A 278352-nucleotide genomic window follows, 5' to 3' on the forward strand; every position below is an offset into this window, starting at 1 on the left:
CCCTCATACGTGCATCAAACCACGCTTCCCCGGCTTCCTTGGTTCGCACACGAAAAACTATGGTCGGATACTTTTTGAACAGACCTCGTATGCACAACTCTTTGTAGTAAATTGCCCTTGACGATAGGCCAGAGTTGTTCTCGGTTGTAAAGGAAGAAATTATAGCTCTGGCTACATCAGTAATTAAGTATGATACAAATAAGTATGAACAGGATTTCAAACTCACTTGAAAAAGGAGTACTACGACGGTTATGAGGATAGTTAGCCCCTGGTTGTAATGAAGAGTGTCATGAAACAATTTATAGCAGCCCTATTGGAAAAGAAGAAGAACATATTCAGAAATTATAAGTAACACAGGCATGAACACTACATACATTAGGATATACAGTAAAATCCCTCTTAATCGTCACCCCTCTTTTGCGGCCAAATAATAATTTCCCATTGCATAGCAAAAGCATGCATTTCAAACCCCCTGATTAATGGTCACTCCCCTCTTTTACGGACGATTTTTTTTTTGTATCGTTGGTGTCCATAAAAGATAGGTTTTACTGTATATTATGGATTGAACATGAAGGTGATCAACAAGACGAGTCTTCATCCAAATATACATCCCAGTACATTATTTTGGATATGTTTCATCTTCGTAACATCAAAACTTAATTTAATTTGATCAACATCACTTGGGGGTCGGACAGATGCAATTGATTCCAGCTAATGAGTCTTTTTCAATCACGTTAAACTCTCAGAAATTCCTTTGATACTTTGGGTAGATATGCTGTAATTCGTAGCTCTTCTAGTAGGTGTAGTTGAAGGGAGACACTCTCTTTGATGCCACGGAAATAAAAATTATTTTTGGGTTTGAACTGAATATTTTATTGATCTGTGATCAGGACCGACAGAAGTGAATCATGAGCTCCCGGGCAAAGATATTTTTCTGAGGGTTCCCCAACCTAACTTGAAATGCTTACTTACCAATTTACATGCAGATAGGTGCCAATTTCAAGACTTGAAAAAAGTCTGCAGTTTGTCACATGAAATATTCATAGGCGTAAAGTTATTAGAAACACTGGGAGGGCCCAGAAATAACGGGGGGGGGGGTCAAACTTAATATTTCCATTAGTACTATGGAGATGGCGGCAAATGTTAGGAGATGAGGGCCCAATGAGCCGGCTACAAGTTCACGCCTATGAAAATATAAGCGATAAAGGGGAAAATGTGGATTTGGGAAAATGAGGGACTGCATATGGTGACCATATTTCGCTTTCCCGGGACATTTTTGTATTTGATCTATAATATTATGGCCTTTATTTTTTTTTCTAAGATGTTCTGTTTTTTTCGTGTTTTCGACGAAATCCACTTGCATTTTTATTCTTCTTCGCTAAAATCAAAGATTAAAATTGATTCGCTACTTATAAATTATATTATGATAATTATGATTATAAATATGAATATCTATCGCGCATATATAATAGTGTCTTGATTTTAAACTTTTTTTTTTGTATAATTCATTTTCATCCACTGTGATGTGCAGTAGCTCTTTATTTCCATTGTCGATTTTAGCAACAATTGGCAACTTTACTCATTGTTGGCAGCATATTTGGTAACAATTGACAATTTGTTTTTTTAATCCCAATTTCTCCAATTTTTATCCAGGAGCCATTGTCCGCCAAGGGCTAAGACTGAGGGATTTTTTTAAAGATCATTTGATCATTTGTCTCGCACCACAGTCGTTTTCTGCACATGAGGGCTAATTTTTTTTTAGACCGGGACCTACAATTTATTGCCGATTCCGAATGGCAGGTTCGTTTTTTATACTCATCTAGAGGTTGGTGCGCTAACCCCTCGATGGGGGGACTCCCTGCGGTAGCAATTTTTTCTGCGGTCAAGTCGCCGTTTCTGTTGTACTCCTGTGTCAGGAAAGTTTCCTGACAAGGACAAACCGGATATCGAACTCGCGACACCTCTAAACATCCTTTGGTACTTCAGGCGAGTATCTTATCGACCTGGGCTACCACGCCCCCTTTTTTAAAAACTTTTTCATTCTTGCGAAGCACATACGCTATTCGAGGATTTCAAGAAACTCAAGATACGAAAAAAAGAACAATTTGATTTCCGACCTGAAGATTTTAATAAGTTAAAAAATTCGCGGAAGGCTTCCGGATAAATCGCAAGCATTAGCACCTATACATGCTTAATCTGGGAAATATTTACCAGATCTCATCGTCACCCCATCTGCACTTGAGGCCGCTGGGCCGTGCTCGGTAGGCGGTGAGTAAATTCGTTAAGACGGCACTGCCCGTGATACCCGAATCAGTCTTACCCGTGTATAAATGTCTTGCTCTATGAGAGGTGGCTCGTTGTGACACTTCGTCAGGTCCTTACAGCAGCTTGATGGCACCATCTGTCTACCGCGAGTCCATGGTACCCAGAACCAGTCTTGGAAGGATGAGATTCCACAACACTTATACTGCATGAACATTCCGAAAAAAAAATATATGCACGTATATTTATTAATTATTCCGAATTAAAATTCAATACATGAAAGGTTCAAATGAAAACGGAACAGTTGTTTGATTAATTTTTTGCATGAGTGTCGCGAAATTTTGCGTAGAGATAGAGCGGGATATAAGGAAGGCAACCACAGAATGGACTTGCCCTAGGTAGTCGCGTGGAACCACGTGATATGTGCTAGCGGTCGGCCGACAATATCGTCCAACAGGCAACTACTGAGGTGAGCACCCGGTGTGCCCGCCGTTAAATCCGCCTGTGCTCATTGACCTGGTCCCTTTCTCTCTAGATTACTGTTCTGGTCACTCATATGGTTGCACTCTCCAAGGCGATCTTTTGGTCGCTAACTGACCTATTGTCTCACTTTCTAGGCAAAGACGGATTCATAGTTTCTTCGCATGTGGGCTACATAAATTTCACCCTTCTACAGCCTAATTTTGTTGACCGCTCATTCCTCAAATTTTCTGCCCCAGGGATATGTCAAAACTGTCGGTCCCGTGGTGTCCGTTATCGAGAGGTTACACAGTAAATTGTTTAGATGAGGGAGGGAACCGATCACATCATGATTTATGCAATTGTCGTCACTTCATAGTATATCCTGATGTCGTCGTGATTTTAGTGCGTACCCACAAGAAATTAAGAAAATCAAAGGGAAAAAACGAAAAAGGTAGACATTTACCGTAGCCTGCAAATTGTTCCAAAGAGGGTCGCTTGGTTTTCCAGAAGCAAAGTTCATTATAGAAATATTGAGTCCTCTGAATAAGTTATCATCCAACTTGGTCTTGTACCATAATCCAGCGACTGTCGTTATCACTTGAGCAAAGAACACGATCACTAGCGTCGTTGCCAACTGGTGTTGAAGGTTGAAGAGGGGGGGGGGGAGAAAAAAAAAGGCGTATTCATAAACAGAGTACGTACTTTATAAGCCAAACAGGAGCGTTTAAGTGAAAATATTGGGCTTTGTGGAAACCCAGTGTTTATAAAATGTTTGCATGCTATAAATTTACCCAGAATAAAGAACACCGAAAAAACAGACTTTCTGGATATTGATGCTAAAATAGACTTTGGGAAGAAAAGTTTATTGGCTCCACCAGGAATTGAACCCTGGTCCTCTTTCTCAGAAGAAAGCAGGCAGCCCTTTAATGTGATACTTACATAACATGAAAATTAAAGCATTTACCATCTTTACTTCATAATATGGGACACAGATGGTAGCGTCGTCAGGAAGACGAAACAAGCATAATTCTAACAACATAAATACGTTTGGGCTATGCATACACAGTGAAACCTCGCTGCAACAATTCTCGATATAACGATAAATCCCTCTGCAACGATATTTTTTCGGATCTCGTTTGGAATTGTTATAGTCCAATGTTGAAGTCTTCTCGCTACAACGATATCCTACTACGATAAATCCCTCAATAACATAGTTTCCCGAACTATTTGTTCCATCGCGCCTTCTTCAAAATTTTTTTTCTCTAATCGCCTCCAACTCAAGCGTATCCACAAGATCTTATGTTATACCCGTAGAGCTTTCATCACCCCCTTGGACAACTCCGTCGTTTACCGGGTGTTAGACTACTACCCTACAAAGGCAAGGAACTTCTTTCCTTAGAGCTTATGTGCACTGAACGGGATCGTATATCGACAGTCAGATTGAACGCAGCCAAAGTTGATAATTTTCTTTCCTAAATTCATCTTAGCATCAGCCAGCTGTTAAAATCTTCGTATGAATACTGGACAGTGACATATTCAGATAAGTCGCCATCTGGTGGCAGTGTCAGCAATTGTGAGCTTTGTCCTGATTTACGTCTGACTGTCCATGTACAGTTCAGTTCAGCGCACACGAGCTCTAAGAAAAGAGGTTTATTGCCTTTGTAGCATATTGGTCTAGCACGTTTAGCAGGAAAATGAGAGGACGTGGGTTCGATTTCCGGCAGAGGCAGTGGAATTTTCTTTCCTAAATTTATTTTCGCATCAGTCAGCTGTTTAAACCTTCGTATGAATAGCGGAGTCTATACTGCTATACACAAACCACACATGCACCTCATCCGTATTTCTCTACGGAACTCCTAACGAATTGGTATATGTTTGAATGCGCGTGTACGTGTTGTGAACCTAACGTGAAGTTTTGTTTCTGTGTGATGCTTGTTATGTGTAGTGTTGCCATCTGCCATCAATTTTTCGAACTGTGAGTGAAGTGTGATGATTGAAGATTTTAGCGTAGTTGGCCTGTTGCTCTCTGTGACCGGACATTTTAGCGAGGAGATCGACTCCCGTTCGCACCTCGAAGTGGAGAACATAACGAAGATTGACATCATCCTCTGACATTGCTTTCTCTCTATCTATATATATAAAATTGATTTTCTGTGTGTGTGTGTGTGTGTGTGTTCTCTATACAAATCTACAATTTTAGATCGATAGTCGCCAAATTTTGCATATATACCAAATGGAACCCGACTGAACGATAGGCTACTTTAAAATTTCGTCAGACCAGGGCAAATGCCCCAAATGGGCAAAAAACTGTCCCGCAACAATGGTTTTTGGGCCTCAACAATCACTTTCCGAACGTTTACTTTGGTTACCGTGGTTCTCTAGCGATGAGTTTCAGACGCGTATATGCCTTTACAACGGTTTTTTGTCACTTCTTTAATGCTACCAGTTATGTATAACATGCCTTTATAATGGTTTGCCACATTTTCAATACTCTCAGTAATGAGGCTTTTTGAATAGACGTCATAATTATCATTAGCATCGCTTTGAGAGTCAGGAAAAGGGTGATCCTCATAGAAATCAGTATTAAAATTGCCGATTTAACTGCATAAATACGGAAATTTAGTGGGGGGGGGGGATTTCCTGCCACATCAATAATTTTAAAAATTAAATTGAATTCTCGATTTTTGAAATATTGAATTCACTTGGTGAGAAAATTAAAAATATGAATAATTTGACATGAATGTCGCTCTCCACTTGTTAATACAAGACATCCAGTCTTCTGTATATCTTGTATGAATAATTAGCCGGATCTACTTTTGAGTTGGATACCCATGTAATAACATTGATTTCAACTTTTTATTTATATCTTCTCAAGCATGAAAATTAAGTTCTCCGTATTGTCTTTTGATATTTATTTGCATAAATTCATATAGTTTAGGATGTTTTTAAAATTAGTTTTGGGCCCCGTAAAGTGCATCGAAAAAATTCCACAGCTTTAATTAAGCATTTTTGGAAGCTCAAACAGGCAGAAATAGATAACTTGAAGTTCAGGGGGAGGGAATCGAAATACCTTACACCCATCAAAAAAAAGGGGAGAGGGGACTATTCATTTCTATGTTTCTTTAAATTTAGATTTGTTTATTTCATGAGTCGCGCAGGACGTCGCCATATTGGTTATCTTTAGACACGGTTTGCATGTCCCTCAAAGAAAGAGGGAGATATCACGTGGTTCATAAAGAATCATTGAAGAAAACCCGGGCAACGCCGGGTATTATAACTAGTTCAGAATAAAGTTAATGGAAAGGTTATTACTAAAGGATAATGTGGTTAAATGGGGGGGGGGGGAGCAATAAAAACAATATGGCCCAGAGGGATCCATTATCGAAAAAATGGTTGGAAAAACACTGTATATTGGGTGAACTCAGGGAAATGTGTTCGTGGAAAGTCCCCCCCCCCCCTTTTCCATTCGACATCACGGATCTATTCAAAATTAAAAACACAAAAATCATGCGATCGTAATATCAAGGACACTACGACGCAGAGGAGGGAGGAAAGGCCGAAACTTTCGAAAATTACTGATATGTATGGAATAACATGCACAAGTCCATTGTTTGATCCCTTTCGTGCCCTTCCCCACGACCAAATAAATACAGTATCTGGCTATGGGTAATTAATACTGTTATTTGAGAAAAATGAGTCATCTTACCAGGAATGACGCAACATGATGTGTCTTTGGAACCAGGACGAAAGCTATGAAGCTGTAGAGGACTAAGCAGGCACCGTGTATCATGAACATCAGAGGAATGTCCCTTATCAAGGGTGAGCTTTGGAGCGTCACGAAAGCGTCGACATTGGTATACAGATACGTTCCGACCAACATCATGATGATCCCCACAGCCTATTTCAAGAGACGAAGCGGAAGTGTTCTTATGGGTCATTCAAGTATCACGTCAGCATCGAGGGGGGCGGATTTGCTGACTTTTGATGACGAGGGGGGAGGGGGGGGGTTTGAAGGTTGCTTACGTCATCAACCACCCCTTTTTGAAGATATTAAATACTCTAAGCTACTGACAAAATTTTGCTGACGGGGGGGGGGGGGGGGTTAGTGTTTTGCTGACTTTTGTTGACAGGTGGGGGGGAGGGGGTCAAAAATGTCAAAAAATCTGCTTACGTAATACTTGAATGGCCCCTTATGAAATTACCGACGAAAGGACTTTTCAGCACCAGTTAGGGGTCGTTCAAGTATTACGTCATCATCGATGGGGGGGGGGGTTTCCGATTTGCTGACTTTTGATGACAAGGGGGGGGGGAAGGATTGGATAATGCTTACGTCATCAACCACCTTTTATGAAAATATGAGTTAGGATTCAGAGGGGCAGAGCTGATGACGAAATTTTGAAGACAAGTGGGGGAGAGTGTTATGTTGAATTGTCAAAATTCATCATAACATTACATTAACTTAATCTTAAAATAGTTTTAATGGTAGAGAAAAGAAAAGATTATTATATTGAATAGATTTTTGTCTTATGTTTTATTTGTACAGTGGCATAATTAATCATTTGATTATACCGATATTTAATTGTATATATTATGGTGCATATAATAATAATAATAGTGGAAAGCAAAATCTATTCAATAAAAAGTTTAGGCCTTAAGATACAGTGGTACACGGTACTGCTGCCTTGGGGCCCCAGATGAGAAACACGGGTCGAGTTACAAAGGGTTGTAAGAGAGTGAAAGAGATGGTCATCGAGCCATATAAGGTAATGTTTGTTTTTCAGGGGGTGTGATTAAGGGTCCTTGGCGAGAAGAATTTCTCCGAAGGTCTTAACGGTCCCCTTAAGATTTTCCCCTTTCGAATTCGATTCCCCCTCTCTCCCCCTTCTTCGCCAACGGTAAATTAAAACGCCGAATAATTCCCTTCAGGACCTGTACTCAGTACAATTTCATATAGTTTTGGATCGCCAAGGGGCCTTTTTTAACATACCCTCTGGGAAAATTCGCTCGCAGTCTCGGGAGATAATTTTTCAACGCTACTGTCTGACGAGAGTTTTTGCTCTCGCTTGTAATTGAAGCTTGCGCGAGTTATATATATATGTTCGCTCGCTGGTGATTTGAATTTACTATGTGCCTCGTTGAAAATAATTACGCTACTCGAAATGTAGCCTTCACGCTCCTGTGTTCTCGAGTAAATCGCGTGCATCTACCACTATTTGATAAATAACGATTGCACGAAAGAGCAGAAATCATATGGATGGAGGGTCTGGATCAATGGTCATTCCAGCAATTACTATGAGGACGGCTTCGCCTTCCAAAGGGCCGATAGTAGCCAGCTAGCGATAGTAACCAGTCGGTGAATGCCCCTACCAACCTGTTCCTGAGAGGTGCTCTTAACAACAGGAGTGCTCCTACGAACCTGCTCCTGAAAGGTGTTCCTAACAACAGGAAGGATTCCTAGCCGCCAGTGACCTGCAGAATATGCGGGAAAATAAATTCCGTCTTCATTATGGACAAACCTCCATGTTCACCTTTTCGAGCGTCAACCGTAGTTTGCATAAATAGACAGAACGATAATATGTAAGTTTTTTTTATTTAAATCCTTGTAAAGCGATGTTTTTTTGTTTTTTTTTTTGTCTCGGAAAATCTAACCTTCATTTGGTAGATGTTTGCATTTATCTGTATAACCTTTAATTGTTAAAAGGTAGCTACCTACACCATTATTTTCTATTGTTAAAAATTAAATATCTTCTTTTCCTTAAAATTTGACTCTGATTTACTTGCTCATGAAAGTGTTGTGTTGTTTTCTTTCATCTTATGGATTGCTAAACCCCTTGTCTTGATCCTGCAATATTTATTCGAACCTGGGTGAATGGATTCCGATTTTGAATCAAAGAAAAATATAAATTAAAGAAGAAAGGATCAAGACAGAATCACCATTTTGTCTTGATCCTTCCGGGGGTGAATTTTTCTTTGATTCCGATTTTGAATCAAAGAAAAATATAAATTAAAGAAGAAAGGATCAAGACAGAATGGTGATTCTGTCTTGATCCTTTCTTCTTTAATTTATATTTTTCTTTGATTCAAAATCGGAATCCATTCACCCAGGTTCGAATAAATATTGCAGGATCAAGACAAGGGGTTTAGCAATCCATAAGATGAAAGAAAACAACACAACACTTTCATGAGCAAGTAAATCAGAGTCAAATTTTAAGGAAAAGAAGATATTTAATTTTTAACAATAGAAAATAATGGTGTAGGTAGCTACCTTTTAACAATTAAAGGTTATACAGATAAATGCAAACATCTACCAAATGAAGGTTAGATTTTCCGAGACAAAAAAAAAACAAAAAAACATCGCTTTACAAGGATTTAAATAAAAAAAACTTACATATTATCGTTCTGTCTATTTATGCAAACTACGGTTGACGCTCGAAAAGGTGAACATGGAGGTTTGTCCATAATGAAGACGGAATTTATTTTCCCGCATATTCTGCAGGTCACTGGCGGCTAGGAATCCTTCCTGTTGTTAGGAACACCTTTCAGGAGCAGGTTCGTAGGAGCACTCCTGTTGTTAAGAGCACCTCTCAGGAACAGGTTGGTAGGGGCATTCACCGACTGGTTACTATCGCTAGCTGGCTACTATCGGCCCTTTGGAAGGCGAAGCCGTCCTCATAGTAATTGCTGGAATGACCATTGATCCAGACCCTCCATCCATATGATTTCTGCTCTTTCGTGCAATCGTTATTTATCAAATAGTGGTAGATGCACGCGATTTACTCGAGAACACAGGAGCGTGAAGGCTACATTTCGAGTAGCGTAATTATTTTCAACGAGGCACATAGTAAATTCAAATCACCAGCGAGCGAACATATATATAACTCGCGCAAGCTTCAATTACAAGCGAGAGCAAAAACTCTCGTCAGACAGTAGCGTTGAAAAATTATCTCCCGAGACTGCGAGCGAATTTTCCCAGAGGGTATGTTAAAAAAGGCCCCTTGGCGATCCAAAACTATATGAAATTGTACTGAGTACAGGTCCTGAAGGGAATTATTCGGCGTTTTAATTTACCGTTGGCGAAGAAGGGGGAGAGAGGGGGAATCGAGGTACAGCAGAGAAAGGGGAAAATCTTAAGGGGACCGTTAAGACCTTCGGAGAAATTCTTCTCGCCAAGGACCCTTAATCACACCCCCTGAAAAACAAACATTACCTTATATGGCTCGATGACCATCTCTTTCACTCTCTTACAACCCTTTGTAACTCGACCCGTGTTTCTCATCTGGGGCCCCAAGGCAGCAGTACCGTGTACCACTGTATCTTAAGGCCTAAACTTTTTATTGAATAGATTTTGCTTTCCACTATTATTATTATTATATGCACCATAATATATACAATTAAATATCGGTATAATCAAATGATTAATTATGCCACTGTACAAATAAAACATAAGACAAAAATCTATTCAATATAATAATCTTTTCTTTTCTCTACCATTAAAACTATTTTAAGATTAAGTTAATGTAATGTTATGATGAATTTTGACAATTCAACATAACAAGAGGGGGGTCAGGGTTTTGCTGACTTTTGCTGACAAGGGGGAGGAGGGGATCAAAAAAGGCTAAAAATTTGCTTACGTAATACTTAAACTATCCCTTAATTGCGTGAAGTCTGTTATTGAGAAATGAACGTATTGTGAAAATTTAAGAAATTTCGTTAATTTAAGAGATTATTGTGAAAATGAACTAAAAGCGGCACATTTACAGGCCACTGGTGACCCGCGACACAGTTCTAGACTACTTTAGCGGTGTCGCAGTGCCATATCACTCAAGTGGCTGGTTGCCATGGTCTGCGGGCCGAATATGGCCCATGACATCAAAGCCAATTTTGTGAAAATGAGCTAAGCGGCACATTTACAGATCATTCAAGTGGTTCATGGCTTATTTGCAGATTATTAAATGGCCTGCGACACAGTTCTAGAGCACTTAAGCGGCCCGTGGTGCAGTTTCATATCACCCAAGTGACACGCGGTCATGCCTCCACTTCCCCTCATCTTGCAGTAGTCCCCCCCCCCCGTACGTTGGGATCTTCGTCGGGCCCCCTCTATAATACGTTTATATAGTGGGAAAAAACAAAAAAATGATGAGAATGGTTCCTGACCCACGATGCATTTCCAGAGCACTTAACGGCGCGCGGTACAGCTCCACATTGCTTTAGTGACCCCGAGTTCCAGATAACTCAAGCGGCCCACGGCATATTTCCACATGAATTTAGTGACTCGCGACCCGTGGCACAGTTCCAGAGCATTTAAGCGGCCCGCGATACGTTTCCAAACTAATGAAATAGCCCGCACTCTCCTAAAGGTTGAGTACCCTTTTACTACAGGGAATAGAAGTTTAATCAATAAAAATACACAAGATTCGATATGATAGAGAGACATGCATGAGGTAATTTCCCGTAAGAAATGCTCCTTACCCATAGTCCAATCACTGTGAGAAAAAGTATGAACTTCAGAGCCCATATCGTGCAGCGCATGATCGTTGAGCGATTTATAATCAGTATATAAATTGTCGTATGTACGAGATATTTTGTGAAACCTGCCACTAATCGTAGAACGATATTTACAAAACGTTTTCACAGCGCCATGTGTTGGAACCATAAACGGGAAACAACGCGAGTTGTTTAGGCCTTTTCAACAGCTCCTCCTTGATTTTATTATTAGGAAATTATATCAAAAGTCGGAAAATTGATAAGTTTATTGCGCCCAAAGCCAGGTTTTCCTAGGAGCAGGTAACCTGCACCGTGTGCAGCGGAAAAACGCTGATTGGTTAAAAAACGTAAATTTCAGGTTTTTAACCACACCGTGGAAAAACTTTTCTTAGGAAAACCCGGTTAATAGGCGTAAATTTATTGGATATATTATGAGGGCTCAAAATTATTGTGGGTGCAGTGGCGTATTCACGGGGGGGGGGTGACTTTGCCCAGCGTGGCGAATTCGAGAAATGAGAGGTCGCAAAATTTATATTGTCCATAGGTGGTAAAACTAGAAATCCACATCTCCCTAGACCCTTCAGAGTGAGGGACTAGGTCAGTAAGTGACCAAACAAGTGGCCTAAAGAGTTTGGAAGCACGGACGTGAACAAAAGAATGTGAAAACACTTGATTAACCGAAAGAGGTGAAAGCACATGAATTACCGAAAGAGTTTGTAAGCACCTGATTAACCGAAAGAGCGCGCACACACTCGACTAACCGAAAGAGCGTGCGTAAATTAAGCGAACGTAACCGAAAATCATTTGTTAACCGAAAGGACGTATAAGCATGGGGATGACCTAGACCCCAGAGAACGAGTGACTAGGTCAGTGAGTGACCAAACGAGTGGCATAGAGCCGTGTTTCTCAACCGCCGGACCCTGTCATTAATCGAACCAGGCCGTCAAAGGTCATCATTTCATTATTCCACTTATTTCCCATTAGCTGTGTTTATATATATATGACCGGACGCCTTTTACTAAAAAATAAAAGAATTCTCTAAAGGGCCGCGGGCATCCAAATATTGAGAACCACTGTCCTAAAGAGTTTGGGAGTATATGTGCAATCACGTGAACGACCAAAAGTGTGTGCAGGCATGGGAATGATCTAGAGCAGGGGTGGCCAATAGCTGGCCCGTGAGGTGATTTTGTCCTGGCCCCAGTAGGATGAAAAGAAAAACTATTATATTTTGATATCGTGGAAGGTTATTTCAGTTGAGACGAAATAGCGGTTAAAGTGGAAATAAAATATAAAAAATGTATTTTCAACACGAAACCTCTTTAACTCTTTAAGTGGTTTTAAAGATTTTCCTGATCAGCAATATAACTGCCACATTGTGAAAACTATCAACAAATTGCCACCTATTTTCAAGAATTTTTTTCTTCTGATTATGAGCTGATAATTGCTTTTTCCCCCTAACAAGAAAATCTATCCACCCATCGCTTTCATTTTCCTCACTATGATACAAAAACACCTGCCATGACGTGTGTAGCTTTCTAAGAAGAGAAATAATTTTTTTTTTTGGAAAAAAATCTTTTGATATTTATTTATACTTGAGCGTATATTTCTTTCTTTTTCTCGCTCCTTCTTTTATCTAACGTTTGAACAAGAGCTGATTCCGCCCTCTAGCAGTTGATTGATTGGGGGGGGGTGGAGAATGTAAAACATGTTTGACAGTAAAAACAACTTCAACGCGTTTTTAGAAGACGAGATATTTCGGGGTGGCTGAAATAAAAAAAGCAGGTCAACTTTGACGAGATATCTCGGGATCGCCGCTGAAAGGATTAAACATGCAGGTCACACGATTGATTTCAAAAACCTACTATGGGAGTTATGGAAGTAACAATGGCAGATTTTCTTTCGCAATCATCGGGGGTCATTCATTGGGATCTCGACGAGCAAGCATGAAGAAAGTAAAGTGCGAAAGAAATCCAGCCACCAGTGGAAATTTTTTTTCAAGACCGCACATGAAAGATCTATTCTGCGTCATCTACGGCCGTATTTACCGACGGCTGTTAACATGCAAGCGCATGCTAAAACGATGATTATTTGGAAAACGGTATTCTCCGTGCTTCACAGACTGGTTAGCAGCCGGTGTTACGAAAACACCGGTCAGTGAGTGACCTAGAGCGTGTGCAATTGTGTTAGTGACCAAAACAGTGTGCAAGCATTAGCATGTGAGTGATCAAAAGATTGGCTTTAGAGACACGGGTGTATTTGCGAGAGGAGAGGGGGCTGCAAGCGTTTTATAGCATAGGATGGCGAATTCAAGGAAAGAGTAGTCAAGAAAATTAGACCGAGTTGGTTTTTTTGATTGATGATCCAATCAAATTACTTTTTTTTTTATTATTATATAAAAAATAAGGTCGTTATTCATTAGTTCACTTTACGAATTCTTTAAGAAAAAGTTGAATACCTTTGCCGAATTACATTTTTAAAATTTTTCGTTTCTACCTAACAGGGTTTGGTTACTAGACACAGAAACTTCTTCATATCCAAAGACTGACCTTCATCATCGAACATGATACAAGTGGCTGCTGAAGGGCAAAAAAACAATTTATTCGTGAGAAAAAGCAGCTGCATTTCGTGACGGAAACATTCCACTTATTGCAGGCGTGTGTGCAATGAAAGAAAAAAAACACACGAACATACGAGCACAAAGTAATTCGAAACGAAAAGATTTTGGTTTACTTGGCTTCCACTGGAATCACTTGATGTTTAGAAAAAAGTTATAGTGATTAACGATGTAAATCCGAGGATTATGTCACTTTCCACTGTCCATACGAAGGTTTTTAACAGCTGGCTGATGCAAAGATGAATTTGAGAAAATTCAACTGTCTTTGCGGGGAATCGAACCCACCACACCACCAGAACAACCGTGACCCCGCTCTATCCCCCTAGGGGATATAATCTAGTCCGTCTCAGCAAACGTGGGCCACGGTGGAAAACTCCATCGGCATCCAAGACCAGCAAACCACCCACACCAGGCCTCACAGTCACAAGCCAACCAGTACCTGGACTCCTCCCACAATTTCACCTCCCCACCCCCTTCCACTTGTTGTACATATAATTGAACATCATTACATAGGTATGAGGGAACATGGGCAGGTGCACGGACGCACATCACCGGCAGGCCACGAGCGGGACCTACGAAGAACTAGTTATCAAGTCATACATACACATATGAGCATACAGGCAACAATGCAATTATAAAAAAATACAAGGGAATTTCGAATGATACATGATCACCCTTTAGATGCAACAAATACACCATACAAAAAAAATATATGACGAAGGGTCGACCGAACATCAATATACGCCTAAAACTCTGTATATAAAATTCGGTCGGAATTTTCGGGGAATCGAACCCGCGTCCACTCACGTGCCGGGTGGATTTCGGAAGAAAATAATCCCAGAATTATTAAAAAGATTTCGGAATTAATGAAAAAATAATCACAGAATTATTGGGACAAATTTCAGAATTAATAAAAGAAAATCGGAATCAGTGAAAGAAAGAAATTATTTCAAAATACATAAAAAAAGTGAATAAAAGTATTAAAATATTTTGGGGGGACCCTATTTAATAGCGGGGAATACTACGGTATGACTCGATAACCCGTGGACATTATGGGAAGTTTTAATTTGGCCAACATTGTCAGAAAGGATGAAGACCCTTGACATAAAGGGAATGCGTGCTCAACAACTTCCAGGGAAAATTCGGACATTGAAGTTGAAATATGGGGCACCCATACTACGTGAAGGTGTGTCCTCACGAATTCGTGGGACATCTTGTATAACTTCAGATGAAAATAGGGTTAATATACAAGTTTAAAATGATATAATTATGAACGAGTCTTTCCATTAAAAACATTAAAAAAAGAAATTTCTTTAAAAATCAGTGATTTGACTCGGATAAACAGGGCTCACTGATACCAAAAAAAAATAAGCAACTTTCAACAATCTTTGAGCCGTTATAAAGTCTAAGATATGCGGCATGTGTTAATATAATTTCTTAGGACATTTGGCAACATACAAAAGAAAGAAAGAAAAACAACGAGCCAAATTCAGCGAATGTAGGCTATTTGCATCGAACGTAATATTTTATACCAGTGTTTTTATACTTAAGACATTTGTACAATTTCTGCGAGTCAGTTTAGTACAGCAAATGGAGAACGAGAACCCTTGCAGGTACTGCCAGTTAGTTACAAGCGCAGATGACAATTGCGAAAACAACGAAGAGCGTCGTCGTTCGTGTTCGTGTCACGATTTTAGCTTGACGGGCATCGACGAACTCGACATCTCGGATAATCGAGATCCTCGACGGGACCCGACGGAGACGCTTCTGGACAGCAATCTCGCAAGCGTGCGCGATGCAGCTCGTCGACGCAACTACACCGAATGCGTGACGCTGAGCGAGAAGCAGAGACTTCTACAAAAAGACACGGGTTCGACGCCGATCAAGACATCGGTTTCGACGTCGTGCTCCTTCCCGAAGATTTCCGAGCTTAAGTGCGCGAATTTGGATGATGATAACAATATCACGCGCTATCCCGACGGATCAATGTCCAGTGTTGGGACACTGGTGCCTACCGCAGACGCGACGCATTGCGATCTAAACGAGAATAGCTTAAATGAACAGTCACAAGCTCGTGAAGGCATATCGGGACGCGAGACTGATTCGGAGGTCCATGGGTCTACTTGTACCGGCAACTGCAATGACGCGATCAATGATTTCATTATGAAGGAAGTCATCGACAGCCTTGATGAACTGGTCAACCAGCCATCGAGAAACCTGAACGAGGCCTTCCTGAGTGGCCCGGAGCATCATTCTAACACCAAGCTCCCTGTGTTGCGAGAAGTACAAGAGGGAGGAGGAAGGAGTCGAGCAATTCGGAAGGGTCGGTTCGACGTGAAGTTGGTAGACATCCAAGATACGACCACGTCGACTGCGGTCGGTCGTGATGCCGCGTCGTCGCGACTCAAGAGGAACTCATCGTATGAGGAGGCGATAAAAACCGCCAGCATAGATACCATCGAAGAAGCTGCCAGTAAGAATCGGGTAGGATGCGATAAAGGTCCGAGCAACCGCGCCGACGGCGGTGGCAGCCTTTACTCGCTGTGGATGAGGATCTCCCCATTTAAGAAGCAGCAATCCTCCGAGTACAAGAAGAAGCGAATTCACGTCGATGAACTGGACAGGTACGGTAGGAATGTCTTACTGCCGACCTCGACTGAAGAAGGAACGAAGACTAAAGCATTCGTCCTCGTCGGTGACGACAATGGCGACGACGACGAGTCCTTGTCCCAACACAATTATGTGGTCAACAGCATGACGGAAGTGGCCCTCTCTCCAGAAGCTGTATCGAGTCAAGCGGCCCTGTTCCAGCAGGAAAAGTCTAAGAAGAAATGGCGGCTGTGCTCTTGTATCAAACATTAATACAAATTGCGTGTTTATTTCAAGTTATTTATTTTGTTTTTCCCAGTGTACGTTTGTTCAATTTGGTACATTATCGTGTATTTGCATGTTTAATTCCTTTTTCACTCTATTTTTTTTTTCAATTATTTACCAGTTGAACGGAACATTTGCATTTACAACCCGAATGTTTTATTTTCTGTGTGACGTTCGAATTCCCACGTAGAACGTCATTGAAAAAGAGTTTATTATTGGTTAAATGTTGTGGTGAATCCAAGTACGTCAAAAAAGTCACTTAATGCGGAGATTACACGCTATTAACTATCGCTGGCACCTGTATAATGGCCGACGAAAACAATCATGTAATACTGATAATTTAATCTTCATTAAAATGTTGTTAACGCTCTAGCCATCCTTGAATCATTTTTCTTCATATAACAGCTTCATTTCAATGATTGTGACGTGTTCAGGTCGAGATATCAGACACTTCAGTGTTGCTAGACCGCAAAGCCGTCGAGCATGTCAAATTTGTATGACTATAGAGTCGAAAACGAGGCGAAAAAAGCGTAAGGGAGTGTTAACTATTGTTATTTCCTGTAAATAAGTCACGTTGGGATGTGCGAGTCACGATCACAAAAATGACTAATAAACAAAAAAAAATTCTTGAATTGCCGTGGGTTTTTTCATAAGCCACATTTTTGTCACAGACAGGCAATATTCGGAAGGTCAAGCTCATATTATAGAACTAGGAATAGCTAGAGCTGTCCGGGCCGTCTAAAAACATATGGCTTCTGCCAACCCAATACCTCCTATATCATTAAAAGGGTCGTTTTAACAGCATCACTGGTCCCCGGGTAAAGTGATTTTTCTTTAGCCCCCCCCCCCCCCACATGGCTAGAAATACTTGATAACCAAGTTATCATATACATCACTGGAGACACGACCTTGCTTCCCTTATTTCACTCACTTTGGCTTTGGCGTGAAGCGCTGAAGTAGAGGCTTAGCAATCTCCCTTAATTTCTTCGAATGTCCCCCAAGTCTGGAACGAGAGAAGGACAAAGAAGACAACTGCCCTGGGGAGGAATCTTAAGGGCAGCAAATTTCAGAAAATTAAAAAATTACCGTTATAAAATAATCGAATTTTGCGATGGAGGGGTGATGAAAACATGCCCCTCCAACTCACAAAAATCCTAGTTACGGCACTGGGCCTCCCAGGTGGGACACTATAGTTCCATATAGTTCCATATTCCATATGGAAGATTTAGAAACAAGAAGGACCTTTGTTTTCGCAAGTGCGGGAATGGGCTGTGCGGAATCGTCCCCAAATTCCCCATGCGCGGAAATGCACCGTGCGGAACTGTCGATACACCGTTCCATATATACCACTCCCAGTGGTATATATGGTAGTGCACTTGCCCGGATTTTCAGAATACCTTTGTTCGATTCCCGGCAGACACGAGATCAGGTGATATGTATGGAGTTACCCCAGAATATTATCCAGAAAAAAGTTTCATTGATGTATTGGCTAATAAATAACCATCTCATAGACTCGTCAATGTTGGCTTCTTACACACTCGTATTTATCAACATGTTACAAACCTACAAAATTACCGATCAAATTCATCATCTTCAAATTATGTGTAATCACCGATAAAAGTGGTGTGTGCGCGCGCGAGAGAGAGAGAGAGAGAGAAATGAAATTTATCAAACTTATCAAGACGATTAGTGATTATTCATAATTACCGATTTATCACCACCGTAACATATAGCAGCTTTTTTTTACTGGAAATCAGGGCTTATCAGTGGTTGAAAAACTTCAAAATCATTCTGAAATTGTGACTAGAAAGAAGAGGAATGGAGGGAAAATAATTCGTAATATACAATCGAATCCCGTTATAACGAACTCCAAGAGACCGGAGAAATCACTTCGTTAAAACGAAATTCCAGGTTTTTGCATTGTTCCTATGTAAACTTATCTGGCGGATTAGAAAAGTGTTCGTTAAAATGAGATTTTCGCTATATCGGTATTCGTTAAAACGGGATTAGACCTGTAGTACATATTTTTATTAAGGTATCATGCTTTTTGACAAATTAGGTTCTCAAAATTTTGTCTCCCGCCGCTCTCTTTCCCAATTCATGGCTTATCTGCGGCTTTCGTGAATGGCTTAGTGGATATTTCACCCGTAAAAGAACCACTTCGAAGCATAAATAGGCACCAAAATCAATTTGTCCAGCTCACCGCGATGCCCCTTGTAGTCGCGGCGAACATTTTGAGAAACACCAGGTTAGTGGAGTGTTAGTGGTCATTCAAGTATTACATCAGCATCGGGGGGGGGGATTGAAGGTTGCTTATGTCATCAACCACCCCTTTTTAAAGATATGAAATATTCTAAGCTGCTGACGAAATTTTGCTGACGGGGGGGGGGGGGGGTCAGTGTTTTGCTGACTTTTGCTGACATGGGGGGGGGTCAAAAATGGCTGAAAATCTGCTTACGTAATACTTGAATGGCCCCCTTATCATAAGTTTAAGAATGTGTCATTTCGGGGATGAAAGAAAAATAAAGTTTCCATACGATTCTCTCTATATATAAGTTTTCGTGATTTGAAGTCATTTAAAGCAGAAGAAAGGTATTTGTATCAGAGATGAAAGAGTTTTGCGGGGAGTTTCAAAACTTGAGAAAGTATCCATAGTGATCACAAAAGGGGAACCAAACACATCGTAGCCTAACGTCTTCGTAAGTAACATTGTGTCGGGCCAAAAGAAAAAAAATGAATATGTTTTATAACACCAAATAGTTTCACGTTGTTGGAAGGTATGCGTATTGTAAGTGTGTGTTCGTATCCTGGGATACGTAAGAAAAGTATTAGCACCAAACGAATGATCGATAAATCCATAAGTTTTTGTTTTTTCTTTCGGGTTCGATAAAAAAAATAACAAAAACGTGTCTGAATGTTTCAAAAGCTTGAATTTCTTATACATACAGGGTTCATAAGAGAGTCCTTTTATCCTGGAATCATTCGCAAACCAAGAAAAAAACATTCAAATAACGTATGGGCCTAAGATACAGTATATACGTCAATCATTCATGTTGCAAGGAGTTGTGCAGTTTCAAATATTTTTCAAATTCAGTTTATTTTATTTGTTTCCGAAGTTAAATAATACATGAAACAGTCAAATCTCAATGTTTGTCGTCTAGAGGCCTGAGCCTGTACAGAGCAACTAACTTAATTTAAGGCCGGCATTACACTATAAAAGTTTGGTAAAAGTCATTTTATAAAACTTGAAAAATGCAGCCAACAAGGTCACCGGTTGCATTTTCTAGAATGTAACCAATAACCTTATTGGTTAGATTTTGCAAGTTTTATAAAAGGAATTTTATCAAACTTTTACAGCGTAATACCGGCCTAAATAAAGTTTATAGCAGTAGTTGAGAAATACAGAAATTAACCTTTTATTTAATTACCTTGTCCTAAAAAAACACCATTGTAAAATTGTTGCCGTCTCTCTTGAGCCCATTAAAAAAAATTCCATGTTCTTAAGCGCAATATTCGCTGAGATATTTGTATTTCGAAAATCACTGAAAGTGAGTGGAAAGAACAGCATATGAAGCGTAGAATGAGCTTGTCTGTTAGTTTACGCCGTTCTCTTTCTTTCATTTTATGTGACAGAATTCCAATGTAAAAAGCGAATATTGAAAGAACTTACTTAACAACGTTTTTTTTTTTTTTTTTGCTTTCATCAGATGAGACAGGGCAACAACTTTCTCTAATTGGGATTTTGTAGAACAGAGTTACCAAATAAAAAAAAATGTACTTTTTTTAAAATTTCAATAACTAAACAACCCCTTATAATATGAATGACGTATCTGAGTTCTCTACACGTTATTTGGATGCCTTTTTTTTCAATTAGAAGTATTCCTCTAGTACCGCCGGTTTACCAGAAATTTGTGGCAAGGGGGACTTAGTTAGCTCTGTGCCCTGTGTAATCAACGTGAAGGAAAATTTATTTCGCCACCGTTTTTTTTTCCATTTCTCGGCATTTCACAATCTTGGCGTGAATGAATTATATGAGGAATTTCCCACACAAACGATCTCTCTTCAGAAAATTTCTCTATTTAAGGATATCTCTAGAAAATAATAATTCACTTCGAAGGATTATAAATATATATATATATTATTCATAAATATTAATTATGATCTCAAATTGCATTTAACGAAATTTTTTCATATCGCAGTTATAGTGAAGTTTCGTAGTTGTGCTATTCGAGCGCCACTTTGCGATATCAGAGCATTTTGTACTATTTTGAGCGGGAAATAATAGCAATTTGTAACGGTTGCTCAAGTAATTTTTATAGAAATTATCCAACAAATATGCTTTTTATTTCAATTTTATGTTTCTAATAATTTGTGCCTTTGGTGTCGCATCCGGTGCATTATGCCTGTTTGAATATACGTAATTATGAAAACGCACAAAACACCATTTCCATTTCGAAGAATATTAACAAAACAATCACAGTGATACCAGGTTCACGAAACCCTCGGCTTACGAATCTTTCGGGTAACGAAGATTTCTTTCGACTTTTTCCGCCTCGGCTAACGAATACGGATTTGGCTAACGAAGATTTCAGTTGATATGGATGAACATGTTAACCTAACAAAGTCACATTGTGAGCTGAATTTTCACGGCAATCATCACCAGAATTGCTGTCAGTCGAGCCCACCACCAGACAAACCGTGACCCCCGCCGTGTCCCCCTAGGGGATATAAGCTGGTCCGTCTCAGGAGACGTGGGCCACGGTGGAAAAATCCAACGACATCCAAGACCAGCAAACCACCCACACCAAGCCACAAGCCAATCAGCAACATGACCGACCCCCCTCCCCCCGGAAACAAATATACACACTTCCCCCAATTGTTGTATATGAAATGATATCTCAATAGAAAGATACGGGGGAACATGGGCAAGGGTGCAGAGACGAGCATCGCCTGCAGGCCACGAGTGGGGCCCACGAAAACTAGTTATACATTTATACATATATGGGCTTACATAGACAACGTCTATATGTCAGTCGAGCCCGATTAACCACTTCACGTACAAACTTTTGGCAAGAAATTTGGATTGTCTCAATTCAACGAATCGGCGATGAATCTGGTAACCTTGTCCTAACCTAACTGACCGTTAGAAAAAGGAGAGGGGAGGAAAAGAAAAAATATAAAAGGAAAAAGTATAATAGATAAAAGAGTTTTTTTTAGAGTACTCTTTTCACCCTTACCCTACGTGTTTTCTTTCGCTCTTACATGTATATAGTAGAAAGATATATGTGGGGGTGGGAAATCTTTAACAGGGGGTATAGAAAGAAAGGAGATCAAAGAAAAAGCAACTTTCGTAGAAAGGGATTCTTTAAAGCCTCGCAATGGTAAAGAAAGTAGAATGAAAACACAGAGAACTTGTTTGAATTTATTCCACTGATTAAATTACGCCCGTGATCGTAAAGAGGTTAACTCATATCTACATCGGAATCTTTTTCCAGATGCACACCTGCTTTTCTTTCTGAAAGTTTCTGAATCATTTCATGTAAAATTTAAAATTCAGCTTATAGGAAATTCATTGAAAAAGAACGGAGCCTATGTTTTAAGAGTACGTTCTTTCAGTGCAAGATTCAGCATAAAACTGAACATTTTGCACTTTCAAGTCAGTGTTTCCCAAAATGGGGGAGATGGAAAGGTCCAGGGGCAAAGTGGGCAATATCGACCCCCCCCCCCCAAATCGGGATGGGGAGCTTCGGGGAGGGGTTGGTAGAAGCTAGGCTATGGGTAAAGTATAGGATCCTATGGGTTGGCTTGAGTTAGGGGCAATGAGAGAAAAAAAATTGAAGAAATAGGTGATGAAACGAAAAAAGTTTGGGGAACTATATTCTAGAAGCTTATCTTCTCCATCTGCACGTATCAGACATAGAAATGAGCTGATGAAATTACAAATGGATGGGGACACCTACGAACCCGACCGGGTACATGCAGCAATCTCGATAATTCCAGTCCCAAAATTTTGAGTCCTGGACAATCCGATAAAATTCTGATAAAATTTTCCAAAATTCCCTTTTGAATCCTCTCTGTCTTGCGCCAAGAACGAATTTTGTTTTCATTTTGTCGCGATTCTCTGAGGAATGCGAGTTATTTTAGTTTGAATAGGGGTCTTGATCCGTAGACTGGGGTCTCCGGTGGATCCCCAAGCTAAAATTTTTCACAGGTTCCTCGATAATAAATTTTTATTGTGAAAAAAAAAACACATTCATATCTGTTCGCCAAGGTTGGCTCCTCCATCAGCCTCCATTATGCAGAGTTTATGGGGCTTGGCAGTTATGCTATGAATTAGTCCATCGAATTAAAGGCAAAACAGAAATAGGAACACTCCCCTTTAAAAATCGTTTTCTATTCATTTACGGATAATTACAGTTTTCAACAATCCGAGGTGGGTCTCGTTACCGTTCACCTCGGATCATCGAGACTCTACTGCTAAGTAAAATAAAAAGATCTTCAGAGTACCTTATCTTCTTTTAAACTCCAATTTATCCAATTTTAAAGCAGTTCATTTTCATCTTTTTGTAGCGCTCTCTTTAGTGTTTAAAAAAAAATGGCAGTACTTTGAACGAATAAAATGATTTTTCACAGAAACCTATGGGAAATCGCGTTTTGGCTTACGAAGATTTCAGCTAACGAACGTGATTCAGGAACGAATTATCGTCGTTAGCAGAAGTATCACTGTACATGAATGTGTTTTACACCCCCTCCCCCTAGTGTATAAATATATACTACCGCTCTAGTAAAAAAATCAACCAGTCGGCAGCTGATCATATGATTATAATATACCATACTATGATGGATTCGAACTGAGTTCTGAGCTAAACTAAGAGCGTGGGGATTAACAATTCCGGCCAATCCGAATGCATAGCATTTCCATCGCCAAAACGCCAGATGCTCCTCATATAATTCGGCAGAAGGGCGGAGGATATTCAGGAAATGGGAGTGGGAAAATGAAATGTGATTACGTCATGGTGTTGCGTCATCCTTCTTGCTCCGAAAAAAAAAACAAATAATGTCCCAACAAATCCATAGAAACATTTTCAGCGTTTCGCCAAAAGTAAAAAAAGAGAAAAAATCATTTCTCTCTCTCTCTCTTCTCTCTCTCTCACGCATATTGTTCTATCTCTTTTTATTTCTACACAGATGGGGAATATTGTACAACCCTCGCGTGTGTGTGTGTGTAGCGAGGCGTCGAATATATACGTAATAAGAAACAAAAATAGTCATCATTATTAGGTGGAGAAGGAGAATTCGATGTGTGAAGGTAGCCTTGGAGACGAGACCGGTAAAGTCGGTCTTCTTTTCTCATTTGCGTTTCTGTTCTTTTCCTGTGAGCGCGTGTCGATATCAGCAGCTCTCTTTTCCAGAATTTCCGGCCCAGCCGCTTCGGAAAAACGTTCCGTTTTCAAAGGATACAACTATGGATGTTGGCGGAAATTTCTTCGATTCCTTTGTCGAAAATGGAAGCGATGATGATTTCGCTCGGATGTGCTTCGAACGCTTTCGTGACGGCGATGAACGAGCCCTGCGGCTAGAAAACTACCGCCAATTATCCCGCGAGTTGTTCGTCAAACCGGACGGCGGCGAATACGAAATACACCCGAGTCAATCCAAGATGATCTTCGAGTCCTTCGACTTGGACGCCGATGACAGACTCAATTACGAAGAGTTCCTAAACATGTGGTCGGAAGTTATATTACCGACGGTGAAACCACGGTGCGCTATGCTGGTCATCGACGTGCAGAATGATTTCATCGACGGCACCCTGGCTCTCAAACACTGCCCGGCGGGGCAGAACGGAGAGGAGGTTGTCGGCGTCATAAATGATCTACTGTCCACTGTCGAGTTTTGTAAAGTGTTCTACTCGTTGGACTGGCATCCCGAAAACCACATTTCATTCATCGATAACATATTCGAGAGGAAAGTGAGTGAAGACAGTCCCGTCAAAGCCAGCGATGCAGAGGTTTTCGATACCGTGATATTCGACGGTGATTTCAAACAGGAACAGAAATTGTGGCCGAAACACTGCGTCCAGGACACGTCCGGATCCGATTTACACGAAGACTTGAAGTTACCCCCGGATGCCGTCCCAATTTACAAAGGATCTAATCCTGAAATCGATAGTTATTCGGCATTCTGGGATAACAACAAGCTATCCCAAACGGAACTTTATCAGAAACTCAAGGATGCGAATATTACGCACGTGTTCGTGACCGGCCTCGCTACGGATTTCTGTGTTGGTTACACCACTGTCGATTCGTTGGATTTTCGGTTCAGAACATTCCTCGTCGAAGATGCTTCACGCGGTGTCGACTTGGATGACATTCGGCGGATGAAAGAGAAGGTGAATGATCTCGGGGGAATTATAGTCTCTTCGTGGGAAGTGAAGGATCTCGTACGTGGGAGAGATCGTAGACCCGAGCTTGGACTCTTCTCGGCAAGATCTTTCTACGTTGGACGACACTCTCATTGACAGTCCTAACAGTTATCGTTAACGTTAGATTTTGAATTCGCAGTATTAAAGAGAGTCAGGTCTTTCTAGGGTTTCAAATGTTGTTTCTCGGTTAATTTAATGTGTTGGAATATAATCTCTTTTCTTTTTAAGACATTACTTTTCTTTGTTATTGCAATATAATACACATAAATTACTTGAAATCTGAGCATACTTACTTTTTGTGGTTTTCTTTTTTTAGTAATGAAATGTGTACATAGTCGTGTATTTTTCTGTGTTTATTTACTCTAACGGGCTTAATGATTATTTCCGCCGTTTGCATTTCGTTGCTGATTGGCAACTTCATGTTTGAGACATTCATTATTCTCATTTTTTCATTCGAAAACCATTCATAATCAAAAAAATGCATATAAATGTTATGCACTGTAGGGTTAAAATGTTTCGTTTGCATTCTTTTATAACCCTGAAGGTTTCCAAGCCGATTTTTTTTTTTTTACTCTAGTTTGAATCACAAAGAAGGTAGTTGCATATTTGGAAAGCGATACAGTCGATCCCGCTCATAAGGCTTCCACTTAAAACGTTTTCTCGCTTAGTACGATTCATTTTCGTGGTCCTAACTATTACCAATACCCTTTGAGTTTCCCCCCGTTTAAAGCATTTTCCCGCTTATAACGTTTATTTATGACTTTTTTTTAAAACGTAATAAGCGGGATCGACTGTATTGCTTCAACACATTAATTTTATATGCGATTTTTAAGGCTTTGTCCGTCCTCTTCAAGGCCCTGTATAAGCAGTACACAATTTGAAATAGATTTTTTTAAAAATAATTTTTGTCTTTCCATACGCGTCAGTAACTATGAAAAAAATTATCAGCTCGGAGAAAAAAATCGTGCATTGTAGGGTTGAACTCTTGGTAGCACAGTAATACACCGACTAACGCTACCCCGAGAGTTGCGCAATTTCGGAGTTACGCGATTTTCTATGAAAAATACGTATTTCTGAAATCCGAAAATAATCACGGAATTGTTGGTGAAACAAATTTTCAAGTAATAATCAAGAAAGAATAATTTTATTTTGCCAGGGATCACCATATGTAATATAACTACGCCGATTTTCGAGAGTATAAAGAAAAATGTTTTCCGAGATTTAGAAATGAAATCCCAAGGCTTTCATGGCATCTGCCATTTTTGCAGAAAAGGTAACGATTTCACGTCTGAGAAGAGAAACATTATTTGCCGGTCTATAAAAAAAATTGTTATAAATGTGATTCTCTTTATCACAATGCACCTGATGTGTATATAACTCCCAATTAATTTTGACCCATGTGTGTAAGTTTTTTTCTGTCCTCCAAACACACTCTATTTATTTATACAATGAAATCTCTATATAACAATATTCTGCGGACCCCAGGGCCGTCATTTCAACTTTTTCCGGGGGGGGGGGGGGGCACAAAGCACATGTACTCAATGTATGTATATATATATTTGTATAAATATATATATACCATTTTTAGTGTATTTTCAAAAGCCGGTGGGGGGGGGGGCGGCCCCTCCCTGCCCCCCCCCCCCCTAAATGACGAGCCTGCTGCGGACCAAGAAAAAATATCTTATAGAGGGGTTACCGTTATATTGAGAGGTAGCATAATCATTGGGTGCCGCAAAATTTTCAAATCTCTTTTGATTTGACGTCGTTAGTAACACAAATGAATTTATAAGTATTTATTCGCGGCCAAAAATTCTAATTAATTAGTTGATTAATAAATTTCTTTTGGTTGTTTCAATCTGTAAATTTGTTTACCGTCCAACACTTTTGTGTACTACACAGAAAGTGGGTTCATAGCAACTTCAACACTTTCGAAGGGCAAAATAAATGTTATTAAACATCGTCGAAAAAAAACACTGGTGAGGAATTTAAAAAAATATACTGAAGGTGATTGTGGGGGGGGGGGATATTATATGTCGTCGCATCGAGAGGAGTTTAAGCAATAATTGGAAGCAATAATTCCAAACAAGATTTGAAAAAATATCGTTGTAGAGGCATTGATTTATCGTAATATAAATTAGCGAGGTTTCATCAATGCAGACTTAACGCATATGCCCGTTCGGTCAAGGCCCGGGGATCTCAAATGCAAAAGGGCTTCTACGAAATGAGATCTGGTTAAAATTTTCGAGAATTTGCATGTGAAATTAGTAAGCGGGAATTTCTAGCCCGGTAGGGGCCTCGAAAGCCTCACTTTGACAGGGACGGGGCTACTGATACTCTTAAGACTGCCCTGGGCTTCACTGTAATTTAACGCAGCTTATTTCTTTCGATAGGCCAAGATGTTATCAAAGCGTTCAACACGTGACTTCATTTGCGCGGATTTTAGGAAATCTCATCTTTTTCTTTTTTTTTCGAAAGGATCGAATCTAAGTCACGAGGCTAGTTAAATTTAATGAAGCCATAGCAAAGTACCATATTTGTAGCCTACTGCACACCCCCCAGAGTAAGAAGAAACAAAAGAGACCCCCTTTTTTCCTAAATATCGGTCCCAATATTTATATGTATTTGTATTAAAGTAGTAGATTGAACTCGTACAAGTAGGCCAACTAGTGTTCCGCAAACCCTGGGGTTCCGCATGATCAAACGCCACGGACTACTTAAAAATCCCGGAAAACTTTCAAAGAAGAAAACTTTCTTGTTACTGACACTCGCAAAACTGTTCTTTATTGTGAATTTCAACGAGATAGTTCAAAGGTTCTGAGAAGTTATACGTTGGAAACACCTGACCTAGAGAGTGTGCAAGCATGTGAGTAACCAAAAGAATGACCTGGTAAGCGATGTATGAAAAGAGTGACCTAGAGGGTGTGAAAGCATGTGAACGACCAAAAGAGTCACTTAGACACAGAGGCATATTTACGGTGTGGAAGGAGAGGGGCTAAGCGAACTATAGTCCAGGGCGGCTAATTTGGAGAAATGAGAGGTTAAGAGAACTAGGCTAGAATGAGTGAAGAGTGACGACATTTGTACAGCCCACAGGTGACAATGCCATAAATGCGACACCGGATGGGGCCTCGGGCAAAGCCCTAATCGGATGACATTAAAAATTATGTGACTCTTGTCAGTTACTCGAATTCTCTCGTGTAAAAATGAAGCGTTTGCACAAGAGTCACCTGCTATTAATCATAGCACCTGATCCCATTATTGCAGTGTCCTATGCATGCTAGAAGCCCCCCAGAGCCGTGCCTGGCGGACCCATGCGTTAAGACGGTCCTGGGATAATTTATTAAAGAATCACACATCTTCCTTCTTCAATTCAGAAACAAACAAAAATATTTGTGTGTGAAACAACACTCAATGTCTGATAGTTAATAGCCTCCGTTAGAAAGCGACGTTTTAAATAATGTATGCATATTAAAAGCGGTTCTAATAATTGTTAAGTTGGATATTGATTGAAGTTGGATAATTCGAAGTTTGATTCATATATTTCGTTTGCATTCGTTTCATCTATTTGCTCGAAATTTCTGGAAAAATTTTGGTCATCCCTTTCTTTATTCTATGGTTTATTGACCTTTTCCATAATATAACATAAAGCTAAGATTGAAAAATTGCAACCAGCGAAATCCAAATATTTTTGTTGTGGCTCTAAGTAATAAGTAAGAAACCATGTTTTTTTTTGTTTTTCCAAGGGTAGCTAGAGTTTTACAGGTTCTATGATGACTTCATTTACACCCGCCAGGGGCAGATAGAAATGCCACTACTCAGTAAATACGAGAGTTTTGCCTTACGGATGCGGACATTGGTGAAGAAGTAGAGAATAAAGTCACACACACACATATATATATAAATATATTGGATCTTCTCATGAAGAGGACGAAAACGAATATACGAAAGCAACAAAGGTACTTACTCTAACATCTGCAAATTCCACGGACATGTTAGAAAAAATAACGACGTTGAAGTTTGAAAATTGCATCTTTGAGTCCCTGTATTAACTCATACGCTTATTGCTTGTATTTTTCAAGTTTTGTCAAAGAACTTTCATTGAACTTTTATAGTGTGATGCCGGCCTAAGGCCGGTATTACACTGTAAAAGTTTGATACGCGGTAACCCCCGTTGATTTAGAGTCTGAATCAAAGGTGCTCAGTCTTTTATAGAGTGCGGGACCCTTTGATTGGTTTGAAAGCATGTCGCGGGCCACTTGACTTATCTGGAAATGCTGCCTCAAGTCACTCAGGTTCTTCAGTGTGCCACGGGCTGCTTACGTGAATTGTAAATATTTCGTGGGCCACTTAAGAGATGTGTAAGTGTGCTGCGAGCCACGCAAGTGATCTGGAAGCGTGCCGCTGGTCACTTAAATGATCAATGGGCCGCCAGTCACAAAAGCAATTATAAAATGTACCACGAGCCACTAGAGTGACCTGGAGATGTGCTGCGGGTCACTCAATTGATTTGGAAATGTGTGCTTAAGTGATCTGGGTATGTACAATTGGCAGCTTGAATGATCTGGAAATATGCCGCGAGCTACTTAAGTGATTTGATAACCTTTCGCGGGCCACTTGAAGGGGTTTGGTAATATGTCACGGGACACATGATGAATTCGAGGGCACATTTGGCCCGTTTGCATGAATGCTCTAAATCAGTGATTCCCAACGTGGGCGTTAACGCCCCCTTGGGGGGTGATGAAATGTTCTAGGGGGCAGTAGATGCTATCGGTATAACATAGGATCCTATGGGTTAGATTGCTTTGGGGGGCGGTGGGAGAAAAAAAATTCTTATTCATAGTTTTTGACTTTTTGTGGAATTGCAGTCATCTTAAATTGATGAATTGTATAATTCGAACGTTTTTGCTGCCCCCCCCCCCCCCCCCGTGCTTCAAATTAATCAAGTTCGACTGTAAATATTATTTATTGAGAACAATTTTATGACATGGGGGAAGGGGGGGGGCCGGAAAAAGCAGAAATTAGAGGACTCCTGTTACTAGGGTCAAAGAAGTTTATTTATAGTCAGGGAAATATTCAAATTTTTAGGCTCGCAAAATCATAGGGGGGGGGGGCCTTGCTTACTCTCGAAAATTTGAACCAGATCTCATTTTCATGAGGCACCCGGGCCGAGTCCAATTGGGCCCATGCGTTAACACGGTGCACTGCACTTGAATGACCTGACAATGTGCCGCAGGCACCACTTAATTGAAATGAGAATGTGTCGCGGACAGCTTGATTGAAATGAGAATGTGTCGCGGACAGCTTGATTGAAATGAGAATGTGCCCCAGGTTACTGAAAAAGTGATCATTAAAAACTTACAGGGTCACTTCAAAGACCTTTCGAATGTGCCGCGTGCTGCTTAAATGATCTTTAAATGTATTGCGGGTCATTATTTAAAAGATCTTCAAATGTGTCATGGGTTACTTAGAAGATCTTTAAATGTGGCGCGGGTCACTTGAAAGATCTTTAAAATATGTTGAGTCGCTTAAGTGAACTGGGATTGTGCCGCGGGTCAATAAGACATTTGGGAATGCACCGTGTGCTACTTGAGTGGTGTGAAACAGTGCTATACAGGTCCATTAATTAATGTGATCTGGAAATGTGTCGCTCAGTTCATTTTTATAAAATTAGGTATGAGGGTACGGGGCACATCAGATGTAGGGCAGGGCCGTCTTAAAAGAGCATCATGGACCCCCGGGACAAGTGATTTTTTTGTGGTCCCACCTGGTTAATTCCAGAAAATTTCACCTAGATCTTCTTTTGTGGGCCCCCTCTTCTCTTGAGGCCCCCGGGCCGTGCACGGGTGGGCCCATGCGTTAAGACAGCACTGATGTAGAGCCGTAACTAGGCTGGGGCAAACGGGGCACTGCCCCCTGAGTCCCGAGCCGAATGAGGGCCCCACAAAAGTTTACATTTGTTTTGCACAATAATAACCCTTTCAACAGGGGCCTCCCAAAGAAAAGTCTGCTGTGGGGCTCGAGAAGGTACACTGCTGCCCAGATCAGATGACTCCGATAACCACATTTGGCCATGAGATGAGCATGTATGCATAGGCGGAGATAGACTTGGGGAAGTCTGTGGGGGGGGGGGGGCAAGATGATGATGATGATGTCGATTCATCTATACGTATATGCATTAGATCTGTCGACTTCACCTTCGTTGCTGGGTGGAGGGGGGGGGCAATGCCCCTCCACGCCCCCCCCCCCCCCCCCCGAATTACGCCCACGCATGTATGGCAAAGTTGAATAAAGATTCTCAACTGCTTTGATGTCTGGTGTAAAATGATAAGAGATCTCTTAGATTTTTATCGACTATTTGTGAATTTAATTGAATGAGAATTTAATTATTTGAATAACAATAGATTTTTATTTTCGGAATCGGCCACCGTTTTGCAGCACGTGTTTTTGTTGCCAAGGTAAACAAAAATAACATTCTATTGCGGATTGATACCAACAAATTCAAAACCGAAAGTGAAATAGTCCTTAGTACTACATGCAATTTATTCCATTCGAATCAACTTAAAAAACGAATATTTACTCACAATAACTAATAAAATTTCATTTCAAATCATTTATAGCATATTTTCGCCTTATTTAAAATTTAAATTACAGTTATCGAACTTTCTTATTAGCGGAAGAATAATTAGTTGCTAAGGTGAATATTCCAAAAAAACAGAAAAAAATTCACACGCGGCGTGATACGTCAAAGCCCAGGCGGAATACGGAGGAAATAGTGCGGTTAACTATACTCGAATTATTTTATTTAAATAAACATTCATAGTGTAAATAAGTACTTAAAATTAATTAATATAAATAGTTTAATCATTTTTCCAAAGTAATTTGTGTCTTGATAGTGTTTAATTGTGATTTCGAAAAAAATATCCTCGAAGCGTAGGTATACAGGTGAGCGTGAGAGCAGAGGCTTTGACGGCGGTTGAATTGAAGGATTCTTTTCATTCTAGTTTACTCTCCTTTCCAAATTCCTGTACGAGTGCTTCCGTTCCTGTGCATACTTAAGCTGATATTTTGTGGATTCAGCGTGTTATTATTATTATTCTAATTTTAATATTCAAGCCAGTGATTATTATTATTATTATTAACAAGCCATAATGCGTGAAATCGTGCATATTCAAGCTGGACAATGTGGGAACCAAATCGGTGCCAAGGTAAAAAGAAAATGTCTCCTCCATTCTTGTAACCCATTGCATTTAATATTCGTTCGGAAACGGCGTTCGATTCAAAAAATAAAATGAATAAATAAAGTTTGATAGTTTTATAGTTTAATTATGGCACTTATCATACATATTATGAGTATAATAATATCCAATTTACCTTGTAATTTCGTTTTCCGTCTAGTTTGTAATTATGGAATAGTTTCATTTTCGTATTCGGTGTTGCTCGTGCTGTCCCTGGGAGGTTGATGCAGGGCCGCAACTGGGGGGGGGGGATTGCAGGCGGTTCTGGTGCGCCGGACTAGAGGGGGCGCAAATTTTACTTTTTAACCTCTCCTTCAACGTAATGAGGGGGGGGGGGCAAAATGCGTGCTGGCCCCGGCTGACCGAGCATCTAGTTGTGGCCCTGGGTTGATGGGTGTTCTAGTGTGACCCTCCCTTCCACGAGTGTAAAATTTTACTTTTGCACGAATTTAATCGTGGCCTCCCTCCCCCACATTACGTTGTAGGGCCCCCCCCTCCAAGATCCGTAGTGGTTTCTCCCCCAGACCAGACTTTTCCCACGCCTTCCCTATAGGGCTCCGCGACTGCTCAAGGAAAATAAAGAAAAAACCAGTTTTTTGAAAAAATAATTACAAATATTTTTAAATTGTAAAAATAAATCAGTAACTTTGATGAATAATTAAGGAATGGACATACGCCATAGAATTGTTTTACTAAAAAGGGCTCCGTGGGTCATAAAAGGTTGAGAACCGCTGCTATAGGGAATACAGTCAAACCTCGTTAATGAGTCACTCTTGGGAGAGCAAAAATATGACTTAGTAAGCGGAGTGACTCGTTAGACGGAGTAAGCCATAGCTGTGGCAATTCCTGCCTGATCACAATTGGGACTTCCCAAAAGTGATTCGGTAAGCAGAGTGACATGTTAACCGGGTGATGCACTAGCGAGGTTTGACTATAGTCCGAAAAAGCAAAAATTGATGAGAGTCGCCTTGGGTAAGTGGCCCTGGAGCTGTGGGTGCTCAGCATGCCACAGAATTTGATATGTGGTAGAGCATCCCCGAAATTCAAAAATTGAGTCTAAAACGAAAAACTCAAGTTGAGCATCCACAGGTCTAAAACACTCGCCCCGTGCTGGGGCCCTGTGAGCCCAACACATGCGAAGGCCATGAACTTACTGGATGGTTTAGATTAGGGCCACACGCCCACCTTTCCCGGTCTAAATGATTTTTCAGAGGCCATCCACCAATTGGTGCTCAAAATTACAGTGACGGAGGCAGTGCCATCATAATGCATGGATGGACAAACCCAGGGGTTTTGCAAAAATGAGATCTGGTTAAAATTCTAGAATTTTTGCCAGGCAGGATCATTGAGTGGCATGGTGATAAGATTCTCATCTACCACCGTGTAGGCTTCCTTCAACTCCCAGGCTCAAACCTGGGGGAAGAATATAGATAACAAGGTACTTTCCCTATTGAGCTTTAGGCGACCACCAACATATGGTGCCTTCATTACCAACCCAACTTGTTAATGACAGTAAATTTTAACATAGTAATATGGCGGGAGTTCGTATGTGGTGTAGTAAATTGGTATTGGTGCCTAAAGTTCTACATGCATCATTGCTAAATTACAGTGCAAGTATGATAAAAAAATTTTCATTTTGTAATAATTCCAACATGGGGAGGGGGTGATGAATTCCCAAAAGTTAAAAGAATAAAAATCATTTAGGACTTTCTTTTCGGAACCAGTCCTGGCTGAAAAAGAAAAAAGAATGTTTCATCTGTAAGAATTTTATCAACAGTGCCATTTTTTGACTGGCAACCTATCAATTTCAGGCGAATACAGGATTTTCCTCTGGGGGGGAGGGAAGAAGTAAGGTATTTGTTAGACCAAAAATTTAAACAACTTAGGTCTATAACCTAACTTAGTGATGGGAAACTACAGCTCGTTTTAGATTCCATCTGACCTGCCAAAGATTTAATAATAGTATAGAAATTTTTTCAATTTTAGTGTTTTATAAAAATTCATTTAAGGGTTTTTTAAATGAGAAACATAATGGTGAGAATTAAAATAGAAACTGATCTAAAAACTTTTGCATGTGTAAAAGAATGCAACATACATGTAATTGTGATGTTGCAGTCATGAAACAGTTGCAGCCTGTTTCCAGGGAAAGAGAAAAGTTGGTTTGCTTCCCAGAAATAACATGGTTGTGCACACACACACACCTATATGCTTTGGATCTGAATTCACTGTGATACCAGCAGAGATTATTTCAAAAAATTGCAGAGTTTGCATCTTTGTTGCAGTTTTGATTGCGCAGATGTTATGGGTTTCCATATTTTTCTGGAGATCAGTGTAACACGTCAATTTGCAATGTCTATACTTTTACTGTCAGCTGTTGCACGTCAAGTTGATGTGGGTGGTTGAGATTTTGTGATATATTCTGTATTTCTGCCTTTCTGCTGACACTGATGTTTTTGTCAGCCATCTCTGATAACTTTTCTAAAGTTTCTGGACTTATAGAAAGGATTGCTCGAACATGATATGGTAAGCATTGTATCCATAGACAATAAAGTAATTCATCGCTGCGACTGCCACTGTGTGTGTGAATAGATCCCGCATTTCTCGGAGTAACGCAGAAGATCAGCAATCGCCTAGCTCGACTCCATACATCAAAAGTTGCAAGCATCATTCTTCTGGTTTTGCAAATTCAGCTGGGAAGCATGTTTTTAGTATATCATACATGTTTTCTGTGGATTCGTGATGGGTCCCTTACGTACGTCCAAAAGACTTGTATCCATGGTTGTATGGCATTAGTGGTGATTCCACTTGCCAGGAACTGAGAATCCAATTATTTGAAACATAGATGTTGTTTGGCTGAAAACAGAGGCGCTTTGACGACTACCCAAAACATATCTGTTGGGTTGCTCAGTTGGATTGGACATCATTAGTTGTTTGGTCACTAACTTACGTTTCACAAAATAGCGTAAAAATAAATGAATTTTATTCGTATATATAGCCAAAGAAGATAAGAAATCAGAGTGCGGATGGAATGAGAACTGATTTTTATTTTTTCCCGGGAGCACTCGTTTTTGTTTATGACTGCAGTGCCACCACAATGTTATGAAGCCCTATTCGTAAACATGCAAACGTTCTACATAGCCATTCAATTCAGTTAGAAATAAAGAATCTACTACAAAGTGCCATATTTTGTGAAACACCTATTTTAATTCAGATTTACTATAAGTTTTACATTATACAAATACTTGATATGGTAAATTATCCATTAAATACTCTACTTGCAGGTAACAATGCACGAAAGATGGTCACTCTCTCATCTTTCTCAAAAATTGATTCAACTTTATTTTTTGTGCCATCCAGTTTAATGAAATCAGTGATGGTGCATGTCCTTGAAACTGCATATGAATTTTTTTTTTCGACATTTTAGACGCTTGAAAATTTCTCGCACATAATCTTAATAAATTACCAGGTCTATTGGCGACTAAAGGCTCTTCCCTTTCCCTACAACAGTTTCTCTCAAAGTGTGCATTTCAGCTCTTGGGGGGGGGGGGGCGTCATCCCATAGGCGAAGATAGACTTGATTGAAAGTCTGTGGCCAGGATGATGATGTAAGTTCATATATATGCATATACATTAGATCAGTCTGCTCCACCTTTGATGCTGGAGGCCCCCTACCATGCGTCAATTTTTGTCAGGGGTGTCGCTATGAGCTGTAGATATTCATTTGTGCACCTATTCATGATTTGAAGTCACTCCAATGAAGTTTTTGTTTTTTTTGAGTCAAAATATACACCAAACTTATATGGCGAGTCACAGATGATGAACTATAAATGAGGCAAGGGAGCCACGAGTGACAAAAGTTTGAGAACCACTGCTCTACGATATTATTTAGAAAAAGGTAAAGTTAATTGGAGGTCTTTCTCGTGCCAGCAGAAAAGGAACTAAAACTCAATTTCTGGAACTCGAACTGGTGTTAGTAGGACACTCGAAGCATTGTGTAAAACATTTAATATTCAAAGAAAATAAATATAAATCACTAAAAATAATGTAAACTCGTCAAACTCATAGGTATGAAAATAATCTGCATCAGCATTTTTCATGGAAGTAATGCATTTGAGTGAACCTTGTTGAAACGGCATTTTTTGCAACAACAAAAAAATTTGGGACGGCTAGAAAAAATCCTAGACTGTCCTGGTAAATGCAGGGTGTCACTAATGATAAACCATTGTCTTTCTTCTGCAACAAAATTGTGGCAGTTTTCAGAGTACACAACACATTCCGCCACTTCATACACATAGATGCAGGATTCTTTTGTGTTGAACTCTTGTATTTATGCAGTGAAAGAACATTTTTTCTTTTTTTGCTTCATTTTATTTTCTTCCAATGCTTAGTGTATTTCTCTTCATTATCTCTTTCAAAACATTTTTTCAAATTAATATTTCAGATTGCTGACGTTACCTGTTCTTGTTTTAACTTGATGCTTCAAGTCAAAAGTAGAGGTTTCTGTGTAAAGCAGGGCTTGACAAAGCCTGGGCCTTGGCAAAATTTTCTGTAGCCTATGTGCTATTGTTGAATTTTATCAATTAATCAAAAAATTTTCTGATTTCGTGTCAGTGTCTTTTAACACATACAGGAAAATGACAGAAAAGGAAAAATCATTATTTTAGGACAGTTTTTCTTGAGATTAAAACCATTCTCGGCTCCTAAGAAATTTGGTTATCAGACCAAATTTGGCCGGCACCTCAAATGTGGCTAATTTCTTTGTAATGCCATTATAATTGTATAACAACTTGCAATTTTTTTTTATTTAGTTTTGGGAAGTGATCTCTGATGAGCATGGAATAGATCCAACTGGTACTTATCACGGGGACTCGGATCTTCAGTTGGAACGTATCAATGTGTATTACAACGAAGCAACAGGTAGGCTATTCTTATGGTTCATCATTATCACTGATGAAATTTATGCATTGTGTATATGTTGGGGGGGGGGGGAAGAATCAGGTCCCAACCAGATTTATTAAAAGCTAAACATATTTGGTTTTGGAGAAAAAAAAAAGGCCCTTTATATAATAATAGTATACATATATAATCCGAGGATGATATCACGCTCCGCTATCCATACATAGGTTTTTAACAGCTGGCTGACGATAAAACGAATGAACTTTAAATTTGATATGAAAAGTAAAGTCGCCCAACAATATTTATGTTGGTATAATATCTATTGTAATTTTGAATCAGCAATTAGAACATATAATTCAGGATTTTATACAAAAAATAATTTCTCTGTATTTTAATCATGGGAGCCCTTTTGTCACACAGCATTGAAAATACTTAGTTTTAACTCCATATATTTTTCTGGAAATTTTTTCCCATTCATAAAATTTATAAATAGAGCAGTTTTCTTTCTTCACTGTATCTAGGGATTAAGTTCAAGTCTATATTTACCCCAAAGATCTCCTATTCTTCTTTTAATCGCAAACTTTACCACATGTCAATAACGTGTATATCACACCAGGTTATTTTTACTTCAATATCATTGAAGTTAAACTGGGTATAATGAGACTTTAAGCATATTTGGAATCTTCTCATACTTTCGTAGTTGTTCAGAAGTAAGGAGGTTGTAAAGGAAAAACAAAATTCAAATTTTGTGATTTAAATCAATGATTTTTTTTCTTTAAAATTAAGTGATTTTAAATCATGATTGAAATTGGCTCCCCACGGATAGAATTGTCTAGAGCAGAACTCGTTCTCAACCTTTTTTGTCTCGTTTTAGTATAAAATTTCTATTGCAGAGCCTCGCATCCTTCAGTTTTTAAATTTATCAGATTTACTGGTTTATTATATACATGTGTATCTAGATTCATCCCTCATTGTTTATATATTTTTTTCAAATTTGCTGTTTTTGAAATATATTTTAGGCGGAAAGTATGTGCCACGAGCCGTGCTGGTTGACTTGGAGCCTGGTACCATGGATTCTGTTAGGTCTGGTCCGTTTGGTCAGCTGTTTCGCCCTGACAACTTTGTCTTTGGTGAGAGCCTTTTACTTTTCTGTGTCAATTTATTGTCAACTGCGTCAAGTTTTTGTTAGTGAAGGAATAAAGATTTAGTTTTGGAATTGTGATAGATTTGAAATTTTATTTATTCATTTTTATTCTAATTTTGTAATTTCCCCCAAATAATTAAACTGCTACTATCGATAAATGTACACATTCTTTGTAAACCTTGCTCTGAGTAACTTCTAAAGAACATGTCTGAAAAAATAGTGTTGGTGATAAAACATGACCAGCCTGAGGTGCTTCATGTTTCATTGAGGTCATTTCCTTTGAACTGTTAACTATGATTTTGGTACTGATTTTGAAACTTTTAAAGTTTAACCTTGGTTTAAAAGAATTATATTAACCCAGAATTTTATTATTAGGTTTACCCAGCTTGCACGATTTTTTTGGGGGGGGGGAAAAGAAAGACAGTTACATTGCATTTAATAAGTGATACATTTATGAAGTATATTTGTGTAAGAGAATTATTGTTTACATTACAGGTCAGAGTGGTGCTGGTAACAACTGGGCAAAAGGCCATTACACTGAAGGAGCTGAATTGGTAGATTCAGTTTTGGACGTGGTCAGGAAGGAAGCTGAAGGGTGTGATTGTCTTCAGGGTTTCCAGCTTACTCATTCTCTTGGCGGTGGTACTGGTTCTGGTATGGGCACGCTGATGATCTCGAAAATAAGAGAAGAGTATCCTGATAGGATAATGAATACCTTTAGTGTTGTGCCATCTCCAAAGGTATTGTTCTGTGATCTCATAGAATTTAGTTAATGCTTTTTAATGTGGGGTTTTTGTTTTTTTTGCTTTCTCATATCTTGCATTTGATTTTGAAAGTACATTTTTTTTATGAAGTTACGGTGATCTCTCACTTATGCGTTGATGCAAGGGAAAAGGAAAAAAGACGCATAAGTTAGAGAAGCATATAATAAGTGAATAGCATTATTATGCTATAAACTTTGACCAGGAGTGCAGAAAATCATCTTATAACTAGGAGAAACGAGTAAGTGATAGATCACTGTATTATTATTTACAGACCCACTGTTAGCTAATACCATAATCATGTTAATACAAGCTCTAAATAGTTTTCCAAGAATGAGAATGGACTTGGATGTGCCATTTTTTTAAAAAAAGTCTTTTGGGAATATGTTGTGCATGAAATCATTCTTGTTTCTTGTCTTTAGCTGCATTTTATGAAGTTGACTTCAGCAGTTCTCATTGCTTGGTGTTGCAAAGACAAACTATATTTACTCGCATATAGAATGAGGTTTATATTCAATTTTCACTGCTTCAAAAACCTAGGTTGTCCTATATGTGTGAGCAAATATCCGAACAAAAATTTTAACTAAAAGACAAAAAAAAATTGATTAAAAATGTAAATTAATTTAAGAAATAGCTTTATATATAATGACTTTAACTGATTAAAAATGATTCACAGGATTCAATGTTGATAAAAAGATAGTCATAATCAAAGAGTAAAATAATTTAAAATTGATTAATAAAATAATTGAATATTGATAAATAAAATAACCAGAAACTGATGAGAGAAGTACCAGAATTAATGAAAGACAATTTTAGAATTTGTGAAAAGTTTCATCACTTTTAGGGCCCTGGGCATGACACAGACTTATAAAAAAGCTTATATCCAGGGACGGAGCCTGGGTTGTGTCTGGTCTGACGGGGCATGATATGGATTCCAATAGTGGCATGAGGGACAAGGGATAGTGGGTGCTCCAGCAACCACAATGTTTTGCACCACCATTCTGAGTGTGTCCCCCCCCCCTCCCATTTCTTCAGAAATATACAGTAATACCTAGACTTATGCCAAACTGTATTTGTGTCATCTCACCCTAAAAATCTTGTTATTATCTGCAAATAAACAAAATAAGAAATTGAATTAATACATCTAGTTTTCTTTATTTTGATCCCTAAAACCATACCTCGGCCAAAATTGGAGTAAATATAGTATTTCCGAAAAAAACTGTAGCTGCGCTGGTAAATGCTATGCTTCTTCCCACAACAAAACAAACCTCTTTCAAAAGGTTTTGTCTAAATCCAGTTTGAGGAATATACTTCATATTTCAATTTTTTTTTTTTTTCATCAAATATGCCCCACCCCCATCCCCAATCAGAATCAATAGTATGATGGGATTTTTCACTTCAGTGTCATCTAGGTCACTGCTATATAACCAGAGTAAAGTTTTCATTCAGTGTTATAATTGAAACCTATTTTCAAAACAACAACAAAACTTTTAAGATATGATTGCTCAATGTTGACTGCTTCTGTGATGTAATCATTGATGCATTTACTTCTTGTCAGGTATCTGATACTGTTGTCGAGCCTTACAATGCCACTCTTTCGGTTCATCAACTTGTGGAAAATACAGATGAGACATACTGTATCGATAATGAGGCTCTATATGATATCTGTTTCCGTACCCTTAAGCTGACTACACCAACATATGGAGACTTGAATCATTTGGTATCTGCTACCATGTCAGGTGTGACAACATGCTTGCGATTTCCTGGTCAACTTAATGCTGATCTTAGAAAGCTGGCTGTCAACATGGTGCCATTTCCTAGGCTTCACTTCTTCATGCCCGGCTTTGCACCTCTCACATCAAGGGGCAGTCAGCAATACAGGGCCCTGACAGTTCCAGAATTGACGCAGCAAATGTTCGATGCCAAGAATATGATGGCGGCTTGTGATCCTCGCCACGGTCGATATCTAACGGTTGCTGCAGTTTTCAGGGGTCGCATGAGTATGAAGGAAGTTGACGAGCAGATGCTCAATGTTCAGAACAAAAACAGTAGCTACTTCGTCGAGTGGATCCCGAACAATGTAAAGACTGCTGTCTGTGACATTCCGCCCCGTGGTCTGAAGATGTCAGCGACGTTCATTGGGAATAGCACTGCCATACAAGAGCTGTTCAAGCGGATATCTGAACAATTCACTGGTAAGAATTTTATTTCATGTTAATTAGAGTGAAAATTAATGCAGGGGTGGAAAATCTGCTACAAGCTGTCACAATTTCTGATTTTACAATTTTTGGCTGCTTGCTACATTGTTATAAAACCGCCGAAATTCTTTAATTCTTTCCCATCTTGTGTCAAAACCGAAATTTTCCCTTAAGAAACTTTAATGTTGCTTCACAATAAAAGCTGACTTTTCGATAACATCATTTGATAGAATTTCTAATAAATCTTAAGAATGACCCAGCAAAAGAAGCCATCTCAAAGTATGTTGAATCAAACAGGTAATGATCAAGAGCTTACTCAAAAAGAAACACTTATCATTTTAAATATGAAATGGGTAAATTCTGGTAAAAGAAAAGATATCAAACGTTTAAAAAATGCTTGAAAGTGAAGAGAACAAAAGCATAGTAAAACGTCCATGTTAAAAAAGCCTCTCATTTGTTGATATTGTCAAGAATGTAGAAATATAAAGACTCAAAAATTTTTAAATGGTTTAAAAATTAGTTCTAGAGGAAATCTTTTTTTTTTTTTTGTGTGCCTTTGGGGTGGCACCCTCCTTCTGAGCTAACACTGTTTTTAAAGTAAAAAGTAATCCTATGTACACTACTGCATATATGCATATAAAAACCGTGCATTTCATTTACTACCAAAATTTTAAAAGTGTTACAAACATCAAATTTTCATTTCCCACCCCTGTAATTGCTATTACTGCACAGTATTTTGTTTTCACTGCTCATGCTTACTTCAGATAATCGGATAAAATTCTATGTCTAAATGATGCATGTAGATTGTTATATCTCAGAAAAGTTTCAGGATTGATTTTTTTTTAACTGTTGACCTGTAGTATAAAAACACAAGAGTAAACACTTTAGTAATGCTGAAAAAGCAGACATGCATTTTATTTACGGAGCTGCAAACAGAAAGATCACAGAGGTAGCACAAATAAATGGTGGAATGGAAATGCATATCTGCTTTTTCAGTATTACTAAAGTGCACAATTATCCCATACGTTACAACTGTGAGAACAGTTGCACGCTGGAATAACTTCACAAGGCTGCTGTCCGCGTATTTTATTCACTGACGCAGATGTGCATATAGTTTCTTCTTCTCTAGGTTACATTTGCATGCATGGTGTTCTTTTTTTCTCGATAAATTGCAACAGGAATGTCGCTTTAACGTTTGTGGAGCGGACGTTTCAAAATGCTCATTTGCGTTTCATGTTAGACCATGTATTCTTTGATGGCAATTGTTTGTATTGGTGTGTACTATCATCTCCTAAAAGTTTTATCTACTTCTTGTGAATCACCCTGTATATCCGAAGTGGAATTTCTAGAATGAATACTTCGAGGAGAGAATTGCACTCATGGCAGAAGTTATAATGGTTGAATTTTTCGGTGCCGTAATATCTATCTGAAGGTCTGATGATAAACAGTAAAACCTTTAATTCATCAGCGTGCTGAAACATTGTGTATCAAGCTATTTGACAGGGTTAGTCTGATTTGTAAGCATTCACACAGCGTAAGTGTCAATGATTCTGAGATTTTTGAGACTAATTGAAGTCATCTGGGAAGAAGCCAGACTCTTCTAATTTTTCATATCTTTATGGAAAAATCTCTAAATATCCTTATTGTCCTTTGCTTGAGTGGGCAGCAATTTGACCTTTTTGGTGATTGATTGGCCATATGTCTTGCTTTAGTTTAATAAAATATGGTCATTCTTGGGTATCAATGATTTGTGAGATTAATAGCTGCCAATTTTAGGGGGAAAAACTCATTTATTACGTACTATTTTCATGATATTTACTCTTTCAACTTACATTTTCATTTATTAACCCTCCCCCCCCCCAATATAAGATAACTTAACATAATTTATTTGTCCCAGTCAATTATGATAAAACTGTGCAGATTAGAGTTTACAATTTAAAACACATATTTTACAATATTTGAAAGCAAATACAAAGGAAAAATTATATTTGAATGGACACTGTAGAATAGTAAATTCATAATATGATGAAGACAGTTGGGACAGGGAAGAGAGCATTAGTTAAAAGTTAGTAGATAGCCCCAAAGCAGAATGTGCCAAAATTTTCGACGTACGTCACAGAACAATTAGTGCTACTGCAGAACAATTTGGAAGAATTTTAAGAAAAAGTGTAAAAAAAACCACTATTACATGTATGGGGATTTTTACCGCAGAACATTTCCAGTCAGCTGATGGCTCATCACAGAACAGTGCTAAACATTCTGCTTTGGGGGTAGATAGCATAAAAGTTTACTCTTCTGATTGCAGAAGCAAAGTTTAAAGCATAGTTTCCCAACATTTTTTGTCTCATCTCCCCTTTCAGAAATTTTTTCTCCTAACGCAATCCAACCCATAGGATCCTATGTTATACCTGTAGCTTTTACAGCCCTGTATTTTTACTGTTAGCTACTGCATTAGGAAGAACTGTTTGTGGCAGTGAAAACCTGTGAAAGTCTGTCTCTTTCTTGTGAAGGATTCAAATTTTTTTTTTTTTTTTTCATTTATTTGTTTTGGTGTCTATTTATTGCTTATTAATCCATTGAAAAGACTTCTGGTCAGATATGTGCCATAGTTGATAAAATGTAGAAAATGTCAGCTCCTCTGATACTAGATACAGTTAATTAAACTGAGGAGGCAGCTCTGTAGAAGTGCCGGTGCTTTAGAATTTTCATAACTATTATGAGCTTATCCTCGAGCACACTGTCTATATTGAATATCAGTTAATGCTATCTTGAAATCGGATGGCAGTTATAGATTTTGAGTAGTTGAGAAGTCACTGTACAGCAAAACATAGAAAACCTCTGGTACAGTGACACCTGTGTAAGATGGACACTATGAGACGGCAACCTGTCTTAAACGGAATCAAAATATAGTCTGTTCAGTGATTAGTGCTTTTATTTGCACCTTTATAAAACAAAAATTTGTCTATAATGGAATATTATTTCAGTCTAATGACGTTCCGTTTCATACGTGTACACGGAATACATTCATATACATTTCATACATGTACGGTTTCACTGTACATGCAAGGAATTCAGGTTAGAAATATTCAAGACCTTAAAGTCAGCAAACCATGCATGATTAGTTATAAATTTTGATTGCGTTGCGCTGGGCAACTCCTTGAGTTTGTTCATATTGAACTTTAATAAATTGCAAACAATTTCAATGATTCTGCAAATGTAAATTCAGCTAGACAAAGCAGGCACTCAGCCTTGAATTGTACTAACTGGCAGTCAGCACACAATTGCTGTAAAAAGCATCTGTTGCTGTTGGTGAAGTGTATATGCAATCTTGATTTAAAAAAAAAAAAGTGGCAAGCTCTCCCATTGCCAGCACAGCTTAATCATAATTAAGCATGTGTGGTAACCTCTTTGTATAAGCCAGGGGTTTTCTCAAGCTTTTTCCACCCGTAGTGCCCCTTACCCCCGATCAACACTTATCCACAACTCTTCAGAGCAGTTTCACAAAGGATCTTTTCGAAAAACCTTTGTAAAGCTGCTGCCCTCTGCACACTTGACAAAGTTTAATGGGGCACAGTTTGAGAACCCCTGGTATAAGTTATTACAAATACCGTTTGTCCAGGCAAGTTGTATATCATTACACAAATCTGAAAATAAATAGTTGAGTTGAGGAGAAGGTAAATCGAGTTTTCTATTTGTTGACGCTTCACATGAAGTTGATAAATTTTTTTCTTATTTTCAAATTGAAATACAAATGGTTAATTTTTGCAGCCATGTTTCGTCGCAAAGCTTTCTTACATTGGTATACTGGTGAAGGCATGGACGAGATGGAGTTCACAGAGGCTGAATCCAACATGAATGACTTGGTTTCTGAGTATCAGCAATACCAGGAAGCCACTGCAGAAGAGGAAGGAGAGTTTGACGAGGAGGAGCCTGCGTAAGTCTGCGAAAGAAAGACGACGAGACACTTGAGAGAAGAAAAAGTGCACCTCTATTTTTATTTTTGTGTTTTTTTTTTCATACTTATTCATTCTTAAGTTTTGCTTCAGACATTCCTTTATTTATTTCTGAGTTTATACTGTCTCTCTCACGTCATGTAATTTACGGTGCTTTTTTCTAATAAATAGTTGCAGTGGAATATTGTTGTAACTCATCATTTCAGCTCTTCTATAGTTTACAGTCTGTAGTTTTTAAGAAATTAATTTTGTTTCTAGTTAGAAACCTGTTGCATGAGAAAAGCTGGGCAAAAATTTATAGAATATTCTTATTGCAAATGCACAGAGGAGATCAAATTAATTTCACTTGCATTTAGAATTTTATCTCCCTATAAAAGAAAAAGTTATGATTAACCAAAATGGCATAGCCGTGTAACAAATGACACAGAATCATTCCCCAAAGACATGGCAGTCTTGAGACATGCATGAGAGCATTGCCCTAAAAGTGTCCTCAGTAATTGCCTCTCTTCTTTCTCCCTATGGTAATCTTCTGTTGCAATTGACATCGCCTATAACAATCTGACTAAAGTGCAAAATTTTGTAATGATGCCATCAGGATGGCCCTGCTCTGACTCTCCCATTTTGGCTACAAACTTACAGAAGTGCATTTGGTAGAAATTATCATCGCAAAAGGAATGTTAAGAGAAAATGTGTGTATGCCACAAAAATACGCACATACTTTGCAAGCTGTACATCAAGGCTGGACAAAATGTAAAACAAATTTACCTGAAGAAAAAGGTCTAAAAATAATTCATTTGACTTTTTCAGGGCATGGTGACTCTGTTTCATGTTGGCAGATCTGTTGCTATAAATTTCAAACATTTTTTGTGCCTCCTTCAGCCTACAATTTAGTAACTACACAAAGAAAATTTTAGACACAAATACCAATTATATTTTGTTGACTAGTGCCTGGGATTTGTCCAGCCCTGATCTACATAAAAAACAATCTTTGAACAGTCAATGATTAGAGCATTCTAACTAAATGTGCAGCATGAATCAGGGCTGTCCTAACATGTGGGCCTTCGTGATATTGAGATCTGGTACTATCTATTAATGCTTCAATATCTCAGAGATGGAAGCTGGATGTGTCCAGTCTTCAAAGGTACTATTTAATTTTTTTAAGTTCAGCATATAAATTGGAAGGCTGGTGCTCTGTGTGTGGGCAGTCAGGTAAGCGGCCCCAGAATATATCAATTGCCTCTAGGGCAGCGGTGTTCCCAACCGGTTGTACGTGAGAGGCTGTTAGGGGGTACGCGAAAAGAAAATGGTAATGGCGGCCATCTATCTAAAAAAAGAACAAAATAATTAAAAACAAAAAGAATTTTTAAAAGTAGGTAGAGGTTTTTACTAATATATTGTCCTTCCCTATCAATAAAATCTATAACAGAGGGGTTGTGTCCGCTGGAAGGATCGGCCTTCCATCCCCCCGCCCAACCTATGATCGGAATTCGTGAACTCCTTCCTCTCGGCTCACTTTTCTTCGGCGTTTGAGATTTGATTGTTGACACACGCCGGGCTGTGCATAAAAGTGAAGAATTAATTCGTGTTGTGTTTAACTTTTGTTGTGGGCGTTTGTATTGAGGCGTGTGCGTGTTAATCCCACAGTTTTCTACGTCAACTTTTCTACCAAGCACCTACTACTCACGTGATTTGCGCTATGGATCAGTGGCTAAAAACTAGATCTGCGCGGAAGCGGACTGAAACACCGAAATATGAAATACCGTGCACCTGCAAACGTGAAAACATATTTTGAATCTTCCAAAAGTGATTCTGCCAAAGCTACCGAAACCTCCTACTACATTAGCTATCGTATTGCGAGACGAGGAAAAAAATCACGCTATTGGTGAAAATATGCTGTCAGATGCATGTTTGCAGAGGAAAGTGCTCTTATAATAAGTTTAATACCTCTCAAATAATACGGTGTCTCGAAGAATACAGGACATGTCAGACGATGTTGAGAGCACAGTCATAAGTCATGTCAAAGGTTGTGAATTTTTTTCTCTCCAAGTCGACGAAAGTACCGACGTTTTGCGCAATATTCTGTGCTACTTATAATTGCTGAGTACTTGAAAGAGGGAATTCGAAGTAAATCTCTTTTATTTGTCACCCATCGAATCGAAGTGATCGTACGGCTGTTTGTCAAGACTAACGACACGACTGAATCGTACGACATGACAAGGCTCCAACCTGCGGGGCCCCTAGACCAGTGTTTCTCAACCATGACATCATTCATACCGGGCGCGACTGATCTGCCGTTTCCTTTTCCCCCATTCATGTTCCGTTAATCATGTGTTTGACCGGGCCTTCCACTTATAAAAATGAATGAAACCGGGCCGCGGGCTTCCAAAAGTTGAGAACCACTGCCCTAGACGATTCTTTTTTTGTCGTGCTATAAATTCATTACAGGGGCCGAAGAAAAATCTATTCTGAGCCAACCAAAAATCCCAGTCTGGGGAGGGGGGGGGGGGTGGTAGAGCCGTAATCAGAGCATCGTGGACCCCCGGGCAAATTTTTTTTTTCTGATTTCCCCGTCCTCACGAATGATACTTTAAAACACCCCCCCCCCCCATTGTAAATGATATGTTACTAATTTACATAGTTAATATCGAAAATCTTGAGATCTCACTATCACCAGACCTCTTCCCCCCCCCCCCCCATGCAGGGGTCCCATTTTGAGGTCCGCAGATGAGTATCAAAATAAAGGTTTCACTAAACACACTACACCGACGTTACGTGATTTCACGTCATGTCAGGGACGTTGCGATTCATGTAAATTCTTTGACGTGAGAATTCCGTCACCTAATTTATACATCAAAGGAGTCCCACGAATCAGAATTCGTATCTGCATTTTGAGGTCCCCGGGTGGACCCATGTGTTAAGACGGCACTGGAGTAGGGACGTAGTGTGCCTTCTCGGGGCAGAGCTTTCCTTGGGGCCTCTCTTGAAAGGGTAATTATTATTAGGGTATAATTATGTGCCATATAGGCGGGGATAAACTTGAAATTCTGGGGGGGGGGGGGCACGATGATGATGTCAATACACATATACATTAGAGAGACCTATACCAGCCCCTAAGTCCCCCCCCCCCGCCCGCTACGGCCTTGCTCCAGCCTAGCTGCACTGGGGTTGAAAGGAGGTTAAAAATATTATTCAAAAATTTCGTGCGCAATTTTCGACGTTTTCGTCTCGAAACGTGGCTTGTGCTGCCATCTTTTAGCGAGTAGGAACATCAAGTCATCTTGGTGCTTGTAAAAAACTGGTCTCCGTCATTTCCATAATTTCTTGCCGATGGGTCGTTGCGTGTCTGGAATCTTCTAAAAGGTGAAAAAAATTCATTTTCCCGAAAACTTTTGATTTTTTTGAGCACAAAAAATTCGAATTTGAAAACGAAAAAAAAAAAGACAATCACTATCAGCATCAACGAAAAATTGCTTCACGTCCACGTTGCTAAGCAACTGTTGTTTAAAGTCGCGCGTCCGATTATGAGGTGAGTGCCGAAACATCTGAAGTCAAGTGGCCCACGGGCCACTTCATTGAAAAGTAGTGCCACTAAATTAAGTGATCTGGAAGTGTTCTGCGGGTCACTTAAGTCTGTTGTAAATGTGTCGCGGATCACTTAAGTGTACTGTCCCGCAAGAGCCACTTGAGTGATGTGGAATTGTGCAGTGCCGATCTGTAGATATGCCACAGGTTACTGTAATGATCTGAAACTGTGCCGCGGGCCACTTATGTTCTTGAACTGTGCCGCAGGTCACGCAAGTGATCTGTTAATGTGTGCCGCGGGTTACTTAAGTGCTCTGGGAGGGTGCCGCTGTCTTGGCACTACATCCTAGAGCCCTAGGCTCTTGACTTTTCATGGGCCAACTCTACAGTGAATTTATAGCGTGAAAAAAATGACGAGAATCATCCCATGCACCAAGGCTGGAGCCCTGTCAGCTTTGTAGGGGGCAGCCATGGCCTCGGTGATCTGTAAATATGCCCACATGTCACTTTAGTAATCTTTAAATGTACTACAAAATTCATTAGTAAAATTTTAGGTTTGTGGTCACGGGCTACATCACTCTGATGAGAGCCACAGGGCATGGATTGAGCATGGTTTAAGTGTTGTGTGTGCAGGGCTCTCGCAAGGGTGGGGCTGACAGGGCTGCAGCTCTGGGGGATGATTCCCATCATATTTGTTTCTACACACTATAAATTCATTATAGACGGCCCCTTAGAAAGTCTGGTTTGGGAACCTGCCAAAAAATCCTGGCCTAGGGGGCTCCCACTGTGGGATTTAGGGGTCATTTATATATCATGTCAGTACCATGTTAACATCAACGATACTTTCTTTCTTTCTTTGAAACCAAGCTCAACTCAGGTCTATCACCATCCATGGGCGATTTACCACGTAGTGAGTTGTGCCGGAAGTGTAACTGTGCATGTACCCTAATAGTCTGAGTGCGTATGTAGTGTTGTGTTTGATATTTCAGTGCTGCCATCTATATTTCCGAAGTGAAGTGAGTGATGTATTATGATTGAATTATATTTGTACTGTTTGTAGGTCTGTTGCTCTCTGTGGCGAGACTTTTAAAGGTGAGATCGGCTCGCATTCGTGCCTTGAAGTTGGGAACCACAGAAAACCAACTTCAACCAACCACCATTGTGGCGATGGTGGGATTCGAACCTGGAACCTTTCGACGCAAGTCTATCACTATGACCACTCAATCACCACAGCAGCTATCAGAGGTACTGACATATGAAGTAATCCTGATTTGTGCATGACCCCCACATCCTAGAGCAGGGCCCCTAGGCTGGGATCTTTGACGAACCCCAAGCCAGACTTTTTATGGGCCCTTCTACAGTGAATTTACAGCATAAAAAAAAGAGATGGTAATTGTCCAGGGCCCCAGGCCAGACAGCCTCACTTTTGTTGGGGTGATAGATTTGTGCATCCGCTAGCCCCTCCCCTCCAACATCCTCGAGCTAACCCTCCGTTGCAAGATCTTAAGGGCCTCATCCACCTGTGCATTTATGCTGAATTTATGATGTTAATAATGTGTCAAAATAAAAAATTCATCCCACGCAGAAGCCCTGTTATCCACAAGTGACTGAATTTCTGGGCTCAAGTAATTGACCTCCTACAATCTTTGTAGGGGAGGAGACGGGCAGCCCCTAAATAGTGTTTCATGAATATACCTATGATGTAACATACACCTTCCTCTTTTTCACCCTTGAATACCGCGAAAGTGCAATGACCTGCAACCTTAGGCATCCACGATATTTTCTTCATGTGGTCACCCCTGCTGTAGCTCTGTCTTAATGCATGGGGGGAGGGGGCATCTGGGCATGCCCCTCTCCCAAGGTCAGGGTTGACAGTGATGCATACCATGGACCTAGGATGATTCTTATGGGCTCAACTGCTGAGGCCTCATGATAATGAAATCTGGTTGTATTTTCGTGAGACCAGGTAGGGGTTCTCTGGAAAATAACTTTGCCCTGGGACCTATGATACTCTCGAAAAACAGCCTTGCTCTGCTGTACATCATACAGGGTCGCAACTAGGGGGGGGGGAGCAGGCCCCCCTGGGTGCTTATTCGAGGGGAGCAAATTTTATCCTAAAACCTCTCCAACATTACAAGGGGGGTGTCAAAATTTGCTCTTGCTCCAGGTGACCAAGCATCTAGTTGCGGCCACCTGGGGGGGGGGGGGTGTTGTTATAAAGAAAACTATTAACAAAAATTGAATAAGCAGGAGTTGGCTTGTACCCCAATGCTGTTACAACAGCCCTTCTGCTGCCTGGAGGGCATCCTCATGGACTGGGAGGGGTTTGCTCTAATATGTTTACCCCCTCAGGTTCTGACACCTTTAACATCACCTGCAGAATCAATAGTGAATTCCAGTTCTATAAAAAAAATCCGTGTAAATTATTGCAATAAATACCTGAAAAGTTTTTAAATGCAATTTTTTTTGTCTTGTATAGGTGACGAAATATTCGGTTCTTGAAGTTGGAGCGAAATTGATACCTTTGTCACTAGCACTTTGTTATGCGTAAAGGGATGGAAACCAGAACGTGCACTGCCAAAGCACCTGTGAACATTGCGGTGATAAAATATTGTATGTTTTCAGTGTTTTTTTTTTGTATTGTATTTATTCCCAGAAATATGAATTTATATGTATATTTGAGTCAAAGTTATAAATCCATAGTTTTGCTCTCATTTTAAATGTTTTTAATGCTACGCTTCATAGCTACGCTTTTTCAAAAATGCTGTGAATGGCACAAACACTCTCCCTTCCATTCATATAAAATGTATTATATTAATAACACTAGAACAACAGGAATGTTGAACTACCTAGAATGGCTGATGGCGGTCATTTTGACTGAAATAGGTCAAAACACAAAAACGATATCCCTTTACCGAAACCTTTTAAAACAGTATTTTTTCAGTCTCTTTGACTTATTTTTGCAATATGCCTGTGTACCAATTTTTTTTTTGAATTTTAGACAAAACGACTTGTGATGACAAAGACTAAACCTGTGTTTTGTTACTTTAAAAAATGGGTTTGACTATGATTTTTGGAGCTCATGTAATTCGTGGTTTCATTTTCATCTGGCAGTTCGAGATGAGAAAAATAGAGTTTTTTTGATGCTGATTTTGTGCACTGCATGAATTCATTTCGGCAAAAACATCATTGGTAGAATAATGTAAATAATCATTTCTGGCAGAAATTTTCATTGTCTGCGATTTCGATTTTGTATGTGCAAGAAATGGATTTGCTCTGCTTAGGGGGTCATGCAAGTACATTGGCGTAGGTGGAATTTTCTCGCGGTGGTAGGGGGGGGGGGGGTTCAGATTTGTTGGGTTTTTTCCTTGAAAATAACACTATAATCTTGGATGGGGGGGGGGGGGTAGAACCCCAAAACCCTCCTTTGTGTACGGCAATGTTTATGTATTACGTTACATCAGCATGGGGGGGTGGGTTTGGATTTGCCCACTTTTGATGACAAGGGGGTGAGTGGGGTTTGAAGGTTGCTTACTCCATCAACCACCCTTTTTTGAAGATATGAAATATTCTAAGCTGCTGGGGGGGGGGGGGGTCAAAAATGCCTAAAAATCTGCTAATGTAATACTTGAATGGCCCCTCACCAACTGTAGAATTTTTTTTCCTGTCCGAAAGCATTGATATGTGGTAAAATAATGGCTTTCCACAGTGAATTTATAGCGTGAAGAAACATTAAAACATTTCACCACAGAGAGCAACAGCCGTACAATGATAAAATATTCAATCATTACACTTCATTCATAGTTAGAAAATTTTATGGCGGATGCAGCATTACATATAGCAAACATTGCAAAGAAATTATAACAGTAACTTTACGTTAGATTCACAACATGGACATGCACACTCCAGCATTTACCAATTCGCTAGAAGTTCTGCAAGGAATATGGACAAAGTGCATGTTTGGTTTAGTAGTAATAGTAGTAATGTGAAGAAACAAAAAATGATAAGAATCGTCCGGGCTAAAGCCCTGTCCATGAATAAAATCCTGAAAAAATTCCTTCTGTCACGCAACATTGTACCAGCACATGCAGTGCAGTAGAAACACATAGGTCCATAAAAACACTAAATGAATTGAATAACGTACAACAATGATCTTTGTCGAAAGTGTATATTTGAAAGGTACAAATGGGTAATGAAGAAAAGCAAATGCCATGATAGCATATCTATTTCTTCAATATTAATGTTTGCATAAGACGACTATTCATTTCAGCATGTTTTGCAATCATATTAGTTGAATATCTGTATAGCGGTTGTAAACAGTATACAGTAAAACCTGTCTTCACGGAATTATAAGGGATCGATTTTTTTCCATTGAACACAGACTTCTGCTTACTAAAGGTTCAATTGATATAATACGTAAAATTATATGTAACGATCTTGTGTGCAATTGAAATAAAGTAGAAATAAATTAATCAAAGGTAAAGTAAATAATTTAAATATAGATAAAATAAATAAATAATTTTGCACAATTTTCCTTTCTGTTCTCACGTCAGACGGGTTCCGTTTAATCCAGATTTTTTAATATGTATTTCGGCATTGAAATTATGGGACCACTATTTTTTCCATTGAAGACAGGTTTCCACTTAATACAGGTTCCGTTAAAGACAGATTTTACTGTATTTTGTTTCCTAAAAAATGCATTCGTAATATATTTAAAAATATGGTTAAGTGACAACTTTGCAACTGCTGTCAAAATGACCATCCCATAGTTCTAGGTAGAAATAGTTTTTCTCCAAAATACTCCTTTCGATGAACTAAGAGTCATGAAGGAAAAATTTAAGCTGTAGAAGCTTGCATATTTTATATTCTAAAACAGAACTCTGATCATTTCTTTTTCTAGGGGGGAAAAAAGAGGAAGAACTGATTATTCCTCTGAATGATTCCATCAGCGTAACTTTATCAAGTCAAGACGTGAGTCTAACTTACTTGTTTTAAATTTTATGTCAAAAATACAAAGAATCGTGAACAAATTATTTGCCATGATTTTTTCTTCCATTTCTGCATGAACAACTCATTCTCATAAACAACTGCAATTCATAACGCATAACTCTGGCATCATTAATTAGTTAGAGCAGGGGTTCTCAACCGGTGCTCTATGAAGCCCTTGGGGCCCTGTGTGTGTGCACTTCCCAGAAGCTCAGCAGCTACTCGAGGAAAATAAAATTAATCAGTAAGCTTTATTTAAAAAAATTTCTTATGGGGCTCCACCATAGAAATGTTAGGCTACTAGCTATAATGCCTGGCGCTTCCTGGGTTTTCTTCAATTACTGAGGAGATTGAAAAATTGACAAACCATTATAAAGGGGCGTGAACTATTACAGGTTCATTCAATACATGATAATGGCAGCAATAAAGAAGCAACAAACCATTGTAAAGACATATCCATGTCTGAAACACATTGCTAGGGAACCACGGTAAGCAAAGTAAACATTCTAAAAATGACTGTTGAGGCCCAGGAATCATTGTTGGCAGACAGTTTTTCACCATTTTCAGGCATTTACCTAGTGCTGACAAACTTTTAAAGTAGCCCACCGTTCAATCCGAGTGCTGTTTGGTACAAAATTTGGGGACGATATATCTAAAATTGTAGATTTCTATAGAGAACATACACACACACAGAAAATCAGTTTTATATATATAGATATACAAAAAAGGGCTCCATGAGTCAATGAAGGTTGAGAAACGCTGCTGTTTTGGTTACTCACATGCTTGCACAATTTCTTGGTCACTCCTTTGGCCACTCGCTGACGCAGTCCTTTGCTCTTTAGGTCACTCCCATGCTCACATATTTTATAGATCACTCTTTTAGTCACTTACATGCTTACACACGTTCTTGGTCACTCTTTTGGCTGGTCATTGACATGTTCCCTTGTTTTCTAGGTCACTCTTTTGATCGCATGCTTGATACTTTCTTGGTCACTTTTGGCCACTCACCCACCGATTCTTTCAATCTTTAGGTCACTCCCATCGTTGTACACTCTCTAGGTTACTATTTTAGTCACTCCCCTGCTCACGCACCTTCTTTATCACTCACTAAATTGGTCACTCTTTTAATCATCCACATGCTGGTACATTTTTTTAATCACTCACGTACTTGCAAACTCAGGAGCAAGTTTCTAGACAACATTGTTGAGTATCTTAATTGAAACTGTAAGATATCGGAAACTGTGTGTATATATATACATTTAAATACATCCTTTTGCATTTTTGCATTGTATTCTTTACCGTTTTTGAATTTTTTGTGCTATAATATTTTGGAAATATATGTAAATTTAATTGTGTTTAATAAAATTTTGAATATGTTTGATTAATTAGGCATATGCAAATGATTTCATATAGTTTGAAACTTTCGTTCTAGATGTGTTCAACAACGAGTGTTACGTGCAGCCCAACTTTCAAATCAAATCGAATATGGCTCAACGGAAAGTAAGTTTCCACCATGATTTGTTACGAGTTTTAAATGTGAGATTATTTTTCAGAGGTATTGGGATGAGTGAAAAGTTTTGCATTATTATACACACTTACTTCATAGTATCATTTCTCTGTGTGTGTGTGCCAAGTTTATAAATGTGACAAATGACATTGAATATGAATGCCAACTGCTACTCATCAGGTTTACAAGGAATGCTTGAAATTGTACAAGTGACTGAAACCTCGAAACATTTGGTTCTTCACATTGTCATATTTATGATTGGCTATAGCATCTATTTGTTTTAAGCGAAATGTGTTATCTATATATATATTCACATTTTTTTTCCTTAATTAACTCTTTATATCCGACATCATGAAAAGTAGAATTAAAAGAAAATTGTAATAAATTGAAATAAAAGTATAAATGTAATGAAAGATAATTATATTTATCTTGTAAATTACTTGGTAGGTCATTTTAGACCCAATTAAAGACAAAAAGAAAGCGAAAGCAATATTTTTGAAACAATCAGTTCAAAACAAATTACTTATAACTTTGTACTTTTAACTACAGTCAGGATATAAAGGGTTAATAAACCAAACAAGGTTTTTGCGGCTAATATGTAATGAAAAATTCATAGTTTTTGGGTTGCTAGGCCAATGTGATGGTAAGATAAAAAAAAATTCCATTAAGATGGCGTAACAATCCAAAAACTATGAACTTTTTGTGGATTGCTCAAAAATAATACACATATATACAGTTGAGTACACTTATAACATACAGTGCTGTCTTAACGCGGGCATCCACCCAGGCACAGCCCGGGGAACTCAAGGGCTGGGGGTGTCCTCATGATAATGAAATCTGGTTACAATTAGAAGATTAGGTATTGTGGATGTAACATGCAGTTTTGTTATCCCCAATTTTCAACCCATTCATTTCCATATATTTTTACCTCTGTTATTACACACCCCGCTTAAATCATACACTGAGGATATAACATACCTAAAACACTGTACTAACCTAAAAAATAATTTGGATATGACATACTGCAGGCAAAAATGCCCTCTCTGCAAACATGGCTGCCAATATGGTAATCAAAACATCTATTGTTTCATTGTATGTATTCATTTCCCAAAAAGTAAATTCTTTTTTAATGAGTAGCTGACATATCTGTTGTTTTTATCCACTGAAATAGAAAGCTCTATCTGTTTGCCCTTTCTGAGAAAAATGGCTGCCAAATGGGCGAAATTCGATTTTCTGCTTCAAGATAGACCTTTAAGCTAAAATATTTTCAAAAAATAAATTCATTGATCAGAAATTTTCACCAAATACCATTATTGCAACAGGAAAAATTGAAAACCCTGGTTCCTCAAGCTTTTTCGTTCAAAATAATGGCAGACTTTCGATAAAATCCGAAATTTCGAAAATTAGAAACTCAAGTTCAAGGTATGATTCTCGTACTTTCTACTCAGATGTTACAATATTTTTATTCTGAATATACAGAAAATACAGTTTTGATAGATACTTATCACTTTTATATTGCTTCAATACAGCTGCTGTACAAAAAAAAAAGGCAAAACCATTTTTTTCGGTTTTTTGAATAGTGCCACAAAATTCAAATTCATGCACCTTCACAAATACAAAGAGCAGGCCATTGAAAATTTGGGTATTCTTATACCTCGGCACCACCTGTACATGTGTCGAATTTGAAAAAAAATCTGAGTTGATCATGCATCCCTCTTAGGTTGAATTATTGTTGAATAAGCTGTGTGTGTGTGCGATTGCTTTTGGTGGCATAACTTTTTCAGGAGTGAATTGAGATATGTGAATATGCTTCAGAATGATTTTTTTAATGACTTTGCAGGGAAGAGAGTGCAAACAATCCTCGCCTCACAAATTGTCTTGCCAAAAGTAAGTCGAACCATTTTTTAAAAAGATTTGTTACTTCAGCTTTTATTTATCTCTTTGTTTACAATAAATAAGATGATTTATTATCATTATTTTTTTGTTTAACAGTTCAAGGCATGGCACTGAGTAAAGGTGATGCTCCATATTTGAAATGGCCAGTTCACATCTGTTCGGAGAACAATTTTCCCACTGCTGCGGGCTTGGCATCTTCAGCTGCAGGCTATGCTTGTTTAGGTAATCATCATGACTGATTGTTATATAGAATAGTGAGGAAAGTCCCTAATCCACATTTTACTGGCGAACTGTTGATCCTAGAGGCATACTTTCAATCAGAAAAAGTATCCGAAGTCATATAGCACTCAGATATGTCATTCATGTTGCAATGGGTTGTATGGTTATAAAAATGTAAAAACTAACTTTTTATACAGACACCCGGGCCTCAAAACCTATTTGAAAAGTTGCCCTGTCCCTGAGACCAACAAAAAGAAGAAAAAATGCACGTTTGTCAGTGCAATATTCACTGAGATATTTAAATTTATAAATTGGGGACGAACAACATAAGGGAAAGAAGCTTTGTCAGTTTGTTTTTGTTATTCTTTTCCAATTTTTGAATTCAAACATCTCAGTGAACATTGCACTTAGTATAAATAGAAAGTAATGGAAAGTTGCACATAATCCTTGAAACATGGATGCTATATCTGAGTTCTACGTGTTATTTCAATACTTTTTGTAAGTGAAATTATGCCTCTAGGATCAACGGTTCGCCAATAAAATGTGGCCTAGGGACTTTCCTTACTACCCTTAATATATTTGAACCTCTTTACACAGTGAACCTTCTAAAACTATCTGTTTTTAATAGTCCTAATTCAAGAATAGAGCAATTAGTGTTTACAACACCATCACTAGTTTCATACACTATGCATGAATATATTTTGAATTCACAGCTGTAAAATAGACAAACTAATATTAACACCCCCTAACATGCTGTCACTCTTATCTCTCCATAGTAACCTGTTAAACTGTGTTCAACACTGTCTTTTGACCGATATATTCTTTACATTGTGACTGTTGAGGAAAGTCAGCTTTTTGGCCTTCATGCAGGGGTAATAGGCTGCAAACTCATCGAAGAAATCTTGACATCAGATATTTTCAGATTCGGATCAGGTTTCTCTGATAGGAAAAAAAAAGGTAACCACAGTAGTTTTATGTTCCCAACTTCAAGGCACAAATGTGAACTGATTGCCCTGTTAAAAAGTCTTGCCACAGAGTAACAGGCCTACAACAGTGCAATTATTCATCCATTACAATTCACTCATAGTTAGGAAAATTGATGACTGGCTCTACACATAACAAGCATTACACAGAAACAAACTTCACATTAGATTCACAACATGTACATTCCAACATGTGCTTATTCATTAGAAGTTCCGCAGAAGAATGTGGACGAGGTGCATGTGTGGTTTAGTAGTAGTGGTTTTATGTCTAACTCTTATACAGGCTGTCCTAAATTGTTTAAGCAGTGGATATCTCTGTAACTGTTGACTTTAGAAACATACCTTTAATTAAAAAAAAAGTTTTTAAATGATGTGCAGTTACTCAAAATGCCTAAATTTTCTAAGGGTTTGTATACATAAAAAAAAATGAAAATGCCTTTTTTGCGTGGCCCCTTTGTGCTAAAACTTCCAATTAGTGAAATGTTAATGCAGCTCTGAGAAGTCGTTTACAAAAAATTGATCATTTTTAAATGCAACATTAATGAAGATATTTGACTTCCGAAGTCAACAAGTTTTCAGCATTTATTGCTAATGATCAAGGGTATGGTTTACAAATGGGAAAACAAACTACATTCAAAGTTGTGAAAATTCAGATTGTCAAAATGATTGCAAAAAAATTCTAATTGCTATTTACTGTGAATAAAAAATAAAATGATTGAGTTCATCCCCTATTTGTGTGAAGGCCCTAAAAATGGCAACTTTTAAGCTAATGAAAACTTATTAACGCAGTGATAAAGTTGCTAAAACATAGTGGTTTTATGTATTTGATATCTTGATAAATATTGCATTTAAAAATCTGAAATTGTTTGTTAATGACTTTTCAGAACAGGATTTACATTTCAATGATGGGATTATTTTAGCACGCAGGGACTCTATAAAAGTTAATTTCTTTAGTTTTTTTATGCATATGACTCTCCAAAACAAGTTTAGACATTTTAGGTAACTGTACATCATTTGAAAACTTTTTGTAATATAAAGTATGTTTCTAAAGTCAACAGTTGTGGAGATATCTGCCGTGCAAAAAATTTAGGACAGCCTGTAGGCCCATTTCCCTATGCATCCACATTGACAAGATATCTCGAATGTATCATTTTGGTAGGACTTATTGGCTAATCAAGGTTTAAACTCAGAAAGTTCTCAAAGAAAACAGCAGCGTGTAGTGAATTATGAGCAAGTGGACAAAACTCTGCTTACATGGCTCAAATAAAGTGATTTTGTGAATCATCTCGGAAAAGGCATTAGAAATCACAATACTGATAATTTTAAGCTGATTATTTCTTGTGACTTCCATCATTAGTCACTTCCTTAGTACCGTCACTTTTTCTTCAGATTCCTAAGAGTGATGGTTTAAAGAGGTTTTTTGTACAGCCTGTGTACATACATATACAAGATGATTCAGAGCTAATGAGCAAACTTTAAAGAGCGACAGAACATATCTAAACAAGCAATTTTTGTCATACTATGCATGGTTGTAATGCAGTGAATCTTTAAACGGTGCTGTCATTGAGCTCATTTAAGTGTTCATTTTAGCAGCTATTGCGAATTGGGGAAAGGATCTATGTGTTCATGAAACAGGAAAAGCCAGACTTGGATTTTATGTACGTTACTGCAATGCTCTGAAAGCCCAAAGATCGCACAGAGAGTGTTTTTCCTATAGGCACAGTCAACCCATTCAAAGTTTTTCAATCTGGTATGTGTCTTGTTGGAAAACACTTCAGGTATAGTCTTTGAGTTTCCAGAACATCCCAATCTGTAGCACCATGCAAGAAATGAATGTATGCTTTTTTCCTGTTTTACGAGGAAACTATCCATCTCTTCTGCAATCCTGAATAGAAATCATTATAACTGCCAAAACCTGCGCTTTATGTGTTCAATAGCACTGCAGTCTAGCAGTTCACTGCTTGCATTATGACCATGTATTGCATGACAGAAACTGCTTGTTCAGATGTGTTCTGCATCATTTCTTAGTTTTTCCCCATAAGCACTGCATAGGCTATATAAGTATGAGATGTATAGTACTCCTTTTTATCATACAGTTAACATGTTTTTTTCCTTTTCAGTTTACGCTTTGGGCAGCCTGTATCAAGTTAAAGATGACCTATCTATTGTTGCAAGGTGTGAGAATTGATTTCTAAAAAAATTATTTTCAAATCTTGTCTCTAATGCAGGGCTTGACAAATCCCAGGTCGTCAAGGCGACTAAAAATATTTGCATTAGTGCTCAAAATTTTCTATGTGTGCTTTATACTAAATTTGACAACAACATAGTTTTGTCATTATGTCAGCTCGCATTTATCAACGTGAAAATGGATTGTTAAGAAATTTTACTGGCACCTATATAAAATTTTCTAAGTGTTGTTGCTAAATTTAAATCAGAATACAACACTAAATTTTCAAATTTTTTTTTAAACTTGTCAACCAACATTGAAACGATCGTTAAGTCCTGGAAAACAGTATTTTGTATTGTTTTTCTTGGGAAAAAAATATGTTTGGCTCCCAAGGAATTTAGCTTGCGCCAAATTTTTTTTATTTGATTTGTCAGTGAAACCTGCCTAAGATGGACGCTATATGAGACAGAAATCTGTCTTGAACGGAATCAAAAGATAGTTCCATAGATGATTAGTGCTGTGGTGTGCCCCTTTGTAAAACAAAAATCTGTCTAAAAGGTAATATTTCAGTCTCTTGGCATTACATTTCATACAGGTTTCACTGTATAATTTTTACTGTTTTCCCTTGAAAAAGAACAGGTTGACTTAAATTTTTCATTTGTCACACACAAGCCCTGGTCTAACATATTTGTCATATTTTATTTTCTTATTGATCCTCAAATTATTTCTCCTACTTATATTTTTTACAGGTTTGCAAATTGTTTTTCCTATCCATGTACATTAAAAGTCTGTTATAATGAGTACAACTTATAACGGGAACCTCACTGCAATAAGTGATTATCAAATATAGTTAATTTAACCCTTTTATTGGCAAGAATTGAAACATCCAGAGGGATAAAATTAGGGGCATGGGTATATATAAATATGTAAAACCATTAAGCTTTTCATTTTTTCTCTTCAAGAATCAAACATGATGACTGTCATTAGGGCGCATGCTCCTCTTAAAAATTACACTGAGGCACACCTAACAGAGAATAGACACATAGAAAAAAGTCAAATTGCTTAAACCTCTTCCTATTTTTGGGGTTCCCCATTATACACATGGGTTATGTGACAACGTTATTCAGCTTTTGTCTCTTCCAGTGACTACAAAACCATGGGACCAGAACAGTTCAAAACTGTTTCCGAATGACTAAGAAAATCATGCTAAAAACTTTGATTAGCGGGAAAATGTTGATGAGTCCATACAGCCACATGGAAGTGAGCAGTGAAAATCAATTTCATGTCTAGAGTTCTGTTCATTCGTTAATATTAGATGGAAATGATTTAAAATACATTTTAATGCAGATAAAGTAGCAATTTTCTACAATTTTTGTAACCCAACAGAGCACAAAATGGAAATTCGCTTATTATGAGAAGTCTGTTATTACAACAATTTTTCTCATGATTTTGAACTGTCGTCATAACACTTTTGCTGGTCTGCAAATTATTTTTCTTGTTCATGTTTTTTTCTTTGTCTGAAAATTACTTCTTATATTTACAGTCGAATCCTGTTTTAACAAATACTGATATAGCAAAAATCTCGTTTTAACAAACATGTTTCTAATCCCCCAGATAAGTTTGCATAGGAACAATGCAAAAAAAAAAAAAAAAACGAATTCCTTTATAACAAAGTGATTTCTCTCTTGGAGTTCGATATAACAGGATTCGACTGTATGTATTTTGCGCTGCTCCACAAGTTATTTCTCCTATTTTTTTTATTTATGTGGATCTGTAGATTTGCTCTCCAATTTTGCCTGTCCCCAAAATTTTCTGACTACTTTCACTGGTCTGCAGTTGTAAAAAGTTTGAAGATCATTGGTCTGGAAAATGTGTATTTCTTGAACAGAACCTGTAAGGACTAATAAAATTTAAAGATTCTATTCGGTTATGAATTTTTCAAGTTTTCTATATCATTGTTTACAGATTAGGATCTGGCAGTGCTTGTAGGAGTATATATGGTGGATTCGTTCAATGGGAGAAAGGAACCTTAGCTAACGGAATGGATTCCAGAGCAAAGCAGTTAGCTCCTCCCAACCATTGGCCAGAACTCAGAATACTCATTTTAGTGGTCAGGCGCATTTTGAATTTTTTCATTCATTATCAGTGTTGATTGATGCGAATTCGCAAAAAAATAGTAACATTTTTTAAAATTATTATAATTAGATAAACGAGAACAAGAAAAAGAAAAGCAGCTCCTTGGGTATGAAACAAAGCGTCCAAACCAGCGAACTCATTCATCATAGGGCTTCCCATGTTGTGCCAAAAAGAGTCAAGGACATTTCTTCTGCGATACTGTCAAGAAATTTCCAGGAGTTCGGAGAAATCACCATGAAAGTAAATATTTTACATGTTTATGAAAGTTTTTATTTGAATTCCAACCAGAGTTTTGTTCTCGCTGTGATTTTCATTATTGATGTGTGTTCATGAACTTACCAGCACTACATTATTCTGACCTCTCCATAGAGAAACACAGCCAAATTAAATATATATATCATTATGCTGAATTATTTTTTTAACCAAGATTCTGACAAATACAGATTTATGGTTTCGCTGCCTTGTCCATTGTGGTCTAATTTCATTAACGACTCATTCCTTGAACTTGCCCTCTTGAGCAGTACCCCACTTATCCCCAGCGTAGTCCAGCCCCTCGGGGTAAAACGCTTACATCCCGCTTGGACCATGTCTGGTCTTACAGTACCCCACTTAGCCTACTACACTGTAAATGAATAGTTTTTATGCAAAAAAAGCCACAAGTCCATTTTTTCGCAAAATTTACTTTTCAACATTTCCCTTCAGTACTCTTTTACACGTTTATATGTCAAAAGAACACCATTTTGTGGTGTCTGGTAAAAGATATCCATAGATAGAGTTGCGAAATCTTTGCAGAAAAGGCTACACTTTTGTCCAATCACTCTTAGACAAATTTTTGCTGTTTTCTAAAAACTAGTTTTTGTGACTGATGCCCTTTTTGCATGAAGAGATTCAGGGTGATAGAGCACATCCAAAAAATCATTTTTCATCATATAAATGTGTGTTCAAGTCACAGTAGAAGAGGATAAAATTTCCGGAGAGTATAACAATATTTCACAGGAAAAAAGTACTTGTTGCAGGATATGCTATCAAAACCCATCTCATAAAATAACTTTGTCGATATACGAGTCCCTAGTGACTTCAAAATTCAGCAAATAAGAATGAATTTCTAGATATAGGTGTTCCAAAGTATGCGTTCAAGAACAAAGAGGAAAAAAAACCCTCTAGCCTTGTTATGGTTACAGTAACAAAATTTTGAGAAATTCTCTCAAGTCACTTTTTTGCATTGCTAAGTGATTGGCACAGTGTAAAACCGTAAATGGCATTGGAACAGTACAAATTTTTCAAATTTTGTTGCTGTAATACTAAACACACAAGAGCTAGTTTTTGTGTTTTTCTCATTCTCAAGCACATACACTGAAACACCTATATCTGAAATTCCATTCGCAATAATTGATTTTTGCGGCCACTCATATGGACAGAGTTACTACTACTCCGCCACATACCAACTCTGACCATATTGGTATACTGCAAAGGCGCCATCTATCGGTGGTCGCTTCATGCTCATTAGGGAAAATATCTTATCTATATTCTTTCCCGGGAACTGATGGCAACCTTCCCTGTGGTAGATGAGTATCTTACAACCTAGCCACTCAGGCACTATGGATAGTTATTTTATTACGACCATGTACATTCTGGAAATAAAATTTTTTTGGTTATTAAAATGATCTCGTGTTGCTTTTACACATATATGTGAAAACCGCATTGTGCTACTATCAAACTTTTTTAATTGCATTTTTTTCAGAGATCACCTGGTCTATATTCTTTCTACTATTAATAAATTGTTTCTAATGCACAAAATTTCGTTTGCAGGATAGCAATCAGTTTCACGCTGTGTGCTTAGATACTTACCCACCCATTCGTTACATGAATTCTACCTCATTCGCAGTGATAGATTTTGTCCATGCATACAATGAATATCATCAAGAGGTCAAGGTAAGTTGTTTCTGAGCCATTCATTACATTTTCATTATTCAAAAGCAAAAATATACATTATTATTTTTTTTTTAGCCTTGTTGTTCACACATATATTGTTAAAATTGCATCACACTTGTGACAGCAATATTTCAGACCTTTAAGCGTGATTGTATATAGATGGATGCATTGAAAATTTAATTTGATCTTTAAAGCCAGTGGTTCTCAAACTTTTGTCACCCGTGGCTCCCTTGCCCCTAGTCATCGTTTATCTGACAAGTTGAAAGGGAATGGAAAACATGTTCAAAGATGAAGCATCATTACGACCATGTTTGGGCTCAACATTGTGGAAATGCGAGTTTTTTGGAGAGAGATCTTGTAATTGCTAAAACACAGCACATCAAGTTGGGCTGGATACTTTGCTATTGCTGCAAAAAGGGTTTTGAGATTTTTTTTTTTTTGCACTTTTTGTTTGAAAAAAGGCATAATTCAATCTTGATTTTTGGGAGGGAAAAACAAAAAAAAAAAAACGTAAACAAGTGGAGGTACGTTTGTCTTTTCTGAAAAAAAAGACAAAAAAATCTCTAAGCAATATAGTGGTGCCTTACAATTCGATAATTTTTGTGGCACCATAGTAATTTTCTGCACTCGAGGACTAATAAGCCAGTGACCTACAGTTCATTGCCGAATCCAAATGGCAACACTCAACATTTTTTGTACATATCTCACTAATGGATTGGTGCGATAATCCCTCACTGGGCCACAATCCGATGCTCGAATTCCTCTGGACTGCACATGCATAGAATTCCAAGACCAATATGAAAACTACCACTCTGCAATTTGGTGTTAGTTCAGCAACCAATTATTATTGTGAGGTGCCACTGTACCTCATATAATACATTTCTTGTACATGAAAAAATATTAAGTAGTTTATCTGAGTGAAGTGACAATTAATCGATGAAATAATCTCATATTTGAATTATATCATATCGATTTTCATTTGCTAAGTTTAGCTTGCGTATACATTTGACGCTGGACCAAATGCCTGCCTATTTTTATTGGAAAAAGATGCTCCAGAAGTGATGGCCTTACTTAAGAAAATATTTCCACCTCCGTCAAACGACGACCAACAGTATTTGCGAGGTTTACATGTTCCAGAATTCCAGTTGCCTCAGGTAAAGACACATTTTGCTTTGTGGAAAAAAACCAAGAATTTATTATCTTTGTAAATTTTTGAACTGAATGTCAAGGGGTTTTGTGACTGTGATGCTACCCAATAGCACTCAATTGTCTTCTGTATTTTTAGGACATGCATATTCATAAACAATGTTTACAAAAGTCTGCAAAAAACTAAAAATGAAAGTGCTTCATTCATCAAAAATGATCTTGCTTAGCATTGAATAGCAATATGTAAACAAATCCCTTTAAAAAAGACTGGCAGAGCAGTAAAACCATCTGGTTCATCTTGACTTATTTACATTGGAGCTTGTAATTTACAAATTTTGCACTGTGCTTTTGGAAGTGGTCTTGAAGGTGAGTCATTTAAAAAAAAAACGTATACATGTGTCTTCATAATTAGCTGTGCATCGAGGAAGGCAGTTGGCAGACTGGACTTTGGAATACTCCTTGATAAAATTTTTTTTAATATACTGTGAAGAGAGATAGGATAGAGTTATCTGTGGTTGCTAGTACACCGTTTTGGCCCAAAATTGTTTTTGTTACCAAGTCATTTCTGTCATTTTGCTTTGGCTTGAGTATATCTCAGAATGACTCAACAGCGGTTCTCAACCGGTGCTGCAGGAAAGTAAAATAAATCAGTAAATTTGAAAAATAAATTAAGAAATAAAAGAAGCCTAGCTCCGCCATAGTAATTATATATTAAAAAGGGATCTGCAAGTCAAAAAAGGTGAGAAACCACTGTTATAGGCTACTAGCTATAATGGCCGGCATTGCCCGGGTTTTCTTCAATGAGGCTTTTTGGATCATGCGATATCTCTCTCTTTCTTTGAGGGACATGCAAACCGTGTCTAAGTTAACCAATATGGCGACTTCCTGCGCCACTCATGAAATAAACAAATTTAGATTTAAAGAAACGTAGAAATGAATACATATATTTTTTTCCCCTTTTTTAAGGGTCGCTCAGTATTTCGACCCCCCCCCCCCCCGAACTTCAAGTTATCCATCCAGTTTCAGCTTCCAAAAATGCTTAATTAAAGCTGTGGAGTTTTTTCGATGTACTTGTTACGGGCCCATAATTAATTTTAAAATATCTTACCCTACATGAATTTATGCAGTTTGAATATCAAAAGACAATACAGACATTAATTTTCATGCTTGAGAAGATATAAATAAAACGTTGAAATCAATGTTATTGCATGAATATCCAACTAAAAAGTAGGTCTGGCTAATTACTTCATATTTAATCTCCTGGGCTTCGTATATCTCTAAGCGAACTCAATATTTCACAAATCGAGGATTAAATACAATTTTTAAAATTATTGATGGGGCTGAAAATCCCACTAATTTCCGCATTTCTACAGTAAAATCGGCAATTTTAACACTGATTTTTATGAGGATCACCCTTTTCCTGACCCCCAAAGCAATGCTGATGATGATTATGATGTCTATTCAAAAAGCCTCATTACTGGGAGTATTTAAAATGTGGCAAACCATTATAAAGGCATAAATTCTATTATACAAATACATATAGTAACAGGATTAGAGAAATAACAAACCATTGTAAAGGCATATACACATATGAAACGCATTGCTAGGGAACCACGGTAACCAAAGTAAACGTTCGGAAAGTGATTGTTGAGGCCCAAAAACCATTGTTGCCCAACAGTTTTTTGTCCATTTGGGGCATTTGCCCTGCTCTGACGAAATTTTAAAGTAGCCTATCGTTCAAGTCGGGTCCCATTTGGTATATATGCAAAATTTGGTGACGATCGATCTAAAATTGTAGATTTATATAGAGAACGAACGAGCACACACACAGAGAGAGAGAGAGAGAGAGAGAGAGAGAGTGTCAATAAATTTTATATATATAGACTGAAATAGTGCTATGAAAATTTTTATTTTTAAATTAGAAAAAAAAATTTCAGTGATTTTTTTTATTATTATGCTATGATTATGTTGTCTAGGGAGGTACCCACCTCATCCTACTTTTTCTATTTTTGAGTGGGAGCCCTGTATTTCTCCTATAACTTTATATTTCTTCTAATAATCACTTTTTTGAGGGGGGGGGGGGTAACTTTCTCACAGATAAATTTCCCTTTTTTCGCCTGATCATTTTTCATATTTCAATTTCATTCCATTCTTTCTGAAACTTTTCATAAAGTACCCTGTATATTTTCTTGAATTTTTTAAGGAGTTACTCCAGTCTCTGGACCTACAAGTTCATCCTGATGCTCTGAGATACATAATAAGTACGAAGGTGAGGTAGATATTTATTTCTACTTAATATATAATAGAGAAAATTTGCTTAGCCCAATTGTATCTCGTGGTACTTCATGGTGGCATAAGATCCATATTGGATTGTTCATCAATTTTTGATAATAGATAATTAAATTTTGTTTATTATTCCTTCAGGTTGGTGATGGCCCAGAAATATTGGAGAATCCAAGTCAACATCTTCTGGATCAAGAAGGGCTTCCAAAAACATTTTAAAGTAAAATGCCCATGTTCTTTTTAAGAATATAGTAGTTATATATATGATTTTTGTAATTTTTTAAATGGAGGAATTCGTTTTGATAATTCATGGGATCAAACCTTTTCTTGTAATATTTTTAATAAATTTTAATAAATAAATTTAATAAAATGTTTTTTTAAACAAAATAAGCTGATTTTATAAAATTGATGTGTGTACAAGTGAATATCTATAAAACTGTCACTTCATATAAGTTTTTGCCAGCACACACATTCGCTCCACAGAAAATTTCATAACGTACGCAGCAGTGTGTGGTGTGTGTTGCAGTTCAAGTCTGAAATTTGGACATTGGGAACATTGACATTCTGCACATAGTCCAGACATTATAACCACAACATGTGCACATTTTAATTGTTACAATTTCAGTTTAGTAGCATGTAATAGACTGGTCATCTAATGGAAATGACTATGAGTGGTAAACAAGTTGAGCGTAGTCATCTGTATGAGCAAGACTGATCCCAATGCACAGAAATAAGTGAGCATCATCGGATCAAATGAATCCCCGCTAACTTGACATCCGCTTAAGCTGGCATGCTCATTGGTACTTTAATGCAGTGGTTCTCAACCTGGGACCATATCTCCCCCCCCCCCCCGTGGTCCTGGGACATTCTAAGGGGGCCACACACACGGATGAAAATCAGATGAAAGGGGTGCCATGACAAATGATGAAGGGGGCCACAAAGAGCCGTGAAGAAATAAAGCTTTCCAACAAAATAAGGTGAGAGAAAATATTGCAACTTCCAGAATAAAGGCCATCTTAACCCAAGTGGGCATGGCCCGGGGCTTCATATCCATACAGGGCCTACATAATGAGATATGATACTATGATTTATGAATGTAAGCATGTAAATCTGTAAGCTGTTACATCCAGCTAAGTATGGGCCCCAGAAAATTACTTTACCCGGGACCCATGATGTTGAGACGGCTATAAATAAAACTCCTAACAAGAAGAAAGCTTGCTGAACTCTGCCCAAGGTGGGCACAGGGTAATGCGTCGGGAGGGTCAATTATTGGTTGTTGAATAATTCCATATTTCACACAGATGAGTGATTTTTAATTTTACCTATTTTTCATATTTAATTCAGTTCTTGGAAGGGCTGATCATCTCCTCCTTCCCTTCTAGATCCAAGCCTGGCCCAGGTCAGGCAGTGTGTGTTTTAGTGTACAGTGAACACTAAAATGTTTGTTCCCTATTAATTCAGTTTTCACCAAATTTAATTTGGTAAGTTGAAAGGATAGTGATCTGGGATGAGGATAAGGGGGGGGGGGGGAGTGCGAGAAGAAAATATTGTCCAAAGGGGGACCTGAGCTGAAAAAGGTTGAGAAGCACTGCTTTAATGGGGATCAAGTTATCAGGGTTCTACTGCATATCACAAAAATTCAAACTTTTATTCTTGCCCATTAGTTGCAACTGAGAAGAGCATAGAGAGTTTTCTTGAGTGGATGACCTTGGGTACCCACTAATTGTCTGACTAAATGTCAGCTGTAATTGCTCATATCATTTCTATACGTGCAGTTGCCTCCAGTAGATGAGAAATGCAATTTCCGCCCATCGGGTTTGTAGTTTCTGTTTATTTTCATTGCTGGAGACGAACACCAGTTCCTCTTTATGATCTGCCATTGCTGCCAAAGGAACTAAGGTCCAGTCTTTATAGGGTGTTTTTTTTTGTTGGAGACCAAGAACAGTTGCTCCGTATGGACAGAGCCTGGGCCACAACTGGCCTTACAGTTGCTCTATATGATTTGCCATTGGTGCCAGGGCAACTAAGGTCCAGTCTTTATAGGGTTAGCGATAGCAGCTCCCCTCAGCCTGGGTTAAGCCTCCTAGGAGGAGGGACTTACAACCTTAAAAGGAAATACTTATAGATAAAAAGTGGACTGGCAGATTCAAAAGTGAGGAAGGAACTCATTTATTGTCGCTCACTGAGAAAGAGAAATCAAGGGAACCAGTTTTGGGATTGAACTTCACTTTGTACAGTAAATTTTGATTGTTGGTACTAACTATTGCACACGGCTGAATGAAATATACACCCTGTCTTGTATACATGTCCCAAGAGATGTTTTCACCTGGATACACTGGTTCTGTTGGTCCCGTTGAAATGATCACACCATCGGTTTCGAAATCTGCCCATATTGCAACTCCATTGCAGCAACCTTCACTGTATGGAGAATGGAAAAAATATTAATTCATTTTTGTGCATTAACTACCGATTCATATAATTTGGATACGGCAACAGTTCTTTTAAATGTGTGAAATTAACTTACATCAGTCCCTAGAATATTATTTAAAAAAATGATTATCTGTGTGTTGTGTGCTTGTTTTTCTATGCTTATTTTCTTTTAAAAATAGTCTAATAATTCAGAAACTGTAGGAAAAATCAATATGGGAAAAGAAGGAGATATTCCGTGGAATAATTTGGCAACACTTCAAGCAGTTTTTAAAATTTTTTGCATTTTGATCTGCATTTTATAACTGCCACATTGAAAATAAAAGCATGTTAAGAACCCAAAATAGAGCACATCAAGTTTGACAAGATATCTCAGGATTGTTGCTGTAAGGGCTAAGTAATTTGGAGTCATCAATACCACCATTGATTTAGGTATATTTGGTGGTATACAGTACAGTGAACACTGATAAACTGAACAACAAAATACAATCAGTCACTTATAGCGAGTCTGCTTTTAACCAGAGTCTAGATTTAATGAGCAAATTAATGCATTTTGTTTGATGCAATACCAATTCTGTCACTTTTAGCGAGCAGGTTTCCCACAGCAGCTTAGATTTGATGAAGGATTGAAAACAAAACCTTGAAAAAATACAATGGGATTATTCAAATTAGAGGAAATTATCACTCCATTAAGTTTGTTGTCAATGTGCATAAACATCAACACTTCATCTATCAGTTTTGTTTAGAAGGGAAAAATGAGAATGGTAAATGAAGATATGAAACTGACCAATCAAAATTTTTAAAAATGGATGATTCAGCTCTCGCTCAACCATGTGTTTGAGTGTAAGGATCATCAGCAGAATTTCTTTCCCATATGTTGTGTTCTATATTTTCTTAGGAAAAAATGCTTAAAAGCAAAAGTTTTCACAGTGTATAAACACAACATAAGCACTTGATTTCTGAAATTTAATTTTTTTGACTTGAAAATAGATTTAGTGTCTGACCAGATTTAACAAGCATTTTTACTGAAAAACAAGCTCATTGTTATAAGTGGGTCCAACTGTAATAAAAAATTGTTAACTTGCAAATGCCAAAATTACTGCTGGAGAGTGTTACGATTATATCAGAACAAGTAACACACAAGCACACATACCTTGCAAATGCCAATTTTCCTGATGATTCCATAACTTCAGTAGGAACAGAAGAGGACAGATCAAAGGTCAAGAGATCACAAGAATCAGTCAGTGGCTTGTTTTTATACTCCCACAATGGATGAGGTTCTACCAAGGAATCGCTGATTGCAATGGCATCCTGCATGTATTTATATGTGATTAATACATAATGTGAAATGATGCAATTTTAATATACATATGCATCCAGAGGCAAAACACATTTATTCTGAACCTCCAAAGGAATTGAATGTTACATTTGTACATTTTTTAATGTGTTTAAATAGTCACCACTTCATTTTATGAATCAATACTTTTTTTTACAAACTACAGTAAACTCTTCCAACAATGACCACTAACGGGACCGTGAAAATGTGGCCGCTGTTGGGAGGTAGCCATTATTGGGAAAATACATATTCCTGTATTTTTACCCATTCTGACTTTTTTATATGGCTGTCCTGTTTGTTTTTTTTTTTTTCAACAAAGCTTGTTTGTAATCTTTACTAAAATCATGAATGAAGATAATTTTCATTTCATATAAATTACATTATGGTATATAACTATGGGTTTTAAATATTCGTCCAACATATTTGTCATGTTTAATGTTTTTGGCATGAACTACATCTCATTTCACTGTGATTTCTAGTAGCTGCTCACATCCATCCCATCTATTGGTAATTTTTCAACAATTTTAGTCAAAAAATGAATGATTTTACTGACTTAATGGCAACATTTTTGGTAATGTGTCATATTTAAGATCCCAATTTACTGTATTTTTCTCGATGAAATATGTTCACCTAGTCATGATGCATGTTTTTTGGGTTTTTTTCCATGAAATAATATTTTAGTGCGATTTTCAGCAGTCCTATGTTCTCCCACTCTTCAGTAATAATTAGCAAATTTTTCATGAATAACATTTTTTTTTTGGCAGTAATTAGAGACATCCAGTATTTAGTATTGCAATTTTGCTCATCCTCCTTGATGACATATAGATATGGTGATATTAAGTATGACTATGTAGCTCTTAGTTGAACCTATATATGGATATACTCATATCAATTATAGCAATCAAATAATTTTTCATTCATTCGGAATTGAATTATCAATCTGTGTCTGTCTGTGAACCACCTTTCCTCCCAGACCATAGGTTGAGAAACCCTGAACTAGAACATCATCATTTACCTGAATCATCCTATCAAAAGCTGACAAAGTGAAACCTTGTGTCTTTACTATAGGGGCTCTTATTTTCCATAAATTTTCAAACTCGACTGCCACACATTTGATAGTTGCACGTTGAGGAATGGACACAGCATTGTTCTTCAGCAACGAACTCATAGAGTCCTTGAGGTACCAGAAATAAAGAGCATCCCACGGGACTAAACTTGTAGTAAAATAAGGTTCAGCTATAATGAAATCCACCTGAAAATTTTAATATTTTGAATGTCAGAATAAACAAGGAGAAAAACACGGAAACTAAAGTTTGTAGCAAGTTAACACAGCATTTGCCTTTCAGAAAGAATATATAGTATACAATAGAGCCCTGATTATCTGGTGTCCGTGACTCTACCTCAGATAATAAGGTCCTTGAAAGCCATGATAGAACATCATTAATTATTATTAAAAACATTATTAACATAATTTATGGGGACATAAAACATGCCTATCACTGTCATGAGAAGATCTAGAGTTTGCTGTTGGGAACTGGGGGAGGGGGGGGGGTGATTTTACAAATTGCTAAAAATTATTGACTATGAATATGGTGACCATACACCCTGCCATTTTTACGTCCTGTATTTTCCAGGATAGTCCCGTTTTTTTTGTTTTTTTTTGCAAAAACCATTTTCAGAATGGCTTTTCCCATTTCGGGGAAGAAAAGTTCCCTTTTTCAACGGTTTTTTTAATCACAGCATTTGCTGTGAGCATATTATCACATAGAAGTTCTGAAAATTTCATGAATTATCACATAGAAGTTCTGAAAATTTCATGAATTATCACATAGAAGTACTGAAAATTTCATGAATTATAACATTTTGCTTGCCTTCCCCCCACCACCAGGGATCTGTGCCTGATCACTGTTCTATTAATAACACGACAGTGATCATAAGTATATCACAAAAATTCATGCTGTGTTCAGCGGATGACCTCCGGCAAAATTTTGCCCTGGGGTCAAAGTGCTTACGTTGCTTCCTGTGACAGAGCCTGGGTGTCTCATGGTGTTTCTCCAATGGATGACCTCAGGTGACCCTAATTGTCCCTGATTATCTGAGCTAATGTGTACTGGACTCTACCTCGGATATGGTCCTCAGAGAATTTTGATGTTAAATGAAATGGTAATGGAAGGAAGTACATCTACACGAGTTATTTTTAATTACTGTACAATCAAATAAAAAAATTGAATGAATACAATATAAAGTTATGTTAAGAGAATTACTGCAATGCATTTACAGTTTATAACATTTCAAAGATTACTTCAAATAAAGAACTCAAAAAATTGTCTTCAAATTCTTCCAGTCATCATAAAGTCTTAAGTGCTTCAGTGAGAATCAGGGCGCTGTGAGCAAACAAGTTCAAAATATTGGTCTTGTCTCCAAAGAGCATAGAGCTCTCTCGTGAACCAATTTGTCACAATGATAGGCATCTCTTGCATGTCATAAGGGGCCATTCAAGTATTACGTAAGCAAATTCTTAGCCATTTTTGACCCTCTCCCCCCCCCCCTTTGTCAGCAAAACGCTGACCCCCCTTCCCCCTTGTCATCAAAAGTCAGAAAATCGGAACCCCCCCATCGATGATGACGTAATACTTGAACGACTCCTAATCACTAAAACTAATTTTGAAAAATACCTCAGTTAATCAAGGTCTGAATAAAAAGTTAATCAACATTTTTACCTTTTCGTTCTGTAAATCTGATGATTTTACATCTTCAAATGGCTTGTTAATCACTCTGAGTTTTTGGTCCAAGGAATTACGTGATGAATAACTTTTCAATATTTCACAATGCTGTGAACTAGGTTCAAGGGCATAAACCTGTTAAAAATTACAGAAAAAAGTCATTCGGTGCATCATCATCAAAACTTACTTAAAATGTGGGTGTTTGAAAAAATTTAAGAGAAAATTTATAGAAGAAATCATTAGGTAATCAACTTACTAACTTTGCACTCATACTACACGCTATTAATGGCAGCAAACTTCCACTGCTAATGCAGAGACATACCGTTGATGGTGTAATATACTGAAATTAAGAAAAAAGGCTACTTCAAAGGAAAGGGAAAAAAATTCTCAAATATATATTTACTTGCAAAGTGATGCATTCTGATTTTGATTACATTTTTTAATTCTTGTTTGTAAATATAATAAAATGACTTCATGGTATTCCCATCTTCTTGTTCATAACAAAACATGAAATGAAGAATAGATAAAGCTACTTGATCCTTGAAGGAATAAAACAGTTTCAGACTAAGGGGCTGTCATAAGTTTGAATATGTGGGTTCAACGTTTCTCCAAAAAACCAGCAGTTGGCATTAAACAATAATTTCATGAGTATTTTGTAAAACATAGTATGGTATCTTTAGTTTTTATCAATTGAAATTTTTGACATTATGCGAAAACACCATTTCTCAAAAACTATCTCAAATTTTTTTTTTTCCAGCTCTGTCAGTTTTGAGATAGAGTTTTGACTGTATGTGTTTTTTTCTTGTATATTTATTTTGTTTTCTAATATACTTATGTTGTGTTAAAATGTATTGCATTATCATATGTGTATTAAATGAGCAATTTCAGAGAAATTAACCAATAAAGCTTTAAGGTCAAATTCGTATTCAGTATACCAAATTACATAAGAAGTGACTATTTTTTTTTTTTTTTTCAAATCATTACAAGAAATATAAATATTCATATAGAAGCACAAAACAACCAAGGAGACACTAGTCTTATACTGGTTGTTACAGTCAAAATGTTTGTGTATGTTAAGCTTAGTACAATAAATTAAAATTCTTGACAAATAAAATTTTGTCAAAATTTCTTGTTCAGTGTTATTATTCATTGAATGACAGCCATGGAAATCTAATCAGCTACTTATAGCAGTTCATGAAAGTAGTTTCTTCAGAGATTAAAATAATTAAATATTTTATCGTAATGTTTTCAGGATAAATCAAACGTCGAAATTGGTTTTCACATACTTTTTGTAGAATTTCACCATATTTCCTATTTCTTACGTCATCGTTCAGCATACCTAACCTTGATCGACTCATTGTACAATGCATCAGGCAACTGCAAACAGGAGCTTCAATGTGAAGCAAATCTTCTGGGGAATATCTGCAGAAGGTAAAGACAAGTAGTAGCACAAGAACAAGTTCAAGAACATAAATTTAAATATTCCTATAAATAAAACAAGGGATTTTTTTTTAATCCTTTAAATTACAGACAAGTTTCAAGCTAGGAGTTATTTTAGTTCCCGAAAAATAGCGAAAGTAGAATAATTTGTGAAACATAAGCATTACTATACCAGATAAAAATCCATAAAAACATTTATCTGAAAATCAAAGACTTTGATAAATACTAAAACACTAAATAATGATTTGAAGGAAGCCTTTTGTTAAATCTAGCTTCTTTTTTTTTTTTTGTGTGTGAATCCATTTAGTAAGGGTAAAATATGATATTCTTCTTTGGGGAAACGTAAGTGAAAAAATCCTTTGTATAAGTATACTTTACTTTGTGACATCAAACCATAAGCTGAATTCATCATGATAAGAATGCAAATGCATGGTTTCTTTAGCGCTAGCTTCTAGTCTTTTTGGTAAGTAGTAGATAGCTTGCATCCAATGATCTCGCCACTACAAATATACAAGAATATCATTAAAAAAATTATGCATGCTGAAGTGGGATGAAGTACCATTATTGCACATAAAATTTCTAAAATTAATCGTTCTGAATGTATTACTAGTTACTTTTAAACTTATATTTTGAAGTGACTTCAAAGTAATACGAGACATATAACGAGATGTACAGTCGATCATTATAAAGGCCCTTCCGTTATAATGACCGTTAAGACAGGTCCCATTTTTTTCCTGTTTCTACCATGTTATTTTTTATCCAATATAGTGACAGATAAATATCATTCAATCCATTACGATGACCAAACTCAGCTCAGCTTTCCATTTTGTTTTTGCAAACAAATGGATAAAATTTGTCATTGAAAGTGTTTGTCCCTGACCTTTGATGCTTTGAGAAGGAAAGAGATAAAGTGTTGTGTCACTTCTATGGAAAACCCTGTAGTTATGTAGCGCTTTCACAGGAAAAAGGGCAAGGCATGAGTTGAGTGGATGATGTTGATGTTCTCTCTCTGCTTACCCCATTGTTTTATTTTCTCACATGGTGGCTCACTCCCATTTTTTACGTGGTTGATTTTTTGCAATTTTACTTAATTTCTCAATTTAAGAATATACAGGTAACTGAAACTATTTTTGCATTTTGAAAATTATTCATTCGACATTGCTGTCTTAAGAAAACGAAGCATTATATCTTTGCTAGATTAGTCGATAAGCCTGGAAATTTGAATCACAGATTCCGGAAAAAATTCTTAAATATCTTTATTATAAAAATCCACTGAAACTGCTGAATGCATGATGAAATCTAATTAAGCCTCACGTTTTTCCTGACATGTCAGGATCAGAGCAAACCCCAACATTCAAGAATCTGGTGGCATGCCGGCTAATGCAGGAAGGGGGAGGGGAACTGTAGATCTCAAATTGAAAGTTTTGGCGGAAGTTGGCTAGAAATTGATTTCGACAGCCAAAACAGTGGAATCATTGAATATTCCAAAGAGTATTTCATTTGCCGCAATTAAAAACCATGATTCAATTATGAAAGTAGAATAGTTAGGGTTTTCTTCACATAGTCAATCACAGGAAGGGAAATTCCAACTGTTGGAAAAAGTGAAGTTACAATTTTTTGAAAACATATATAAATTTTAAGATTTTTGAAAATGTTTGATATACTGACCTCCTAATATAACGTCTGTTTTTCATGGAATGAAGGGGGTCGTTACAATGAGCATAGACTATTATGCTTAAATATTTTACAAAATTATCAACAGGTTTCCAAGTTGCCATGAACATCCATTTACAGTAATACTGTGACTTATGCCCACCCTGCATTTATGTAGCCTCGATCTAAAAGTGATTTTTCCCCTAATTAGACACATTTTGAAAAAAGCTTGAAGGTTTCATTACATCACTTTTTTAGGGGAAAAATGTTTCTCTGTGAGAAAAGTCACATAAATCAGGCAAATAAATAAGAACAATAAAGAAAATCTGCAAATTTACCTCCTCTCACCTCCCGAGGAGGGTAGGGGCATTGTCATTATGAAAGCCCAACTTATGCCATCAGTCTTAGAATGAATAACTGACCCAAGTTAGAGATATCACTGTAATCAATGCTAGAATCAACAAGTTTTATGTTTTAAAAATAAATGTAAGATGTGTTAATACCGGCATGTTGTCTGGGTTCGGATGAGCCCAAGGAGGAGCACAGCTCAAGATAATTTCACTCATCATGTCCATTTGTAATTCCCACCACATAAACACAGCTTCACAAACGCCATTCTCACAGACTTCAAATTTTTCAACAGTTTTTTCATCAAATATGATGGAACTCTCTTTATAAAAGTCGAACCTATCAAAAAAAAAAAAGATATAATTTATTTGTTTACAAAAAATACACAAAATGGATATCTGTAAAGTGAAATATTAAACATACCACTACTAAACCAGACATGCACTTCAATCATATTCAAATGTTAACACACTGATGATATAAATTTAAGGAATAAATTCATAATGAAATATCCCCATTCCAACATTTAATTTTTCTCTCAATGAGTTTTAACAGTACTACCATGATATTTACCCAGATTTGATAACTAGTGAAAAAAAAATGTAATTTTTACCTGAAGACTTGCTTTGGTTCCGAAATGAATTTTACATTCTTTTCTGACAATTGAGCCATTTGTACATCATGTACAGCAGCTGCTCCCCTGCACTTTGTAACAGTGATCGGTGGCTCCAACGAAATATGATCATTTGTGAATATAGGGTAAAGCTTGTTGAAGTGAGAAACTACATCAGATTCGACTACTTGTGCATACACTGTAGCTGAAGAGGGAACAACTATGCTATCAGGCTGAGAAGAAAAATGAATAAATAAAAAACCTTTCTGAGCAGTTGAAATAAATTTTATTTTTTGATGTTGAATAGTTCCAATATGGGATGATAAGTATTAGCATACACGTGCAGAATAATGCATGACCAGGGCTGTCTTAAGAGCATCACGCCCCCCCTGGGCCAAGTAATTTCACTTAAGCCCTACCTGCCAAATTCTCAAAAAATTCAACTGCTTCTCATTTTTCTGAGGGCTCCCTATTTGTGGTTAATCCTGTAGCTTTAACATTTATCCATTTGTAATATGAGTACAGTGAAGTAAAAAATTTTTGTACTCAATGAGTACGAGTACGAAAATTTTTTCAATGGCAATCTCTTACTAAGGTTGTCATTTATGCATGCTAAAATATAAAACATCTAGCTTTTTGTATAAAAAATATTGTACAGAGCCTCATTGTACTCATTTGAGTACAGTGAAGTACTCGTACTCAATGAGTAAAAAAAATTTTTCAATGACAATCTCTTACTAAGGTTGTCATTTATTACATATAGTGGGGAAATGTACAATATTTTTTTATACAAAAAGCTAGATGTTTTATATTTTAGCATGTATAAATGACAACCTTAGTAAGAGATGGCCATTAAAAAAAATTCTTGAGGAAACCATTTTTCTGGTAGAAATAAACTCGAAATCAGTGTATTTTATTACCTTGATGTGTACTTTTGTTTCCAACTTATATCATTGACATTATATGGTTATCTTCATGCAAGTGATTCTTTTTTTAATTTATTATTTAGATTACAGTTTAATGTGAATAACTAAGCACAATCCAATTTTGTTTTACTTCAATTTTTTTTTTTCAAATACATCGTCATATTTCACTGTCCTCAATTGAGGACATTTGTCATCCAGTGTCATACTTCATGTTGATGTATTTGAAAAATCTCTCTCGCTTTCTCTTGGAATATTCTATTAATTGCTGCAATTTCAACAAAATATCACAATATGAAAATGTAATTCAAAGTGCATAAAAGTGTGGGTATAAATTGGTTTATTATTAATACACAAGGCTTGGAAAATCCTGATATAGCTCCTAAATGTTAGCCCTGAAATTTTCTATGTGTGGATACTAAATTGAAATCTGAGGACAATATAAAATTTTTGGAATTTATATCAGCATATCTATTGATACAGAATGTGGTCATTATGTCATGGAAAAGTTGAAACACCATTATTGATGTGTTTTTCATGGTATCCAGTTTTTCAATTATTCTGGTACCAAGATCTTGTTGTGATTCATCAAGCCCTACTGTAATGTGACATTTTTTTCTGACATCATTGCAATTTAGTAAAATTCTATTTTAACTTATAAAACATAGAAAGATATAGGAAAAAAAGAACAATTACTTCCAGCAAATTCTTTAAGGCATGACGGAATGTACACAGCGCTCCTTCCCCAATGAGCTCTGTATCAAAAACTTCAGTAACCAAAATATTGGCTTTCTCAGGTAAGTCACCATCTTAAACATAAATGAAAAATAAGTTGAATTATATTACGGAATCATACGTAAATAACAAAAAAATTACATTGGGATGACATTCAATAACAAAAGGACAATGAAATCAAAAATAATAAAAAAAGTATGATAATGGTAATCTAATTACACACACAGCTATATGAACTTGATCTTGAGATCTCTGGGGGAATTTTAAACATATCTAAAGTAATCCTTGGCAACAAAAACAACAAAAAATTAAGGGGGAAACATTTTTTAAAATCATGTTTACAGTTGGTCCAGCCTAAATTTGGGTTCGTTTTCACAACATTCTGGATCTGAAAAATGGACTGCATACAAAATTCTAGATAAAAAAAAAGAACCCCCTTCACAAAATAAAAATTAATGAAACCATAAATTTGGCATTTTCTTTTGTGATAAATTAGCTAGATTATTTTACTTCCCACAAAATTACTTATTTTCACAAAATTAATGACTATTTTCACAAAAATAAGGAAAATTTTCACAAAAACAGGACCCTACAAACGACAGATCCCCATTTTCAGTAGAATCGAAGTGAAATATTAAAAAAATATATATTTTATGTATTTCATTGGTATTATAATTATTTGGATGATAACTTAGCTCTTTACAGGTAATATTTAGCCATTGCACTTTTATACAAAACATAAAAAGTTGCCAGTATATTGATCATTCACACATTGTGGATGATTCATCGTGAAACGAATTGATTCCAAGTTCCAATACGTCTTCACAGTAAGGCTCATAATACACATGCTACTAAGTAGCATGGAAGCATGCCACTTTTTCGAGCATATAAAATAAAAAAACTAGGTTTTTCTTTGTTCTTCACGAATTTACGTAAAAAATAAATGCATTGCGAACAAGCAAACCATTATGATTTCTCATGAAAAATATTTAAATTTCAAGATTTTGTCAATTTAAAGATAATTATCACCTGTTCCAACTGATAATTCCGTCGAACGTTTTGGGATAACTTTTATCCGGCTCTCAAGACCATTTTCTTTGATAACCTTCAAAGCACACTCAGCAACTGGTTTGAACGCCTGCTCAGAAATTTTGATACGATAGCTCAGCATGTATGATATGAAAACACATTCCATGCACAATAATATGGATACATTTGCATGCAGCAGTGACAATTTATGATTTAATAAAATTAAAAATTCCCTCCTTGGGGGTTAATTTGACAAGTCTTATCTAAAAAATATTAGCATATCAGTAAAATTTTTTAAAATTTTATCATTTCTAAAACATACAGAAACAAGATCGCACACTAACTTCACAAGCAATAACACTATCTGCACCAGAGCGAACGGCCATCATCGACAGCAAGCCTGTTCCTGTTCCTATGTCCAAGACTCTTGCTAATTTTCCTTGTTTCTTGATACTTGTCACTGCTCTTCTAATGGCTTCATAATATTTTTCATTCTTGAAAATGAAGATAATTTTGAAACAATGTATGAGAAATAAACAAAATAAAAACAAAATTCCATTTTTTTTTTTAAATGCATTATTATCATACAGGTCCCAAAGCAGAATGTTTTACATTCTTCTGCATCGAGCCCTCAGTTATCTGGAAATGCTCGACAGTAAAAATTCCTACAATACTGTTTTCTACATTTTCCTTGAAATTCTTCCAGATCGTTCTGCACTGATTGTTCTGTGAAGTACGTCACAGATATTGACAGTCTGCTTTGGGATATACAGAGTGCATAGGTAGCAGCACACACCACATTTTACTAGCGAACTGTCGATCCTAAAGAGGCATACTTCCAATTATGAAAAGTATCCAAATAATGTGTAGAACTCAGAATCTGCCTCAGATATGTTATTTATGTTGCAAGGGGTTGTATAGTTATTACAATTTATAAAAATTAACTTATATGGACACCCTGTCCTCAAAAACCCAATTAGAAAGTTGTTGTGCTGTCTCTCCTGATGCCAACAAAAAAAAAATTCCATGTTTTTAAGTGCAATATTACTGAAATATTTGAATTAAAAAAATTGGGAAAGAATAGCATAAATAGGGGAAAGAAGCATTGTCTGTTACTTTTTTTTTTTGCTGTTCTTTTTCAACTTTCCTCCAATTTTTAAATTCAGATATCTCTGCGAATATTGCACCTAGAAACAGATTTTTTTTTGGTCTAAGGAAAGACAGCACAACGACTTCTTAATTGGAGTTTTTGAGGCCATGGCGTTCGTATAAAAAGGTATTTTATTTTATTTTAGTAACTATAAAACCCCTTGCATCATGAATGATGTATCTGAATTCCACACGTAATTTCAATGCTTTCTCTAACAGGAAGTATGTCTCTAAGATCAACGGTTTGCCAGTAAAGCACTTCACTAAAAAGAAAATAGCACATTTTTCTGACGAATTTACTTCAATTAGTGCGATCAACCATTCAATGGTGAAGGGTATTGTAATGTGGTAGGCCTTCTCCTGGTGCATCCTTGGTAATGCGAATTCTATCACATGTCATTATACCATTTGATCATTGTTTGATGGCCCTTGCACCAATAAAAAGCAGTTACTAATCCGAAGGTGCATATGCACCTTCGGAAATCAATGTCGGAAAATCAAATCCCATCTTCATCAAATGGGGGTGATAGCATATATCTCAGCAAATCCGTAGGAAAAATATATTTGATTTTGGAGAAGTGCTGTTGAGCACTTTCTAAAACAGGGGTGTTGAAAGTGTATGGACATCTGTGAATGCTAGTCTTGATCTTTACATAGGAAATTTTGATTTCTGAATCAATTTAGTGGGTGCTCAGACCCATAATATAAATTACTGTGGGCGATCGAGCATCCATGAATCCGATGCCACTGCTCTAAAAACACCCTCTACTGCCTTTGCTATTACGTTCCATGATCAAAAATACTTGTTCAGGAGTCTTATATCACCTCTCAAAGTTTGCCCCATGAATTTATAATCACTCTATATTCTCTATCATAAAAGCTATTGGTGAGAATGATTGTTTGGGGGGGGGGGGGGGTTGAGAATGGTATTGGTTAAGATATCGCAACTACTACACTACAATTGTTTCAAAGCGTCCATAAACATAATAAATTTGAGAAATTATAGTGGCTGTGAAATATTTCGAGAGACAAAAAAAAATTACCCTTTCTTCATCGTGAAGCATATCAGCATATGCTGACCTAACGAGAAAAAGAAACAAAAGTTAATATGATCAACGGAAATAAAATATCAGGTGTTTAGAGAGCACAATGAATATAAAACACATACACAGTTCAACCCTGTGATATTGCTCCCCGATGTCACGCCAAATCTGTTTAGTGCCAAAAATTTTCAGTGAACAAATCTTCCATTTCTAGGCTTTAATCATGTTAAACTGTAATTTTTCAGTGAACAAATCTCCGTTAAAAGTCATGCCAAAGAGAGCAATGGTACAATTATTCAATCATTACTCTTCACACATAGTTAGAAAAATAGATGACGGCACTACACCTAACAAGCATTACACAAAAACAAACTTCCCGGAAGGTTCACTACACGTCAGAAGTTCCGTAGAGGAGTATGAATAAGGTGCATGTGTGGTGTAGTAGTAGTAGTGAACAAATCTTCCATTTCTAGGCTTTGCGCATGCTAAACCGTGATTCGATGTAACACCAAACTTGTTATAGCACCAGAATTCTGTGAAATACCGTAGAATTTAGATAATTTGAATTTAGTTAATTCAAATTTTAGATAATTTTAACTTTTACGGAACCCCCTCCCCGAAGTTTTCTATCTAATTCAGTGTTAAAATTTCTTGTTTAATTCAAACTTTTTTTTTTGCGAATTTTTTGGATAATTCAAAGTTTGAGGGGAAAAATCATGATTTTTTCTTTTCTGTGAGCAAATTTAATTTGGAAAAAGTTCAGATTGTAATGCATTAGTAGAAATATATTTCCTTGATAGCATAAGAATGATAAGCAAAATTTGGGAGTTGTTTCATAACGAATGATAATGAATGGCCAAAAAATTCTTCAGTGATGTCCATTCCAGAACTGCGGAATGATGTAGCAGTAAAGATCAATTACCAGGTGTACAAGTATGAAATGCGGATTTTTTTTCGAAAAAAACATGTTAAATTCGGAAGAATGATAAAAAGTGCTTTATTCAAAGCATGCTCCATTGCTTGTTATACATTTCCCCCATCTTTCCTGAAATTTGTGAATACCACGACAGTAAAAATCTTCCCCTTTTGCTGTGAACTATTCATCGAGTTATTTTTTCACATCTTCGTACGAACCAAAGCGCTGCTCAGAAAGTGCGTGACCCATCAATGCAAACAAGTGGTAATCGGAAGGAGCCAAGTCTGGTGAGTAAGCCACATAGGGTAGAACTTCCAGCTGAGTGCTTCCAACGTGCCGCGAACCGCTTTTGCCGTATGTGACGGAGCATTGCACATTGACCATTGAACATTGTCAAGGAGCATTGCGATTGGAAACAGCTTGTTGACTAACGCCCAATTGCTCTGCGAGTTGTTTTTGTGCCTGTGTATTATCATCTTCATCCAACAATGCTTCCAATTCCCCATCTTTTTTTTTTGGCGGTTTTCCATGTTCCTTGTCTGCAACATCAAAGTCGGCACTTTTGAAACTCCAAAACCATCATTCACACGTATCTTGCGATGGAGCATGTTCACCATAAGCTTCTCGAAGTAATCGGTATGATTCAGCAGCAGTTTTCTTCAAATGAAAACTAAAAAAATTAATGCTGTCCGCGAATGCTCTTTGTTCAGTATAACTTTCGACATATTGAACACAACAATACAACACTATGCATACACTTTTCCAATTTATCACTCGTGCGCATCTGACACTTGTTGATGACGCAACAAAATGGCACAGCGTCAAATCTTTATAGCACAAACTGCATTGGTGCGCCATCTGTTTTCTGAAATCCGCATTTCATACTTGTACACCTGGTAGCCTATATATTAAAATTTTAAATTATTAAAACTTGGGAAACCATTTTTGAAACAGATGATAAAATTTTAATAATAGATAGACCTAACTATTATCGTATATGTGAATATTGAAGATTAAGTTGCAATTTGTAATAATTTTGCCGATCCAGCACAGATTGATTGAAAAATTTAAATTTTGGATAACTTTTTTCCAGTGACTTTGGACTGCATATGGTAGTATTAAATCAGGGTTCAACTGTACTTAAAATTGTACTGAGGCTGGGCACATACTGGTTAGCCACGACACCACAAGCTGCCATTTTTGTTCCCATTCATTTCTATTATGCAACATTTCAATTTGTCTGACTAGCCATTGTGCGTTGTACCATACAAATCAACGTGAACAACTAAGCTTGTCTAAAGCTGTCTTGTGTAGTCATGTTTAATCGATGTGCACCCAGCCGTATACCCCTTATGCTTCAGACCTCTCATATTTAATTGTTTAACTATCAATTATATATCGTGAGCATAACACAGTATAGCAGTGGTTCCCAAAGTGTGGGTCATGACACCACGGTGGAAATCATGTTAATGAACCAGAGGGGTAATGAGAAATTCACTAAAATAAAAACATCTGAACAAAAATATTAATTTTTTTTATTTTTTGTAATGCAAGTGAAAATACGTCAAAACTAAAAATGTCTTCACTCAGCTGAGCTAACAACCTATCCAAAGAAGAAAAAAAAATTGGCAACACAAATTGCCAAAAAAGGGTTTATACTGTAGCCACTCCTGCTGTGGAATTTCAGTTATTGTGAATGATGTTGGTCTAAATCATAGTTCCCCAACCTTTTTTGTCTCATCGTCCCCCAACGCAATCTAACCCATAGGATCCTATGTTATACCCCTAGCTTCTACCGCCCCCCTGGAACATTCCACCGCCCCCAAGGAGGCGCTAACGCCCACGTTGGGAATCACTGGTCTAAATCATTTAACAGCAAGTAAATGACCCTTAATGTCTGTCAAAGTTGTTGTAAGAGGTGCTCTTTGTTTCATGATGCGTATAGTCAGTGTTTACCACTCAAGAAAAGTTGAAGATTCCTGTTATAGTTGCTCAGAATGAAGCTATTAATCTGTATCATGCGTGTATGAACTTGCAGTTCAAAAGAAACACTAATGACACATTCCTACCAGAGTCGTATTTATGGTTTCGCTGCCCTTCTCTCACTCCAATTAATTTTATTGACTCGAAGTTACAGCCCTGAACCATAACCTTCTTGGCTCCAGCCCCTGCAAATGCACCTGTGACTGCATTAGGGAGCTAATGCAGCTGTAGCCGCTCTTGCTGCTACATATGACCACTCACATGCTCAACACTGTTTCAATCACATGCTCTCACACATTCTAGGTCACTCTTTCGGTTGCTTACTGACCTGGTTCCTCGCTCTCTAGACCAACTCCCATGCTCCTGAACTCCATGTGTCACAATTTTGATCACTCACCGACATAGTATTGTGGTGTGCCTGCGCCCTCAGTTCATATTTCACTCGCCAGATGGTGTCGCCATACCATAGTGTACTTCCGTACTCAGTACATTTTTTTCTTTTTCTTTTTATACGAAGTGTACAACTCCACGATGGCACTTATTTTTTATCAGTTGTTGTCTACACACGCCGGAGATGAGGCACATTGGTATCTCGTGTCGCAAAAACGATTCTCATGTTGTAAATTATTAAATATGCTTAATATAATTAAAACTTAAATTTATACTTCTGATTTTCCTGGAGTCGTCGATATGTCTTACAGTATCTCTCTCTCTAGGTCACTCTTTTGATCACACTCACATATTACCAAGCTCTCTAGATCGAACTTAGTCCCTCACATGCTTGCACACTCTCTTGACCACTCCTACGCTCAGAAACTCTCTAGTCACTTTTTTAAGTCACTTACTGACCTAGCTACTCGTTATACAGGTAACTCTTTTTTTATATAACGTGTCGGTCCTTAGCTCTCTAGGTCACTCAGTGACCCAGTTTCTTGATCTCCTGGTCACTCTCAGACACTCTCCGTGTCATTCTTTTTGGTCAGTCCCTGACCCGTCACTCCTTTGGGCATTCACTAAGAGGTTCCTTTCTCTATTGGTCATTCTGTTCACTAGCATGCTTGCAAACCCTGTAATTCCCTCGTTTGGTCATTCCCTGCCCTTAAGTGTCCCGCTCTCTAGGCAGAGGCTTTACCGCTTGTGGGCTGAAAAAAAAACGCTTCTCCCATTCCAATAATTTTCCTTTATCAATCATTCCTCAAACTTTCCGCCCTGGGCTATAGCCAGCTAAGCTGCCCCCCCCCACTTCCTACCCACAACCGTAAATAAGCATCTGATTCCTACCTGGCTACTTCTTGGTAGTAGTCGTAGTCTTCATCTTGCATCACCCACTCGTTTTGACCGCTCAAAGGATTGAATTTCTGCGTGAATATCTTCATTGCGAAGCCACGACGGGAAGCGCTATTCGCCCGCAAATTGATCTTCGCGACGCTTGAAAATGTCAAGTGAGGTTTACACGTGACGTTGAAAAGCCGCAGAAATATTTTCATCCGCATCAAAACATGCGTTCGGATACTGGAAACAACACGAGGTCCCTTCGTCACCAATTTCACAGCAGGTGATGTCCTATTAATGTGTTTCGCTTTGTAGATGGCAGCAAGAATTTCCGGTGCGTGATGATAATCAAGCTGACCATATGTTCCAAGTAAAATACGGGAATTTTCAATTCCAAATACGAGAAATCGTTGACTTTTGAAAAAAATTATACCAAAGAGTGAGCAAAGTTGCAAATAATGACCACTACTTATTATCCAATCAAGTCATATACGGTCAACCAATGGCTAGGGTCCCCAATCCCCACTGCCGTCGCAGTGGTGGTCGGCTGAAGTTGGTTTTCTGCGGTTCCCAACTTCGAGGCGCGAATGAGAGCCGATCTCCCCGTTAAAAAGCCTCGCCGCAGAGAGCAACAAGCCTTAAACGTTACAATTATTCATTCACTTTACTCGAACTATGAGTTGAGAAAAAACTCATAGTTTAAAAAATTGATTGCAGATGGCAGCACTACACATAACAAGCATTACACAAAAACAAACTTCAGGAAAGGTCACTATACATATACATACACACATTTCACCATGCACCAATTCGTTAGAAGTTCCGCAGAGGAATATGGACGAGGTGCATGTCTGGTTTTGTAGTGGCTAGGGTTACCAGATTCGAAAACTGAGAAAGGAGGATGACTGCGCGCACACCCTAGTGATGTCACTTATCAAGACGTCCACAATAGATGACGTGTGAAAAAAAGAAAGTCTTTACGTCCTGAAATTCAGCGGTTTCGGTTGGGCTTGATTTCTCTTATGTTGAAGCCCTTGTTCGTGAGTCTTTACGGCATGAAATAAAACTATTGACCAAATTTGATATTTTCAGCTCCAGTTGTTTTGCCGGAGATGCCCTGGACCTCCCCCCTCCTGGGGTTGGGGGGCGAAGAGCTTACGTTGCTTCTTGCGACAGAGCCTGAGTGTCTCGCGGTTTCTCCAGTTTCTCCAGCTCCAGTTGTTTTTGGCTCGGCGGTGATTAGTCACAGTCAGTCAAGACATGTTATTTTATATGTATATAGATGGTGGTCAAAGTTACAGTGTGGTGCACGTCACATTTTTCAACAATTCTGATCAGATTTCCAAGTCCGGAAATCCAATCTAGACGCGCTAAACTGTTGAAAGGAAAAAAGGAACTAATATCTAAAAAAAAAACCCAGCCAAACAATGAACTGAGTCTCAGCCTCAATAGTTTGTTTTTACTTGGGATTCAGTGAAAACCCTTTTCTCAAAACGAGGATTAAACGAGGACTTTTAACGTTTTAATATATTATTACAGAAAAAGGAAGTCTAAAAATAAAAATATTGTACATATTTTAAGATAAATTTTGTCATTTAAAAGTATGTATACTGTACAGTATGAATAAACACACTTTCAACCGTTTCAGCGTTATTGACGAGATATCCCGCCTACTTTGATGCCTCTTAATTTAGCATTGACAAGGCTAGATATTTTGCTCAGGTGATTTTTCAAAAAAATATTTTTCCCTATATCCATTAGTTTGTACTAGAGTTGAAGAAATCGGAAGAAAGCCTTCTTCAAAACAGGGTATGAAAAAATCATGTTTTTTTTTTTTTTAAACCAATTTTTTTGATTTAAATCAGATTTTTTTTATTAAAATTAACTGACTGCTTATTAAATAAAACAAATCTTGTTGATCATTAGGAATGCATATTTTCATATCACTTAATTGCTTTTTTCTACTAATTGCTCAAATTTAATTAAGCATTAATGAATAAATACAAACGAACCACAAGAAAATAAAAACATTAAAAATCTGTGTTTATGTTACATGTGAAAGGTCTTTGAGCTCAAATTAACTTCATAGATTAACATTTTTTTTTTGTACAGAAAAAAGCTTCTATTTTTATGGGGTTCCCCCTATCCATTAAAGTGAATGAGTGGTGGCGTCTCACTATCACACTTATGGTGCAGACATCTCAATTCACTCGATTTTCAACCAAAAGGCCATTCGGCATCAACTAAATAAAACAAATTCTATTGACAAGATTATTTCTTGTTCAATTGGTGGATGTGTTTTCAACTTGCATATGATGTTGCTTAATATTTAACATATTTTTATTCTTTCCCAGATTTAATGAGTTTTGGTAGAAAAACAAGCAAACTCAAAATTTTAATGCGAAAAGTAAAGTCGAAAGACCAATGATATTTATGTCAGTACAAAGTTTATTATTGGAAAAAAATCATAGAATTCAAGGTTTTATATAAAAAATAATTTTTGTTTTTAAATCAAAGGGGAACCTTAGTGTCACATTGTAATGCACTGAAAATACTTAAAGCAGTTATATCTGAGTTTAGCTCCCTATATTTTTCTAAAATTTTTTCCATGCACAAAATCTAGAAATAGAACAGCTTTCTTTTTGCACTGTATCTACGGATCAAGTTTAAGCCTATATTTACCCCCGAAAGATCTTTCATTTAATCACGAACTTTCTTTTAACCACGTATCGGTATCATGCATACCATACCAGGTTATTACTTCAATATCAACGTAAAGAAAAAAATTTAAATGTGATTTAAATAATTTTTTAAAAAAATTGAGTGATTCAAATCAAGTTTATTTAAATCGGAGCTTCTTCACATTAAAACAGATATAACTTTTTCCGGGGAAGAGGGACGTTTAGTGAGTTTTCCTTTACTGATTTTAGTTGAAGAAACAAAATATTAATGTAAAACCTAAGCTCAGTTCTTACAAAAAATATTTTAACATGTTTTATTTGATTATAAAAATTCATTAAATTTGCAACGCTTTGGCAAAGGAATTTTTCGTTATTTTGTTACGCGAATTATTTTTTAACTAGGCAGGATAGTACGGAGGCCGGTTAGTCGCGAGCCGACTGTAGTTGCTCAAAATATGTTTCATGTGTGGCTTGTTGAAAAAAATGCAAGGCATATTCTTTTAAATTCAAAGAAACGAAGCTCCACGGTAACCTATAATTGGAAGGTACAGCGGCTTCCCGGTTCACTTGCGGCTTTAAATCGACCGCATTCTAATCTGAAGGGCAACCATTATCGTCAATGCTTGCGATCCTCCACGGTCACTTTGATTGGGAGGCCTGAATTACCAGTTTCGCTCTGAATCTTGGGCTAGCACTTCAGAACGCACATTTTTAGCGAAAGTTTAACAACGACCACTTGTTTAGTGCCACTATATCAACTTCAAATCGCTTAGCGTAATTTCATGCCTTTTCTTTCGCTTCTCTTAAGTAAACATTCTGCCCCCATAACTAGTTTCGAAGTTCGTATCATGATCCATTCTAATTCTGTCTCTCTTCCCCCATCCTACCTCCTTAGTTGCAGAGAAGACAGCTTCAGAAACTTAAGACTTATTCATTCGAATTTGAAGAACCGAAGCCCCACGGTAACCGGTAATTCGCAAGCCACAGCGGAATTTCCTTTAGTTTGTGGTTCGCCGCATGCTAATTTGGAGGGCCTGTCACCTTAATTGCGGGACTGGACAGCCTTTCCGATCCGAATTTTCGAAGTTTTGAAGTTTTGGGCTTGAAATCAATTCGCACATTACCTCGTCTTTCATGTGCTTTCTTGCACTTCTTTCGCGACATTATGCCCCATGCAATAGTTTCGAATTTTGTATCATGATCCATTCTTATTGTCCCTTCCACAATCCTCCCCCCATAGTTGCCGAGAAGAAAACGTAAGGCATAATCATTTAAATTCGAAGAAATGGAGCCCCACAGCAACCAATAATTTGGCGCCAGACGTGAATTTCGAACGACGTATTGTGAACTGAAGGCTTATAATGCTACTTTCGAACTTTCTCGGAAGTACTGGGCGTACACTTCAGTACGCACACTTAATGCAAGGCTAACAGGCCACACTTATTTACAGCCACATCAATAAATCGCTTAGCGCAAGTCAATGTGCTTTCTTGCGCTCCTCTTCAGTACTATTTACCCCCCGTAATTAGTTTTGAAGTTCGCATCCTGATCCATTCTAATTTTCTGTCTATCCTCCCCCGTCCCCCTTCTCTTATTTGCAGAGAAAAATTCAGAAATTTACGGCATATTCGTTAAAGATTTAAAGAGGCGAAGCTCCACGGTAACCGATAATTCTCAAGCAACACCGCAACTCCCCGTAGTTTTTAGTAGGCTGCATTCTAATTTGAAGAGCCTGGATGGCCTTTTAGGTTTGAATCTTCGAATTTTTTGGCTTGAAATCAGTATGCACATTGTTACCGCAAGTCTTTCATGCGTTTTCTTGTACTCCGCTTTTGTGACATTATGCCCCATGAGTAGTTTCGAAGTTCGCATCATGATTCATTCAGATTCTGGCTCTCCTCCAGCATTCCCCTCCACATTTGCCGAGAAGAAAATGCAAGGCATAATCAGTTAAATTCGAAGAAACGAAGCCCCACGGCAACCACTACCGCACAAGCCTACCGCAATTTTGGAATGACGCATCCTGTAAAGGTTTGAAATAACACTTTCTAGTGGGTGTGGCAGGATGGTCACTTGCGTGTTTGTCGGCGGGTAAACAAACCCTAGACCTTCACTGCCACTTTTGATATTGATCTCGCAAGTGTTGGCTTGCATTTCAGTACTCACATTGTTAGCGCACTTCTAACAGCGGTCACACTTGTTTACTGCCTCATCTTCGAATCTCTTAGCGACACTCCATCGGCTTTCCCGCGCTCCTCTTTAGTAACATTCTGCCTCCGTAACTAGTTTCGAAGTTCGCATCACGATCCATTCTCATTCTCTGTCTCTCCTCCAACATTCCTATCTCCGCACTAGTCCAGAAAATATTCGTTTAAATTCAAAGAAACGAAGCCCCACGGTAACTAATAATTTGGCGATACAGCGCTGCACTTGTTTGTTTGCGGTTTTAAATTACCGCATTCTAGATTGAATGGCCTGCAACTACCGTTCAGGTTTGTGGGTCTGGGCGGCTAATTTCGTACTCGATCCTGGACGGCCACTTTCGTGCTTGTTGGTAGGCCGGAGCTACCAGTTTCGCTCTCGGGACTGCCACTATGGATCTTAATCTAGGAAGTGTTGGAATTGCTCCTCGGTACGCACATAGCGCAAGTCTAACAGCGGCTACTTGTTTACTGCCACGACAATTTCAAATCTCTTAGAGCAATTTCATGTGCTTTCTTGTACTCATTATAGTGACATTCTGTCCCCCCCCCCCAACTAGTTTCGAATTTCGTATCCTTATTCTGGTTCTCTTTCTCTCCTTCCCTCAATCCCCCTTCTTAGTTACAGAGAAGACAACTTCAGAAGTTTAAGGCATATTCGTTCAAATTTCAAGAACCGAAGCCACACGGTAACTGATAAATTCAACGCCACATCGGAATTCCTGTTATTGTGTGGTTTTGAATTTTCTAATTTGGAGGACCTGGGCGGCTACTTTCGTTCTGATTCTTAGAAATATTGGGCTTGCTCTTCAAGTTCCGTACTCAAATTGTTAGCACAAGTTTAATGGTGACTACTAGTCTACTGCCATGACATCTTCAAATAGGTTAGAGCAATTTCATGCGATCCTTGTACTCCTCCTTATTGACATTCCGCCCCAGTAACCATTTTCGAAGTTCGCATCATGATCCATTCTTGATATCAAGTCTCGATTCAGCGGCATAAATCGCATTTCAAAAAAATTCATCGTATTTTAGATTTTATCTCCAATAAATGTTTCAATATTTGTTTTTCTGAAACCAGTGTTGTTGTTTTTCAGATTCTGCGAGTAAAAAAAATTAAATTACTGTAATCTTCTTGGAAGCGGAGAGGCCACAAATTATAGTTACGGAAAAATATTCGATAAAAATTCGATTAATCAGTCGATTAATCGAATTTTTTTATCCAATATTTTGAATCATATATATAGATATATTAATATATTTTATATTTATTTTATATTAATATAGCCTATTAATATTTTCGACTGATTAATCGATTAAAAAATTTTAAACTAATCAAAAATTTTAATCGATTCCCAAAACTTGATCGTTCTCGTAGTCTTTTTTCCTAGAAGTTTATTTTCGTAATCCCCTTTTAAGGTAGTCGTCGTAGCCTTCCTAGATATTGATTATCGTGGCCTCGAAAAATAAATTCTAGAGCCATTCAATAGAAAAAAGTTATTCAAATAATCACACACGGAACTAGATCATTCGTCTTGGAGTTTGGTTACTGTGGTCGTGCAGGAACTTCTCTAGAATATAAATCGCAGTCTTCCTTGACCACGATTCCTGGAACGTGATTCTCATGGTATTTCGAGGTCATCCAGAAAATTAATCCCCATAGTTTTCCAATATCCGAACTTGCGGGTGTTCGTTTTGATCTTTACGTAGGGAAATTTGATTTCTTAGGGATGCTCAGACCCATGCCATAAATTACCGTGGTCGAGCACCCGGCACATTTACAGTGGAACGCGACATGTTTTCAAACCAATGAAGTGGCCCGCACTCTCCAAAAGGTTGAGCGGTCTTTGAGTAGGAGTCATAATTGCCAATTGTAACTGAAATGGGAGTACTCTTTCGTTATAACCATACCACTCATTACCGACACCGAATTGGCGTATTTTGACTTGTTTCTTTTCGTACATTTTATAGTTTAAATCTTGTGCAAATTTATAGACGTTTTACACAGAAGAAAATTCATATTTAACACTAAACAGAAGCCATAAATTCGGAGAAAAATCGCCCATATAAAAAGCGCCAAATGGTATGGTTATAAGTAAGAGCACCAAATGGGGTTGCCAGATTCGGGAACTTCAAAATGAGGACACAAGCTTATATTGCTTTTATAACGACTCATTTATCTCTTTTCACAACAGATGGGGTCACTACATTTTTTTTTTACCGTTGACTGAGGGTTACCGGATTCAGAAACTTAGAACACAATCATGGCAACATCATGTGCATGTTTCCTCAACAGATATAGCCTCTGTATTGACAAAGAAAAACGACTGTTTTCAAACGAAATAGAGACGCATTTAATTTGTACTTTTTTGGGAGGGGAGTTATTTTTAATGTAATGTACAGTCCTGGGTTTCCGCAAACAGTGAACAGTGTTTTGTAAATGGTAGGAAGAGCTCCAGGTGTAACATTAGCATACATTTTAGCGATAATTGGCACAACTTTGGTTATCTTTAGTATCACCTTTGGCAATATTTGGCAACTTCTCGTATTTTTCTGTATTTAGGATTCTAATTTCCAGTACTTTCTGTTGCGGATATATGGTCAGTCCATGCAAGCAGCACGTCAATATTCCCTTTAAAATTCGTGATGCGTGTAATGATATTTGCCGAGATAGCCTACTGTTCTGGTGGACCGCGTGTGTCTGGGTAAGGCCAACATCCCCATAGATAAGATACGCCTTCAATTTTTGAATTCAAACATCTCAGTGAATATTGCACTTAAATACGTGGAATTTTTTTCGTTGGCGTCAGAAGAGACAGGACAGCAGCTTTCTAATTGGGTTTTCGAGGACAGGGTGTCTCCGTATAAAAAAAAAAATCAGTTTTTATATTTTAATAATTATACAACCCCTTTGCGCATGAATGACGTATCTTAGGTCTACACGTTATTTGGGTACTTTTTCTAATTGGAGGTATGCCTCTAGGATCAACAATTCACCAGTAAAATTGACTTAGCGACTTTCCTTGCTACCCTGCATAGTCAGTTTTTTTTGTAAATACATCGTATCTAAGGTGATGTATTGAGGACATTCCGACAGATCGATAAAGTCAAAATTAATGGGAATGTGGATAAGTTCAGTATTTTCTGCTACATGGAAATTGCACATCGATGCTAGAAGAAACAAGGTGAATTACACCAGGCTATTCCGCTGTTATAGAAATAAGAAGTCAAAATGATTTTCTACAGAAGATTTGTTATAAGGCATTATAAAGTCTATCTTTTTATGTATTTTGTTTACTTTCAGTTTCGAAGAGACCTTACAAATTCTTGGTTTTTTTTTTAGTCGGAGAGGGTTGGTATTGACTATTTTGTGAATACAGTGCCTTGTGATCTTGGTGAGAAATCTCTACGGGGAAAAGATGGCTTCGGGAGGATCAGAGGGAGCTAAAGCTTCAAACATTATGAAACAGTGAGTCATTTTCCCATTGATGATTGTGAGAAATATTATTTTTAAGTAGTGTAGATTTATAGCAATTGACTGTAGACTAGGGGTGTGTATACGAGAGATCACGTTGATGATTGTGAGAAATATTATTTTTAAGTAGTGTAGATTTATAGCAATTGACTGTAGACTAGGGGTGTGTATACGAGAGATCACGTAAATAATTGTATATTTCTGATAAGGCTGGCATCAAGTTGCTAACCTTGACCACTAATACTCCTTAACCGTACATACGCTTCATAACAATTCCCCTGGGGAATTTCTAGAGAATTGGTATATGCCGGAATGTGTCTTCTGGATGTATGTGTGGCTGTAACGTATTTATGTTGTCAGAGTTATGCGTGTTTCGTGTTCTACTGGTGTGATGCATTCTTTCTTTTCTTTTTTTACCTTTCTTTCCTTTTTCCAAACTAAGCACAACTCCAGTATACCGCTATGGGCAATTTATCAGAGAATGAGTTGTGCCAGAAGTGTGCATGTGTAACAGTCTAAGCACGTATAGATTTGTATCGTTGTAGGTCTGTTGTTCTCTGTGGCGAGGCTGGTCCTTGAAAAGTGGTTCCCGAACACTTATGCTTCAAGTTCCCCCTGTAAATGAGTAGGACTCCCTTGCATTATACTTTATTACTTGTTATAGATGAGTCGGGCGCTCGCCTGCTTCCTAGAAATGTATAGTAAGCGTACTTCTCTAAAAGTTTGCGTAGCTCGGAATCCAAAGTGAAAAGCTGGTAATGTATGAATTTTATTTAACGAACCTCATTTAGATGTTGTTAGCCTGATTTTTCTGTTTTCTGGTACAGAAACTTTTCTGAAAGAGATATCACTTCCGTCTTAACGTCCTACTCGGAAACGACCTGGCGAAACTCAGGTGCGGGAGGCGGCGGCGGCGGCGGCGGCGGCGGCTCATGATCATTAGTCTGACACTATGATTTTTTTGTGTAAGTATGTAAATTAGCGGGCTGTTAATTCCAGCTATAAAGAAGTTCCTGAACATTACTTGCCCGGGAGTCCATAATGCTCTTGAGACGACCCTGGAGGAAGATCGGCTGTATCCACCTGAAAATTTGCTTCCCACTTTTTTTTTCATTCTTTCACGTTTTTTGTACGTAGTTGCTGATATTTTTTCGCGTACCTACTGAGCGTGTAACCCCGTGAATAATTAACGCGCGTACTACAGTTCGGAAACCAACCTCATCCAAGAAATATTTAATGAGGGAATCGAGTGTCAATGCACCTTGTGTGAAATATACATAGACGCCCGTATTAGAAGTTTTTAGTTTAACTCTTCGCAACTCACAAAGCTATAGCGAATTTATGGAACTATCATCGCATTTTTTATAATCTTTCATGTCTTTTTAACCTGCTAAGCGCAGGTACTGATGGCGAATCATAGTGAAATGCATGTCTTTTCTTTCCAAAAGTGCTATTCCGCTTTGCTGCGAGGCTGTGATACCTATTACGGCGAAATTACTGAAGAAACAAAAAGAAGTCAAAGAAATCGATGCGGAGATGGAAGTTCGCAGAGCGGTAAGGTACCTTACGGTATACAATTAGTAAATTATAGTATCAAGGCCTCCACATATGAAAATGGGCTTCTAAACTTGGCCTGATCAATACCTTCTAAAGCAGAAGCTCGTTGTCCTGATTCATACAAGAAGTGCGACCCTTCTTTAAGTGGTGCCCCCCCCCCCCACCATAATCTAAAAGGGGGAACACAAATTCTGTAGATACCGTATTTGTTGCCGAATAAAATGTCTTTGACCTTTTGAAGGGATTGGCGTCTAATGCTTGATTTGATAATGTCTTGTATTAATACTATAGTGTACATATTGAATGCTTTTCTATATATATATAACCATTTCCTATATTTTTTCTCTTCTTTTCTTCAGGAATTCAATACACGGATGCGAAAGGTTCAGAAGAGGAGAGACGAGATAAAGAGGAAAGAAGCTCTCATCATGAAGGCTCTTAAAGAATTCGAGGAATTCGCTCAGGTGTGGAATAATTTTAATAATTGCATCACAAACAATGAAATTGAGTTTTTACTTGTTTGTTTCTCCCACTCATCCTCAGAAATCAAAAACTAAAAATAAATATTTCGGTAAAATTTCATTCTTCCCCAAGCAGACCAAAGGCAAAACAAAGGCACTGTGGCTGCTATTGCCTGGCATAATTGATTTTGATTGCCAAGCAAGATTATAATGGGTTCTTCATGCACCAAGGACACTCAAAATGGTCCCATATATACCTTGCTACCCAGAGACTTTGAAAATTTCAATGAATTGAATATTATTTAATAACAAAACCGAAAAATGTACATTATGTGTGCTCCAACCCAATGTTTCTATAAGTATTACGAGATGGTGGCATTGAGTTGGTAAGTATATCGAGTGGACTGGATACAAGTTTACATACACGACAATTCAGCGTTATATAGTTCGCTAGCAGTTCATTTATTGCCGTATATACATATTTGTCCATTAAATTGTAATCAATAGTTCTTTTTCGACACGATATGACGCTTGAGAATTAAATTCTAATTTTCTTATTTTGTATTTGATATATGTTTCATTTCACGTCGCTGACTTATCCATGGTGCTAGAATCTAAAAGCTCAGTTCAAGTAAAGTGAATTAAATTCAGTGGTGGACTGAAGTTTAAGAAACCCGTGGGCGCTGGTGCTCGGCTTGAGCTTCATGTAAAAAAAATTCTGATTTTTGAATAAATTGTGGTTTGCTCGGATGTATGCCAAAAAATGCTGTGGGTGCTTCAGCACTTATGCCTTCGACGCAACAGTTTCCCTATAAAGTTTTATAAACAGTCCCTAATGTTGGTTGTTTTTTAAAATCAAATGCCTCGGTTAAAAAAAAAACCCGTGGTTTGTTTTAAAACGAGAAATAAATGATAAAAAATAATTGTTCCTCATCCGAAAATCGCTACCTATTCTAATGATTAACATTCACCGATAGACGTCCTCTGATCCCCGTATATGTTCTACACATCGTCTATTGTTACTGAATCTCTAAAACCTGTATGTGTAAGTAAAATCCTGTATGTGATTGCATGAAAAAGATAATCTGCTAAAAAATATTCCATTTTTTCCCTGTTTTCTCTCCAGAATACTGTTTCCACTTTTGGTGATTTTCCGCATGGGGGGAAGAAGTTAGCCCGGCCGTGTGTGTGTGCTCGGTCAATACCTTCTAGCAGACCTTGCTCTAGAAGGTGTTGGCTCGGTCCACTCTGTTCTATTCCGCAGGGGGGAGGGGAAGGAACAATGCATTTCATTGAAAGAACGGAGCAAGAAAAAAAAAACATTGGAAGGGTTAATCACAAAAAAAAAAATTTCTGCTTTCATTACTTCGCCATTGCTTTCTTAATTTTGGTGTTTGTTAAAAATACATAACAAAGTTCTCTCTCTCTGGTTATCATTATTAAAGGAGAAAGCGAGGAAAAAGAATGAAGTCGAAGCGAGCTATTTCAAGGAGACGAAAGTTGTTGCTGAAATCGATGAGGAACTCCACAAGTGAGCTCTAACGCACTATTACTATAGGCCTACTATATACAGGGTGGATACAATCGACCACCAAATAATTTTACACACACGATTCCTTGTGAAAAACTAATACGGAAAAACGTTTTTTCACTTTTTTGATTTGACCATTAATTAATAAGTTATAACTCATTAAAAATTGATGACACCGCTTTCGAATCCGGCCGAATTCACCAAACGTGCACCAAACGTATAACTTGGCGTTTTTAAAGTGATCGCGATGCTATAACCGTGAGGGTAATCAAGAAAGCTATATAGTTGTGCAAGACCAGTTTTTTTTCCTGGCGCTTTACTTCAAAAAATTTGACTTAACAGTGAAAGGAATAAAAATTATTAATCAATCACAATTATAATATGAATCAAAATTAACATTTTGACAATAAAGTGTTGATTTTAGGAATTTTTTTTTTAAAATAGATCTCATTAGGCTCATTACAACTTTACAAATCTGGTGATGCCTATAAGTGGGGTGAAGGTAACATAATAATAAGGTTAAGGGGCCGTTCAAGTATTACGTAAGCAAATCTTTAGCCATTTTTGACCCCCCACCCCGTCAGCAAAATTTCTTCATCAGCTCTGCCCCTCTGAATCCTAACTCAAGGGTGGTTGATGACGTAAGCATTATCCAAACCCCCTCCCCCCTTGTCATCAAAAGTCAGCAAATCGGAACACCCCCCCCCCCTTATCGATGATGGCGTAATACTTGAACGGCCCCTAACATCACTCTATACGAAGAGGAAAAAAGCACCAATCGTGAAAGAAAATAACTGAACTTGGCTTCTATCGGGATTGAATATTTCAGTTCATTTTCAATTAGCGGCAATCACTGAGCTATAAGTAAGCTTTACTTATAGCTCAGTGGCGGCAATCCGATGCATGGGGAATTTCTTTTTTCCGTTGGATGTTTGGCGCGTAACTGACCGTTACAAAACTGACACGTCACAAACTTTCAAAACGTTATAACTCCCTTAACATTCGTCCGATTCTATAAAACGGGAAAATACTTTTCTACATTAGTTTTTCACAAAGGAATAACGTATGTAATTTTTGGGCGGCCGATATTACCCACCCTGTATACGTATTTACTCGTATATACAGGGTGTCCTGTAAGTGCTAATGCGGCATTTATCTCGCCGCTGTGGTGGTCGAGTGGTTATAGTGACGGACTCGTGATGCGAGAATCCGGGTTCGAACCCCACAGTGGTGGTCGGCTGAAGTTGGTTTTCTGTGGTTCCCAACTTCAAGGCGCAAATGCGAGCCGATCTCCCCGTTAAAAAGTCTCGCCACAGAGAGCAACAGTCCTACAACGGTAAATCATTCAACCATAACACTTCACTCATAGTTAGTAAAACTGGGGGCAGATGACAGCACTACACATAACAAGCATTACACAGAAACAAACTTTACGTCAGGTTGCACTACACGTACACGCACATTCCCGCATGTACCGATTCGTTGGGGGGTTCCGCGGGGGGGGGGGGTGCATGTGTGGTGTAGCAGTAGTAGGCAGGGGCTCGGGGATCCATGATGTTCTTAAATCAGCCACCTCGTTGGGCAATTTGCCTGTTGTGGCGTTGTATTTGTATTTGTATTTATCTCATCAACCGCTAGTCGTAGAGGTATGATTCCAATGCCTTTTATGCTGTCCATTCTCAACTTTATTCCGATACCTCTTTAGAACTTTTATACGACCCTTCATGTGTGTGTGTGTCATATATATATATATATATATATATGACGGTAACCTATATTTTACGGAACATTCCAGTAAATTTGGTTGTCCCAACTTTTTCATAAAATGTCCCATTTCCCCCTTATTTTCTCACTCGAATTTTTAAAATCAAGAATTGACATTGAACCTTTTAATAATTGAGATAAATTTTTAACTTATAAATTATATGACAATTATAACTCTACCATAATTAGTTATATACTATATATATGAAGAATATGAAAACTGTATATTCATCTGATATATTTGATAAATACAGTATATACCTTTTTGTATGATGGATTACATTTTAACCCTTTGCGATTTTGAGTAGCCTACTATTCCCGCCATTGACAATTTTTCAGCAATTTCAGTTATAGTTGGCAACTTTAACCTTTTCAAACACTTACGCATAACTGGGGGAGGGGTTTGTTTTTTTTTACCTCAAGGGTGTTCAGCCCTGACTTCAGAGATTATGGATTTTATTGTTGGCGTCAGGGCTGAAGATCCTGCTGATGTTCAAAATAATATCTACAGAGGGGGGGGGGGTAAAGACAGCTCTACGGTTGTCAGTACTGGGTCTGAAAAGGGCTATTTACTTTTGACAATTTTTTGCTGTAATAACTTTACTAGCCTTTGACAATTTTTTGGCTGTGGTTAGCAGCTTCACTTGCCTTTGAATTTTTCTTTTTTCTTCTTCTTTTTTCGTGATAATTGGAGCTATCCCATATGGATCCCGTATTAGTATGAAGGGAATATGGTCAGCCTGGTATTTATCATGTTGTGAGTATCGATAGTTTTTCTACTGGAAAACCCTTCGCGAGCCAAATGGAACCCTTGGTGGGCCATATTTGGTTCGCGAGCCGGAGGTAGTGCCGTCAAAACGCCCAATTGATTTCTCATTTGATATCAATCAACATATCGATTGATTGAATAAGTTGTCTTAGGCACAACTCAATCGGTAGTAAATTTCCTATGGCGATAGACCGGAGTTGTGCTAGGTTTGAATGAATGAATGGGTTGTCATATGGCAACTATTCCTTGAAGATAGTGAGCTATTATATAAACTTTTCTTCTTGTTTCCAGACTAAAGATGGAACGTGAGAGACTAATCAAGAAGAAACATAATCTTGAAAACTCTTTGAAGAAGTATCTGCCATGCCACCAGTTTCTCGAATCTGTGGTGGCCGCATCTCATCAAGTACGTACAAAATTCCTTCCCTTTAATAATGCAGCTGCTTCCAACCAAAATGTGGTTCACGTATCCCTGTGAGTACATGATCTGACGAGACTATCAGAGATACGCAAAAAAATTAACATCAGTGGCGCAAAAAAAGAGCGAAGTAGTAAAAGAGTAATACTGTAGTAATATGGCGCAATAGTGGTAATCGTTGAAGGGTTAATAATAATTATATACAAACGCAAGATAATGGGAAGGGGGGGGGGGTTACGCAAGCTCCCTACATAATTCTGGGAGTACGTGCGGTGCCACAACTTTCTTGTGGCCAAACTCCCTAGGTATTTCTAGGGATTCACACTTCTTAACTATTTTAGCATCCTACACTAGTCTGGAAGGGTATATACACATGTGCGAAGGTGGTGAGTATATTACGCATGTTTGAAAACAGGCAATCGCACATTTGATAAGAGTATGCAAACCTCCTTTTTGTTTCTCAGAATGCGCAAGTGTTTTTTTAGCGACAGGACCATTTTTAGACACTCCTAGGAAAACGTAGACCTAATATATATATTTCAAGAGGTATATAAGCATTTATAAAAGTAAGTGAGCATTCCTCATGTCCGCAGTAGCGATAAGCAGGTATCCTACGCATTCACACCTATGTGGTAAGCAACCGCGCGTTTCTTGGGTACTCAAGCATTTTACGCCTTTCCAGTGAGTACTTGGAGCGCGAAATGTAGAGAACCGCTCCTATATAATGCAATCGATTGCATCTTAAGTAATTAGGTGCATGCATGCATTATCTGCTAGTATGTATCAAACAAAAACTGAGATTTTTCGTAAACAGTCAACCCTCCGTTTAAGGGACACTCCGGATAGGCGGTGGGACATCTCTATTTAAAAGACGGATGTTCTGATCCGTGTCACTTTCAATAAGAACTTATTTATCTCTGAATAAGAGACACCTTTGTCTAAGCTGGCAAAATGTCTGATCTCTTGGTTGCCCTTTTTAAATAGTTTCACTGCACAAAGCCGACCTTTTTTCATTTTATTTCTCTATTTTTTGACAGTTCGAGAACGTTTACGATCTCATCGCCTACTACGATACTCTTTCTTTTATAAACAAGGTGAGTTCATTATATACACACTCTTTGGGTTTTGAAGTTGAATCTCTCTAAAAATTAATTTATTTCTGTATATAGAATGCGTGACTTCAAATGATTTCTTACTTAAAGGAAACAGATATTTTCTGGATATTACGCAGAGGTGAACTTGGAAATAATAATCATCTGGTCTCCACCGGAACCCGAACCCAGGCCCTCAAGCAAACCGGGCACAAGCATGCTACCATCTACACCGATGGAGACACTACCCTGCCTTCCTTATTTCACTCACTGTTGCGTGAGGCACTGAAGTAGAAGCATTAGTAGCTTCTCTTAATTTCAGCAAATAGCCCAGGAAGGGGGGGGGGCTTAACTCTTTGGCCGGGAAAGAAATCCGTCTATCTCTCTCTTTCTCTCTCTATCGTCCCACCTCTGAGCAATCATACTTTGGTAGTTCATTATACGTATATAGAGGGTGTTTCAGGACTCTACCGTCAAAATGATGGGAGGTGATAGTACACTCTCTTTAAGACAAACAAGATTTCCGACGAAACCCATGATTGCAATCGACTTATGCGTGAATAATGTCAATGAATTCCAACATGCGCTGATAATAAAAATTCATTTACGACCCTGGGTTGCACTGGAAAAATTTTTAGTCTTTGCATTTCAGCGGTAGAGTTTTAGGACAACCTGCATACTTTTTATCACGTAAATAAGTATGGCTTTTACCACACTTTTATTTCGGTGGAAAACCATTTGGACCAGAAACTCTTCTTCGTTCTATATTCGTGGTAATCCTCGTAAATTCTCAGTACGGTGCCATCACAAATAATCAATTAATCATACGCCGATCTCTTTTCCTGGTCCTGGAAGCATTCATGATTTGCTATCACTTGACTGAATGAATTTGCATAAAAAAATGAATGCTTTCTCTTCTCGCTTATTCTTTGCAACGCATAGCATGAGTTCTTATTTTTCTAAAATTAAGTTGAATTTTTCACTGTAATCGTTTATAAGTTAGTTCGATTTTTCTTTAAAGGAATTGGTCGAGCTGGAGACTCGTGAGCTGGAAGCTATCGACGTAGAAATACACAAGACACGTATATACAAAATGGTAGGTCAAATAACACTGCACAACAAATTTTGACAAAGTCTCTGCGTCTGAAACAACTGTAGTAATTTCTTATGCAATTCTATGATCTGAACACGAATTTGACCGTATAAAAGCTAAATTGTACATTCAATATGCAAGATAAGTACATGTATATTTGAAACAAAATAAGCATTCAGAAAAAACAACATACTTTGATAGACAACAACAAATATAATAATTTTATGTGATTACATCGGGACTGGAGATTTCTGATAACAATAGCCGATTGATAACTATATCCGAAAAAATCATGGTTGTAAGTACGATGACCATACATCCCATTTGGTAGAACGAGGCGTATGGAAACGGGGCAACTCCATTTTTATTTCCCACATAACTGGTTTCAACATGTTGAATCATGCCTTTTTTTTCATATCGTTCGAAAATTGTGAGGAATTAGAATGGAACTGTCCAATGTGTATAACGAGAACCGCGGTACTTTTTAATAAGCCCTGGGGCCCATGACGATTTTCATCATTTTTTGTTTTTCACGCTATAAATTCATCATAAAGGGGCCCGTGAAAGTCTGGCCTTAGGGGGAAAGCAAAAAAAATCTCGGCCTAGGGGCCCTGCTCTAGGATGTAGGGGCCATGGGGGAGGGGGAGCATCTTCTGATCTCATCAGTGTTACATCAGAGTTTCCCAACCTTTCTGAACACAAGGACCAGTCTGAATGTCGGAAACAGTTTGGCCACTTGTGTCTCGTATTACGAGACATTCCTTTAATTTCGATTGTTCCAGTTTTTTATAAAATAAACTATTGAATTTGTAATATACTAAGGTCATGAAAATACACTTATATCATCTTCGCGGACCATAGGTTGAGAAACACTGTTCTACATAATCTTGCAGGTTCATAACGGCAACTTATGGGGAAGAAATGAGTCTGGTTCAACCTTAGCTTCAAATTATACGAAAAGAAAAACTTCCGAATAAAAAAAAAAGATACCATGAACCAAAGTCCTGACAACAAAAAACAAATTTTTTCCTGTTACGATATTGGCCCGTTCCATACTTTGCGAAAGTGATAGCAATACCAAAATGGGTTATTGCTATTACATTATCCTAATAAGCTGCGTCTACTGTGCATAGAAACCTCGTCAATACAGAGACACAACATAAATTACATAGAAACGCAACAGAAAGAAAGGAAAACATTACAACGCAAAAAGTTCATTTATCGGCGTCTGACACGTGCTTCATTTTGCATTGCGCTTGTACTAGATATGAGCATCTCTTATAACTATGCATGCAACACTAGTTAAAAAGCATCGAGGTTGACCATCTTCCCTGGTAACGTTGTTTTATGGTTCTTACCACTTTTCCCTCCACATAATAACGTTCGAAAGCACTTTTTAACTGTTAACAGGGTAACAACAACTGCCTGATTTCCTCATGTGCAACGTTAACATTTGCCCAAGGCCCCCATTAAAACACATGGGGCCTCCAAATTTATAACAGAACGTATTTTACTCAAATTTTGATAATTGGTATAATTTTGGAAAATCAAAGAATTTTCCTTAAATCACATCATATTATTTCCAAAGTGCCCATTAATAGCAAACCCTATTGAAAATATCAATTTTAATATTATACCAGTCAGTAATAGACTTTACACGGCATGTACAATGCACCTATTGCAATACTAGCTCCATGACAAAAATATGTTTCCATGTGTCACTGTCTTTTTTTTTTTTTTTTCGATGCCTCAATTTCACATCTTTTTGACCGTAAAATGATTTATGAAACGATGACAAGAGAAAGTTTGCACAATGCCAAAAATGTTAAACAATGCCAGAGGTTTAGAAGAGATGTTTCCATTATCAAACTGATTATAGAAAGGTCATTCTTAAATAAAATTATCAATTTGCCAAAGTTTTCTGCGGGGAAAAACTGTCATCTCTTTACCTTTATTGTGTATTGAAACCGAGATAACTCAAAAATTAGATTTCGATGGCATTATCAACGATTTTGATCACGTGAGAGTGCGAAAAAAAACATTTATTGTTAAGATATTTCACAGATAATTTTACATTACATTTTTCATTCAAAATAGTGCATAATTTTTTTTCTTTTGTGTATTTGCAAACAACATGTACTGTATTTGCTGACGTATCAAACCTCTTAGACCACAGTTTGGGAAGGTCTCCAATACCTCTTTTGTCAAGGGTCCCCATCAAGTCAAAGTCGGGCAATGGTGATATCCCGAAACCCACAGCCAATAAAACTTTTTTACGGTGATTTTCGTGTTCAGCAAGTCAAAGTCGTTAAGAATTGTATATTTTCATGACTGGACGCAATTTCATTGTTCTCCAATGTAATCACAAGGGCTCGGATTTCTATAATTTTACATATTTTTCATAATTTTCCCCCATGATTTTCAGAATTTAAGCCATATTTTTTGAGCATTATTTTGTATTTTTTATACTTTTGAGTATTATTTTGCATATTTTAGCAGAACAATGAAGAGTGATTCCACCCCCCCCCCCTGAACTCACTCTTCACTAGCTTAACTTACCACGGAAACAGTTATTTTCCGGATATTATGCTGAGGTGAGCTCGGAAAGAAAAGTCATCACGTCTCCGCCGGGACTCGAACCCAGGCCCTCTTGCATACTTCAGCGCCTCACGACACAGTGCGTGAAATTAGGAAGGCAGATTCATGTGTCTCCAGTGGTGTAGATGGTAGCATGCTTGCCCGGTATGCAAGAGGGCCTGGGTTCGCGTCCCGGCGGAGACGTGATGACTTTTCTTTCCGAGCTCACCTCAGCATAATATCCGGAAAATAACTGTTTCCTTGATATCTCTGGCTGAGAAAAAAGCCATCTAAATCTCTTTAACGTACCACGTTGACAATTTTTTGATGATATTAGCAAGAATTGATAATTTCACTTATCTTTGGCATCGTTTTTGGCAATGAATAGTGATTTCTCAGCGATATTAGCAAAAATTGGCAATTTTATTTGTGTGTCTATAACAGTGTTTTCCAAAGTGGACAATATCGCCCCCTGGTGAACGATTGAACAGCCGGGGGGGGGGGGGAAGGGGGCGATAGAAGCTACGAGTATAGCATAGAGTCCTATTTGTTCGCTTGAGTCGAGGGCGATGAGAGAGAAAAAATTCTGAAGGGGGAGATAGAACAAAAAGTTTGGGGGACTATGGTCATGGCCTATAGCAAGCATCTTCAACTCGTTGCTCGCGAGCACGACGGTGCTTCCTGAAGTACCCAGCGTGCTCGATGATCTTGTCCGATTTCGTGCTCGGGAGCACTTGGTCAACGTTCTAATTAAACGTTTTGTACAAATTGCATTCAAGGATTGAAATCATCCTGATTTCATGAATTCGTATGTCACACTTGCCGTTAGGGTGCTCTTCTTTTGATGCAGGCAGTGTTCACGACTGCAAGAAGGTTGAAGAATCATTTTGGACAATGATTGGCGATTATCCGTAATTTCCCCGAGGAAACATGGTCAGCCTGTTTATAAAGGCATATTTTTAGATTTTTACGGCACGTTTACAGTTTTTTTAGGGCACAAATGCATTTTTTTACGGTACATATTCTGTCAGTTTTTAGATTGTAAAAATCCTAGCCCTGGTATAATCGTAATCTTCTCACTGAGCCATTTTGTTCTTCTTTCCAATAGTCATCTATGCTTATTTGTTGGAACAGGAACAAGAGAGCCAGATTCTGGCCAACCGTAACAGGGTCGTAGAGCTTCAACGGGAACGGGAATGTTGGCTGGACAAGGTGCTCGCCGCAGACTGTCGTTACCACCAAGTCGAGCAAGTCAACAAGATCAGGACCACCGAGACCGGACAAATTATCATGTAATTTTTGTTTTGTCATAAATTAGATCGACAAGTGACATTAGAAGATGCGTCTCGTCACAAGTTTTATTCATTAAAAACATCACGAAACTTATCGTATATGATCTTGGAACATACATGCTTAGCCCATGGCCTGTGTGCCAAATGTGGCACTGGGAGTCATCTGATGACCTCAAGCCTAATTTTATAAAAATGAACTAAGCGGCACATTATCGGATCATTTTAGTGACCCGCGGCAAATTTTTGGATCACTTAAGTGAGCAAAGACTCATTTATAGATCACTTAAGTGAGCAAAGACACATTTATAGATCACTTGAGTGAGCAAAGACACATTTATAGATCACTCAAGTGGCCCACGATACGTTTTTAAACCATTGAAGTGGCCCGCACTATCCGAAAAGGTAGCGTATCCTTCGAATCACGTGAGCAGGAAATTTCAGCACCGAGGGAGGGAGGTATAAAAGTGAAAAATATCGCCATATGCGTATGTTACATTCGTTACTTCGTTACGCTGCTTTGACATTCATTTTTTTAATGTATTTTTTTTTATTCAGGGCTATTGCGAGCATGTACATGACTGTCTGCAGTTTCGACAAAATTACGCCGAGGCACAGCAACCCTATTCGGCAGATGGAAAAAGTTAATATCATATTTAGCATTATTATTGTTATTATTATTAGAATGTCACTCATTCTTAGATTATTATTCGGAATGTCACTCTTGACCACTTCCCTGATGCGGACGAGATATCTCGTCATAGTCTAAACGGAAGAAATGCATATGTTACACGTTCTAAATGTGATAAATCCGTTTAATATGTTTTCTTAACCTCCCGTTCCTCAAATTCCCGTCCTGGGGAGTAATCCGTTAAACACCCGCCTCCAATCCCGTGAATACGTCATAGCCTTAACAAAGCCTTAGTCGGTTCGAATGTTCAACCACTTCGCTTACCAGAGATTGGCAAGAAATTTAGATGATCTCTGACGAATCGGCGATAAATATGATGACCTTGTTCTAACGTAATGGCACGTTAGGAAAAGGAAGGGGAAAAAGTAGAAAAGTAAGGTAAACAGTATATATATATATTACTATATATTCTATCTCTCTCACCTTCTCTCTCTCATTTGTAATACTTACAGATAAGGGGCCGATCAAGTATTACGTCAGCAAATTTTTTTGCCATTTTTACCCCTCTCCCCCCCTCCCCCACGTCAGCAAAACTCTGACCCCACCCCACTTGTCAGCAAAATTTCGTCAGTACTGCCCCCTACGTCCTAACGCATATTGGTGGGATCAGTAGCGTACGCGGTAGGGTGGGGGGCATAGGGAGCTCGTGCACCTTCCCCCCCCCAGATGAAAAAAAAATTTGTAATGCAAAAAAAATTAAAAATTTCGAAAGAAAATACCTTTATATGTGTAATTATAATCAATTTCTGTTAATTTCAATGCTATTTGAAGGGTAAAAACTCAAAATTTCCTTTTAAGGAATTAATTGCGACTCACCCTTTAAGCCACTTATGGGAAACCCTTGACCCGCAGACCAAATGTGGCCCTCAAGGTTATCTGATGTTGCTTGCCCCCCAAACCTAATTTTGTAAAAATGAACTAAGCGGCACATTTACAAATCGCTAAAATGACCCATGGCACAATTCCGGATCATTTAAGTGGCCCGTGGCACATTTAGAGATCCATTGAGTAACATGTGGCACAGTTCCAGAGCACTTAAGCGGCCCGGACACATATAAAGAGCACTTGAAGGATCCGCGAAACATTTAGAGATCAATAAAGTGGCTCTGTAGGGGACTTATCAATAGGGGAGAATGTTAGTTCAGATGCCCAATAACTATCGAAAGGTTTTTCCGTTTTCGGCGCACCGAATAAGATGTCATTAAGAATATTTCATATCTTCGTAAAGGGTGATTGATGCGGTAAGCATCTTCGAAACACCCCCTTTCCCATTGGCATCAAGAATCAGAAAATCAGAAACCCCCTCCTCCTCCCCATCGATGCTGACGTAATACGTGAATGACAATGAGACAGTAGGTATGAAGTATATTTCTTTTTTCACCCTCACCCACCTGTTCTCTATCCCCTCTTATATACATGTATATAGTAGAACCTATTTATACAAGGATGACGTCACTCTTCGCTACCATACGAAGGTTTTTTAACAACTGGCTGTTGCGAAGATATATTTTGGAAAGAGAGGAAATTCAGCTGCCCCTGCGGGGAATCGAACCCACGTCTTTTCACTTTCCGGGTGAACGCCCTAGACCGCTAGACTACAGAGGCATCGAATCTCTCAATTTTTCCTTGGAGCTCGTGTACACTGAGAGGGACCGTACATGGACGGCCGGACCAGACTCAGGCCAAGCTCACAACTGCTGACGCTGCCACCAGATGCCGACTTACACAATGATGTGGCGTCACTCTCCGCTATCATACGAAGGTTTTAACAACTGGATGTTGCGACGATATTTTTTTTTTTTGGGAAGAGAGAAAATTCAGCTGCCCCTGCGGGGAATCAAACCTACGTCCTTTCACTTTCCGGGTGAACGCCCTAGACAACTAGACTACAGAGGCACCGAATCTCTCAATCTTTTCTTGGAGCTCGTGTGCACTGAGAGGGACCGTACATGGACGGCCGGACCAGACTAGGCCAAGCTCACAACTCATCCTTGTATAAGTCGCCATCTGGTGGCAGCGTCGGCAGTTGTGAGCTTGGCCTGAGTCTGGTCCGGCCGTCCATGTACGGTCCCTCTCAGTGTACACGAGCTCCAAGGAAAAATTGAGAGATTCGATGCCTCTGTAGTCTAGTGGTCTAGGGCGTTCACCCGGAAAGTGAAAGGACGTGGGTTCGATTCCCCGCAGAGGCAGTTGAATTTTCTCTCTTTCCAAAATATATCTTCGCAACAGCCAGTTGTTAAAAAACCTTCAGAACCTATTTAACCATTTTTTTAACCTCCTCATCACGGAGATGAGGAGAGAAAATAGATAGACTTACTTGAATTTACTCCAATGGCGTTTGGACGCGATATCACGTCCTTGATAGTAAAGTGGTGAAAGAAAATGCTGAAACTAATTTTCTCGATATCCTTGACGCAGGTGAAACAATTCATCGAAGATTGGTCTGAAGTCGCTGCTGAGGGTAAAGAATTGGAAGAACGGAAAAAGGACTTTTTTTTGAATTAGCCACTTCTGCCGTGAATGTTTTATCCGGAAACAACAACATGCGGACGATGAATTAATAAAATCAGACCATGAAATAGCGTGTGAATAAGTGGAGATTTTATTTCCCATTAAGTTACACATTGTCTCAGAATTTTGGCTGGTTTTTTTTTAGACGTAACCGAATTTGGAGTCTTCACCGATGTGCAGTAGAGCACCATTTCTGCCGTCTTTCAAGATTTGCACCAATGCTTTGCCTATAGTATCCGGGCTGTAATCATTATAAAAATAATTATGAAAAAATAATTATAAATAGCTATCACGTTGTTCTTTCGTACATGTTTTGCATTAAATTGAGTAAATTTACAAAGTGTTTCAGAAATACGTAAGCGTAGAAATATTTTTATCGAATCGTAGAGGTGCGCAAAGACAATACCGGAACTACAAGAAACTTGTGGGGGGGGGGGGGGTTGCTGAAAAACTGTCTTAACGTGATCTTATACATCAGGGGTTCTTAACCTTTTTCAGTCGTCATCCGAAATCAACAAGATCAGCTGTGCGATTCACAGCTATGATGGTCGAGGGGTCATAGTGACACATACACATAACACCAAACACGGCCCCCGCTCTGTCCCTTGCGGGATATCAGCGGATTGGTCATAGTGAAAGACCCCCCCCCCCCACCCCCCATCGCGAAGACCCGGGTTCGAACTCAACCGTCACCACAGTGATGGTCGGCTTAAGTTGATTTTCTGTGGTTCCCAACCTCGAGGTGCGAATGGGAGCCAATCTCCCCGATGAAGTCTCGCCAAAGAGAGCGACAGGCCTGCACACACACACACACACAATGGTACAAATGCTCAATCATTTTATACTTCACTCACTGAACTTCTGAAATATAGATGAAACACTGAAAAATCAGACACAACACTATAGACGCACTCAGACTGTTAGGTACACACACTCACACATCCGGCGCAACTCAGTAGTAAATTGCCCATGGTGATAAGCACAACCGGAGTTGTACTCGGTTTGAAAGAAAGAAGCTTTGCGAGAGATCCATGGGACTGAGAAATTGAATTTTCTACATGTTATGCCGAAACTGATATTTGGGAAGAAAAGTGATGTTGTCCCCTTGCATGCCGGGCAAGAGAAGTGCACTAACCAATTCACCAGAGACAGACTTTTCAATTACTTATAACGCACATATGGAAACACCATATCTAACACTACTCTGACGATAACCAGGCCCGGAAACGGAAGTGTTCAAATTTTTTTTGTATATGCTCGCGTCGAGTATGTGGTCGAAAAATACAAGTCGGTCGAAAATTTTACATCCTCCAGGTTTGTAGGGCGATAGATTTATCCAGCCCTGGCGTGAAGTACAGTGAGTCAAAATGAATTTTGACTTTTACTTTTTTATTAAATTTATGTATCTTCATCTTCGATTTCAGTAGGGAATGGGAAAAATTCAAGTAACTTTTGTTGAAGAACGGGATGTTTATGCATGAAAAAGGTGGGTCGGTGGAAAATATGGGTCATATGGTCTTTGCTACAACCATTTTTATGTATAAAAAAACACAAGGAATTAAAAAAATATATATGTATATTTATATTTATACGTGTATGTATGTACAGGGTGGGAATAAAGTGCGTAGACACTTTAAAAATGAATGAAAACCGCGAAAATAACCGAAATAAGAAACGGTTTGCAGAGTTAGCATCGTTAGGTCACGGGAATTTTTTCGACAGGAAAAAAACTCAAAAACAGCCGACAGGTGGCGCTGACGTACACAAGTCAAAGAAAAGATACGCAAATAACGAACAGAATACCACCAAATCGTTTATTACAGCAGTATGTGTTGCACATGACCACCACCACCACAGAATATAACACATTAGGGGTGAGTCACAAATCCAGCAACGGCAGAGTGCAGCAGGTCCACCTACACGGTTTACAACGGTGAACTGGTTGTAGATTAGGAGCGCAAGTTCTTATAACCGTCTCATTTGCATGTTTACACCGAAGTCGCTGGTACTAGCACCACCTATCGGCTGTTTTTTTGAGTTATTACTGTAGTGGTGGGTTGGTAAGATACGGAGTTAGAGATGGGAAGAGTTCAGGGTACATGGGTTCAAACCCACCCACCTCCAGATAACTACACTTGCCGCTGTGGTGGTCGAGTGGTTATAGTGACGGACTCGCGATGCGAGGATCCGGGTTCGAACCCCACAGTGGTGGTCGGCTGAAGTTGATTATCTGTGGTTCCCAACTTCAAGGCGCAAATGCGAGCCGATCTCCCCGTTAAAAAGTCTCGCCACAGAGCGCAACATTCCTACAACGATAAATCATTCAATCATAGCACTTCACTCATAGTTTGAAAAACTGCTGGCAGATGGCAGCACTACACATAACAAGCATTACAGAGAAACAAAACTTCACGTCAGATTTCACTACACGTACACGCACCGAAGTCGCTCGTACTAGCACCACCTATCGGCTGTTTTTTGAGTTATCACTGTAGTGGTGTGTTGGTAAGATATTGATAATTACAGAGAAACAAAACTTCACGTCAGGTTTCACTACACGCACATTCCCACTTGTACCGATTCGTTGGGGTTCCGCGGGGGGGGGGGGGTGCATGTGTGGTGGAGCAGTAGTAGGTAAGGCCTCCAAAAAATGGCTCGGGGATCCATGATGTTCTTAAGTTAGCCACCTCGTTGGGCAATTTGCCTGTTGTGGCGTTGTATTTGTATTTTTTTTTCCTGTCAAAGAAACTCCCGTGACCTAGCGATGGTTTTTATTCTTTTTTAAAGTTTCTACGGACTTTTTGCCCGCCATATACTGTATAAATGTATAATGCATATAAATGTGTACAACGCAAAAGAAATTATGTATCAAAAAAATCCTGATGGTAAAACTGGAAAATACGAATCACGTGGTCTTAGCTTCAAACCAGAAATTTCCCACTCCCTTACCTTATTTGCGTCACACTTTGGCATAGAATATCACCCCCATCACGGTCCAAGGATGTTTTCTGGAAGTCACAGTTGAACATTATGGTGTCCACTGGCCCTGGACAAATCGAACCGAAGATGATGCCGTGCTTTTTGTAATAATAATCACTCTGAAAATATTAATATTGGAAATGATTTAGAATCATTTGAAAAATGATTTATTCCGTGTTAAATTATGTTACTTATTGCATTCGACATTAAAATCATGTTAAATTCATGCTAAATTAATTGAGGAAAGAAATTAATTAATAAAGCGATTCTAATGCCTCGTTCCAACGCTCGTGAGGAAAATTCATCGCCAACAATTCACCGCCATGCATAAAAGGTGTTAGGAACAACAACTTGCGCATATTTTAGACTTTATTGAGAAATCTCATACCAACCCCGAAGTTTTTAGTCGCTCCAACGACGCCATACTTCGTTGCGGAATACACCGGAATCATATGATAAGGTTTCAGCCCTACGTACAATCGAATATTAATATTATTATTAGCCCTTCAAGCGGCAATTAGAAATCACTAAACCCCCCATTCAAAATGCCATATTTTTTTTAATGAAGTAGGCTTTATTCTCCGATATTCTGCAGGTGCAAACTAGGGGTATAAGGAAAAGTTTTCCATCATTTTTACAAACTATCTGGGCTTGTCAATGATAAAGTGAGAGACTTTTATGGAGGCGAGATATCTCGTCATTGTCTCTTAAAGGGTTAGAGCAAAAAAAAAATGTATTTGATGCTTGATTTCCAGTGGTTCTTAACCTTTCTTTTCCATCCCGCACACCCAGTGCAATACGAATTACCTTCCCGCACCTCCTTGGATAATCAGTTTTCTATTCGTTATGTCTTTCTATAATCAATTACACTAATTATCTATATTAATTAATTTTTATAAAATATTTTACTTCTTATTTAATTCTTTTTTCCGGCCAAAATTCTTTTTTAAATTTGAAAATTAAACTAAAAAAAAATTAGTTTTTTAACATTTTTCAAAATTTCGGTTTCTTCAAAAATGAATTGTTCTTCACATTCCAGCCGGTTCAACAATATACAGGGTGTCCCAAGATTCCTAAAACTCGGCCTTCATTTCATCATCCGTTCATCGTAGAGGGAATGGTTCCAATTCAAGAAATTTTCAAAAAATGTTCAAAAATCACTTTGTATCAGTTTTGAGTGAAAATACAGTGTGTCCTAAAAGAATCTTAATTTTTATATGGACATCGTGTCCTAAAAAAACTTAATTAGAAAGTTGTCGTCCCGTCCCTTTTGAGGTCAACCAAAAAAAAAAAATTCACGTTTCTAAGTGATATATTTGAATTCGAAAACTTTAGAAAAAGTGGGAAAGAACAGCATTAACCGGACAATTTTCCTTTCCCTCATTTATATGCTGTTCTTTTGTCCCAACTTTTAAGCTATTCTTTTAATTCAAATGTCTCATGGAATATTGCACTTGGAAACGTGGAATTTTCCCCCCTCAGGAAATACGGGGAAACAACTTTCTAATTGGGTTCTTGAGAATAGGGCACGACCGTAAAAAATTTAGATTTTTCTTTTATTTTGTGACATGCTGTATTTTCACTCTCAAAACCGATGCAGGGTGACACATTTTGAGAATTTCTTAAACTAAAACCATTCCTCTCTATGGTGAACGGTTGATGCGATGAAGGTCCAGTTAGTAATTTTAGGACGTCCTGCTTGTTTGAAGCATTTATACAGCATTATTACATCACCACTTGATTGAATTTTATGATGTTTTCCCCTCAGTCATACTTACGACAGTATCAAATCTAAGCATAGTATACTAATAACAGAAGGTACAATAATGTAAATAAACTACGAAATATTATGGGTATTAATGGTGTTTTTCCTCAATCGAAAATGGAAAAAAAAACATTTTTACAAGCGAAAGTTAAAAAAATAAGGTGTGAAAATGACTGCATATAGTTTGGTGGTTTTTTTTGAGAATGGAAGTATTTAACTTTTATTATATCATTTCAATAATCAGTCAATAAAAGTCGTAATTGTTGTTTGATTCTTTCTTCCTTTCAAACCGAGCACATTTCCCGTCTATCGCCATGGGCAATTTACTACCGGGTGAGTTGTGCCGGAAGTGTGCGTGAGCGTACCTAACAATCTGAGTGCGTATATAGCGGGCACATCTTCAACTCGATGCTCGCGAGCATCATGATGCTCCCTGAAGCGCCAAGAGTGCTCGATGCTCGTGCCCGATTCGGTGCTCACGAGCACTTGATCAACGTTCCAATTAAACACCTGTGCAAATTCCATTCAAGAACTGAAATCATCGTGATTCTCTCCATTCCATTCGTATGTCGGACTTGCCGTAAGGGTGCTGTTGTTTTGATGATGGGCGCAGCCAGCGCTCGCGACAAGAAAAAAAGGTTGAAGCCCTCTCGTATATAGTGTTGTGTCTGATTTTCAGTGCTGTCATTGGATAGAGTGAAGTGTAGTGATTGAACATTTGTACCGTTGTAGGTCTGTTACTCTTTGTGGCGAGACTTTTCAACTGGGAGATTGGCTCGCATTTGCGCCCCGAAGTTTGGAATCACAAGAGAAACAACTTCTGCCGACCACTTCTGTGGTGACGGTGGGGTTCGAACCGGTCCTATGCGAGTCCGTCACTATGACCACCACAGCGGCTAATAAATCTGTTGAAACTGGCAGCAGGATGAATAAAGAAATGAAGACTTATCTTTAAGCAAACGTTATGCTTGATTCTTTCTTTCAAACCGAGCACAACTCAGGTATATCGCCGTGGGCAATTCACTACCTAGTGTGTTGTACCGGAAGTGTAAGTGTGCAAACCTACCATTCTGGTGCGTATCTAGTGCTGTGCCGGATTTTTCAGTGCTGCCACCTATATTTCAAAAATGAAGTATAATGGTTGAATATTTGTACCGTTTGTAGGCCGTTATTTGATTGTAATTTTCTATCTCGCAACCCCAAAAATGTTCTCCCGCATTCCCAGGAGTGCGGGCAACCTCCGGTTAAGGACCACTGCATTAACCGTTAGGATATACAGAGTATATAGTCGAGAAAAGAAGCTCTTAATTCAAACCTGCTTCCGACGCCGTGTTGATGACGATTCCTCCATCTCTACCTTTATCTTTACTCATGTGATCAAAGGCAAGCTTGATGCCATTGATGACTCCAACCTGCAAATTATTGCATCAGAGTCTTAGGAATCGAAAAAACAATTCATAGATATTATTTTCAATGTAATCAATCGATTCATAACTACGGTTACCAGACATCCTTATTTGAAAGGACAAGTCGTTTGTTATGTTTACGAATTAATTTGAATCCTGTGTGTGTGTGTGTGTGTACACACATCAGTGAGTGTTTGTACGTTTTTCCCCCTCCACACACTTTGACCAATCACCGTCGAAATTCGCAGGAAACAAGAACCCAAGTTACCTAGAAGCATGGTGGATGTTATTCTAGACAAGGCTTTATATACAGGGTGATGCAAATATCAGTTAACATTTGAAAATTCAACAATTCACGGAATAATGTACTTAAATGGATGAAAATTGACACATATGCTGGAAACGGCAGACCAGAATCAAATTGTCCCCTCCATGTCAGCTTCAAAGGCTGCTGGAAATGATATTGAAACCTTTAAACGAATAATTACAAAAATAACCAATAGACGGTGCTTCTTCTCATAACAAGAGAGCGAATCAGCATCGCAATGCATCCGTTAGCAAAGATTAATTAATATATAAATTAAGGATAGATTAAAAATTTGTCCAGCGTCATCTGTTGGGCATTTTTGTAATTTTTTTTCAAGGTTTCAATATCGTTGGTGTATCCAGCATGTGCGACAACGACCGAGTGGCACAGTGGGTAAACGGGTCCGAATCCTGGCAAGAACATCAAAAGCAAGTTCTTTACCTGCCGAGTCTGGGGCGACTACCAATAGATGGAGTCTTCATTTCCCATCCAACTCTACTGGTTGGAAATTGCCGTATGTAGCGATATATGACCGAGGTTGGTGTGCGGTAAAGTAGTGAAGTAGTATGTGTGGCAATTTTTATCCCTCGTGTACATTATTCCGTGAATTATTGAACTATCAAATGTGAACTGGCTTTTGGACCACACTATATTTCAGAGAAGACTGTCCAGCCTTACTAACAATTTGGATGGGGTTTTTTTTCTTGTTTTCATTACTAATAACATTTTGGCATTTGCTCATTTGCTTAAAAGCTCAAGGTCGACTGGATGGAAGAAATGAAAATTGATTCTTAATTTTTCCAAGTGTAAGAGTAGTATATGTAAGTGTATCAAGAATACATTCAGGATGTGGTCAGTTTGATGGTCAAAGGCCGAAAAAAAAATAGAAATAACAATTCTATATTGATAGGAAAGCTCCTGTTTTTTTCCTTTACTATAGTGACATTATCTGTTGTACTAAATAGAGGTAAGCGAGCCGTTGTCACGATGACAGGAGCATTCGCCCTGATTCGAAAGCTTCTGAATCTGGAAACATAATTCATAACCGCCCCGTACTTACAAAGTTGATGTCGATCATTTTCCTCCAATTATGCTCATCTAAGATCCCAGCATTGTTGACTAGGATGTCTATCTTGCCGAAGACAGCTATGGTCTGACGAAAAGCACCTGTGTTGGACATGAAATCATACCGTCAACTTATGCCTGGTCAATGATTGCATTACATTAACATTATCGTTTCCTTCACAAAATCGAGGATAGCTAATTCATTACGATATTGAAAGTGCCTGATCATCACCACCTAGAGATAGAAGTCCTTCGCACTCTGCTTGTGACGTCAAGTAAGTAGTCCATTTTCCCTCAGAATATTCAGGGGGGAAAAATTCCCTGCTCGTGCCAGTATCATCGTTGCCAGGAAAAGAAATGATCGGGCTCAGAATTGGCGATTTCTATGCCCCACATCCAATCACTATGCGGTATTTGTGAGTCAATGAGGTATATTCTATGCCAAAATAAGAAGAAACGAAATAGGATGCTGTGTTTCAAAATGTTGCAAACTTGCTATAGTCCGTTTCAGGTTAACTTTGCAGTGCAGAGAAAGGTAGAGAGTGTATTCCTTCGCCACAAAATATAGTTCCCATATATCGGATGCTTACGATGATCATTTATGCAGAATATTTCAATTTTTTGAATGATTGAAGAAAATACTGAAAAAATATTGTTCTGAATCGATTTTTATTCGTTTAAGAATTTTAAATTAGAAAAAAAAATGGTCACCATTATACGTGAAAAGATTTTTCTCAGTGAGAATAAGCTATACCTTACCGCGACCGCGCATCGATACATTGGTTAAAAGGCTTTCGTTGTCATAGCAACGTGTGATGTGGTTCCCTCGTAGCTTCCCTTCCACTGCAAAGTTAACCTGAAACGAACTATAGGTAGTCTGAATGACGTTTATGGCAAACACTGCAGAGGCCTTCTATCTCTAGGTGGTGATGACCTGATTCAAATAACTAACGGTTAATAGAACTGGTGATTTCTTAAAAAGTGGGTGACTTTTTTTTCCGGTACTTAGACAGGACGGTATTAACGGAAGAAGAAAATATTTAAATTTACCCCTTTTAGCCCCAAAAGCCCCGGCCTTGTATGATTTTTGGTTCGGGGTTCTTCAAACTTTTTTTTTCTGATTGTAGACCGCTGAAATTGAGTGAAAATTTTCACGAACCGGCATGAATGAGAGAAATAATTTGCGAGAAGATGGGGGGGGGGGGGGAAATTGGAGGGGAATTTCTTAAACACATCTGACTTATCATACTTCATATTTTTATACATTAGTATTATAAATGCATGAAACTGCTTCAAGCTGGGACACCTGCTGTCACCTATTGAATAAAATCCAAACTATCTGTAATAATTCTTAAAATAAAATGATGGTATAGGTTTTAAACCGATGTGTAGAATGAAACTGAACGACATGTGGTATGAAACTACATTTTTTTTACTTTTAAGCTGAATATCTGATAATTTCAAAAGCTTCAAGAAATGCCGGTTACTATATTTTTTTGTAATTGCAAATCGTAATCCATCGCGAAATATAACCGGTATACTATATAGATACTCTATAGAATAAATAACACATTCTGTTCGTTATCATGCTGCATACTGATTTAAAACCAACTAATTTTACTTAAAAAATTATCACAGATAATTCAGTTTTTGTTTGATAGGTGGCAGCAGAATTCCCATATTTTTGTGATGCATATTTTTTCCAATGGTTTTTGTGTGCAAGAGAAATGCGGCATAAACAATTTCTACAGTTTTAGAATCAATGGCAGAATATTTTTCCCTTTCGGGCACTTCATATACTGTATAATTGGGGCATATAATATATAACTTTTTTGTAAAAATATATTTTTACAATTATTTGTATGCAAAATCTAAGATGTCTTTTCTCTTATTCCGCGAACACTCGCTGGAAGTCAGGTTTCCCGTTTTCTGGAACAGCCCAGTTGCAGTATATGAGGGCCAATGACCCAAACCGAGCTGCTAAATAGTAGGACCGTAAAAATAGATCAGAATACGCCGACTACACACTTGTGCCAAACAAAGCGTTTCTGTAGGAACACTTGCATCATTATGGATGAAAAAATTAAGAAAATGTGCAAATTCGTTTAACAAGCTAGCGACGGGCATGTGGTCGAAAAAAAAATATATGCCCAGTTGGAATGTTTACACGCCCCGGAAATATCGGGCAATAGATTTGTCCAGCCCTCCAATATGCCATATTTTAAATTGAGGCTGCTGGTACTTCAGGTCTGGTAAGGCAAGGCCCTCAGAGCTATTGAGGGGTCTCGTGATGCTGTTGAGATGGCCTTGCGTTTGGACGTTTTTGGATTTGTCAACTGGGTGAAGAACAATAACTCTTCGTTTGTTCGTGAGGGACCCTTAAAATGACATTTTTATTAGGGTGACCATACGTCCTGTATTTTCAGGGACAGTCCCGGTTTTCTTTTTCAGGCCGTCCCAACTTTTTGGCAAAATTGTCCCGATTTTTCCTGTTTTTTACGTGACGCCTACTTGGATTTTTATTCTATATTGAAGTCAAAAGATTGAAATTATTTTTCAACTCATAAATTATATTATGATAATTACAACTACAAATAAGAACATTAATCTCCCACATTTGTCTTGAACGTTTATTTCGTGGAATTCACTTTAATCCACTGCAATTTGCAATAACGCTTCGTTTCCCGCCATTGCAATTTTTCGTCATTTCAGCAATATTTGGCAACTTTGTGCACTTTTGGCATTGTTCTTGGCGATTATTGACGATGTCTCGTATTTTCCCGTATTTAGAATCCCAATTTCACGTATTTTTCTTGAGTAAATATGGTCAGCCTACATTTTATTGAAATTAATATAAATTGTTGCGAGGTTTAAGGGTGGTGTTCAAGGTGGGCCTAGGCAGCCTTGGAGGGACCTTTCTCTCATTCTTTTTCCATGCACCTTATCTGAGCTGTTCGTATGTTGAGGTTTCTAGTATACAGCGTTGTGAAGTTCCTAGTATACAGCGTTGTGAAGTTCCTAGTATACAGCGTTGTGAAGTTCCTAGTATACAGCGTTGTGAAGTTCCTAGTATACAGCGTTGTGAAGTTCCTAGTATACAGCGTTGTGAAGTTCCTAGTATACAGCACTTACTTTCGAAACTTGCGTAGTCAGTGACGTCACATTTCGTGAAAAAAACGTTGTTGCCATGCGTTTGAGAGAACTCCTGTTCCGTTTCTTTGGCAATTACTTCATTTACATCAACAATACACACCTGGAAGAAAATAATTTGGCTATTAAAAAAACAATTTTCTCCGAACTTCAGAATTTATTCACTACTATAGCTCAGGCATCTTCAATCTATTGCTCGCAAGTGTAAGTCTTGTTCAAGAAAACAACCAATTAAACACGAAGGCTTACAACTAAAATAGACTGACTGTTTATGCATTAAACTTTGCTGTTGGGATCAGGGACATTGGCGTGCGTAAGGGAAGGGGGGTTCCCCCTTGAGAACATCCAGTGTACGCCTATGAGAAAGCGAGTTATTTTTTATCTTATGGGGGTGAAGGTCAAATACCTGAAAAATATGTGAGTTATAAAGAAATATTATGTGATAAATGGCAGTTTTTCCTTAGAGTTGTCAGTTATTTATCTCACAAATCTTTGATACCCAAGAATGACCATATATTTCATTGAAACTATAGCAAGAAATACAGCCAATCGTCGCCATTTAATCATGAAAAAGGTCTAATTGTCTCCCGTTACCAAAACCAAACACAAGCCAAAGAGAAAAATAACTGATTTGAACCCAAAAATGCAGATATACACAGTGTATACGTGATATATCGACTGCTTTTTTTTTACAATAAATTTCCTTAAATTCATATATTCACCGGCAATTATGCATAATACCCAAGCGTCGTTGGTGAACATGATAAATAGTACTAAATTCATCACATTTGCTGGTTATTTTTCATAATCGCTATTTCATATTGATAAACATAATAAATTCGTCCAATTGTCGTGATAAGATTTCACTCGATTCAGGATTTATTTCCGTCTCGCTCTGTCGGATATGTACTGAGAAGGATGGTGGCGTTTAATCTACAGAACTTTTACCTGCATACTCTTAGGGGCGGGACGGGGTTGCAACACATACATACTCCTGCGTCCTTCCAATGCAAATGTATTCAAAACATGAAGTCTCTCTTCATAACTCAAGCCCTATGTGCCAATAAGAACACTCGTAGCTCTTCTCTGCACCCCCTTTAACCAAGTCAATGCCCCTCTGTAAGTATGGACTCCGGAACTTGACGGCATGTTCCAATCCAGGACGAACTAAGCGCCGGAAAAGTAAAAGGATCACTTTAAGAGAACGCGAACAGGTCTTTCTTTTTGAAAATGAATCGGGGCATTCTATTCGATTTTTTTACCACCGCTGAACAATGTTCAGAATTCATTTGCATTACTTGATTTTTGCGGCCGCTATGGAGTCGTATATTGGCAAAGTAATTTTATGAATACCCTGTATTTATCTACACAGGAAAATCTGTGAAACATTTCAAATTCATCAGAAATAAAAAGCTGATTCATCTAACTATTTTCAGCTGAGGCTAAAGTAACTAAATGAATAAATACGGAAGGAAGTTATTTCCACAGGATTTTTTTCCGCTCGAGACAATGGTAGGAAATTAAAAAGTCTTATTTGTCTAGTTTTATGGGCCTCGAGATCTTCGTTCCGATGCCGATAACAAATGGTGGGCAGACGCTGAACGGGTTAGCCGTGTATTTAACCAAAGCGGGGTGAGGTAATTTTGTTTTTTCCCTTCCCAAAGTTTTGGTTCATCGCAGTGCTCCATTCAGTAGAGAAATGAGTTTCAGCACTTACACTCTGCTAGAGTTGCTAGATCTGGCACTCTGCGTACCCGAGGTTGGCGTCGTCAACTTCAACATACTGCATACTGTCATCCGGACCATCATATCGGAATCAGGTTTGCAGTCTGTGAGAGCGAGACGCCCCATCGGAAGTCCCGCCGCGGTGACGAAAGCCACGAGGAAGGGCAAGCGTCGACCTGAGAAACGTGAAGAATCGACCGAGTTCCAGTCGAAGAGCCCCCACTCAAGACCAGTCACCGATTCTGAGGATGAAGTGGAGCCGGAAATCGTCCGTTCTACCGGATTACGGGATGAGGATCCTGATCCTCGCGAAGAAACCGCTGAGGCTGCAGTCCGTGAATCAGCAGCTGATACTGACGAGAAAGTTAAAGTGAGGCAACCTCCTAAAATAAAAAAAGTTGCGAGGAAAAAAAAGGGCGTCCCTGAAGCCTCCGAAGATGAAGCATCCCAAGAGCAAGCAAGTCCTTCTGACAAGAAAAGTGGAAGGGATGACCGGGAAAAATTCAGAAAATTAGATGACGAATATGAATATATTTCGGTCCACGACTCGGATGAAACGTCAGAACACGGCCATGAGCCATCAAAAAAGAACATAATCAAAGATTTCACGGAACATTGGAGAGACACAAACGTCCAGAGAAGACTACACACCACAGAAGAAGGGATCGAACGTTTATCCCAGGCTATAGATTTCTTGAACAGCCATTTGTGCCACGTGATGGACGAAATGAAGCGACAATTTGAGAACATGACGACACATATTCAAAGACTTGAAGCTGATGTAGCTGCACTCGAGCTGCGAGACGAGGAAGAGTTCGAAACTCTGTCGGAACCGGAAGAAAAGCTGCCGGAACAGGAGGAAAAGCTGCCGGAACAGGAGGAAAAGGGCGAATACGAAGTGGTATCGGAGGGAAAGCCGTCTAGGGAGAGAAGGGTCAAACACGTGAGGGTGCCCGGAAAGAAGCTGCCGCCAGAAGAGAAGGAAGTTGACTCAGAAAAGAAGCCACTAGAGGAGAAGCCGATCGACAATGAAACGAGGCGTAGAATAGAGAGGATTGCGGCACGTCTCAAAAGACTGGAAAGTGAAATGGCTGTGATCAAAAAGAGGGAGGAAGGGAGCCCCATCCTGACCGACGAAAGTGAGAAGCTGCTGCAGGAGATGGACGAGGAAAAGGATTTCACGGGGCGCTGGAGAGAGACCAACGTCCAGACGAGGTTGGAAAACACAGAGGAAGGGATCGAACGGTTATCCGAAGCCCTTGATATGATAGGTGACCGTTTCAGCCAAATGGTGGACGCCATAAAGCAAGAAATCGAGAGCATGGAAGAACATTTGCGGATGCTCGAAGCCGATGCAGCCGCGATCAGAGCCGATGCAGAAGCGATCAAAGCTGATAACGCAGCAATCCATGCCGAAAATGCCCTCATTAAAACTTCCAACGACCTAATAAAATCTGCTTTGGCCAATGCTGGGATATTGCCAGTCGGGGAAATGGCTGCGGTTGCCGTCGGCCCCGCTGCAGATCTGGTCGCTGCTATCGATGCCGAGAGACTACGAGTCGAAGAAGCCGGCAAGACCGCTGCTGAAGTTCAGGCTACAATCGGTATGGATGCCGATAAGGTTGCTGGAATCAGTGCGGATGCAGAGAAACTTGATCGTTTTGATGAAGCTGCTGCTGTAATTAGTGTGGAGGATGTTGATGCTTCCGTTCGTGCAGCAGAAAGACGTCGAGACGCCACTGCTGAAGCGGCTACCATTAGGGCACCGGATGGTCGCATTATAACCATGACGCCATCTCTCGATACATTATGGGAGAAAATTCTGGACCTGGAGCAAAGGAAGATGGACAAGAGAGACTTTCCAGATCAAGCCAAGGTGGAAAACATGCTGTCAAAGTTGGACGGATTGGAGAGCTACAGAACGGAAATGCAAGACACGTTAGTGGATATGTTGAACAAACTGCGCGAATTGCAGGAACTGAAGGGAAATTTCGAAAATTTGGAAAAGCTTCTCGGTGAAAGTGGGAAGTTGGAGAAGCTTTCCGCTGGAAGTGAGAAACTGGAAAAGCTCTTCGGTGATGGCGGCAACTTCGAGAAGCTCATGTCAATGGTCGCGAGAGAAAAAACCGAGCCACCGGGGGTTTCTGGTAAGGCTTTTACACAAGACCTCAACCAGAGATTCGAAGACGTGTGGAAAGAGCTCAGCGAAATGAGTGGCAAACTCGCGAAGCTCTCCGGTGAAGAAGACGTTTACGGCACTACGTTAGACCTGCAGAGAATGATTCGGAAGCAGAACGACGCGTTGGAGAGCCTGAGAATAAAATTCGAGGGATTAGAGGCCGAGGACAAGCGCAAGAAGAAATTGATCGGCAGGATCCAGAATTCATTGGACAAGCTGTCTCACTCCAAGGTTGACCAGAATGAATTCAATGACGCCATAAGTCACAAAGCGGATAAGAGGGACCTTGAACTGAAGGCGGACAAAGACGAATTCGACAATGCACTCGAGGATATCGCCACTGCTCTCCGTGAAATAATGGAGAAAATAGCTGAACTCGAGAAGGCGCTGGAGAAGGCCAAAGAGGATCTGTTCGGTGAATTAGAGCTGAAGCTGAATATATCCGATTACGAGACGATGCAAATGCAAATGCTGAACCGCTTGCGATCGATAATGCATGCCTTCAAGCGTCTGAAAGCATTGCTCATGTCCACGCTGTTCCCGGAATCCGGAGCCATCACGAAATGCATGTGTTGTGGCAGATCTGCTGAAATAGCCGGGTCAGAGTTCGCGGAAGGTGGCGATGTTGGGCCACACTTGCAGCGTGTCGTAAGGAACGATTACACAATAGACGATCTGAAATCCGGTGGCTTCGACGGCAGGCGCAGGTCAATTTCGCACCATCATCATCGCGACAAACTATCCTCCGTGAGCCTACCGGCGTCGTCGGCCAGCAGAGCCCCGGTGAAATGCGGCACTTGCTCTCAACAGGAAGAATCTGATAAGCAGTCTAACAAAGCAGATCTGAGTTACCTTCAGAAGTTGAAAGCCGACAGCATCTCGAAAGTGAAGAAAGAAGTCGATGAAGGATGTGCGGCTGTCCTCAAAGCTTCGGTCGTCAAATCTTCGGGTCTGCAGCACAAGCTGAAGGAAATCGTGGGCAAAGGGTACGCGGGAGAGAGACACTTGTACGGAATCGAAGAAGACGATGAGGAGGGTAAAGAGGAGAAAGGGAACGAGTACCAGATAACTCCGAAGTACCGTGATACCACGAAAATAGTGGTGAAGAACGCGCGCGAAGGCTTGGTATTCTCCAGAGTGAGTAGTCGTGGATTCTCTATGAAAGGCAAGGACGGTACCGTACACACAACCGACAGCGAAGGAGTTGGACAAAGAACTGCTCTACGAGGCCCCGAGAGAAAACGGTCTAGCACCAGCGATATCGAGGACTCCGATTCGAGTAGCACCAATCCAAAACCTTCCGTAGTCAGTATAGCAGTGAATAGGCCTCCAGCCATCACCCGTCGTGGAAGTTCGATCCTCCAAGAAAGAGCCGCGAGTCCTCGAAGAGGCTCCCGACTTTCCAGAGATAGTCTATTCGATGAACGCTCTCGCAACAGTTGATAGAGAATATCCTACGCAATCCGAAAAACCAGTGACGTAGAATATTATTTTATCGATTTCGTGATCAGGGCAAACATCGAAAGGAAAAACTTTAGGGCAATAAAGCATTGATTCGAAAACGATTTTTTTCTTTCTCGAAATTTTCCTTTATAATGGGCTAAAACAAGGTTTTCTTAACTTTTTGGACCCTTCCACGAAAATGATATGGAAGGAATGGACACCCCCCCCCCCAGTGCCAATAAAATGAATGGCACGTGGACACCTTAAAATCCCACAAATGATAACATCCAATGAATGGCACGGACACACATCCGTTAACACAAAGGTGTTCAACTTTGAGGAGAGTTTGGGGCACTTCATTGATTTGAAAACGTGTCACGGGTCACTTAATTAAGTGATCTGAAAAACAGCACCGCTGGTTATTCAAGTGATCTGCAAATGTGCCGCGGGACGCATCTGGAACAGTGCCACAAGTGATTTCAAAATATGTGTGCGCTGCGGGTCACTTAAGGGGAATTAGCCCTCTGGAAATTAGTAACGGGGGTTAACGGGTCGGTAATCACGGGTCACGATTAGTAATAGGTGACGCAGGTCACAAGTGATATGGGGCCGTTCAAGTATTACGTCATCACCGATAGGGAGGAGGGGTTCCGATTTGCTGAATTTTGATGACAAGAGTGGGGGGGGGGGTTGGATAATGCTTACGTCATCAACCACCCTTTATGAAAATATGAGTTGGGATTCAGAGGGGCAGAGCTGATGACGAAATTTTGCTGACAAAGAGGGGAGGGAAGGGTCAGCGTTTTGCTGACTTTTGCTGAAAAGGTAGGGGGGGGCCAAAAATGGCTAAAAATTTGTTTACGTAATACTTGAACGGCCCCTATGAAAATATGCCGCTTAATTCATTTTTATGAATATTAGGGGTTTCAGGTCACGGGCCACAGCAGATGACTACGAGAGCCAAATTAGATCAGCGGGCCGGTAAATCATATGAGGTCTTCGCTCGGAAGCATTATCTTTTAAACTGCATAAGCCTTTATTACTGTTTAAGAACAGAATAATACGAAAAAGAGCACTATGGCGAGAAGAAAAATAGCGCATGCACAAATAGCACCTTCTAATGGATAACACCCGAAGCATTTCTACATTTATGGTAAAAAGATTTCTACGGAAGCACATTTAGAATATTTATAGTATCGAGAATACAAAAACAAAATGAATGAAAATCTGCTTACGTAATACTTGAATGGCCCCTTATAGACAAAAGTGACTAAGAAAGGCACAATTTTTTCCATGGTGAATAAAATTACAAAATATATGAACGTTTTGTGTAGACTCTGAGAATGAATGCTGCTGGTTTCTAGTTTTTTTTGGTGAGCAGAAAAGAATTCCCTATGTTGTATAAGGGGGTGCGGTAGCCCAGGTCGATAAGATTCTTGCCTAAAGTACCAAAGGATGTGTCGCGAGTTCGATACCCGGTTCGTCCATGTCAGAAAACCTTCCTGAGACAAGGGTACAACAGAAACGGCGACATGCCCGCAGAAAAAATTGCTACCGCAGAGAATCCCCCTCAAGGGGTTAGGGCGCCAACCTCTCTGTGAGTATAAAAAACAAGCCTGCAGTTCGGAATCGGCAATAAATTGTAGGTCCCGGTCTAATTAGCCCTCATGTGCAGAAAATGACCGTGGTGCGATAAAAATGATCAAATATGTTGTATAAGGTAGCATGTTATTTTTTTTGTCAGTATGCATATATATCGAAATTCCGTGCGCAGAGGAAACAGGTCAATGCAAGTGAAATGAAACACGATGTATCCCCCCCCCCTTTTAAATAAAACAAAGTTAGAGGGCAATTTTATGTAGAAATTAAAAAATTTCCTTTCCCTGCATCTCGGTGCTCATCAGGCCCCCCCCCCCACCCCTTAATGTAGCTAGTCCCTTCCCGCCTACACTGAGATATTCGTTGAGGGCCTCCTCTGTATTGAGTTCATAGTGGAAAAATAATAATGATGGGATTTGTGTGCGTGTGTGTGTCCCGGGTTTTCGTGCTAGTGCCCTGCCAGCCCTACCAGGGTAGGGCTGGCAGGGCAGTACTTATGAGATATTCACCGACATCACAGATGAGCACCCTGTGATTCAATGATTAGCTCCATCATTATTACAGTTAAAATCATACGTCAGAGTTCTTGTACTGGAGCTCTTATTCCGGTGATCGTTATAATAAAAACTCTTGATTCATGAATATGCCCCCTAAAGGATAACAGGGCTCAAACTTCGTCGTGAGTCCAAACTAAGTTAAATCGAGCACGGGATGGAGACAGATCCTGCAGTAGGGTCAATAGGATATCTTTGATGGCCATCAGGTCAGACTCTTCAGCCCCCCCCCCCCGCCTCTAGTATGAATTTATAGTGTCAAAAATGATGAGAATCATCTCGGGCTAGAACCAATACCTGCTCTAGACGGTATTGCTAGAGCCCTGCCAGCCCCACCCTCTCGAAGGGGAAGGGCAATGCGGGGACCTCATTTGAATAGGGTTGCACGATAAGATCTGGCACAATTATTTATGATAATAAATATGTATATTAAAAGCAGAGACGTACACGCGGGGGGATGGATAGGTGGCCTATGCCCCCCCCCCCAAGCCGACGAAAAATTGAAGGAAAAAATACATTCTTAGGTTAAAAAAACATTAAAATATCGAATGAAAATTTATTTTATGACATTTTTACTGTTAATTTTAATGCTTTTTGAAGGGTGATAACTCAAAATTTCTCAGGAAGACAATTTTTTGTGCCCTCCCATTAGCTTTTTGTACCATTTCCATAGATCTATCCTGCGTACTCCCCCTGATTAAGAGGGAGTGACTAAAATACTCTTTCATTTTTGCCCTGGGGGCCGTTCAAGTATTACGTCAGCAAATTTTTAGTCATTTAGCCCCCCCCTCGTCAGCAAAAGTCAGCAAAACTCTGACCCCCCCCCCCCGCCTTGTCAGCAAAATTTCGTCATCCGCTCTGCCCCTCCTAATCCTAACGCATATTGGTGGGATCAGAGACGTACACGGGGGGGGGGGGGGGATGGGAGAACGATGATCAAAAATTAATTTTTTTTTTAATTGAAATTTTGAAAGAAAATATTTTTATATGGTATTATAAATCAATTTCTGTTCATATTTGAATGCTATGAAATCAAAATTTATCTTCATTGCGAGAAATTAAATGAATTTATTGCTCAAAATGAATTCATTGCGACCCACCCTCTAAGCCAGTGTTTACCAAACAAAGGGCAATATCACCCCCTGGTGGGCAATGGAATGGTCCAAGGGGGCGATAGAACCTACTAATTTAACATAGGATCCTATGGGTTTACTTGAGTTTGGGGGCGATGAGAGAAAAAAATTTCTGATGAAGAGGGCAGCAATGGAACAAAAAGTTTGGGAGACTATGCTCTAAGCCATACATGGTAAATCGCATAAAGACCCTTGGACCGCGGACCAAATATGGTCCGCACACTTCAGCGATCCGCGACACATTGAGAGAGCCCTTGAGTGACATGTGTTATAGTTTTAGAGCACTTAAGCGGCCCCCAGTGCTGTTCTACATCACTCAAGTTACCCGCGGCACATTCTCAGATTATTTAAGTGATCCGCGGCATATAATTACGGATCACTTGAGTGATACGTGGCACAGTTCCATAGCACTTAAGCGGCCCGGACACATTTCCAGATCCCTTGGATCCGCGAAATATTTATAGATCACTAAAGTGGCTCTGTAGGGCACTTATCAATAGCGGGGGGGGGGGGGAATGTTACTTCAAGTGCCCACAAACTCTCGGAAGGTTTTTCGTTTTTGGCGCACACAAAGAAGATGCTATTAAGAATATTTCATATTTTCATAAAGGGTGGTTGATGACGTAAGCATTATGAGCAAACCCTCCCCCTTGTCATCAAATCGGAAACTCCTCCCCCCATCGATGCTGACGTAATACTTGAATGACCCCTAAGGGACAGTTGGTATGAAGTATATTTCTCTTTTTTTATATAAATATTCAAAAATTTGTTTGTGAGTTCCGTAGAATAGTATCGCTGTCATCAAGGGTTCCACCGAACAGACATATAACCATCAAGTGTTTTGCGAGAAAATCTACGTTGGAAATCACGGCCCTAGTGTAAATGTTAGCATTACAGTGGTGTAGGGGTAAGATGCTCGTCTTCCGCCATGAAAGTTTCTGTCAGGGTCCACGGGTCGCATCGAATCCAGGGGGAAGAACAACGAAAAAAATGTATTTATCTACCGAGCATGGGGTGACCATTGATAGATGGCGCCTTCAGTTCCCGCCCAATTTCACTGATAAAATTTCAAAGTAGTATTAGTGTAATCGGTGAATCGACACACATATGAAAAAAAAAATTCCAAATGAGTCTATGTGTGATGAATATAGTCGGACCCCGATACAATGACAACAAATTTTCTCATTCCCCCGATATAATGATATGAAAAAAATAGACATGTATGAAATATCATCGTGCAGTATATCATATAGTTCACCAACGACGTTTGACGCTTGGATATTATGCATAATCACCAGTAAAAGTGATAATGTTTTAGTAGTTATTAAATTAACCTATGGTGCTTGTGTGGGTGCTATGCACAATCGCGGGTAACAGTAATTAATTAAGGGCCGTATTCATGGTTTAAACTGTAGTCACAATTTGTGGCTAACAGATCAACATAGATTGATTAAAAACCTGAATTTAACCAATCCGTGTCGATCTCTTATCAAAACATTGTGACTATAGTTTAAACCATGTCGGTGAATACCACCCTAAGGGAAATTTATTAAACTTACTAAAATTCTTGGCGGTTATGCATAATAACCGGTTCATTGTGGATAATAACCGGATTCATCACATTTACCGTAACATATATGTTTATAGGAAAAGCCACGCATTTCTTGTTTTCAGTCGTTACAAAGCACGCGTGTGTATGTATGATTTTTCAAGTCTCGCGATTGCAGAACCAAAAACCTTAAATTTGAGAGAATGACATAGAACATTTTAGCGATTATCGCGTCGGTTGTATTGCTTATTAGGGCAGGGAAGAAAGTCCAATTTCGTCCTTAAACTGCAATCGAAGTTGATCGAAATATCAGCAGAGAAATGAGCAGCGACACTTACACTCTGCTAGAATTGCTGGATCTGGCTCTCCGAGTACCAGAGATCGGAGCCGTCAATTTCAACATTCTGCGTATTGTCATCAAGACGATGCTGAAGAAATTGGGTCTGCAATCGGTGAGGACGACCTACCGCCTAGAGAACCCCGATTTAGCGAAGGTAGCTCTAGGTGCGCTCGAGGAAGAAGAGATCAGTTCCTTCGATTCTGAAGAAGAGGAGGAAGAAGAAGAAGAAGAAGAAGAAGAGGAGGAGGAGGAAGAGGAATCAGCAGAGATCGTAAAGAGACGAGTGGAAAACGCCTTCCAGAGACTAGTATTTCAAACGAATTGGAAGAAACGGTTGGAAGCCACGGAGGGGGGAATTGAAAGATTATCCGAGACCACGGATGATCTCTTCGGTTATTGCCATCACTTGGACGATTTTACACGGGAGATAAAAGAAGAAATGGATGGCCTGTTTCATCATGCACATGATCATGATCGCTATCGCGATGAAGACAGACGAGCGTCTGATGAGGTCAAAGCTCCAGACATTAGTGCAGAAGCCATCGAAAGGGTTGAAGTCGCGACTTGGACTGACGGTGAAGAAGCCGTCGAGGCCGTTGATGTTACGGGTGAAGTCGCTCTCCACTTGTTCAAGATGGTTGATGAAGCCGCTGTGCGCGATGCAGATGCTGTTGCCAAAGTGGCTGAGAAGGAGAAAGAGGAGCAGGAGGATATTTTCGTCCCAGTCGTGGAGGAAGATGATGCTTTCCGTGACCTCGAGTCAATGGCCGGGGAGTATCTTCCTCCTGCCGAAAGTGCTCAAGTTGAAACTGCTGATGGTGCCGCAGCCCTTCCAGATTCGACTGTGGTGACTGAAGGTGCTGCTCCTCCTGTCGAGATGACCACGGACCACGGGGCTTCTCAGAGACCTACCACCGCCGAACTTTACGCCCGACCTTCGCTTGATGAGATAACACTAGGTATTAAGAAGTCATTGCTCGAAGAAATTGAGAGCTTGCGGAAGAGAATCGAAGAACTAGAAAAGAGAAACTATGAAATAACGAAGCTTCCCGAACTGCAATTAGTCGAAAACATGCGCTCGGAGTTGGAAAGTTTAACGGGATACAAGTCGGAGATGCAGGACACGATAGCGGATATGATCAGTAGGCTCGAACAATTGCAGGCTTTCACCCAGAGTTTGCAAAGTTTCGCAGATCAACTGAAGGAAAGCGGGGTGCTCGAAAGTTTGATGTCGTTGGCCGAAAGAGGCATCGACTTATTTTCGATGGCCGATGAATTCGAATCGGGTAGGGCGGTGAACTTCGACTTCGACCAGAGGTTCGAGGACGTGTGGCACGAGCTGAGTGAGATGAACACCAAACTCGCGAAACTTTCCGGGGACGAAGATGTATATAGGTCCGCGTTGGACCTACACCGAATGATCCGTAAACTCAACGACGAATTAGAAACGGTCCAGGGAAGACTGGATACGCTGGAGGTCGAGGAGAAGCACAAAGCCAGAGCCCTGATCAAGATGCAACACACTTTGGAACATTTTTCCGTCAGCAAAATGGACCGAGAAGAATTCGACGACGCCATAGAACTCAAAGCCGATAAACGGTCCCTCGAACTGAAAGTCGACAAAGACGACTTCGAAGACGTGTTGCAGGACATCAGCAGCGCCATCAAAGATATATTCGAGAAAATAGCGCAGCTCCACAAATCTTTGCAACTCGTTAAAGATGGTTTCAACCGGCAGCTCGATGCAAAGCTCAACATAACGGATTACGAAAAACTGCAGATGCCGGTGTTGGACCGTTTGAGGACGATCATGCGTGCTTTCAAGCGTCTGAAGGCTCTACTGTTCACAACTATCTGTCCCGAGGCCGGAGCTATCACCAAATGCATGTGTTGCGGCAGGTCCGCGACCCTGTCGGGAGAGAAGTTCGCTGAGGGAGGGGATGTCGGACCCCACGCACCTTTTTCCGGAAAAGACGACTATACGATGGACGACCTGAGGCCTGTGAGGCCTGGCGATTTCAAGAGTAGACACGGGCCATCGGAGCACTACGACGATGCATCTGCGGTCAGCCTACCGACATCGTCGAGCAGATACCCGGTGAGGTGCAAAGCCTGTGCTTCGACCGTCGATATGAGCTATCAGCAGAGGCTGGAAGTCATCGGATATTCAGCAATAAAGAAGAAAGAAATCGACGGGAAATGCGAAGCCGCTCTGGAAGCTTCGCTCGGGAAAACGCGCAGCGGTCAGCGCATGATACGGGACCTCGTCGACCAAGGCGTGGTATCGAAACCGGGCGCAGACCACCAGGCAGACGCTAGTGCGGTGGACGTTGACTCCTCCGCAACCGTTCCCAAGGTGCTCGACCACGATAGAAAAGATGCCGATGTGTCCGGCCACGAGAGCGTCCGGACAATTATGGAGAGTTTTCGTAACGGATACGTCTTCCACAAGTTGATCAGTCACAAATTCGAAGCGCGTAGAACCTCCTCGGAGCAGTCGGCCGACGCTGTGCCTGGCACCACTAGGAGGAAGTCGAGCGACGGCACGGTCATCGTCAAATCAGAGCAGAGAACTTTGAAGCCTGCTGTAATAAGCCTACCCGGGGGATTCTCCACAGACAGGAGCAGGTATCGACAAATGTCGCAGAGCTCCAATAAGGACGCATTGAACAGAGTCCGACCATCCAATGAAAATCTTGTGGCTCGTCAGACTTATATTGATATATCGGATTCGAAAATATCCAGGAAATTCACTAAATAAGGTTTTTTTGAGTAAATTAATCATCATCATTATTTTATTGAGGTTTTTTTTTTAAGCTTTGTGCTTTTTCAAGGTTTGTCTTGAGAAATAAACGAAGAAATGTAGCTTTCATTCTTCTCTTCTTATTTTTTGAAATATAGTTAAATGATAAAAAATGAAAGTCGCTAATGAAGCAAGTGAAGTTTCATTCAGGATGGTCATACATAATCAAGACAAGCATCGGTCCTCATGAATCCAGTGCCGCCCCCCCCCCCATATCCTAGACCTATGTCCTAAGAACTGAATTTTTCGTGGCGCCTCCAGCATAATTTTTGAAGGCCACATCTATGATACACAGCAGGGCCGTCATTTCAACTTTTTCCGGGCAAAAAACATGTACTAAAGGTACGCATATATGTATATATATATATACCATTTGTAGTTGCCCCTCCCCCTGACCCCCCTAAAGACGGGCCTGATACACAGAGTGCTCTGGAAATTAATTCGTAAATAGTTTAAAAACTCATAAAAATTAAGGGAATTAGTATATTTGAATGTGGGAGATACCCGCTGGTGCCTGGCACTAGGTAGCCCACCAGCGTGAGAATTTCTATATCCTTCTAGAGGAAACCCGCTGGTGCCTGGCGCTAGGAAGGCCCACCAGCGTGAGAATTTCTATATTTTTCTTGAGGGTACCCGCTGGTGCCTGGCACTAGGAGGCCCACCAGCGTGAGAATTTCTTTGGCTCTCAGGGAATACCCGCTGGTGCCTGGCACTAGGAGGCCCACCAGCGTGAGAATTTATTTGGCTCTCAGGGAATACCCGCTGGTGCCTGGCACTAGGAGGCCCACTAGCGTGAGAATTTCTTTGGCTCTCAAGGAATACCCGCTGGTGCCTGGCGCTAAGGCCCACCAGCGTGAGAATTAAAGCTTTCCAAATTCTCTGTTGTACATTTTTGATTTTGAATATTTGCCATGCTACTGTTAAGACAATGTTCCACCGAGGACTGTTGTCGCGAGACATTGATCTAAAGCATGGATAAGTTAATATATATATATGTATTTTTTTTTTGGATATGGTGGTCGGGTTGCGCTATGGCGGCCGCAGCGTTGTCGGTGCGAGAGGCGGGAGCGTTGTGGGAGATTGGGAGGGACGTCTGGCTCTCGGAAAGGCTGTGATGTTGAGGCTCATTTTTCCGCAGAAAATCACTTCATTGTGGTAGGCCTGAGCTATAGTCGGTTTCAGATAAAGATAAAGTATATTTGAATGTGGTTTGCGAAAAAAGATTATTCTCGCGAATGGGTTTTTTTCCATTGAGTACAGAAAATTTAGTTCAAATTTTCGTCGATAGAGGACGCTACACGAAAGTAAATCAGAATCCTCTAAAATGCAGCAGGGTACAATTAACTGCGCATAAAAGATTTGACGGTGTCGTCCATGTATTCCCAAGAAACTAGCCCGCAACTACTTCGAAAAACAAGAAAGGTCGTGTCGCCAACATCTGAGAAAGATCTCCAATTATGATGCTCGCGAGTTTCTGAAACATCCCCCCAAAGCCTAAAAAAATACTTCATACAAAATATGTGTTCGAATTTTGAAAAATGTGTATGCGCTTCTGTACACATATACAAATATATATATATATATATATTGTAAATATTCAAATATTCATTAGTTCATCTTTCAAGACAATGTTTATGGCAGTCTCATGGACTCTCAAGATATCAAACATGTAACTGGTGGATAAGACAATTTTCCGCAAGAAAATGTTATTTTATTTCCTCATTTTTTCCCCCCTTCAAATATATTATCATTTTATGCCATATTTTATACAAATGTAATATTGTGTTACTCCAAGATGAAGGAGAACAGGGCTCTTTTGAGCTCGTCACACTCTGTATAACGTTCAACGGTCAAGGTCACAGCGCATTTCTGAATTTTCTTGTACTGGCACTTAGATGAACAAAACCTGGACTAAATTTTTTTTTTTAAATTCATAAAAATTTAAGGAATCTGTATATTTGAATGCGGTTTGCAAAAAAGTTACTCACAAAGGTTTTTTTTTTTTGGTAAATTTCAATGAATTAGCTCAAATTTTTGTCGACAGACAGCTGTAAACCAATCCGGTAAGATTGATTGGACCTGAACCTTTCCTCAACCCTTCTATGTCCATAACGTTGGTAAAGTTTCAGCCGACGACGATCCGTGGCTGATTACTCAATAGCATACCCGCTCGGTCATTCGTACTGTCACTCACACGTTCACTCACCCACTCAGCTGGCCCCGTCTGAGGCGAAATATCGGGTGGCTAAGTTCCTGTAAATCGTAACTGCGGGGGAGAAACAATCGAAAATCCTTGGTACAAGCTTTTTGAAAGGCTTCACCTATACAAAATTCCGCTACGTGATGACCGATAACTGACTATAGCCACAGTAAACAGCTACAAAAACAAGACGCCGTTCTTAAATCTCAAGTTATCTCGAGGTAAATCTTAAGTTATTTCATCTCAAACCTCCGATCAGAGAACCATCGTGAAATATTTATGGAAAAAATGAGCGATAGCGAGTACACTCTGCTGGAGTTGCTAGATCTGGCTCTTTGCGTCCCTGAGGTAGGTGCCGTAAACTTCAACGTATTGCACACCGTCATCAAAACTATGATAGTGAAATCTGATATGCAGTCGGTGACGGCAACGTGCAACGCGGCGAACCCCACCCTGACGAGAGAGGCGTTGAAAAAACACCGGCGGGAGGGTGATCGCGACACTCCCCGTGAACCCGCAGCTACTGCGAATGATGAAGTCCGTGGAGTGCCTGAAAAGCGACAAGAAGCTCGGCAGGGAGAGGTAGCCATTCCCTCCGAGGATACAAAGCAAATGAAGTACGCTTCACCCCGTGAAAAATATGCCCGGCATGATGATGGACAGCAGCGACTCCCAAAGTTCTCGAAAGAGCGTGACGTTGATGATGGAGTTTCGAATCAGACATCAACTGGCTACGTAGATGATGAGTACGAAGGCATCCAAAGTGACGAGGATGATGGTCTAACTATAGGGCAACCAAAAAGCGAGCCCATTCCGAAGAGAAAGGTGATGGACGAAGCTGCCCAAAACATGTGGAAGCTGATCAATTTCCAGAGACGACTGGAATCATCCGAGGACGGCATCGATCGACTGTCAAGAGCGGTAGATAAACTATTCACTTATTTTGACCAGCTGACGGACGTCAACCATGACATCAAGAAAGAAGTAGAGCGCATCGATACGCTCTTGTCGCAACTGCATGAACATGTGACCGCTGAGCCAAGCGATGAAACGACCGAGGACTACGCTCATGAATACGAGAAGGAGCAGCAGGAGATTAGGGCCACTCATGCCAATGCCGTGGCTGCCCTTGCCGCTGACGCAGAGCTGTCCCGTGTCGAGATGGAGAACTTACGGAAAGAACTGGAGAGATTGAACAGGAAAATTTCATTGTCTTCCGACAAATCACCGTCGTCGCTGGACGACATCCTCAGAGAGATGGAGAAATTCAAGTCGGAAACGCTGCAGAAAATGGCAGACCTGGAAACGAGCGTCGGAGAAATAGAGACCCTGAAACAGAGTTACGAAATCATGGTCGACGAAGGAGAAAAGGGCCCCGAGAGCGAGAAGGCTCCATCATCAGCGTTATCGGGAGTCAACTTGATCCTAAAAAGAACGCAGAATCTCGATCAGAGATTCGAAGACTTGTGGAGGGAGTTGGACGTCATTGGCGGAAAACTCTCGAAGTTTTCGGGTGACGATGAAATTCACGCATCGGCGATAGATCTGCAGAGGATGTGCCGGAAACTGAACGACGAGGTGTTGTTCCTGCGCAAGAAATATGAGGACTCCCTGGACTTCCGGAACAACACCATGGATGATATCGAGAAGGTCAAACGCATTTTGAACACGAAGGTAGGTCACGATCAATTCGATCAGTCCATGGATCGGAAAGTCGACAAAAAGGCGATGGAAGGGAAGGTCGATTTGGACGAGTACGATTACGGCATCCAAACCTTGACCGACGCCATCGCGCAAACTGCCGATAAGCTCGCGGAACTAGAGAAAACCTCGTTAATGACGAAAGATGACATAAACGCCAAGTTGAAATTGAAATTGAACATATCGGATTACGAGAGATTGCAGGTGCCGGTTGTGAACCGCCTCCGCTCGTTGATGCAAGTTTTCAAGCGTCTGAAGTCGCAGATAATGTCGATGGTGTTCCCCGACGCCGGAGCGATCACCAAATGCATGTGTTGCGGGAGATTGGCGGACTTGGCCGGAAGGTTATTCGTAGAAGGCGGGGATATAGACCGTCATAAACCCCGTCCCACGGATGACCGTTACAACACGGATGATTTGAAGTCGTATAATGTCGCTGGTGCCACCCACGACTATAGGGGCAAGCAGCATCTAACGGACTTTACAGAAACTTCCAGTGGCACTGCCTTGTGCAATTCGTGCCAGAACCATTTCACCGCCGAGAAGTCAGGAGACGCGACACACAAACAGAACTTCCTAAAGAAAGATGACGAGACGTCGGGGAAAATGACGGTGAAGGAAATCGACGAGGCGTGCGATGCCGCTCTGGAAGCAGCGTCGATCCAGTTCCGGAACGAGCAGTACGAATCATTAGTACAAGGCAAGAAAAAACTCGGCGAGGTTGACCGCACCAGCGGCCGAAAAGACGATCAAAATACGAACGATGGCAACCTGAAAAACGAGGTAACGCAATTCATGGAAAATAACATACGCCGCGGGGTGGCGTTCTCCAATACGACCAGCCGTGATTTCACAGTCAGGGGGAAGGTCATCAAGGAAGGACAGCCATGGAATAACAGCAGAGTGAAACCGAACATCTTCAGCTTACCAGGATTACACTTGAAGGTTGGCGCGAGTCAAAGCCCACTCTACGCGGCATCGAATACGCTCAATACAGTCCCTCAGTCGGACGACAACAACAGGACATACGCCAGCTACGTCGATGAGGAAGACTCGAGCATAACTAGGAAACTCACCCGGTGATTCAACCTCAAGCTGATCGAAACATCATCCATATTCTTCTCCATAGGGAAAAAAAACCATCGAAATTGTACATAAAGTTGGGAGGGGGATTGGTCAATATTTTCAATAAAAGGCTATAAAATAGACAATAAATATCTCACCTTGACTCCTAATCGGAGAAGTTCATTTACGTAACATTTACCGATTCCTCTTCCACCACCAGTTACGATTGCTGCTTTACCGTTGAACTCCATATTAGTTGAGGTAATGGGAATGGAGTCTCAGAAAACTCGCGAAGATGGACCTCAGAGTGTTTCGAAGTGTTCGGTGTTACAAAAATGTTAAAAAGAATCTCTCTCTTTCCTACGTTTCTTTTTTTTTTTTTCCATTCCACAAGCGACGAGTCGTTTTTCTATCCTCGCTGGTGAGTAAGCAGCAGAATATCCTAGTATAAATAGAAAGTCCATTCATTTTGATGATAGGAGGGAAACAAAACAGAAAAAGGATCACCGTTACTTCGAGGGTAGGCAAAGAGTAAGAGGTATCATGACTAGAGCTCGGATTATATGCAGTAAAAAAGTGGCGAAATATGCTTCAAAAAATATGCAAATATGCACTTAAAAATGGCAAAATAAGCACTTAAAATATCAAAATACGCATAAAAACTCCACAATATACTACTCTGCACTAAAAATCTTGAGAAAAGTTAAAAATTCCAAAAAGTGTGCAATTAAAAACCGCCATGAAAAATAAAAACAAATATGTTTTTAAAATGCATATTTTATGTTTCTTAGTGCATTATTCATTTACAAAAAAAATATTCCTACATATGTAACTAATACAGGGTGATTCAGAAAAGGTGGGGAAAATTTTAAGAGGTGATATAGTACACACCAATACATACAATATGTCATTAGAGAATGCATGGGTCTAACATGAAACGCAAACACGCTAGCACGTTTCGAAACGGCCTCTCCGCAAACGTTAAAACGACATTCCTGTTGAAATTTATCGGGAGGAAAAGAAAAAACACCATACATGCAAATGTAAGATGGAGAAGAAGAAGAAACCGTATGCAAATAAGCGTCACAGTGAATAAAAGGAGCGGACGCTAGCCCTGTGAAGTTATTCCAGAATGCAAAACCGTTCTAACAGTTATAACATGCGGTATAATGGCGCGCTTTAGTAATACTGAAAAAGCAAACATGCTTTTCATTTACGGAGTTGAAATGGAAGATAGAGCGATAGATAGAGCGATCGAAGAAGCATCTAGATGTATTAAATCAGGCAATGGCCGATAATAACAACCCAAACGCCACCTAGTGGAAAATTCGTGAACTTTTTTCACCTTGTCTGGACAAATCAATGGGCTTTGGACAAAATTACAGCTCAAATTTGTGAAACTCTACTTAATTAGATAATAATGTTGTATATAAAGCTTATTCCGAATGTGTACACTGACTGTCAAAAATTTTAACATCTATAATAGAGTCTCGATAATCCGATGTAGATGGGACCGATGCTACCTCGACCTATCCGAAAAAAATAAAGAAAATGCTTAAAAAGTTGGTTTTATTTTAAAAAAAATACAAACAAAAAATCCGTACTAGCATACTTACTGTATTTTTATTCTTGATTAAAATGTAGATGTGTGGCATACCGATGTGTATCACAAGATGAAGAATGTTAAAAGGAAAGGGCGCGCGAAGATGAGAGAGTGATTGAGAAAGAGTTAGGATTGATGGGGTGAACGACACTGAGACACTGATAGCTTTCAACTGCCTTTCCAATGATTTTACGTAGGCAATTAGGGGACAGTGTCATTGTCCACCATTGGGAAGAACTTGCTGCTTTTTTCTCAGCAACCCCCGGAACTTAAAACGGTCAACGTCCATTCAAGGAATCTAATATTTTATTACACCAGCTTCCCATTATAGGGCTGTCTGTTCCTTTTCAAACTGGAATTAGTGCATACGTGCGTACTACGTAGTATTCCTCGAAAAAAATAAAGAAGAGAGTTGGATTCCTGGAGGGGGTGGGGGGGGGGGAAGAGAAATAAATAGGATCTCGATATAAGGAAATTCGAACATCTTCAGTGCCTCTTGGATCATAGGCGGATATAGACTTCAAAGTCTGGGAGACCACGGTCATTACTGCTGGGGGGGGGGGGGGGGGGCACGATGATAATGATGTCAAGTCATATATACACATATACATATAGATCAGTCGATGCCGACCGCCGCCTTGGATTATCCGGAAACTCGAACTCTCGGGGCTCGGATTTTCGGGATTCTCCTGTACAACTTTCAATCAATCATCGATGTCTCGGAAATTGTTTTTTCAAATGTTACGGGGTGAATTTTACTTTCAGTGTAAAAATTGGTTCGAGTTCCAAATTTAACCAATTTGCATTTTTTTAAACTGTAAATTGCATAAAATCCTTCGATTTTGACGTTTCTTCAAATTATAATTTGAAAGAGGTAAGATCATTACAACAGTGTGAGAGCGAAGGATTGGACACACCCCGCTTCACATTTCTGAGAGATAGTGAAGCGTTCTGGAAAGGATTGAATGCATCCGGAAATTTACTGAATTGTTAAATTGTACGGAAAATAGATGCATAAAAAAATTTAAAAAAAATAATATTGCAACTGAATAGTAGCTGATAAGATGTTATATACAGATATCGATTTCACAGATTTATCGTTTGTACTCCAACTATGCATCGATCAAATTTACTTCAAAAAGCCTGTATGTAAAGGAGTTGGCATATTTATAGATGCAGTGCTACAAGATATACATATTGTTGCCTATGCCTAATTCTGTGGCACTTTGGTGTAACAAGATCGTTTAGGTGTTTTCAAAATTAGTTGTCCGTGACGTGAACAGTTTGGAAACCACTTCTTCAACACACTGCAATCGGGGGAGGGGGGGAGAGGCTGAGATCTCAGTTAAACCCAAAGCTGCATTAAGAGCTGCATCTTTCAAGCGGCTTTGGTTGAACCCCTCGTCAGAGTGAAAGAGTGAATTAAACTTGTTCTTCAGCGCTGCAGAAAGTTGCCGAGTGTAGCAGCCTTTGTTACATTTTTTTCAAACGGGGGAAAAGAGATGGTGCCCGATCAGGGCCGTAGTGTGCCTTCTCGGGGCCCCGGGGCAGACTTTTCCTTGAGGGCCCCTCTTGAAAGAGTTATTATTATGCAAAACAGTTGTAAACTTTTGTGGGGATCCCCATTCGGTTCGGGTCCCCGGTTGCCCCAGTCTACTTGTGGCCCTGTGTCCGATCTTTTCCCCTCTCCTTCTCTTATTCAAGTTCATAAAAAAAAGTTATGAAATAGGGGGGGGGGGGGAACACGTTACGAGCAATATGCAATCTCCACTTCGATAGGGTTACAATATCGCACCAGTTGTGAGCCTGGAAGAGAAGGTAACACTTTTACCGTTGCAACTAAAAATCCCCGCATATGGAATTCTAGTGTTAAACGTTATAGAGTTTTAATAATTTTTTTCCCCTTCATTGAATAAGTTAGAGGGGAAAATGCTTAAAGCTTTTGGGGGTCGATCAAATCGGAATCGTGTCATCTGCGTGCTTTGCGTCGAAATTTGAAAAAAATAAAATAAATCAATGTGATTTTCAGATTTTATTAATTTATTCGTACGCGTATCGATTCAACATAAGACGTTATTGCTCGACGTAGTGTGGGATTCCGTCTTCGTAAATGCGTATCACGGCACCGCTCTTTCCATCTTCCAACAACTTGATCATTACATCGGCAATGGCTGATGGGCTGAAACATTAAATCATATTGGCGCATTATCGTGGCTCTGATAATAAAAACAAAAATAATACATCCGTATTAACAAACCGGATTCTTGAACTTTTTCGGTCACGACCCAAAATCAACAACAAGATCAGCTTCTGCGATCCATGGAACTGTTTGTTTTCACGGAAGTAGTGAAAGCAGTGACGCAATAAGTGCATTTATAACAGGACAGTAAGTGGATTTGTACGACCCTTCTCAGAAAATCCTGCGAATAAAGTTTGGGTTGTGGCCCCTGCGCAAAAATACATTGGTCATAGTGACGGACTCGCATCGCGAGTACCGGGTTTGAACCCCCTCTCCCGGTAGCTGTTGAAATTTTCACCCTAGGATCTTTCATAACTTCATGCAAGGTCATTTTTCGCGTTGAAGCCAAACTCTTCTAACGGTTTTGTTTTCGCGTAAACGTGTACTGAGTTGCCTACCGCAACCAGGTTTTGGCTCCTAGAACACACGTTGTGTCAATATACGTCAGGCATTCATTTCGACCTGCTCAGAGCTATAGCCACTACAATAGGGGCTATAGGCTAGACCCCTATCCAGTCGCCTTACTCAGAGCAATAGCAATGCTTTTCATAGCTTTTCTTTTTGCTTTGAAATGAAATACTCGAAGAATTCCGTCGTACAAATTATGCGACGAATTCGACAATTTTTTTTAAATGAAAAGCAATCCGATAGCTTTTCATTTTTATATTATCGCGTCTCTGATACGCCACGTAGATGCGATCTTCGAAATTTGCGTGTAATCGGAAGTGTTTCTAAACTTCTGAGACAGCTATTTTTCAAAATTTTGAGTTTAAAAAATCCAAAACTTATTTTCCTCAAAAATGACCGAAGTTTAAAAAGTAGGTTTTTTGATTTCTTATCAGAAACAAAAAAAAATTGAAACGATACCTATGGCACATTTAAAAATCTATAGTGTCTAAAGTTTTGAGACGGAATGTACAAGCTGATCATAACTAAACTTGGCCTATTCAAGAGCGTCTTGTAGCTCAAAACCGTTAATCAAATTGACACTGAAGTCGGTGTACAGATATTATGTTTTCTTCTCCTCTCCCAAACACAGAAGAATTCATTCTGTGTGGAAAAATAATTTTTCAACGACTTCTCAGAATCGTTTATTTCATTACCTTATTGGAGGAACAGAGTCCAGATACTTCTGAATGCCAACTGGATCTAGATTCACGTCAGCATAAAGTCTGAACAGATCCGTTTCCACTCCACCTGGACAGATCGCATTAACTTTCACACCGTGTTTCTTACAATGAAATTCAGCCTGTGAATAAATAGCATAAAAAATATCATCAGGAATGTACATTTTTTCTCCTCTTTGAAGCATATAAATGTACTTTGTACATCCAGCTAGATGATTCATAAATATCAGTACACAACAAGGCATAAACTCTTAGGAGTGTTAGTTTTTGTCTGGGGGAGGGCTGACTACTGTCATGATTCCAATTCTCCCTTTAAAGTATTCAATTAGAAGTTAACATGTTCCTACATTCTTTCCCACGCTAAGAAAATCTCCCAACTCACTCATTTTTTATTTGTATCATATATATAACTTGCTGGGATCCATCAACAACATTGACGCCATTATATGAAAGCATTCTCATGACATGAAGTCATCACACCATAACATGCCTTGTTTTTCATAATATCTCTGGCATCAGAAAGCATTTACGCTTTATGAATATTATTCCTGTCACAAATCCAGATATTACCAGTTCGAATTCAAAACACCTTTTTTTGATTCTTTGGTTTTTAAATTTGTAATAGGTGCAAAAGCGTTTTACCAAACCAATCAGATTATTATTATGCCGGGCAAAGATAATCTGAAGCAAAAGTTAACGCTCTCGACCGAGAGAGAGAATCCACAATGCGCTTAAGAGCCATGAAAAAGTAAAGTTTAAAACTGTGAGCGTTAAAGACGCTTAATATAATCTTAGCACGTGGCATCACGGGAGTCGTTATGTGAATTATGAGCACGTGAGTGAAATACATCATATAAGGTCATATATACCCAAGGAGACAGTAAATACCCATGGTTGTGAGTGACAAATGTTTTTTTTACTATAATTTTGCCGTATGGGGGTGAGTGCCATACGATGTTGACACATAATATAAAAATATCAAGAAAATTTATGATTATTTAAGGAATAATTACCCATGATTGATTTATCATAAATGTAAGTGTCTAAATAATAAAACAATTAGAAGAATAATAGCGAGTATTTTATTGAGCAATGCGAACCAACCTCGCAACACTACCCCTCTTTACCTACCAGAGGGGTGCAAATCTATGGACCCTATAATTTCGGAGAGCTTCTTCGAGACAAATTTCTTTCCCCCCATATTCATTTCGTCTATTCTTCTGCTGCACATTGTAGAACCTTTCGCAACAATGACTGGATTACTCGTAGAAAGCAAAGTATTTCAACGCTCTCTTCTCCGACCAAACAAAGCGAACGGGTATGAAAAGAAGATTCGTCTTTCTTCACACAGTAAATTTCCCGTGATGCAAAGTTTTGGCTACTTATGCTATTTGACATAACCAACTTCGCCAATTGCCCTCATCAACGGCATTTTGTGACAGCAGAAATCGGATTAAACTTATTAATCGATAAAGATTTAAGAGGCTGAGTGACAAAATATTTTACGACCTACTGTTTTAAACAGAATATGTATCAAGACAAGATGACTAAAACTAGAGAAATGTAAAGCTTAAAAATAATCCCGAAACTAATCACATTACAGAATTGTGTGGACCATTGGCGTACGCAGGGGGGGGGGGGAGTTGAGCCAAGATTATAGTGCAGGATATTTTAAAAGTAAAAACCCCTCCCCAGAAGGGAAAAAAATCTGAAAACCCCCTCGAGAAAATTCTGCATACGCCTATGTTGTGGACATTATCTATTCAAGAAGATTGCTTATAACTAGTAGCATGTCTGTTAGTAGAAGACGGAGTTTAGACTATATAAACATCCCACAATTTTTTAATCCTTATTTATCGCACAATGGAACCCAATACCAGACGCATTGGTGGTCAAAAAAAGGTGCCCTGGGAAATACACGAGAATAAAGGTAGATTTTCTCTAATACAACACCTTTGCATTTCCCAACAAAATACTTATAGAGATCTCTGAATTACACGCCACTTGGGGTCAGCTAGCTTTTCAGTCCAAGGAGCCTCAAAGCTGTCTTTCACAATAACTCAAAACTTATGAACGAGACAAAAAGTTTTTCTTTTTTTTGCTAGTAAACTACACTGTATTATGCTTTTCTTAGTTTTACTGAAGAGCCACGTGTACGTACCCACAGAGCCGTAGTTCTCCACTCCCAATCTATGAATCGATAAAAAAAAATCCTCTTTTTTGAAAAGAATTTTAAATACCGTGTTTTCAGATAAGTAAGGACCTCCCAAACTCCAATCGCAGTAGGAAATCATTCAAATCATTTGAAGCCCCGAATCTTTTCACCATAAGTCTTTCTGTTTTCAAGAAGTCTTTCTTTTGCAGTGCCCTGCCCGTGGGCGAATATTTTCCTTAATCCAGCCGTTGTTTTGATACAAACAAAACGAGAGCTAAAAATGAAAAGAGATGTCCAAACACGAAAAAGCAGCAGGATAACAAACAGCACAACAAACCGATGGTGAGAGCCACAACCCAAATTCTGCTATTGTTACAAGCATATATGTATTGAGTATAGGCCAAGCCAATTTTTCTTGGAACTCGCCTGTATAACAGCCCTTACTTATCTTCTCATACATGTATTGTCCACTTTGCGATAGTGAATTCTTCAAGCATCTCAACCTTCTGTCAAGTGGATTAGAAGCTGAAAATGTTGGAGACAAGGAGTGGTGCTTATCAAAATCTATTCTAGTTTTGTTATCACCAATTTTAAGCCGGCAGGGCAGTGTTTCTCAAAGTGTGCGTTGTGGCTCCTAGGGGGTGTTCCCACTTTTTTGTGAGGGGCGTCACGACGAGCTGGAAATACTGATGTGTATGTGTGTGCCTATTTATGCTTTGAAGTGGTTCTTTTATGGATGTACAATATCTATATTAAATTATTTTGCGAGCCACAGATGAACTATGAACAGGGCAAGGGAGGCACGAGCATGACCAACACCCACTGGAAAACATAATAAACCCACTAGAAAATATTAATTTAAAAAAAACTTCCACTTTCTGTTGATTTTTTTTTCTCTGTAGGTGTGTGATATGAAACTTGATTGAGAAAAATTTCCTTTCAGTTATAAATTTATTTTCCTAAAACCATTTTCAAGGAGGAAAAGGATAATTTTTTTCTGTGGCTCATATTTACCTATGAACCTAGACAAGTACAGGGAATTTTTTGTATTTTTGTCTGAACTGAAAAATGAGTGGGGGGGGGGGGAAGGTGAGTAAAATAAAAAAATATAAATATATATAATCTAAATTCATCTAGTAAAACGTTAAGGCAGAAATATTTCATAGCACCAATTTTACTCGCGGAATAATAAATGAGTACGGTACATATATCAAGTCGATTCCACAGTGCGTAGCGCAAGCAGTCGCCTAAGTTTAGTGACGTCACGAGCTCGTGTTGCGGCCTTGAAAATTCTCTAGTAGATGTTGGCATGACCCTCACAAGGGTAGAGCTGACAGGACACCAGCCCCGGGGTCCGGGATGATTCTTAATTCCCCCCTCCCGCATAAGAAGGCCCGTGATGCAAGAGATCCGAGCCAATCTGATTCAATATGTGGGGAGGGGGGGGGCATGGCCACGAGTGACGAAAGGTTGAGAACCACTGCAGTTGGATGTGGAAGATGGAATTCGCACTAAATCCAAAACAAATAAAAAATAAAAATTTCCCTTTCAGTTTTACCGATATTTAATTACTTTTTGACGGAAACATCTTATTTTCTTGGTGTGCGTATGTTTTGCTAGAAAAACACAAACAGCTAGAAAAAATAGGGAAAGATCGAACTTCGGTAATCTTAGTTCTAGAAATCATTTGAAATTGTACGTAAGTTAATTAACAATAACGACAGTGATGTGCAAATACAATAATATTTAGTTGTCTTTTTCGACATTGATTCCTTCAAAATTTAATGGGTCCGATGGACAGTGCATCTGAACTTTTTGAGTGTTTCATAAAAAATGTCAAAAATAAAATTTTCGTAAGTTTTTAATTAGAAAAAGAAATTAAGATATTCTGATGTATTTAAATTGATGTTCTTTTTTTTTCTATTGTATTACGGAAAAAATTCTTCGACTACTAATTAAACCTATAGCCAAAGCGCTTGCCTCTTCAAGCGCTTTGCCTATAGCTAGCTGGCGGATCTTTTACTAGTTTCAAAGAAAACGAAATAAACCTTCAATGAAAATCAGAATGTTGGCGAAATTTCAAAAGATAGTAACCACGCGTCTTTCTCAAAGCTCATCCGAGGTATTGTCATTGTCAATAGTCATTCTTTCATAGGTAACTAGCTTTGAAATAATCATCTTTCTCCGACAAGAACCCCACTCAGCAGCCGTCAACAATCCGTCACTGCGTCCCGCCCACGGAATAAAAGAATGTGAAATGCCTATCCCCCCTACCTCGGCCGGCTGGGCCGGATCTGGTAGTCTGCATGACGGGCCGGATCGGCCGGATATAGTAGGGAAAGAGATACGATGTTGACACATAATATAAAAATATCAAGAAAATTTATGATTATTTAAGGAATAATTACCCATGATTGATTTATCATAAATGTAAGTGTCTAAATAATAAAACAATTAGAAGAATAATAGCGAGTATTTTATTGAGCAATGCGAACCAACCTCGCAACACTACAGGATGTGAAACTGGTGATGGTGAGCGACTAGATTCTCGCGTTTCATGTAAAAGAACCATCATTGAACTGGAACCCTTGCTGCCACCTATCAAATAAAATACTCTGACTTGACGTGGGACCACGTCACGTCAGAGTAGTGTAGCGGCCTGTAGGGAGACGAGGGTAAATTCCTGCTAAACCCTATACCACGTAAACATGGCGTTTACGGCCACAAATTTCAATATCGTTTTTCATATAATGAATTTATCTTTGTAAAATTGACCGTTCCTATAAGTTTGTACATGAATTTCGAAAGCCCCGTTCACATGTGCAAGATTGGGGGTCGCTTTGGTGGTAATTACCGGCATGACAACTTTTTTCCCCTCGTAGGGAAGAAAAAGGTGGGAGAGAAGCTCATCAAAAAAAGCCCATCTTTCTTGGGGTGGATTTGAGGTCGACACCGACCTTATCTCCCATAATCCTTTGCGCCGCGAAAACTGCTATAAGCTCCTTCGTCAATCATCTTGAATCAATCACTTCCGTTCAACCTACGTAACCAGTGACGACTTCCGGAAAGAAGAGGGGGGATTACCGGCATAAACTTAACGTCATGTGAACGGTTTGTAGCGAAAATCCCCGTTACCGGGAACTTCCCGGGATGTTTTTATTGTACAAGTGAACGGGGCCTAAATGACCCTGTGCAAAGGTGAAGGAAAAGTTGTTAACTTACGCCGAAGGCCCTGGTAGCACCAACTACAGCAAATTTACTAGCGCTATACGCCGGAAGTTCGTAATGCTCTTGCAGACCTGTAAAATAAAATAAATTGTAGAAATAAATAAATTATAGAAATAAATTAAAGAAAAACTCCTCCATTAATACAGAATTTAACCACGCGGGATTGTAGACAATGATATGTCACTTGCGAATCCAGAGGGGGGCGATCTCCCCCTCCCAAGAGCCAAAAAATGAGTGAAAAATTGATATTTTCTATAAAATACGGCACGATTCGACGAACCTAATGGTATCTGCGTCAACTACATTTGCAGCTGATGGTGCCTGCCTCGGCTTTATTCACAACTGACGATGTCAGTTCGCACTAAATTCGAAGCTGAATATGTCTGCCTCAGCCACATTCAGAGCTGAAGATATCTACCTCGGCTTTATTTGCCGCTGATGGTGTGTCTGCTTCTACCTCATTCTAAGCCGTAGATTGCTCCATTCGAAGCTGAAGATGTCTGAATTCACTACATTCGGAGCTGATAGTGTCTGTTCGATTTCATTCGCAGCTGAGGATATTTGCTTGCACTCCATCCGTAGGTGGAGATGTCTGCCGAGGAAAATGTAGCTAGATTGCTAGCTACTAGCTACATTTGCAACTGAAGATGCTCGCTTCCGCTTCCTCCTAGACTGAAGATGGCTGCCTCTACTCCATGGCAGCTGAAGGTGCCTGCTTCCGCTTCATTTGTAGCTGGAGATATCGCCATTATTTACCGCTGAAAATGTCTGCCTTGGTTGCATTCGTAGCTGAAAATATCTGCCTCGGCTTTATTGGCTACCGAAGATGTCTGCGTACATCCCTGACCTAGTTCTTTGCTCCAAAGGTCACTCTTTTGAACATTCACATGCTTGCACATGCTCTAAATCACTCTTTTGCTGACTCACGTGCTTACAAGCTCTCTAGGTCACTCCTTTTGATCACTCACTGACCTAGTCCCTTACTGTTTCGGCAGAGGTGGGTTTATTTAGTGTTACATAAATTTTTGTCGCCCTTCTCCTATATATTGTACTAGTTTTCCTTGCCCACTTATTCCACAAATTTGCCGTGCCTCTGAACTTGTCACCCTAGGCTATAGCTCACTTACCCCCTCCCCCTTGTACAAATGCCACTGCACACGGTCATTGTAATTATAATGAAATAACAATTTTTCGTGCACAGTATTTAATTGAATCTGATTACATTTTGAGTAGAAAAGGTTTTGAAAACGTCAACCTCTGTTATAACGACACAAATTCGTGGAAAGTTCAATATCGTTATGATAGAGTTTGACCCGTAATTATGAAGAACATTAAATTAATATTAATTAAATGTAATGGAATTTTAGTAACCTGCTCTCGATGCTGTATTGATGACGTGGCCACCGTTCTGACCTTTGTCCTTGCCCATGTATTCAAATGCGAGCTTGATCCCGTAAAGTGTTCCCATCTGAAATGAATTCAAAGGATTCTCAGAATTTAAATTTAAGAGAGAGAATCACGCGTATAATGAGTACTTTCCAGTACCGTCTTTAACGCATGGGCTCACCTCGGGCACGACCTGGGGACCTCAATTGCGGGGGAATGTTGTGAAAATGATTAAAAATTTTGAGAGCATGCAAATTGGTAAGCAGGCATTTGTAGTGAGATTTAGGAAGGGGAGGGGGAGAGTGCTTTCTCAACGTATGGGCCTGCCCGGCACTGTGAGAAGAGGGAACCTCAAACAAAAATTAGATCTGGCTCAAATTTTCGAGTATTCGCCATGTGGGGCCTCAGAAAAATCGCTTGGCCTGGGGCCCCCCACGATGCGTTAAAGACGACTCTGGTACTTTCATCATAAAAAAACGAAACTATTCGAGAAACACAGTTGAACTTGGTTGTAACGAAAGTGAAAACTTAGCGTTCACACGGGTGTCACGGACACTGGGGGGGGGGGGGAAGAAGAATGGGAAAACCAGTTTCAGAGGGCCGCCAAATACTTACGTCCGTCCCTGACTGCAGACTTGCAATATATAGCACTACTAAACAATACATGCACCTTATTCACATTCCTCTGCGGAACTTCTAACGAATTGGTACTTAATGTACTTGTATGTGTTGTGAACCTCACGCAAAGTTTGTTTGTGTGTGTAACGCTTGTTATGTGTAGTGCCGCCATCTGCCATCAGTTTTTCTAACCATGAGTGAAGTGTAGTGTAATAACGGTATCGTTGCAGACCTGTTGCTCTGTGTGGTGAGACTTTTTAACGGGGAGATCGGCTCGGATTCGCGCCTCGATGTTGGGAACCACAGTGTGAGTCCGTCACTATGACCACTCGATCAACACAGCGGCGCAATATAGCACTGCATTTCCAACACAGAGCTATTCATAAGGAGTGATTGATGATTTGGCTGCCGATAACTGGCGATGTTCCGTATTTATGTGATCTCAATTTCCCGTATTTTTCCTGACCAAATATGGTCACTCAAACCAATAACTTCGTGCAAAGTATTTTCTTCGATCTGATTATATTTTTCATAATTTGAAAGGTCTTAAAAAAAGTCAACCTTGGTTGTAACGACAAAATTTCGCGGAGTCTCCGATATCGTTATAACTGAGTTTGACTGTATATAGTTGCAAAAATAAAAACAATCATTAATGAAATCTTTACTGTATTGACAGCGATCAGCTTTTCTATGTTGTGTTCATCGAGGATGCCTGCGTTGTTTATCAATATGTCGATTCTGCCAAATGTTGATATCGTTTGCTTGACGGCTTCTGCGAAGTGAAAAAAAAAATCACAATAATATCTAAATTCATGAATATCCACGTTTGGTACATAATGTTTTTGAATCGACATCGGGAACGGAAAAAATTGTTGAAGGATCGGAAACAATTTACTACTATTACTTAGCGTTAAGACCAGTTTAACACACGCCAAGTAGTTTAGTAGTGAACTGAATTTTAAGTCGTCAAGTGCTCAAAAAACTGTCCCAACGTAAGCGATCAAGTAATCAATGCTCATTTGATAATACAAGGCCACACCCACTTGCACATACGCATACGGCCTGCTTATCCGAAGAAATAGAATCCGGTTTATCTACTTGACAACTAAACGGCGTGTGATCGGCCATTAACTTCATACATTTTAAGATATCTGACGATTTTCCTACTGTATGATGCATGCAAAACCTGGATATGAAACGAAAAAGTTAAAAGAAAGATCAGCTCCATTTGATGCTTGGTGCTACAGAAGAATGTTAAAAATAAAGTAGACTGACAAAATCACCAATGAAGAAGTCTGGAAGAGAACTGGAAATCTCGACACTCTGATAAGAAGTGCTGCGGCGAGGAAGTGGAAGTGTGTGTATGCTGGACATATCCTAAGAAGGTTTGCAGGATACTGATATTAGAAGGGTACATGAGAGGATACAAGCAGTGGCGTATTTACTGGGGGTGGGGGGGACTTGGCAGGCTATATCTCAGGGCGGCAAGTTTAGAGGGTGACAAATTTGAGGAATGGTTGGCCAAGAAAATTAACATAATAGGAGAAGGGTGACAATATTTGCATAACCCTCAATAAATCCGCTTCGGCCCAGACAACCAGAGGCTAGGTCAGTGAGTGACCAAAAAAATGACCCAGAGAGTTTGCAAGCACGTGAGTGAACAAAAGAGCGACTTAGAGCATGAGCAAGCATGCGAATGGCCAAAAGAATGACCTACAGAGTGCGGGATACAGTCAATGAGTGACCGAAAGCGTGTGCAAGCTTATGAATGACCAAAAGAATGACCTACAGAGTGCGGGATACAGTCAATGAGTGACCGAAAGCGTGTGCAAGCTTATGAATGACCAAAAGATTCAACAGTGATCTAGAGTGCGTGCAAGCATGTGATGACCGAAAGAATGACCTAGAGCATGTGTAAACATGTAAATGACTGAAAGGGTGACCCAGCAGGGAACCATGACAGTGAGCAACCAAATGAGAAGATGCTTGCTTGCACCTAGAGCGTGTGCAAGCACGTGAGTGACCAAAACAGTTTGCAAGCATCTGGATGACTAAAAAAGTGATTTATAGAGTGCGTGAGCATAGGAGTGGCCAAAAGAGTGACTTAGAAACACGGTTGCACTTGCGGGAGTGGAGGGGGCCAAGCGGGTTATTGCTCAGAGTAGCGAACTCAAGAAAATTAGATTAGGAGGACAGCAAAACTGGAGGGAGTGGAGGGAGTAGCCTGCAGGCGGCAAAACTATAAATACGCCCCTGGAAGCATGAAGACACAAAGACTCAGAAGACTATGGACAGAGAACCTGAAAGACTGGAGTGGGCAACAGTATCGTTTGTTAGAGAGACAAGCTCAAGAACGAGTGAGATGGAGAGCCACGATTGCCAACCTTCGAATCGGAGACGGTACCTTATCATGTTGATGACGATTTAAAATTTAATTAACTACTAAATTACTCAGCGAGTGTAAACAGGTTTTTAATGCATAGTCGTATATTCTATGCTCACTTTCGAAGCTTTCATAATTGCTCACATCAGTTTTGACGAAGATGACATTTCCCTGATGGTTCTTTGAGAGCTCTTCGACCGTTTGTTTGGCGATTGTCTCGTTCAAGTCGGCGATGCAAACCTGGATTTAACAAATACACAGTACATACAAATTTTCTGTGATTATTTATCATTAGAACCCGGAATATACGCAAATGCATACGTACATATGCGTTAGCCTATTTTGATCCTTTTTGCATAAAATTGAAGAATCTTCAGAATAAGTATACTTAATTTAAGACTAATTGTAGTGAACAGCACTACTAGGGTGACCAAATGACACTTATTTCTCAGGAAATCTCGCATTTTTATCGAATTACAGCACTAGCACAGAGCTTTACCAATTTTTTCCCTGTTAGTGAGCAGCTACTAGTAACTAGAAATTTCTAAATAAAAAACATGTCGAAATCATTCGTATGAGATTTTTTTTTGTAAATGAAATACGCGCCAAAAAATAAAAAAACATGTTCAATTTTTTTGAAGGGTATTCAATTTTTCAACACATATTTTCTCAGTTTTCGTGTGTATAGCATTTTGGAATTTTTAACGACTTTTGAGGAATTTTTCTAATGCATAGTTACATATTTTTAGAGCATATTTCACCACTTTCTTAGTGATATCATCGGGCTCTATTTATCATACATATAAAAATTGTCGGAGGCTATATATGCCATCTATATGGCCACAGGTTTGAATGTGCAATACGTTTTTTAAACCTCCCTGCTATTATTTTACCCAGTGTTTCCTCAACCTTTCTGAAAACAAGGACCAAAAATGTTTGAAACAATTTGACGGACCACTTGTGTCCCGTATTATGGGGCATTCTCGTAATTTTCGTGTCCCGATTTCTTTTTATACATTTGCCCCGTTGGGTTTTTTAACGATATCTATTTGAATTTTTAATATTTACCAAAGTCACGTTAATATAAACACACAGCGTTTTCATAATATAAAAATTATATTATGATAATTAGGGCAAAAATTATAAATAATATTCATCTCATATTTGTCAGGTTTGTTTTGCCCTCAATTATTTATTTATTTATTTATTTATTTTTGTTATTTTAAAAACGATTGGTGATTTGTGCCTACTTCTGACAATGTTTTTCATGGCAATTGGTGATGTCCCGTATATTTTAAGGATGCATTTAAAGCAATTAATTGAAATTTTTTCGCTAAATTTAGTGATGTCCCGTATTTAGGATCGCTATTTCCCGCAGTCTCCTCGATGATGTATAGCGAACCTAAGTATCAAAGTATAATGTTATTTGAACCCATTTGGATGTTACTAATATCAATAAATACGACCGACGACGGTTGAATAATTTTATTAAGTCTGCTTGCGGACCACCTATGCCATCGTCACGGACCACCTCTACTTCACGGCCTTATCGCAATATTGCAATTTACCGTCATTAATGAGTTGGGTTGGAAATAGGAGGAACCATCCATCGGTGGTCGTCACAAGTTCGTTAGGAAAATATCTTATCTATATTCTTCTCTGGGTTTGAACCTGGCACCATGACGGCAACCTGCACGGTGGTAGACGAGCATCTTACCACGGACAACCTCTGGTCCTCGGACCACAAGTTGAGAAACTCTGATTTAACAGTATTGCATTCATTTAAACCAGTGATTCCCAACGTGAGCGTTTACGCCTCCTGGGGGGGGGCGTTGAATTGTTCCAGGGGGGCGCAGTAGAAGCTACGGGTATAGCATAGGATCCTATATGTTACCTATGCGTTCCTATAGGGTCCTATGCGTTGGGGGCGATGGGAGAAAAAAAATTCTGAAGAAAGGAGTGATGGGACAAAAAAAGGTTAGGAAACTATGATTTAAACCAGTTTCCCAAACTTTTTATTCCATCACCCCCTTCTTCAGAAATTTTTCTCTCTCATCGCCCCCCAACTCAAGTGAACCCATAGGTTAAATCCGTAGCTTCTACCGTCCCCCTGGACCATTCCATCGCCCACCAGGGGCGATATTGCCCACTTTGGGAAACACTGATTCAAACCGTATTCATTTATCATGATTATTCTGAATTTTTATCAGGTCCTGTGGAGTTCTTTCTTTCATTTACGCTGAATTTTCAAGAGAGTACTGGGATTTTATTTCAGTTAATTATTTTTCCTCACTTTTGATTCATTGATTCCAAATATACATTAGTTCTCAGGCAATTTCTTCCATTAGGTTTTAGTTTTAATTGGTTGAAAATAATTATTTCTTTCATCAATTTTTTTTTCTTTGTTAATTCAAATTTAATTGTCTCTATATTTTTGGTATGGCAATTTTTCAGCATTCCTGTATATGATGTATGGATTTTTGGATGAGCCGATTCCCTCACAGAAATATGTAAGAAATTATTAAGATGCCTCTGGCCCCGATATTACTTTCGCATCGAGCCCCACGTCTGTTGAGGGTGGTCGTGATTCACACGCGAGATATCATTTGGTTTGCCTTAATTATACCTATTCCATAGACAATAAAAAATCTTATCTGCTTCATATACACTTTTTGATACTACATGAGCGTTTAATGTATTCCTGTGTTATCGGGACACCGGTGCCGGAGATGCAGCCGGTTAAATTAGACAGCTGATTTGCAATACGTATTCGCGTCATTTTTCTCGCAGACGCTTATTTCTCCGAAAATTACAGTGTTTTGTACACGTGATGCGCATTATAATATGCCCATTACAGGAATTGGTCGTATTTTTCCGTGTTTTTTGCAGTTTTCGTTGTTTTCAATTTGTGATTATATCCGGCAAAGGGTTATTTACTCTTCCTTATTGTTCTTTATGCAGGGACCAAGCTAACAGCACGCACCGCAAATTATTGGCAAACCATTGATCGTAAAGGCGTACCTCCAATTAGAAAAAAGTATCCGAATGACGTGTGGACCCTCACATACGTCATTCATGTTGTAAGGAGGTTGCATAGCAATTAAAATAAAATAAAATAAAAATTTATACGGACACCCTGTACCAATTATAAAGTTGACCCAAAAAAAACCCAATTATAAAGTTGTTCGCCTGTCTCTCCTGAGACCAACAAAAAAAAAAAACCATTCCAAGTTTCTAAGTGTGGTATTGGCTGAGATGTGTGAATTCAAACAATAGAGAAAAGTTGAGAAAAATGAGATAAAGGGTTGGGGAGCAAAACGCTTTTTATACCCACATTTATGTTTTGAACATCATAAACTGCAGTTCGCAGTGCGCATCACACTTTTTATATTTTCAATACCCTTGTTACACTAGAAATGCGGTTTCCACTCACAGGTTTCTTAATCAGATTTCTACTTCGCTTGTCTTGTTATTGCTCTTTTTCCTGGTATGTGCGCTTGTTGTATTTAGCAAAATTCTTATTGTTGAACAAATGAGATTCTCTAAGCTTTTTAGGTAATTCAAACAATAAGGGAAAAACCTTATCCGGTATAATATATAAAAACGCGCAATGGCAAATGAATGATACTCGCAAGGAGTTGCTTTCGAGCTATCTGATCAAAACTTAACGGTTTCAGGAATTCTTTTTATTACTTTGAGAATATGTATTTTAACACATTTCAACGTAGTTAGAAAGATATTTCCTTTTTCTTTTATTCAAAAAACGCACAACGCAACGGCTTTAATGTGTTATCAAACGCGTTTCATATGAAAGATGTCCTTGTTGACTTTCACGTGAATTTTCTTTTCGATGTTTTACTGTTAACTCTACCGAAGCAGTATTATTTTGATGCAGTTTAGCAAATATTGGTGAAGTAAAACAATCATCATCTATTTAATTTTCAATTAAAAGTTTGTTTAGTTGAATAATTTTTAATCAATATAAGTTCCCTTGAAAATGCCAATTAATTTGTTGAGATACACGTTAAGAACTTCATTGTCCATATTACGTACTTCCACCTGTTGGGAATATGGCTAAGAAGTAGATTCTTTGAAAAAAATAATATATTTTTTTCATATTTTCCGTTGAGATATGCAGTGGATCATTATTTTTTTCTTTTAACTACGATTCGAAGTACTTTTTAACATTTATTTTATTTATTTATTTTTAGAAATAATCACACAGAGGCCTCAACAAAAATCACTGAAGCTTAGCATGGCCATGGCCATTTTTTCCTCAATCACTTCATTTGCGTTTTTTTAATATTCCTGAAATGTTTACCTTATGTCTTGTAAGTGCCAATGCGGCCTTTATCTCACCAACCGTCCGTCGTAGAGTTATAGTTTCAATTGAAAAAATGGTTAAAAAGCGTTCAAAAATTACCATGTACCAGTTTTGGGAGTGAAAATACAGTGTGTAACAAAATAAAAAATCTAAATTTCTATACGCCCCCCCCCTCTAACTTCCTAGTAGTAAGTTGTTGCCCTGTCTCTCCCTAGGCCAAAAAAAAATTCCAAGTTTCTAAGCGCAATATTCGCTTAGATATTCAAATTCAAAAGTCGGAGAAAAGTTTGGAAAGGACAGCATAAATAAGGAGAAAGGAGCGTTGTCCATTAGTTTCTTGCTGTTCTTTCATAACTTTTCTCAAATTTTTGAATTCGAATATCTCAGCGAATATTGCACTTAGAAACAATAAATTTTTTCTGTTGGGCTTAGGAGATACAGGGCAACAACTTTCTAATTAGAAGTTAGAGGACAACGGATGATCGTATAAAAATTTAGATTTTTATTGTGTGACACACTGTATTTTCACTCTCAAAATTGGTACAGGGTAATCGTTGAATGCCTCTAGAGCATTTTGCTAAATAGGAATCATACCTCTACGACGGACGGTTGATGAGCTAAAAGGTGCATTAGCACTTACAGGACACCCTGTATAATATAAACTACTAAGTTTCTACCACCTTGATTGGTACATTGTGTATGCAAGTCAATAAAATCACTTGCTTAGTAAAATGAAAATCATATCTAAAATGGGTACGTTATTTGGATTTCATTTTTAAATTAAAAATGTTTCTATAACCAACGGTTCGAAAGACCGGGGATGTATTATGACTTTTTACACCCTGTCATCACAATTACAAGTTAATTTCAAAATATAATTGAACCAATAGAAGGATTATAAGTGCAATCAATTTTTCAGCTAGTTTTTGGACCCTTTGTTAATTAATTAACATTAATACTTTTTTTTTAGTTATTTTTTCTTCCTTCCAAAAATTATAAATGCCTTTTTAGTGCCTATTTTAGGCATTTTTAGTGACTTTTTGCTGCCTATTTCGACCACTTTCAGTGCCTAAAGTTCCGGGCTCTATCCATCAACATCGATACATGCAAAGGACTTTCACCTCCTTAACCTTGCTTCATAGTGGAATTGATATCATCCATCTTGCCGCATCTTATATCAACCTGATAAGTGTTTAATTATATTCATTTAAATAGGAGGTTGTAACTCCAATCCATTCATTCCATCGCTCCATTTGTGTAGCTTATTTTCAAAGGGGAACGTTTTCACTTTTGCTGAATTTAATTTTTCTCTGGAATGGACGGCTTTACAAAAGTAGAAAGTAGCCTGACAGGTAGCATACGAGAGTGGTATAAGAATATTTAAATTTTTTGTTTCTTGAAAGAAGTTATCTAATTCAAGGTAGTTATCTGCATTCAAATTTTGGCAATGTTTTGTTCTGAAAAAAAAAATTAATGGAAATGTTACCTTTTTTTGATCGAAATGGGATTTGGTAAAGTCTAAAAAAATTGGATATTTCTACGATTCTCCAGATGGTTTCACCACGCCCCCAAGTAAGGTGGACCTTACTTCTCCCTCGTGAATAACATAAAAATCGCGATCATTCCGCGTTACCTCTCGTAACGGACACTCCCGTTAGCGGACACTTTTTTGAATTACATCGACGGGACTCATTGTATATATTAATATCCATTAACGGACACTCCTCGTTAACGGACGAAATTTTCGGTCCCATGGGTGTCCGTTATCGAGAGTTTCTAATTTTCGAATGCGATTTTGAAAGTGCTTAAGGAGAATGTGCAGTTTTGGGGGGGGGGAAACCGTTACACCGCTTTGTTATGTTCCCTTTTGAATGAAAAATACCGAAGTGATTAAACAAGGTGGATATGTTCCCTTTTGGTAGAGACGACAAACTTAACAATGTAATTTAGACCAAAAATTATCCTGCGTGGATAAAATCTGATGTATAATCTGACAAAGCTTATCCCAAAGATTCAGAAACCGTTGGAAAGTGCATTTCGAAAAAAGTGGAAATGTTCCCTTTTTTAAAAAAATAAGCTCCTCATTTATATTTTCTCTCTTCCACCCTTTCATATTATCGGTCATCCAAGTATTACGTCAGCACCGATGGGGAGGGGAGAGGGGGTTTCGGATTAGTTGAATTTTAATGGCGAGGGGGGTTTGAATGATGATTACGTCATCAACCACCCTTTATAAAAATCCGAAATATCATTAATGGCATCTTACTCGGTGTGCAAAAAACGAGAAAAAGCTTTCCCTCGTTTGTGGGCACCTGAACTAACATTCCCCCTATTTATAAGCCCTCTATATAGACCTCCTTCTACCGACCCCCCTACCGTCTTACTAATGGTGGGGTCACCTCAGCTGTTTTGTGCCCACTCAGCACGTCCCATGCGTTGTTCTTGAATGATTTGCTGGACTTTCATAAAAAAGCGGATGCATGCTCTTCGAACGGGAAGGGCGGAGGGGGGGGGGTTGTGGTTTTCCAAGGGTGTGCATGGTAATCAGGGGTGTATCTATTTTTGCCCGCCACCTATCCTACAATTTTTCCTGAATTGCGGACCGTCATCCCCCCCCCCTTCTGTAACGTCTATGCTCCTGTATGATGAGGACGAGAAAATAAGCTGCGATGATTTACGGGATAAGCACAGAAATTGCTATTAGTGGAAACATCTTTCTTGTATGATGGAAAGCTGGGACCGCAACTGGTTTGTACATAGGTGGGATATTTAAAAAAGAAGCAAACGTTTGTGCGGTGTATTTATTTATTATTCCCCCCTGAAAACTTGATCATATGTGGTGTAGGCCAACATTGCACTCGGGAAAAAAGGGAATCATTGACTAGAGCCAAGACCAGACACGTTCGCAATAATTACATTAATCGCATCGATAGCTAAATAGAAAGGAATTACTTCAAATTACTCAAATGATATTGTTTTTTAAATAACCATCTTACCATTGACTAATCAACATCTCCGCAATGTAGGGAAACCATGGGGGAAGACTACGAGAGCTCAATTCTCGTTACTTCGCACCAATTAGCAACGGCAATCTATACCACTCTTTTAATTAATGATTAACTTGAAAAAGTAGTTAATAAACTTAAAACACGAGCTACACCAATATTGTTCAATCTATGGTCACGCGAAAAATAATCCCCGTGCATACGTAGCAAAGTTCGCTCTACAGAATTGTCAGACTGTGGTGGTGGGGGGGGGGGGTCAGACTCCTTTCGTATATTCTCGAAGCGCAATCCAGTCAGAGGCGTAGGCAGGATCGACCTTTCGAGGGAACACAAAATGCCTATTTCGGGGGTTGGTCGCATAAATTTCTTGAAGATGAATTTTGAGTTTCCTTCAAATAGCATTGAAATTAGCAGAAATCGATTACAATATCAAAATGTATTTTCTTCCGAAATTTTAATTTTTCAAAAATATTTATTTCCATCGTAAATAAATTTTTCATTGTCTCGGGGGAGGGGCATTGGGACTCGCCTTCCCTCCCCTCCCCTCCCGGCAGAAGGCAGAGCTGACGAAATTTTGTTGACGGGGAAGGGATGTCAGAGTTTTGCCGACAAGGGGGGATAGAGGGTCAAAAACTGCTAAAAATCTGCTGACGTAATACTTGAATGGCCCTTTAGACAACTTCCAAAACTCATTCCGACCACCCACGCATTTTAGAGAGTGGGAAGAGAAACGGGTCAAATCTCTTAATTATGGGCTGTATAAGATTTCATTCGGTTGAATATAGGATTATTTCGAATTAAAAAGAAAAAAGACATGGACACACTAAACAGATGTATTTTCGTTACCTTGACCCCTCGCTCCAAGAGAGCAGAGACATAAGCCCTACCGATTCCTCTGGCACCACCGGTAACAAGAGCTACTTTATGCTTGTAATCCATTTCTCTTCAATTAGAGGCTAATACGAAACGCAGCTGACTGAGAACAAGATATGGACAGCAAGTGAGAAAAAAAAAAAACCTATGTTAATATCGAGAATCTTTAATCAAAATGGAAATTATCAAGAAATAACGTCAAGTGTTCGTTCTGAACAATCCTTTTCTTATCGCTATCGCTAGGTCTTGACTGAGGCGTTCAATGTCATTCTATTATAGATAAATTGAGGAAATTGTGTCATATTACGAGTATGTGTGTTATATTATCTTCTGTCTTTCTCTTCCTTTTTATCAATGAATGTTTCTCGAATGTCGTCAGGGTCATCTTTGAGCCCGATTTGAAAAAAATATATATATTATGGGAGGAAGCAGGGCACATTGTAACGCACTGGCCCTTTCGAGACCGGCACGGATCCACGACGATCTGACGGGAGGGGCGAATAGTGTGAGTTAGTTCGATCGTCCCGTATTTAAAAGACAGATAAATTTTCCAACATTATTCGGCTCTTGGGAGGGGTGGTCGTTCCCATCGCCTCCCCCTGGATCCACGCCTGAGCGAAGGCAGACAACTTCAGCTACGAATGCAGAAAAGGCAAGTATCTTCAACTACGAATGAAGGCAGATAACTTCAGCTGCGAATGGAGCAAAGGCAGGCAGATACAGGGCGATGAGTCGGAGAGGTGACTTATCATGTAGGTGCATCGGATCATCCCGTTTTTACGGGACAGACAAATTTCCTCCCTATATATTATTCTGCTCTTGGGAGAGGCGATCGCCCCTATCGTTCTGGATCCGTGCTTGCTTCGAGAACGGCCCGCGGTCTCGAGTACATAAGGGGAAGGGGAGGGCTTATGCGGTTTTTCAAACATTTTATTTAAAACATGCGTTATTTTATTTATAGGCAATATAATAAGCGATATCACCAAAAATCGTAAACATTTGCTACGAAAACTGATGCCCCGCGTTTATCATTTCCATATTTTTCTCGATAAAATATGGACATCCTAATAATCATCGTGAAATAACTTCATTTTTGTATTTGATTGCATCTGAGAATGTTTTTCCTATTTAAAATATCTGGGAAAATGCCACCCTCGGTTGTAACGACAAGATTTCAAGAAGGCTTCGATGTCATTATAACCGAGTTTGATGATTGTATTATTTACGTTCTAAAACCAAAACCAAATAAAGCTTGACAAGACTACGGTAGATTTTTCGTGACACCAATGAGTCCAATTCTTACAATTTACCAATAAGTGTGAATTTAAGTACAATACACAGGGTGTCCTGTAAGTCCTAATGCGGCCTTTATTTTATCCACCGTTCATCGTAGAAGTATGGCTCCACTTTAAAAAAAATGCACAAAATGTGTTCAGAAATCACCCTGTGCCAGTTTTGATCGTAGCCGGTCAATTTGTCGCACTCAACATTTTTGAACACATTTTGAGTATTTTTTAAATTGGGACCCTACCTCTACGACGAACGGTTGATGATATTAAGAATTACAGGACACCCTGTATAATTCGCTAATATCTCGAAAAAATTTCAATGAATGGTATCGAATTTATGTCTCGAAACCTTGAGTCGTGTTAAAACATAGGTATTCCTAGAAGTTCTCGGGGACCCCCACGATGCCACCGTGCATTTAACTACTTTCCCAGTCATACCAACATAATTACTTTCCCATTGAACCTTCATAATTACTTTCCACAAGATTCTTGTATAAGAAGCTCAAAGCAATACAAAAGTTGGCGCTGTTCTAATCCAGAAAGAAAAAAGGAAATTTTATTTATGCAAGTAAATACATTTTATTTCTTGATCATGAGTGTTGATGCAGTGAAAGTTCATAAGTACAAATGGAAACTGAAGAAAAATGTATAAAATTTGAGGTATCCCGTTTACTAGTATACAGCATAAACTTCACCTAATCTGCCAAACTAAAAGCAAGTGATAGAAGGGCGAACAGATCTATTGCCCGAGATGCCCGGGCATGTAAACATTTCTGCATTTCTTTCGACTACATGCCCGACGAGGGCATATAAAAAAAAACAAAAAAATCAGCGATTTAACCTTTAATAAACTTTCGGTTTTTTTTCCAATTTTTACATCGACGGTAATTCAAGTCTTCATACATAAAACCGTTAAATTGCACAGAAATGCTTTCTTTGTCAGTCATGATAAAAATGTGCAATCGACGTATATTAATCAATTTTCACGGTCCTAACATTTAAGAGCCCGGTGTGGTCTCATTGTGCTTTCATACACTGCAACTGTTCCCATATTCTGGAATCCTCTGCCCTTTGGTTTGCTTGGCTTTCTTATAACTTCAGAGCATCGATGTGCGAACGATAGATGTTTATTGTAGATTACTATTTAACATTTGTGTGTGTCAAAAAGATAAATTATGTTGCCTAGAACATTGATGAATGAGTTCGAATTCTATAAGCTTTCCCGTACCAAATGAATTTTTGTGTATAAGAAAAATTAACATAAAAATATTGCTTGATATAGAAACGTTTTTCGCTAGGTCTTCTACTGCCATCTATCAAATAAAAGCAGAACAATCTGCTGTAATTCGGAAAATAAGATGATTGGTGGTTTTAAACCAATGTGCAGCATACAAATGAACAACATATAGTATATAAAAAACTATATATTTTTTTACTTTTATGCTTGTCGCATTGTTTATAAATTTTTTATTTTTATGCTGCATAAAGTGTAAATTTCATGCGTCAAAAAATATCAGTTACTATCATTTTTTTTTTTTTTCAAAAATGGATTTTGCGTCATACATAAAAACATAGTAACAGGTATTTTTTGGCGGCCAGTATGCAGCATAAGAGTTACCGTTACCGTGAACAGTGAAAGCCGGTGCTCCGTATTACTGTTCATGGTAACGGTAACTTTTATGCTGCATACTGGCCGCCAAAAAATACCTGATACTATGTTTTTATGTATGACGCAAAATCCATTTTTGAAAAAAAATAAATCATAGTAACTGATATTTTTTGACGCATCAAATTTACACTTTTTATGCAGCATAAAAATAAAAAATTTATCATTTCATATCCCTACGTTGTGTAATTTCTTGCTGCATATCGGTTTAAACCAGTGTTTCCCAACCTTTTTTGTCCCATCACCCCCTTCTTCAGAAATTGCTTTGTCCCATCGTCCCCCCCCCCCAACGCAATCTAACCCATAGGATCCTATGTTATACCCGCAGTTTCTACAGCCCCTCTGTAACATTCCATCGCCCTTCAGGAAGCGTAAACGCCCACGTTGGGAATCACTGGTTTAAACTAACAATGATAATATTTCAAGAGTTATGACAGATAGTCTTTTTTTTATTCAATAGGTGGCAACCAAGACCCTAGCTTAATGGTGTTTCTCGCATTTATAGTAGCAAGTGTAAATGCAAAATATTTATACAGTTCTTTATAAAATTTCTTTATAAATATTAAATATTTATACAGAAGGTTAGGCAATTTTCCTTTCTAAATTTTTTTCGAAATTTCTTCGGAACTAGAACACCGATATCGTTTATTGTAGACTCTTCCGAAATCTGGTGGAATATAAAAGCTTTTGGTAAGCTTTTGACTGACTTTTTAGTTGGAAAGGTGTTTGCTGAATTGGCTGTTACAGATTTTGGTGGCAATTCGATTTTGCACTAAGCTCATCTTTTAGCGCTTGTAGCTCGCCATTAATCCCAGATATTCTGATGGGTATGATGTTGTCACCATAAAGGATATTTTTGCTTTTTCGAAATATCTAGGTCTCTTTCAGGAAGTTAACAATTTTTTTTCCTTTTTTCTCTTCAAATTTGATGCATTTTTTTTCTATCCATTATAACTCTAAAATGGTAAGGGATGGAACAGAGTTGCTGTGGTGGTGGTTTATGTTTCACATCGTTTTGTCTATCACCTCTTTCGTTTGGCAGATTAGGTGACGTTCACCCTGTATACTCATGAGTTTAATGATAAATTTACATTCATATAGTTGGATCAATTTCGAGGTACTGCGGGATGCCATCTTCGTAAATACGCATTAGTGCACCGTTTTTTCCGTCTTCCAGCACCTTGATCATCGCTCCGGCCACGACGGATGCACTGTACGGTGTGAAAAAAAAAACGATTACTAAGCTCTTGCACAGGTTATTCACTTTTCTGTATGATGATTGAATCTCGTAAGTTCACGTGTAATATCTTATAATTATTTTTGTTATTATTCTCGTATAATAAAGTCCGTCGTGGTCCGTCCAGCCCCATTGGCGATATGCGAAAATTCCCCGGTGGTGATAAAGCATGGATCATGTTCGGTTTGAAAGAAAGAAAGAAGAGTAATATCTTATATAATATTACCATGTACTGTAATAACAAGCAATAAAGCCGACGCAAAAGCTTATACATTTTCAAAAGTTAATTTTTTCGATCTTGCGGCTTAAATCCAAGAATTACCAATAACATCTTTTCATGATATTGACATTGAAGAACTCTGATAAAATTTTTTTGATGTAGACTATATCAATTTCCAGCTTATCGTATCGCTTGTCGTACCAGCCCAGTCACACCAGCAGAATTCCGCAGTGTCAAAACTGGTTTTGAGGTGTGACTAAATGATCGATTTAGCGGTTGATTTAAATGATAGATTTTGCGTAGACAAACCAAAAAACCGGTTTTTACGCTATGGAATTCTGGCGTGAAACCGGCTAAAGACGTATTCACGTCAAAATATTTTTTATATATAACGATGTATAATCTAGGAGGTCATGATCGGACAGCTCCCGCTTTCGCCTTGATGCCATGTTATAAGATTGTGCTGCCAGGTTGGGAACCTACAGACAGTCAGCTTCAGCCTACTATAACGCGAATCAATCGTTATTGCCAAAATCATAAGATTAATAGTTACCTTATAGGAGGTGTAGACTCTATAGCCTTCCTCACACCATCGGGATCCAACGTCAAATCCGCGAAACCACGGTACATCTCTGTGTCCACTCCACCTGGGCAGACGGCATTCACCGTGACACCATGCTTCTTATAATGAAATTCGGCCTGAAGCAGAGCAATATCGTAAGGTTATCTCACCCTAATACGATACAGGGTGCATAACTAACAACACGAACTGTAAATTACTGGCAAACCATTGATCCAAGAGGCATACTTTCTGTTAGAAAATGTATCTGAAGAACGTGTACACTTCAGATAAGTCATTCACATTTGTATAGTTATTAAAATTAAAAAAATAATTTATTATATGGACACCCTGTGCTTAAAAACCCAATTAGAAAATTGTTGCCCTGTCTCTCTTGATGCCAACAAAAAATATTCCACGTTTCTAAGTGCATTATTTGCCCAAATATTTAAATTTAAAAAAATGGAGAAAAATTAGGAAAAATGGCATAAATGAGGTGGAAAAGATTCCCCCCCCCAATTTCCCTCCATTTTTTGAATTTAAATATCTCATAGAATATTGCACTTTGACACGTGAATACGTTTTTTCTTATTTGGCCTGAGGAGAGACGAGTCAAAACCTTTTTAATTGGGATTTTGAGCACAAGGTGTCCGTATTAAAAAGTTAGTTTTTTATTATAATGACTATGCATTCTTTTGCAATATTAATTCTTCATCTGAGGTCCACACGTTATTTGCATACTTTATCTAATTGGAGGTATGCCTCTAGGACCATCGGTTTGATAGTAATTTGCGGTTCGTGATGTTGGCTATGAACTCTGTATATCGCTATACATAAATAACTAGAGACAGAAAATTTAGATGCTAAAAATTGTAAAAATAGGCAGGCAAGAAAGAAACAAAAAAATTCTTTAAATAGGCACTAAAAAAAGTATTCATAATAAATAGGGGGAAAAAAACTAAAGAAAATTAAGATATTAAGGGTCCAAAAACCTGGCTAAGAAATAAGCTGCACGGCTTTTTACAGCGCCATCTATTATCAAGATTTTTTGAATTTGGTTTTGCTTTTCATCAGTGCTTTCTCAGATAAATTTTACAGTTTGAAAAGAATGTAAAATGAAAAAATCTAAAAAATTTTAAAATATAATATTTTTTACTCAACAGTTATTTCATGCATCCAATTGCTGATTTGATATACATGTTGAAACCAGTTCCGACATTTGTGAATCGAATCCAGATGCGTCGAACCAATATATATGATATGTTAATCATTTGACTGAGAGAAGCTGTAAAAACTAATTATCGTATTCTTAGCGTTAGCTGGCATGCCGGGAAACAGCGAGGGAAACCAACAGGCCAGAAATACCAGTATTTTCCTATATGCCGAGAAATTCGAGTCACATAATATAAATGATGACTGATGTAACATATTTTATATAAGATTGCCATACATTGTTAATATTGTCCTGTGCTTATGTTAGTAATAACATGGTGAAAAAAATTTAAGGACAACCGAAAAATTGTCATATCTCAAAAAACTTGTGGATTTAAATATATGTAAATTTTAGAACGACAAGTGAAACCAAACATATCCCAGTGAAAATAATTTTGATGAGTGTTTTACTGCTCAAGAAAAAAATTGTCGAAACCTGAAAAAAAAGTATAAGGACGCGCGTTTTTTCTGACGTTGGGGAAAGAAATTTGCATTTTTTCTCAAGTTGGCTTAACAGCTCTGAGACTGTTGATCAGTTGTACGCTAGGGAATCGAATTTATTTCTGAAACTGCGAAGATGGACTAAGCCAATATATTCATTGGACACTGAAAAAGAAAAATGCACTTGCTCTCAGAGAAACTGCTATGCCTAGTTGAGAAATTTCAAGAGAAATTGAAAGATTGAAGAATGGTGGTTAAAGTTTTATAAATGGTCCCGAAAATCATGGTCTGTCCGACTTGTACAAGAAGGCTTCTGTGAATATGACTTTTCAGTTTTCAACGTGGGAAAAAAAAAACTTCTACGTAATTCAGAAGAAATATAACTTGCCTTGCACACATTAAACTAAAATAATTGAACTTCCTAATGTGATAAAAAAAATTCTAATCTCTAGTATGCAAAAGCCGAAATGAAAACCTATCTCACCTTATAAAACAACACAGAGAAAAGCGATATGAATTCGCCAAACATTATGTATCTTTCGGTGCTAAGTGGAATGAGGATGTTTTCTCTTGATGCGAAGAAATTTAGATAGACTCGATGGTTTAAAATATTCATTTGATCATTTTTTGTTGCACCGCGGTCATTTTTCTACACACGAGAGCTAATTAGACAGGACCTACAATTTTCTGCCGATTCCGAACGGCAGGCTTGTTTTTGTACTCATCGAGAGGTTCGCGCGCTAACCCCTCGAGAGGAACTCCCTGCGGTAGCAATTTTTTGCTGTGGTCAAGTCGCCGTTTTTTGTTGTACCCCTGTGTCAGGAAAGTTTTCTGACGAGGATGAACCGGGTATCGAACTCGCGACACCTCTAAACATCCTTTGGTACTTTAGGCGAGTATCTTATCGACCGGACTACCGAGACCCGATTTTAAATATTATTGATCGATGCAATGACAGAGCCCTATTTTTAAAATATTGGTATATCGAGACAGTTTCAGCAGAATTTCTATTATCTGAGGCACCCCGCCCCCATAACTTTTAGGCAATTTTTGTTCCAACGGGACAATGCTCTTGCACATGATTAAAAGTCTAAAAAAGTGGTGGTTAGAAGCCAATTCAGGTAGAGCCTCTCGAGTGTCATTGAGACGTTTCTTTCTTAATCCTGTACAGCAGTGGATTTGGGGTTTTTCCGCTTGTGGGCTACATGAATTCTGACACCTTCAACAACCTGTGTTGCATTTTGTTTTGATTCGTGAATCGTGAAGGGTATAGAAAGGGTACGCTGTGCGAATAAAAAAGTTATCTTATTGCAGTCATCAAACTTGTCTTGGAAGACGAGCTTGTTGACTAACACAACTAGTTATTTATGGCTTGTCTCTATCAGTGACATCCCGAATGATAAATATTATAAAGCAAATAGACGTTTTTCCTGACTAAAACAGATTTATGTGCATAATTTTCTATTGTCGTTATACTTTTTTTGACCTTTACTATAATCTATACAATTTTTTTCCACCACCTTATGTTATTGAACATGTGGTATGTGAAACATGTGGAGAAACAAAACTTCCCAAATTCAATTCATTCCCAGGTTTTCTTATGCATAATGCAGTAACTGTTTGAACGAAAACATTCATGTCTGACACGATGCGGTCAAAGCAAAGTTCGTGTATTAGTAAATAATTATAGCTTATTGTAATGCTGTTTATTATAATTAGAGCATTCTTACAATACTTTAAAATGTGAGTTCAACTGCTTTTTTGATTGCTATATGCAGAGGTGGATTTGGGGTTTTTCCGCTTGTGGGCTACATGAATTCTGACACCTTCAACAATTCTAGTTCAGTTTTCTCTCTTGACCATTCATTCCTCCAATTCGACGCCATTTGTTATAACCCGCTTAGCACCCCCCCCCTCTTGTAAACACGCCTGGATCTCAGAGCCACCCCTTTGGTCACTCACCTGCTTGTATATTCCTTTGGTCACTCACATGCTTGCACATGTTCTAGGTCTTCCTCTTGGTTACTCACATGCTTGCACATGTTCTAGGTCTTACTCTTGGTTACTCACACGCTTGCACATGTTCTAGGTCTTTCTCTTGGTTACTCACATGCTTGCACTCTCTCTGGGTAACTCTTTTGGGCATTCACATGCTTGCACACGTTCTAGGTCATTGCTTTGGTCATTCACATTCTTGCAAAATTTCCATGGCTGTCGTTTAGTCATTCACATCTAGTCCTCTATGTCTAGTCACTGGGCAAAGGCGGATTTAAGGTGGGCTAGACAAATGTATTTCTACCCTTTTATCATTCTACTAATTTTCTCGACTACGCATTCTTCAAATTTGTCGCTCCCTCCGAACTTACCACCTTGGTCTACAGCCAACACCATCTATAGCAGAAGGCTTCCCTGCGAAGAAGGCCCTCGTGACGTCATTGAAGAAGATCTTCTCATCTATAGCCAGTGGATATACGCCATTAGATCACACCATCTTTGCAAAAAATTGTAAAGACGGTGCATGCGTCGGCTTGCCATATCCAATGGTTATAGGTGAGATGACCTTCTTCAGTGTCGTCACGAGTTTCGCGCGGAGGCCTTCAGCTGTAGATGGTGTTGCTACAGCCCACTTAGCTTCCCATTCAGAATTTACGCCATTGGCTATCTGAAAAAGTTATTTGTAGCAGATAAAGAAAATCACTTTTTACTTCCACGTGTTATAACACTAAGTTTTATATTTTAGGCCATTTATGGTTATTTTTTGTTTTTGTTGTTTGTGTAAGGCATTGTGTTGGAAAAGGCATTCTCACGAGAATTAGTGTTAAAAGTTAAACATTATCTTATTTCTAATTAAAGTTAAACATTATCTATAAGTTAAATTTCTAGTTAAACATTATCTAACTTCCGGCCTGTATATTATCATATATCTATTCTATAATATAAAATCACAAACAAACTCGAAAAGGGCCTGTTGCTAAGCAACCGAGTGACGGAAGTCTGTTACGGAAGTGGGTTCGATTCATATATATCGATATTCACATTCATATATCGATATGATATCATATCAATCGGGATCCATTTGACCCATCGGGACCATGTTATGTGCATGTACCAAGAGGCTCCTACATCCTACAGCAGAGCCCTTAGGCTGGAATTTAGATTTCGAGCCCCCAAACCAGCTTTTCAGGGGCCCCTCTGTGATTAATTTATAGTGTGAAAAATCAAAAAGTGATAAGAATCGTTGTGGCCCCTGTCAGCCCTTCCTTTGTGGAGGGGGGGGGAGGTCCATGCCGAGAGGTATATATATGTATAATATACACACACAACAGCAGTGCTCCCAACACAGGGTCGGGGTACCCGGGGAAGATTTCACGTATAAGTAAAAAGTTTTCATTTCCAGGGGCCCTTGATGGATCTCATTGTTTTCTTGCTGCTTTAACGTTGAAAAATTTCGATAGCGGAAGCAAAAGATATATCCAGTCTGGGGCCCCACCAAAAGTAAGCGAATTGGTGTCCCGGGTAATTGGTTGGGGGGTCCTGGATTTTATTCGTTGGTAAAACGAATACAAATGAAAATTTTTCATGGCACTCGCTCCGGGGGATGACCGACAAGCTTCCAAGTCGGGGCCCATGTTTACAGGTTTCATTTTGGGGGCCCTGGATGAATCTCATTCTTTTCTGTTGTAGAATTTGCAACAGCGGAAGCCCGAGATAAAGCCAGTCTGGGGCCCCACCAAAAGTATGCGAATTGGTGTCCCGGGTAATTTTTTGGGGGCCCTGGATTTTATTCGTTCGTAAAACGAATACAAATGAAAATTTTTCATGGCACTCGCACCGGGGGATGACCGACAAGCTTCCAAGTCGGGGGCCCCATGTTTACAGGTTTCATTTTGGGACCCTGGATTTTATTCGTTGGTAAAACGAATACAAATGAAAATTTTTCATGGCACTCGCACCGGGGGATGACCGACAAGCTTCCAAGTCGGGGGGCCCCATGTTTACAGGTTTGATTTTGGGGGCCCTGGATGAATCTCATTCTTTTCTGTTGTAGAATTTGCCACAGCCGAAACCCGAGATATAGCCAGTCTAGGGCCCCACTAAAAATCTGCGTATTGTGTCCCCGCTACTGGATGTGGGGCCCTGGATTTTATTCGTTGTAAAATTGATAAAAATGAAAAATTCTCACAGGGGGGTGTCCGACAAGCTTGCAGGTCAGGGCTTCATGGAAATGTTGGCAGGTTGTAATTCGGTGGCCCTGAATGTATCTCATTGATTTTTGTGGTTTAACATTGTAAAATTTGCAACACATCGGTAGCCCAAGATATATCCAGTGTGGGGCCCCACTGAAATTCAGCGAATTGAATCTGGGGACCCCCATGGGGAAGTTTTCTGGGGATACTTGATGAATCTCATTTGTTTTTTGTTGCTTTATTATTATTTTCATTAAAATTCGCTTCTTCAGTAGGCTGGTGCTTTCACACGTCCCTTTCCCCTTTTCCATAGCACGCTGAGGAAGTGGGACGAAATAAACAAGATATGTCCGGGAGAGAAGTGGGGGGGGGGTTGGCCGCCAAAGGCGGCAGGGGGGCAGAGCCCCCCTAGTATATATATATATCTATTCTATAATATAAAATCACAAAGAAACTCGAAAAGGGCCTGTTGCTAAGCAACCGAGTGACGGAAGTGGGTGAAATTTTTGAGTGACGGAAATCTGTTACGGAAGTCGGTTTCGATTCATATATCGATATTCACATTCATATATCGTACATTCATATATCGATATGATATCATATGTCAATATTGGGTCGATATTCACATATCGGGACCCATTTGACCCATCGGGACCATGTTATGTGCATGTACCAAGAGGCTCCTACATCCTACAGCAGAGCCCTTAGGCTGCAATTTAGATTTCGAGCCCCCAAACCAGCTTTTCAGGGGCCCCTCTGTGATTAATTTATAGTGTGAAAAATCAAAAAGTGATAAGAATCGTTGTGGCCCCTGTCAGCCCTTCCTTTGTGGAGGGGGGGGGAGGTCCATGCCGAGAGGTATATATATGTATAATATACACACACAACAGCAGTGCTCCCAACACAGGGTCGGGGTACCCGGGGAAGATTTCACGTATAAGTAAAAAGTTTTCATTTCCAGGGGCCCTTGATGGATCTCATTGTTTTCTTGCTGCTTTAACGTTGAAAAATTTCGATAGCGGAAGCAAAAGATATATCCAGTCTGGGGCCCCACCAAAAGTAAGCGAATTGGTGTCCCGGGTAATTGGTTGGGGGGTCCTGGATTTTATTCGTTGGTAAAACGAATACAAATGAAAATTTTTCATGGCACTCGCTCCGGGGGATGACCGACAAGCTTCCAAGTCGGGGGCCCCATGTTTACAGGTTTCATTTTGGGGGCCCTGGATGAATCTCATTCTTTTCTGTTGTAGAATTTGCAACAGCGGAAGCCCGAGATAAAGCCAGTCTGGGGCTCCACCAAAAGTATGCGAATTGGTGTCCCGGGTAATTTTTTGGGGGCCCTGTATTTTATTCGTTCGTAAAACGAATACAAATGAAAATTTTTCATGGCACTCGCACCGGGGGATGACCGACAAGCTTCCAAGTCGGGGGCCCCATGTTTACAGGTTTCATTTTGGGGCCCTGGATTTTATTCGTTGGTAAAACGAATACAAATGAAAATTTTTCATGGCACTCGCACCGGGGGATGACCGACAAGCTTCCAAGTCGGGGGGGCCCCATGTTTACAGGTTTGATTTTGGGGGCCCTGGATGAATCTCATTCTTTTCTGTTGTAGAATTTGCAACAGCCGAAGCCCGAGATAAAGCCAGTCTGGGGCCCCACCAAAAGTATGCGAATTGGTGTCCCGGGTAATTGGTTGGGGGCCCTGGATTTTATTCGTTGGTAAAACGAATACAAATGAAAATTTTTCATGGCACTCGCTCCGGGGGATGACCGACAAGCTTCCAAGTCGGGGCCCATGTTTACAGGTTTCATTTTGGGGGCCCTGGATGAATCTCATTCTTTTCTGTTGTAGAATTTGCAACAGCGGAAGCCCGAGATAAAGCCAGTCTGGGGCCCCACCAAAAGTATGCGAATTGGTGTCCCGGGTAATTTTTTGGGGGCCCTGGATGTTATTCGTTCGTAAAACGAATACAAATGAAAATTTTTCATGGCACTCGCACCGGGGGATGACCGACAAGCTTCCAAGTCGGGGGCCCCATGTTTACAGGTTTCATTTTGGGACCCTGGATTTTATTCGTTGGTAAAACGAATACAAATGAAAATTTTTCATGGCACTCGCACCGGGGGATGACCGACAAGCTTCCAAGTCGGGGGGCCCCATGTTTACAGGTTTGATTTTGGGGGCCCTGGATGAATCTCATTCTTTTCTGTTGTAGAATTTGCCACAGCCGAAACCCGAGATATAGCCAGTCTGGGGCCCCACTAAAAATCTGCGTATTGTGTCCCCGCTACTGGATGTGGGGCCCTGGATTTTATTCGTTGTAAAATTGATAAATTCTCACAGGGGGGTGTCCGACAAGCTTGCAGGTCAGGGCTTCATGGAAATGTTGGCAGGTTGTAATTCGGTGGCCCTGAATGTATCTCATTGATTTTTGTGGTTTAACATTGTAAAATTTGCAACACATCGGTAGCCCAAGATATATCCAGTGTGGGGCCCCACTGAAATTCAGCGAATTGAATCTGGGGACCCCCATGGGGAAGTTTTCTGGGGATACTTGATGAATCTCATTTGTTTTTTGTTGCTTTATTATTATTTTCATTAAAATTCGCTTCTTCAGTAGGCTGGTGCTTTCACACGTCCCTTTCCCCTTTTCCATAGCACGCTGAGGAAGTGGGACGAAATAAACAAGATATGTCCGGGAGAGAAGTGGGGGGGGGGGTTGGCCGCCAAAGGCGGCAGGGGGGCAGAGCCCCCCTAGTATATATATATATCTATTCTATAATATAAAATCACAAAGAAACTCGAAAAGGGCCTGTTGCTAAGCAACCGAGTGACGGAAGTGGGTGAAATTTTTGAGTGACGGAAATCTGTTACGGAAGTCGGTTTCGATTCATATATCGATATTCACATTCATATATCGTACATTCATATATCGATATGATATCATATGTCAATATTGGGTCGATATTCACATATCGGGACCATGTTATGTGCATGTACCAAGAGGCTCCTACATCCTACAGCAGAGCCCTTAGGCTGCAATTTAGATTTCGAGCCCCCAAACCAGCTTTTCAGGGGCCCCTCTGTGATTAATTTATAGTGTGAAAAATCAAAAAGTGATAAGAATCGTTGTGGCCCCTGTCAGCCCTTCCTTTGTGGAGGGGGGAGGTCCATGCCGAGAGGTATATATATGTATAATATACACACACAACAGCGGTGCTCCCAACACAGGGTCGGGGTACCCGGGGAAGATTTCACGTATAAGTAAAAAGTTTTCATTTCCAGGGGCCCTTGATGGATCTCATTGTTTTCTTGCTGCTTTAACGTTGAAAAATTTCGATAGCGGAAGCAAAAGATATATCCAGTCTGGGGCCCCACCAAAAGTATGCGAATTGGTGTCCCGGGTAATTGGTTGGGGGGGTCCTGGATTTTATTCGTTGGTAAAACGAATACAAATGAAAATTTTTCATAGCACTCGCACCGGGGGATGACCGACAAGCTTCCAAGTCGGGGGCCCTATGTTTACAGGTTTCATTTTTTGGGCCCTGGATGAATCTCATTCTTTTCTGTTGTAGAATATGCAACAGCCGAAGCCCGAGATAAAGCCAGTCTGGGGCCCCACCAAAAGTATGCGAATTGGTGTCCCGGGTAATTGGTTGGGGGCCCTGGATTTCATTCGTTGGTAAAACGAATACAAATGAAAATTTTTCATGGCACTCGCTCCGGGGGATGACCGACAAGCTTCCAAGTCGGGGCCCATGTTACAGGTTTCATTTTGGGGCCCTGGATTTTAATTGTTGCTAAAACGAATACAAATGAAAATTTTTCATGGCACTCGCTCCGGGGGATGACCGACTTGCTTCCAAGTCGGGGGCCCCATGTTTACAGGTTTCATTTTGGGGCCCTGGACGAATCTCATTCTTTTCTGTTGTAGAATTCGCAACAGCGGAAGCCCGAGATAAAGCCAGTCTGGGGCCCCACCAAAAGTATGCGAATTGGTGTCCCGGGTAATTTTTTGGGGGCCCTGTATTTTATTCGTTCGTAAAACGAATACAAATGAAAATTTTTCATGGCACTCGCACCGGGGGATGACCGACAAGCTTCCAAGTCGGGGGCCCCATGTTTACAGGTTTCATTTTGGGGCCCTGGATTTTATTCGTTGGTAAAACGAATACAAATGAAAATTTTTCATGGCACTCGCACCGAGGGATGACCGACAAGCTTCCAAGTCGGGGGGCCCCATGTTTACAGGTTTGATTTTGGGGGCCCTGGATGAATCTCATTCTTTTCTGTTGTAGAATTTGCAACAGCCGAAGCCCGAGATAAAGCCAGTCTGGGGCCCCACCAAAAGTATGCGAATTGGTGTCCCGGGTAATTGGTTGGGGGCCCTGGATTTTATTCGTTGGTAAAACGAATACAAATGAAAATTTTTCATGGCACTCGCTCCGGGGGATGACCGACAAGCTTCCAAGTCGGGGCCCATGTTTACAGGTTTCATTTTGGGGGCCCTGGATGAATCTCATTCTTTTCTGTTGTAGAATTTGCAACAGCGGAAGCCCGAGATAAAGCCAGTCTGGGGCCCCACCAAAAGTATGCGAATTGGTGTTCCGGGTAATTTTTTGGGGGCCCTGGATTTTATTCGTTCGTAAAACGAATACAAATGAAAATTTTTCATGGCACTCGCACCGGGGGATGACCGACAAGCTTCCAAGTCGGGGGCCCCATGTTTACAGGTTTCATTTTGGGACCCTGGATTTTATTCGTTGGTAAAACGAATACAAATGAAAATTTTTCATGGCACTCGCACCGGGGGATGACCGACAAGCTTCCAAGTCGGGGGGCCCCATGTTTACAGGTTTGATTTTGGGGGCCCTGGATGAATCTCATTCTTTTCTGTTGTAGAATTTGCCACAGCCGAAACCCGAGATATAGCCAGTCTGGGGCCCCACTAAAAATCTGCGTATTGTGTCCCCGCTACTGGATGTGGGGCCCTGGATTTTATTCGTTGTAAAATTGATAAAAATGAAAAATTCTCACAGGGGGGTGTCCGACAAGCTTGCAGGTCAGGGCTTCATGGAAATGTTGGCAGGTTGTAATTCGGTGCCCCTGAATGTATCTCATTGATTTTTGTGGTTTAACATTGTAAAATTTGCAACACATCGGTAGCCCAAGATATATCCAGTGTGGGGCCCCACTGAAATTCAGCGAATTGAATCTGGGGACCCCCATGGGGAAGTTTTCTGGGGATACTTGATGAATCTCATTTGTTTTTTGTTGCTTTATTATTATTTTCATTAAAATTCGCTTCTTCAGTAGGCTGGTGCTTTCACACGTCCCTTTCCCCTTTTCCATAGCACGCTGAGGAAGTGGGACGAAATAAACAAGATATGTCCGGGAGAGAAGTGGGGGGGGGGGGGTTGGCCGCCAAAGGCGGCAGGGGGGCAGAGCCCCCCTAGTATATATATATATCTATTCTATAATATAAAATCACAAAGAAACTCGAAAAGGGCCTGTTGCTAAGCAACCGAGTGACGGAAGTGGGTGAAATTTTTGAGTGACGGAAATCTGTTACGGAAGTCGGTTTCGATTCATATATCGATATTCACATTCATATATCGTACATTCATATATCGATATGATATCATATGTCAATATTGGGTCGATATTCACATATCGGGACCCATTTGACCCATCGGGACCATGTTATGTGCATGTACCAAGAGGCTCCTACATCCTACAGCAGAGCCCTTAGGCTGCAATTTAGATTTCGAGCCCCCAAACCAGCTTTTCAGGGGCCCCTCTGTGATTAATTTATAGTGTGAAAAATCAAAAAGTGATAAGAATCGTTGTGGCCCCTGTCAGCCCTTCCTTTGTGGAGGGGGGAGGTCCATGCCGAGAGGTATATATATGTATAATATACACACACAACAGCGGTGCTCCCAACACAGGGTCGGGGTACCCGGGGAAGATTTCACGTATAAGTAAAAAGTTTTCATTTCCAGGGGCCCTTGATGGATCTCATTGTTTTCTTGCTGCGTTAACGTTGAAAAATTTCGATAGCGGAAGCAAAAGATATATCCAGTCTGGGGCCCCACCAAAAGTATGCGAATTGGTGTCCCGGGTAATTGGTTGGGGGGGTCCTGGATTTTATTCGTTGGTAAAACGAATACAAATGAAAATTTTTCATAGCACTCGCACCGGGGGATGACCGACAAGCTTCCAAGTCGGGGGCCCTATGTTTACAGGTTTCATTTTGGAGGCCCTGGATGAATCTCATTCTTTTCTGTTGTAGAATATGCAACAGCGGAAGCCCGAGATAAAGCCAGTCTGGGGCCCCACCAAAAGTATGCGAATTGGTGTCCCGGGTAATTGGTTGGGGGCCCTGGATTTTATTCATTGGTAAAACGAATACAAATGGAAATTTTTCATGGCACTCGCTCCGGGGGATGACCGACAAGCTTCCAAGTCGGGGGGCCCTATGTTTACAGGTTTCATTTTGGGGGCCCTGGATTTTATTCGTTGGTAAAACGAATACAAATGAAAATTTTTCATGGCACTCGCTCCGGGGGATGACCGACAAGCTTCCAAGTCGGGGGCCCTATGTTTACAGGTTTCATTTTGGGGGCCCTGGATGAATCTCATTCTTTTCTGTTGTAGAATTTGCAACAGCCGAAGCCCGAGATAAAGCCAGTCTGGGGTCCCACCAAAAGTATGCGAATTGGTGTCCCGGGTAATTGGTTGGGGGCCCTGGATTTTATTCGTTGTTAAAACGAATACAAATGAAAATTTTTCATGGCACTCGCACCGGGGGATGACCGACAAGCTTCCAAGTCGGGGGCCCCATGTTTACAGGTTTCATTTTGGGACCCTGGATTTTATTCGTTGGTAAAACGAATACAAATGAAAATTTTTCATGGCACTCGCACCGGGGGATGACCGACAAGCTTCCAAGTCGGGGGGCCCCATGTTTACAGGTTTGATTTTGGGGGCCCTGGATGAATCTCATTCTTTTCTGTTGTAGAATTTGCCACAGCCGAAACCCGAGATATAGCCAGTCTGGGGCCCCACTAAAAATCTGCGTATTGTGTCCCCGCTACTGGATGTGGGGCCCTGGATTTTATTCGTTGTAAAATTGATAAAAATGAAAAATTCTCACAGGGGGGTGTCCGACAAGCTTGCAGGTCAGGGCTTCATGGAAATGTTGGCAGGTTGTAATTCGGTGCCCCTGAATGTATCTCATTGATTTTTGTGGTTTAACATTGTAAAATTTGCAACACATCGGTAGCCCAAGATATATCCAGTGTGGGGCCCCACTGAAATTCAGCGAATTGAATCTGGGGACCCCCATGGGGAAGTTTTCTGGGGATACTTGATGAATCTCATTTGTTTTTTGTTGCTTTATTATTATTTTCATTAAAATTCGCTTCTTCTGTAGGCTGGTGCTTTCACACGTCCCTTTCCCCTTTTCCATAGCACGCTGATGAAGTGGGACGAAATAAACAAGATATGTCCGGGAGTGAAGTGGGGGGGGGGGGGGTTGGCCGCCAAAGGCGGCAGGGGGGCAGAGCCCCCCTAGTATATATATATATATATAAAATTAAAAAAAAACTGAATAAAACTCACGCCAAAACATCTAGTGGCTCCAACCACAGCGAATTTGCTGGCGGAATAAGCCGGAAGTGCGTGACTTCCCTGGACACCTGTTTGAATGATTACGTTAATATTATTATTATTACGTGCAAGCATTTTCAAAAATATGCATTTATACAAAAATAGCAACCTTAAGTAAATTGCTCATAAATACACTGGAACAGTACCTGCAATAGACGCTGTGTTGATAACGTAACCACCGTTATAGCCTTGATCTTTGCCCATATATTTGAATGCTAGGTTGATCCCGTGAATTGTTCCTACCTGTAAGTGTATTTGAATAAGTAATGAGTGAGTTTTGAACAAGAAGGAATATGACAAAAGAATCAGGGCCGTCTTAAAGCATGGTCTTCCCCAGGAATGAGGCATACACAGAAGCGGAATTACGATTTTGCCGTCCTTCTCCCAATTCTAGTCCAAGGCTGTGCTCATAGCGGAGCGAAGAAGTACGAGTTTACAAAATTTGCGACCAGGAAGAAAAAATAAATAGGGTGTAAAAAGAGTTGTCCCCTCACATAGTGAAAGAGGAGGAGGATCGTCCAACGATTCCTGCGTCGTCACGCGGGTTAAAGAAAGGTATTAAAAAATCTTGTTTCACACATAAATCGCAAAATGCTTCAGGCAACCGCTTGCCGGGCTCATTCGATGATTTCGAAGGAACGCCCTTGATGGGGAGAAGATATTGGGGAGGCGGGTCTAATAGTTTCAGTAAGTTTAGCTCGAACCGGTTCCCACCCCCAACTCCAGAAAAAAAATATCTCGCCACGGTAACGATACAACATTTAAACTGCCAGAGAGGGCCTCAGAATAATTTGGCCCGAGGGTGCATGATGATCCTAAGACGACCCTATGTACAATTAGAAAATGATGCTAGATTGGACAGGGGGCGCTCTGATGCTGCTATTATTAAACCGCACATGCGCCTAGTAAACATTCCTTAGGAGAATTTTTAACGAATTGATGCATGCTGGAAAGTTTTGTGTACATAACGTTTTCATGATGTCAGAGTTTGTGTTCTACTTGCACTACAATCTCTCTCTCCCATATTGGAAGTGAAAATGGTAGATGCTTGCATTTTCGTGTATATGTAAGTATGGCGTTGAAGGTTTGCCTGCTCTTATTGGCGAGAATTTTTCAATTGGAGAACCAGATGGCATTCGCACCTCGAACCACAAAAAGCAGGCTTCTGTGGAGACGGCCCTGAGAAAAATAACTTAGATTGCCGTTGAAGAGTTCTTTCCGCTTACTGTATTCACAGCAATGGCTCTCTCCCAATTGTATTCACTGAAGTATCCTGCGTTGTTTATCAGAATGTCTAGTCTACCATAAGTGGATAACGTTTCCTTTACTGCCTCTGAAAAGAAAAGTAAATGCTTAATATGTGTATGTTATATAATATTTTCATGTTATTTCCAAAATATTTTTTGCGACACCCCCATGGTAAGAATTCGTGACAGCCAAGGGTGCCGCGAGACACTAAAATCGATATTTGTGATGGATGACGGCAGCATGACTGTCATAATCGACGAGCAAACTCACTTTCGAAACTTTCACGATTACTAACATCAGTTTTAATGAAGGTGACGTTTCCGTGGTGTTTCTTTGAGAGCTCGTCAGCCGTTTCTTTGCCGGTCGTCTCGTTCAAATCGGCGATACAAACCTGCAATGCATCAATTAACCGATAAATACAGAATGTATAGGATCTGCTATTCAAGATACAGTATAGATAGGGTGTCCCATAAATTAGTGAATATGTAGTTTAAAATTTCATAAAAATTGAAGGAATTGGTATATGTATTTGAATGCGATTAAAGAAAAGCAGATTTTTTTGATACAGAAAAGTAACGCAAATGTTCGTGTCAATAGGTAGTGCTGCACTCCACTCTAGCAGTTGTGTTTGGACCTGAATGTTTCTTCCATCTCTTCCGTGTCCGAAACGTTCGTAAAGCTTCGGATGGATATCGTTGGCTGAGGTAAAACAGTGCTTCATCCACCAATGTCAACACAATAAAAAAAACTTGTGTAAGCGCTAGTAACAGGAAAATTCAGAAATGAACACCCAACATTTCATAGGACTCTGATTTGCATGTTTACAATGATTTGCTTTTATGTGTAGCACCCTCTATTGACAAACATTGGAACTAATTATTTTTCCCTGTGCTGGGGCACCGTGTATGTCATTAATTTATTGCGCACATGTACATACTGTTCTTCAAAAATTTATATCAGTAATATCCAGAACATAGCAACTTTCTACAATATCTGTAATATCTGTAAACATGTATATACGTTTGTTTCAAAAAATTAGAACATCCCAGAAATTTACGGGTGCAGTTGGTTCATGAAATGCTGAAGTTAAAATGCCCAAATTTTAAGGGCGGAAGTTATTTGAATTTCCATCTTCTCAGACATTCTTCTAGACTAAATCGGTGGTAAAAAAAAAAATTGTATAAAGTAGATTTAATGTGTCCTGAAATGTCAAATTACTTTTTAATTTGAAAATATTAGAGCATCTGACTAAAAACAGTGAGTTACATGAATATTTTCACGCAGAAGGACATCGAATTGATCGAATAAATGTTTCATGTCCTCCATGGTTATGTGTGTTGAATCTTCGCACATTAAAGCTATAAAAACGGGACGTTTCTGCAAACGGAAAATTACATGTGCATTAACTTGGACAGTATGATATCGAACGAACACATTGTATTGTGGCCATCTTTGGCCTTGACTACGGATCCTATGCATAAAGACATTGAATTGATAAGTCTCTAGCACAGATCTGGATTGGACCTCAATATATTCCATCGTCGCTATTGTAGAGCCGATAGCAGCTGGTTTGATATTGATCAGACTTTTTTTAGCACGACTCCACAATCTCTTGTCTTGATATGATCAGCGTGCAGAACACAATCAGCAGATATCATGAAACCACCGAAATATGGGGATTTTTAATCGATGATGACCGAATTTTTGATCCAAGTACCCAGCTGCTGGGGGGGGGGGGAATAGAAACCAAAATGAATTAGAAGTCTTCTCTGGATGCAGAAGATGTACCTTAGTCTCTCTAAATTTTTTTGATTCCAGAAATTGAAAGTTCTATGAAGATGGAAATTTCATTTGGCATCAAAATTTTGCTTATGTGAGTCTATGTAGCAACGATACAGGCTTTTGAACATGTGAGATGTCTTGATGCATAAAATCCACGGTCAAGGCGAAGGGTGCAGCATCACAGTGCAATGCATTCTTACGAAATCAACACTCGTTTTCTCATACTGTCCAAGCTATTCCACATGCAATTTTGCGTTTGCAGAAATATCCCGTTTTTTCTACCCTTCAAGTGTGAAGACTGAAGTATTCTAGGTTTACATAGCACGTGACCAATGAAGACATTAGACATACAACCCATATTGTATCAAGTCAATGTCCTGATGTCTGATGCATGAAAATATTTAATACAAGTCCGTTTTAAGTAAGTGTTTCAAAACAAGTTTTAGGATATTCTAGTTTTTTGAAACAAAGAGAAAAATGTAATTTGACATTTTATGACGCATTCAATCTATTTTATGCAAATTTTTTTACCACTGATATACTCAAGAAGAACCTCTTAGAAAATGTAAATTTACAATTATACTGTAAATTCGGGCTTTCTAACTTGAATATACTTGCATGTTCCACAAGGGGAAATTTTCTAATCTTCAAACTCATGTTAAAGGGTTTTAATCCGTATGATGCTGTATGCATTGAGATTTCTCAAGCTTTGTTTGGAGAGGAGAATATTGAAGGGCAGAGGGCGTACAGTATTTTGGAGTTTCACCATTCAGTTCTTACAGAAAGAAGGCATCAAGCTTATTGATGTTATCGATAAAGTCAGAGAAAATCTTCAGGCAGGGCCGAAACTGGAGGGGGGGAGCAACTGCCCACGGCGGAAAAATTTACGGGGATGGCAGTTTTACATGGGAACAAAGAACATAGTTATAAAAGTGTCGAATTTTGAAGTGGTGGATGGATGGAAACAAAAACCTAGTTACGGCTGTGCTTCAGGTGTGCTAAAGGTGCGGTAGGCCAATTTGCTACTGTGAAATTCGACAAAATCACTCCCCAAAAAAAAGCAGTGGAAAAATATCTGATATCTTGACACGAATGTCTAAAACTTTTGACATTAAAAAGAATTAACTTCACAGAAAAAACTTTTTTTCAAGTATTCCCATTTAAAGAAACCGATGTTGAGAGAAGTTTACGTCGGTTTTGAACTTCACTTGCAGAAATTTATATATATTTTCTCTTTTAAATTTCCTAAATTCTTTCATAAATTAGAAAATTGTTAGTTGAAAAATTCCATTTGTAGTTTTTGATGTTTAGAATGAATTTACCCGTGACTTTCAATACTATAAAAAGATTTCCCCTACAACTTTAAAACATAATCGGTTTTTAAAGAAATTTGTTTTGTTATTTTAATAGCATTTATTTTCCAGGGCATTTTTTATATAATTTCCTGAGATTTTTTTAGGTCAACAACATCGGGCCTTAGTGATAACAATTCCCAATGAATGATAACATTATCCGTAATTTCAATAAGCGGAGTCTGCTTGCAAAATGGAAGTGTTACAGTACCTTAACCCCTCGTTCCAACAGTGCAATCACGTACGCTTTGCCGATTCCTCTCGCACCACCAGTCACGAGAGCTACCTTCTTATCGAAATCCATTCCTTCGGTTGGCTTCCTGTGAAATTATGGCAGCAAGAAGTTGGATGGAAATAGATAGTCACCGTCAATGTGAAACGCATAAATTAAATCACATATAGCTGCAGTTTTTATTCTCTGCAAGGAAAACGTCACGTGTCCTTCGCAAACAGCGCCGTTTATTTATTTATTTTTATTTTCCGTTTCCTTATTGAAATAAACGTCAAATCGACCTCCAACAAAAATAATTCGTTTGTCGTATCTTTTTTGCCTTCAGAAACGAAACTATTTGCCGACTCATCATATTTTCCTTTTGTTTTTGACTCTTGTCTTTAAATGATGCAAGTCATTTTGAACGCGGGAAAGTAGAAACAAAATTATAGTGCAGTAGAACTTCGATAATTCGACACACGTGGATAACTCGATTACTTCAGTACCGTAAACACATGTTACTTTAGCCAACTTTTATGAAACTTTTTTTTTATCTTATGCTAGAAAATAACTAGGGCTGGGAGTCGATTAAAATTTTTAACTCAATTTTTTTTCAATTAATCGAATATTTTTTTGTGACCAATAGTAATAGATGCTATAAAAATATATTTCATTCATTTCACCCATCTATTCAGTAGATGTAATATAGGAATAGATTAAGAAATTGAGTATGCCCGCTTCAAGCAATTTAATACGCTGAACATATAATTGCCCCATAACCTGTAATTTCTTCACTCGGACCTTGTCGTTTTCAACTTTTTACAAGTAAAAGTTTCGATGAAAGTTCAAAAAAAGAACCAAAAATGTTATCGTTTTATTGATCAACCTATAATCTGATTAAAACGACAACGTAAAATAACGATCACACAGTAAACACTTATGCACTGTTCGCACCTTCCCTCAAAAAATTTGACTTAATAGTGAAGGTAAACAAATTGCCACATATTTCAAAAAAGTGTTGATTTGGCTAAAAAAAGTTTCAAACAGATCTCATTTGGCTAACACTTTAGAAATCAAGAGATAAATTTGCTAACATAATGGAGAAAACTAATACGTAAGCCATACGTAATAGCAAGGCTATAGTATCACACTACATGGAGAAAAAAAAGCGCCAATCGTGGAAGAAGGTTGAACTTGGCTTTTAATCGGATTGAATATATCGCTTCATTTTCAACAAGTGACAACCCGCTGCTGGCGGAGGAATATACTTTCGTTCGGAGTTTGGCACATAACTGACCGTTAGAAAAATGGCACGTCACAAAATTTCAGAAGCTCATAACTCACTTGATATTCGTCCGATACAAAAACGGAAAAAAACACTATTCTGTATTAGTTTTTCACAAGGAATCACGTATGTAATTATTGGGCGGTCGATGGTTACCACCCTGTAATAGCAAGGTGGTAATACCTGGAGTTTCAAGTTTCCAAGTGCAATATTCCCTGAGTTATTTGAATTCGAAAATCTAAGAAAAGTTGGGAAAGAAGAGGATAAACTAACGGACACAAGCTTCTTTCCCTCATTGTTTCCACACATAGAGTGTATACGTATAATTGTTTCATTTGTTGAATAAATAGAAAATGCTCTCCGACACGACTCAGGTTCCTAGGAGGTGAAGAGAGGAATTTGTCTTGCACAACAGCTCTGGGTGTGAGCGGTTATCAATCAATCAATCAAGCATTTGTGCTGTTCTTTCCCAACACTCAGATTTTTTAATTCAAATATCTCAGCAAATATTGACTTATAAAAGGTGAAATTTTTTGTTGGACTCAGAAGAGATAGGGCAACAACTTTTTAATTGGGTTTCTCAGAACAGGGTGGCCAAATAGAATTTTTACTTTTATTTTGTGACACACTGTATTTTCACTCTTGAAACTGGTACAGGGCTATTTTTGAACACATTTTGAGTATTTTTTAAATTGGGACCCTACCTCTACGACGAACGGTTGATGATATTAAGAATTACAGGACACCCTGTATAATTCGCTAATATCTCGAAAAAATTTCAATGAATGGTATCGAATTTATGTCTCGAAACCTAGAGTCGTATTAAAACATAGGTATTCCTAGAAGTTCTCGGGGACCCCCACGATGCCACCGTGCATTTAACTACTTTCCCAGTCATACCAACATAATTACTTTCCCATTGAACCTTCATAATTACTTTCCACAAGATTCTTGTATAAGAAGCTCAAAGCAATACAAAAGTTGGCGCTGTTCTAATCCAGAAAGAAAAAAGGAAATTTTATTTATGCAAGTAAATACATTTTATTTCTTGATCATGAGTGTTGATGCAGTGAAAGTTCATAAGTACAAATGGAAACTGAAGAAAAATGTATAAAATTTGAGGTATCCCGTTTACTAGTATACAGCATAAACTTCACCTAATCTGCCAAACGAAAAGCGAGTAATAGAAGAACGAACAGATCTATTGCCCGAGATGTCCAGGCATGTAAACATTTCTACCGGGCGTGTATTTTTTCGACTTCATGTCCGACGAGGGTATTAAAAAAATAATAATTAAAACTAATTATTTCACACAATGATTTAATATTTAATAGACTTTCGGGGTTTTTTTTTCCAATTTTTACATCGACGGTAATTCAAGTCTTCATACATAAAACCGTTAAATTGCACAGAAATGCTTTCTTTGTCAGTCATGATAAAAATGTGCAATCGACGTATATTAATCAATTTTCACGGTCGTAATATTTAAGAGCCCGGTGTAGTCTCATTGTGCTTTCATACACTGCAACTGTTCCCATATTCTGGAATCCTCTGCCCTTTGGTTTGCTTGGCTTTCTTATAACTTCAGAGCATCGATGTGCGAACGATAGATGTTTATTGTAGATTACTATTTAACATTTGTGTGTGTCAAAAAGATAAATTATGTTGCCTAGAACATTGATGAATGAGTTCGAATTCTATAAGCTTTCCCGTACCAAATGAATTTTTGTGTATAAGAAAAATTAACATAAAAATATTGCTTGATATAGAAACGTTTTTCGCTAGGTCTTCTACTGCCATCTATCAAATAAAAGCAGAACAATCTGCTATAATTCGGAAAATAAGATGATTGGTGGTTTTAAACCAATGTGCAGCATACAAACGAACAACATATAGTATACAAAAAAACTATATACTTTTTTACTTTTATGCTGCATACTGGCCGCCAAAAAATACCTGTTACTTGGTTTTTATGTATGACGCAAAATCCATTTTTGAAAAAAAAAATCATAGTGACTGATATTTTTTGACGCATCAAATTTACACTTTTTATGCAGCATAAAAATAAAAAATTTATCATTTCATATCCCTATGTTGTATATTTTCTTGCTGCATATCGGTTTAAACCAGTGTTTCCCAACCTTTTTTGTCCCATCACCCCCTTCAGAATTGCTTTGTCCCATCGCCCCCCAACGCAATCTAACCCATAGGATCCTATGTTATACCCGCAGTTTCTACAGCCCCTCTGTAACATTCCATCGCCCTTCAGGAAGCGTAAACGCCCACGTTGGGAATCACTGGTTTAAACTAACAATGATAATATTTCAAGAGTTATGACAGATAGTCTTTTTTTTATTCAATAGGTGGCAACCAAGACCCTAGCTTAATGGTGTTTCTCGCATTTATAGTAGCAAGTGTAAATGCAAAATATTTATACAGTTCTTTATAAAATTTCTTTATAAATATTAAATATTTATACAGAAGGTTAGGCAATTTTCCTTTCTAAATTTTTTTCGAAATTTCTTCGGAACTAGAACACCGATATCGTTTATTGTAGACTCTTCCGAAATCTGGTAGAATATAAAAGCTTTTGGTAAGCTTTTGACTGACTTTTTAGTTGGAAAGGTGTTTGCTGAATTGGCTGTTACAGATTTTGGTGGCAATTCGATTTTGCACTAAGCTCATCTTTTAGCGCTTGTAGCTCGCCATTAATCCCAGATATTCTGATGGGTATGATGTTGTCACCATAAAGGATATTTTTGCTTTTTCGAAATATCTAGGTCTCTTTCAGGAAGTTAACAATTTTTTTTCCTTTTTTCTCTTCAAATTTGATGCATTTTTTTTCTATCCATTATAACTCTAAAATGGTAAGGGATGGAACAGAGTTGCTGTGGTGGTGGTTTATGTTTCACATCGTTTTGTCTATCACCTCTTTCGTTTGGCAGATTAGGTGACGTTCACCCTGTATACTCATGAGTTTAATGATAAATTTACATTCATATAGTTGGATCAATTTCGAGGTACTGCGGGATGCCATCTTCGTAAATACGCATTAGTGCACCGTTTTTTCCGTCTTCCAGCACCTTGATCATCGCTCCGGCCACGACGGATGCACTGTACGGTGTGAAAAAAAAAACGATTACTAAGCTCTTGCACAGGTTATTCACTTTTCTGTATGATGATTGAATCTCGTAAGTTCACGTGTAATATCTTATAATTATTTTTGTTATTATTCTCGTATAATAAAGTCCGTCGTGGTCCGTCCAGCCCCATTGGCGATATGCGAAAATTCCCCGGTGGTGATAAAGCATGGATCATGTTCGGTTTGAAAGAAAGAAAGAAGAGTAATATCTTATATAATATTACCATGTACTGTAATAACAAGCAATAAAGCCGACGCAAAAGCTTATACATTTTCAAAAGTTAATTTTTTCGATCTTGCGGCTTAAATCCAAGAATTACCAATAACATCTTTTCATGATATTGACATTGAAGAACTCTGATAAAATTTTTTTGATGTAGACTATATCAATTTCCAGCTTATCGTATCGCTTGTCGTACCAGCCCAGTCACACCAGCAGAATTCCGCAGTGTCAAAACTGGTTTTGAGGTGTGACTAAATGATCGATTTAGCGGTTGATTTAAATGATAGATTTTGCGTAGACAAACCAAAAAACCGGTTTTTACGCTATGGAATTCTGGCGTGAAACCGGCTAAAGACGTATTCACGTCAAAATATTTTTTATATATAACGATGTATAATCTAGGAGGTCATGATCGGACAGCTCCCGCTTTCGCCTTGATGCCATGTTATAAGATTGTGCTGCCAGGTTGGGAACCTACAGACAGTCAGCTTCAGCCTACTATAACGCGAATCAATCGTTATTGCCAAAATCATAAGATTAATAGTTACCTTATAGGAGGTGTAGACTCTATAGCCTTCCTCACACCATCGGGATCCAACGTCAAATCCGCGAAACCACGGTACATCTCTGTGTCCACTCCACCTGGGCAGACGGCATTCACCGTGACACCATGCTTCTTATAATGAAATTCGGCCTGAAGCAGAGCAATATCGTAAGGTTATCTCACCCTAATACGATACAGGGTGCATAACTAACAACACGAACTGTAAATTACTGGCAAACCATTGATCCAAGAGGCATACTTTCTGTTAGAAAATGTATCTGAAGAACGTGTACACTTCAGATAAGTCATTCACATTTGTATAGTTATTAAAATTAAAAAAATAATTTATTATATGGACACCCTGTGCTTAAAAACCCAATTAGAAAATTGTTGCCCTGTCTCTCTTGATGCCAACAAAAAATATTCCACGTTTCTAAGTGCATTATTTGCCCAAATATTTAAATTTAAAAAAATGGAGAAAAATTAGGAAAAATGGCATAAATGAGGTGGAAAAGATTCCCCCCCCCAATTTCCCTCCATTTTTTGAATTTAAATATCTCATAGAATATTGCACTTTGACACGTGAATACGTTTTTTCTTATTTGGCCTGAGGAGAGACGAGTCAAAACCTTTTTAATTGGGATTTTGAGCACAAGGTGTCCGTATTAAAAAGTTAGTTTTTTATTATAATGACTATGCATTCTTTTGCAATATTAATTCTTCATCTGAGGTCCACACGTTATTTGCATACTTTATCTAATTGGAGGTATGCCTCTAGGACCATCGGTTTGATAGTAATTTGCGGTTCGTGATGTTGGCTATGAACTCTGTATATCGCTATACATAAATAACTAGAGACAGAAAATTTAGATGCTAAAAATTGTAAAAATAGGCAGGCAAGAAAGAAACAAAAAAATGCTTTAAATAGGCACTAAAAAAAGTATTCATAATAAATAGGGGGAAAAAAACTAAAGAAAATTAAGATATTAAGGGTCCAAAAACCTGGCTAAGAAATAAGCTGCACGGCTTTTTACAGCGCCATCTATTATCAAGATTTTTTGAATTTGGTTTTGCTTTTCATCAGTGCTTTCTCAGATAAATTTTACAGTTTGAAAAGAATGTAAAATGAAAAAATCTAAAAAATTTTAAAATATAATATTTTTTACTCAACAGTTATTTCATGCATCCAATTGCTGATTTGATATACATGTTGAAACCAGTTCCGACATTTGTGAATCGAATCCAGATGCGTCGAACCAATATATATGATATGTTAATCATTTGACTGAGAGAAGCTGTAAAAACTAATTATCGTATTCTTAGCGTTAGCTGGCATGCCGGGAAACAGCGAGGGAAACCAACAGGCCAGAAATACCAGTATTTTCCTATATGCCGAGAAATTCGAGTCACATAATATAAATGATGACTGATGTAACATATTTTATATAAGATTGCCATACATTGTTAATATTGTCCTGTGCTTATGTTAGTAATAACATGGTGAAAAAAATTTAAGGACAACCGAAAAATTGTCATATCTCAAAAAACTTGTGGATTTAAATATATGTAAATTTTAGAACGACAAGTGAAACCAAACATATCCCAGTGAAAATAATTTTGATGAGTGTTTTACTGCTCAAGAAAAAAATTGTCGAAACCTGAAAAAAAAGTATAAGGACGCGCGTTTTTTCTGACGTTGGGGAAAGAAATTTGCATTTTTTCTCAAGTTGGCTTAACAGCTCTGAGACTGTTGATCAGTTGTACGCTAGGGAATCGAATTTATTTCTGAAACTGCGAAGATGGACTAAGCCAATATATTCATTGGACACTGAAAAAGAAAAATGCACTTGCTCTCAGAGAAACTGCTATGCCTAGTTGAGAAATTTCAAGAGAAATTGAAAGATTGAAGAATGGTGGTTAAAGTTTTATAAATGGTCCCGAAAATCATGGTCTGTCCGACTTGTACAAGAAGGCTTCTGTGAATATGACTTTTCAGTTTTCAACGTGGGAAAAAAAAAACTTCTACGTAATTCAGAAGAAATATAACTTGCCTTGCACACATTAAACTAAAATAATTGAACTTCCTAATGTGATAAAAAAAATTCTAATCTCTAGTATGCAAAAGCCGAAATGAAAACCTATCTCACCTTATAAAACAACACAGAGAAAAGCGATATGAATTCGCCAAACATTATGTATCTTTCGGTGCTAAGTGGAATGAGGATGTTTTCTCTTGATGCGAAGAAATTTAGATAGACTCGATGGTTTAAAATATTCATTTGATCATTTTTTGTTGCACCGCGGTCATTTTTCTACACACGAGAGCTAATTAGACAGGACCTACAATTTTCTGCCGATTCCGAACGGCAGGCTTGTTTTTGTACTCATCGAGAGGTTCGCGCGCTAACCCCTCGAGAGGAACTCCCTGCGGTAGCAATTTTTTGCTGTGGTCAAGTCGCCGTTTTTTGTTGTACCCCTGTGTCAGGAAAGTTTTCTGACGAGGATGAACCGGGTATCGAACTCGCGACACCTCTAAACATCCTTTGGTACTTTAGGCGAGTATCTTATCGACCGGACTACCGAGACCCGATTTTAAATATTATTGATCGATGCAATGACAGAGCCCTATTTTTAAAATATTGGTATATCGAGACAGTTTCAGCAGAATTTCTATTATCTGAGGCACCCCGCCCCCATAACTTTTAGGCAATTTTTGTTCCAACGGGACAATGCTCTTGCACATGATTAAAAGTCTAAAAAAGTGGTGGTTAGAAGCCAATTCAGGTAGAGCCTCTCGAGTGTCATTGAGACGTTTCTTTCTTAATCCTGTACAGCAGTGGATTTGGGGTTTTTCCGCTTGTGGGCTACATGAATTCTGACACCTTCAACAACCTGTGTTGCATTTTGTTTTGATTCGTGAATCGTGAAGGGTATAGAAAGGGTACGCTGTGCGAATAAAAAAGTTATCTTATTGCAGTCATCAAACTTGTCTTGGAAGACGAGCTTGTTGACTAACACAACTAGTTATTTATGGCTTGTCTCTATCAGTGACATCCCGAATGATAAATATTATAAAGCAAATAGACGTTTTTCCTGACTAAAACAGATTTATGTGCATAATTTTCTATTGTCGTTATACTTTTTTTGACCTTTACTATAATCTATACAATTTTTTTCCACCACCTTATGTTATTGAACATGTGGTATGTGAAACATGTGGAGAAACAAAACTTCCCAAATTCAATTCATTCCCAGGTTTTCTTATGCATAATGCAGTAACTGTTTGAACGAAAACATTCATGTCTGACACGATGCGGTCAAAGCAAAGTTCGTGTATTAGTAAATAATTATAGCTTATTGTAATGCTGTTTATTATAATTAGAGCATTCTTACAATACTTTAAAATGTGAGTTCAACTGCTTTTTTGATTGCTATATGCAGAGGTGGATTTGGGGTTTTTCCGCTTGTGGGCTACATGAATTCTGACACCTTCAACAATTCTAGTTCAGTTTTCTCTCTTGACCATTCATTCCTCCAATTCGACGCCATTTGTTATAACCCGCTTAGCACCCCCCCCCTCTTGTAAACACGCCTGGATCTCAGAGCCACCCCTTTGGTCACTCACCTGCTTGTATATTCCTTTGGTCACTCACATGCTTGCACATGTTCTAGGTCTTCCTCTTGGTTACTCACATGCTTGCACATGTTCTAGGTCTTACTCTTGGTTACTCACACGCTTGCACATGTTCTAGGTCTTTCTCTTGGTTACTCACATGCTTGCACTCTCTCTGGGTAACTCTTTTGGGCATTCACATGCTTGCACACGTTCTAGGTCATTGCTTTGGTCATTCACATTCTTGCAAAATTTCCATGGCTGTCGTTTAGTCATTCACATCTAGTCCTCTATGTCTAGTCACTGGGCAAAGGCGGATTTAAGGTGGGCTAGACAAATGTATTTCTACCCTTTTATCATTCTACTAATTTTCTCGACTACGCATTCTTCAAATTTGTCGCTCCCTCCGAACTTACCACCTTGGTCTACAGCCAACACCATCTATAGCAGAAGGCTTCCCTGCGAAGAAGGCCCTCGTGACGTCATTGAAGAAGATCTTCTCATCTATAGCCAGTGGATATACGCCATTAGATCACACCATCTTTGCAAAAAATTGTAAAGACGGTGCATGCGTCGGCTTGCCATATCCAATGGTTATAGGTGAGATGACCTTCTTCAGTGTCGTCACGAGTTTCGCGCGGAGGCCTTCAGCTGTAGATGGTGTTGCTACAGCCCACTTAGCTTCCCATTCAGAATTTACGCCATTGGCTATCTGAAAAAGTTATTTGTAGCAGATAAAGAAAATCACTTTTTACTTCCACGTGTTATAACACTAAGTTTTATATTTTAGGCCATTTATGGTTATTTTTTGTTTTTGTTGTTTGTGTAAGGCATTGTGTTGGAAAAGGCATTCTCACGAGAATTAGTGTTAAAAGTTAAACATTATCTTATTTCTAATTAAAGTTAAACATTATCTATAAGTTAAATTTCTAGTTAAACATTATCTAACTTCCGGCCTGTATATTATCATATATCTATTCTATAATATAAAATCACAAACAAACTCGAAAAGGGCCTGTTGCTAAGCAACCGAGTGACGGAAGTCTGTTACGGAAGTGGGTTCGATTCATATATATCGATATTCACATTCATATATCGATATGATATCATATCAATCGGGATCCATTTGACCCATCGGGACCATGTTATGTGCATGTACCAAGAGGCTCCTACATCCTACAGCAGAGCCCTTAGGCTGGAATTTAGATTTCGAGCCCCCAAACCAGCTTTTCAGGGGCCCCTCTGTGATTAATTTATAGTGTGAAAAATCAAAAAGTGATAAGAATCGTTGTGGCCCCTGTCAGCCCTTCCTTTGTGGAGGGGGGGGGAGGTCCATGCCGAGAGGTATATATATGTATAATATACACACACAACAGCAGTGCTCCCAACACAGGGTCGGGGTACCCGGGGAAGATTTCACGTATAAGTAAAAAGTTTTCATTTCCAGGGGCCCTTGATGGATCTCATTGTTTTCTTGCTGCTTTAACGTTGAAAAATTTCGATAGCGGAAGCAAAAGATATATCCAGTCTGGGGCCCCACCAAAAGTAAGCGAATTGGTGTCCCGGGTAATTGGTTGGGGGGTCCTGGATTTTATTCGTTGGTAAAACGAATACAAATGAAAATTTTTCATGGCACTCGCTCCGGGGGATGACCGACAAGCTTCCAAGTCGGGGCCCATGTTTACAGGTTTCATTTTGGGGGCCCTGGATGAATCTCATTCTTTTCTGTTGTAGAATTTGCAACAGCGGAAGCCCGAGATAAAGCCAGTCTGGGGCCCCACCAAAAGTATGCGAATTGGTGTCCCGGGTAATTTTTTGGGGGCCCTGGATTTTATTCGTTCGTAAAACGAATACAAATGAAAATTTTTCATGGCACTCGCACCGGGGGATGACCGACAAGCTTCCAAGTCGGGGGCCCCATGTTTACAGGTTTCATTTTGGGACCCTGGATTTTATTCGTTGGTAAAACGAATACAAATGAAAATTTTTCATGGCACTCGCACCGGGGGATGACCGACAAGCTTCCAAGTCGGGGGGCCCCATGTTTACAGGTTTGATTTTGGGGGCCCTGGATGAATCTCATTCTTTTCTGTTGTAGAATTTGCCACAGCCGAAACCCGAGATATAGCCAGTCTAGGGCCCCACTAAAAATCTGCGTATTGTGTCCCCGCTACTGGATGTGGGGCCCTGGATTTTATTCGTTGTAAAATTGATAAAAATGAAAAATTCTCACAGGGGGGTGTCCGACAAGCTTGCAGGTCAGGGCTTCATGGAAATGTTGGCAGGTTGTAATTCGGTGGCCCTGAATGTATCTCATTGATTTTTGTGGTTTAACATTGTAAAATTTGCAACACATCGGTAGCCCAAGATATATCCAGTGTGGGGCCCCACTGAAATTCAGCGAATTGAATCTGGGGACCCCCATGGGGAAGTTTTCTGGGGATACTTGATGAATCTCATTTGTTTTTTGTTGCTTTATTATTATTTTCATTAAAATTCGCTTCTTCAGTAGGCTGGTGCTTTCACACGTCCCTTTCCCCTTTTCCATAGCACGCTGAGGAAGTGGGACGAAATAAACAAGATATGTCCGGGAGAGAAGTGGGGGGGGGGTTGGCCGCCAAAGGCGGCAGGGGGGCAGAGCCCCCCTAGTATATATATATATCTATTCTATAATATAAAATCACAAAGAAACTCGAAAAGGGCCTGTTGCTAAGCAACCGAGTGACGGAAGTGGGTGAAATTTTTGAGTGACGGAAATCTGTTACGGAAGTCGGTTTCGATTCATATATCGATATTCACATTCATATATCGTACATTCATATATCGATATGATATCATATGTCAATATTGGGTCGATATTCACATATCGGGACCCATTTGACCCATCGGGACCATGTTATGTGCATGTACCAAGAGGCTCCTACATCCTACAGCAGAGCCCTTAGGCTGCAATTTAGATTTCGAGCCCCCAAACCAGCTTTTCAGGGGCCCCTCTGTGATTAATTTATAGTGTGAAAAATCAAAAAGTGATAAGAATCGTTGTGGCCCCTGTCAGCCCTTCCTTTGTGGAGGGGGGGGGAGGTCCATGCCGAGAGGTATATATATGTATAATATACACACACAACAGCAGTGCTCCCAACACAGGGTCGGGGTACCCGGGGAAGATTTCACGTATAAGTAAAAAGTTTTCATTTCCAGGGGCCCTTGATGGATCTCATTGTTTTCTTGCTGCTTTAACGTTGAAAAATTTCGATAGCGGAAGCAAAAGATATATCCAGTCTGGGGCCCCACCAAAAGTAAGCGAATTGGTGTCCCGGGTAATTGGTTGGGGGGTCCTGGATTTTATTCGTTGGTAAAACGAATACAAATGAAAATTTTTCATGGCACTCGCTCCGGGGGATGACCGACAAGCTTCCAAGTCGGGGGCCCCATGTTTACAGGTTTCATTTTGGGGGCCCTGGATGAATCTCATTCTTTTCTGTTGTAGAATTTGCAACAGCGGAAGCCCGAGATAAAGCCAGTCTGGGGCTCCACCAAAAGTATGCGAATTGGTGTCCCGGGTAATTTTTTGGGGGCCCTGTATTTTATTCGTTCGTAAAACGAATACAAATGAAAATTTTTCATGGCACTCGCACCGGGGGATGACCGACAAGCTTCCAAGTCGGGGGCCGCATGTTTACAGGTTTCATTTTGGGGCCCTGGATTTTATTCGTTGGTAAAACGAATACAAATGAAAATTTTTCATGGCACTCGCACCGGGGGATGACCGACAAGCTTCCAAGTCGGGGGGGCCCCATGTTTACAGGTTTGATTTTGGGGGCCCTGGATGAATCTCATTCTTTTCTGTTGTAGAATTTGCAACAGCCGAAGCCCGAGATAAAGCCAGTCTGGGGCCCCACCAAAAGTATGCGAATTGGTGTCCCGGGTAATTGGTTGGGGGCCCTGGATTTTATTCGTTGGTAAAACGAATACAAATGAAAATTTTTCATGGCACTCGCTCCGGGGGATGACCGACAAGCTTCCAAGTCGGGGCCCATGTTTACAGGTTTCATTTTGGGGGCCCTGGATGAATCTCATTCTTTTCTGTTGTAGAATTTGCAACAGCGGAAGCCCGAGATAAAGCCAGTCTGGGGCCCCACCAAAAGTATGCGAATTGGTGTCCCGGGTAATTTTTTGGGGGCCCTGGATGTTATTCGTTCGTAAAACGAATACAAATGAAAATTTTTCATGGCACTCGCACCGGGGGATGACCGACAAGCTTCCAAGTCGGGGGCCCCATGTTTACAGGTTTCATTTTGGGACCCTGGATTTTATTCGTTGGTAAAACGAATACAAATGAAAATTTTTCATGGCACTCGCACCGGGGGATGACCGACAAGCTTCCAAGTCGGGGGGCCCCATGTTTACAGGTTTGATTTTGGGGGCCCTGGATGAATCTCATTCTTTTCTGTTGTAGAATTTGCCACAGCCGAAACCCGAGATATAGCCAGTCTGGGGCCCCACTAAAAATCTGCGTATTGTGTCCCCGCTACTGGATGTGGGGCCCTGGATTTTATTCGTTGTAAAATTGATAAATTCTCACAGGGGGGTGTCCGACAAGCTTGCAGGTCAGGGCTTCATGGAAATGTTGGCAGGTTGTAATTCGGTGGCCCTGAATGTATCTCATTGATTTTTGTGGTTTAACATTGTAAAATTTGCAACACATCGGTAGCCCAAGATATATCCAGTGTGGGGCCCCACTGAAATTCAGCGAATTGAATCTGGGGACCCCCATGGGGAAGTTTTCTGGGGATACTTGATGAATCTCATTTGTTTTTTGTTGCTTTATTATTATTTTCATTAAAATTCGCTTCTTCAGTAGGCTGGTGCTTTCACACGTCCCTTTCCCCTTTTCCATAGCACGCTGAGGAAGTGGGACGAAATAAACAAGATATGTCCGGGAGAGAAGTGGGGGGGGGGGTTGGCCGCCAAAGGCGGCAGGGGGGCAGAGCCCCCCTAGTATATATATATATCTATTCTATAATATAAAATCACAAAGAAACTCGAAAAGGGCCTGTTGCTAAGCAACCGAGTGACGGAAGTGGGTGAAATTTTTGAGTGACGGAAATCTGTTACGGAAGTCGGTTTCGATTCATATATCGATATTCACATTCATATATCGTACATTCATATATCGATATGATATCATATGTCAATATTGGGTCGATATTCACATATCGGGACCATGTTATGTGCATGTACCAAGAGGCTCCTACATCCTACAGCAGAGCCCTTAGGCTGCAATTTAGATTTCGAGCCCCCAAACCAGCTTTTCAGGGGCCCCTCTGTGATTAATTTATAGTGTGAAAAATCAAAAAGTGATAAGAATCGTTGTGGCCCCTGTCAGCCCTTCCTTTGTGGAGGGGGGAGGTCCATGCCGAGAGGTATATATATGTATAATATACACACACAACAGCGGTGCTCCCAACACAGGGTCGGGGTACCCGGGGAAGATTTCACGTATAAGTAAAAAGTTTTCATTTCCAGGGGCCCTTGATGGATCTCATTGTTTTCTTGCTGCTTTAACGTTGAAAAATTTCGATAGCGGAAGCAAAAGATATATCCAGTCTGGGGCCCCACCAAAAGTATGCGAATTGGTGTCCCGGGTAATTGGTTGGGGGGGTCCTGGATTTTATTCGTTGGTAAAACGAATACAAATGAAAATTTTTCATAGCACTCGCACCGGGGGATGACCGACAAGCTTCCAAGTCGGGGGCCCTATGTTTACAGGTTTCATTTTTTGGGCCCTGGATGAATCTCATTCTTTTCTGTTGTAGAATATGCAACAGCCGAAGCCCGAGATAAAGCCAGTCTGGGGCCCCACCAAAAGTATGCGAATTGGTGTCCCGGGTAATTGGTTGGGGGCCCTGGATTTCATTCGTTGGTAAAACGAATACAAATGAAAATTTTTCATGGCACTCGCTCCGGGGGATGACCGACAAGCTTCCAAGTCGGGGCCCATGTTACAGGTTTCATTTTGGGGCCCTGGATTTTAATTGTTGCTAAAACGAATACAAATGAAAATTTTTCATGGCACTCGCTCCGGGGGATGACCGACTTGCTTCCAAGTCGGGGGCCCCATGTTTACAGGTTTCATTTTGGGGCCCTGGACGAATCTCATTCTTTTCTGTTGTAGAATTCGCAACAGCGGAAGCCCGAGATAAAGCCAGTCTGGGGCCCCACCAAAAGTATGCGAATTGGTGTCCCGGGTAATTTTTTGGGGGCCCTGTATTTTATTCGTTCGTAAAACGAATACAAATGAAAATTTTTCATGGCACTCGCACCGGGGGATGACCGACAAGCTTCCAAGTCGGGGGCCCCATGTTTACAGGTTTCATTTTGGGGCCCTGGATTTTATTCGTTGGTAAAACGAATACAAATGAAAATTTTTCATGGCACTCGCACCGAGGGATGACCGACAAGCTTCCAAGTCGGGGGGCCCCATGTTTACAGGTTTGATTTTGGGGGCCCTGGATGAATCTCATTCTTTTCTGTTGTAGAATTTGCAACAGCCGAAGCCCGAGATAAAGCCAGTCTGGGGCCCCACCAAAAGTATGCGAATTGGTGTCCCGGGTAATTGGTTGGGGGCCCTGGATTTTATTCGTTGGTAAAACGAATACAAATGAAAATTTTTCATGGCACTCGCTCCGGGGGATGACCGACAAGCTTCCAAGTCGGGGCCCATGTTTACAGGTTTCATTTTGGGGGCCCTGGATGAATCTCATTCTTTTCTGTTGTAGAATTTGCAACAGCGGAAGCCCGAGATAAAGCCAGTCTGGGGCCCCACCAAAAGTATGCGAATTGGTGTTCCGGGTAATTTTTTGGGGGCCCTGGATTTTATTCGTTCGTAAAACGAATACAAATGAAAATTTTTCATGGCACTCGCACCGGGGGATGACCGACAAGCTTCCAAGTCGGGGGCCCCATGTTTACAGGTTTCATTTTGGGACCCTGGATTTTATTCGTTGGTAAAACGAATACAAATGAAAATTTTTCATGGCACTCGCACCGGGGGATGACCGACAAGCTTCCAAGTCGGGGGGCCCCATGTTTACAGGTTTGATTTTGGGGGCCCTGGATGAATCTCATTCTTTTCTGTTGTAGAATTTGCCACAGCCGAAACCCGAGATATAGCCAGTCTGGGGCCCCACTAAAAATCTGCGTATTGTGTCCCCGCTACTGGATGTGGGGCCCTGGATTTTATTCGTTGTAAAATTGATAAAAATGAAAAATTCTCACAGGGGGGTGTCCGACAAGCTTGCAGGTCAGGGCTTCATGGAAATGTTGGCAGGTTGTAATTCGGTGCCCCTGAATGTATCTCATTGATTTTTGTGGTTTAACATTGTAAAATTTGCAACACATCGGTAGCCCAAGATATATCCAGTGTGGGGCCCCACTGAAATTCAGCGAATTGAATCTGGGGACCCCCATGGGGAAGTTTTCTGGGGATACTTGATGAATCTCATTTGTTTTTTGTTGCTTTATTATTATTTTCATTAAAATTCGCTTCTTCAGTAGGCTGGTGCTTTCACACGTCCCTTTCCCCTTTTCCATAGCACGCTGAGGAAGTGGGACGAAATAAACAAGATATGTCCGGGAGAGAAGTGGGGGGGGGGGGGTTGGCCGCCAAAGGCGGCAGGGGGGCAGAGCCCCCCTAGTATATATATATATCTATTCTATAATATAAAATCACAAAGAAACTCGAAAAGGGCCTGTTGCTAAGCAACCGAGTGACGGAAGTGGGTGAAATTTTTGAGTGACGGAAATCTGTTACGGAAGTCGGTTTCGATTCATATATCGATATTCACATTCATATATCGTACATTCATATATCGATATGATATCATATGTCAATATTGGGTCGATATTCACATATCGGGACCCATTTGACCCATCGGGACCATGTTATGTGCATGTACCAAGAGGCTCCTACATCCTACAGCAGAGCCCTTAGGCTGCAATTTAGATTTCGAGCCCCCAAACCAGCTTTTCAGGGGCCCCTCTGTGATTAATTTATAGTGTGAAAAATCAAAAAGTGATAAGAATCGTTGTGGCCCCTGTCAGCCCTTCCTTTGTGGAGGGGGGAGGTCCATGCCGAGAGGTATATATATGTATAATATACACACACAACAGCGGTGCTCCCAACACAGGGTCGGGGTACCCGGGGAAGATTTCACGTATAAGTAAAAAGTTTTCATTTCCAGGGGCCCTTGATGGATCTCATTGTTTTCTTGCTGCGTTAACGTTGAAAAATTTCGATAGCGGAAGCAAAAGATATATCCAGTCTGGGGCCCCACCAAAAGTATGCGAATTGGTGTCCCGGGTAATTGGTTGGGGGGGTCCTGGATTTTATTCGTTGGTAAAACGAATACAAATGAAAATTTTTCATAGCACTCGCACCGGGGGATGACCGACAAGCTTCCAAGTCGGGGGCCCTATGTTTACAGGTTTCATTTTGGAGGCCCTGGATGAATCTCATTCTTTTCTGTTGTAGAATATGCAACAGCGGAAGCCCGAGATAAAGCCAGTCTGGGGCCCCACCAAAAGTATGCGAATTGGTGTCCCGGGTAATTGGTTGGGGGCCCTGGATTTTATTCATTGGTAAAACGAATACAAATGGAAATTTTTCATGGCACTCGCTCCGGGGGATGACCGACAAGCTTCCAAGTCGGGGGGCCCTATGTTTACAGGTTTCATTTTGGGGGCCCTGGATTTTATTCGTTGGTAAAACGAATACAAATGAAAATTTTTCATGGCACTCGCTCCGGGGGATGACCGACAAGCTTCCAAGTCGGGGGCCCTATGTTTACAGGTTTCATTTTGGGGGCCCTGGATGAATCTCATTCTTTTCTGTTGTAGAATTTGCAACAGCCGAAGCCCGAGATAAAGCCAGTCTGGGGTCCCACCAAAAGTATGCGAATTGGTGTCCCGGGTAATTGGTTGGGGGCCCTGGATTTTATTCGTTGTTAAAACGAATACAAATGAAAATTTTTCATGGCACTCGCACCGGGGGATGACCGACAAGCTTCCAAGTCGGGGGCCCCATGTTTACAGGTTTCATTTTGGGACCCTGGATTTTATTCGTTGGTAAAACGAATACAAATGAAAATTTTTCATGGCACTCGCACCGGGGGATGACCGACAAGCTTCCAAGTCGGGGGGCCCCATGTTTACAGGTTTGATTTTGGGGGCCCTGGATGAATCTCATTCTTTTCTGTTGTAGAATTTGCCACAGCCGAAACCCGAGATATAGCCAGTCTGGGGCCCCACTAAAAATCTGCGTATTGTGTCCCCGCTACTGGATGTGGGGCCCTGGATTTTATTCGTTGTAAAATTGATAAAAATGAAAAATTCTCACAGGGGGGTGTCCGACAAGCTTGCAGGTCAGGGCTTCATGGAAATGTTGGCAGGTTGTAATTCGGTGCCCCTGAATGTATCTCATTGATTTTTGTGGTTTAACATTGTAAAATTTGCAACACATCGGTAGCCCAAGATATATCCAGTGTGGGGCCCCACTGAAATTCAGCGAATTGAATCTGGGGACCCCCATGGGGAAGTTTTCTGGGGATACTTGATGAATCTCATTTGTTTTTTGTTGCTTTATTATTATTTTCATTAAAATTCGCTTCTTCTGTAGGCTGGTGCTTTCACACGTCCCTTTCCCCTTTTCCATAGCACGCTGATGAAGTGGGACGAAATAAACAAGATATGTCCGGGAGTGAAGTGGGGGGGGGGGGGGTTGGCCGCCAAAGGCGGCAGGGGGGCAGAGCCCCCCTAGTATATATATATATATATAAAATTAAAAAAAAACTGAATAAAACTCACGCCAAAACATCTAGTGGCTCCAACCACAGCGAATTTGCTGGCGGAATAAGCCGGAAGTGCGTGACTTCCCTGGACACCTGTTTGAATGATTACGTTAATATTATTATTATTACGTGCAAGCATTTTCAAAAATATGCATTTATACAAAAATAGCAACCTTAAGTAAATTGCTCATAAATACACTGGAACAGTACCTGCAATAGACGCTGTGTTGATAACGTAACCACCGTTATAGCCTTGATCTTTGCCCATATATTTGAATGCTAGGTTGATCCCGTGAATTGTTCCTACCTGTAAGTGTATTTGAATAAGTAATGAGTGAGTTTTGAACAAGAAGGAATATGACAAAAGAATCAGGGCCGTCTTAAAGCATGGTCTTCCCCAGGAATGAGGCATACACAGAAGCGGAATTACGATTTTGCCGTCCTTCTCCCAATTCTAGTCCAAGGCTGTGCTCATAGCGGAGCGAAGAAGTACGAGTTTACAAAATTTGCGACCAGGAAGAAAAAATAAATAGGGTGTAAAAAGAGTTGTCCCCTCACATAGTGAAAGAGGAGGAGGATCGTCCAACGATTCCTGCGTCGTCACGCGGGTTAAAGAAAGGTATTAAAAAATCTTGTTTCACACATAAATCGCAAAATGCTTCAGGCAACCGCTTGCCGGGCTCATTCGATGATTTCGAAGGAACGCCCTTGATGGGGAGAAGATATTGGGGAGGCGGGTCTAATAGTTTCAGTAAGTTTAGCTCGAACCGGTTCCCACCCCCAACTCCAGAAAAAAAATATCTCGCCACGGTAACGATACAACATTTAAACTGCCAGAGAGGGCCTCAGAATAATTTGGCCCGAGGGTGCATGATGATCCTAAGACGACCCTATGTACAATTAGAAAATGATGCTAGATTGGACAGGGGGCGCTCTGATGCTGCTATTATTAAACCGCACATGCGCCTAGTAAACATTCCTTAGGAGAATTTTTAACGAATTGATGCATGCTGGAAAGTTTTGTGTACATAACGTTTTCATGATGTCAGAGTTTGTGTTCTACTTGCACTACAATCTCTCTCTCCCATATTGGAAGTGAAAATGGTAGATGCTTGCATTTTCGTGTATATGTAAGTATGGCGTTGAAGGTTTGCCTGCTCTTATTGGCGAGAATTTTTCAATTGGAGAACCAGATGGCATTCGCACCTCGAACCACAAAAAGCAGGCTTCTGTGGAGACGGCCCTGAGAAAAATAACTTAGATTGCCGTTGAAGAGTTCTTTCCGCTTACTGTATTCACAGCAATGGCTCTCTCCCAATTGTATTCACTGAAGTATCCTGCGTTGTTTATCAGAATGTCTAGTCTACCATAAGTGGATAACGTTTCCTTTACTGCCTCTGAAAAGAAAAGTAAATGCTTAATATGTGTATGTTATATAATATTTTCATGTTATTTCCAAAATATTTTTTGCGACACCCCCATGGTAAGAATTCGTGACAGCCAAGGGTGCCGCGAGACACTAAAATCGATATTTGTGATGGATGACGGCAGCATGACTGTCATAATCGACGAGCAAACTCACTTTCGAAACTTTCACGATTACTAACATCAGTTTTAATGAAGGTGACGTTTCCGTGGTGTTTCTTTGAGAGCTCGTCAGCCGTTTCTTTGCCGGTCGTCTCGTTCAAATCGGCGATACAAACCTGCAATGCATCAATTAACCGATAAATACAGAATGTATAGGATCTGCTATTCAAGATACAGTATAGATAGGGTGTCCCATAAATTAGTGAATATGTAGTTTAAAATTTCATAAAAATTGAAGGAATTGGTATATGTATTTGAATGCGATTAAAGAAAAGCAGATTTTTTTGATACAGAAAAGTAACGCAAATGTTCGTGTCAATAGGTAGTGCTGCACTCCACTCTAGCAGTTGTGTTTGGACCTGAATGTTTCTTCCATCTCTTCCGTGTCCGAAACGTTCGTAAAGCTTCGGATGGATATCGTTGGCTGAGGTAAAACAGTGCTTCATCCACCAATGTCAACACAATAAAAAAAACTTGTGTAAGCGCTAGTAACAGGAAAATTCAGAAATGAACACCCAACATTTCATAGGACTCTGATTTGCATGTTTACAATGATTTGCTTTTATGTGTAGCACCCTCTATTGACAAACATTGGAACTAATTATTTTTCCCTGTGCTGGGGCACCGTGTATGTCATTAATTTATTGCGCACATGTACATACTGTTCTTCAAAAATTTATATCAGTAATATCCAGAACATAGCAACTTTCTACAATATCTGTAATATCTGTAAACATGTATATACGTTTGTTTCAAAAAATTAGAACATCCCAGAAATTTACGGGTGCAGTTGGTTCATGAAATGCTGAAGTTAAAATGCCCAAATTTTAAGGGCGGAAGTTATTTGAATTTCCATCTTCTCAGACATTCTTCTAGACTAAATCGGTGGTAAAAAAAAAAATTGTATAAAGTAGATTTAATGTGTCCTGAAATGTCAAATTACTTTTTAATTTGAAAATATTAGAGCATCTGACTAAAAACAGTGAGTTACATGAATATTTTCACGCAGAAGGACATCGAATTGATCGAATAAATGTTTCATGTCCTCCATGGTTATGTGTGTTGAATCTTCGCACATTAAAGCTATAAAAACGGGACGTTTCTGCAAACGGAAAATTACATGTGCATTAACTTGGACAGTATGATATCGAACGAACACATTGTATTGTGGCCATCTTTGGCCTTGACTACGGATCCTATGCATAAAGACATTGAATTGATAAGTCTCTAGCACAGATCTGGATTGGACCTCAATATATTCCATCGTCGCTATTGTAGAGCCGATAGCAGCTGGTTTGATATTGATCAGACTTTTTTTAGCACGACTCCACAATCTCTTGTCTTGATATGATCAGCGTGCAGAACACAATCAGCAGATATCATGAAACCACCGAAATATGGGGATTTTTAATCGATGATGACCGAATTTTTGATCCAAGTACCCAGCTGCTGGGGGGGGGGGGAATAGAAACCAAAATGAATTAGAAGTCTTCTCTGGATGCAGAAGATGTACCTTAGTCTCTCTAAATTTTTTTGATTCCAGAAATTGAAAGTTCTATGAAGATGGAAATTTCATTTGGCATCAAAATTTTGCTTATGTGAGTCTATGTAGCAACGATACAGGCTTTTGAACATGTGAGATGTCTTGATGCATAAAATCCACGGTCAAGGCGAAGGGTGCAGCATCACAGTGCAATGCATTCTTACGAAATCAACACTCGTTTTCTCATACTGTCCAAGCTATTCCACATGCAATTTTGCGTTTGCAGAAATATCCCGTTTTTTCTACCCTTCAAGTGTGAAGACTGAAGTATTCTAGGTTTACATAGCACGTGACCAATGAAGACATTAGACATACAACCCATATTGTATCAAGTCAATGTCCTGATGTCTGATGCATGAAAATATTTAATACAAGTCCGTTTTAAGTAAGTGTTTCAAAACAAGTTTTAGGATATTCTAGTTTTTTGAAACAAAGAGAAAAATGTAATTTGACATTTTATGACGCATTCAATCTATTTTATGCAAATTTTTTTACCACTGATATACTCAAGAAGAACCTCTTAGAAAATGTAAATTTACAATTATACTGTAAATTCGGGCTTTCTAACTTGAATATACTTGCATGTTCCACAAGGGGAAATTTTCTAATCTTCAAACTCATGTTAAAGGGTTTTAATCCGTATGATGCTGTATGCATTGAGATTTCTCAAGCTTTGTTTGGAGAGGAGAATATTGAAGGGCAGAGGGCGTACAGTATTTTGGAGTTTCACCATTCAGTTCTTACAGAAAGAAGGCATCAAGCTTATTGATGTTATCGATAAAGTCAGAGAAAATCTTCAGGCAGGGCCGAAACTGGAGGGGGGGAGCAACTGCCCACGGCGGAAAAATTTACGGGGATGGCAGTTTTACATGGGAACAAAGAACATAGTTATAAAAGTGTCGAATTTTGAAGTGGTGGATGGATGGAAACAAAAACCTAGTTACGGCTGTGCTTCAGGTGTGCTAAAGGTGCGGTAGGCCAATTTGCTACTGTGAAATTCGACAAAATCACTCCCCAAAAAAAAGCAGTGGAAAAATATCTGATATCTTGACACGAATGTCTAAAACTTTTGACATTAAAAAGAATTAACTTCACAGAAAAAACTTTTTTTCAAGTATTCCCATTTAAAGAAACCGATGTTGAGAGAAGTTTACGTCGGTTTTGAACTTCACTTGCAGAAATTTATATATATTTTCTCTTTTAAATTTCCTAAATTCTTTCATAAATTAGAAAATTGTTAGTTGAAAAATTCCATTTGTAGTTTTTGATGTTTAGAATGAATTTACCCGTGACTTTCAATACTATAAAAAGATTTCCCCTACAACTTTAAAACATAATCGGTTTTTAAAGAAATTTGTTTTGTTATTTTAATAGCATTTATTTTCCAGGGCATTTTTTATATAATTTCCTGAGATTTTTTTAGGTCAACAACATCGGGCCTTAGTGATAACAATTCCCAATGAATGATAACATTATCCGTAATTTCAATAAGCGGAGTCTGCTTGCAAAATGGAAGTGTTACAGTACCTTAACCCCTCGTTCCAACAGTGCAATCACGTACGCTTTGCCGATTCCTCTCGCACCACCAGTCACGAGAGCTACCTTCTTATCGAAATCCATTCCTTCGGTTGGCTTCCTGTGAAATTATGGCAGCAAGAAGTTGGATGGAAATAGATAGTCACCGTCAATGTGAAACGCATAAATTAAATCACATATAGCTGCAGTTTTTATTCTCTGCAAGGAAAACGTCACGTGTCCTTCGCAAACAGCGCCGTTTATTTATTTATTTTTATTTTCCGTTTCCTTATTGAAATAAACGTCAAATCGACCTCCAACAAAAATAATTCGTTTGTCGTATCTTTTTTGCCTTCAGAAACGAAACTATTTGCCGACTCATCATATTTTCCTTTTGTTTTTGACTCTTGTCTTTAAATGATGCAAGTCATTTTGAACGCGGGAAAGTAGAAACAAAATTATAGTGCAGTAGAACTTCGATAATTCGACACACGTGGATAACTCGATTACTTCAGTACCGTAAACACATGTTACTTTAGCCAACTTTTATGAAACTTTTTTTTTATCTTATGCTAGAAAATAACTAGGGCTGGGAGTCGATTAAAATTTTTAACTCAATTTTTTTTCAATTAATCGAATATTTTTTTGTGACCAATAGTAATAGATGCTATAAAAATATATTTCATTCATTTCACCCATCTATTCAGTAGATGTAATATAGGAATAGATTAAGAAATTGAGTATGCCCGCTTCAAGCAATTTAATACGCTGAACATATAATTGCCCCATAACCTGTAATTTCTTCACTCGGACCTTGTCGTTTTCAACTTTTTACAAGTAAAAGTTTCGATGAAAGTTCAAAAAAAGAACCAAAAATGTTATCGTTTTATTGATCAACCTATAATCTGATTAAAACGACAACGTAAAATAACGATCACACAGTAAACACTTATGCACTGTTCGCACCTTCCCTCAAAAAATTTGACTTAATAGTGAAGGTAAACAAATTGCCACATATTTCAAAAAAGTGTTGATTTGGCTAAAAAAAGTTTCAAACAGATCTCATTTGGCTAACACTTTAGAAATCAAGAGATAAATTTGCTAACATAATGGAGAAAACTAATACGTAAGCCATACGTAATAGCAAGGCTATAGTATCACACTACATGGAGAAAAAAAAGCGCCAATCGTGGAAGAAGGTTGAACTTGGCTTTTAATCGGATTGAATATATCGCTTCATTTTCAACAAGTGACAACCCGCTGCTGGCGGAGGAATATACTTTCGTTCGGAGTTTGGCACATAACTGACCGTTAGAAAAATGGCACGTCACAAAATTTCAGAAGCTCATAACTCACTTGATATTCGTCCGATACAAAAACGGAAAAAAACACTATTCTGTATTAGTTTTTCACAAGGAATCACGTATGTAATTATTGGGCGGTCGATGGTTACCACCCTGTAATAGCAAGGTGGTAATACCTGGAGTTTCAAGTTTCCAAGTGCAATATTCCCTGAGTTATTTGAATTCGAAAATCTAAGAAAAGTTGGGAAAGAAGAGGATAAACTAACGGACACAAGCTTCTTTCCCTCATTGTTTCCACACATAGAGTGTATACGTATAATTGTTTCATTTGTTGAATAAATAGAAAATGCTCTCCGACACGACTCAGGTTCCTAGGAGGTGAAGAGAGGAATTTGTCTTGCACAACAGCTCTGGGTGTGAGCGGTTATCAATCAATCAATCAAGCATTTGTGCTGTTCTTTCCCAACACTCAGATTTTTTAATTCAAATATCTCAGCAAATATTGACTTATAAAAGGTGAAATTTTTTGTTGGACTCAGAAGAGATAGGGCAACAACTTTTTAATTGGGTTTCTCAGAACAGGGTGGCCAAATAGAATTTTTACTTTTATTTTGTGACACACTGTATTTTCACTCTTGAAACTGGTACAGGGCTATTTTTGAACACATTTTGAGTATTTTTTAAATTGGGACCCTACCTCTACGACGAACGGTTGATGATATTAAGAATTACAGGACACCCTGTATAATTCGCTAATATCTCGAAAAAATTTCAATGAATGGTATCGAATTTATGTCTCGAAACCTAGAGTCGTATTAAAACATAGGTATTCCTAGAAGTTCTCGGGGACCCCCACGATGCCACCGTGCATTTAACTACTTTCCCAGTCATACCAACATAATTACTTTCCCATTGAACCTTCATAATTACTTTCCACAAGATTCTTGTATAAGAAGCTCAAAGCAATACAAAAGTTGGCGCTGTTCTAATCCAGAAAGAAAAAAGGAAATTTTATTTATGCAAGTAAATACATTTTATTTCTTGATCATGAGTGTTGATGCAGTGAAAGTTCATAAGTACAAATGGAAACTGAAGAAAAATGTATAAAATTTGAGGTATCCCGTTTACTAGTATACAGCATAAACTTCACCTAATCTGCCAAACGAAAAGCGAGTAATAGAAGAACGAACAGATCTATTGCCCGAGATGTCCAGGCATGTAAACATTTCTACCGGGCGTGTATTTTTTCGACTTCATGTCCGACGAGGGTATTAAAAAAATAATAATTAAAACTAATTATTTCACACAATGATTTAATATTTAATAGACTTTCGGGGTTTTTTTTTCCAATTTTTACATCGACGGTAATTCAAGTCTTCATACATAAAACCGTTAAATTGCACAGAAATGCTTTCTTTGTCAGTCATGATAAAAATGTGCAATCGACGTATATTAATCAATTTTCACGGTCGTAATATTTAAGAGCCCGGTGTAGTCTCATTGTGCTTTCATACACTGCAACTGTTCCCATATTCTGGAATCCTCTGCCCTTTGGTTTGCTTGGCTTTCTTATAACTTCAGAGCATCGATGTGCGAACGATAGATGTTTATTGTAGATTACTATTTAACATTTGTGTGTGTCAAAAAGATAAATTATGTTGCCTAGAACATTGATGAATGAGTTCGAATTCTATAAGCTTTCCCGTACCAAATGAATTTTTGTGTATAAGAAAAATTAACATAAAAATATTGCTTGATATAGAAACGTTTTTCGCTAGGTCTTCTACTGCCATCTATCAAATAAAAGCAGAACAATCTGCTATAATTCGGAAAATAAGATGATTGGTGGTTTTAAACCAATGTGCAGCATACAAACGAACAACATATAGTATACAAAAAAACTATATACTTTTTTACTTTTATGCTGCATACTGGCCGCCAAAAAATACCTGTTACTTGGTTTTTATGTATGACGCAAAATCCATTTTTGAAAAAAAAAATCATAGTGACTGATATTTTTTGACGCATCAAATTTACACTTTTTATGCAGCATAAAAATAAAAAATTTATCATTTCATATCCCTATGTTGTATATTTTCTTGCTGCATATCGGTTTAAACCAGTGTTTCCCAACCTTTTTTGTCCCATCACCCCCTTCAGAATTGCTTTGTCCCATCGCCCCCCAACGCAATCTAACCCATAGGATCCTATGTTATACCCGCAGTTTCTACAGCCCCTCTGTAACATTCCATCGCCCTTCAGGAAGCGTAAACGCCCACGTTGGGAATCACTGGTTTAAACTAACAATGATAATATTTCAAGAGTTATGACAGATAGTCTTTTTTTTATTCAATAGGTGGCAACCAAGACCCTAGCTTAATGGTGTTTCTCGCATTTATAGTAGCAAGTGTAAATGCAAAATATTTATACAGTTCTTTATAAAATTTCTTTATAAATATTAAATATTTATACAGAAGGTTAGGCAATTTTCCTTTCTAAATTTTTTTCGAAATTTCTTCGGAACTAGAACACCGATATCGTTTATTGTAGACTCTTCCGAAATCTGGTAGAATATAAAAGCTTTTGGTAAGCTTTTGACTGACTTTTTAGTTGGAAAGGTGTTTGCTGAATTGGCTGTTACAGATTTTGGTGGCAATTCGATTTTGCACTAAGCTCATCTTTTAGCGCTTGTAGCTCGCCATTAATCCCAGATATTCTGATGGGTATGATGTTGTCACCATAAAGGATATTTTTGCTTTTTCGAAATATCTAGGTCTCTTTCAGGAAGTTAACAATTTTTTTTCCTTTTTTCTCTTCAAATTTGATGCATTTTTTTTCTATCCATTATAACTCTAAAATGGTAAGGGATGGAACAGAGTTGCTGTGGTGGTGGTTTATGTTTCACATCGTTTTGTCTATCACCTCTTTCGTTTGGCAGATTAGGTGACGTTCACCCTGTATACTCATGAGTTTAATGATAAATTTACATTCATATAGTTGGATCAATTTCGAGGTACTGCGGGATGCCATCTTCGTAAATACGCATTAGTGCACCGTTTTTTCCGTCTTCCAGCACCTTGATCATCGCTCCGGCCACGACGGATGCACTGTACGGTGTGAAAAAAAAAACGATTACTAAGCTCTTGCACAGGTTATTCACTTTTCTGTATGATGATTGAATCTCGTAAGTTCACGTGTAATATCTTATAATTATTTTTGTTATTATTCTCGTATAATAAAGTCCGTCGTGGTCCGTCCAGCCCCATTGGCGATATGCGAAAATTCCCCGGTGGTGATAAAGCATGGATCATGTTCGGTTTGAAAGAAAGAAAGAAGAGTAATATCTTATATAATATTACCATGTACTGTAATAACAAGCAATAAAGCCGACGCAAAAGCTTATACATTTTCAAAAGTTAATTTTTTCGATCTTGCGGCTTAAATCCAAGAATTACCAATAACATCTTTTCATGATATTGACATTGAAGAACTCTGATAAAATTTTTTTGATGTAGACTATATCAATTTCCAGCTTATCGTATCGCTTGTCGTACCAGCCCAGTCACACCAGCAGAATTCCGCAGTGTCAAAACTGGTTTTGAGGTGTGACTAAATGATCGATTTAGCGGTTGATTTAAATGATAGATTTTGCGTAGACAAACCAAAAAACCGGTTTTTACGCTATGGAATTCTGGCGTGAAACCGGCTAAAGACGTATTCACGTCAAAATATTTTTTATATATAACGATGTATAATCTAGGAGGTCATGATCGGACAGCTCCCGCTTTCGCCTTGATGCCATGTTATAAGATTGTGCTGCCAGGTTGGGAACCTACAGACAGTCAGCTTCAGCCTACTATAACGCGAATCAATCGTTATTGCCAAAATCATAAGATTAATAGTTACCTTATAGGAGGTGTAGACTCTATAGCCTTCCTCACACCATCGGGATCCAACGTCAAATCCGCGAAACCACGGTACATCTCTGTGTCCACTCCACCTGGGCAGACGGCATTCACCGTGACACCATGCTTCTTATAATGAAATTCGGCCTGAAGCAGAGCAATATCGTAAGGTTATCTCACCCTAATACGATACAGGGTGCATAACTAACAACACGAACTGTAAATTACTGGCAAACCATTGATCCAAGAGGCATACTTTCTGTTAGAAAATGTATCTGAAGAACGTGTACACTTCAGATAAGTCATTCACATTTGTATAGTTATTAAAATTAAAAAAATAATTTATTATATGGACACCCTGTGCTTAAAAACCCAATTAGAAAATTGTTGCCCTGTCTCTCTTGATGCCAACAAAAAATATTCCACGTTTCTAAGTGCATTATTTGCCCAAATATTTAAATTTAAAAAAATGGAGAAAAATTAGGAAAAATGGCATAAATGAGGTGGAAAAGATTCCCCCCCCCAATTTCCCTCCATTTTTTGAATTTAAATATCTCATAGAATATTGCACTTTGACACGTGAATACGTTTTTTCTTATTTGGCCTGAGGAGAGACGAGTCAAAACCTTTTTAATTGGGATTTTGAGCACAAGGTGTCCGTATTAAAAAGTTAGTTTTTTATTATAATGACTATGCATTCTTTTGCAATATTAATTCTTCATCTGAGGTCCACACGTTATTTGCATACTTTATCTAATTGGAGGTATGCCTCTAGGACCATCGGTTTGATAGTAATTTGCGGTTCGTGATGTTGGCTATGAACTCTGTATATCGCTATACATAAATAACTAGAGACAGAAAATTTAGATGCTAAAAATTGTAAAAATAGGCAGGCAAGAAAGAAACAAAAAAATGCTTTAAATAGGCACTAAAAAAAGTATTCATAATAAATAGGGGGAAAAAAACTAAAGAAAATTAAGATATTAAGGGTCCAAAAACCTGGCTAAGAAATAAGCTGCACGGCTTTTTACAGCGCCATCTATTATCAAGATTTTTTGAATTTGGTTTTGCTTTTCATCAGTGCTTTCTCAGATAAATTTTACAGTTTGAAAAGAATGTAAAATGAAAAAATCTAAAAAATTTTAAAATATAATATTTTTTACTCAACAGTTATTTCATGCATCCAATTGCTGATTTGATATACATGTTGAAACCAGTTCCGACATTTGTGAATCGAATCCAGATGCGTCGAACCAATATATATGATATGTTAATCATTTGACTGAGAGAAGCTGTAAAAACTAATTATCGTATTCTTAGCGTTAGCTGGCATGCCGGGAAACAGCGAGGGAAACCAACAGGCCAGAAATACCAGTATTTTCCTATATGCCGAGAAATTCGAGTCACATAATATAAATGATGACTGATGTAACATATTTTATATAAGATTGCCATACATTGTTAATATTGTCCTGTGCTTATGTTAGTAATAACATGGTGAAAAAAATTTAAGGACAACCGAAAAATTGTCATATCTCAAAAAACTTGTGGATTTAAATATATGTAAATTTTAGAACGACAAGTGAAACCAAACATATCCCAGTGAAAATAATTTTGATGAGTGTTTTACTGCTCAAGAAAAAAATTGTCGAAACCTGAAAAAAAAGTATAAGGACGCGCGTTTTTTCTGACGTTGGGGAAAGAAATTTGCATTTTTTCTCAAGTTGGCTTAACAGCTCTGAGACTGTTGATCAGTTGTACGCTAGGGAATCGAATTTATTTCTGAAACTGCGAAGATGGACTAAGCCAATATATTCATTGGACACTGAAAAAGAAAAATGCACTTGCTCTCAGAGAAACTGCTATGCCTAGTTGAGAAATTTCAAGAGAAATTGAAAGATTGAAGAATGGTGGTTAAAGTTTTATAAATGGTCCCGAAAATCATGGTCTGTCCGACTTGTACAAGAAGGCTTCTGTGAATATGACTTTTCAGTTTTCAACGTGGGAAAAAAAAAACTTCTACGTAATTCAGAAGAAATATAACTTGCCTTGCACACATTAAACTAAAATAATTGAACTTCCTAATGTGATAAAAAAAATTCTAATCTCTAGTATGCAAAAGCCGAAATGAAAACCTATCTCACCTTATAAAACAACACAGAGAAAAGCGATATGAATTCGCCAAACATTATGTATCTTTCGGTGCTAAGTGGAATGAGGATGTTTTCTCTTGATGCGAAGAAATTTAGATAGACTCGATGGTTTAAAATATTCATTTGATCATTTTTTGTTGCACCGCGGTCATTTTTCTACACACGAGAGCTAATTAGACAGGACCTACAATTTTCTGCCGATTCCGAACGGCAGGCTTGTTTTTGTACTCATCGAGAGGTTCGCGCGCTAACCCCTCGAGAGGAACTCCCTGCGGTAGCAATTTTTTGCTGTGGTCAAGTCGCCGTTTTTTGTTGTACCCCTGTGTCAGGAAAGTTTTCTGACGAGGATGAACCGGGTATCGAACTCGCGACACCTCTAAACATCCTTTGGTACTTTAGGCGAGTATCTTATCGACCGGACTACCGAGACCCGATTTTAAATATTATTGATCGATGCAATGACAGAGCCCTATTTTTAAAATATTGGTATATCGAGACAGTTTCAGCAGAATTTCTATTATCTGAGGCACCCCGCCCCCATAACTTTTAGGCAATTTTTGTTCCAACGGGACAATGCTCTTGCACATGATTAAAAGTCTAAAAAAGTGGTGGTTAGAAGCCAATTCAGGTAGAGCCTCTCGAGTGTCATTGAGACGTTTCTTTCTTAATCCTGTACAGCAGTGGATTTGGGGTTTTTCCGCTTGTGGGCTACATGAATTCTGACACCTTCAACAACCTGTGTTGCATTTTGTTTTGATTCGTGAATCGTGAAGGGTATAGAAAGGGTACGCTGTGCGAATAAAAAAGTTATCTTATTGCAGTCATCAAACTTGTCTTGGAAGACGAGCTTGTTGACTAACACAACTAGTTATTTATGGCTTGTCTCTATCAGTGACATCCCGAATGATAAATATTATAAAGCAAATAGACGTTTTTCCTGACTAAAACAGATTTATGTGCATAATTTTCTATTGTCGTTATACTTTTTTTGACCTTTACTATAATCTATACAATTTTTTTCCACCACCTTATGTTATTGAACATGTGGTATGTGAAACATGTGGAGAAACAAAACTTCCCAAATTCAATTCATTCCCAGGTTTTCTTATGCATAATGCAGTAACTGTTTGAACGAAAACATTCATGTCTGACACGATGCGGTCAAAGCAAAGTTCGTGTATTAGTAAATAATTATAGCTTATTGTAATGCTGTTTATTATAATTAGAGCATTCTTACAATACTTTAAAATGTGAGTTCAACTGCTTTTTTGATTGCTATATGCAGAGGTGGATTTGGGGTTTTTCCGCTTGTGGGCTACATGAATTCTGACACCTTCAACAATTCTAGTTCAGTTTTCTCTCTTGACCATTCATTCCTCCAATTCGACGCCATTTGTTATAACCCGCTTAGCACCCCCCCCCTCTTGTAAACACGCCTGGATCTCAGAGCCACCCCTTTGGTCACTCACCTGCTTGTATATTCCTTTGGTCACTCACATGCTTGCACATGTTCTAGGTCTTCCTCTTGGTTACTCACATGCTTGCACATGTTCTAGGTCTTACTCTTGGTTACTCACACGCTTGCACATGTTCTAGGTCTTTCTCTTGGTTACTCACATGCTTGCACTCTCTCTGGGTAACTCTTTTGGGCATTCACATGCTTGCACACGTTCTAGGTCATTGCTTTGGTCATTCACATTCTTGCAAAATTTCCATGGCTGTCGTTTAGTCATTCACATCTAGTCCTCTATGTCTAGTCACTGGGCAAAGGCGGATTTAAGGTGGGCTAGACAAATGTATTTCTACCCTTTTATCATTCTACTAATTTTCTCGACTACGCATTCTTCAAATTTGTCGCTCCCTCCGAACTTACCACCTTGGTCTACAGCCAACACCATCTATAGCAGAAGGCTTCCCTGCGAAGAAGGCCCTCGTGACGTCATTGAAGAAGATCTTCTCATCTATAGCCAGTGGATATACGCCATTAGATCACACCATCTTTGCAAAAAATTGTAAAGACGGTGCATGCGTCGGCTTGCCATATCCAATGGTTATAGGTGAGATGACCTTCTTCAGTGTCGTCACGAGTTTCGCGCGGAGGCCTTCAGCTGTAGATGGTGTTGCTACAGCCCACTTAGCTTCCCATTCAGAATTTACGCCATTGGCTATCTGAAAAAGTTATTTGTAGCAGATAAAGAAAATCACTTTTTACTTCCACGTGTTATAACACTAAGTTTTATATTTTAGGCCATTTATGGTTATTTTTTGTTTTTGTTGTTTGTGTAAGGCATTGTGTTGGAAAAGGCATTCTCACGAGAATTAGTGTTAAAAGTTAAACATTATCTTATTTCTAATTAAAGTTAAACATTATCTATAAGTTAAATTTCTAGTTAAACATTATCTAACTTCCGGCCTGTATATTATCATATATCTATTCTATAATATAAAATCACAAACAAACTCGAAAAGGGCCTGTTGCTAAGCAACCGAGTGACGGAAGTCTGTTACGGAAGTGGGTTCGATTCATATATATCGATATTCACATTCATATATCGATATGATATCATATCAATCGGGATCCATTTGACCCATCGGGACCATGTTATGTGCATGTACCAAGAGGCTCCTACATCCTACAGCAGAGCCCTTAGGCTGGAATTTAGATTTCGAGCCCCCAAACCAGCTTTTCAGGGGCCCCTCTGTGATTAATTTATAGTGTGAAAAATCAAAAAGTGATAAGAATCGTTGTGGCCCCTGTCAGCCCTTCCTTTGTGGAGGGGGGGGGAGGTCCATGCCGAGAGGTATATATATGTATAATATACACACACAACAGCAGTGCTCCCAACACAGGGTCGGGGTACCCGGGGAAGATTTCACGTATAAGTAAAAAGTTTTCATTTCCAGGGGCCCTTGATGGATCTCATTGTTTTCTTGCTGCTTTAACGTTGAAAAATTTCGATAGCGGAAGCAAAAGATATATCCAGTCTGGGGCCCCACCAAAAGTAAGCGAATTGGTGTCCCGGGTAATTGGTTGGGGGGTCCTGGATTTTATTCGTTGGTAAAACGAATACAAATGAAAATTTTTCATGGCACTCGCTCCGGGGGATGACCGACAAGCTTCCAAGTCGGGGCCCATGTTTACAGGTTTCATTTTGGGGGCCCTGGATGAATCTCATTCTTTTCTGTTGTAGAATTTGCAACAGCGGAAGCCCGAGATAAAGCCAGTCTGGGGCCCCACCAAAAGTATGCGAATTGGTGTCCCGGGTAATTTTTTGGGGGCCCTGGATTTTATTCGTTCGTAAAACGAATACAAATGAAAATTTTTCATGGCACTCGCACCGGGGGATGACCGACAAGCTTCCAAGTCGGGGGCCCCATGTTTACAGGTTTCATTTTGGGACCCTGGATTTTATTCGTTGGTAAAACGAATACAAATGAAAATTTTTCATGGCACTCGCACCGGGGGATGACCGACAAGCTTCCAAGTCGGGGGGCCCCATGTTTACAGGTTTGATTTTGGGGGCCCTGGATGAATCTCATTCTTTTCTGTTGTAGAATTTGCCACAGCCGAAACCCGAGATATAGCCAGTCTAGGGCCCCACTAAAAATCTGCGTATTGTGTCCCCGCTACTGGATGTGGGGCCCTGGATTTTATTCGTTGTAAAATTGATAAAAATGAAAAATTCTCACAGGGGGGTGTCCGACAAGCTTGCAGGTCAGGGCTTCATGGAAATGTTGGCAGGTTGTAATTCGGTGGCCCTGAATGTATCTCATTGATTTTTGTGGTTTAACATTGTAAAATTTGCAACACATCGGTAGCCCAAGATATATCCAGTGTGGGGCCCCACTGAAATTCAGCGAATTGAATCTGGGGACCCCCATGGGGAAGTTTTCTGGGGATACTTGATGAATCTCATTTGTTTTTTGTTGCTTTATTATTATTTTCATTAAAATTCGCTTCTTCAGTAGGCTGGTGCTTTCACACGTCCCTTTCCCCTTTTCCATAGCACGCTGAGGAAGTGGGACGAAATAAACAAGATATGTCCGGGAGAGAAGTGGGGGGGGGGTTGGCCGCCAAAGGCGGCAGGGGGGCAGAGCCCCCCTAGTATATATATATATCTATTCTATAATATAAAATCACAAAGAAACTCGAAAAGGGCCTGTTGCTAAGCAACCGAGTGACGGAAGTGGGTGAAATTTTTGAGTGACGGAAATCTGTTACGGAAGTCGGTTTCGATTCATATATCGATATTCACATTCATATATCGTACATTCATATATCGATATGATATCATATGTCAATATTGGGTCGATATTCACATATCGGGACCCATTTGACCCATCGGGACCATGTTATGTGCATGTACCAAGAGGCTCCTACATCCTACAGCAGAGCCCTTAGGCTGCAATTTAGATTTCGAGCCCCCAAACCAGCTTTTCAGGGGCCCCTCTGTGATTAATTTATAGTGTGAAAAATCAAAAAGTGATAAGAATCGTTGTGGCCCCTGTCAGCCCTTCCTTTGTGGAGGGGGGGGGAGGTCCATGCCGAGAGGTATATATATGTATAATATACACACACAACAGCAGTGCTCCCAACACAGGGTCGGGGTACCCGGGGAAGATTTCACGTATAAGTAAAAAGTTTTCATTTCCAGGGGCCCTTGATGGATCTCATTGTTTTCTTGCTGCTTTAACGTTGAAAAATTTCGATAGCGGAAGCAAAAGATATATCCAGTCTGGGGCCCCACCAAAAGTAAGCGAATTGGTGTCCCGGGTAATTGGTTGGGGGGTCCTGGATTTTATTCGTTGGTAAAACGAATACAAATGAAAATTTTTCATGGCACTCGCTCCGGGGGATGACCGACAAGCTTCCAAGTCGGGGGCCCCATGTTTACAGGTTTCATTTTGGGGGCCCTGGATGAATCTCATTCTTTTCTGTTGTAGAATTTGCAACAGCGGAAGCCCGAGATAAAGCCAGTCTGGGGCTCCACCAAAAGTATGCGAATTGGTGTCCCGGGTAATTTTTTGGGGGCCCTGTATTTTATTCGTTCGTAAAACGAATACAAATGAAAATTTTTCATGGCACTCGCACCGGGGGATGACCGACAAGCTTCCAAGTCGGGGGCCCCATGTTTACAGGTTTCATTTTGGGGCCCTGGATTTTATTCGTTGGTAAAACGAATACAAATGAAAATTTTTCATGGCACTCGCACCGGGGGATGACCGACAAGCTTCCAAGTCGGGGGGGCCCCATGTTTACAGGTTTGATTTTGGGGGCCCTGGATGAATCTCATTCTTTTCTGTTGTAGAATTTGCAACAGCCGAAGCCCGAGATAAAGCCAGTCTGGGGCCCCACCAAAAGTATGCGAATTGGTGTCCCGGGTAATTGGTTGGGGGCCCTGGATTTTATTCGTTGGTAAAACGAATACAAATGAAAATTTTTCATGGCACTCGCTCCGGGGGATGACCGACAAGCTTCCAAGTCGGGGCCCATGTTTACAGGTTTCATTTTGGGGGCCCTGGATGAATCTCATTCTTTTCTGTTGTAGAATTTGCAACAGCGGAAGCCCGAGATAAAGCCAGTCTGGGGCCCCACCAAAAGTATGCGAATTGGTGTCCCGGGTAATTTTTTGGGGGCCCTGGATGTTATTCGTTCGTAAAACGAATACAAATGAAAATTTTTCATGGCACTCGCACCGGGGGATGACCGACAAGCTTCCAAGTCGGGGGCCCCATGTTTACAGGTTTCATTTTGGGACCCTGGATTTTATTCGTTGGTAAAACGAATACAAATGAAAATTTTTCATGGCACTCGCACCGGGGGATGACCGACAAGCTTCCAAGTCGGGGGGCCCCATGTTTACAGGTTTGATTTTGGGGGCCCTGGATGAATCTCATTCTTTTCTGTTGTAGAATTTGCCACAGCCGAAACCCGAGATATAGCCAGTCTGGGGCCCCACTAAAAATCTGCGTATTGTGTCCCCGCTACTGGATGTGGGGCCCTGGATTTTATTCGTTGTAAAATTGATAAATTCTCACAGGGGGGTGTCCGACAAGCTTGCAGGTCAGGGCTTCATGGAAATGTTGGCAGGTTGTAATTCGGTGGCCCTGAATGTATCTCATTGATTTTTGTGGTTTAACATTGTAAAATTTGCAACACATCGGTAGCCCAAGATATATCCAGTGTGGGGCCCCACTGAAATTCAGCGAATTGAATCTGGGGACCCCCATGGGGAAGTTTTCTGGGGATACTTGATGAATCTCATTTGTTTTTTGTTGCTTTATTATTATTTTCATTAAAATTCGCTTCTTCAGTAGGCTGGTGCTTTCACACGTCCCTTTCCCCTTTTCCATAGCACGCTGAGGAAGTGGGACGAAATAAACAAGATATGTCCGGGAGAGAAGTGGGGGGGGGGGTTGGCCGCCAAAGGCGGCAGGGGGGCAGAGCCCCCCTAGTATATATATATATCTATTCTATAATATAAAATCACAAAGAAACTCGAAAAGGGCCTGTTGCTAAGCAACCGAGTGACGGAAGTGGGTGAAATTTTTGAGTGACGGAAATCTGTTACGGAAGTCGGTTTCGATTCATATATCGATATTCACATTCATATATCGTACATTCATATATCGATATGATATCATATGTCAATATTGGGTCGATATTCACATATCGGGACCATGTTATGTGCATGTACCAAGAGGCTCCTACATCCTACAGCAGAGCCCTTAGGCTGCAATTTAGATTTCGAGCCCCCAAACCAGCTTTTCAGGGGCCCCTCTGTGATTAATTTATAGTGTGAAAAATCAAAAAGTGATAAGAATCGTTGTGGCCCCTGTCAGCCCTTCCTTTGTGGAGGGGGGAGGTCCATGCCGAGAGGTATATATATGTATAATATACACACACAACAGCGGTGCTCCCAACACAGGGTCGGGGTACCCGGGGAAGATTTCACGTATAAGTAAAAAGTTTTCATTTCCAGGGGCCCTTGATGGATCTCATTGTTTTCTTGCTGCTTTAACGTTGAAAAATTTCGATAGCGGAAGCAAAAGATATATCCAGTCTGGGGCCCCACCAAAAGTATGCGAATTGGTGTCCCGGGTAATTGGTTGGGGGGGTCCTGGATTTTATTCGTTGGTAAAACGAATACAAATGAAAATTTTTCATAGCACTCGCACCGGGGGATGACCGACAAGCTTCCAAGTCGGGGGCCCTATGTTTACAGGTTTCATTTTTTGGGCCCTGGATGAATCTCATTCTTTTCTGTTGTAGAATATGCAACAGCCGAAGCCCGAGATAAAGCCAGTCTGGGGCCCCACCAAAAGTATGCGAATTGGTGTCCCGGGTAATTGGTTGGGGGCCCTGGATTTCATTCGTTGGTAAAACGAATACAAATGAAAATTTTTCATGGCACTCGCTCCGGGGGATGACCGACAAGCTTCCAAGTCGGGGCCCATGTTACAGGTTTCATTTTGGGGCCCTGGATTTTAATTGTTGCTAAAACGAATACAAATGAAAATTTTTCATGGCACTCGCTCCGGGGGATGACCGACTTGCTTCCAAGTCGGGGGCCCCATGTTTACAGGTTTCATTTTGGGGCCCTGGACGAATCTCATTCTTTTCTGTTGTAGAATTCGCAACAGCGGAAGCCCGAGATAAAGCCAGTCTGGGGCCCCACCAAAAGTATGCGAATTGGTGTCCCGGGTAATTTTTTGGGGGCCCTGTATTTTATTCGTTCGTAAAACGAATACAAATGAAAATTTTTCATGGCACTCGCACCGGGGGATGACCGACAAGCTTCCAAGTCGGGGGCCCCATGTTTACAGGTTTCATTTTGGGGCCCTGGATTTTATTCGTTGGTAAAACGAATACAAATGAAAATTTTTCATGGCACTCGCACCGAGGGATGACCGACAAGCTTCCAAGTCGGGGGGCCCCATGTTTACAGGTTTGATTTTGGGGGCCCTGGATGAATCTCATTCTTTTCTGTTGTAGAATTTGCAACAGCCGAAGCCCGAGATAAAGCCAGTCTGGGGCCCCACCAAAAGTATGCGAATTGGTGTCCCGGGTAATTGGTTGGGGGCCCTGGATTTTATTCGTTGGTAAAACGAATACAAATGAAAATTTTTCATGGCACTCGCTCCGGGGGATGACCGACAAGCTTCCAAGTCGGGGCCCATGTTTACAGGTTTCATTTTGGGGGCCCTGGATGAATCTCATTCTTTTCTGTTGTAGAATTTGCAACAGCGGAAGCCCGAGATAAAGCCAGTCTGGGGCCCCACCAAAAGTATGCGAATTGGTGTTCCGGGTAATTTTTTGGGGGCCCTGGATTTTATTCGTTCGTAAAACGAATACAAATGAAAATTTTTCATGGCACTCGCACCGGGGGATGACCGACAAGCTTCCAAGTCGGGGGCCCCATGTTTACAGGTTTCATTTTGGGACCCTGGATTTTATTCGTTGGTAAAACGAATACAAATGAAAATTTTTCATGGCACTCGCACCGGGGGATGACCGACAAGCTTCCAAGTCGGGGGGCCCCATGTTTACAGGTTTGATTTTGGGGGCCCTGGATGAATCTCATTCTTTTCTGTTGTAGAATTTGCCACAGCCGAAACCCGAGATATAGCCAGTCTGGGGCCCCACTAAAAATCTGCGTATTGTGTCCCCGCTACTGGATGTGGGGCCCTGGATTTTATTCGTTGTAAAATTGATAAAAATGAAAAATTCTCACAGGGGGGTGTCCGACAAGCTTGCAGGTCAGGGCTTCATGGAAATGTTGGCAGGTTGTAATTCGGTGCCCCTGAATGTATCTCATTGATTTTTGTGGTTTAACATTGTAAAATTTGCAACACATCGGTAGCCCAAGATATATCCAGTGTGGGGCCCCACTGAAATTCAGCGAATTGAATCTGGGGACCCCCATGGGGAAGTTTTCTGGGGATACTTGATGAATCTCATTTGTTTTTTGTTGCTTTATTATTATTTTCATTAAAATTCGCTTCTTCAGTAGGCTGGTGCTTTCACACGTCCCTTTCCCCTTTTCCATAGCACGCTGAGGAAGTGGGACGAAATAAACAAGATATGTCCGGGAGAGAAGTGGGGGGGGGGGGGTTGGCCGCCAAAGGCGGCAGGGGGGCAGAGCCCCCCTAGTATATATATATATCTATTCTATAATATAAAATCACAAAGAAACTCGAAAAGGGCCTGTTGCTAAGCAACCGAGTGACGGAAGTGGGTGAAATTTTTGAGTGACGGAAATCTGTTACGGAAGTCGGTTTCGATTCATATATCGATATTCACATTCATATATCGTACATTCATATATCGATATGATATCATATGTCAATATTGGGTCGATATTCACATATCGGGACCCATTTGACCCATCGGGACCATGTTATGTGCATGTACCAAGAGGCTCCTACATCCTACAGCAGAGCCCTTAGGCTGCAATTTAGATTTCGAGCCCCCAAACCAGCTTTTCAGGGGCCCCTCTGTGATTAATTTATAGTGTGAAAAATCAAAAAGTGATAAGAATCGTTGTGGCCCCTGTCAGCCCTTCCTTTGTGGAGGGGGGAGGTCCATGCCGAGAGGTATATATATGTATAATATACACACACAACAGCGGTGCTCCCAACACAGGGTCGGGGTACCCGGGGAAGATTTCACGTATAAGTAAAAAGTTTTCATTTCCAGGGGCCCTTGATGGATCTCATTGTTTTCTTGCTGCGTTAACGTTGAAAAATTTCGATAGCGGAAGCAAAAGATATATCCAGTCTGGGGCCCCACCAAAAGTATGCGAATTGGTGTCCCGGGTAATTGGTTGGGGGGGTCCTGGATTTTATTCGTTGGTAAAACGAATACAAATGAAAATTTTTCATAGCACTCGCACCGGGGGATGACCGACAAGCTTCCAAGTCGGGGGCCCTATGTTTACAGGTTTCATTTTGGAGGCCCTGGATGAATCTCATTCTTTTCTGTTGTAGAATATGCAACAGCGGAAGCCCGAGATAAAGCCAGTCTGGGGCCCCACCAAAAGTATGCGAATTGGTGTCCCGGGTAATTGGTTGGGGGCCCTGGATTTTATTCATTGGTAAAACGAATACAAATGGAAATTTTTCATGGCACTCGCTCCGGGGGATGACCGACAAGCTTCCAAGTCGGGGGGCCCTATGTTTACAGGTTTCATTTTGGGGGCCCTGGATTTTATTCGTTGGTAAAACGAATACAAATGAAAATTTTTCATGGCACTCGCTCCGGGGGATGACCGACAAGCTTCCAAGTCGGGGGCCCTATGTTTACAGGTTTCATTTTGGGGGCCCTGGATGAATCTCATTCTTTTCTGTTGTAGAATTTGCAACAGCCGAAGCCCGAGATAAAGCCAGTCTGGGGTCCCACCAAAAGTATGCGAATTGGTGTCCCGGGTAATTGGTTGGGGGCCCTGGATTTTATTCGTTGTTAAAACGAATACAAATGAAAATTTTTCATGGCACTCGCACCGGGGGATGACCGACAAGCTTCCAAGTCGGGGGCCCCATGTTTACAGGTTTCATTTTGGGACCCTGGATTTTATTCGTTGGTAAAACGAATACAAATGAAAATTTTTCATGGCACTCGCACCGGGGGATGACCGACAAGCTTCCAAGTCGGGGGGCCCCATGTTTACAGGTTTGATTTTGGGGGCCCTGGATGAATCTCATTCTTTTCTGTTGTAGAATTTGCCACAGCCGAAACCCGAGATATAGCCAGTCTGGGGCCCCACTAAAAATCTGCGTATTGTGTCCCCGCTACTGGATGTGGGGCCCTGGATTTTATTCGTTGTAAAATTGATAAAAATGAAAAATTCTCACAGGGGGGTGTCCGACAAGCTTGCAGGTCAGGGCTTCATGGAAATGTTGGCAGGTTGTAATTCGGTGCCCCTGAATGTATCTCATTGATTTTTGTGGTTTAACATTGTAAAATTTGCAACACATCGGTAGCCCAAGATATATCCAGTGTGGGGCCCCACTGAAATTCAGCGAATTGAATCTGGGGACCCCCATGGGGAAGTTTTCTGGGGATACTTGATGAATCTCATTTGTTTTTTGTTGCTTTATTATTATTTTCATTAAAATTCGCTTCTTCTGTAGGCTGGTGCTTTCACACGTCCCTTTCCCCTTTTCCATAGCACGCTGATGAAGTGGGACGAAATAAACAAGATATGTCCGGGAGTGAAGTGGGGGGGGGGGGGGTTGGCCGCCAAAGGCGGCAGGGGGGCAGAGCCCCCCTAGTATATATATATATATATAAAATTAAAAAAAAACTGAATAAAACTCACGCCAAAACATCTAGTGGCTCCAACCACAGCGAATTTGCTGGCGGAATAAGCCGGAAGTGCGTGACTTCCCTGGACACCTGTTTGAATGATTACGTTAATATTATTATTATTACGTGCAAGCATTTTCAAAAATATGCATTTATACAAAAATAGCAACCTTAAGTAAATTGCTCATAAATACACTGGAACAGTACCTGCAATAGACGCTGTGTTGATAACGTAACCACCGTTATAGCCTTGATCTTTGCCCATATATTTGAATGCTAGGTTGATCCCGTGAATTGTTCCTACCTGTAAGTGTATTTGAATAAGTAATGAGTGAGTTTTGAACAAGAAGGAATATGACAAAAGAATCAGGGCCGTCTTAAAGCATGGTCTTCCCCAGGAATGAGGCATACACAGAAGCGGAATTACGATTTTGCCGTCCTTCTCCCAATTCTAGTCCAAGGCTGTGCTCATAGCGGAGCGAAGAAGTACGAGTTTACAAAATTTGCGACCAGGAAGAAAAAATAAATAGGGTGTAAAAAGAGTTGTCCCCTCACATAGTGAAAGAGGAGGAGGATCGTCCAACGATTCCTGCGTCGTCACGCGGGTTAAAGAAAGGTATTAAAAAATCTTGTTTCACACATAAATCGCAAAATGCTTCAGGCAACCGCTTGCCGGGCTCATTCGATGATTTCGAAGGAACGCCCTTGATGGGGAGAAGATATTGGGGAGGCGGGTCTAATAGTTTCAGTAAGTTTAGCTCGAACCGGTTCCCACCCCCAACTCCAGAAAAAAAATATCTCGCCACGGTAACGATACAACATTTAAACTGCCAGAGAGGGCCTCAGAATAATTTGGCCCGAGGGTGCATGATGATCCTAAGACGACCCTATGTACAATTAGAAAATGATGCTAGATTGGACAGGGGGCGCTCTGATGCTGCTATTATTAAACCGCACATGCGCCTAGTAAACATTCCTTAGGAGAATTTTTAACGAATTGATGCATGCTGGAAAGTTTTGTGTACATAACGTTTTCATGATGTCAGAGTTTGTGTTCTACTTGCACTACAATCTCTCTCTCCCATATTGGAAGTGAAAATGGTAGATGCTTGCATTTTCGTGTATATGTAAGTATGGCGTTGAAGGTTTGCCTGCTCTTATTGGCGAGAATTTTTCAATTGGAGAACCAGATGGCATTCGCACCTCGAACCACAAAAAGCAGGCTTCTGTGGAGACGGCCCTGAGAAAAATAACTTAGATTGCCGTTGAAGAGTTCTTTCCGCTTACTGTATTCACAGCAATGGCTCTCTCCCAATTGTATTCACTGAAGTATCCTGCGTTGTTTATCAGAATGTCTAGTCTACCATAAGTGGATAACGTTTCCTTTACTGCCTCTGAAAAGAAAAGTAAATGCTTAATATGTGTATGTTATATAATATTTTCATGTTATTTCCAAAATATTTTTTGCGACACCCCCATGGTAAGAATTCGTGACAGCCAAGGGTGCCGCGAGACACTAAAATCGATATTTGTGATGGATGACGGCAGCATGACTGTCATAATCGACGAGCAAACTCACTTTCGAAACTTTCACGATTACTAACATCAGTTTTAATGAAGGTGACGTTTCCGTGGTGTTTCTTTGAGAGCTCGTCAGCCGTTTCTTTGCCGGTCGTCTCGTTCAAATCGGCGATACAAACCTGCAATGCATCAATTAACCGATAAATACAGAATGTATAGGATCTGCTATTCAAGATACAGTATAGATAGGGTGTCCCATAAATTAGTGAATATGTAGTTTAAAATTTCATAAAAATTGAAGGAATTGGTATATGTATTTGAATGCGATTAAAGAAAAGCAGATTTTTTTGATACAGAAAAGTAACGCAAATGTTCGTGTCAATAGGTAGTGCTGCACTCCACTCTAGCAGTTGTGTTTGGACCTGAATGTTTCTTCCATCTCTTCCGTGTCCGAAACGTTCGTAAAGCTTCGGATGGATATCGTTGGCTGAGGTAAAACAGTGCTTCATCCACCAATGTCAACACAATAAAAAAAACTTGTGTAAGCGCTAGTAACAGGAAAATTCAGAAATGAACACCCAACATTTCATAGGACTCTGATTTGCATGTTTACAATGATTTGCTTTTATGTGTAGCACCCTCTATTGACAAACATTGGAACTAATTATTTTTCCCTGTGCTGGGGCACCGTGTATGTCATTAATTTATTGCGCACATGTACATACTGTTCTTCAAAAATTTATATCAGTAATATCCAGAACATAGCAACTTTCTACAATATCTGTAATATCTGTAAACATGTATATACGTTTGTTTCAAAAAATTAGAACATCCCAGAAATTTACGGGTGCAGTTGGTTCATGAAATGCTGAAGTTAAAATGCCCAAATTTTAAGGGCGGAAGTTATTTGAATTTCCATCTTCTCAGACATTCTTCTAGACTAAATCGGTGGTAAAAAAAAAAATTGTATAAAGTAGATTTAATGTGTCCTGAAATGTCAAATTACTTTTTAATTTGAAAATATTAGAGCATCTGACTAAAAACAGTGAGTTACATGAATATTTTCACGCAGAAGGACATCGAATTGATCGAATAAATGTTTCATGTCCTCCATGGTTATGTGTGTTGAATCTTCGCACATTAAAGCTATAAAAACGGGACGTTTCTGCAAACGGAAAATTACATGTGCATTAACTTGGACAGTATGATATCGAACGAACACATTGTATTGTGGCCATCTTTGGCCTTGACTACGGATCCTATGCATAAAGACATTGAATTGATAAGTCTCTAGCACAGATCTGGATTGGACCTCAATATATTCCATCGTCGCTATTGTAGAGCCGATAGCAGCTGGTTTGATATTGATCAGACTTTTTTTAGCACGACTCCACAATCTCTTGTCTTGATATGATCAGCGTGCAGAACACAATCAGCAGATATCATGAAACCACCGAAATATGGGGATTTTTAATCGATGATGACCGAATTTTTGATCCAAGTACCCAGCTGCTGGGGGGGGGGGGAATAGAAACCAAAATGAATTAGAAGTCTTCTCTGGATGCAGAAGATGTACCTTAGTCTCTCTAAATTTTTTTGATTCCAGAAATTGAAAGTTCTATGAAGATGGAAATTTCATTTGGCATCAAAATTTTGCTTATGTGAGTCTATGTAGCAACGATACAGGCTTTTGAACATGTGAGATGTCTTGATGCATAAAATCCACGGTCAAGGCGAAGGGTGCAGCATCACAGTGCAATGCATTCTTACGAAATCAACACTCGTTTTCTCATACTGTCCAAGCTATTCCACATGCAATTTTGCGTTTGCAGAAATATCCCGTTTTTTCTACCCTTCAAGTGTGAAGACTGAAGTATTCTAGGTTTACATAGCACGTGACCAATGAAGACATTAGACATACAACCCATATTGTATCAAGTCAATGTCCTGATGTCTGATGCATGAAAATATTTAATACAAGTCCGTTTTAAGTAAGTGTTTCAAAACAAGTTTTAGGATATTCTAGTTTTTTGAAACAAAGAGAAAAATGTAATTTGACATTTTATGACGCATTCAATCTATTTTATGCAAATTTTTTTACCACTGATATACTCAAGAAGAACCTCTTAGAAAATGTAAATTTACAATTATACTGTAAATTCGGGCTTTCTAACTTGAATATACTTGCATGTTCCACAAGGGGAAATTTTCTAATCTTCAAACTCATGTTAAAGGGTTTTAATCCGTATGATGCTGTATGCATTGAGATTTCTCAAGCTTTGTTTGGAGAGGAGAATATTGAAGGGCAGAGGGCGTACAGTATTTTGGAGTTTCACCATTCAGTTCTTACAGAAAGAAGGCATCAAGCTTATTGATGTTATCGATAAAGTCAGAGAAAATCTTCAGGCAGGGCCGAAACTGGAGGGGGGGAGCAACTGCCCACGGCGGAAAAATTTACGGGGATGGCAGTTTTACATGGGAACAAAGAACATAGTTATAAAAGTGTCGAATTTTGAAGTGGTGGATGGATGGAAACAAAAACCTAGTTACGGCTGTGCTTCAGGTGTGCTAAAGGTGCGGTAGGCCAATTTGCTACTGTGAAATTCGACAAAATCACTCCCCAAAAAAAAGCAGTGGAAAAATATCTGATATCTTGACACGAATGTCTAAAACTTTTGACATTAAAAAGAATTAACTTCACAGAAAAAACTTTTTTTCAAGTATTCCCATTTAAAGAAACCGATGTTGAGAGAAGTTTACGTCGGTTTTGAACTTCACTTGCAGAAATTTATATATATTTTCTCTTTTAAATTTCCTAAATTCTTTCATAAATTAGAAAATTGTTAGTTGAAAAATTCCATTTGTAGTTTTTGATGTTTAGAATGAATTTACCCGTGACTTTCAATACTATAAAAAGATTTCCCCTACAACTTTAAAACATAATCGGTTTTTAAAGAAATTTGTTTTGTTATTTTAATAGCATTTATTTTCCAGGGCATTTTTTATATAATTTCCTGAGATTTTTTTAGGTCAACAACATCGGGCCTTAGTGATAACAATTCCCAATGAATGATAACATTATCCGTAATTTCAATAAGCGGAGTCTGCTTGCAAAATGGAAGTGTTACAGTACCTTAACCCCTCGTTCCAACAGTGCAATCACGTACGCTTTGCCGATTCCTCTCGCACCACCAGTCACGAGAGCTACCTTCTTATCGAAATCCATTCCTTCGGTTGGCTTCCTGTGAAATTATGGCAGCAAGAAGTTGGATGGAAATAGATAGTCACCGTCAATGTGAAACGCATAAATTAAATCACATATAGCTGCAGTTTTTATTCTCTGCAAGGAAAACGTCACGTGTCCTTCGCAAACAGCGCCGTTTATTTATTTATTTTTATTTTCCGTTTCCTTATTGAAATAAACGTCAAATCGACCTCCAACAAAAATAATTCGTTTGTCGTATCTTTTTTGCCTTCAGAAACGAAACTATTTGCCGACTCATCATATTTTCCTTTTGTTTTTGACTCTTGTCTTTAAATGATGCAAGTCATTTTGAACGCGGGAAAGTAGAAACAAAATTATAGTGCAGTAGAACTTCGATAATTCGACACACGTGGATAACTCGATTACTTCAGTACCGTAAACACATGTTACTTTAGCCAACTTTTATGAAACTTTTTTTTTATCTTATGCTAGAAAATAACTAGGGCTGGGAGTCGATTAAAATTTTTAACTCAATTTTTTTTCAATTAATCGAATATTTTTTTGTGACCAATAGTAATAGATGCTATAAAAATATATTTCATTCATTTCACCCATCTATTCAGTAGATGTAATATAGGAATAGATTAAGAAATTGAGTATGCCCGCTTCAAGCAATTTAATACGCTGAACATATAATTGCCCCATAACCTGTAATTTCTTCACTCGGACCTTGTCGTTTTCAACTTTTTACAAGTAAAAGTTTCGATGAAAGTTCAAAAAAAGAACCAAAAATGTTATCGTTTTATTGATCAACCTATAATCTGATTAAAACGACAACGTAAAATAACGATCACACAGTAAACACTTATGCACTGTTCGCACCTTCCCTCAAAAAATTTGACTTAATAGTGAAGGTAAACAAATTGCCACATATTTCAAAAAAGTGTTGATTTGGCTAAAAAAAGTTTCAAACAGATCTCATTTGGCTAACACTTTAGAAATCAAGAGATAAATTTGCTAACATAATGGAGAAAACTAATACGTAAGCCATACGTAATAGCAAGGCTATAGTATCACACTACATGGAGAAAAAAAAGCGCCAATCGTGGAAGAAGGTTGAACTTGGCTTTTAATCGGATTGAATATATCGCTTCATTTTCAACAAGTGACAACCCGCTGCTGGCGGAGGAATATACTTTCGTTCGGAGTTTGGCACATAACTGACCGTTAGAAAAATGGCACGTCACAAAATTTCAGAAGCTCATAACTCACTTGATATTCGTCCGATACAAAAACGGAAAAAAACACTATTCTGTATTAGTTTTTCACAAGGAATCACGTATGTAATTATTGGGCGGTCGATGGTTACCACCCTGTAATAGCAAGGTGGTAATACCTGGAGTTTCAAGTTTCCAAGTGCAATATTCCCTGAGTTATTTGAATTCGAAAATCTAAGAAAAGTTGGGAAAGAAGAGGATAAACTAACGGACACAAGCTTCTTTCCCTCATTGTTTCCACACATAGAGTGTATACGTATAATTGTTTCATTTGTTGAATAAATAGAAAATGCTCTCCGACACGACTCAGGTTCCTAGGAGGTGAAGAGAGGAATTTGTCTTGCACAACAGCTCTGGGTGTGAGCGGTTATCAATCAATCAATCAAGCATTTGTGCTGTTCTTTCCCAACACTCAGATTTTTTAATTCAAATATCTCAGCAAATATTGACTTATAAAAGGTGAAATTTTTTGTTGGACTCAGAAGAGATAGGGCAACAACTTTTTAATTGGGTTTCTCAGAACAGGGTGGCCAAATAGAATTTTTACTTTTATTTTGTGACACACTGTATTTTCACTCTTGAAACTGGTACAGGGCTATTTTTGAACACATTTTGAGTATTTTTTAAATTGGGACCCTACCTCTACGACGAACGGTTGATGATATTAAGAATTACAGGACACCCTGTATAATTCGCTAATATCTCGAAAAAATTTCAATGAATGGTATCGAATTTATGTCTCGAAACCTAGAGTCGTATTAAAACATAGGTATTCCTAGAAGTTCTCGGGGACCCCCACGATGCCACCGTGCATTTAACTACTTTCCCAGTCATACCAACATAATTACTTTCCCATTGAACCTTCATAATTACTTTCCACAAGATTCTTGTATAAGAAGCTCAAAGCAATACAAAAGTTGGCGCTGTTCTAATCCAGAAAGAAAAAAGGAAATTTTATTTATGCAAGTAAATACATTTTATTTCTTGATCATGAGTGTTGATGCAGTGAAAGTTCATAAGTACAAATGGAAACTGAAGAAAAATGTATAAAATTTGAGGTATCCCGTTTACTAGTATACAGCATAAACTTCACCTAATCTGCCAAACGAAAAGCGAGTAATAGAAGAACGAACAGATCTATTGCCCGAGATGTCCAGGCATGTAAACATTTCTACCGGGCGTGTATTTTTTCGACTTCATGTCCGACGAGGGTATTAAAAAAATAATAATTAAAACTAATTATTTCACACAATGATTTAATATTTAATAGACTTTCGGGGTTTTTTTTTCCAATTTTTACATCGACGGTAATTCAAGTCTTCATACATAAAACCGTTAAATTGCACAGAAATGCTTTCTTTGTCAGTCATGATAAAAATGTGCAATCGACGTATATTAATCAATTTTCACGGTCGTAATATTTAAGAGCCCGGTGTAGTCTCATTGTGCTTTCATACACTGCAACTGTTCCCATATTCTGGAATCCTCTGCCCTTTGGTTTGCTTGGCTTTCTTATAACTTCAGAGCATCGATGTGCGAACGATAGATGTTTATTGTAGATTACTATTTAACATTTGTGTGTGTCAAAAAGATAAATTATGTTGCCTAGAACATTGATGAATGAGTTCGAATTCTATAAGCTTTCCCGTACCAAATGAATTTTTGTGTATAAGAAAAATTAACATAAAAATATTGCTTGATATAGAAACGTTTTTCGCTAGGTCTTCTACTGCCATCTATCAAATAAAAGCAGAACAATCTGCTATAATTCGGAAAATAAGATGATTGGTGGTTTTAAACCAATGTGCAGCATACAAACGAACAACATATAGTATACAAAAAAACTATATACTTTTTTACTTTTATGCTGCATACTGGCCGCCAAAAAATACCTGTTACTTGGTTTTTATGTATGACGCAAAATCCATTTTTGAAAAAAAAAATCATAGTGACTGATATTTTTTGACGCATCAAATTTACACTTTTTATGCAGCATAAAAATAAAAAATTTATCATTTCATATCCCTATGTTGTATATTTTCTTGCTGCATATCGGTTTAAACCAGTGTTTCCCAACCTTTTTTGTCCCATCACCCCCTTCAGAATTGCTTTGTCCCATCGCCCCCCAACGCAATCTAACCCATAGGATCCTATGTTATACCCGCAGTTTCTACAGCCCCTCTGTAACATTCCATCGCCCTTCAGGAAGCGTAAACGCCCACGTTGGGAATCACTGGTTTAAACTAACAATGATAATATTTCAAGAGTTATGACAGATAGTCTTTTTTTTATTCAATAGGTGGCAACCAAGACCCTAGCTTAATGGTGTTTCTCGCATTTATAGTAGCAAGTGTAAATGCAAAATATTTATACAGTTCTTTATAAAATTTCTTTATAAATATTAAATATTTATACAGAAGGTTAGGCAATTTTCCCTTCTAAATATTTTTTTTTCGCCGATTCGTAAATTATTCATATGGCGAAATTTCTTCTGAACTAGAACACCGACATCGTTTATTGTAGGCTCTTCCGAAATCTGGTGGAATATAAAAGCTTCTGGTAAGTTTTTGACCGACTTTTTAGTTGGGAAGGTGTTTGCTGAATAGTCTGTTGCAGATTTTGGTGGCAATTCGATTTTGCACTACGCTCATCTTTTAGCGCTTGTAGCTCGCCATTAATCCCAGATATTCTGATGGGTATGATGTTGTCACCATAAAGGATATTTTTGCTTTTTCGAAATATCTAGGTCTCTTTCAGGAAGTTAACAATTTTTTTTCCTTTTTTCTCTTCAAATTTGATGCATTTTTTTTCTATCCATTATAACTCTAAAATGGTAAGGGATGGAACAGAGTTGCTGTGGTGGTGGTTTATGTTTCACATCGTTTTGTCTATCACCTCTTTCGTTTGGCAGATTAGGTGACGTTCACCCTGTATACTCATGAGTTTAATGATAAATTTACATTCATATAGTTGGATCAATTTCGAGGTACTGCGGGATGCCATCTTCGTAAATACGCATTAGTGCACCGTTTTTTCCGTCTTCCAGCACCTTGATCATCGCTCCGGCCACGACGGATGCACTGTACGGTGTGAAAAAAAAAACGATTACTAAGCTCTTGTACACGTTATTCACTTTTCTGTATGATGATTGAATCTCGTAAGTTCACGTGTAATATCTCATAAGTATTTTTGTTATTATTCTCGTACGATAAAGTCCGTCGCGGTCCGTCCAGCCCCATTGGCGATATGCGAAAATTCCCCGGTGGTGATAAAGCATGGATCATGTTCGGTTTGAAAGAAAGAAAGAAGAGTAATATCTTATATAATATTACCATGCAATCTGTAATAACAAGCAATAAAGCCGACGCAAAAGCTTATACATTTTCAAAAGTTAATTTTTTCGATCTTGCGGTTTAAATCCAAGAATTATCAATAACATCTTTTCATGATATTGACATTGAAGAACTCTGATAAAATTTTTTTGATGTAGGCTATATCAATTTCCAGCTTATCGTATCGCTTGTCGTAACGGCCCCGTCACACCAGCGGAACTCTGCAGAATTCCGCAGTGTCAAAACTGATTTTGAGGTGCGACTAAATGATCAATTTAAAAGGTGATTTAAATGATCGATTTTGCGTAGACAAACCACAAAACCGGTTTTTACGCTATGGAATTCTGTCGTTCTTCTGGCGTGAAACCGGCTAAAGACGTATGCACGTAAAATATTTTTTAGCGTCGAAGTGAAGAGAACAGAATGTGCATAGACACCAAGGTGTGGCCATCTATACTTCAAATACGCAGCAAATGAGTGTAATGTTGAAATCAATATAATGCAAAGCCGTTGCCAGAATTTTTTTCGGAAAGGGATAACGGGTGCTTCGGGGCGAGCCCACAGCGATAAAACACTAAGCGGATACAGAGCACCGAACTGAGGGGGGGGGGGGTCAGTGAATAATGGAAAGCGTGCATGGTGAACGGGGGGTGGGGGCATCAGCCTTATCACCTCCCTCTCTGTATCCGCCAATGGGTAATGGGTAGAACATAAACTTAGCCATATGGAATATTATTATTCCATAATTATATATCAGTCAATGTTCTAACACCTCGTGAGGGACCGGACCACGAACTCCTATATTAAGAGGTTATGATCGGACAGCTCTCGCTACGGCCTTTATGCCATGTTATAAAATTGTGCTGCCAGGTTGGGAAACTATAGACAGTCAGCTTCAGCCTACTATAACGCGAATCAATCGTTATTGCCAAAATCATAAGATTAATAGTCACCTTATAGGAGGTGTAGACCCTATAACTTTCCTCACACCATCGGGATCCAACGTCAAATCCGCGAAAACACGGTACATCTCTGTGTCCACTCCACCTGGGCAGACGGCATTCACCGTGACACCATGCTTCTTATAATGGAATTCGGCCTGCAGCAGAACAATTTCGTAAGGCTATCTCACCCTAATATGATATAGGGTGCATGGCTATCTCACCCTAATATGATATAGGGTGCATAACTAACAACACGAACTGTAAATTACTGGCAAACCATTGATCCAAGAGGCATACTTTCTGTTAGAAAATGTATCTGAAGAACGTGTACACTTCAGATAAGTCATTCACATTTGTATAGTTATTAAAATTAAAAAAATAATTTATTATATGGACACCCTGTGCTTAAAAACCCAATTAGAAAATTGTTGCCCTGTCTCTCTTGATGTCAACAAAAAATATTCCACGTTTCTAAGTGCATTATTTGCCCAGATATTTAAATTTAAAAAAATGGAGAAAAATTAGGAAAAATGGCATAAATGAGGTGGAAAAGATTTTTCCCCCCTCCCCAATTTCCCTCCATTTTTTGAATTTAAATATCTCAGAGAATATTGCACTTCACACGTGAATACTTTTTTCCTCTTTTTGGCCAGAAGAGAGAGACGAGTCAACAACTTTTTAATTGGGATTTTGAGCACAAGGTGTCCGTATTAAAAAGTTAGTTTTTTATTATAATGACTATGCATTCTTTTGCAATATTAATTCTTCATCTGAGGTCCACACGTTATTTGCATACTTTATCTAATTGGAGGTATGCCTCTAGGACCAACGGTTTGCTAGTAATTTGCGGTTCGTGATGTTGGCTATGAACTCTGTATATCGCTATACATAAATAACTAGAGACAGAAAATTTAGATTCTAAACATTGTAAAAATAGGCAGGAAAGAAAGAAACTAAGAACGCTTAAAATAGGCACTAAAAAAGCATTCTTAATACTGTAAATAGGAAAAAAAAAGAAAACTAAGATGTTAAGGGTCCGAAAACCTGTCTAAGAAATAAGCTGCAGTTACTCCGCCTACTATTTTAATAGTAGTAAGTAATATGAGGCTATATTCATACATGATACAGATGTGACAATATTTCGTTGTTTTTACATTGCTATATACTGAATGGGCCCGTGGCTTTCATTTTATTGGCTCAGGTGGTCTGTGGAATACAAAAGGATAACCTCCTGATCATTCTTTTACTATAAGTTGTTTTGAAGGTTCCAAAATATCTGATAACGAGTATCACAAATTCCTTAGAAAGTCCAATAACAATTTATTCTAAAGTATAACCAACTTTAAAGAGCAACAAAATTGAAGCATCATTGTTTAACTATTCAGCACGGCTTTTTAAAGTGTCATCTATTGTCAAGATTTTTAGAATTTGGTTTCGCTTTTCATCAGTGCTTTCTGAGATCAATTCTGAAGTTTGAAAACAATGTAAAATGGGAAAATCTATAATATTTTTTTACTCAACAGTTATTTCATGCATCCAATTGCTGATTTGATATACATGTTGAAACCAGTCCCGACATTTGTGAGTCGAAACCAGATGCGTCGAACCAATATATATGATGTGTTAGTCATTTGACTGAGAAGCCGTAAAAAATAATTTTCGTATTCTCAGCGTTAGCCGGCATGCCGGGAAACAACGAGGGAAGCCAACAGGCCAGAAATACCAGTATTTTCCGATATGTCGAGAAATTCGAGTCACATAATATAACGGATGACTCTGATATAACATATGTATATGCGATTGCCGTATATTGTTAATATTCTCTCCTGTCTTTATGTTAGTAATAACATGGTGAAAAAAGTTTAAGGACAACCGAAAAATCGTCATATCTCAAAAAGCTTGTGGATTTAAATATATGGAAATTTTAGAACGCCAAGTGAAACCAAACATTTCTCAGTGAAAATAATTTTGATGAGTGTTGCACTGCTCAGGAAAACAATTGTTCAAGTTATAGTATAAGTCGAAACCTGAAAAAAAAGTATAAGGACGCGCGTTTTTTCTGCCGTTGGGGAAAGAAATTTGAATTTTTTCGCAAGTTGGCTTAACAGCTCTGAGACTATTGATCAGTCATACGCTATGGAATTGAATTTATTTCTGAAAGTGTGAAGATGGCCTAAGCCAATATATTCATTGGACACTGAAAAAGAAAAATGCACTTGCTCTCAGAGAAACTGCTATGCCTAGTTGTGAAATTTCAAGAAGAGTTAAAAGATTGAAGAATGGTGTTTAAAGTTTCATAAATGGGCCCGAAAATTATGGATTGAAAGCTTGTACGAGAAGGTTTTTGTGAATATAAGTTTTCTGAGGCACCCCCCCCCCCCATAACATTTAGACAATTTTTGTTTCAACGGGGTAATACTCTTGCACATGATTCAAAGTCTAAAAAGTGGTGGTTAGAAGCCAATTCAGGTGGAACCTCTCGAGTGTCATTGAGGCGTATCTTAATTTCAGTCATCAAACAAGCTTGGGAGACAAGCTTGTTATAACTAACAAGCTTGTTGACTAACACAACTAGTTATTTATGGCTTGTCTCTACCAGTGACATCCCAAATGATAAATATTATAAAGAAAATAGATGTTTTTCCAGACTAAAACAAATTTATGTGACTAATTTTCTACTGTCCTTATATTTTCTTTTCACAAGTTTTGACCTTTACTACAATTTATACAATTTTTTTTCTGGAACAGTGCATCATTAAAATTATTGTCACTGGAAAATGTTCAATTCGAAGAGAGAGAGAGAGAATGACGGTTTTTCAGTTGTCCTTAAATTTTTTTCCACCACTTTATGTCATTGAACATATGTCATGTGAAGCATGTGGAGAAACAAAACTTCCTTCTAATTCCTTCCCAGATTTTCTTATACATAATGCAGCAACTGTTTGAACGAAAACATTCATGTCTAACACAATCCGGTCAAAGCAAAGTTCGTGTGTTAGTAAATAATTGTAGCTAATTGTAATGCTGTTTGTTATAATTAGAGCATTCTTACAATACTTTAAATGTGAGTTCAACTGCTTGTTGGTTGCTATATGCAGAGACGGATTTGGGGTTTTCCCGCCTGTGGGTTACATGAATTCTGACACCCTCCTCCAATTCTTGTCCAGTTTTCTCTCAGATCAGACTCATAGACCACTAATTCCTCTAATTCGACGCTCTGTGTTATAACCCGCTTAGCCCCCACTCTTGTAAACACTCTTGGTTCACTGAGCCACTCCTTTGATCACTCACCTACTTGTATACTGTTTTGGTCACTCACATGCTTGCACATTTTCTAGATCTTTCTCTTGGTCACTCACATGCTTGCACATTTTCTAGATCTTTCTCTTGGTCACTCACATGCTTGAACCCTCTCTGAATAACTCTTTTGGTCATTCACATTCTTGCAAACTTCCTTGGTCAGTCGTTTAGTCACTCACTGATCTAGTCCTCTATGTCTAGTCACTGGGCAAAGGTGGATCTAAGTTGGGCTATACAAACGTATTTCTGTCCTGTTATCATTCTACAAATTTTCTCGACCACCCATTTTTCAAATTTGTCTCCCCCTCCGAACTTATGGCCTTTGTCTACAGCCAACACAATCTATAGCAGAAGGCCTCCGTGCGAAGCTCGTGACGTCATTGAAGAAGATCTTCTCACCTATAGCCATTGGATACACAGTACTACAAAAAAGGGTAAAGATGGCGCATGCGTCGGCTTGGTGAGATGACCTTCTTCAGTAACGTCACGAGTTTCGCGCGGTGGCCTTCTGCTGTAGATGGTGTTGCTACAGCTCGCTAAGCATCCCCTTCTGAATACACGTCATTGACTATCTGATTTTTTTTTTTGCATAAATATACTGGGAGAAGGCGTTCTCACAAGAATTAGTGTTAAAAGTTGAAGATTGTAGAAAGACCAATTCTTTTTAAATTGAAAATGCTAAAAATATCTACGTTCTACAAAACATGGCCGCTAAAATTCACTGATAAGCATGAAACAGTGTTAAAATTTAAGGCAAGAAAAATTTAAAAAAAAAGCATTTTTGCGAAAAAAAAAAGTTAGAAAATAGCGAAAAAAACATATATTTATGGCATTTTGCGTGAAAACTTCTGGCCTGTATAGTGATAATTTAAAAGAATAACCTGAATAACTCACGCCAAAACATCTAGTAGCGCAAACCGCAGCGAATTTGCTGGCGGAATAAGCCGGAAGTGCGTAACTTCCCTGGACACCTGTTTGAATGATTACGTTATTATTATTATTACGAGCATAACACTTTCAAAAATATGTATTTATACAAAAATAGCAACCTTAAATAAATTGCTCATAAATACACTGGAACAGTACCTGCAATAGAAGCTGTATTGATAACGTAACCACCGTTATAGCCTTGATCTTTGCCCATATATTTGAATGCTAGGTTGATCCCGTGAATTGTTCCTACCTGCAAGTGTATTTCAATAAGTAATGAGTGAGTTTTGGACAAGAAGGAATATGATACAAGAATCAGGGCCGTCTTAAGGCATGGTCTTTCGTGGGAATGGGGCCTCCACAGAAATGGATTTACGGTAATGTCGTCCTCCCAATTCTAGTCCAAGGCTGTGCTCATAGCGGAGCGAAGAAGTACGAAGTTACAAAATTTGAGACCAGGAAGAAAAAAATACATAGGGTGTAGGAAGAGATGTCCTCACATAGTAAAAGAGGAGGATAAAGAAAATATGGCTGAAAAGGGTTCTGAAATGCAAGGGTTTGATGATGATGATGATCCCTCTGCAGAAGAGATAAAGAGAAAAAAAAGGAGAAACGAACCAATCAGCAGATAGCGTAAATCAGCAGATCGCGGTGAAAACAAACAGGTTTGTTCAAGTCACGCACCTTGTTGAGTGCCCTTTTTCTCTCCTTCGCCTCGCTTATGGAAGTATGTGCGTTGTAGAACAAAGCAATACAATTGTTTTCGTCGCTAGTGTGTATTATATACTCACGTACATCTTGGTCACCGCACTATGTGCGCGGCCTAAAGGGAACGGAACGTCCAACGATTCCTGCGTCGTCACGCGTGTATAAGAAAGGTAATGTAAAATATCTTGTTTTTCGCACAATAAATCACAAAATGCTTCGGGCAACCACTAGCCGGGCTCATTCGGTAATTTCAAAGGAATACGCTTGATGGGGCGAAGAAATTCGGGAAGGGGGGGGGCGGATCTAATAGTTTCAATAAGTTTAGATCCAGAACAATCTCTTTTGATTATTCTGGAGCTTAACTTTTTCTTGTCACTCATATGCTCGCACACTTTTGGTCAATCTTTTTGGGGCTCACTGATCTGACACCTTGCTTTCTAAATTACTCCCATGCTTACACACTCTCTAGATCATTCTGTTGGTCGGTTAATAGCATAATCCCTCGCTATCTAGGAGACACTTTAGGTCACTCGCCGACCTGGTCTCTCGCTCTCTTGTTTACTCTGGTCACTCACATATTCACAAACCGTCTAGGTCATTCTCTTGATCAATAGCCGACCTAGTACCACTCTCTGTAGGTCACACTTTTGGTCACGTCCAGCACACATACTATCTGATTCACTCCCATGTTCATACACTCTCTGGGTCACTCCCATGGTTACACACTCTATAGAACATTCTTTTGATCACTCACCGACCTTGTATCTCGCTCTCTAGGCCTAAGCAAAGGTGGGTTATTGGTTTTACTGCCTGCGGACTACACAAATTTTGTAGCACTTCTACTACTCCACTAATTTTCTTGGCCACTCTTTCCTCAAATTTCTCGATTCACTGAAATCGCCACCCTGGGCCCTGCTGACGCCCCCCCCCCCTAAAATAAACGTCTGCCGCTGTGGTGGACGAGTGATCATAGTGACGGACTCTCATCGCGGAGACCCGGGTTCGAACCCCACCGTTGTCATAGTGGTGTGGTAGGCTGAATTTGGTTTGATGTGGTTCCTAAACTTCGAGGTGCAAATACGAGCTGCTCTCCCCGTTAAAAAATCTCACCACAGACCTATATATAATGGCACAAGTATTTAATCATTACACTTCACTCATAGTGAGAAAATTTGATGACAGAGGGCAGCACTATAGCAAGTATTACACAGGAACAAAACTTAACGTTAGGTTTACAAAATGTGCACGCACATTCAAACATGTACCAATTCATTAGAAGTTCCGCAGAGGAATGTGGACGAGGTGCACGTTTGGTTCAGTAGTAATAGTAGCCTGTTGAAGTTTGTTATACAGGGATTTTGCTGTGCTTGTTGCATCTATGGCACATAACGCACAAAATAAAAGTGACCTCAATTTTTACCGTTAAATATGTATTTTTTTTTTGTTTCGTGGTTACTGAGCTCCAATAAGATCAATTAAATTTGGTGCTTAATTATTGAAATATCCATTTGTGTTTTCCCCCCATCATATTATTTAAAATTGCGTTTGGCGTCATAATTTTTTCATGAGTGGTGGTCTTTGACCACCTGCTAAACAGAGCGGAGGGCCATGATCTGGTTTGGAGGAGGAGGAATACGCAGCTGGGGGCTTCCATGATGGTGAAATTTTGTGCTATTATTAACGAGAGCAAGTCTGTATTAGTATTAGCAAGTAGTTATTAGTAGGTGATCCAGGTACAAAAAGTATTGGTTTCCCAACCTCAAGGTGCAATATCGAACCGGTTCCCAACCCCACTCCCGAAAAAAAATATATATCACGCCACGGTAACGATACAATATTTAAATTGCACATATTACTGTATTCATTCATTGCCAGTTTGGTCTTTAGATGATAGATGGCAGTATCTGAAAAGAATGCAAGCGCTAAACTTAGTCACAGGTTCCACGATAATTAATATCGACACAGCCACTTCTTCGGAGGTAACACGGTAATAAATTGCCACTGTGGAGATAGGACCAGGATTAAGAGGTGCCGTCCTAACGCATGGGCCCACCCACGCACGACCCGCAGGCCCCAAGATTAAAAGGTGAATCACAAAAAATGACGTCTGGTTCAAATTTTCGGGAGTAAGAATTTAAATTTGTAAGCAAGCATTTTCAGCCAGAGAGGGCCTCAGAATAATCATTTTTCCCGAGGGGTCCATGACGACCCTGGGGCTATTTACAATTACTAAATTGATGCTAGATTTGGGAGGGGGCGCTCTAATGCTGCTATTAGTAAATCGCACATGCACCTAATAAATTTTTTTTATAGTAAACATTTTCCTTAGGAGAATTTTTAACGAGTTGATGCATGATGGAAAGTTTTGTGTGCATAACGTTTTCATGCTATCAGAGTTATGCATGGTTTGTGTTCTACTTGTGCTGCCATCTCTCTCCCATATTAGAAGTGAAAATGTTAGATGCTTGCATTTTCGTGTATATGTAAGTATGGCGTTGAAGGTTTGCCTGCTCTTATTGGCAAGAATTTATCAATTGGAAAACCAGATGGCATTCGCACCTCGAACCACAAAAAGCAGGCTTCTGTGGAGACGGCCCTGAGAAAAATAACTTAGATTGCCGTTGAAGAGTTCTTTCCACTTACTGTATTCACAGCAATGGTTCTCTCCCAATTGTATTCACTGAAGTATCCTGCGTTGTTTATCAGAATGTCTAGTCTACCATAAGTGGATAACGTTTCCTTTACTGCCTCTGAAAAGAAAAGTAAATGCTTAATATGTGTATAATATATAATATTTTCATGTTATTTCCAAAATATTTTTTGCGACACCCCCATGGTAAGAATTCGTGACAGCCAAGGGTGCCGCGAGACACTAAAATCGATATTTGTGATGGATGACGGCAGCATGACTGTCATAATCGACGAGCAAACTCACTTTCGAAACTTTCACGATTACTAACATCAGTTTTAACGAAGGTGACGTTTCCGTGATGTTTCTTTGAGAGCTCGTCAGCCGTTTCTTTGCCGGTCGTCTCGTTCAAATCGGCGATACAAACCTGCAATGCATCAATTAACCGATAAATACAGAATGTATAGGATCTGCAATTCAAGATACAGTATAGATAGGGGTGTCCCATAAATTAGTGAATATGTAGTTTAAAATTTCATGAAAATTGTAGGAATTGGCATATATATTTGAATGCAATTAACGCGAAAAGGTTAATCTCACGAAAGGAGATTTTTTGAAACAGAAAAAGTAGATCAAATTTTCGTCAATAGGGAGCGCTGCACTCCAGTCTGACATTTGTGAATGGGTCTGAATGTTTCTTCCATCTCTTCCGTGTCCGAAACGTTCGTAAAGCTTCGGTGGATATTCGTTGCTGAGGTAAAACAGTGCTTCATCCATCAATGTCAACGCAAAAAAAAAAACTTTTATAAGCGCCAGTTACAGGAAAATTCAGAAATGAACACCCAACATTTTATATGACTGTGATTTGCATGTTTTCAGTGATTTGCTTTTGTGTAGCACTCTTTATTGACAAAAATTGGAAATAAATTTTTTACTGTGCTGGGAGGGGGGAGATTCCCCCTTCGTAGAATAGAAGGAATAACTTTTTCGTAAACCACATTCAAATATACCAATTGCTTCAATTTTTATGAATTTTTAAACTTTTTACGAGTTTATGGGACACAGTATATGTCATTAATTTATTACGCACATGTGCGTACTGTTCTTCAAAAATTTATATCAGTGATATCCAGAGCCTAGCCCTTTTTTCGCCCGTGTGTATGTGGCCCGGTAAAAAAAATATTTGCAACTTTCTACAATATATTAAACATGTATATACATTTGTTTCAACAAATTAGAACGTCCCAGAAATTTGTGGGTGCAGTTGGTTCATGAAATGCTGCAGTTAAAAAGCCCAAAATTTAAGGGCGGAAGTAACGAATTTCCATCTTCTCAGACATTCTTCTTGACTACATCGGTGGTAAAAAAAAATTGTATAAAGTAGATTTAATGTGTCCTGAAATGTCAAATTACTTTTTAATTTGAAAAAAGTAGAGCATCTGACTAAAAACAATGAATTACATGAATATTTTCCCGCAGAAGGCCTTCGAATTCATCGAATAAATGTTTTATGTCCTCCATGGTTATGTGTGTTGAATCTTCGCACATTAACGCTATAAAAACGGGACGTTTCTGCAAACGAAAAATGACATGTGCATTAGCTTGGACAGAATGATATCGAACGAACACATTGTGTTGTGGCCATCTTTGGCCTTGACTACGGATCTTATGCATTGAGACATTGAATTGATAAGTCTCTAGCACAGATCTGGATTGGACCTCAATATATTCCATCGTCGCTATTGTAGAGCCGATAGCAGCTGGTTTGATATTGATCAGACTTTTTTAGCACGACTCCACAATCTCTCGTCTTGATATGATCAGCGTGCGGAACACAATCATCAGATATCATGAAACCACCGAAGTATCGGGGATTTTTAATCGATGATGACCGAATTCTTGATCCAATCCGCGTTTTCCACCTTCAAACAGTCTCCAGCTGCTGGAGGGGGGGGGGGGGAATAGAAACCAAAATGAATTAGAAGTTTTCTCTGGATACAGAAGATATACGTTAGTCTCTAAATTTTGATTCCAGAAATTGAAAGTTCTATGAAGATGGAAATTTCATTTGGCATCAAGGTTTTGCTTATGTGAGTCTATGTAGCAACGATACAGGTTCTTGGACATGTGAGATGTCTTGATGCATACAATCCACGGTCAAGGCGAAGGGTGCAGCATCACATTACAATGCATTCTCACGAAATCAGCACTCGTTTTCTCATACTGTCCAAAATTGCATGCAACCACATGCAGAAATATCCCGTTTTTTCAACCCTTCTATTGTGAAGGGTCTGTTCAGTCTAAAGACGCACGTGACCAATGAAGACATTAGACATACAACCCATATTGTATCAAGTCAATGTCCTGATGTCTGATGCATGGAAATATTTAATACAAGTCCGTTTTAAGTAAGTGTTTCAAAACAAGTTTTAGGATATTCTAGTTTTTTGAAACAAAGCGAAAAATGTAATTTGACATTTTATGACGCATTCAATCTATTTTATGCAAATTTTTTTACCACCGATATACTCAAGAAGAACCTCTTAGAAAATGTAAATTTACAATTATACTGTAAATTCGGGCGTTCTAACTTGAATATGCTTGCATGTTCCACAAGGGGAAATTTTCTAATCTTCAAACTCATGTTAAAGGGTTTTAATCCGTATGATGCTGTATGCATTGAGATTTCTCAAGCTTTGTTTGGAGAGGAGAATATTGAAGGGCAGAGGGCGTATAGTATTTTGGAGTTTCACCATTCAGTTCTTACAGAAAGAAGGCATCAAGCTGATTGATGTTATCGATAAAGTCAGAGAAAATCTTCAGGCAGGGCCGAAACTGGAGGGGGGGGGAGCAACTGCCCACGGCGGAAAAATTTCCGGGGATGGCAGTTTTACATGGGAAAAAAGAACATAGTTATAAAAGTGTCGAATTTTGAAGTGGTGGATGGATGGAAACAAAAACCTAGTTACGGCTGTGCTTCAGGTGTGCTAAAGGTGCGGTAGACCAATTTGCTACTGTGAAATTCGACAAAATCACTCCCCAAAAAAAAAGCAGTGGAAAAATATCTGACGTCTTTACAGGAATGTCTAAAACTTTGGATATTAAAAAGAATTAACTTAAGATAAAACTCTTTTTTTTTTTTCAAGCATTCCCAATTAAAGAAACCGATGTTGAGAGAAGTTTACGTCGGTTTTAAACTTCACTTGCTGACATTTATATATATTTTGTCGTTTAAATTTCCTAAATTCATTCATAAATTAGAAAATTGTTAGTTGAAAAATTCCATTTGTAGTTTTTGATGTTTAGAATGAATTTACCCGTGACTTTCAATACTATAAAAAGATTTCCCCTACAACTTTAAAACATAATCGGTTTTTAAAGAAATTTGTTTTGTTATTTTAATAGCATTTATTTTCTAGGGCATTTTTTATATAATTTCCTGAGATTTTTTTAGGTCAACAACATCGGGCCTTAGTGATAACAATTCCCAATGAATGATAACATTATCCGTAATTTCAATAAGCGGAGTCTGCTTGCAAAATGGAAGTGTTACAGTACCTTAACCCCTCGTTCCAACAGTGCAATCACGTACGCTTTGCCGATTCCTCTCGCACCACCAGTCACGAGAGCTACCTTCTTATCGAAATCCATTCCTCCGGTTGGCTTCCTGTGAAATTATGGCAGCAAGAAGTTGGATGGAAATAGATAGTCACCGTCAATGAAACGCATAAATTAAATTACATGTATCTGCACAGATTTTACTCTCTGCAAGGAAAACGTCACGTGTTCTTCGCAAACAGCGCCGTTTATTAATTTTTTTTTTTTTCATTTCCGTTTCCTTGTTGAAATAAACGTCAAATCGACCTCCAACAAAAATAACTCGTTTGTCGCATATTTTTTGCCTTCAAAAACGAGTCTATTTGCCGATTCATCACAATATTTCTTTTGTCTTAAGGCGGATACACACTACTATGACGTGACGTGACAGATGGCGCGATATCATATCAGACATTATACGGTGTGCACACTGGTGTGATTAACCGAACCGACATTAAAACCGAGACAAACTACGATGTCGAATTTATGAAATCTTAATCGTGGAAATTCTGTGACGTACAAATTACGTGACGTACAATTCCCACGTCACAGAATTTCCACGAATCTAAATTTACAACGTCTCTGACATGGCGTGCAACTTTATTGCGCTATGCGTTTGTGCTTTCCAAGCGTGGCCCATCTCAGCTATTCCGTCGGCTGCATTCTTCAATCTGTGCTCTTCGGCCGAGAATCGTACTTTGGACGCCCCTTTTTTTTTGTAAAAAAAATGGGAAACAGAAATTTTAAACACACTCAAAGACGAATTTTATCCATTTCTTTGGTGGTGGTGGTGGCCGTCGCTGTTTTGGTCGATTTAATGATATTTATTAGTCGTTATATTGCAGCGTTTCCCAAACCTTTTTTACATCACCAACCGCTTGTTTTGAAGGCCAATTTCGAGATGCAAGCCCGCAATAAAATTCAAAATCATAGACGCTGGAGGCTGGGGACTGTAGCTATATGAGACCTCCGCAAATAAATTTTATGAGGAGGCTGAGCCCCCCCCCCCCAATAATTAATTAATGTACAAAGCAATGCACCATTTCGCCTCTTTCGCGTATGGGGTTGATATATACAGGAAGAAAAATGATTTTCATCTCCCCTCAATGTTTTCTACATGTCGGCGTCTCTGTCCAAAATGTATTGTTTTTGATAATTCCCTAGTGTAGTTGAGGAATTTTATAAATATGAAAAAAAAATTCCAAATGAGAGTTATGTCTGATGAATATAGTCGGACCCCGATATAATAACAAATTTGACGAGCATACCCCGATGTAATGATAGCAAATTTTACGATCGTGTCTTGATATAATGATAATAAATTTTACTATTCGTAGTCCGATATAATGATACAATACATTTATGAATTATTATGTATATCATATAGTACGTTTTATCATGTGTTTACCAACGACGCGACGCATGTGGCTATTATGCATAATCACCAGTAAAAGCTACAATTTTTTATTAGTTATTAAATTTAACAATGATGCTAGGGTACTATATGTTTATTTATCTCATATTCAGATACACTTGTTTAGTTTTACAATTTCAAAGGCTAAATAACTAATTTGTTTACTGACCTGAAACTTCATGTTTTCTCCGTGCATTTTGATTTCTGTATTCTCGGTGGGTAGAGGGTCAAAGAGCAGAGAATTTAACCGAACCTATTCGATCAGTTGCTCTTCCATCATCAACACACGAGCAAAAAACAAATTAAATGAAAACACAAAAAAAATTTAAATAAATCAAAACGCGAACAAAAAACAAAATTGAAAAATAATTGAAAAAAACGAAAACAAATATGACGTCACATGCCATCACACGACTGACGAAAATCTGAACGATTTGATTTTTTTTTGTGACACGTAATAAGGCGTGTTACGTCGGATTTCATGAACCGACACATTCACACGTCACGTCAGCCCAGTGTGAACGTACCTACAGAAGGCTCATAGGTGGAATTTGTATCGCACGCATTTCTACGTGGTCCCACGTTACGTCAGAGTAGTGTGCACGGATTTTTGCGTATTACGTCAGATTACATCATCAGAGACTTTACCACGTTGCTCAGCACAGTGTGAACGTACCTACAGAAGACTCATTGGTGGTACTTTATATCGCACGCATTAACGTGTGGTAACATGCCACGTCAGTGTAGTGTGCATCCGCCTTTAGACTCTTGCCTTTAAATGATGCAAGTCATGTGTGGTGTAGCAGTATTAGGTAGGGCTCGAGGATCCATGATGTTCTTAAGTCAGCCACCTCGTTGGGCAATTTGCCTGTTGTGGCGTTGTATTTGTAAGTCATAGTTTTTCTTCAGCTAAATGAAAAGACTCCCGGGCAAGTATTGCGAATATAGAAGGGGTAAAAAAAGACTATATTGCAAAATTTACTCTCTGGTTACGAGTCGGACACCATGTTTAGAGTTTTTTAGATGCTCTTGTGTTGCGTATGATCGAAACACCCATGATCATTGTGGATTCCTACCAATCATTCTGCATTCCTTCACCAAATAATTGGTGCTGAAGCAATTCTGTAGTAACACTTATGGAAGCTCAACACTGTCATGAATAGAATACTCTTGTGTTGCACATAATTCAAACCCCCATGAACACACTGGATTACCAGAAATAATTGTTTGATCAGAATAATTTCAATCTTTTTTCCAGATGAATTGCTGTTGGCAGGGCCGTCGTAAGAGCTTCATGGGACCCCGGACCAAGTGGTTTTTCTGAGGCCCTACCTGGTAAATTCTAGAAAATTTCAATTGGATCTAATTTTTGTGAGGCCCCCTCTTGTCTTGAGGCCCGGGTTGGCCCATGCGTTAAGACGGCACTGGATGCAGTTTGGAGCAAAGAACTACGTATCATTTATATTTCGTGTCAGTAACTTGTCTGCTATAAAATGCCAAACTTCCTAACCTATTATTAAAGGTTTTTCTGTAATTCAAAAATTACTGGTTAAATCCTCTAAGGGTGGTATTTTATTATACAGTGTGTGGTGTTACGAACATGATATTTGTAAAGTCTTGCTTTCATAAGTGATGTACATTAATTATGTGTGTGCACATTTTTTTATTGAATAAATTTATTCACTCATTGAGCTCATCGATTGAAATTATTGAACCTGTGCGTGCTATTTAGCATTTAAAGAAAATTCAAATGAAATGATAAATCAAACTTTCTTTTAAAATTTTTATGAATTTTGTAATAAATTATACAATATTCAGAGTCAGTAGTGTTCATTTATGAAATCCTTTTCTTCTGGGTGTTTAATGTAATCTTAATTGTAATTTCTATAAATAAGTGTTTCTCTTTTCTGATGCCGACCCTAAAATTAAGGATTGGGGAATGAACTTTTCACCCACGTTTTTTTTCACCTTAAATATTTCCGTACGTATCATTTTTGGTAAAACAGAAAAAAAAATTAAGTTCAAAAGTAAATATGAATATTATTGCTATAAATTATTTGTGTAATTGAATTTTACATCGTAATCGCGCACGAACTGTAACGAATTCCACTCGCGGCTACTAATAATTTTATGAAATTATTAGCAACCATATATTCTATTTCCCACAGAAAATTCGATCAATGAAATTTATAATTTTTCCCTTAAATCTAATTTTTCATATGCATTTTCATTACGGGGAATTCTGCTAGGTTGCCATGCCAAGTCTCCGACGCGTTTTTTTTTAATCTGCTTGGCGGTCACTTCCGAAGCGAGGATTAAGTTTAGCAACCCTGTAGGACCTCAGCGAGGACCAAAATGGCTGACGGTTCCGCTCGTATATGAAGGCGTCTTAAACTGATCGTTAGAAAAATAGCACGTCACAAAATTTCGTAAGCTTATAACTCACTTGATTCGTCCGATACAAAAACGGAAAAAACACTTTTCTATATTAGTTTTTCACAAGGAATCATGTATGTAATTATTGGGCGGTCGATGGTTACCACCCTGTATATGTTATTTGCATTGTAAAACATCATTGAACTTTAACTGCTGAAGTCACCTATCAAATAAATAATACAACTGTTGCGATTCTTCGATTGAGATGACCGGTTTTTAATTAATGCGCCGCATAGATAATATGGTACCGATAAATATTTTGTGAACAATAATATTAGTTGAATTGTCAAGTTTTCTTCGCAATTTTAACAGTTGCTCTGTCTGTATGTGGTAAATTAACATCAGTAAGATGAGCAAGACTCAGTTCTCTTTTGTTTTATACACTATCTACCAATAAGTATTTGGACACCTGTGATAGAAAAGAAAAACGAACTTTATTCAAAATCAATAGTTGGTAGAACCTCCACGAGAGACAATTACAGCGTGAACCCTCCGGGGCATACTTTCCACAAGTCCTTGTGTGACGGCTAGTGGTATTTTCTTCCACTCGGCTTGGAGAAGACATGTCAGTTCCTTCACCGATTTTGGACAGGTAGGGCACCCCTTAATTCGGCGATCCAACTCGTCCCAGAGGTTCTCGATAGGGTTCAGGTCTGGGCTCTGGGCAGGCCAGTCCATTCGATGAACCCCATTGGCACCATACCAAGCCTTGGTTAACCTCGCAGTATGACAGCTGGCATTGTCGTCCTGGAAGTAACAGGGGTCCAACCCGTAAAACTGCCACAACGTAGGAAGCACATTGTCATCCAAAATAGTGCAGTAGGCATCGGCGTTGAGCTTACCAGGAATGGGGACCAAGGGTCCCAGTCCATACCAGGAGAAACACCCCAGACCATAATTCCACCTCCGCCGAACTTGACTGTTGGCACAATGCATTCTGGCAGGAGACGTTCTCCAGGCAGACGCCAGACCCAGACCCTGCCATCCGAACGGTAGAGGGTGAACCTTGATTCGTCGCTCCAAAGAACCCGTTTCCACTGATCTACGGTCCAATTTCGATGTGCTTTGCACCACATTAACCGAGCAACGCGGTTGGACTTTGTGATCAAAAGCTTATGGGCAGCAGCACGACCATGAAAACCAATCAGATGTGCTTCCTTACGGATGGTATTCATTGAAACAATACTCCCGGATGCCTGTTGAAACTCCTCGCGGATGAGGGCCATCGGTTGGGTGCGGTTCTTCCGAATTTTTCTGGACAGCACCCGTCGGTCTCTATCTCCCAGTTTCGTTGGTCTGCCGACTCGGGGCAAATTCTGACAATCCCAGCTCACCTTCCACTTCTTAATCACATAGGCCACTGTCGATTTTGGGTACTTCAGCTCGCTAGATATGTCCCTTAAGGATCGGTCATTTTTGTGATACCCGATAATTAGCTTCCTCGAAATCAGAAAGCTCCGAACTGCGCGGCATCTTGCATGCGACTAATGCCGATGTTGTTTCCTACACGATATATACCGGCGGAGGGCGTGACGTATCTCAGGACCGCAGATATCGTCATTTGCATAGGTGTCCAAATACTTATTGGTAGATAGTGTACATCTTTCAATTACAATTACTAAAAGTTCTGCGGATCTTACTAATGTTAGTTTACTACACTCACAAATATCAACTGTTGAAATTTTCAAGCAAACTTGGCAATTCAATTATTTTATTGCCCAAAAAATATTTATCAATATCATACTGTATTGATTTTTTCTATGCGACGCATTTAACCAAAAATCGGTTATCTCAATCAAATAATCATAAGTTGTAATTTTTTTATTTGATAGGTGACAGCAGTCATTCTAGTTCAATGATGTTTCTTACATATATATTCAGCATGATTACTCAATTCCTCCTTGCCGCATTTTACCGATAAACCGTTTATTCTAGCGGTATACTTCCAATTAAAAGTATCCAAATAATGTTTAGAACTTTGAGACGTCATTCATGTTCCAAGGGGTTGTATATAGTTGCGATCAAAATAAAAAACAAAATCAATTTTTTACACGTGCAGCACCGTCCTCAAAAACCCAATTAGAGGTTACCACGTCTCTTCCGAGGTAAACAAAAAAAAATCCGCGTTCTAAGTGCGTTTCTATTCGTGAAGATATTTGAATTTAAAAATTGAGGGAAAGCTTCGTTCCCTAATTTATGCTGTTCTTTCAATCTGCTGTTTTTTTTTTGTTTTTTTTTTAAACTATCTCGTTAAAACTCAAAATAAATAACAACTTCGTGACTATTAGTAACAAGAAACTTTTCTGCTTTGAAAGCTTTCCGGGTTCCGGAATTTTTAAGATTTCCGTGGCGTTTGATCATGCGGAACCCCAAAAAGCTGTCACGGAACACCAGTTGGAAGCCCACGTTCTAAGGCAGTGTTTCTCAACCACCGGGCCCTGACATCAGTCAATCCGGTTGTTGTTGTCAATCAGTCAAAATATTGAAATTTTCCACCACATGTAATTTATTTTATTGTATAACAGCTTTATGTTCTGATTTGGATCAATTGTCGAACATGTTTACTCTAAAAACATGCACAATTAAAATACTTGTTCATGAGCAATTTTTTTAAATTTATTAACATATGAATAAATACTTCAATAAAATACAATATTCTTTGTTTTTTTTTTCAAAAAACCAGTGATATAAGCTCAGCAATACTCCAGGCTACCATCGCCATGTACCCGTAATGCAGCTCCATTCTTATCAGCCAATAGAAGTTGAATTAATGCTTTTGATACGATGTTTGGACTGAAACAAAATAAAATTAATATTGTGATTGTTGATATAATTCAAAAACGAAAAAAAAGCTAACATCAAATTATTTCAGAGATGGCAAAACCTATATTGATAATGTTGCTCAAGTGTGTACAGGTATGAAACTCTCTCGGTCCAAGGCATAATATGAGCCCGACTATCCAATATGACAAATTTTTTCCCTCTGGAATTATTAGAGTCAGTGTAACTTAGTGAGTGTCAGTTTAAGATAGCAAAGTGAGTTTGCATCCACTTAGAAAAGTTTTGTCACAGTGAGAGGAACCTAAAATATGCTTTCGGCTACAAATACAGAGGACAAACAACAGGTATATATCTCAAAGAGGTGGTGGAAAGAAAAAATGACCACAACAAATTTTATCAGCAATTTGTGTACTCAAAAAGGTAGCATGTTGCTCAAGCAGCACCAATAATCCATTTGATCATTCCCTGACCAAAACCTTTGAAGAAAGGAATATAATTTCAAATCTTAATCTTTCAAATGTTTTTCAAGTTTCATCTTTTACCCCTTCACAGAGTTTCCTCTGACTTTTGCCAAATATATTATGCTTTCTCTGACTTTCCAGATTGTTAGGAACCCTGATATATGAATGCAGTAACCGAATATCATCGCACAACCATGGCCCTTTTAAGAACATCATGGGCTCTCGGGAAAAGTGATTTTTCTGAGGCTTCCTAGGTGGTTATAAATTAGTGCCTTTCAATTTACACGATTACACTCGAAAATTTAAAAACCATAACTCATTTTCATGAGGCCACTGGGCCATGCCTGGGTGGACTTTGAACCTATGGCATTACTGAGACTATATTTAAGTCACATCAGCACATAACTTTAAATTGAATTCTAAAAAAAACCAAGCCTCTAATCACTTATGTCTAATGGCATTTTCTTAAAGAAAAAAAAGAATTAAAACTTCCATCTGATCAAAAATTTTCAGATCATTTCAGATAGATGACATCATATGAAAGATTTTAAGTTTTTCGTTATTGATTTTTTCAGAACTTCAGTCACACCACTGTTGTTATATAAACACTCATACCAGAAATACTATATGAAAAGTTAAATTTTCCCCATGGAATGTAACTGTGTATATGTTACTTTCAAAGCCAGAAGTACGGCAGCTTTGCAAACAAGAGTTTTGGCTTCGTTGACCAAAAAAACGTGGATGGGGGGAGGGCGCTAAAAATAGGTCCCGCATGGATAGATTTTTTTCTTAAGCTGCTGCCTTATACACACACACACAACACATTCTTGCATGCAACAATTTGTTAGAAATTTCCCAGAGAAATGATTACAAAATGTTGTATTTGTATATGTACAGTTTAGTAAAAGCAGTCATACCACTAATTATTTTTATGACTATTGCAGGGGTTCTCAAACCGTGCACCACCAACCTTTGTCAGGAAACCTCCACGAAGTGGTGGCCCTGGCAAAGATTATCTTTCGTTAAATTGCTCTGAAGTGCAGCGGATAAGCATTGGTCAAGGAAAGGGATGCCGCGGGGGAAAAAGTTTGAGAACCCCAAAGGAATATTGCACAATTTCTTTTTCTTCTAAAACCGCTGTTCTGTTTTTCATATGAGACATCCCTGAATCTCCAACTTATTATGCTTCAATTTTTAATGCGGTAGGATCTCGCTTGACATACCTAAATGGGATGAGGGCCAGCTAGTTACTTACCAACTTCAGTTGGGAATTATGCATAATTACTGGTAAAAGTGATAAATGTAGTGAAATGTATAAAACTTACTGAGACAATTGGTGATTATGCATAGTTATTGAGTTATCACATTTACTGTAATATATGCATCATTCATTTTGTATTTATATAATAAAATTACCTGCAACATCAAGTTGGGAGCGAAATTCATGAGGCCGTGTAGGGAAAGACCAGGTTAAAGGAGGCCTTGGTTATGACAGGATTTACTGTGATTATACACTGGAGTGACAGAAAAACTAATGCAGAAGAGCGTTAGCAAATAAAGGAGAAAGGCAACCAATCAAAGTAACTTGATGCAGTCAGAAGCACCTATATAAGACAACAGGTATCTAGTGAAGCTGTTAGGTCGGCTTCTTGCTGCTAAAAATAGTGGGTTATTAAGATTTAAGTGGCTTTGAATGTGGTTTAGTAGTCTGTGCTCATGTGATAGGGTAACAGCATTTCCAAAGTAGATATGAAATTATGATTTTTGCACATAGCCATCACAAGAGCACACAGTGAATATAAAGAGCTTGGAAAAACATCAAATATCTGACAGAGGTACAAGCGGGAAAAAGACCTTCAAATCACTAGAGATTTCAATGTTAGGACATAAATAAGTGTTAGCATGCGAACAGTGCAACGGTTCATCCTTTATGTGAGCTCTCAGAGCTAAAGGTCCACTCGGGTACCTTGGGTGATTGCAAGACACAAAGCCATATGCTTTACTGAGCTTGTCAGCACCGCCATTGGACTGTTGATAACTAAAAACACGTTGCCTGGTCTGATGTGAATCACGTTTTCAGTTATGTCAGGCAGATGAACATACGTGGGTATGGATAAAACCTCATAAAACCATGGACCCTGCATATCTACAGGAGAATGCTAAAGCAGATAGAGGCCCTGTCAGGGTATAGGACAGAATTGGCATGATATGGGACCCCAAACAAGACTACAGACAAATGGTGTCTGAATGGTGACCAATACATATAAACATCCTGTAGCGATACTACTGTATAGCAACCAATAATCCAGCAGATGGCGTTAGTCATCCATGATTGTCGCTGTGAATGCTGTGAGTGTATATATGTACTACGAACAGAGAGAGTCGAGACTTATTTACAATTACTTATACTCATTCATGTCCTGTGTGTATTATGATAGGCTAGAACAGTGTTTCCCAAAGTGGGCAATGGAATGGTCCAAGGGGGCGATAGAACCTACTGATTTAGCATAGGATCCTATGGGTTTACTTGAGTTGGGGGGTGATGTGAGGAAAAAAATTCTGATGAAGGGGGTGATGGAACAAGAAGTTTGGGAGACTATGGGCTAGAACAACTCCAGCAGGACAATATGACATCACACATGTTAGAAATTGCTACCGAGTGGCTCCAAGAACACTCTTCGGACTTCAGCATCCTTTGCTACCCAAATTCCCATACATGAGCATTATTGAGCACATATGGGATACCTTGCAATGTGCTGTCAAAATTATCTCGCACCGTTATGGAATTGTGGACTGCACTACGAGAATCATGGAGTGAATTGCCTTCAAGATGCCTTCACACATTAGTTGGGTCCACGCTACGTCATGTTGCAGCAGTTCTGAGAGCTACAGGAGGGGGGACCTACACAATATTATAGGTGGGTATATCAGTTTTTCCAGCACTTCAGTGTAAAAAAAAATTTTATGCTTACAAAAGGACTTGTTAGGAAGGCAAAACTTTTGAAAGTGAGGTACCAATTCATTGATAAACATACTCGAGAGGAGTGATCTTGCTGTTGTGTTTCTCAGCAGTTTCTTTGTCCAGGGTTTTTTCCGGGAAGATATGAAACAGATCGGTATCTGTGGCACCAGGGCACAAAGCATTCACTGTGACTCCGGTTCTCTTGAAGTGATAGTCATTCTATGAATGCAGAAATAATTAAACTCAATTTAATTCGATCACAAAAGGTTTTGTGCAATTGTAGAAGAAAAAATCATAGAAATGTAAGTTAATAAAAATCTATGTTAATACTAGGGTTAACAAGGTTTGAGACAGTAAAATAACAACCATTTACAGTAGAGTCCTAAACCTCCACCTCCAAACTATACATGAAAAAATAAGCTTTCAAGTGAAAATAATATTTATAACCAAATAAAAGATTGTAAAATTGAAAACTGTATCTATATAAATAGTTAATCACTAATGTTAATTTATTATACAGCTTAGAACCACCAACTTGAAAAAATGGCTAATAAAACATCAAAGACACACAAATACAAAGACACTTCAAACAGTTTTAGATTGTCAGTTTTTTAATCCTCTTCTGATTTTTTTTTCTTTGAATATTAATATCATTAAGTAAAAGCTACTATTCCATCATATTTTGTCACTTTTGAGGTTGTGCACAGATTTTTAACTGAGAGTAGTATTCTTTGTACAATAAATTTAGTATGATTTCTTTAGCATCATTAAACAAAAATCTGCCATTTATCATGACATATTTAAGCACTTTGAGGTTTTGGACAATGAAGAACATTTTCAAAAACTTACAAGCAGTTTTTTTTATCCACAAGTGTGGATTTAAAGTACACTGCTCAAAACAATCAGGGAAAATTAGTTTTTATTTAATTATGATTTTTAAACATTTTAATTGATAAAATATTGACAAGAACATTGTTAGGTAATTCACAAAGAGTTAAGTGACAAGAGTTAATTATCAACAAAATTTTAATACGTTTAAATAAATAAATTTAATAAATTTAAATAAATAATACACATCCCTAAGTATTTTAAGCAGTGTGTGTTAGTATAACCAAAGGGGACAACTTATTTTGTGCCATTTCCAAGTTAAATAAATCAGAAATATTTCACTTTCTTCTATATTAAAAAAAAACATTTTGGGCATATAAATGCATATTCATTAAAACCTCTCTATGTACAGCATGGAATCAGCCAAATACAGTAAAACCCCTCTTAATGGACACTCCTCAGATGATAGGTCACCCCTTTCATGGTAAAATAACAATTTCCCCTTGTGTAATGAAAGCATGCATTTCAAACCCCTGATTAACAGTCACCCCCTCTTTTACAGATAATCCCGCCGGTGTGAGCAATAGAAAGGTTTCACTGTATCTACTTTTTAACAAGTTTAAAGTTTTTTTTATTTTTTTTTAAATAGGGTCTCTCTTTGTATATATAGAAGCAAATTTTTTTTTCCTCATTTCACACACTACAGAAAAATTCTGTATATAAGGCACTCTATCACATTTTACCATGAAACTGATTCAAAACCACCACGAGTATGAAAACTACGACAATGGTAAGCTTATTTTTATTACTCTGTGACATGCTACTGAACCTGAAGAACCAGATCCATAGGTTTCCATTACTTATGCAGTAATTTTGAACTTTCTAAAAAGTTGGATGCAATTCTTGCAACACATTAGAGCTAATTAAACCAGGACATTCCATACCATATTTGGATCAGTCAAACTAATGCTGCTAGGAAGCATTGGCAAATTATGTACCTTGTATATGGAACACATAATATTTTAGAACACAATGATACTCACTCCATAGTTTCTTGTCAATCCTATTACACCATGTTTACATGCTGCATATACTGGTGCTAATGGGAACTCTTCGAATGCTAAAAATGAGACAATACTTAATTGAAAATCTTCATATGCATTCATACACTTACAAAAACTTCATATGCAACATATATTTTTATGATGCGAATTTTATCACAATTTAAATTGAATACAGAATACCTCTTAGTGATTTATAAGACAAATCTAAGCTCATGAGCATTTTCAAATTTTCACACAAATTTATGATACATATAAGGCAGAGTGCACACTTGTGACATACTGCAAGCAATGCGGCATGCAACTTGGTGGCAATTAGTTAAAAAACCTGAACTTCCAGTTTTTAACCAACCTACGTCAAGTACGGCATGCTGCGTTGGTTGCAGAATCGCAACAATACCTAGGCAACCCTGCCTAAGTATTTCCGACAACTCAGAGAATATTCATTTGTAACTTTTTTCAAACATAAGAAAATTTTCGATTCAAAAAAAAAATCTCCCAAAAGAAAATTTTGTCATTAATTTTAGTCTTCATAAAAAATGGAATTTGCAAATACATGAACCACAAATTTTAAGCAGCACTTTAGAATATAAACATGTAAAATGTGTAGAATCATGAGAATAAAAAGAAGGGACCTGCATTCGATCCAGTATTGATGATGTATCCACCATTCTTGTCTTTACCCATGAACTCTAGTGCCAGCTTTATTCCGTGTATAATCCCGACCTAAATAAATGATAACCAAATTATTTTTCTTAACAATGGGGAGATATATGTGTGTGAAAATACATTTGAACTTTTCACAAAGCACTGCAAATATGAACACTTTAGATTGTGAAACTTAAATCACCTGACCATTGTTTATTTGGAATTACCCCATTGACTGATGTCAGTTTTCCAGGTGATAATTTTCCCTTGATGTTTAAGAAATTACTGTTGTAGTCTAAAATTCCAATGCAAATGATGATGAAGGGGAGGAAACATTATAAGTGCAAATAAGCAACAGTCACGTTTTTAGTATTTTTTAAAAAACCTTGCCGTGGGTTGAAGCTGTGACAACATTACGACTTATGAGTTATTTATATTCAAATTTGGATGCAGGATCGGAATTTGGAAGAGTTGGTTTCCCAACTGTCCTGATCTTGTTCTTTCAGATTGTTCGGTGCCATGTCTTATTAGAGTGCAGCCCCTCTTCCTTTCTGTTAAAATTTTCTTTGTCTTTAACGATTTCTATAGCTTCACAGTTCAGCCAGGAGTAGAAATGTGCTTCTGAAGAGAGATTATCAGTGTCTTGGAAGTGGATGTTATGGCCCTGGTGGAAGGCATGTTCATCAACAGCAGATTTTTCCGTTTACCCTAGGCAACAGTGGTTCTGAAGAGAGATCCACATGAACAGGGGGGGGGGGGGAATCCTATACACTTCCGCCAATGAGAAAGGATCTCGAGGGTGTTCAGCCAATTGAAGAAGGGCACCTATTGTTCGAATGGGTTTGTAGATCATGGATACATTGTGTTTCAGAAGTATGGAACCGATTCAGTCAGTGACATTTTTTACATATAGAAGGTTCACAGCTTACCTGGAATATACTTAATAGAGATATAAGTTGGCTGCAAAGCATTCTTATATTCCTTTATAATGTAAAATTGTAATTAGCAAAGCGAAAAATTAATGAATTGCAATGTAAAACATGATAATGTAATGGAAAAGCAACAGCATATTTCTTCAACCTTTGAACATGCAATTAAAAAAAAGTGAAATATCTGTATTTTGTATTAGGTTGATGATAATTAAATTAAATTAATAAGTAAATGTTCAATTTTCATTATTGTCATCAAATGTCTATGCAAAATTCATTTGCTATAGTGAAAAAACATCATTTCATTCTGTTTCTCTAATTTAGCATTTGGTATAAATTAATATCGGTCATTTCAATTGATTCTGTGATCTTCATTAAACCTAATTTTCCCTGGCATGCCGGGAATTGATCAGACTCAATCCAAAAACCGGCTGGGGGGGGGGGGGGGGGAGGAGAAGCACAGTAATTATTACAGTTTTATTATTATTTTATAACCTGATGCATTTCCATTGCAGCTGTTTACATTATAACAAAATTATGTAATTTTTCGTTCAGTCCTAATATGAATTCTGTTGCTATTTTTTTTCAAACATTTGATGTAACAGCCTCCCACTACAATGTCTGTTTCTATGTAATGCAGGGAGGGGGGTGTCATTATAATGAACATTCCACTGTATCACTGTATAAAGAAACATTCATGGGTGAGAATGCAGTGAATCCTCCCCTATATCCAATGCAATTGGGACTGAGTCTACATCATTAAATAAATACTATCAAAATCAAACCTTAAGTTAAAATACAAAATAGTACATAAGACTAACTCGCACATTGATTTTTTTTTTACTTTTTTAAGTCAACACAATGATATCTCACAAGCTTTCCTATTACTTACAAAGTTAGTTTCAACCATCGCTCTCCAATTGTGTTCATCAAGAATACCAGCATTATTGACAACGATATCTATTTGACCAAATTCGTCCATTGTCTTTTGAAACGCATCTGCAAAATATTTGTACCTGTTTATTAGCATAGATGTTTGTTAATGACAGTTGTGAGAGAAACAATTTAAATACACTTAAGTACATTCTTACACAGAGAAATTTGACACAAACAAATATAAGATATACAAAAGCAGAAATGCCAGACGCTGTCCTGGTTTTCTCTTTACTGAAAATGGAAAGAACATGTAAGTAAAGAGATAAACATGAAAAGAAACACATTGTTTGAGAGCAAACTTAAAATCAGTTTTATATAGATCATAGGTGGAGATAGACTTCGCCCATGATATAGATAATCAGATCTAGAATGCAAAGGGAGGATGGGGTGTACAGGAAAGCGTGGGGGCCCTGGTCACTGTACAGGAAAAGGAGCCGAATTCACCCTTTAACCTTTACAGTGGCGATCCCGAAATATCTTGTCTTCTTAAAACTCTCTCATTTTGGCAATCCCAAGCCCAGCTAGCTTTGTACGGACAGCTTTGTCTGATAACATGTTTTGCTGCCCCCCCCCCCTGTCAATCAATTGCCAGTGGATGGAATCAACTTTTGTTCAAAGTTATATAACAGATGACAGTGTGCTTCTTCCCCCCCCCACCCCCATCTTTTTTGGAGTTGTATAGAAATATGCTTACAGAATAAATGATAGAAAATAGATCATTTATCTTCCTTGTTTGTTTATTATTATTATTCCCAATTTCAGAGGGGGAGCAGTTATCACTGCACGAGATAATCAAAAAAAAAAAAAAATTTAAATACATATAGCAATTTCTAGAAGGATTAGTGATTTAGTGATTTCCTCTATGGCAGTTATAATGCAGATTAGGAAAATTTTAAAAACCACTTAAACAGTTAACCCACACTTGACAAATCAAAAAAAAAAATTCAAGAGCAGTCAAATTTCTCAAGGTGTGTCTACATGGGCTCACTCGCTCTGACCTCTGTTTACTGTGCTTTTGCTTTATGAATTCGCTGTGCTTTTCCGCACGCTCTTTTCTTCCTTCTTCTTTCACTCTTCCCCCCCCCCCCCCACACACACACAACGTGGTTCAAACTGCAGTCTTGGCTGTACAAAATCAAACAGAGGCAATACTAGCTTCTTTCCCTGAATCCATTGTGAGCTGCGTCTTTGAAGTTTAGAGTTTGTTGCTTGGATCGTGATGAAATATTTTGTGACAGCCGTGCACACTGATGGGAAATCCAACCAAACATTCAAGAACAGAGTGTAGAAGCAACTTCAAGGAGTGCAGTTTGTTTTTGGAGAGGAAGCCATCTTCTTTTTTCACTTTTCCAGGAATCAGTTGGCTCTACAGAAGAGATGCCTCCCTCAAAAGTTCTCTCCCCCAAACACTGTGCGGCACATGAATTACGAAGGAATTTTTTGTCTTCATACTCAATTAGTGTAATCACACATCAGAAATTTTAGATGGCCAATACCAAGCTAACTGAGAATCTAGTTGCAGCCCTGAGTGTTATGTGAAAGTCAAATTGAATACTATTCTTACTTCTCAGATCATCCAATGAAGTTACGTCGCATGGAATGAACAGCAATCTCCCGCTGTAGCTCTTTGAGAGTGCTTGACATAACTCTTGACCAATTATCTCATCTTTGTCTATGATTGAAACCTTTGAATAACATTCAAATAATGGCTGTTATTATAAATTGGAGGGAAAAACACAGAGATGAAAAGACCATGAGTGATTTCTAAAAAAAATTAATTAAATAAAAAAACGAGACAAACTACAAGAGCTGGAAGTGGGTATGATGGTAATAATACACTGAAGTGCCAAAAATCATGGGATATCTCTTAATATTGCTGCACTTCACCGGATAAAAGGAGATCCCACACGATATTAAGAGGTATCCCATGACTTTTGGCACTTCAGCACTGAAGTCATGGGATACCTCTTAATATCGTGTGGGACCTCCTTTTACCCGGCGAAAAGTGCAGCAATATTAAGAGGTATTCCATGACCTTTGGCACTTCAGTGTAATGTCAGTACATAATCGGGCCCATGCTAGCCATGGCAAACATGAATTTTTGCCAACCCTCCCTCTTCCCCATCATCGATGCTTTGAGGATTTATAGCAAAGTATTGTTATGTGACATCTTAAGCGGGAAAGTTTCTCATGATGTGTAGGAGCATGAAGATAGTTTTCCCATGAGGCTACATTTCATGGAAGATACCAAAAAATTTACCTATATAGTGTGTGTAAGCATAGGAGTGACCTAGAGAGCAAGGGACCAGGTCAGTGAAAGACAAAATGAGTGACCTAGAGCTTGTGCAAGTGTGTGAATGACCAAAAGCATGACTTATTGTGTGAGGGACCAAAAATCATTTGACCATTTTTGTGTCCAACCATGGTCATTTTCTGAACATGAGGGCTGATTAGACTGGGACCTACAATTTATTGCCAATTCCGAAAAGCCTTTTTTTATAATCAACGAGAGGTTGGTGTGCTAACCCTTGTGAGAATCCCTGTAGTAGCAACATTTTTCTGCGATCATTTTGTCGTTACTGTTGCACCCCTGTGTCAGGAAAGTTTCTGACAAGGACAAACCTGGTATCAAACTTGCGGCACCTCTAAACATCCTTTAGCATGTTAGGCTAGTATTTTATTGAAAGGGCTACCACGTTTTTGAGCAGTCAAAAGAGAGCTATAGAGTGCGTAAGCATGGGAGAGACCAAAAGAGTGACATGTAGAGTGTGTGAGCTTGGGAGTAACAAAGCTAGAGCAAAACTAGACCAAAAAAGTGACAAAAAAAATATTAAGAACATGTGCAAGCAGGGGAGTGACCAAAAGAGTGAATTAGAGTATGAGGGACCAAATCAGTGAGTGACAATCATAGGTAAAGATAGACTTGGAAGTCTAGGGGGAAGGTACGATCATTATTGCTGGGGGGACACGATGATGATGATGATGTCAATTCGTATATACACATATACATTAGATGTGCCCACTCTGCCACCCCCTATCTCCACCCATGGTGACAATGAGAGTGGTATATAGTAGTTTGTGAGCATGAGGGTAACCTAGCAAGTGCAGAGACAGGTGAGTGAACGACCAAAAGAGTGGCAAAAAATGACTAAAACCATATGCTAACATTGAAGTGACCAACTAAAATATGACGGACCAAATCAGTGAGTAACCAAAAGATTAATCTAGAGATTGGAGAATGTGTGCGAGCATGGGAGATTCCAAAAGTGACATATAGGAGTGTGTGAGCATGGGAGTGACCTAGTGAGTGCAACTGCAGATAAGTAAACGACCAAAAGAATGACAAAAAAAATTGACTAAGAATGTGTACAACCATGTGAGGGACCAAAAAGCAAGCAATAGCTCAAATTTGCAGAATGAGTGGTCAAGAAAAATTTGGCTACAAGGCCAGACTTGAATGGGAGAAAGGAAGTAAAATAGCTCAAAAAGGCGATGAAACAATAAATGCACCGCTACCTGGAGAGCAATGGACCAGTTCAGCGAGCTGCCAAAAGAGTAAACAAAAAAGTATGCAGGCATGGGAGGGATCAAAAGAGTGACCCAGAGAGAGAGTGTGAGCGCCCAAAAAGGGACCAAGGAAGTGTCGTGTAACCGTGTGAGTGACCGAAAGAGTGGCTTGAAGGCAGAAGTGTATTTACAGTGGCGGGAGATAAGCAGGCTAGAGAGAGTGTGAGCAGCCTAAAAAAAGGACCAAGGAAGTGTCGTGCAACCGTGTGAGTGACCGAAAGAGTGGCTTGAAGGCAGAAGTGTATTCACAGTAGCGGGTGATAAGCAAGCTCTAGCCACGAGGGGCAAATTTGAGGAATGTAGTGGTGAATTAGACTAGAATGGGGGAAATTGCAGTAAAAACCATAAGCCCACCTTTGATTGCAACGAACCTGCAAAAACACTATGGAGGGAAAGGAGCTCCTATTACAATAGACCCATTAATTAAACGCATCATAATAAATTTACATTAGAAACTTTGTTTCAATATGGTAAATTGAGATCACCTTGACATGGTTTTGAAGGAGCGCTTGACAGAAGCTTTTTCCCAGTCCTTTGGCGCCACCAGTCACGATCGCCACTTTGTCTTTCAGATTCATATTTCCTTTATATTAACGCCAATATACAGAGACGTCTTTTTTTATAATTATATAAGAAGAATTTAAATTATATACCACACAATCTCAAATGCAGTGTTGGGAGAGATCGCCGGCGTCATTCAAAAAGACGGCTATCTATGTTTGTTTTGATTTTTCGCGCCATCTCGGGGCTCGATGATGAACTTCAAAACGAGAAAGACGTTCAATTTTTTGACAGAAGATGGCAGAAGTAGTACCGCGGTGGAAAAAGAAAATACGCCCTACTATGGGAGGAAAGAAAAGACGCGCCAAATTCAAAATGAGTTTATGTTACGGTGAATGGGATGAATTGATTTATCGCATTTACCGTAACATAAATAGTAATTAAGTATAATAACCGGATCCGGTTATTATACTTAATAATCGGATATTATGCATGCTTACCAATCGTCTTGGCATGTTTAATAAGTATATAATTTAATTATTTTTTTTTCACCGACGATTAAGCGTAATATAACCGCAAGTGTCGTTGGTAAATTTTATAAATACTTGAAATTTATCCGCCTTTATCTGTCATTATGCATAATCACCCTTGTGTAATTCGTGAATTTGATAAATATGAAGAAAATTAAAACTGGGTCTACTGGGATGAATAAAGTTGGACCTCGATATAATGATTTCAAATTTCACGATCTTACCACCATGGGCGGAGATAGACTTGGAAGTCTGGGGGGGGGGGGCGCACGGTCATTATTGCTGGGGGGCACGATGATGATGTCAATTCATATATACATTTATACATTAGATCAGTCGACTCCACCTTTGACGATGGGGGGGGGGGGCAATGACCCCCCACGCCCCCAGTATCTCTGCCCATGCGTACCACCCCCCATCCCCACACGTAACGATACATATGAATATAGTATATTCTACAGTACGATTTATCATGTTTAACTACCAGCGACGCTTGGGCACCATCGCTGGTAAAAGTGATAAATATAGGGAAATTATATCGAACAACAAAATGCTCGGCGATTATGCATAATATCCGGATTTATGGCATTTATAGAGGAACACATATACCAGTATAGCCCGTATAGAACGTTTTCGCCCCCTTAGTATGACTTATTTTTGTGGTCTCTTCTTTAACTCATACAGTGCTCATCGAGATTTCCCGTTTAAAGCGTTCCCCCCCCCCTTTCAATGTTTTTCGTGACGGTTTTTTTTTGGAACGTTATAAGTGGGATGCTCCCACATCCGGGAGTAGGGCCCTTAGGCTGGGATCATTCGCGGGCCCCCCTGGTCAGACTTCTCACGGGCCCTTCTATAGTTCATGTATCGAGTAAAAAAGCAAAAAATTATGAGAATTGTCCCAGGACTAGAGCCCTGTCAGCCCCGCGGACTTGGGGGGGGGCATGGGGATGCCCTGTATGTATGTACTATACAAAGGTCTCAAATTTCAATCATTACGGGCTCAGGGCCGTCGAAATTCAGTGACTCTCTTTGTCATGGCTGTCATGGCAAGACCGGAATGTGAAAAAAAAATGTTTTATACAACCAGGGGCTCCTTCTCTTCCACCTTCTATAGTGGGATCCAATAGGCTGTGATCTCTCCAGGGCACAAATGGAAGATTTTCCTATTTTTTATAGTGCGAAAAAAAGAAAGCTGTAAGAATCCCCTCCAAGCTGGAGCCCTGTCCGCTCCCCCTTTATGTAGGCCATGCACCAAACAAAATTTTAAATTGAGGGCTGGTACTTCAGATCTGTTAAGGTGGAAACCCTTTTCCGTATTAACGCAACGGCCAACCCGAACACGGCCCAGAGGTCTCAAGTGCAGAGGTGCCACCCCACCCTCAGGTGAAGTGATTTTCTGGGACAACTATCTAGCTGAAAGTGTCTGCCCACCACACCAATTCACACGCTCACTTACTCTCGAAAATCATTATGCTGAATAATTTAATAAGAACATGTTCCCTCTGTTTATGCCCTTTCTGAAACAAGCAAGCCCCCCCCCCCTTCCCGGGCCATGTCCAGGTTGGTCCCAGTGCCGTCTTAACGCATGGGTCCACCCGGGCACGGCCCGAGAGGGCCTCAAAAAATAAGAACTGGTCTAAATTCTCGAGATTTCGCCATGTGGGAACTCAGAAAAATCACTTGAACTGGGCGTCCTCATGCACACACACACACACGATGCTCTCTTAAGACGGCCCTAGTTAGGCCGTGTCTTAAGACGACATCGTGTTTTCGAATTTTGAATTTCGATTTTGACTCGAATTCGATTTGAATCGATTTTGAATTCAAATATCTCCGCGAATATTCCACTTATTTTTTTTAGCTGCAATAGAGACAAGGCAACGACTTTCTCTATAATTGGGTTTTTAAAACAGGCTCCATATAAAAATTTAGATTTTTATTTTACGACACACTGTATTTTCACTCAAAAGTACCACAGGGTGATTTTTGAACACATTTTAAGCAGTTTTAAATTTGGACCATTCCTGTACAGCCAATGGTTTATGAGATAAAGCACGGGTTTTTAATCTTTTTCAGCCGCGACTCAAAAACAATAACATCAGCTTCGCGACTTACGAGACTGTTTGTTTTTCGAAATTAGTGAAACCAGTGACCCCAATAAGTGCATTTATAACAGAACTGTAAATGGAGTTTTACGACTCATTTAGGAAGCACCTGCGAGTCAAGTTTGGGCCGTGATCCATAGCTCGAGAATCCCTGGTTACAAGTGGATTTGTACGACCCATCTCGGAAGCCTCTGCGACTCAAATTCGGATCCCATAGCTCAAGTCCCTAGCTGTAAGGGATTTGTACGAACCCCCCCCCCCCTCTCGGAAGCCCCTGCGAATCAAATTCGAATCGTGGCACATAGCTCAAGAATCCCTGGCTACTGGCTGCAAGTGGATTTGAACAACTCATTTCGAAAGCCCTCCCCCCCCCCCTCCCGTTGGGTCGTGACCCATAAGTTAAGAATTCCTGGGATAAAGGCCGAATGAGGACTTACAGGACGCCATACAGGGCCGTCTAAATCAGTGTTTCTCTATCGCCGGGTCCCGACATCAGTCAAACCGGGTGTGAGTGGTTCGCCGTTTTATTTTTTTTCCGTTTATATCCCCATCAGTCTGTGTATGACCGCGGGCTTTCCCAACACAAGACAAAATCAACCGGGTCGCGGGCTTCCAAACGTTGATAACCACTGGTCTAAACAGTATTAAAAGTCATCCGATACATTAAGCGGGTGTGTAATCTGCCTCGGCAACGGGATCCCGTACTTTAAGTGTGTGCATAGCGTATAGTTTTGAATTAAATGATTTTGAGCTCAGCTCCGGGTCAGTAAACCCACCACCTCAAAACCCGGCACCAACTGGCACAGTGACTAGAAGACACTAGCCCGTGTTACCATTGTCACGACGATGTTAAGTGTAAGTGGCTGAGCAACTGACCTCCAATGATGCGAGAGATATTCGAGAACACAAAGGGTTCTCGACTCAACCAGCCAGGAGGTCAAGTAACTCGGTACCTCGCTGATCCCAGAGCTGAGTCCCATCTAAAAGGGAGGACAACGAGCCACAAAAATGTCAAACGAAAACATTGGGAAATCCCTCCAAAGCTACCTAACCATGTCAATTCCCCAAGCAAGCCCAAGAAACTGCTATACTTACTTAAGTCTAGATTAGACCTCAAAGAGAAGCCTTTCCTTGGAAGCCAGTCGCGAACGCGTCTTACCGGAGTGAAATCTGCAATTCGAATGATCTACAACAGACGTTTCAATACTACAGTCAGCATTGTAAGATTTTACTGAAGATTGAAAATGAAATATACATTTGTTGAATAACATTGTTGCTGTCACCAGCGGGATATAGTCCTGGGTGGCAAGTTCCAAGGGGCTGCAAATTTTCACTAAAGTGTGGTAAAGAAAATTAGTAAATTGGGAAAAAGGCAACAAACTTTTATTTAGGAAACAGTTATTTTCCGGATATTATGCTGAGCTGAGCTCGGAAAGAAAAGTCATCACATCTCCGCCGGGACTCGAACCCAGGCCCTCTTGCATACCGGGCAAGCAGTGGTGTAGATGGTAGCGGAACGTCTCCAGTGGTGTAGATGGTAGCATGCTTTCCCGGTATGCATGAGGGCCTGGGTTCGAGTCCCGGCGGAGACGTGATGACTTTTCTTTCCGAGCTCACCTCAGCATAATATCCGGAAAATAACTGTTTCCTTGATATCTGTGACTGAGAAAAAGCCATCTATATCTCTCTAAACTTTTATTTGCTTACAGGTGGCAAAACCATACTAAACAGCAAGGATCTAGATCAGTGGATGACCAAACGAGCGACCTAGAGGATTTGCACGCATGTAAGTAACCGAAACAGTGACCAAGAGAGCAAGGGTAAGGTCAGAGAATGTCTGAAAGAGTGACCTAGAGTGTTTGCGACCAAAATAATGAGCAAGCATGTGAGTGAGCAAAACAGTTTTCAGGCAAGTGAGTGACCAGAACAGTTTGCGAGCATGCGAGAAACTGTAAGAGTGACTTAGAGTGCGTGTGTGTGTAAGCATGTGAGCTACCGAAACAGAGTGAAAGCATGTGATTGACCAAAAGAGTGGCCTGGAGAGTGTATAAGCATAGGAGTGAATGAAAGAGTGACCTTGAGTGCAAGGGCGTAGCGAGGGGGGGGACTTGGGGGTCTGGTCCCCCCCAGAAATGTGAGAAAATGACCGAAAAAAGGGAAAAAGATGGCCAAATCCATTGTTCTGTCACTTTGGTCCCCCCCCCTGAAATGAAAGTGGTCCCCCCCCCGAACGAAATTTCTGGCTACGCCCCTGCTTGAGTGTGTGTAAGCAAAGAAGTGCTAACAAGTAGAAGACCAGTGATTTTTCTGAGGTCCTACATGGAAAATTCTCGAAAAATGCAACTAGTTCTCATTTTTCTGGGCCCCCCCCTCTTCTCTAGAGGCTCCCGGGGCCGGGGCCAGATGTGCCCCATGCGTTAAGACGGCCCTGCTCAGAGTCCCATAATTGTGGGTGTAAATTAAAACATTATCTAGCAGATGTGTTGGCTATATTATGGGCTATTCACTGGCAGGGCCGGTTCCTCATAAGTTTGGGCCCTGGGCAAATATGAATTTTCGGGGGCCCATTGTACATACTTTTCGTTGAGGCTGAGGCATACGCAGGGGAAGAGGGGGCATGTGAGCCTGAGTTTAAAATAAAAAGGCAAGCGGTTTTGAAGCCTAATAAGACTTTTTGGACCGTGGGCACGTGATCTGTTTGTTCATGCGAGAAATATAGGCCCTGTTTACTTAATTACATATATAAAAATATTCTTTACTTAAACAAGTCTGTGCTGCCTCTAATATCTCGCTTTGGAGACCGCCCCTTTTATTCAAAGTCGGGCTCTGCATAACACAGCAGAATCAGAAATTTTGTGGTGCACACACACACAGAAAAATAAGTAGAACAAGTGTTTTTTTTTTTTTTTGTAGATTGAAGAGCTTCCCGACATAATTTAGTCGCCCCCCGCGTGACTTGAAATGACACTAGAAAGTGAAGAATAATGAAATTATAGATAAACTTCCATTCAAAATTTCTTCAAAAACAAAATTTTTCCCGACCCAACTGTGAATGGAAATTTTTTTTCGTATTTTCTAAAAACGCAGTGTGTTGTGTGTATTGTCCTATTCCCCAATTTCTCTTTTCCTTCAAAGCTTTCCATATTTGGGAAACAAGGAACGTCATAAAGAACACCGTCAAGGTTTTGTCTTTACTTATCGAGCAACATAACACTACAGATATCTCAAGTGTGGTTGCTTGGAGTCAGAGAAAAAAAAACCCCAGCGAATAAGGTTAATGTCCTAGATATTTCAGGTCGTAAACCATAATAAATAAATTGATGATTGAGTGTGCGTGTGTGTGTTTTTTAGAAAGAATCTGTGTACAGTGCGTCTTAGCTTCCATTTCCTTCTAAACATAGGTGGGGATAGACTTATTGGAATGCTGAGTGGGCAGGATGATGAGGATGTCAATTCATATACATAAATACACATTAGATCAGTCTGCTCCTTTACCAAATATAATACGTGTCTGAATTGTCTATATCAGTGTTTCTCAACTGCCGGGCCAAGGCCTTTTCCGGGCTCTGACATCTGTCAAACCGGGCCGTGAGTAATTCTGTGGTGTTTGGTATGAATGAACATGAATACAGAACATGATAACTCCAAAATCACAGTTTTGAGATATAAGCATTTTCATTGCCGTTTAAAAATAAAAAATAAAGTATACACACAAATGTAAATGAAAATATCATACATCAGCATGTATTTGTGCATTTATTTCACTTCTAATTAGTTATAATTAGCAAGACCTACTTTTAGATCAAAAAGCCATTTTTTTGGAGATATCATGTTCCAAGGACGTAGCGGGAGGGGGGGGGGGCAGACCCCGAAGTCGTCGTCCCATGAAATGTGAGAAATTAGTCCTGCTTAGAGCCAGACTCTCTCACTCCCATACAATAAAGCGGGCTTCCCAAATGTTGAGAACCACTGGTCTATATTATATAATGTACTGTATATCCATGATTGGAGATACGGGGGAGGGGCATCAATGACGGAGTCCACTGATCTAATGTATATGCGTGTGTAGCCTATATGAATTCAATCATCACATTATCAATTATCATGCCGCCCCCCCCCTCTCAACTTTCATTATCATGCCCCTCCCAGGCAGTCATGTCTATAGCCACTAGAATAAGGGCTAAATCCTTATCAAGTTGCCTTAGTTATGCCTATCTCCTCTTGTATGTACATCTTTATGTGACGTAGAAAGAAAAAAAATAGAAAATAAAGATATTCAAAATAATTCTTAAAAGAAAAGAAAAAATTAAAAAATTTGAAAAATATGTTTTAAAAAAAAATAACTTGCATGAATCGAGAATTCGCTATCAAATGTATCCTAATAATGTTTGTTCCTAATTGATTTGTTCCTAATTGATTTGTTCCTAATTGATTTGTTCCTAATTTATTTGTTCCTAATGATTTGTTCCTAATAATGATTGTTAAACACGAAAATGCTTCTGCCAATTTTGAATTGTATAATATGCATATGTAAAATGTGCTCGGTACAAAGTGAAATAACATGTTGATAATATGCTTGCCATAAAACCTGTAAATTTCACTGGTAGTATAACAAACATCCAAAAAATTGGATTTCATTTGAATCAATTGTAGATCAACAAAGCTGACAATAGAGATTTTTCTGTCTGAATACACATCAAGAGACTTTTTTGCCCCTTTTCTTGGAACGAGAAATGATTACATTTAAACTGGTGTACTGGTATTTTGGAGTATAAAATTTGATACATTAAAACCTTTTTCGTTATTTACCATGTTGAAGATTTGCTTTGAGATGTGAAACACACTGATTTTCCCCCTTTCTGATGTATTTTTCCTTCTCACACACACACTTTTTCTGTTCACCTCTTTTACCCTTCACAGCCGTTTGCTAGCACTTGCCGAGCATGGTGATGTATTCCACTTCGGTACCACCAATGACGGGCAGATCGAGAAAAAATTTGCACCCGTGCGAGACCAATACCTTCTAAAGCAAAGCTTGCTCTAGAAGGTGTTGGCGAGACCCACTTTTGGACATTTCCCCGATCACATTTTAATCAACAAAGCTTTTTTTTCGCACTTTCACCTCGGATTTGACGCCTCGCTTAAAGCAGCGCTCCGTGCGGCCGCTAGTACTTAACTTGTTCATATCTAAATATTTTAGAAATTAATTTCAAAGAAACGAAACTACCAGGTTTATTTAAAAAAAATTGTTTAAATTTCGGTAAGTTTTTCATCGCGTAATTTAAAGAAGGGACGAAAGTGAGAAAAAAAAAAGTTTTAGAAACTAGCTTTTTAAAAACATTCTTTATGCAATCAACTTCCGGCCTTCTTTACATCTCAAACCAGTCCTTTTGTGGTTCTGTGACCTTGCAAAACCAGCACCAGCCCCCGCATTCAAATACAAGATGGTGAAACACACCGAAATCAAGGTATTGATGACGATGGTTGAACTTCTACGCGTTTTTTTTTTTTTCATAACGGGAATGAGGGAGAAAAAAAATCCCCACCGATAAACGTCGCATTACTAGAGATACGTAAATTTCGCCAGAGAAAAATTCCAATCGGAAATTTCGCAAAAATAAAAAAATTTAATTTCCCAAATTAAAAATTTTTTACATTCATTTACAAAAAAAAATTTTTTTGATGGAAAATTTTGTGTTTATCCGCGAAAAAAAATTCGAATAAAAAAAATTTCGCATTCATAATCCAAAAATATTTTTCAAATCAATAACTTTTGTATTCATTCGGAAAAAAAATTTAAATAAAAATTTTTTGCATTCAAACGCAAAAATATTTTTTCAAATGGAAAATTTAGCACTAATTACACATTTTTTTTGTAATTAAAGTGGATCAGCAAAATAACCGCCTATTTTCACTTTTTTTTTTTTTTAATTATCATTATTTCGCAGAAAACTGGTATAAATATCAAATTTTCGCATTTATCTCATCTATTTCATAAAGGGAAATATACATATACTGTATATAACAGCATTTTAATAATTCGAATACTTTGCTCCATAAATTTGATATCAGATATTTTTGAAACTTGTATATTCAACTACAACCAAATTAAGCGTCCGATAATTATAATTATTTAAATAATAGTAAAATAATATTACAATTTAATAATTAACTCTAATGAATTAATTAACCACTATAATTAATTTATTTACTCTGAACAGTAAAAGCCAGTTCTTATTGACTCAGTTAACCATCATGTGAACTTATTAGTTCCTGACACTTTTTTCTTACCAGCCGAATTAAGATTTGAATTAGTTTTCTTAATTTTTTTCTGTTATTCTTCTTTTGATCATTTAGATGAGGGGATATATCAACCATATAAAATTCATTTAAAAATTTTTCATGATTTCTCTTTTCCATGTTCATATAAACATTTAAGAAAAAAAAGAAATTTTATTGTTCCTTGAAAACAAAATTTAAAAAAAAATTAAATTTATGGTATTATGGCACCGCTGTGGTGGTCGAGTGGTTATAGTGCCGGACTCGTGATGCGAGGATCCGGGTTCGAACCCCACAGTGGTGGTCGGCTGAAGTTGGTTTTCTGTGGTTCCCAACTTCAAGGCGCAAATGTGAACCGATCTCCCCGTTAAAAAGTCTCGCCACAGAGAGCAACAGTCCTACAACGGTAAATCATTCAACCATAACACTTCCCTCATAGTTAGAAAAACTGGTGGCAGATGACAGCACTACACATAACAAGCATTACACAGAAACAAACTTTACGTCAGGTTGCACTACACGTACACGCACATTCCCGCATGTACCGATTCGTTGGGGTTTCGTTGGGGGGTTCCGCGGGGGCGGGGTGCATGTGTGGTGTAGCAGTAGTAGGTAGGGCCTCCAAAAATGGCTCGGGGATCCATGATGTTCTTAAGTCAGCCACCTCGTTGGGCAATTTGCCTGTTGTGGCGTTGTATTTGTATTTGTATTTATTTGTATAAGTACTGAAATGTTTT

At 39.1% G+C, this 278352-nt stretch overlaps 12 protein-coding genes and 1 non-coding gene across 16 annotated transcripts; 5 read left to right on the top strand and 8 right to left on the bottom strand.

Moving 5' to 3' along the window:
* Nucleotides 1-23803: 23803 nt before the first annotated feature.
* Nucleotides 23804-25456, top strand: Naam (Nicotinamide amidase). The gene has a single exon (XM_089233507.1). The coding sequence runs from the start codon at nt 24162-24164 to the stop codon at nt 25212-25214; it is 1053 nt and encodes a 350-aa protein (XP_089089633.1). The 5' UTR covers nt 23804-24161; the 3' UTR covers nt 25215-25456.
* Nucleotides 25457-31862: 6406 nt separating this feature from the next.
* Nucleotides 31863-45487, top strand: LOC149089649 (tubulin beta chain). Its single transcript, XM_089233637.1, has 6 exons — nt 31863-32323; nt 37162-37270; nt 38269-38379; nt 38889-39133; nt 40713-41349; nt 45121-45487. The coding sequence occupies exons 1-6, from the start codon at nt 32267-32269 to the stop codon at nt 45288-45290; spliced, it is 1329 nt and encodes a 442-aa protein (XP_089089763.1). The 5' UTR covers nt 31863-32266; the 3' UTR covers nt 45291-45487.
* A 3070-nt stretch (nt 45488-48557) lies between these two features.
* Nucleotides 48558-68456, top strand: Mvd (mevalonate diphosphate decarboxylase). 4 transcript variants are annotated; one of them, XM_089233942.1, is made up of 13 exons: nt 48558-48665; nt 51307-51440; nt 53728-53798; nt 55246-55313; nt 57161-57207; nt 57313-57438; nt 60539-60593; nt 62551-62695; nt 62791-62961; nt 64531-64653; nt 65646-65807; nt 68003-68068; nt 68224-68456. In XM_089233942.1, exons 2-13 carry the CDS (start codon nt 51371-51373, stop codon nt 68299-68301), a joined length of 1182 nt encoding a protein of 393 aa, XP_089090068.1. In that variant the 5' UTR covers nt 48558-48665; nt 51307-51370; the 3' UTR covers nt 68302-68456. The 4 variants fall into 4 exon arrangements, with proteins under 4 accessions (XP_089090068.1, XP_089089967.1, XP_089090091.1 ...); XM_089233841.1 differs by lacking the exon at nt 48558-48665 and adding an exon at nt 48747-48831; XM_089233895.1 differs by lacking the exon at nt 48558-48665 and adding an exon at nt 50054-50072.
* A 1778-nt stretch (nt 68457-70234) lies between these two features.
* Nucleotides 70235-87917, bottom strand: LOC149089651 (protein arginine N-methyltransferase 7-like). The gene is made up of 14 exons (XM_089233762.1): nt 87682-87917; nt 83502-83538; nt 81654-81803; nt 81310-81418; nt 80242-80354; nt 78623-78855; nt 78165-78348; nt 76387-76508; nt 75855-75990; nt 74825-74908; nt 74566-74703; nt 72861-73097; nt 71663-71820; nt 70235-70500 (listed from the first exon to the last, which is right to left on the bottom strand). The coding sequence occupies exons 1-14, from the start codon at nt 87891-87893 to the stop codon at nt 70248-70250; spliced, it is 2166 nt and encodes a 721-aa protein (XP_089089888.1). The 5' UTR covers nt 87894-87917; the 3' UTR covers nt 70235-70247.
* A 4765-nt stretch (nt 87918-92682) lies between these two features.
* LOC149089652 (coiled-coil domain-containing protein 42 homolog) lies at nt 92683-108586 on the top strand. The gene is made up of 9 exons (XM_089234506.1): nt 92683-92751; nt 95898-96023; nt 97478-97583; nt 97946-98050; nt 99493-99578; nt 102403-102517; nt 103567-103623; nt 104642-104716; nt 108425-108586. The coding sequence occupies exons 2-9, from the start codon at nt 95974-95976 to the stop codon at nt 108584-108586; spliced, it is 756 nt and encodes a 251-aa protein (XP_089090632.1). The 5' UTR covers nt 92683-92751; nt 95898-95973.
* A 2799-nt stretch (nt 108587-111385) lies between these two features.
* Nucleotides 111386-111459, top strand: TRNAS-GGA (transfer RNA serine (anticodon GGA)). Its single transcript has one exon. It is a non-coding gene; the product is annotated as a tRNA-Ser (tRNA).
* A 396-nt stretch (nt 111460-111855) lies between these two features.
* Nucleotides 111856-141088, bottom strand: LOC149089654 (15-hydroxyprostaglandin dehydrogenase [NAD(+)]-like). Its single transcript, XM_089235299.1, has 7 exons — nt 140903-141088; nt 122436-122556; nt 119299-119405; nt 117841-117937; nt 115153-115229; nt 114731-114879; nt 111856-112022 (listed from the first exon to the last, which is right to left on the bottom strand). The coding sequence occupies exons 1-7, from the start codon at nt 140993-140995 to the stop codon at nt 111923-111925; spliced, it is 744 nt and encodes a 247-aa protein (XP_089091425.1). The 5' UTR covers nt 140996-141088; the 3' UTR covers nt 111856-111922.
* A 3278-nt stretch (nt 141089-144366) lies between these two features.
* LOC149089655 (15-hydroxyprostaglandin dehydrogenase [NAD(+)]-like) lies at nt 144367-163863 on the bottom strand. Its single transcript, XM_089234033.1, has 7 exons — nt 163659-163863; nt 155603-155723; nt 153766-153872; nt 152468-152564; nt 151091-151167; nt 145690-145835; nt 144367-144526 (listed from the first exon to the last, which is right to left on the bottom strand). The coding sequence occupies exons 1-7, from the start codon at nt 163749-163751 to the stop codon at nt 144421-144423; spliced, it is 747 nt and encodes a 248-aa protein (XP_089090159.1). The 5' UTR covers nt 163752-163863; the 3' UTR covers nt 144367-144420.
* A 2786-nt stretch (nt 163864-166649) lies between these two features.
* LOC149089656 (15-hydroxyprostaglandin dehydrogenase [NAD(+)]-like) lies at nt 166650-186951 on the bottom strand. Its single transcript, XM_089234143.1, has 7 exons — nt 186765-186951; nt 183690-183810; nt 183398-183504; nt 182318-182414; nt 182124-182200; nt 168651-168796; nt 166650-167851 (listed from the first exon to the last, which is right to left on the bottom strand). Exons 1-7 carry the CDS (start codon nt 186855-186857, stop codon nt 167734-167736), a joined length of 759 nt encoding a protein of 252 aa, XP_089090269.1. The 5' UTR covers nt 186858-186951; the 3' UTR covers nt 166650-167733.
* Nucleotides 186952-190867: 3916 nt separating this feature from the next.
* LOC149089657 (15-hydroxyprostaglandin dehydrogenase [NAD(+)]-like) lies at nt 190868-210253 on the bottom strand. Its single transcript, XM_089234261.1, has 7 exons — nt 210077-210253; nt 207002-207122; nt 206710-206816; nt 205630-205726; nt 205436-205512; nt 191963-192108; nt 190868-191163 (listed from the first exon to the last, which is right to left on the bottom strand). Exons 1-7 carry the CDS (start codon nt 210167-210169, stop codon nt 191046-191048), a joined length of 759 nt encoding a protein of 252 aa, XP_089090387.1. The 5' UTR covers nt 210170-210253; the 3' UTR covers nt 190868-191045.
* A 3926-nt stretch (nt 210254-214179) lies between these two features.
* LOC149089658 (15-hydroxyprostaglandin dehydrogenase [NAD(+)]-like) lies at nt 214180-233565 on the bottom strand. The gene is made up of 7 exons (XM_089234374.1): nt 233389-233565; nt 230314-230434; nt 230022-230128; nt 228942-229038; nt 228748-228824; nt 215275-215420; nt 214180-214475 (listed from the first exon to the last, which is right to left on the bottom strand). The coding sequence occupies exons 1-7, from the start codon at nt 233479-233481 to the stop codon at nt 214358-214360; spliced, it is 759 nt and encodes a 252-aa protein (XP_089090500.1). The 5' UTR covers nt 233482-233565; the 3' UTR covers nt 214180-214357.
* A 3956-nt stretch (nt 233566-237521) lies between these two features.
* Nucleotides 237522-250368, bottom strand: LOC149089659 (15-hydroxyprostaglandin dehydrogenase [NAD(+)]-like). The gene is made up of 7 exons (XM_089234489.1): nt 250139-250368; nt 246887-247007; nt 246595-246701; nt 243400-243496; nt 243208-243284; nt 239023-239168; nt 237522-237817 (listed from the first exon to the last, which is right to left on the bottom strand). The coding sequence occupies exons 1-7, from the start codon at nt 250229-250231 to the stop codon at nt 237700-237702; spliced, it is 759 nt and encodes a 252-aa protein (XP_089090615.1). The 5' UTR covers nt 250232-250368; the 3' UTR covers nt 237522-237699.
* Nucleotides 250369-256519: 6151 nt separating this feature from the next.
* Nucleotides 256520-268936, bottom strand: LOC149089660 (15-hydroxyprostaglandin dehydrogenase [NAD(+)]-like). Its single transcript, XM_089235304.1, has 7 exons — nt 268686-268936; nt 266198-266318; nt 264590-264696; nt 262756-262846; nt 262103-262179; nt 260305-260450; nt 256520-256820 (listed from the first exon to the last, which is right to left on the bottom strand). Exons 1-7 carry the CDS (start codon nt 268776-268778, stop codon nt 256721-256723), a joined length of 735 nt encoding a protein of 244 aa, XP_089091430.1. The 5' UTR covers nt 268779-268936; the 3' UTR covers nt 256520-256720.
* Nucleotides 268937-278352: the final 9416 nt, after the last annotated feature.

Source organism: Pholcus phalangioides, unplaced genomic scaffold (genome assembly GCF_987345545.1).
Source record: "Pholcus phalangioides strain wild (caught in Gottingen) unplaced genomic scaffold, Ppha-v1.0 ptg000001l_1, whole genome shotgun sequence".
Classification (NCBI taxonomy): Eukaryota; Metazoa; Arthropoda; class Arachnida; order Araneae; family Pholcidae; genus Pholcus; species Pholcus phalangioides.

Excerpts from the sequence above, each read along its gene's own strand:
- Naam (XM_089233507.1), top strand. The coding sequence starts at position 24,162 with ATGGATGTTGGCGGAAATTTCTTCGATTCCTTTGTCGAAAATGGAAGC.
- LOC149089649 (XM_089233637.1), top strand. The coding sequence starts at position 32,267 with ATGCGTGAAATCGTGCATATTCAAGCTGGACAATGTGGGAACCAAATC. Across the intron at positions 32,324-37,161 it reads GGAACCAAATCGGTGCCAAG|TTTTGGGAAGTGATCTCTGA; the intron begins GTAAAAAGAAAA and ends TTTTTTATTTAG. Across the intron at positions 37,271-38,268 it reads GTATTACAACGAAGCAACAG|GCGGAAAGTATGTGCCACGA; the intron begins GTAGGCTATTCT and ends AATATATTTTAG.
- Mvd (XM_089233942.1), top strand. The coding sequence starts at position 51,371 with ATGCGTAAAGGGATGGAAACCAGAACGTGCACTGCCAAAGCACCTGTG. Across the intron at positions 57,439-60,538 it reads TGCAGGCTATGCTTGTTTAG|TTTACGCTTTGGGCAGCCTG; the intron begins GTAATCATCATG and ends TTTCCTTTTCAG. Across the intron at positions 65,808-68,002 it reads CAGAATTCCAGTTGCCTCAG|GAGTTACTCCAGTCTCTGGA; the intron begins GTAAAGACACAT and ends GAATTTTTTAAG.
- LOC149089651 (XM_089233762.1), bottom strand. The coding sequence starts at position 87,893 with ATGCGGATGAAAATATTTCTGCGGCTTTTCAACGTCACGTGTAAACCT. Across the intron at positions 80,355-81,309 it reads GGAATTATCAGTTGGAACAG|ATGGTGACTTACCTGAGAAA; the intron begins GTGATAATTATC and ends TTTATGTTTAAG. Across the intron at positions 78,349-78,622 it reads GAACCAAAGCAAGTCTTCAG|GTTCGACTTTTATAAAGAGA; the intron begins GTAAAAATTACA and ends TTTTTTTGATAG.
- LOC149089652 (XM_089234506.1), top strand. The coding sequence starts at position 95,974 with ATGGCTTCGGGAGGATCAGAGGGAGCTAAAGCTTCAAACATTATGAAA. Across the intron at positions 96,024-97,477 it reads GCTTCAAACATTATGAAACA|TGCTATTCCGCTTTGCTGCG; the intron begins GTGAGTCATTTT and ends TCTTTCCAAAAG. Across the intron at positions 97,584-97,945 it reads AGATGGAAGTTCGCAGAGCG|GAATTCAATACACGGATGCG; the intron begins GTAAGGTACCTT and ends TCTTTTCTTCAG.
- LOC149089654 (XM_089235299.1), bottom strand. The coding sequence starts at position 140,995 with ATGGAGTTCAACGGTAAAGCAGCAATCGTAACTGGTGGTGGAAGAGGA. Across the intron at positions 117,938-119,298 it reads AAATGATCGACATCAACTTT|GTTGGAGTCATCAATGGCAT; the intron begins GTAAGTACGGGG and ends AATAATTTGCAG. Across the intron at positions 112,023-114,730 it reads CAAAGTGTGACGCAAATAAG|CCCGGATACTATAGGCAAAG; the intron begins GTAAGGGAGTGG and ends TAATGATTACAG.
- LOC149089655 (XM_089234033.1), bottom strand. The coding sequence starts at position 163,751 with ATGGATTACAAGCATAAAGTAGCTCTTGTTACCGGTGGTGCCAGAGGA. Across the intron at positions 153,873-155,602 it reads CAATTATGAAAGCTTCGAAA|AAGCCGTCAAGCAAACGATA; the intron begins GTGAGCATAGAA and ends TTCACTTCGCAG. Across the intron at positions 144,527-145,689 it reads GACTCTGTTCCTCCAATAAG|CCCATCAGCCATTGCCGATG; the intron begins GTAATGAAATAA and ends TTAATGTTTCAG.
- LOC149089656 (XM_089234143.1), bottom strand. The coding sequence starts at position 186,857 with ATGGATTTCGATAAGAAGGTAGCTCTCGTGACTGGTGGTGCGAGAGGA. Across the intron at positions 183,505-183,689 it reads TAATCGTGAAAGTTTCGAAA|AGGCAGTAAAGGAAACGTTA; the intron begins GTGAGTTTGCTC and ends TTTTCTTTTCAG. Across the intron at positions 168,797-182,123 it reads GAGCCACTAGATGTTTTGGC|GCCGAATTTCATTATAAGAA; the intron begins GTGAGTTTTATT and ends GCTCTGCTTCAG.
- LOC149089657 (XM_089234261.1), bottom strand. The coding sequence starts at position 210,169 with ATGGATTTCGATAAGAAGGTAGCTCTCGTGACTGGTGGTGCGAGAGGA. Across the intron at positions 206,817-207,001 it reads TAATCGTGAAAGTTTCGAAA|AGGCAGTAAAGGAAACGTTA; the intron begins GTGAGTTTGCTC and ends TTTTCTTTTCAG. Across the intron at positions 192,109-205,435 it reads GAGCCACTAGATGTTTTGGC|GCCGAATTTCATTATAAGAA; the intron begins GTGAGTTTTATT and ends GCTCTGCTTCAG.
- LOC149089658 (XM_089234374.1), bottom strand. The coding sequence starts at position 233,481 with ATGGATTTCGATAAGAAGGTAGCTCTCGTGACTGGTGGTGCGAGAGGA. Across the intron at positions 230,435-233,388 it reads TGTTGGAACGAGGGGTTAAG|GTTTGTATCGCCGATTTGAA; the intron begins GTACTGTAACAC and ends GATGCATTGCAG. Across the intron at positions 215,421-228,747 it reads GAGCCACTAGATGTTTTGGC|GCCGAATTTCATTATAAGAA; the intron begins GTGAGTTTTATT and ends GCTCTGCTTCAG.
- LOC149089659 (XM_089234489.1), bottom strand. The coding sequence starts at position 250,231 with ATGGATTTCGATAAGAAGGTAGCTCTCGTGACTGGTGGTGCGAGAGGA. Across the intron at positions 246,702-246,886 it reads TAATCGTGAAAGTTTCGAAA|AGGCAGTAAAGGAAACGTTA; the intron begins GTGAGTTTGCTC and ends TTTTCTTTTCAG. Across the intron at positions 239,169-243,207 it reads GCGCTACTAGATGTTTTGGC|GCCGAATTCCATTATAAGAA; the intron begins GTGAGTTATTCA and ends GTTCTGCTGCAG.
- LOC149089660 (XM_089235304.1), bottom strand. The coding sequence starts at position 268,778 with ATGAATCTGAAAGACAAAGTGGCGATCGTGACTGGTGGCGCCAAAGGA. Across the intron at positions 264,697-266,197 it reads TTCATTGGATGATCTGAGAA|ATGCGTTTCAAAAGACAATG; the intron begins GTAAGAATAGTA and ends AATATTTTGCAG. Across the intron at positions 262,180-262,755 it reads CAATACTGGATCGAATGCAG|CATTCGAAGAGTTCCCATTA; the intron begins GTCCCTTCTTTT and ends TCTCATTTTTAG.